The 244,579-nt window shown below is 53.2% G+C and overlaps 1 protein-coding gene and 2 long non-coding RNA genes across 7 annotated transcripts; 1 reads left to right on the forward strand and 2 right to left on the reverse strand.

The window, feature by feature from the left end:
* Nucleotides 1–3,276: 3,276 nt before the first annotated feature.
* LOC129052010 (uncharacterized) lies at nucleotides 3,277–13,921 on the reverse strand. 4 transcript variants are annotated; one of them, XR_008516664.2, is made up of 5 exons: nucleotides 13,637–13,894; nucleotides 8,026–8,183; nucleotides 4,469–4,815; nucleotides 4,027–4,157; nucleotides 3,277–3,584 (listed from the first exon to the last, which is right to left on the reverse strand). It is a non-coding gene; the product is annotated as an uncharacterized LOC129052010 (long non-coding RNA). The 4 variants fall into 4 exon arrangements; XR_008516660.2 differs by lacking the exon at nucleotides 3,277–3,584 and having other exon boundaries at nucleotides 3,951–4,157; XR_008516665.1 differs by lacking the exons at nucleotides 3,277–3,584; nucleotides 8,026–8,183 and having other exon boundaries at nucleotides 3,951–4,157; nucleotides 13,637–13,921.
* Nucleotides 13,922–35,683: 21,762 nt separating this feature from the next.
* Nucleotides 35,684–42,996, forward strand: LOC129052012 (uncharacterized). Of its 2 annotated transcripts, XR_008516668.1 has the most exons (4): nucleotides 35,684–36,106; nucleotides 37,408–40,351; nucleotides 40,774–40,938; nucleotides 41,888–42,996. It is a non-coding gene; the product is annotated as an uncharacterized LOC129052012 (long non-coding RNA). The 2 variants fall into 2 exon arrangements; XR_008516669.1 differs by lacking the exon at nucleotides 35,684–36,106 and having other exon boundaries at nucleotides 37,180–40,351.
* Nucleotides 42,997–55,729: 12,733 nt separating this feature from the next.
* Nucleotides 55,730–179,119, reverse strand: ARHGEF10L (Rho guanine nucleotide exchange factor 10 like; the record flags this gene model as incomplete). The annotated part of the gene is given in 26 exon segments (NM_001134135.1): nucleotides 55,730–56,751; nucleotides 58,351–58,473; nucleotides 65,687–65,861; nucleotides 90,093–90,241; nucleotides 97,990–98,144; nucleotides 102,487–102,710; nucleotides 103,983–104,069; nucleotides 110,190–110,311; nucleotides 118,885–118,985; nucleotides 120,478–120,605; nucleotides 121,165–121,280; nucleotides 124,164–124,345; nucleotides 126,715–126,860; nucleotides 131,608–131,781; nucleotides 133,062–133,154; nucleotides 134,597–134,713; nucleotides 135,927–136,106; nucleotides 137,163–137,240; nucleotides 140,154–140,260; nucleotides 143,397–143,505; nucleotides 151,619–151,788; nucleotides 155,980–156,063; nucleotides 157,352–157,443; nucleotides 171,094–171,127; nucleotides 171,926–172,111; nucleotides 178,937–179,119. Coding segments are annotated over 26 exon segments (3,702 nt in total). The 3' UTR covers nucleotides 55,730–56,218.
* Nucleotides 179,120–244,579: the final 65,460 nt, after the last annotated feature.

Consider the following 244,579-nt stretch of genomic DNA (forward strand, 5'->3'; position numbering starts at 1 on the left):
TCCAGGAAAAAATTCAAGGGTGAGAAGAAAGTGTAGAAGAAAGCAGAGCTTTATTGAAGGGCCAGTGATAAAGCTCCAGTCTTTGACTGCTCCTGCAGAGCAGGGCTACCCCATAGGCAGAACAGCAGCTCAGGGCAGCCTCACAGTCATATTTATACCCATGTTTAATTACATGGAGATTAAGCGGTGGTTTATGCAGCAATTGCTAGGGAAAGGGTGGTAACTTTTGGGTTGTCAGGTCATTGCCATGGAAAGGAGTGGTAACTCCTGCATGTTGCCATGGCAATGGTAAACTGACACGGCCTACTGGTGGATGTGTCTTATAGAAAGCTGCTTTGCCCCCTCTATTTTAGCTAGTCCACCATTTGGTCCGGTATCTAAGCCCCACATCAGGAGTCAAGTCCTGCCTCCCACCTCATGATCACTCTGAATCTTGCCCTATTCATCTTTGAAATGGGGATAATAATATTTTCCTCTTGGGTTGTCTTGAGGTACAAATGAGCTTATCCATGCAGAAATTTTAGCCACAGTGTCCACCCTAGAACAACCACTTACTCTCAGTAAATGACAAATTTCATCCGTTCTAAGACACACATTTTCACATTTTCACGTCCTTGAAATCAAAATGTGTTTTACAATCGATGGCATCTCATAATCTCCTTGGACAGTGACAGTTGTGACAGTCGTCATTGTCTCTGCAAGAGCAAACCTGGTTCCAACTGTTCCCATTGTTGACACTTCCATGCCTCAGCATCAAATAGCTCTTTCAGTAAGAATAAAATAAAAATATGATGGGCTAAGAAAGCATCATGCCATACTTTAGTTCACAGCCACTTTTCTTTGTTAGTGGTACATAAATTAATGGTGTGTCTTGCAGCTTAGGTTTGATAGAATGCAGTACAATATTATTACCATAAGTCTGTAGTCCACAGTGTGGGTGATTGCATTATTGTGGCCTATTCTTCTTGCCTCTCTGTTAGAGAATTAGGCATCCCTGCTTTTGCTATGTGATTTTGCAGTGCCTCACATCAGAGGAGGCAAAGTGTATTTCCCCACCCCACTGATGATGTAGGCCTCGCCCACGTAACCTGCCTCCATACGTGAGCAGCATGACAGTACCCCAGTTCTAAGATGAACCCTTAGGAGACATTGCGTGTTCCTTCCCAGTCATGAAAACAGGCCCTGAGTATTTTTCTTTTTCATTGGTGCAAGGAGAATGAGAGACAGGTGAAGCCAACCTGGCCAAACTGCAGCCTGAAGCAGAACCACCCCAGCTGACCCAGCCAGCTGGGAACAAGAAGGATAACTGCTTGTGGTTGCAAGCAACTGAGATGTGGGAGCTGGGGGCTGCTTGTTATGGGGCATTAGCATAGCAGCAATAGCTAATACACTCACTAAACTACAGGTGCTTTAAGGGCAAGGCTCATGGCTCATTTATCTCCATATCCCCAGCATCTAGACTGGTACCTGAACATCGTGGGTATAGAGGGCACAGGGAGAGGCCATGGAAAAAGGCAGGCTTTGGAGCCTTTGGATTCAAGTCTCACACAGATTGGATTCAAGTCTCAGCACTGCCACTGAAAAGCTAGGTGAACTTGGGCAGTCCTCTGGAGTTCCCAAGCCTCAGTTTCTTCATCTGTAAAATGGGGAACCCCATATCACAGGAGTGATTCGAAGGGAAATGAAGGATGTGTGGGGGCCTCGCTCAGTCCCTTGCAGCAGGCGCTGCAGACGCACACTGGTTCGCTTACCGCAGTAGATGTTTGTGATATAATACATGACCAAGTCCCCTGTAACCCATTTCTGTACCCCCAGACCTGCCAGAAAACTCTCTTCCAGATGTTCCTGGCACATGGCAGCAGGTTCTAGGGGGGAGGGAATATTCCTGGGATAGAAGGTCTGGCAGGAGCCAGGAGAGGCAGTTGCCAAGCTGCTCCCAGCAACCCAGTCCCCCAGGGACCCCTTTACCAGTTCTATTTCCAAGTGCCTGGAAGCCAGGTGCCTGGGTTGGTGCCAGGTTCAAACTTGGCAGACTTTGTGCTCCCCCAGAATTTTCCACCCCAGTCACTCCCTGTGAAAAGGCAAAGGTAGAGAAAATAGCAGAGGAGAGGGCTGCCCATCTGGCCCAGGGAGGGGGCAGGAGTGACCCAGCTGTCCTGACAGGAGTTCTGCCAGCCAGAGGGGCCCCCATGCACAGCACGTTCCAGCCCACCCACTGTGGGCCCCACCCTGGGACAGCGTTCAACAAGGAAGCCTGGATTCCAGGCCTGACTTTGCCACAGCCTGCTGTGTGGCCTGGGCAGGTCTCTTAACCTCTCTTTGCCTCCATTTCCTTGTCTTTACAATGGGTAATATCTAGACAGTCTCCATGGTTTGGGTCCCAGACCCATCTGAGAACCTGGTGGAAGCCATGGACGGCCTCCTGAAAACAATGCATTAATTTCAGCAGTCCAGGGCCTGGGAGCCAACGACCCCAAAGGAGCCATCTGCTGGGCCCAGAGAGGCCTGTGCTTCCTGGACTGTTAGGGCTACAGGCCCAGGGGCTTATCTCCCACCTGGACCCTCTCTGATATCTCTCTTCCAAGGAAGCCCACATGGCCATGGAGAGAAAGCCCAGCGGACCTTCCTCCCGAGCTGCTCTCCACGTGGCCTTGGGGACACCAGGTTCCTGGCCTCCTTCATCCCTGATCATTAATTATCCCGTGGTTGCCATGGTTTTTCTGAGTCTTCCACACAGAGCAGGGCCAGAAACAAGCAGCAAATCAGATCATCAGCCAGTCTTGGGCTGGAAGGGTCTCCAGAGGTGACCTACACACACACACACACACACACACACACACACACATACACTCCAGTCCTGTGCCTCAATCTTCCACCCCCAGTACCCTGGGGCTGCTCCCCACCCCAGGAGCCCACTGACTGGCACCATCACTTCCTCTTCTGCTCCCCACCCTCTGACGCTGTTGTTCCATTTCTGGCAAAGTCTGTGGTGCCCACCACAATCAATAAGGATTAGGGGGCACAAATGGTTAAAACCGGGCAGCTAGGAACCGCAGCATCATCAACCCTGTTACAGCCTGGCTACATGACCCTGGGGTTCATTGACGATATTTTCCATGCTGCCATTGTTTTCTTACATTTCACACAGCCTTCAACAGGCATCATGTACTATACAAAGTGCTTACGTGAATTTAATCCTCCCAACAAGCCTACAAGATAGTTATTATCCCCACATGTTATTTATCCATTACTGTGTAGTCAATTACTCCAAAACTTAGCAGCTTAAAACAACAAACATTTATTATCTCACGCAGCTTCTTGGGATCAGCAATCTGAGAGTGGCTTAGCTGAATGGCTCTAGGTTTCCCATGATGTTGTAGTCACCTGTTGGCCAGGACTGTGGTCTCACCTCAAGACTTGACTGGGGCTGGAGGATGTGCTTCCAAGCTCATCCAAGTGGTCACTGCAGGCCTCAGTTCCTCACTGGCTGTTGGCCATGTGGGCCTCTTCACAAGCTGCCTGAATGGACTCAGGGCGTGGAAATTACTTCCCCCACAGTGAATGGCCAGAGAGAGAGAGAGAACCTAAAACAGAACCCACAGCATCTCTCATAACCTCACCTCCAAAGATACTAACATCAGTTCTGCTATATTCTATGGGTCACACAGAACAACCCTGGGACAATGTGGGAGGAGATTGACCAAGGCTATAAATACCAGGGAATGGCACTATTTGGAGGCCATCTTGGAAGCTGGATAGTACATCCCATTTCACAGATGAAGACGCTGAGACTCAGGGAGATGAAGGGACTTGCCTAAGGTCATGTAACTAGGAAGTGATGGAGTAGAGATTTGAATGCAGACTGTCTAGCTCGTAAATCTGTACCCTTGATTGTATATTGTCTCCCTATCCCCAATCTGGCCTCAGGTTCCTCAAATGCTAGTGGAGAGTTAGACTGGATAATCTTTAATGGCCTTTCCATCTAGAAAGTTCAAAGGCTGAATGAGCCAGGTACAGCACTAGGACCTGAATCTCAGTCTCCTGACTTCCAGCCGTCAGGCTCTTGTGTGCTTCAGTCCTCAATCCTAGGCAACTTCTCTTCTGTATAAAATTGCCTGGTGCAAGTTTCAAACATCTCTGGGTCTTGGTTACCTCTTCTGGAGAATGTGAGGAAGGGAAACAAAAGACAAGAGCTGATGACAATGCCAATCACAAGGAAGCCAGTGATGATGATGGTGGTGATGATGATAAAGAAGATGATGCCAGTGATGGAGATGAAGATGAAATGGCGATGATGATGATGCCAACCAGAAGGAAGCCAGTGATGATGGTAGTAATGGTGATAAAGAAGATGATGCCAGTGATGGAGATGAAGATGAAATGGTGACGATGATGATGATGATGACAGATGTGGTGATGATGATAAGTAGTGTGTACTTTGAGCACTTCCTACAAGCTAAGAACTTACCTTGCATTTTGTCTTCACAACCTTTGCCTTTCGAAATGTGGCCCATGGACTGGCAGCATGGCTGTCACCTGAGCACTTGTTAGAAATTCAGAGTCCCGGCCGGGTGCGGTGGCTCATGCCTGTAAATCCCAGCAATTTGGGAGACCGAGGCGGACGGATCACAAGGTCAGGAGATCGAGCCCATCCTGGCTAACACGGTGAAACCCCGGGCGTGGTGGCAGGCACCTGTAGTCCCAGCTACTCGGGAGGCTGAGGCAGAAGAATGGCGTGAACCCAGGAGGCGGAATTTGCAGTGAGCCGAGATTGTGCCACTGCACTCCAGTCTGGGCAACAGAGCAAGACTCCATCTCAAAAAAAAAAAAAAAAAGAAAGAAAGAAAAGAAAAAAAATTCAGAGTCCAGAGTCCATCTTACCTCCACCTCCCCACCTGCCCTGGTGATTGGTGTGCACAGTGCCATTCACATCATCTGGAAAGGGAAGCATTATTCTTGTCCCCCTTTTGCAGATGACAAAACTGAGGCTTGGAGAAGTTCCCCAGCCGACAAGGGGTAGAGCCAAAATAAGGGTCTGGGTCCTCACTCCAGACTCCTCCCACCCCACTCCTTTGGGCTGAGCCTCTGTTTGCCCCTGGGTGAGGTGAGGCTGCAGCCATCCTGGGCCCAGCCCTGAATGCATCAAGACTGGACCTGTGTGGCTCCTCCACCATGCAGCCTCCTGCTGTCACAGCACCTCAGCTTTACAGGCCTGTCAGCAAGTAGACTGGGGGGTGAGGAGGCACGCCTGGTGAACAGTGACCTTGTCCCAGATTACTCTGGGGGAAGGACATGCAGAATCAAGAGATAGCACTCGGTGCAACTGCAGACAAACATTCCTGAAAGGGGGAAAAATTAAGTCTTTGAAATAACATTAATCATGATAATGCTTTTGCTGGTTCCCTCCCTTGGTGGTTGCTAGATGTTCTTTCTCGAGGTAAATTTAACCCTCAGTAGCCTGGCCTCCTGAAGGGTCCCCAGGGCTGTGTACTCTCCCTCCCTTGGCCAAGTCACTTGCCAGTTCCTGGAAGCACCGAGAGCACATCTGTTCCCATCTCCACCGGCCTTCCTGGGTCTAGTTGTCACTCTCAGGCAGAGGCAAAACTCAGGAGCCAGGCAGGTAAAATAAATGATGGAAATGGGTTGAGGTTAGGATGAAAGCGACCAGTTCAAGCCAGGTGTGGTGGCTCACGCCTGTAATTCTAGCACTTTGGGAGGCCAAGGCAGGTAGATCACCTGAGGTCAGGAGTTCGAGACCAGCCTGGCCAACATGGCAAAACCCTGTCTACTAAAAATACAAAAATTAGTTGGGCATGGTGGCATGTGCCTGTAATCCCAGTTACTCGGGAAGCTGAGCCAGGAGAAACAGTTGAACCCGGGAGGCAGAGGTTGCAGTGAGCCAAGATCGCACAGCTGCACTCCAGCCTGGGCGACAGAGTAAAACTCAGTCTCAACAAAAAAAGAAAAAAAGAAGAAAAAGAAAAAAGAAAGCAACCAATTCATCTTGGTTTGCCTGGTTTTAAAACAGAGAGTTCCATCCCAGGCACCCCCTCAGTCCCAGGCAAACCCTAAAGGTTGGTCAGCCTAAGTGGGACTGTCATGAACAGAAAAAAATATATATATCCTGTCCTGCGGGGGCAGCAGCTACTCACTCTTGGGCCGATTGCTACCATGTGGTGTTATGGGCTGAACCCTGTCCCCCTCCAAATCCATATGTTGAAGCCCTAATCCCCAATGTGACTGCATTGGCAGAGAGAGCCTCATAGGGGGTGATTAAAGTTAAATGAGATCCTAAGGGTGGGACCCTAATTCAGTGTGGCTGGTGTCCTTGTGAGAAGACGAAGAGACACCATGAGGACCCACACACAGAGAAAAGGCCATGTGAGGGCACAGCAAGAAGGTGGCCGTCTGCAAGCCAGGGAGAGAGGCCTCAGAAGAAACCAACCCTGCCTGCACCTTGATCTTGCACTTCCAGCCTCCAGAACAGTTATGGCAGCCCTAGCTGCCATAGTATCTGTTGGGGGGAAAATAACAGTAACAAAAGTTAACATGTACACAGCCCTCAATGTGTTCTACGCTCTACATGGATTAATTTACTCAACAAACAAACCTATGAGGCAGGTTTTTGTTTTGTTTTGTTTTGTTTTGTTTTTGCGGGAGACTGGAGTTTTATTATTACTCAAATCAGTCTCCCCAAGCATTCAGGGAGCAAAGTTTTTAAGGATAACTTTTTGGATGGGGGGAAGCCAGTGAGCCACGAGTGTTGATTGGTCAGAGATGAAATCATAGGGAGTCACAGCTGTCTTCTTGCGCTCAGTCAGTTCCTGGGTGGGGGCCACAAGATCAGATGAGCCAGTTTATTGATAGGGGGCCAGCTGATCCATCAAGTGCAGGTTCTGCAAAATATCTCAAGCCCTGATCTCAGGAGCAGTTTAGGGAGGGTCAGAATCTTGTAACCTCCAGCTGCATGACTCCTAAACCATAATTTCTAATCTTGTGGCTAATGTGAGTCCTACAAAGGCAATCTAGTCTCCAGGCAAGAAGGAGATCTGCTTTGGGAAAGGGCTGTTACCATCTTTGTTTAAACTATAAACTAAGTTTCTCCCAAAGTTAGTTCAGTGATGCAGGTAATGTTATCATCTCCATTTCACAGATAAGAAAACTGAGGTACAAAGGGTTTGAGTCACTTCCCCGGAAGACTAACAGCTAAAAACGGCAACACTGGGATTGGAACCTATCAAGCTCAATGCAAAGCTTGGGTTCTCTGCCACTGTGCTGGGAACGGGATCCCATGTTGCCTAACCTTTCAGTTTTCCAAAGAAAGTTGAAAAATCACCTGATTTTAAATGCTGGCTGCTAATTAAGAAAAAATAAATACTATTTGTGGATGTACACAAAAGATACCTGTGTCTCATTCTCAGCTGCCAGCTTATAATTGCTGCTCTTAGAGAATTTCAGCAAGTCAGAATTAAAATGTCATCCACCACCGCCCACACCACTCCCTTGGATTTACAGGATGAATGTGGATCTTACAACTGTGGAGTTTGGAGATTTAGAAAATTAGTGAACACTGAGGCCCAATGGGATTTTAGGAGCTGTGGTATCTAAGCCCTCATTTCACAGATGGCATCATTACATTCAGAGATATTCAATGGATCGCCAAGTTCACACAGCAGGCTAGCATCAGGGCCAATGAGACTTGTTTACTCATCGCCCATGAAATTGAGAACAAAGAGATCCACCGTGCAGCCTGGCTTCATTACCTGTTTTTCTCTGTGCCTCCAAATCTGGCTTTCTGTCTGTCTGTCCATCCAGCTAGCCAGCCAGCCTGGTTCAAGGTCTGTGAACTGCTTGACATCAACAGCTTGACTTGCCTGGTTTTGTGTCCTCAACTTGCCGCAGGGTGGCGTCCAGCACAGTCTTCCCCAACTTAGCCCCTTGCTAGCTGTTATCCTTGGACAAGACACTTCACCTCTCTAAGCCTCAGTTATTTTATCTATAAAAGGGGGACATGACATCACCTACCTCATGTCATGAGGAGGAGGAGGAGATGCAGGCACATAGTAGGTGTGAATTCACAGCTAGCTGTGAGCATTGGTTGTCATGATGGGTAGGAGCCCAGGCTCCAAGGCCCCTCCCAGCTCCACACCGCTGTGACATGACAGGGCGGCTGGGCAGCCTTCCTGCAGGAGAGGAGACTGCGGTGGGTGGCAGATTGAGGAGTGCAGGCCAAGTCTGCAGAAAGCTGACCAGAGACTCAGCCTTGCAGAAGACAAACAGGGACAAAGAGAGAGGTTAGCTTGGCTGTGAGGCCAGTGAGGTCTGCCCCACAGTCCAGTCAGGGGGAAGAAATGCCTGGCCTCAGTGTCCCTCCTGGGACCGCACAAGCTCAAGGAGGCAGGGACACCCGCCCGCTCTCTGCCTGGCACAGCTACCAGAATCACACAGGGCTGCGCCAGCTTCCCCATCACCAGCCTCTGTGAAAAATCAACTGTGATAGCTGAACTTCTGTTCCATTGTTGTTATTGTTTTTTAATTACATCTCTTTAAAGAGAGAAAAAAAAGCCTCAGGAACCAAATTGGATCTGGCCAACCTGAAATTAATTTGTAGCATAACACAGTGGCATGGAAAACTGGGCCATCAGCTCTCGGGTTGCTGGGGGTGGGGGGTGGGAAGTTCACTGCTCAGTCTTTCTGCCTCTTCCACTCTCTGCAGGGGAAAGCCCTTCTTTCTGCAGCTTTCGATACCTTCATTCTTCCACAACCGCTTATGAGCACCTACTGGGCACCAGGACTTGGCTGGGCATTAGAGAGGGATACAGCCGTGAATGTGCTGGTCAGGGTTTCTGCCCAAGGAGCTTGCAGCCCAGCTTTGTCATTGAGAATCTTAAGATTCTAAAGAACAAAAACAACAGAAAACAGTTTTCTCCAGAGCCTCCTATCAGTCTGAGATTTAGTACAAGATTTTATTGATGGCCCCAATTAGACTTTATCAAAGAAATGCAGGAAGGAATGAAAAATCACTCTCGTATCTTTCACTGGGATAGACATTTTTACACAATGAAGCATCTCATGTCATCCTTAGGGTGCTAACTTTATACCCATTTTACGGATGAGAAAACTGAGGTTCAAATGGGGCCAAACTGACCCATGGTGAGGAAGTGACAAAGCTGGAACTTGAACTCAGACCTGAGTGATTCCCAAACCTGTTCCTAGAACCATCAGGCTGTTCGGCCTCTGGCAGAAAACCACTGTGTCTTGGGCCCTTCCCTGTCCCCAGGAGCCGAGAGTCAGACCTGAGTGTGATCCTGTGATCCTAGAACGCCAAGTGCCGGAAATGAGTGAGTGCCAAGGTGTGTGATGGCCACAGTGGGGACTGTGGGCAAAAGTCTCGCCTTGGCAGGGGGCGATGCTCCCCATTCCTGCCCCCTGGTCCTCCTCTCTGCCTTGAAGTGGAGATGGACAGCTGGCCCAGGTGGCCTTTTTGTCCTCTTCCTTTCTCCTTGATCCTGTCACCATTAGGGAAAAAAAATATGTCCTCCTTTGCAGATCTGAGACTGAAGATAAGCCAGTGTGTGGGGATGTGGGCCCCTGTTTCAGGGCTCAGATGCTTCAGTGTCTTTTTGCTCAAGGTGAAGTGTGGGGGAGGAGAAGTAGCAGCCTCAAGGGCTCCCACAGCATTCAAGGGGTCCTCTTGGAAACAGCCTCTCCTGCCCTCCAGAAGTGGACAGATAAGCCCAGAGGCCCAAGCTGAGAGCTCCTCAGGGCAGCCAAAAACCAGCCCTGTGCGGCTCAGGATTCATCTTCCAGCTGTCCGGGACCCACTGGGTTGTGCATCCTGGGGTCTCGCGGTCCCTGCCCCATGGCTGGGTTCTTGCAAGTTGTTCCCAGCAGCTTCTGAGTTCCCAGCAGGAGCAGGAACAGGCCCCGGCCCCCTCCCCTCCCTGCCTTTCCTCAACCCATCCCTCCTCCACCCATCCCTCCTCCACCCTCAGAGGCATCAGGCAGCTCCCTCAGAGGGAACACCCCCAGGAAAGAGAAGTCTACTTTGTCCGTTTCCTATCACCCTGGACTTGATTTCCCAATGGCCGTCTCCAGATTTCCTTTTTAAATCAGAGTCCACTTGGGACTCAAAATACAACAGCCTCTGTAAATACGGTCTGTATAAGATGGCCTTTAAATAGAACATAATATTAGGGCAAAAATACATACAGACATTAAACTGTGAACTTTGAGCGGGGGAGGATTACCAACGACTTCCCCCTTCTACCTTTCTGTATTATTTTAATGTTTTGCTATAAGCAAATGTTATTTTTTCATCAGGAAAGCAAAAGAGAGTTGTTTCAAAAACAGACAAGAGCCAGAAACATTGATTCCTCTAAGAAACTCCCAAAGAGTTTTCAGTCTCTGGAATAAAGCCAGCAACCTATGGCAGGCGGGCCAAGTCCAGGCCACTCCTTGTTTCATTGGAACACAGCCACTTCCACTCATTCACACGTTGGGTACGGCCCCTTCGGCACTACAGCAGTGGAGTTGAGTTATGGAGTTGTAACAGAAATCATATGGCCTCCAAAGCCAAAACAATTTACTGTTTGATCCCTTACAGAAAAAGTTTGCAGAACCCTGGTCTAGGAAAACATCACATTGTGAAGATTAGTTGGACATTACGGAATCCTGGGTCATGCAGGATTCAGAGGCCATTCAGTCCACCCCCTGCCTCCATGCCCCGTAGAAGAGGGTCTCTGCTTTGACCACTCACCCAGGGAGAGCAATACCACAACCATCTACTGCAGGTGAAGTTCCTTTTCTTTTTTTTTTTTTTTTTTTTTTTTTTTTTGCGACAGAGTTTTGCTCTTCTTGCCCAGGCTGGAGTGCAGTGGTGCGATCTTCATTCACTGCAACCTCTGCCTTTCGGGTTCAAGCGATTCTCCTGCCTCAGCCTCCCAAGTAGCTGGGATTACATGTGTGCACCACCATGCCCGTCTAATTTTTTGTATTTTTAGTAGAGACTGGGTTTCACCACGTTGATCAGGCTGGTCTCAAACTCCTGACCTCAGGTGATCCACCTGCCTCCCAAAGTGCTGGGATTACAGACTTGAGCCACCAAGCCGAGCCCAGGAAGTTCTTTCTTAAATCTTACTTAAATCCTGCACCCCCTAATCCTCCTGTTCCCAGCTCAGACCCTTAGCCAACTTTGGTAGGTCTCCAGCTGTTATTGGCTAAGGCTTGGAGCTTGCTCAATGCCCTGTCAAGCCTGCAAGACCTCAACCATCCGGAGGGAAATGGCACTACGGACAAACCTATGAACAGCCAGCCCTGCTCCTCCCCTTCCTGGGCTCCACACCCCAGGGATGTTCACAGGCAGGGGCTAACTAAGCGGGTCACCACACCAGCCTTAAGAGAAAGTCAATGGCTTTGGAAGCAATCGCTACCACTTCTGGAAGAATGATTATTTGAGCGCTGCATAAACACCCATCCAGACCCGTTCTGTGGGGGTAAATGAAAGTACAAGAGCATCCGGGCTGATTTATCTCGGCCAGAGGAAACCGGAGAAATTCATTTCCCCTCTAAATGATCTGCTCCGGCTCCTAAATATTCAATAATTTCCGAGCTGGGAAATGGATTTCCTCCCCTTCCCCGGCAGCCGGTTTGCATTCTCATGCACGACATCCTTGAAGTTGTAAGGGGTGCACTCTATAGCAGGCTCTGGTCTGTGGCCCCTAATCCCTTTCTAGCTCAGGGAGGCTTAGTAGCATCCCAGGACCACCCTTCTGAACTGGGTCCAATCAGCCCCACCCTGTCCCTGAGCCCGGCCACAGCCAAGGGCTGCAGTGATTGTCCGAGCCTAGCCTGCTGCTGGGTCAGCTCAAAAAGAGGTCTGGCCACCCAGACCTGGAATCTGCTGAGAGCTCTGCACTCAGAGCCCCCCAGTTGTCTGTCTGCTTGTCTGTTTTCCCCACTAGAGGGTGACTTTGAGAGCAGAGATTGTCTCGGGTTTACTCCCATGCAGTAGTAGGTGCTTGCTATTTACCGAATAAATGAATGGATACGTGAATGAATGAATGACAAATGGATAGAAGGGTGGGTGAGTGGCATCTTAAACATTATTCATTTAACTCACCAAGGTAGGGACTGTAACAATTTCTCCCTGTGCCTGAAGCACCACAGGCAGTCAATACCTGTCACCAAATTAATATTGATCGGAGAATGAACCACAGCCACCACTCTGACCAGGCTTGAGGACCTCGCTTCCTGACCCAACCAAGATTGAAACCTGCCCATTGGGGGCTCTGCCCCTTGAGTAGCCCCCTGGTGCACAAGCCTGGGGAGAGGGGAAAGGCGGGATGCTCCGTGTGCCCTCACCAGGGAGGGAATCTTATATCCACAGGCAGTGGGAGGGAAACGGGTCAAGCAGTTGCCAAAGGGATCTTGGAGCTTCAGATTTGGAAAGTGTTTATAAAGAGGAAGGGGGTGTAGGCAGGGAAGAGAGAGCCAACCAGGAAAGGTGCTGTCCAAGGAGACAGAGCTAGAAAAAATCCAACCGTCCTAAGGTGTCAGTGGTCCGACTGGGTGCTGGAGGGGTGGAGATAGGCAAACAAACGAGAAACAGAGATGGAAGGGGTCAAAAACCGGAGACAAAAAATAAAAATAAAAAAAGACCCTTACCTGGCGCGGTGGCTCACACCTATAATCCCAGAACTTTGGGAAGCTGAGGTGGGAGAATTGCTTGAGCCCAGGAGTTCAAGACCAGCCTGGGCAGCATAGGGAGACCTCATCTCTATTAAAATTTTTTAAAAATTAACCTGGCATGGCGGTATGCACCTGTAGTCCCAGCTACTTGGGGGGCTGAGGCAAGAGGATCCCTTGAGCCAGGGAGGTTGAGGCTGCAGTGAGCCATGATCATGCCACTGCATTCCAGCCTGGGTGACAAAGCAACACCCTGTCTCTAAAAAAAGAGAGAGAGAGAGACTCTCAATCAAAGAAGGAACAAAATGGGGCAGAGACCTAAGACAGAAGCGGCTTCTAGACCACCACCAGGAGACAAGCCCATGGGTGGGGGAGGCCACTGCCATTTTTGCTGCAGGAAGGGGTTGGACTGGGTGACCGTGAGGTGCTTAGAAGCTGACCAAAATCTGCCAACAAGAAACAGTCAACCCCCTTCTTGGCTGGTTTTAGAGAACCTCCCCAGAGAGTACACAGAGAGCCCACCCACTGTCCCCTGCCCAGCCCTGACTCCACTGCCTGTCCCAGTATCTAGCTTCCATCACTTTGACAGTCATGAGTATGAACAAAGGGAGCCTTGGGTGCCGGGACACCTTTGGACCATGAGTGTGGTCCAACGTGGTTCATAGCCACATTGATGCTATGAACTGTTTGATGGTTGGGAGCTCTGTCTGCCTCATTCATCCCCATGGTCTAGAACAGTGCCATGTCTACTGAATACAGGCAGGTAGATGAATGAATGGACCCCCTAGCAGTGCCAGATTCCAGGCGAAGCCACCTCAGTAGCTCTAAGGGGAGGCCCCTGGGCTGCCTGGCCCTGAGTCTGGGGGTTCCCCACTGGGAGCTAAGCCCAAGGTGTGTCTTTTGCCTCCCCCATCTCAGAACCTTTAGCAGGGTACAGTTGCTCACTCACCTCGCCCCAAACTTGGCTGATTCCCAGCTCATGACCACACCGGAATCACCCAGAAAACCTTTTAAATGTCCTGCTCCATCCAAGACCCATTAAGTCAACCTCTAGGAATGAGGTCTGGGGCCCTGACAGAGTTTTCAAAGCTTCATGGATGATGCCTGGCTGCAGCTGGGGCTGAGAACCCATCATCTAACCTCTAGAACAGTGGTCTTCACAGTGTGACCTCACAGACCTTGGAACTTGTTACAAGTGTAAATTCTTGGCCTCTACTCCAGACCTGCTAAATCTGAAACTCTGGGAGTGGGCTCAGCAGGCTGTGTTTTACAAAGCCCCCTAGGTGATTGTGATGCAGCTCAAGTGTGAGAGCCAAGCTCTGGAATGTTCCTCCAAATTCCCTCCTGGAAGAAATCACTCACAGGGACCCCTGCTGCCCCTAAATGAATTCAGGGGAAGTCAGGTTGCTGAGGGCCTGGAGATTAGAAAGCAAAGCTCCTGGGGTATCAACAGTACAGCAGAATCAATACTCTCAGGGGATCAATTTCCTGAGATGGGCACTCAGTACTTCTTAAATAACAGTGTTCTTGGGCAATTAACACTCCTACCATCACAATTTCCAGAGCTTGAGGTCCCAATAATCCTTAAAGATCTGTATTCCTGGGGCATTCGCTTTCTGGGGTATCAATAATCCAATAGGAACATTACGAGACCAACAGGGTTGGGGCATCAATCTCCTAAGATGAGATCCAATCCCCCTTCAATATTGGGTCTGGCAGGGCATCGTTTATTTCAAGGCTGTTTCTCTCCACTTCCTGGGGGATCCCTTCCTGTCTTCCCCACTCATTTGCCAAATGGGGCCAGTTTCCACGGTTTTTTTTTGTTTGTCTTTTTTGTTTTTGTTTTTGTTTTTGACAGAGTCTTGCTCTGTCGCCAGGCTGGAATGCAGTGGCGAGATCTTGGCTCACTGCAACCTCAGCCTCCTGGGTTCAAGCGATTCTCCTGCCTCAGTGTCCCGAGTAGCTGGGACTACAGGCATGCACCACCATGCCCAGGTAATTTTTGTATTTTTAGTAGAGATGCAGTTTCATCATGTTGGCCAGGATGGTCTCAATCTCTTGACCTCATGATCCACCTGCCTCTGCCTTCCAAAGTGCTGGGATTACATGTGTGAGCCACCGTGCCTGGCCTCCACAGGTTTTTTCTGGAGGTCCTGACACTTGAAGAAGAGGCCAGTGGGGGATCTGACAGATGGGCACAGTTTGTAACTGGCCAGACCCAACAGAAGAGGCATAAGATGGCTGAGCCAAGAAGCCACAGAACCTGCAGCTGGGATGTGGGTGACACCACCCACCAGGTGGGGAGGATCCTGAAGTCTCAGCAAGGAAGGCCACCACAGGTGACTTCTTGGACCCGGGCTCTGGATGCTGGAAACTTCTGGCCCTGGCTGCATCCCAAACACTGTGTAATTCTGGAAGCTCTCTCCTTTTCTCTACGCTTTAGTGACCATAGCATTAAAAGGACAGAATGAGCCTGGATGGATTCTGAGGCCCCTTCTAGTCTATTCCATTCCATCTAATCAATCCTCTGCCTTCTTTCAGCAGAGGGGATATCACCATCTTAAAGGTGCAGCAACAGAGGCCTAAAGAGGTGAAGTAACTTGCCGGAGGTCACATGATGAGTCAGGGACAGAGGGGAGACCCAGAGCCCTGGACCCCTGTCTGCAAAATAAGGTGGAAGGATTTAGAGATTTAAATCCCATCTCTCTAAGGTCAGACGTGGTGCTCATGCCTGTAATCCCAACACTTTGGGAGGCCGAGGAGGGAAGGATTGATTGAGGCCAAGAGTTCAAGACCAGCCTGGGCAACATAGCAAGACCATGTCTCTAGAATAAATAAATAAATCCCAGCTCTCCCTTCAAAGCTATGTGGCCCTGGACAAGTTCCTCCCCTCTCTAATCCTCAGTTTTCTGATGGCCTCTCAGAGGGTTCTCACATGAAGATCAAATAGAAGAATGACCACAAATGCTTACACAACCCTGACTCTGGGCCAGGCATGGTTCTAGGCACTCACACAGATTGACTCCTTTGCCTCTCAAAATCGCCTGGTAGTCCTTACTGCCAGTGTACCCAGCTCACAGAGGAGGAACCTGAGGCTGAGAACAGTCAGATTCCTCACCCAAAGATCCTGGCTTTCAAGTAGCAGAGCCAGGATGCCATGAGGTCTGACCAAGCCTCCACGTTCTTTGAGCTGTGTTGAGCCACCTCCGTGGTGAGCATCTGAAATGTGGGCCCGTGTCACAGGGGTCAGCTGTTTCTCTCTCCCTCCAGCATCACAGCCAAATCTGGGTCCCTTCACCATGACAAGGGTCTCCCAGCAGAGCAAGTGAACCAGCTAGAGTCAGCCAAGGAGGCAGAGACTTTAGGTTGGGCAACAGCAGTGTCACCTCTCTACTGCCTATGAGGCAAGAGCCCTCAGGGTCCCCCCGAGAAACAGAGCCCCCCTCTCCACCACGGCTAAGAGGAAAATGAGCCAATGGCCAAAGAGGATCGAGGGGAGCGCCATCTTTTCTTTCTCAAATTAGGTACTGAGACCCTTCCCTGCCAGGCCAACACCGTTCCTTGTCCTTGCAGGTGGGAGCTCATAGCCTAAAAGCGGCCCTTGCCATGACACAGCCTCCACCCCAAACTAGACAAAGTGCCATCATTTCCAGGGGAACACCGTCACTCCCTGCTAGGTGAGAGAGACAGGCACCAATGCATTGCATGGAATCAATCCAGCCCTGAGACTTCACACGAGCAGCTCGGGGTGCATTTCCCAAAAGAAGCCCTGGGTGCATTTCCCAACAGAAGCCCTGGGCTTTAAGGAATTTCCAGGCAGTGGCTGGGCACTCGCAGCAGCAGCTGGGGGTGGGGAGGGGAAGCAGCCAGCAGACGAGATAATTGTTTCATCTTGTCTAAGAAGGAAAATCTGAGTGCTGCCTGCAGCCTGATAAAGAAGCCCTCCCCACCCTGGGCCAGAGGTGTGCAACGGCCCCAGATTTGGCTGGGGCGAGATAAGGTTATTAATTCACCATTCGAGCCGTATTCAATGGTTCTCATCCTTAATTGCAATCAAGCAGGCAAGAGGCTGAGGGAGGGATGGGAAAGGAGGGACCTGCTCCCAGGACCAGGGACTGGGGCTGAGGCGGCCCCAGTACAGCAGGCAGCAGGGTGCTGGGGGCTTCAGGGATATCCCCAGACCCCTAGTGGGGGTGGAGGGGCTGCTGTCAGGGTTTCACACAAGCTGGGTTCATTCTCCATTATGCATATGGATCCCAGCATCAGATAAATGGGTTCCAGTCCCAGCTCTGCCCCTCATGGGCTATGCAGCCTTGGAAAAGTTACCACACCAACCTGAGCCTGGTGTCTCCACCTGAAAAGGGAATCCTAATACCCCCATTTCAGATGGTTACCTAGAGATTAAACTAGATAATCCATAACAAGCACCAAGCCCAGCACCTGCCCCCTCTCCACAGTCAGTGAATGAGAACTGGCACCATCCAAGTCAAGAATAAAACAAAAGATTTTTTTTGTAAATAAACTTCTCTGCAGAATGCCCACTGATGGCTGTAAAGGGAGGCCTGTGCCTTTAAGACAGGAATCGATCCAGCCTTGGGCCAGGCCAAGGAAGAATAGCAATCCTAGGGCACATTAGGAGGAGGGATTGATTGGGAGCTCGGAGGGTGTGAAGAGCCCTGACTCTGGCCAGCCCTCATAGGCTACCCCTTGCAGTGGGGCTCACGGAAGCTGGGGGCTGTGGGACCCGTGGGGGTGAGAAAGCCACTCCAAACCACTACTCCGAGGCCTTTTCCCACAGGAGCAGCTGGCATCTGAGACCCCTGCCCAGACACACACATACTGAGCCATGCCCACGTCCCACGGATGGCTGCAGGACAGCTGTTTATAGAGCACCTACTATGTGCCAGGCCCTGGAGCACTGACCGGAATGGGGGACAGGCCCTGCCCTCAAGAGGCTCACAGTCCTGTTTGGAAAATAGATGAAATAGGGAGTTACTGCCTGGGCGATTACTACGCTGAGAGAAGCAAGCCCAGGGGCTGCAGGAACCCAGGGGAGGGACACAAGCCCAGGCTAAAGGCAAGGAGGGCTTCCTGGAGGAGGCAACCACTGTGCTGAGCCCAAAAGAGGAGGAAGGGTTTTGTTAGGCAGGGAAGGGAGACGGAAAGGTGTTCCAGCTAGGGAAACAACATGAAAAAGAGCCAGAGGCAGAAAAGAGGGTGGGTGTGTCCAGGGCTTAGCAGCCATTCGGCAGTGGGACAAGGGCCAGGGGGAGAGCAGGGGTCCTGGTGTTATCTTATGTACTTTTGAAGAATCAGTTCTAGGCCGTCTCTCTGGAGTGGGGCCTGGGTGGGAGAGCAGGTGACATGGAAGAGAAGGGTGTTATCCAGAGCTCCAGGGAGGCCCCAAGCAACCCCAGATTCTCCAGGATCCCAGCCTACCCTTCTGGAAGCTTTGTGTCCTCTGCTGGGAGTCCAGCAGAGCAGGGAGCCATCCTTGACCCACAAATCGACCTACACAGCTGACACTCAGACCACAGTCCTTTCGGTGAGAGTTGAAGGGAATCCTGGATACAGAAGGGAGGTTTATCACCACCTGATTCCAGTCCAGGCTCACAGTATGACCCACTACAACCCCTGGGTTTTCTAGTTCTCTTCACTGTAATACCCACTTCCTTCCCTTGGTGGGAGGGAGGGACAGGGAGAAGGAAACAAACTTAAACCTAGTAAGTGCCAACTATGGGTCAGAGGCTGCCGTTTGTTTCTCTGTTGACCACTAGAAAATTTCTCTTTGCTGAATTTGCTGCGTGATCTTGAGCAGGTCACATCTCCTCTCTGGGCTTCAGTTTTCCAACTGTAAAATGCCATGGTTGGTTCTTGTCTTTAGGGGTTCAATCGGTGCTAACATTCTGGGTAGGACAAAGAAAATTCTTTTTCTGTTCTTTTTTGTTTTGTTTTTGAGACTGAGTCTTGCTCCGTTGCCCTGGCTGGAGGGCAGTGGCGTGATCTCGGCTCACTGCAACCTCCACCTCCCAGGTTCAAGTGATTCTCCTGCCTCAGCCTCTCAGTAGCTGTGATTACAGTTGCACATCACCACGCCCAGCTAATTTTTTGTATTTTTAGTACAGATGAGGTTTCACTATGTTGGCCAGACTGGTCTAGAGCTCCTGACCTCAGGCGATCTACCTGCCTCGGTCTCCCAAAGTGCTGGCATTTACAGGCAGGCGCGAGCCAAGAAAATTCTTTAGAAGTCAAATTCCTGGCTCCCTGATTATTAGGTTGTGTGACCTTAGGCAAGTTCCCCAAACCCTCTGGGCCTCACCTTCTTCTGGAGAATGGGAATAATAACTCTCACCTGGCCGAAAAGAGCGGGCATGCAGTGAGACAGCTTATGCAAAGCACCCAACACGTCTTGGGCACACAGAGAACCCTTAGTACAGGGCTTCTGATTCCTGGTAAGGAGCTGACCTTCTCCAAGCCCAAACCAGCTCCGGCCAGGCCAAGAAACTAGCTGCAGCAAAGGACAGGGGCAGCCGAAATACACACGGGCACTGGCTGTTTGTTCAGGCACTCAGCTTGGAATGAATCTCCTTTTATCCCAGCGAGTGAAGTCGCCCACGCTGGGCCACTCGTGTCCAAAGTGAGTGTCTACAACCACGCGGGTCCCCATTTATCACGCGGCGTTTGATGGAATATTCCTCCTTGAGGAATCGTGCTCCCAGACACTCCTCATGCTCTGCAAGGGTCTTTGAAACTCAACAGCAGGCTCTTTAAAGGGACAGGAGAGGCGTGCTGCATCCCAATATGAGGCTTTGAACACGTCAACATTAATAGAGGTAACCGTTCCAGGGGACGCCGGGCTCTTCCCAGAAATAAATCAACAGCTGCTCCTGCCAGCCAACCAATTCATTTTGCTTGAGTTTCCTTCTCAATCGTGTGCTGGTGTCGGGGCCGGGGGGTGGAGGGTTAGAGGGGTGGAAGAGGAGGCAGACGTATCTGCACCCGCATTACTGGGCCTTGAGGGGAAGACTCCTGTCTGAAATGGGCCTAGAGAGGTCATCTGTCATCCTGTCCCTTCCACTACTGTTACAGAGGATGGCAGTGTTTGGGGCTGGGACACCAGGGAGCATTATGGAGGGTTTACTGGGTGCCAGACCCCCGACTAAGGGTTCAGGATACACCCTCTCATTTCATCCTTATAGCTATCTGGGAAAACTGAGGCCCAGAGAGGTTAAGATCCTTGCCCAAAGTCACACAGCCAGGAAGAGACTTATCTGAACTTTAAACTCCAGTTCCCCAATTCAAAGTCTGACCTTAACCACGCAGCAAGCTGCCTGTCAGAAAGGCTTTCGGATCAAGAACGCGAGGAAATGGGATTTCCTGACCTGTAGACCCACTGGGTGAGGGCCATCTATCTACCCTGACCCAGCATCCTGGAGCAGGGCTACTGATTTAGGAAGACTGGAGCCAGTATGACCTGAAAAATAAGCCTGGAAGTTTGCAACCAGATACACCTGGTTTGAATCCCAGCTCTACCATGTCCTAGCTGTGTGGCCTTGGGCAAGTGGCTTGAACTCTCTGATCCTCAATTTGTAGGCATTCTTTCACTCTTGGTTTGAAAGCACGTCCCCTCTGGCAAGGCCTTTGCACAGTAGGATCTGTGTGCATCACCCTCATGGCCCCAGGTCCCTCTGACTCTTTTCCCAGCCCATCACTGTCTGCAATGATGCAGGCACAGACCAGCTTGCCCCTGCGATGGTCCTGCCACATTTAAAACTCCTAACAAATAGCTAGATATAGAATGTTTTATGTTTCTGTCGTTTCTCGGTTACTGATTGTTTTATAAATAGTGCTGTTTATGTGAGTTCCACAATTTATCTGGTTCTTCTCCCACCTCCCTATGTGGCCCTGGGTGAGTCATTCATCCTCCTGAATCATAGAATACAGGCACTGGAAGGGAGCGACCTCAGAGATCATCAATCCAGGCCTTTCATTATAGGGATAATAACCACAGTAACAATTCAAACTACCTATGCATCTTTGGCAGACCAGCACATCTGCTGGTGGTCCCAGTGAACCATGCCTCTCGGTGTTTCTGCCCTCCTGAAGTCCCCTCTCACATTGACTCTGGGGGAGGCCATGCCCCTTGCTTTGGTCATTGGGGCATTAGCTAGCAGAAGCAAGTGGGTGCTTTATGGGTGCTCACTCTTTGGGTTTTGTTTTATTTTTGTTTTTTGTTTTTTGGTTTTTTTTAGACGAAGTCTCGCTCTGTTGCCCAGCCTAGAGTGCAGTGGTGCGATCTTGTCTCACTGCAACCTCCGCCTACCGGGTTCAAGCAATTCTCCTGCCTTAGCCTCTCGAGTAGCTGGGATTACAGGCGCGCACCATCACACATGGCTAACTTTTGTATTTTTGTATTTTTAGTAGAGACGGAGTAGCTGGGACTACAGGCGCGTGCCACCACACCCAGCTAATTTTTTGTATTTTTAGTAGAGGCAGGGTTTCACCATGTTAGCCAGGATGATCTCGATCTCCTGACCTCATGATCCACTCGCCTCGGCCTCCCAAAGTGCTGGGATTACAGGCGCGAGCCACTGCACCCAGCCTTGTGTGTGTGTGTGTGTTTGTGTGTGTGTGTGTGTGTGTAAGTGACAGGGTCTCTCTCTGTCACCCAGTCTGGAGTGCAGTGGCACAATCTTGGCTCAATGCAACCTCCGCCTCCCAGGTTCAAGTGATTCTCCTGCCTCAGCCTCCTGAGTAGCTGGGATTACAGGCGTGCACCATCATACCCGGCTAACTTTTGTATTTTTAGTAGAGATGGTTTTGCCATGTTGGCCAGGCTGTTCTCAAACTCTGATCTCAAGTGATCTGCCCGCCTTGGCCTCCCAAAATGCTGGGATTACAGGCGTGAGCCACCATGCCCGGCTGGGCTTTCACTCTTGGGACACTCCCTCTTGGAATGCTGCCTTGAGAACTGCATGCTGTAAGGAAGTCCAGGCTATAGAGAAAAACCTAGAAGCTCTGGCAGAGAGTACTAGCTGAGCTCCCAGTCCACAGCTAGCACCAACTGCCAACCACATGACTGAAGCCATCCTGGACCCCCCAGCCCAGCAAGCCTACAGTGGCTGCAGCTACATGAATGATCCAGGCAATAACAAGGTGACCAACTCATCTCAGGTGGCCTAGGACACTCCCAGTTTTCAATTCCCAGGAACACTCCCCCCTGCCCCTACCCCACCACCTTACGGAACACAGATGGAGCAGAAAACTCAACCCATTAGCCCATAGAATTAAGAAAACAATCAATAGCTGTTGTTTTAAACCTCAAAGTGTTGGGGTGTGTTGGGATGCAGCAATAGATAACTGGAACAAGTCCCTAATATGTGCCAAGCACTGGACTCAGCCCTTCCTGTAAGAATTTATAATCTGCATGACAGTCCTGTAAGTTGGTTTGATTACCCAGGAAGGGAAGGAAATGAGGCTCAGACAGGCCAAGTGATAAGTCAAGTTCAGGCATGAAGAAAGGGGTGAAGCTAACGTTCAAACCCTAGTCTAACTCTAGCATCGAAGCTTGGCGAGAACTGTCACCACGAAAGCCCCGGGTGTTAAGACTGCCACTTAGCAAATAGGAATTCACAGTTCAGAAAGATGTGACTTCCCCAAGGCCACACAGCAAGTTAGTACACAGGGCTACCTCTGTCATTCTAAGGTAAATCATACAAGTATCTATATCAGTTATCTAATGCCATAACAATGCTGCATAACAAACCAGCCCAAAACTCAGTGGCTTGAAACAACTGGCATTTCTTAAGTTTATGAGTCTGTGGGTCAGTTGGATGGCTCTGGTTTGTGTCGTGGGGTTGGTTGACTGATCTGGGCTGGCTTCAATTAGGGTAACTCAGCTCCTCCCCATGTCTCCTCTCCACTAGGTAGCCAGGAATGTTCTCCTGACAACAACGGAAGTGCAAGAGCATGCCAGTGGAAATATACAAGGCCTAGACTCTGAAATGGCCATCATTGCTTCCACCACATTCTATGGCCACAGCACATCACAAAGCCTGACCAGGTATAGAGGATGGGGAGATCACCTCTGCCTCTTGAGTGAAAGTAACTTCAAAGTCTTATTGCAAAGCCTCTAGGTATGGGAAAGACTGAAAACTTGAGGTTGTTGATGCAATCAGTTTATCACAATAGAGTCTCTACCAGGCACCAGGCAGTGTGCTGGGTTGTTTTACACTTATCATTTATTTCTTGAGTAATTCCTATAATTTAATTACATATTGTTATTAGTCTCCATATCCCAGTTAGGGATGCGGAGTCAGATGAAGATTAGGCAACTAGCTCAAGGTCAGACAGAATAGTGGCAAAGCCAGAATTCAAGGCCGGGGTCGCTTTACTCCAAAGTTTGTGCCCTTAACAACTGAGCCACCCCCTAGTTCCTGCACTAAGCTCCAGCCCTGACATTCCAGAGGACAAGAGGCTGGGCTCTCTGAAGGCTCCTACCAGAGTCAGGAGCCTGTGTCTTCCCCAGCCAGAAGTTTCTGCTGATGCGTCAGGAAGTCCTATGCACAGAGATGAAAGCCTCTTTGCCGGGCAAGGCAGCTCTGCTGACAAAGGACAGGCTTCCTTTGGAGTCAGCCCTCTGGGAGGGGAGCAGGCGGGAGCCATTGGCAGTGGGGGAAGGCAGCAGTGGAGAGCCTTCCCTGAGCATGCAGGCAGGGGCGGGAACCCCCAAGCCTCACCTGAGTCCATGGAACCCAAGGCAGCATGGGGTTCAGAACACAAAGGCTGCCTGAACTACTAAGGAACCAGGGATTATCCAGGCCAAGGGCTTCCAGGACAGATGGAGAAACTGAGGCTGGAAAGGTGCAGAGACTTAACCGAGCCACACAGCCAGATGGAGGCCAACAGGACCCTGGGTACTCATCTTGCCGGCTGGTAGCCCAGCTCATCCCTGAGTCATATTGGGGGCCTCTCTGGGTGCTCCCCCTGAGAAAGGGGCCCTATAAAAGCAGGGGTCTTCCACGGTCTCACATTGCCTGGTCCTTGCGTCTTCTGGGGAAGTCAGGCCTTGGGGAATGTGGAGCCCGCAGAGCTATTTCTGGGTCTTTTTTCAAGGAGATTCTTCCGAACACAGCGCCCATCGGCAAACACCATTTATTATGTCCGCTCGTGGAGCTCCGCTCCCTGAGACAGATAATGCTCCTTATCTCCACCTGGAGAGCAGGGTGCAGGAGGCCCGGAATGAGATGCCCGCTTTAGTGATAAGGCTTTGGAAGCACCAGCCTCTGCAGCTGTGAGCAAACACAGCACCCGGGCAGGCGTGGCATTTGCATAGGGGATTTCACAAAGTGCAGCTTTGGAAGGCTCCATGAAGACCCCCTGCAATGTAGAGGACTCTGGGGACACGTGCCTGGGACACCATGCAACTCAGGCCTTGCCTCTGCCCCTGACTCCTCAGATGACCTTGAACAAGTCGGGAGACCTCATTGGGTCCCCTTCCCCAACCTGCTCAAGGAGGGGTATGGACCAGACTAGGGGTTTTCAAAGTGCGTTCCTTGGGACCCCAGGGTTCTCCACAATGGCCTCAAGGGCATCTTAAATAGGAGGAAGAGAAAGTGGCACCCTGTCCCTGACCCTGACTGCCACCAGACCAGACCTGCTCTAATCTGTGTGATGTGCCAGGAGTCCATGTAAGATGTCATTTCAACAAACGATTTCACTACTTTAAGGGAAGTCCAGACTAGATGGACCATAAGGACCCTCTGGGAGTCCAGGGGGGTAAGGAAGAGATGGTGGAGAGACAAGACTGAGGGCTGCAGGATGGTTTGAGGTGGGGGGGGTCAGGACTAAGAGTGGGCACAGCCCCCACCTGGCAGAGCTATGGCCACCTACTTCATCTCCTGCCACTCGGTGCCTCCCCAAGGCTCCTTGCCTTGGAAAATATAGTGCCTGCCTTTCACCTGGGTAGCCCGGCCTGGAAGGCTGAGCAATATAGTGCCTGCCTTTCACCTGGGTGGCCTGGCCTGGAAGGCTGAGCTGCAGAGGCGGGGAATGGAAGCAGGGATGCAGGGCATGTGATGGTGGGAGTCGGGGGGCAGGGGGGAATCTGGTTGCCAATCCTGACCCCACCCCTGCCCAGCCAAGTAACCTGGGGCTTGTTTCTTTACTTCTTTGAGTCTGGTTTCTTCCCCTATAAAATGCAGAGGAAAGTAACAACCGCCTTGTAGAATTGGGAGGATCAAATAAGATGTTAAAGTGGCCGGGTGTGGTGGCTCACGCCTGTAAACCCAGCATTTAGGGAGGGATGCAGGAAGACTGCTTGAGGCCAGGAGTTCGAGACCAGCCTTGGCAAAGCAGCAAGAGCCCCCACTTCTCAAAAAAAAAAAAAAAAAATAGCCAGACATGGTGGCTCAAGCCTGTAGTCCCACTGCTTGGAGGGGAGAGGCCGACATGAGCCCAGGAGTTCAAGGATGCAGTGAGCTGTGATTGGGCCACTGCACTTAAGCCTGGGGATATGGTTTGGCTGTGTCCCCACCCAAATCTCCACTTGAATTGTATCTCCTAGAATTCTCAGGTGTTGTGGGAGGGATCCAGGGGGAGGTAACTGAATCATGGGGGCCAGTCTTTCCCATGCTATTCTTGTGATAGTGAATAAGTCTCACGAGATCTGATGGGTGTATCAGGGGTTTCTACTTTTGCTTCTTCCTCATTTTCTTTTGCCACCACCATGTAAGAAGTGCCTTTCACCTCCTGCCATGATTCTGAGGCCTCCCCAGCCACATGGAACTATAAGTCCAATTAGACCTCTTTTTCTTCCCAGTTTCAGGTATGTCTTTATCAGCAGGAAAGAAAGAAAGAAAGAAAGAAAAAAAGAAAGAAAGAAAGAAAGAAAGAAAGAAAGAAAGAAAGAAAGAAAGAAAGAAAGAAAGAAAGAAAGAAAGAAAGGAAAGAAAGAAAGGAAAGAAAGAAAAGAAAGAAAGAAAGAAGAGAAAGAGAAAGAAAGAAAGAAAGAAAGAAAGAAAGAAAGAAAGAAAGAAAGAAAGAAAGAAAGAAAGAAAGAAAAGAAAAGAAAAGAAAGAGAGAGAAAAAAAAAGATGTGAATATGCCCAGCACAGGGCTGGAACAGAGCAGGGGCTCATCAAGAAAGACACAAAAATGGCCAGGCATGGTAACTCATGCCTATAATCCCGGCATTTTGGGAGGCTGAGGTGGGTGGATGACTTGAGTTCAGGAGTTCAAGACCAGCCTGGCCAACACAGCAAAACCCCAACTCTACTAAAAATACAAAAATTAACCGGGCCTGTTGGTACACACCTGTAATCCCAGCTACTCTGGAGGCTGAGGCATGAGAATCACTTGAACCCAGGAGGTGGAGGTTGCAGTGAGCCAAGATCGTGCCACTGCACTCCAGCCTGGGTGACAGAGAGAGACTCCTTCTCAAAAAACATGGAAGACACAAAAACATGAAAGTCCAGCTGTGGTCTTCGAGTCTAGGGACTGAGAGGGACTATTATTGCAGAGTACCCCTCAGCACTCCCAGGCCAGGGGTGGGGAACTGAGTGACCCAGGGAGGCAGAGATGCAGGTGTGTACCCTCCTTCACACCTATTGTTTCATCCCTGCAAATCCATAGCTGGAATCGCCCCAAAAAACAATGGCAGGGGAGTTCCCACAAAGGAGTGCCCCAAGCTGTACTAGGACAGGGCAAAGATTGCAAAGAAAGAAGCCCTAAATGCCAGGGTGGTCCATGCAAAACACTCATTAGGGGACTTACAGAGTGCTGTGACAATCCTCTGAGGGACTGTGAGAGAAAAGGGGCATCTACCAAGGTTATGCCAGCAGCGAGGGGGTGAGGTATGGAATTAACATGAGGGCTTAAGGAATTTGGCTAAGAGTTGGGCCAATTTCTTTCTAGTAACTCTAGATATTTTTGTCGGTGCCTAGGAATATTCAAGGCCCTAGTTTGGGTTCAAACCTGCTGTGAAAAAACTTGAAGCTGGCTGGGTCACAGGCCCTGGGTCAAGGCACTCCGATTTTTGGTCAGCACACAGAAAAAAAGCTGGGGACACTGGCAGATTCTACCCTCTGCAAATCCTCTCACTGCCCCTGCCATGCCTTCTCCAGCCACTGCTGCAGGGACCAATTCTACACAGACCTCCAGCAACATCTTGCAAGGGTCACCTCACAGCGCTTGGAACTCCTTCTCTGAAGCAGCGGAGGGACTCACAGATGCACAGTCCAGACACAGGGGAGTTAACACCTGTGGGGCCACCTCTACTGGCAGGGACACAGGCTGGTGGGTAAATGTTCCATCTCCCCTGGTGGATAGTTCAGAGATGCATTTCCTAAGGCTTCTCAGAATGTTCCAGCAAGAGGGAGCACTGTCCCCCACACCAAAGGCTAACTTGTAGCACTTGAATCCTCTCTTCTCTTCTCCTGGTTCCCAGAATCAACCCTACATAAACTACCTGTACCAAGCACTGTCTTGGGGTCTGCCTTTGGGATGGGGGACCCCAAAATGAGAGAGATACGCTCCAGGAAATGAGTCTCTAGGGTGATGTGCCTTTGGTGCTGCCTGCCAGGCAGGTTTACAGGGATTCTTCTGGGGATACCCCAGGGCCCACCAACAGCCGCCAACTGGCCATCTCAGGGTCAGGCCACACCACCATCCACGAGGTGGAGAGGGGGCTGGGAGCACCATCTGCAGGTGGAGAGTGGGCTGGGAGCACCAGCTGAATGATTCCTGAAGCCCAGCTCCCTGGCAAGCTCCAGGAGACTATCATCACCCCAGCAGGGAAGATTCTACAAGCTTGAGGGATTAAAAAAACTTTGAGGGGCCAGGCATGGTGGCTCACGCCTGTAATCCCAGCACTTCAGGAGGCTGAGGTGGGTGGATCATTTGAGGGCAGGAGATCAAAACCAGCCTGGCCAACATGATGAAACGCCATCTCTACTAAAAATAAAAAAAATTAGTCAGGTGTGGTGGCACAGGCCTGTAGTCCCAGCTACTTGGGAGGCTGAGGTAGGAGAATTTCTTGATCCCAGGAGGCAGAGGCTGCAGTGAGCTGAGGTTGCATCTCTGCACTCCAGCCTGGGCAACTGAATGAGACTCTGTCTCAAAAAAAAAGGCGGGGGTTTGAGACAAAGGGTTATTTATGCCTCAGGGAGAGAGTCAAGAGGACCCACACCCTGAACCCCCAGCTGCCCGCACTCCCCGGGGAATAACGGAGGCTGCTAGAGAATCCCTGCAGAATCCTGAATCCGGCTTCACCTTGAAGCTCTTCGCAGGATCAGAACTACCGCAGCCACAGCCAAGCACGAGCAGGACTGAGAAAGAGAAGGGCAAGAGGAGCTCAGGCAGGCCACGGAACCCCAGCTCTGCCACCTCCACGCTGCATGACCTCAGGCAGGTGACTCAACTCTGAGTATCCACCCCATGGGGTGTGATGAGGAGCAAATGAAGTTAGAGGTGGGAAGGGTTAGGTTGGGGCCTAGTAGATAGTGAGAGCTCAATGAATTCAGCTAAGTCTGTATGTGGACATTGTATACTGTTACTTCTCTAGGGTCAGAGGAGGCATTATCTGTTGTTCAGATACAAAGCCCAAGACCAGAGAAGATAAGGAACTTCTTCAAAACCACAGACCTAGAAATGGGTAGAGCTGGGATTCAAACCCAGATCTGTGCGACTCCAAAGTTTATCATCGGAACACGATGGCAGACCTTCCCTTCTCACTCAAACAGGTCCTTTTTTTTTTGAGACAGAGTTTTGCTCTTGTCGGCTAGGCTGAAGTGCAATGGCACGATCTCAGCTCACTGCAACCTCCACCTCCTGGGTTCAGGCAATTCTCCTGCCTCAGCCTCCTGAGTAGTTAGGATTACAGGCACCCGCTACCAGGCCCAGCCAATTTTTGTATTTTTGTAGAGATAGGGTTTCACTATGTTGGCCAGGCTGGTCTCGAACTCCTGGCCTCAGGTGATCCACCCACCTCAGCCTCCCAAAGTGCTGGGATTACAGGTGTGAGCCACCTTGCCCGGCCTCAAACAGGTCCTTTAAAAAGAATCCCTATAGGAAGCTTTCCTAGATTCATTAGCAAACAGCTAAGCCCTTACCCCCTCTTTACCTTCAACCTCATAACCCAAACGCTGGCCTCATTCCCCAAAGGACCCTGTCAGTGCTAGAAGTCTAAGAGCAGGGACCACACCTCCTATTCACGCCCCCTAATGGAGTGAGATGAGCATGAGTCAGGGAGGTTCAACCCCATGCTGCCCCTCTCACTGGCTGTGTGACAGCGGTAATTGTCTTCACCTCTCTGAGGCTGTTTTCTCGACTGTTTAAGGTGAATCATCACATAGGGCTGGTGGGAAGATCCAATGAGATGGCATATAGAGAGAGAACACAACAGTAGGTGCTCAGGATTCCACCCCGCACCTCAGAGAGGAATGGGGCTGGATGTAGGGGTGGAAGGAGGCTGGATTTCCCAGCCCCACCATGGAAGGAGCTAGCTAGCCTCCACGGCCCCCATGCAAAATGCATCTGCTGCAAGAAGCCTCAAGGTGGGTTATTCAGCAACTCCATAGGCAGAGCCAAGGTCAAGGCCAGCGGGCTCGAGATTTAGTTGCTGCAGCAGAACATTGGCCCATGAATTTCTCAGAGTGGCTCAGCCCTTTCCAGGCGCAGGCAGTTCACAGCAGCAGGGAGCAGGAAAGGGGGCTGACCCTGAACTTCCTTCCTCCTCTAGACCAGCTCTGAGCCCCCAAACCTCTTCAGCCCCGCTCTCAGCACCAACACCCCTCACAGCCCCTGCTGGCCACGGGAAAGAATGGTTGGGAGCAGAAAGTGTGGAACTGGACTGCCTAGGTTCAAAGCCCCGTCCTAACGTTCCCAGCTGTGTGGCCTTGGATGAGTGATTCCCCTATCTGTGCTTTAGTTTCTTCCACTGTCAAAGAAGGTTTCACAACAAATAACTGAGCACATCCATGTAAATCAGTTAGAATAGGGTCTGGCACCTAACAAATGCTCAATAAATACTAGCTGTTCTTATTTGGGGTTCTAACCAAGGTTCCTCCAGAGTCTTCTTCGTGTACCACCCCACCCTCAAAAAGTTCAGGCAGCTGGGGCATTCTGTGCCTAGCTTCTGACACAGGCAGAAGATGTGGAAGAAATCAGGGAGTTCGTGTAAAAGCAATGGTTATTACCACAAGCCAGCTAAGGAATCCCCAGACCTCCATGAAAGCCTGGGGATCTGAGACAGAGGGAGTCTATGCTGCCATTCCCAAAGGAAGCAAGGAGACCCCAAAGTCCCTGCATCAGCACAGCATGAGAGCAGAAGAAATGACTGCCTGACTGCCTGTGGGGTCCACGCAGAGGGCCTGACTGCCTGCCACATTCTCACACCCCAGATGGAGAATGTTTTCTATACACAGAGAGCCGTGGGACCAGAAGAGCCTGTAGGATCAGGAATGGAGAGGCATAGGCGGTGGCCAAACGGATCAAAGACTGACAACCACACCACACTGAGAACCTCACAGGTGCCAGAGCAAGATGCAATCCAAAGGGGAAACGTGGTGGGGGTCCCTGAGCTGACAGAGACTAGGTTTTTGCCCCTGGTCATCTCAGAGTCTTGAAATAAAAATTAAACTCAGTTCTAGAACAATAAAGAGGGTTGCATTTTTCTTACACATGGCAGTTGGTGGACTGAGATGGATACTAACGACATGTAAGCATAAAAAATCAAGATCACGGTGGTGCCAGGTTTTCCCCACTACAAGTAACACAGCCATGGACGGCTTTATGTATCATTCAGTGTCCATCTCTCTCATTATCTGAACATGAATTCCTGGAAATAAAATTTCTGAAAGTCAAAGGGTACAAAACGCTCAAGACTCTTAAAACAATGTAGAAGCTCTCGCTTCGAGAAAGCTAATATTAATTTCTACGTTACCAGGCAGGAATAAACAACCTGCATCATTCCACACTCCCCAGCATCAAGAAACATGGTTTTTTGTTTGTTTGTTTTTGAGACGGAGTTTCACTCTTGTTGCCCAGGCTGGAGTGCAATGGCACGATCACGGCTCACCACAACCTCCGCCTCCCGGGTTCAAGCGATTCTCGTGCCTCAGCCTCCCAAGTAGCTGAGATTACAGGCATTCGCCACCACACCTGGCTAATTTTTGTATTATTAGTAGAGACAGGGTTTCTCCATGTTGGTCAGGCTGGTCTCGAACTCCCAACCTCAGGTGATCCACCCACCTCAGCCTCCCAAAGTGCTGGAATTACAGGCGTGAGCCACCATGCCCAGCCCAAGAAACATGGTTTTATTCACCTTTGCCAATTTGAGGGGCAAAAATTAGCCTCATCTCCATCTGTATTCTTTGGTTTCCAGAGTGTGGTACAACAGTGGATTTGCGGAAAGAAGTATGAAGACTGTGTGCGCCTTGTTCAGCATGTCTGTACACACAGGATTTTTGCTGTAAGAAACTCACAATGGCAAGCCGGATCTCCTCTCCAGGGAACACTCCCTCCCCCAGCAGAGAACGCCATCCTGTTTCCTGGCTGCTCTGATCGTCAGTTTCCTCCTCCATGAAATGGGGGGAATAATCTCTCTCTCGTAGGAAGAAAGGAGTGGGTATTTATTTGTCATATGCCTCCTTGATATTCTCTTTTCTCTTCCTTCTTCCTCCCCTTGTCCTAAATTTCTTGCCCATACAGTTTGGCCTTGAGAGGGCTTGGCTGGCTTAGACCAATCAGTGTCTCCCACCTTTCCAGCCACAGTGATTGGCTCAGGAATGGGCCTGTGTCCCTAGTCTGAGCAACCATAGGTCAAATCCTGAAACGGATTTGAGCTGTTGGGTGGAATAGACCCTCTTATTTACTCACAGATGTGGAGGAGAAAGCTGCTGGTGACTCTCTTGGAGGCAGGAGGGACATGCCTGCTGTGAATGATGCTGACACTGAGGAAGCAGAGCCTAGAAATAATGGAGAAAAAGAACACTCACTGGTCCTATTCATACCAATGAATGCATTAGCAGCTGGATCAATCCTTGCCTGAAGCAGACACTACCTCTTTTTCAGTTATGTAAGCCAGTGAATTCTCTTTATTATTTAAGTGCTTTGAATTGGATTTTCTGACATTTGCAACTTAAACTGCAGTAATTGGGATGGGTATTAATGCAGAAAACAGGGCCCAGTTTGGCACAGAAATGGCATTTGGAAGATCACAGACTTGTGCACAGAGGGACAGAGCAGGCAAACTAAGAGCATGGGCCTCCATATCACGCAGATCTGGGTTCAAAGCTCAGTTCCATCTGCTCTGTGCTCTGCTGTGTGAACCTGGGCAAGGGACTTTACCTCTCTGAGGCTCAGTTTGCCTAGCTGTAACTTAAGGATAATAACATCTGTCTTCTCAGGGTTTGTAAGAATTAAAATAAAATCCATGTAAAGCTCTTTAAATTTCCTAGCCTGTAATAAATACTCAATAGATTATCCTTAGTATTTATTAAAGATGTTGTGACCGTAATTTTGTTAAAGATGTTGTTTCCTATCTCCCATGCTTGGCTATGAGCTCCTTGGGGGTAGGGGAGAGTTTGAGTTGCCTTCTGTGTCTACCACACTGATCTGAATTATCACTTAATTGTCAACTGTGTTTTGTGTTTTGCCTCCTTGAACCCAGGAGCAAGTTCTCTAAGGGCAGAAGTGAGGTCACGTGCCCCACGCTCTCCTAGATGCGTGAATCATAAGCTCTGCTGCACCTAAGAAGCATAACACCCAGCAGGAGGCCATCACCATGCTCCAGTTTTGACCAATGAAGAAACTAAGGCCTGGTATGGGGAGGTCAAAGTCCCCAGGGCCACCGTGGCAGGTGCCAGGACCCGCATCGGAGCCCAAGTCTGTCTGACACCAGGGTCCAGGCTCTCTACACAGGTCTGAGCTGGCATTCAAGACGCTGAGGGGCATCGGTGAGCTGGTGATTCACCCAACGGGAGAAGTGACAAAGGCAACCCCCGAGCAGACAGGACTGCGGGTTCAGGAGCAAACATCGACTTCATTATGGTTATTGTTGGCTTGATTGCTATACAGTTAGACCTCAGTTCTGGTTGCTGCAGCTTGAGAGAGAGAAATGGTGGAGCTGATGAAGAGTAAATGACCAAGAGGATTGGTGAGGAGGAGGCCTAGGCAGGTGGGGGAGAAAAGGCTGAGGAGTCAAGGCCTCTCAGTCTGGGGCTCCGGCCTCTGGCTCCTGGGAAGCTGGACAGGAGGGTGAGGAGCCTCTGCCCCTGACTTCACATCCTCCCCTCGAGGCAGTTCCTTTAGGTCCAGTAGGAGCCCTCTCCCGACTCCCACACAGGCTGTGAGCCCACAGCGGGGGCCGTGGCTAAGGGCCTAAAAAGGCCTACAAAGACCTAGAATATTCCAGAAATTGATCCAAAAGGAGATATTGGGGGGGATTCCCTCACCTCGGACACCAGAAAACAGGCTTCCTGGTGACTCAGCAGGACCACTGCAGAAACTGGGGTTCCGAGAATTGTGTGGCTCACCCAAGGCCCCACAGCTGGGCAGAGAAAGCCGATTAGACTTGGAGTTCACGCTCTTTCCTGGCACGATGAGCCTCCTTCTCAGAGGACATAGGCAGCTGGGCACCCCTCCACCCGCCCTCCCTGAAAGGCCTTACCCAACAGGGACCAGGGCTGCCTGCACTGAGTCAGGCAGTGTTTGGCACCCACATTTGTCTCTGAGACCTGAGATGGGAAATCCTGCTCTCCTACCCACTCTGCAAGGCCAGGGCAGGCCTGAGAGGCTTAGCATACCCATTGGACATATGAGGAAACTGAGGCTCATAGAGGAGCATGACATGTTCCTTTCCCCAGCCAGCAGGAGGTGCTGTAGAAGTTAGATCCCAGGTCTGTTTCCACCTTCTGGTCCTCCCTGGGCAGCTCCGAGCTTCTGCTGCAAAGTCGGAGGCTGGAGGCCCCTCCCAGCAGAGCCCATGTCTGACAAGGTGGGGAGGGTCTGGAGCTTCCAGGCAGTGAGTTTCTCAGGATGCAGAAACACCAAGGTGGGGAAGCCAGACACTCTCTCTCCTCTGAGGTGGCTATCGGAGGCAGAGGCGACAATTTACAAGCACCTTGGGATGATGGGGGAGCCATCTCTGCAGACACCCAGCACTTCTAAAAGCAATTTAACTTTACGTCCCTTCCCCTCCTCAGCCTTCCTCTCTCCCCACAACTATCTATCTCCCAGGGTCTCTTCTGTTCCTCCCAGCAACATACCCAGCCCCCGGCTCAGCCACCAACCAGCCACACCACCAGCAGCACCTTCACCTCTGCAACCCCGCCTCCTCGTCTGAAACTGCAGATGACAATGGCTGCACCCCACAGGACTGTGTTTAGGGTGGCTCCTGCCACTTTGCAAACACTCGGTAATGTGGGTTTCTTTTTTTATTATTTTTTAAAAATTATTTATTTATTTATTTATTTAGTTTGTTGTTGCTTACTCTTTTTTTTTTTAATTTTTTATTTCCGTAGGTTTTTGGGGAACAGGTGGTATTTGGTTACATGAATAAGTTCTTTAAGTAATGTTGATTTCTTTCCTGGCCAGAAGCAGCCACAGGCTCAGGCCCTGCAGCACGCCAGGCCTGTGCATCCCTCCGCTCTCCCTGTGGTTCCAGAGAGACCCTCGCTGGGCTCTGGTACTTGTCTTCCCTCCCTGCCTTCCCAGAACCCAGGGTCACACATGTCCATTTTCTCGGGAGTCATTTCCCCCAGCCTTGTCCCCTGCTGTCCAACCAGGGCCTGGAGCAGGGCCCAGCCTGTTCTCAGAGCTCAGTGAATAACTGTCTAGTGACTGACCAACCAACAGGGAACACCAAATCCAGCAAGTTGCTGCCAAGAACCCCCTCCTCCAGGAAGACCTCCCTGACCTCCACCTGGGCCGGGTTAGGGGCTCCTCATACAAGATTCCCTGACGCCCAGAACTGTAAAATAGTTATAAAGTGTAGGTTCTGAGGTCCAAGTCTCAGCTGTCACTGATTAGTTGTTTGTCTTTGGGCGAGTGGCATAACCTCCCTGTGCTTCCATGTCCTCACCTGTAAAATAAGAATAACTATACCAGTGTCTGCCAGAGAGCATCCTCGTGAGGTGTCACAGGACACGTACAACATGCAGAATGAGACCCAACGCAGGCGTGAGCGGTGTGTGTGGTCACGGGGAGGGTGCTGTATTGTCTCATTTATTTGACTGCCTTCTGCCACCTGCCTGTGTATCCGTCAGCACCTGTAGCTGAGCCTGTCAGGTGTTGCTTCCCATCCCATTGCCGTCCCTGTGAGCCTGGCTGCTGACCTCGGCCTCCCCTCCAGCGGCTGCATCTGCAATTCTTCAGCAGCCCCCACCACCACTGTGCCCACATCTTCAGGGAGCTGAGCTGTGTGGGAGTCGACACCCCAAAGCCTGGCCCTTGGCCAATGACTGACAGGCCCCCGAGTCAGGACCAACTCCAGAGTGCCCTATGGTATGAGGCTGAGGCCACTCTCTGTGGGGCTTTTCTGGAAATCACACCCTGGCTTGGCTGCTTCCACCTCCCCAGCACCTCCCCTGCTTCCCTACTCCCTTGCTCTTTCTCCTGGGAGCACAGATTGTACCCAAATCTTCACGCCCCCTTGCAGCCACCTAAGACAGTGACTAACATCTGTTCACTTCTATCCCATGCCTAGCAGCGCCCAGATATGGACTTGGACAGTTTGAACAGAGCAATGTCATCAGGAATAAGACTGAGGGAGTCAGCCTCAGCCAAGGGAGGAATCCTAAGAGGAAGAAGTGGAGGCTGAGAGCTGGTGGCCTCCTCGTTCCAGCTGCCTCACCCTAATCATGCACAGCCCCCTCCCTTGCCCGCACGGAGGAGCCATTTGCAGCCATAAATGTTCAATGGAGCGTGTGGTCTTTAGTGCACGGGCCTCGAGCTGCATAAACAAGGTTGTAAAATTTAAAGGCAAACCAGGCTGGGATCCCATGGGCAGCCACGCTGACATCACAGACGGAGGTGGGGCTTGCGTGGAGGAGCAGGAGGCAGCCATGGCAGCACTAAGGCTGGGACAGAAAGAAGGGGCATCTGGCCCCACCTGACGGCGGCTCACATTTATTCGTTTTTTCGCCGTTGACCCAAATGGAAGCAGGCCCTCCGTGAGACTGTGCCACAGTTCCAGGGGTGTAGATAGATCATCTTTTCCAAAGAGAATTAATGCTCCTCTCTGCTGGTGAACCAGCGACCCAGCACGGAATTGTACATGTTGAGGATGAACCAGCAACTCAGCACGGGATTGTACATGCTGGGGCTTCAGCTTCAAGTGAACAAGATGAAGTCCTTGCCTACCTGGAGCTTACATTCTAGAGGAAGGGAAAAAAAACAAACACGCAAGTTAAAAAAAAAAGTAAACCAAGAGAATCATGATAATTTTAATACTGATCAGTGATAGAAAAACGAGATTGAGGCCAGGCATGGTGGCTCATGCCTGTAATCTCAGCACTTTGGGAGGCTGAGGCAGGCAGATCACTTGAGGCCAGGAGTTCGAGACCAGCCTGGGCAACACGGCAAAATGCTGTCTCTACTAAAAATACAAAAATTAGCCGGACGTGGTAGCACACGCCCGTAATTCCAGCTATTCGGGAGCCTGAGTCAGGAGAATCGCTTGAACCCAGGAGGTGGAGGTTGCAGTGAGCCAAAATTGCACCACTGCACTCCATCCTGGACAACAGAGCAAGATGAAAGAAGGAAGGGAAGGGAAGGGAGGGGAGGGGAGGGGAGGGGAGGGGAGGGAAGGGAAGGGAGAGAGAAAGATGGGATTGGAAGGGAAGCCTACTTCAGATGGCAGAATCACAATGGAATGAGACTCCTGTAACATTTGTGGGACTTCTGGCCTCCTGAGTCCTCAGGAAGGAGGTGTTGGCCACAGAGTTCTTTGCTGCTGAGCAGAGGCCAGCTAGTTTATCAGCAGGCTGTTACATCAGCAGGCCACTCCAGCCTTCTTCCGTGCCTCCCTTCACTGCAAATCAGGCAGCTGTTTACAAATCAGGCCCATCTTTTCTTTTTTTTTTTTTTCCTCTAGTGTCAGGATCTCATTCAGTCACCCAGGCCATAGTGCAGAGGCATGATTGAGCATAGCTCACTGCAGCCTCAAACTTCCTGGGCTCAAGCGATCCTCCCACCTCAGCCTCCTGAGGAGCTGGGACTAAAGGCACATGCCACCATGCCTAGCTAATTTTTAAAATTATTTCTGGAGACAGAGTCTCAATATGTTGCACAGGCTGGTCTCGAACTCCTGGGCTCAAGTGATCCTCTTGCCTCTGCCTCTGCCTCCTGCCTCCCAAAGTGCTGGGATTACAGGCATGAGCCACTGTGTCTGACCTGGGCCCACCTTATGGAGCATCGCTGAGTTGGGAGTTCTCCTGGGAGAAGCCCACCTTCCGGACTCCCCACATCATCACTGGTTATGCATGTGGACTCTGGAGCCACGGTCCAGGGTTCCATTCCCACCTCTGCCATTTACTATCTGTGTGCCCCTGGGCAAGACACTTCCCTTCCCTGAGCCTCATTCCCTGCACTGTTAAATGGAAATAATGACAGTACTCACCTGGGAGAATTCAGTGAGGCAGGGCATGGTGCGTACTCAGCCTGCCACAGAGCTAGTGAGTATTGTTTTTGCTGTCATTATTCCCTCCTTCCCGTGACCAGGGACGGCTCTACCGCCAACATCAGCTGATCCAGCAGGCTGGGAGAAGGGGTGAAGGCAAAGAGTAGGGGACTCGGGGTGCCAGCTGCAAGAGTCTGGCTGAGTGAGGAAGAGAAGCACCCGGTCGAGTGGGGATGGAAGTAGCTGGCATGGTGAGGAAGGGGCTTGGGCAGAGAGGCGAGGCCCTGAGTGCTTGAGGATCAGGACAAGAATGAACGTGGAGACGGGTGGGGGCTGCATGGCCTCATTCAAGAGATACCACAGCAGATTCTGCAGCCAGGGAGGACAGTCCCTTCCAACTCTGGGGTGCCCGTTGAAAGTTACCCCTATTTGAGAGATGAGGGAGGCAGCAGAGGGGGACAGAGGTGTCTGATAGGCCTGGGCCAAATCCTGGCTGCAGGGCCGTGTGAACTTGGCCAAAGTAACTTGCTCTCCTTAAGCCTCAATGGCATCATCTGTAAAATGGGGACAATCCTAGGATCCATCACACAGTCGTTGCGAGGACTGAGCGAGACGATGCATGAGGTCTGTGCTCACTGGGTGTAAGTTAATAACAGTCACAGTGAAGAGTCTCTGGTTTTAAGATTGGGTGAACCCAAGACTCAAAATTTTAAGATTCTAAGTGAGAAGTTTAAGCCTAAATTCTTACTAGAATGTTGGGTCTGTTTTGTTCATGGCTTTATGAATGGTACTTGGCACCCATGGCCTGGCATACAATAGGTGGGCATATGTGTGTATAGTCACATGTGTATTTGGTGAGTGAGTGAATGAGTGAATGAATGAATGAATGAATTGGCAAGGCTGACCACTCTCTGTCCAGTTGCTCAAGCCGGAAATGAGGCCACCTGCACCCCATCCCCCACTCCTCCTAAGAAGCAGGCCTCCTGGCAGCTCCTTGTCTTCCTTCCCGTAATGACAGCCACCCTCGCTCACCTGGAGCCGCCGCAGCTCCGTCTTGGCCTCTCAACTTTCAGTCTCGCCTGTCTTCTCCTCCCATCTTAAAAATCTCATTTACAGAAAGAAAAGAAGTTCATTTACCAAATTGGGGGCATTCTGCTGCAGGGCTGATCCATTAGCAGGCACAAAAGAAAGTCATATCTCGGTCACTTACAAAATTAACAAGGAGGAGCTTGGAGCAAGGAATCTTTCTGTGCTAGAATAAAGGAAGGCCTCCCAGGTACTGCAGGTTGCAGCACATCCTCCTGCTCAAGAAGTCCTGGAGGGATAAACTGGCACCTGGCAAAGTAAGAACTTTGGCCGGGGGAAGGAGGAAATGACCAGCGGTGATCATTCACAGCCCTGAACCGGGGCAGAGCAGGAACCCCACAGCAGTCACAGTCACGCTGACAGCTCCACTCTCCTCCACTCCAGGACACTTGGAACCTGAGTCCAGCCACTCCTGCCTCATTAAGCAGCCTGCACAGGGCCCTGGGAAATGTCCTCATTAGGTGGCCACACTGGCTTGTGTAAATTAATTTGATAAAGATAATGAAGTTCATCAGAGCAGAGCTGACCATGTTTCCAGGAGCAACTGTCCTGAGGGCTGAGCTCTGAGGACCAGGAGCCAGGAAGTGGTGAATGGGCTTTGGCAGCAGTGCCTCCGGGGCACACTGTCCCCCCAGCCCAGAAGCATTTTATCCTCGGCAGGCTGAAGGACCCAGGGAATCCATCTTGTCCTAATGATTTCTGGAAACAAGCGGGGCTTCAGTCTTGGCTTTGCCATGTGCCACGGGTGTCTAGTCACCTGGTTTCTGACAGCCTCAGTTTTCTCAGCTGTAAAATGAGCATAACAGTCCTGCCTCCCAGCACTAGTTAAGCAAGAAAACACACATAGGCCGGGTGCGGTGGCTCACGCCTGTAATCCTAGCACTTTGGGAGGCTGAGGCGGGTGGCTCACCTGAGGTCAGGAGTTCGAGACCAGCCTGGCCAACATGGTGAAACCCCATCTCTACTAAAAATACAAAGTAGCCGGGCGTGGTGGCGAGCACCTGTAATCCTAGCTACCTGGGAGGCTGAGGCAGGAGAATCGCTTGAACCTAGGGGGCAGAGGTTGCAGTGAGCTGAGATCGCACCACTGCACTCCAGCCTGGGCAAAAGAGCGAGACTCCATCTCAAAAAAAAAAAAACAAAAACAACAACAACAACAGAAAACACACATAAAGCATTTGGCACCTGCCTGGAGTACATAGTATGCCCTCGATACATCAGAGCAGTTATTTTCGTCACTGAAGTGAAACAATGGAAGCCCCCATCTCTGAGCCTGGGGCGTCCATTTGGAAAGTGGCTCTTTTAGCTAAACCTTTCAAGCCTGGTTTTTGTAAGCCTCTCTCATGCTGCTCTGCTCCTTTTGGGGTTCAAAGGTTGATGAATTTGGCCAAGGTCACACAGCTGGTAAGTAGCAGATGTAAGATTTGAACCCAGATCTTCCGACCCCACAGAAAGGCCCATGAATATGCTAAGAAGGGCAGCGTGCAGATGTGTGGGCCTGCAGATAACGGGTAGAGCCAGCGCCTGTACACGTTGGATGATTCTGTTTCCTCTCTGATCTGGATTTACCAACATGGTCAGCTGCAGAGGAGATTTAAACAACCTTGAGGTCGCGTTGGCCACACACAGTGGGTGGAAAGACTGTCAGCTTAGGGGTCAGGAGAGCTGGGGTTCAGGCATAGATCAGTCACAACCAACTGTGGCACCTTAACCAAGTTGTATCCCTCTCTGAGCCTTAGTTTCCCCATCTGTAAAAGAGAAGGAAGGTTTCTGAGCCTGAACAGCTCCCAGCCTGATTCCTTCCACAGATTCTCCTCTGAGCCACCTGGTCTTTGGGTTGGAGTACCTGAAATTTGTCACCATGCATCCTGCATCCTGGCACAGTGTCATCCCATGGGGCTGAGTTCACTGGAGCCATCTGCATTCCGTCTCCTCAGAGAGCAGCTAGAAGACCTAAGGGTAGATGTCAGGGGTTCCCTGATTCTAAACAGTCTAGTATTGCAGGGATGAAGGATCCCAAAACTGAAGTTCTCCTTGGGATGTAAAATCCAAGGAGAGCTGGGGTGACAACTGCTGCTCAGCAAGAAAGAATAACAATGATAGTGCTAAGCATTTGTTTCCCTTGCTGTAAATGAAAGCAATGAATTGGATGTCTAATTAGCAAAATATTCGATAATTGGTGTAATCTGGTACTATTCCCTTTCTGACAGCCTCTGCCGTGTTGTCCCATTTCAAGCTTGAGCTGCCGGTAATATAGGGCAGATAATTGTAATACTGAAAATGAAAAATCAAATCAGAGTCATTGGAGGCTCCCATTAAATTGATTTAGGACTGGAAAAATTAATGGGATTCCCTTTCCTCCCCCCTCTTCCCCCACCCAGTCTCTGCTTCATTCTGTCCCAGAGCAGGGACACCGCACCTTGAGAGGGAATCGGGGGCATCCTGAACCGCAGATCCCACCTCAATGGGTCTCCGCCTCTCAGCCTCTGACCTGCCGCCACCCTACCCTGAAAAACAGTCAGGAGGCACCTCCCTGGAAGGCAAAGGTGAGCATTTGGTAAGAGGAAAGAGGAAAGCACTCAGCACTGGGGCCTATGACAGAGCACGTGTGCATTTCCTTTCCTTCCCCACATGAGAACTGAGCCTCTGAGACAGAGAACAGCGCAGCCCGTGCTATTTCTAGCTAGATAAGGAGAACAGAATTGGCATGAAATGGATCCCATCAGTTGCAATGACAGAAATCAACTCAAACTAACTTAAGGAAAAAGAACATTTATTGGCTCATGAAACTGGGAAGTCCAGAGGGAGAACTGGCCCAGAGACGCAAAGAGCCCAAAGGTGTCACCACCACTGCTCTGTCCCTGTTTTGGCCCCCTTCCCTCTCACGTGGCTGGGACTGCTCCATATTGAGCGGGGGTGGGAATGGAGGTGGGGGACATGACCACACCGATTCAGGGTTTACATCTTCCCAATTTAGCAATCCCAGAAAAATCTGAGTGCTTCTGTCATCCAGCATCAACATGTGAAAGCCAGAGAAGGGCCCTGATTGGTTCCTTTTGGGTCACATGCCCATCTCTGGACCAATCACTATTGCCAGGGGTGAGTCATTTTACTGATCAGGCCTGGGTCCCACATCCACTCCTGTGGGGGAAGGGACAGGGTCTGTTTTTTATTGGCATCCCCACCAGGTTAGCAGGTGAGGGGGGATTTCAAAAGGATGCTTTTACTACCAGAAGAGGAGAGATGAGGTCACACAGAAGAAACCACCCCAAAACTGAGCATCTTAAAACCAAGCTTTGTAATGATCTCATGATTCTGTGCTCAGCTGGGCAGTTCTTCTGCTCGACAAGATGGCATCTGGGCACTTGACCAGGCAGCAGCGTCTGAGATGACTCCCCAGTGTGTGCTGCCTGGGTGGGGCCAACTGGGGGGGCCAGGCCTCTCTCTCAGGTCCTCTGTGTCTCCATGAGTATGCCCGCATGATTTCTCCATCAGGGTACCTAGACTTCTTTTGAGATCAGGGTTCCCAAAAGCATGAAAGCAGAAGCTGCCAGGCCCAGAACTGGCACAGCACTCCTTCCATCACATTCCACAGTTCAAGCAAAGACCAACTCAGACTCAAGGGGAAGGAAAATAAACTCCACTTCTCAACGTGGGGAAGTGGCAAAGAACCTTCCACCACCTTTAACTCACCCTGGAAGGGTTGGGCACATCAAGAAGCACTTATGGAGGTCCTGCTTGGGGCCAGGCCTTGTGCTGGGGGCTGGGGCTGAAGTTCCTTCCCTCAAAGGACACAGGATCTCTTAAAGGACACAGGATGTTCTCATAACGAGCTGCCCCACCACCCTGCCACATTGCCATGGAAACCTGGAGGCTCAGGGACTCCTACTGTTCCTGCCTTCCTTGTACCTGAGGCAATCCAGTGAAACAGAAGAAGAGAAGTCCTTTCCCAGGGAGAGAAGGGAGGTTCAGGAGGTTCTGAGGAGGGCGAGGAGGGCGTGGAGGCCACTGCACCCACGGCTCCTGGGACTGCCAGAGGTTGGGTTTCTTACTCTCCTAAATCAAGACAGAAAACTTCTGGAACCAAATCGACCTGTGTTTGAGTCTAGGACCTCCAAAGACCAGTCACGTGGCCTTGGATAGGTCACTTTGGGTCTCTGAACCTCAGTTTGCTCATCTCTAAAATGGATTTGAAAGCAGCACACATCTAAGTCTCTGAGGAGACAATGGGCTAACTGACAGAGCAGGCGCATCACCATGTTTGACAAACACCACTATTTTAAGTTCACCTTAATTTAAAAACTGCCCAAATCCAGCCCCAAAACATCAGCCTAATAGCTGTCAGCATAACCAGAAACATTCCAATCCTAAGATAAACCCCCCTCCAATGAGAAACACACCAACCCCAAGATAGCCTCCGCTCCGACCAGAGACATTCCAACATCTCAATCAACTTTCCCCCACATAGAAACATTGTGAGCCTGCACTAAGCTCTCCCCTTCCTAAACCCTTAAATATCCTTAGCCTGTAAGAGAGACTGCTCCTGACCAAAATCGGCCAGAAGCCCCTCTCAGATTTACTCTCCAAATTAAAGCTGTCTTTGACCGTTGAGCTGCTTTTTGTGTTTCTTTCCTCTTTCTTTAACTGTTACACTAACATTCCTGAAAAGTCTGGTGCAGTGCCTGGCACATAGTAGGTGCTGAACAACCAGGGCCTATTAGAACAGGTGCCACCATACCCCATCTACACCTATCCGCAGTTCTGAGGTCTGTACTGGGCAGCTGAGGATGCCCTGTGCTGTGGTTTCATCTCAGCTTCTTTAGCTCCTTTGCACCCAGCTGCCCAAAGCTCCCCTTTCCCCCTGGTCCAGAGTTACACAGGAAAGAGGTGAACCCGGGGTCCCTCCCTGCTCTAACCATCCTTTGGGGACCACCCACCCCTCTGAGCTCCTCCATCCCTGCCTGTGGGGTTCAGGCCAGTTAAGAAGGGTAGACTCAACACACTTATTTTGTTTTACACACTTTGAGTTTGGGCCTCTTGAACCTCACACCCAGAGAAACATGCAAATAGGATGTAAATAGGCCCTCTGGTGCATGCAAAACAGTCTATAAATGCATGGCCCTCAGAAAGGAAAAATGAAGCAAAACAAGAAAAGATAAATAAATGAAATAAATGCACGGCCCTGGATTTGCCAAAGAAAAAATGCCTGGTCATCCAATTTAGCATAAATAACAGGAGAAGAAGATTGTATCTCCTCCTTAGAGTTAGGTTCAGACCAGAAAGAACTCACAACACCTTCTGGAAGGGAGCTGAGGAATCCCTGGCCACCCTGGGTCACAGCACTCCCCTGACAGCCGAGTTCCTGAAGCCACAAGCCCCCAGCCCTGGGTTTGAGAACAGAGTCCAGCCTCACAATGGTGCCCAATTCCCCTGCAGCTGAGCACCTGGATCTCTCCATCTTCCAGATGGGGTCCTCGCAGAGGATGATCCCCAGCCCCAAGCTCAGTCCCATCATACCAGCCCCACCCACACACAACCATACACTCACAACAAGTCAGGCCCACCATTGATGTTATTACCATTAAAAATAGTTGCTGTTCTTTGGGAGGCCGAGACAGGCAGATCACGAGGTCAGGAGATCGAGACCATCCTGGCTAACATGGTGAAACCCTGTCTCTACTAAAAATACAAAAAATTAGCTGGGCGTGGTGGTGGGCGCCTGTAGTCCCAGCTACTCGGGAGACTGAGGCAGGAGAATGGTGTGAACCCGGGAGGCAGAGCTTGCAGTGAGTGGAGATCGCGCCACTGCACTCCAGCCTGGGCGACAGAGTGAGACTCCATCTCAAAAAATAGATAAATAAATAAATAAAAATTAAAAAATAGTTGCTGTTGATGGCACACCTCCCCTTCACCAGGCCCTGTGCTAAGCACTGTGTACACATCATCTTCTCTAATCCCAGCAGCAGCCCAGGATAAGTACTGTTACCACCATCTTACAGAGGGGGAAACTGAGGCCAGTAAAGGGTAGAGCCCCAGGAGTGGAGCCAAGTGGGAGACTCCACATCTGTGAGGCCCCAAAACCACCAGCATTCTCTTCCCTGAACTTTTTTTTCCATTTTTTTCTTTCTTTCTTTCTTTTTTTGCTTTTTTGTTTGTTAGTTTATTTGTTTTGAGACAGGATTTCACTTTGTCCCCCAGACTGGAGTGCAGTGGCACAATCACAACTCACTGCAGTCTTAACCTCCTGGGCCCAGGTGATCCTCCAATCTCAGCGTCCCGGGTAGCTGCATGTGCCACCACCCCCAGCTAACTTTTTAATTTTGTATAGAGACAATGGTCTCCCTATGTTGGCCAGGCTGGTCTCAAACTCCTGGGCTCAAGCAATCCTCCCACCTCGGCCTCCCAAAGTGCTGGGATTACAAGTGTGAGCCACTGTGCCCAACCAAACTTTCTCTTTTCAAGCCTGTCTCACCTATGAAGCTAGAGGTTCAGATCCAGGAGGGTAGGGCTGTGTCTGTCCTCCACCGCCCAGGTGCCAGAGCTCAGCCCAGAGCCCGGCACACAGTGGCCAGCAGTAGACATTTGCTGAATGAATAGGTAGCACTTGCCCAAACCCAACTGGGTTTTCTGCAAATTCGCACCACCCACTCTCTAGATCACTGTATGGGCCGTGATGGGATGTGTATTTGACAGTACACTGCCTCCTATAGTTTGTCCTTGTTTTCTAAAAATGCTTGGTGAGTGGCATCAGTGTTTGTATGCCCTAAGCCAGCAGAATGGAAAGAAGTTTCTACACAGACAGCGGGGCTCTCCAGCAAGCTTAAGGGGGACTGTGCCACTCTTAAGAAGGTGCTAAGGGCGGCCAGTCACGGTGGCTCATGCCTGTAATCCCAGCACTTCGGGAGGTCGAGGCAGGAGGATCACTTGAGATCAGAAGTTTGAGACCAGCCTGGCCAATATGGTGAAACCCCGACTCTATTAAAAATACAAAAATTAGCCGGGCATGGTGGTGGGTGCCTGTAATCCCAGCCACTCAGGAGGCTAAGGCAGGAGAATTGCTTGAACCCAGGAGGCAGAGGTTGCAGTGAGCCAGGATCACACCACTGCACTCCAGCCTGGGCAACAGAGTGAGACTGTCAGGAAAAAAAAAAGAAGGTGCTGAGGGCTCAGCAAGATGCCTATGCCTGGGTGTGTGACCCTCCAAAGAGGGGCCTCTCGGAATACAGGTGGACACCTGGCAGATCCTGCACGAGAAGGTGATAATCAAGTTAACGGGGGCCCACTAGAGGCCGGGAGCTGAGTATTTTACATGAGTCAGTTCATTTCATCCTTGAAACAGCCCCTGCAGTGAATGCTGTGAAAAGCCCCATGTTCTGGAAGAGGAAATTGAGGCCCAGGGTTTGCAAGCATTCCGCAGCTTGTATTGACACGTCACCTGTTCTCACACGGGGTCCTCAGGCAGCAAAGTGTTGGAGGTTTGGGGGGTGCTGGGAAACAGGCTTTGTTTCCTGACTGAGGATAGCGGCAGCAGTCGGGGCACAGTTAAAAGTATGGTGTTGAGTCCACAGCCCTGTGTCTGCTTCTGTGCCGTGTGACCCCGGGCAAGTGACTTCACCTCCCTGACCTCCGTTTCCTCTGTAAGGTGGGGACAATAATAGCACCTCCCCCTGGGCGTGGTTGTGATGACTCCTGTGATGGAAGGTGGAATGCACGCATCCCAGTGCCGGAACCCAGTGAGAGTGCAGCACATCTGGACAGCACTGGGCTCTCAGAGGATCACTCAGCGAACCGGTGACAGAGCCAGAACTCGAATCCAGGTCTCCCGACTCCAGGACCCTCTGGAACCCACATGCCCAGCACCTGGAAGGGCCCACGATGCAGAGGGGGAGCCTCAGTTTCGTGCCTCAGGCGGAGAGCCCAGAATGACCGCCACTCACCAGGAAAGGTTTTGTGGTTTCTGTGGAGATGAAGAGTTGACAAGAAATAGCTCGGGTAATTATATTAATTTTCCTCAATTTACACATTCTTGCTGCTTGCCATTTCCCCAGGAACGTGTAAATGAGGAGTTTAGAGTGGATGGCAATGCCGTAATTAGGTCTGCATTGTTAAAAAGTGTCTGTTGCGTGTCTTATTATTGGGTCTCTTTCACGGTTGGGCAACCTGTCTCCCATTCAGACTGGGAGCTCACCAAGGGCACAGGGTTTATCTTCCACTTCAGCCCGGGGATCGGATTGGAGAATCCTCTGAGGACAGGGAAATATCTCCCCCAGCAGCTTAGCGTCTCCCCCTGGGCAGAAATTAGATCTTCTGCCATGGGAGAGCAGGGTCAGGGCTCCCTAGCAGACTTGTGGCTTCCCCATCAAACCCGGCGATAGGAGCTGTGCATCCTCCAGCAGCCTGGGAGCTCCCTAAGAACAAGGCCATCTCCCCCAGCAGGTGGGGAACATCCCGGGTCAGTGGCTCAGTATCACCCATCAGAGCGGTAGGACTGTGAAGACTAAAGCTCAGACCTCATCCTCCTATGACCACCCCACCACGCCACCACCCCACCACCCCACCACGCCACCATGCCACCACCCACCACCCACCACCCCACCACCCCACCACCCCACCACCCCACCACGCCACCACCCCACCACCCCACCATGCCACCACCCCACCACCCACCACCCCACCACGCCACCACGCCACCACCCCACCACGCCACCACCCACCACCCCACCACGCCACCACGCCACCACCCCACCACCCACCACGCCACCACCCCACCACCCCACCACGCCACCACCCGCCACCCCGCCACGCCACCACCCGCCACCCCGCCACGCCACCACCCCGCCACCCCGCCACGCCACCACCCCGCCACCCCGCCACCCCGCCATGCCACCACCCCGCCACCCCGCCACCCCACCACCCCACCACCCCATGGCCTTCTGCACGAACACACAGGCTCGTGCTTTGGAGTCTAAAGAAAGCAGGCACTGAGGCTGGGAGCGGTGGCTCATGTAATCCCAGCATGGTGGGAGGCTGAGGTGGCAGATTGCTTGAGCCCAGGAGTTCAAGATCAGCCTGACCAACATGGCGAGACCCTGTCTCAACAAAAAATTGGAAAAACTAGCCAGGCATGGTGGTGTGTGCCTGGGGTCCCAGCTACTCAGGCGGCTGAGGCAGGAGGATCTTTTAGGCTTGAGCAACACAGCAAGACCCTGTCTCAAAAAAAAAAAAAAAAAAAGCAGGCACTAGGGCCTCCAGAAGGCATGCTTCAGAGGCTCCATTATCCCCAGGGAACCGCAGGGAAGCTGCTGGGCTATGTGTGTATCCTGGGCTTTCACAGGGCTGGAGCCAGCTGGGGGGCCACAAAGAACAAATTGGTGGCAGGAGGGCCAGTTCCACTCTGAAAGGGCAACAGACATGTGGCCAGGAGCCTGACATGGCTCTGGCCCCAGGGAGTGATGGCTGGGGTCTCCTCCTGAGCCCAGGTTTAGAAACAGATCACACCAGCTTGGACTGAAACACAGCCTCAAGCCCCAGCCTCAGCCCTCCCAGGACCAGATCTCCCCAGGATGTCTTCAGTCGTCCCTCCCCCAGCCCCAGCTCTAGCCCCAGCCCCAGCTCATGGCCCAGCCCCAGCCCCAACCCCAGCCCATGGCCCAGCCCCAGCCCTCCCCAGGGCCTCCCTCAGTCCTCCTTCCCTCACCCCCAAGAGTGTGAGCACTCCAGCAGTCCACTGCATCCTCCAAGGCTTCATTTCATCTGTCTGCTTTTCTGGTTAATTTTGAGGATTCCCAGAGATAATGCTTGTAGAAGCAGCAGCAGGGCCTGGAGACGCACTAGAAACTGCTCACACCTGAGGCCCTCTAGGTGCCCACAGCTACCCCTTAAGGAAGCCCTCAAAAGCCCATTTGTTCAGCTGAGGACATGGAAGCCCAGGAGGTAGCACTCGTCTAAGGCCATACAGTCAATATGTAACAGAGCCAAGATCCAAACTCAAATCTGCTCCAACGCCTACATCTGCTGTGCCACACCTCCCTGCCTCCAGGAAGCCTTCCTTGGTTGACTCTCCTTGGCGCCAGCATCCTGCCTATTGGACTACATGTTCAGAGAGGACAGGGACACTCTTACATCCTCAGTAACTCTAGCCTAATGTCAGATACAACAAAGGTGCTTAGTTGTGTAGTGGGGGCAATTTGTTGGAGACATAGCCTGAGGTTTATTTTTATCCCTTATTGTATGAGTCATTTCTCACAGTGCTATAAAGAAATACCTGAGACTGGGTAATTTATAAATAAAGGAGGTTTGATTGACTTACAGTTCCCCATGGTGGGGGAGGCCTCAGGAAACTTACAATCATGGTGGAAGGGGAAGCAGGCACCTTCTTCCAAGGCAGCAGGAGAGCATCTGAGAGCAGGGAGGCCAGGCGCGGTGGGTCACACCTGTAATCCCAGCACTTTGGGAGGCCGAGGCGTGTAGATCACAAGTTCAGGAGATCAAGACCATCCTGGCTAACACGGTGAAACCCCGTCTCTATTAAAAATACAAAAAAATTAGCCAGGTGTGGTGGTGGGCGCCTGTGGTCCCAGCTACTCAGTAGGCTGAGGCAGGAGAATGGCATGAACCCCGGAGGCAGAACTTGCAGTGAGCCGAGATCGTGCCACTGCACTCCAGCCTAGGCAACAGAGCGAAACTCCTTCTCAAAAAAAAAAAAAAAAAAAAATGGGCAGGGAAAGCTGATCTCGAGAACCATCAGATCTCATGAGAACTCACTATCACGAGAACAGCGTGGGGCAAACTGCCCCCATAATCCAATCACTTCCCACCAGGTCTCTACCTAAACACCTGGGATTACAACTCAAAATAAGATTTGGGTGAGGACACAAAGCCTAACCATATCACTTATAAATCTTGATGAGTTGATGTTTCCCCACCTCCACCTCACTGAGTCGGTGCCATTTGTTACATGTTGTGGGGTGGGGGTAGGAAGAGTGTTATGGCCTTAACGTTTGTGTCCCCTCAAAGTTCATGTGTTGATGTTCTAAACCCCAGTGTGATGATATTTAGAGGTGGGGCCATTGGGAGGTGATTATGTCATGATGGGGTTCACGCCTTTATAAAAAGAAGAAAGAGGGCCGGGCATGGTGGCTCACACCTGTAATCCCAGCACCAGCACTTTAGGAAGCCGAGGTGGGTGGCTCACCTCAGGTCAGGAGTTTCAGACCAGCCTGACCAACATGGTGAAACCCTGTCTCTACTAAAAATACAAAAATTAGGCAGGTGTGGTGGTGCGCACCTGTAATCCCAGCTACTCAGGAGGCTGAGACAGAAGAATTGCTTGAACCCAAGAGGCAGAGGTTGCAGTAAGCCGAGATCGCACCACTGCACTCCAGCCTGGGTGATAAAGCAAGACTCCGTCTCAAAAAAAAAAAAAAGAAGAAAGGGAGACCAGAGCTTACACTCTGCCACGTGAGGACACTATAGAAAAGCAGCTGCCTGCAACCTGGGAGGAGCCTCCCAGACACTGAATCTGCCAGCTCCTTGCTCTTACACTTTCAGCCTGCCGAACTGTGAGAATAAATGTTTGTTGTTTAAGACGCCTGGCAAGTGGTATTTTGTTAGAACAGTGCAAGCTGAGACAGGGGGATATAACCTAGAACAAACAATCGGCTTTGAGTTCCAAATTCCACATGCTTGTGTCCACAGCAAGACTATCCTCTTGAAAGTCTGGCTTTGTTGGGGTAGAAAAAATTCTAAATGACAAAAGCCACAGCTTGCTATGGGCACTTGCTATAGCGCACAGGTAAGCATGCCGGCTCTCTCCACTTAAGTCCCCTCTCTGGCTAACAAGGAAGCAGACAGAACTGCCAGGGACCCACGCCTCCAGGGGCAGCTCAGCCAGGCACCCAGCTGGTGGGGGTTGGAGGAGAAAGCTCTGTACAGTCTCCCAGAGCCCCTCAGTGGACTTGGGCCCAAGGTACCCACTTAGTAACATGTTCAATACCTCCCCCAGCACTGGCTGCCTTCCCTTCCCCATTTTATGCCCCCATCAGGGTTCCCTGGTCTCCCCTCCCAAATAAACGACCTGAATCAAAATCCTTGTCTCAGGCTCTGCTTCCTTTTATGAAGCAAGAACAGAGCTCAGCACCTGAGCACACAGCTCCTACAGGCCGAAGGGCAGCTTTCTCATTAGGAAACCCCTTTGTTAGCAGCAAGTCAGCAACGGGATGGACTGGAGGGACCTGCCTGAGGTTGGACCCACCTGGCCTCTAGGAGTCAATCAGAAAGGTTGAAGGGAGCACGAGAGCCCGCAGGCAGGGGTCTGATCCCCAACATGCCCCCCAGGGTGGGGATAGCAGGGCAGAGCAGGGGTCTGGGGTACACAGGTCTGTGAGTGTCCTAGGGGTGGAGGTTGGTGGGGGTGTGGAAGGGCTAAGGGAGACTGAGATGGGGTTGGGGGGTACAGAAGGTGAGGTGCCCAGACCAGAAATAGGCAGCACTGATGATGCCAGCCTGACACCAAGGATGGGATAGACCACCACGGCAGGGGGCCTAGGGGCATGGAGACCAAAAGAAGCCAGAACAGAGAGTAGGGACATCCCCAACGCCTCTGCCACTGTGCAGACACTTGCACCCTGGTTACTACCACTGCATCCTATTAGTGTCCCCCGGGTTCATATGCCAGGTGGGGGACAGAAGGGAAGGAAGGGGAAGGAGATGGGCCTAAAAGACTGTCAATTCACCCCAAATAGACTGTGTTAACCCCAAGAAGCGACTTAAGCCCCAGAAATGACTATGTCACCTTTAAATAAGAATTAGAGGCCGGGCACGGTGGCTCACGCCTGTAATCCCAATGGTTGGAGAGGCTGAGGTGGGTGGATCACCTGAGGTCAGGAGTTCAAGACCAGCCTGGCCAACATGGAAAAACACTGTCTCTACTAAAAATACAAAAAATAGCCGGGCGTGGTGGCTGGCGCCTGTAATCCCAGCTACTTGGGAGGCTGAGGCAGGAGAATCACTTGAACCCGGGAGGAGGAAGTTGCAGTGAGCCGAGATGGTGCCACTGCACTCCAGCCTGGGTGAGAGTGAGACTCCATCTCAAAAAAAAAAAAAAAAAAAAAAAGAATTAGAGTTTTCTGATATGGGGTGTCCAAACTACAGTAAGGTCAGTTATCGGAACACAGTGAGAGGGCCATTTCTGTGCCCCGACTGCAGGTCTCCCCCCACTGCAGGCAGTCGGGCTCCAAGGCCGGGAACTGCTCAGATGCTGGATGAGGACAGCCTCTGCTTCCCTCCCACCTTTGGAGTCCATGGCTCAGGGCCAGAAGTGCCCAGGGAACAACCCTCACCTCCATCTGAGGGATGGGGGTGTCAGGCCTTGACCTCCCCAGGCCTGAGCACAGAGACAGGAACAGAGGCCTTTGGCAGTAACCCAGCATGGCAGGCTGGGTTCCCCCGGGGGTGGGGTTGGGGCAACTTGTTACCAGCCGGAGAATCTCAATCAGCCACTGCACAGGATTCCTGCTGGGAGACCGGCCTGGCTCACAGCTGCCTCCTGATAACTGGGCTTGTCTGCAGCCTCAGTCTGCTCACCAGGGGTAGAGAAAGTGGTTCTCCCCCTTGGGCAAGGGCAAGGGGATGAAGGCCCATGAACTGATAAACTCCGGGCCCTCTGAGCTGTGGCTTGCATGGCTGGGGCATCTGTCACGGCCCCTCCTTCCCTCCACCCAATCACTGGGGCCCGAGAACCACCCAGGACCCTGCTGCTCACATGCTCCTCTCCCAGACCCTCCCTCCGCATCCTCAGGCTCCCCGTCACCACTTCTGCCCACATACCTGTCGTAAGAGCACAGAAGGCCTCCGTGTGGCTAAATCCGAGGTAGGCCTCAGGCTCTTCCTTAACCTCAGCAGCATTCAGCACAGATCACCCCCTCCCCTTCCAACACTCGCCCTGCCCTCCCAGTCTTCCACCTTCATCCAGGCATCTCAGCCTCCCCCGTGCTTCCTGATCAGCTCCTGGACCTCCCGACACTGGCCTTCCCTGGACTCTGTCCTCACACCTCCTCCGTCCACTCCGCTCCCTTGGAGGCTGCATCCAGGCTCAGGCACCCCTGGCATGGACCTCTCTGCTGACTCCAAATTCACACAGTCAACTGTCCTCCCTACGTCTCTGCTCGGATGCTCAAAGGCAACTTAAATGTAGCCGATCCAAACCCCATTCCCACTCTTCCTGTGGAAAAGCTGCCCCTCACAGCCACCCTGCCAGGGAAGCTGGCAGCTCTGACCTTCCAGTCGCCAGGCCAGACCTCGGGGGCATGCTTGACTCCTCTCTTTCTTTCTCAGCCCATCTATCTGCAAACCCGGTGGGCTCTGGGACATCAGAATCCACCCGGAAGCTGACCGCTCTGTATTGCTGCCCCCTGCCTCTCGAAACTGGCTGACTGCAACAGCTCTCAACAAGGGGGCTCCTGGCTCCTACACTGCTGTCCCCACCTCCATGGATTATTCTTAATTTAGCAGCCAAATGTGATCGTTTGAAAACATCAGACAGATGGTGTCACTCTTCTGCTCGAAAACTTCCAGTGATTTCCCACTGCCCACGGCTTCCCCTCCCCCGCCCACACCTGCTCCAGCCACACTCCTGCCTCCACACTTTGCTCCTGCACTTGCCCTCAGCCCGAAATGTTCTACCACCCGATGTCTGCTCCACCTTCAGGTCTTAGCTCGGACATCATCTCCTCAGTGAGGCCTCCTGACCATCCTCTTTGACATCATGAGCCCCCTCCCCAGCAGTTCCCATCCCCCTTCTCCAGAGCACAAATATCATCTGACATATTTTTCTCCTGGTCTGTTCCCTCCTGCCCCTGCCAGTAGAATGGACAGCGAGGTGTGCCTGGGATTTGTCTTTTTCACCACACCCTACCCAGTGTCTACTTGAAAACGGGTCCGGGCACGTAATCGGCGTTCAATGAATACTGAATGAATGATGGTCCGTTCCCATGGCAGGGACTCCCTGAGACACAGATTAAGGCACTTGCCCGATGTCCGCCAGCTGCTAAGTGAGGAGAGCACAGTAGCAACTCTGCTCTGTTTGTCTCCAAAGTTTTGCTCTGGGGGGCGAGTAGTCTGGTGGTTAAGAGTCATCTTGGTGGCAGACAGACCACACTCCCGGGCCTGACTTTTAGGCTCTGAGGCTTCCTAGGCAGGTTGCTTAGATCCCTGAGCCTCAGACCCCTCACCTACAAAACAAGGCAAACAAAAGCAGCCTCAGAGAGCAGTTGTACCGACGAAAGGAGCTCAGGCACCCAGAGCGCTCTGGGTATTATTACTCTTATCAATATCTAAGGCCATGCCTCCACTCACATGCGACGCACGTCCTCAGTGGGTCTCGGGAGCCGTTCGCAGCGCCCCCGACCCTCCCTCACTCTGTTGTCGGAGGCACGGGAGATGAGCTGGTGACTGATGTGATAATTTCACTGAAGTAGCAAAGTCAGTCGTTTTCTCCGTGACGTGATTTAATGGGCCCCATTCGATCTCCCAGGTCCCTTTTAGCTGAGCGATCTGTAGGTCTAGAATCTAACAGGCCCACGGAGATCCCAGATGCCAGCTCCAGCACCAAAGAGGAGACTCCTCAGTAAGAATCACCGGCCTCAAATCGTTTGGAGTGAGGATATAAGGAACCACCACCAAAAATACCAGATGCTTTCTGTGGTTCTGGTACCTCGAACTCTGTGACACATCATCTGCTCCGTTCTAGAGATAAGGAAACGAAGGGACATGCTGGGAGCCACGGAGGGATGTGCTGGGAGCCACACAGATGCGTTTTGGTGGGGCTGGACTTGAATGCAGGCCTGCCAGGCCCTAGAGTCCAGGCTTACTCCTTGTCCCAGGCAGCCTCGACTCACTGGTCTCTGTCTCAGAAAGTCTTGGTTGACATTTGATTGATGGGATAAACACACCCCCGGGAGTCCCATCCAGACAGAGTATTTATTCAATAACTCACTTGTGCAATAAAAATGGAACCAGGGCACTTTATTCTCTTCCAAGAGAGGTGGACAGGGCAGTGATGGTTCTTTTGATACAAAATGGGATCCTGAGGCCCAAAGGAGGTGGACACGTCTGAGCCGTAGTCAGTGTGGGAGCCAGACCTTCGGGTGTACTGGTTCCTCTGGACCAGCTTCCTTTCTCCCCTTCCTGGGGACCCACACTGGCTACCTCCCTCTGGGAATAGCCAACCTCTGTCTACCCTCTACCTGAGCACGGGCTGCTCCTCCATCCCCCTTCCTCCTCCGCAGCACCCTCGATCTCCCCAAGCCTTCGCTCACTGGTATTTATGCTTGCCTTCCCCGCTACATCATGCACTTCCTGTGGGCATGGACGGCTGCAGTCTTGTCCACATAGCACAGTGCCCGGCAAATAGCAGGAACTCAAGGGGTTTGCAAAACGAGTGAATGAATGACTTCTCTAGTGGGCGAGAACCTATCACGAGGTTAGAACCCGGCTGGAATGTCCACTCCTTAGTGGCTTTTCCACTGGGTTCCCAGAACTTCAGTGGAAAGATCTCAGTGCAAGTACTGGTGGGTGGTGGGTAGAGAGATGACAGAGAGGTAGAGGGTGGAGAGACGGAGGAAACACTTCCCTTTTGGGTGGCGGCTTTTGGTTTTGATTTTCTTTCCTGCAAGCAGCTCTAGAAATCTAAGGATGAACTGAGCCAGAAGAGAAGAGCCAGGGCCAGAGGCAGCCCCACTCACCCATCTCACCTGCAGCCTGGGCTCTGCTCCTGCTGCTGATGGACCTCACCTGAAGCCCACCCTGACCTCCCTCTGACCCCAAGTCCTGTGACATGGCTGCCAGCCTGCAGAGAAGCCCTTCATCCTCCCCTCGCTGCTGGCTTGCACTGTTAGACACCAAGGCCTTCTGCCCCCATGCTACTCCAGACCTGGGGTGAACCAGTCTTTTTTCCAAAAAATATTCACAAAAGAAGCTCCTAGAGCCCCTTCTGGAGCACAAGTGAACTTTCTTCTATGGTAGAAATGGTCATATCTGTGCCATCTCATCCTTCACCACTCACCACTCAAGCCACATCTGAAATGTGGCTATGGTGACTAAGAGATTGAATGTTTGATTTCATTTTCATTAATTTGAAAATTAATTAGCCACCTGTGGCTAATGGTGACCAGATTGGACTGTGAAGTTCTAGAGCTGATTCCCGTAGCAGCTCCACCCTCCTGCCAAGCCTAAGAGTGGCTCCTGGGTCCCGAATAAACCCTCTCTACCAATAGCTGCTCTCTCTATCTCTTTCCCATCATGTCTTTAAAAAACCACAACAAAATTTCAATCCAAGTCCGGATGTAACTCTTGTCTTTTATTCCAGCATCTCCCAGAGGTCCAATATGTACAGACTTTATTTATACACATATAATATACACCATATATACGTATTTATAGATATTCACACACCAGCCCACACACTCGCACACACTCACACACACATACCCTTCCAGGAGGGGCGTGTGGCTGCCTTGGAGCCCCGCTAGGGCCCAAACAAGTGATACTGGGCTTGCCAGGCAGTTGTGAGGTTTTGTGTTTTTTTGCTTTTAAAAAGAAGGCCATTTCCTCCAGATGTGTCCTCTCTCTCCCCAAGCCCTAAAACTCCTCCCCAAAACACTCTGAAAAAATTTTTTTTAAAAGAAGAGGTTTTCCTTTGCTCTGCCCAAGTAGTTTCTGGAGAGTCCAGGCCCATCCACACGTCCCGTGCAGGTCCCTAGAGCACGAGAGCCGGGCGTGGCCTTGGTCAGGCCTGCAGCTGTGCCCTCTGAGGGGAGAGGGGAGGGGCTATAGCATCAAGGGCACCTGCCAGATGAGGAGGGTGCTGTCCGTCTCACCACACGGGGCCAGCCTCCCACTGCTGCCCAGTGCGCTGCCAAAGTTGCGGTAGCCCTGCCCACCAGAGATGATGGCCACAGAGCAAATCTCCTTGCGGTGGGCATCGCGGGCGCAGGGCCGGCTGCGCACCCAGACGTCGGGGTCGTCGGCCATCTCGTAAATGGAGCCATCCTCCTCGCTGTGCTCCAGGGCTGCGCCGTCAGCAGGCGCCGGCTCCCGCATGGAGAGCAGCGGGCCCGGGAGGTGTGCGGTGGAGCGCAGGCGGTACTGCAAGAGGATGCCCTTCTTGCGGGTCAGCTCTCGGCCCACGTGGCTGTCGGGCATGGGCTGGTGTGCCTGCCCGTCTGGCTTGTCCTCCTCAGCCCGGGGCCCCTCAGCCTCCTCCTGGTCACTCCGCAGGATGTCAGGGGCCAGGATGCTGGTAGCCACAGCCAGGAAGGCCACAGGCCCACAGTGCCCGTTGAGTGAGACCATGCCTTTCCCTGCAGAAAATGGGGCGAGAGAGAAAGGGGCCCAAAGGCCCAGCACATTTAGGGAAGCACCTGAGTCTCTCTCCTGGAGAACTTTCTGGGTATTTGGGGGGGTCACTTCCGTCTATGTTGGCACCTCCCCCGAAGGCCACAGGGTCTGGCTATCCCGTGCTCTTGCACAACTTCCTCAGGGGAGCGGAACAGGAACGACCTTATACACCACATGGGGGAGCCTCAGTGTGAACTTCCAAGAATTTCCTGAGCCTTTGCCAAGCGGCTCTGAGCCTTTGCCAAGCAGCTGCCTCTACCTAGACATCCTTTCCCGTCTACCTGATTCTGCCACTCTTTCTGCAAGGCCCAGCTCAAGCTCCTCACTGTGAATCCCTCCTGAATTCATGCATGGGGAGCTGCTCACCCCAGTCTCTGTGTCCCCAGCCCCCGGAGCACCCTCATCCCAGCACCTGTCACCCGAGCTATGATGACCCCCAGGAGACCGTCAGCTTGTTGAGAGCAGGGTCTCTGCCCAATTCATCCCGCGTCCCAGGATTCCACCTGGAAATAGGCCCTCCCCAGGATTCCACCTGGAAATAGGCCCTCCCCAAATGCCCCCTGGATGGACAAAATGCCCTATTTGATGAAACCTTGAAAATAGAAAATCTCAGAATTTAGAAGCAATTTTTTTTTTTTGAGGTGGCGTCTCACTCTGTCCCCCAGGCTGGAGTGCAATGGCGCAATCTCGGCTCACTGCAACCTCCACTTCCCGGGTTCAAGAAATTCTCTCACCTCAGCTTCCCAAGTAACTGGGATTACAGATGCATGCCGCCACACCCAACTAATTTTTTTTTTTTATTTTTTAGTAGAGACAGGGTTTCGGGGTTTCACTGTGTTGCCCAGGCTGGTCTCAAACTCCTGAGCTCAGGCAATCCACCCGCCTTGGCCTCCCAAAGTGCTAGGATTACAGGTGTGAGCCACCAAGCCCAGCCAAAGCAACTCTTCTTTAGCAGAAGGACTCAAGGTCTGTGCAGGGAGCCGGCCCACCCTATCGGCCCTGCTCCCTTGCTGGAAGAGACCACAGTCATCATTCTCAGGGCAGAGGCAGAGGGGGCCCCAGAGCTCCAGGCATCCAAGTGTGGGGGTCTTCTCTGATCCTGCCCTTGTTCTCCTGGGCCCAGTGGTGCAGATCAGAGCAGACCTTCCTCCGATCTATGTGCACACATTCATTTGCACATGGACCCCACGAGGAGGCCGGGCCTAGCCCCAGAAACACTCAGTTATTTCTCTCTCTGGAGCCTGGACATCTTGAAACTGCTATGGGAAGGAGAAGAAAGGGCCAGTGGAGCCACTGCCATTAGGCAGGTGTCTCAGCCAGGCCCCAAGCCACTCTTGTGTCCATCTGCCAGATTAGGAAACTGACACTCAGAAAGGTGGGAGACTGTGGGGCTGGGACGATTCAGTTCTACTGGCCACCATGCCACCTGAGATGAGAGGAAGCTGGAGACTGGAACCCCATCCCTATACCGATGGGGGCATAACACACCCTCCCCGCCAAGCCCCACCGGCCACCTGCAGCTGACCCCCAGGTCCTGCCAACACCAGCTCCCAAAGCCTCACCTGTGATCTTGGGGATGCCTTCCAGCCGAGGCACGGGCAGCAGGACGATGACACCCTGGTCAGTGCCCACCCAGAGCAGACCCTGGCAGATCAGGAGGCTGGTGACACACAAGTGCTTCTGGCCTGCAGAAAGAGAGGATGGCTGAGCAGTGCCCTCCTGGGGAGACGGCATGGGCTCTGGGTGCCACCACGAGGTGAGGGCCTGGCACAGCAGGCTCCTCCCCTGAAACCAGCAAGAAGTTGGGCAGTGGGGTGGGTAAGAGCTGGGGCTTTGGAGGCTGACCTGCCTGGGGTCTGGCCATGGGGTCCTCCAGCTGAGCACTCCCCTAACCAGCCTCAGTTTCCTCCTGTGTAAAGTGGAGCTGCCATGCGGATACATTGGGGGAACACCACAGGCACAGCGCCTGGTCTGTGTGTGCTCTCAATACATGGTGGCCAGGTCATCTGGCACAAAGGGTTGTCCAAGGGCAATCCATGCAGGGATCCAGCCGGCCAGCTACGAGCAAAACCAGGGAAGACTGGGGAGGTGCAAGCTTCGCATCGGTGATGGTGCAGATGGGAGGCATAAGAAGGGCTGGGTGGGGCTCAAGAGGCATTGAGGTGTGCCTGCTGCAGCCCCTCAGGGCCTGCCCGTGTGGGTGCTTCTTCAGATGAGGTCATAGCACACCCTGCAGGCCCCAGGCCCAAGAGTGAAGCAGAAAACTCGCTGGTGGGAAGCAGCATGTTTCTGATGCCAGTCCAGATTCGTTCTTTTTAGCTCTCCCCTCAGCGCTGTCTCTTCATTTTAGCAAGAATAGCAATGTCAGGGAGGGCGTGGGGGCGGTCCCCTGCTCCTGACAGAGAGGACGCCAGGTGTGGGCTGCCCAGCACAGTGGCCGAAAACAGGGCTTCAGAGCCAGGCGCAGGACTCACACCTTGGCTCTGCCACTCTCCAGCTACGTGACCTGGGGCCCGTCCTAAACTCCTCTGGGCCATGGTGTCCTCACTTGTAAAAGGAGTCAAGGATAATACAGTCACATGTCGCATAATGACCTTTCAGTCAACAACAGACCGTGTACACAATGGCAGTCCTATAGGACTGTATTTTTACTGTCCCTTTTTGATGTTTGGAACACAGATATTCTCCATTGGGTTAAATGAATGAACGTAAAACAATCCCGTGCCCGCGCATGGCAAAATGGGCACTATCTGCTGTCATCGCTGCTGCTGCACTGTTGCCAACAATTCTGAGCAATGAGAATGGGCACAAGGGAGAGGCTGGGAGTGCAGGGGGCAGGAGGCTCTCTGAGGGGGCTGAGAGGCATGGGGTACAGGCTGCCGGCTCAGGGACAGACCCCCCACCACGTCACACAGAGGGTGGACAGCTCTGCCACACTTCCTTGGGCTTCACTAGGCACCTGCCTTTCTAAAGGGCTGTCTCCTTCTTGCCCTAATCCTGCTGCCCTCTGGGAGAGGCTTAGGCTGCATTCCAGAAGGTTCCCACTTTCTGCTGCTTCTGGTCCATGGATCACACTTGGAAAAATACAGCTTTGGAGTTTCCAAAGCACTCGTATACCTGCTCTCATCTGACAGAAGCCTTGCAATAGCCAAGACGTACGCAAGACACAAATGCCGGCCCCATTTTCCAGGCGCGGATGTTAAGGCTCAAAGAGGCCCCCCAGCTGGTGAGTGCAGGGTGGGGTGGAGTTGAGGTCTGCTGCTCACCACCGCCCAGTGCTTCCATCACCTCTCCCTCCTTGGGCGTGACACTTCAACTTCATACATATGGGTGTATGTGCTTCCTCTGCAGTGCAGGCACAGGGAGAACTGGTGTGGCTCTCTCACCCCAAAAGGCAGGTTACCAACTCAGGGTACACCCAGCATTGCCTAATACAGTGTGCCATCCCATCACCAATCCATTTACCTCTCAGATGCCTACTGCATGGCAGATCCCACACTAGATGTCATGTACACAGAGTTCTGTCTTAAGGAGCAGACACTCTAGAACTTTCTTTGATGACGGACATGTTTCCTACCGTGCTGTCCAATTTGACAGCCATCAGCCACATGTGGCTTCCGAGCATGGAAATATAGCTAGTGGCACTGACGGACTGAATGTGTTATTTTCTTTCAATGTAATAACGGCTACTGTATTAGACATAGAGGCGTAGAGAGGAGATACAGGAAACAAAAACAGAAACAAGGAATGTAAACGCCAGGCAGAGGATTGAAACAGGGCGACGCAGCAGAGCCAGTGGAGGATTCCCGGGTCTTCAGGCATCCCTCTGCTTCCTGGAAGGATGCGGAGGCCGGCATGAGGCTGCGAACTCCAGGCGACAAGGCAGAGGTGGCCACACCAAGACCTGAGCCAAGACGCAGGAGACAGGGCATGCAAAGGCCCTGTGACAGGAACGAGCTCAGCCAGTCCATGGAGCAGAGTGAAGCCAGTGCAGGTGGGGCACAGAAGGACTCCAGGTGGTCAGAAGAGGGGATGGGTCAGGGCCAGGACTTAATTCTGGCTGCAGTGAAAAACTACCAGAAGGTCTAGGCAGGGGAGTGGCGATTTGAGTGGAAGGTTCTAGCTGCAGTTGTGGAGGGTGGGAGTGGGAGCAGCTGCCCAGGTGGGAAGGGCGGCGGCAGTGAGGTGAGGAGAGCCCAACCTGTTCGAGACCTGTTTGGAGCAGAGTGACAGAGCTGCTGGGAGAGGGGAGCAGGGGTAGAGCAGAGGAAGGAACCCAGGACGGCGCTGAGGCTCCCCTGCCTGGAGCAGCTGGGTGCACAGCAGTGCCATGGCCTGGGATGGCAAAGGAGCAGGTTTGGGGGTTGAAGCCCAGAGTTCCTGGTTGGATGTGTGGTCTGAGACACAAATTAGACACCCGAGTGGAGCTATCAAGCAGGCAGTGGGATTCGAGTCTGGCAACATGATGAAAACTCAAAAAATCACATTCATAGTGTCCATGCAATGTGGAAATGCAAACCAGGCTGAAAAAAAAGCCCACTAGTGACTTACAGGCTTGGCAACAAGGGCTATTTCACAAACAGTACCTGGGTGTCTGTGGAGCTGGGACCATTTCCCACACCTAAATCCATTCCAAAAGTGAAGGCTCAGAACTATGATGGCAGCCTCTGGTCCAGGGTCAGGCCCCCAGCCCTCCTGGAGTTGGCCAACATGGGAGGCTCAGGCCACGAGCTCCTTTCCTCAACACCTGACTTCTCTTCTTAGCCCTGGTCAAGGTCTGTGATGACCTTATTTTGCTATTCGTCTACTTATGACAAGCTTTGTGAGGGCAGTGACTTATCTGTGCACTCATGGTTAACTCCCCAACTCCTGGCCAAGTACCTTGGCTCATGGTAGACTCTCAAGAAGTATCTGTGAGTGAATGAGTAAATGGATGGATGGACGGATGAAAGAAAGGAGAAAACTTGCACAAATCACTTCTCTCATCCATCAATGAGTACTACAAACCTGCCTTGCTCAATTTTATAATTATTAGAAATATTAAATATATACACACATATATACACATATAATATATATACACAATTGAGCACAGCTCTTAGCCCATAGTGTACAATCAATAAATAGAGGCTATTAGGATAATGTTTATGATTATTAAAAGGATCTGGACGCTAATGTCTTAAGATCAGCTCCATCAGAGCCACAAACCCACAAGAACAATAAAGCCAAGAGAGGGGACAGTGGTGAATTTTTCATTCCACAAGCCTCATCGCCTCCCTCTCCAAGACCCCCAGGGCATGGAGACGGGCAGGAGACCATTTCCCACTGCCCCTGCATCCTCCCGGCCCCCACTGGACGGCAAAACCGACAAATGGGAGGAAGGCAAGCAAGAAACTGAAAGAGATGCCGGAATTGAGAAATGACTTCATCTGCAGACCTCATTCTGGGGCCTTCCCCTCCCCCTCCACCTCAAGGAAAAGAGCAAGACACTTCACAAACAGTCCGAAAGAAAAAAAAAATTCTAATGGTGAATAAATATTTTATCACAGAGACTTAATGCAGCAGTGTTCAACTCACCCAAGCCATCTATCTGGAGATATACAACTTTAAAAAGCTCAGGCTCTCGGAGAACATTTTATTAATGACCTGTCTGGTTAAAAGGAGGAGGGAGTTTAGGTTAAAAAATGCATTAATACCAGTCGAGTACTCGAGTGGAAGAAAGGGGTCAGGGGAAGGAAGCGTGATAAATTTTTAACACACCCTAAAAAAATCCACACTTAGTGGAAGAACAAATTTATTACTAATTATGCAATTATTTCATTTGGTGGTGTGGGGGAAGAAAAAAATACTTAAAAGCTTTTTTAAAATATCTCTAATAAAGAATTTAAGAATCCTGCTGTGTTGTGCTTCTGCAAAGGCACAACGTGGGGTGGATCTGAAGCTGCCCCCCACGCTCTGGTCCCCAGCGTGCTGGCTGGGGCTGGCTCTGGCTCAGCTTGGAGCTCAGGGAGCCACTCTCAGATATGAGGGGTCAGGAGGAACTTGTCTGGCAGGGCCCCAGGCTCCCCTGGGTTACTGACTGGGAAAGTTCAGGCCTGAGGGAAGAGGGAACCTTCGGGAAACCCCACATTCTGGAACCTCGGCCTACCTCCAGCCCTCTCCAGGGTTCAGCCTCAGGGAGGTCTGCCAAGAGAGGGGTCACCTCTGTCTGCACTGACGCAGCTGATGCAACAGGAATGGCACACTGACCTGGAAGGTCTCAGGAGGGGCAAGGAGCCCTCGTAGGAGATGCAGGGCAGGGATGCCGTAAAGACGATGACGGCAAATGTCACCATCATGGACCGCTGCTGGCTTGAGACGGGGACTGTGGGCACTGTCCTCACACTGTCTCACGCAACACCTACACCTGCCCTGCAGGGTAGGGACCGAGGATGGGAAGCGGGTGCTCCGAGTGCTCCCAGTCAGAGCTGGAAGGCAGGGGAACAGGGATTCCAGGAGGAATTCTGGCTCCAGGCTCTGGTGTACCCCACCCAGCATGGCCAAGCTGACTCAAATCTCAGCCCTTTGTTGTATGAATGGGGAAACTGAGGCCCAGGACAGGGACACAACCACCCCAAGCTACACAGTAAGTGTGAGGAAGCTCTAACGAGAGTCTGTGGGGCTGCTCCTGGCTCTGTCCATATCAGCACTGCGATGGCAGACCAGTCATTTCACCTCCTGAGCCCCAGTTTACCTGGCCCTCAAATCATCATCATAACAACGAATGCCCTTCCTTCCTTAAAGAGTAACTGCAAAGAGTAAGTAAGACAACGGGCGTGAAGGTGCGTGTGAAACACAGTAAAGTCAGGGTTGTACAGGCAGGAGCGGCTGTTCTAACTACAGCCGGGTCTGTCCACACATCCTGCCTCCCACCACTTGATCAGCTTGACTCTCTCTTACTCTCCTCTGCGCCAACAAGATGAAATTCCAAAGATTTTTAAAAGCCCATGAGATTATCTATTTCTTCATTGTTCCACTAACTTGAAATAATTTAGCTATCAGAGGAAATGTGGAGATAGTTTTGTGATACAGAGACATTTTTATCATAGTTAAAATGGATTGAACTTGTATAATGGCTAAATACTATGAAACAAGAAAGGGAGGAAGGAGGGAGGGAGGGAAGAAGAGAAGGAGGGAGGGAGAGAAGGAGGGGGAAGGAGGCAACCCAAACACAGGTCCCACCAAGCCTCTCACACACCCCAGGAGAACGTGAGTGAAGAGTTCAGTCTCATCAGGCACCTGCCACCCTGCCGGCCCAGGACAGCCACCTTCCCAGCCCGGGCAGCATTTATCCTCATAACAGTCGCTGAGCTGGGACCTACATCCCATCTTACAGAGGGATGAGGGGCTCCGGGAGATTAAGGGACTTGTCTGATACTATGTGTTGGCCAAGCCAGGCCTCAAGCCAACTCTCTTTCTCCATTACACACAGTAGGATGCTGGACTGAGTCCGGCCTAATGTGACTTGTAGTCCTGCCTCTGGTCCACTGCATGACCACGAGCAAGACGCCCGGCCTGCTGAACCAATCTCGGTGTCTGCATCTGTAATGTGGGGATGATCCCCAGCTCGCAGGGTTAGGGTGAAATGAGATCCTGTTCATAAGCACTTGGGGCCTCATCACCTCAGGCCTGGGCAGGGTGGCAGTTATTACACCGTTGTGACCGCCGTGGACTGTGCTGTTAGTAACCACCATCTCCATGTGATCAGTTCAGACTCAAGGACCATCGTGACTGGCTAGAGGGAAGCAGAAGCCAGGGTGATTTCCAGGGCCTCAGGAGGGAGTTAGGGACCAGGCCCCTGGGGTAGGCAGAGGTCCCCAAGGCTCCTGCAGTGCTGGCTAATGTGCCTGCCCTCGGTACAGCCTCAGAAGACAGGACACTCAACCCTGCTGGGCATACGGCCGCTCCCAGCCTCTGCCATGGCCCATCTGCCAGGTCCTGTGACAATCAGCTCCAGGCCCCCGCCTGCCACACGGGCTGTATTTCCCTGGCCCGAGGGCCCTTTGGCTCTCCCAGCTGCTGAACCCAGCCCTGCCTGGGGCACTGGGACAAGACAGAGACACTGCACCCTCCCACACTGGCCGCAGGTCAGTCTCTCTGGGGGAAGCTAGGCCAAGGAGGGAAGCAAGGTTAGCTGATGCCTGCTGGCCCCGTGGTCTGCTCTGTAGCCAGCTGGGGTGAGGATGGGCATGGCGCCTGCATCTTGGGCAGCAGATGGTAAGGAAGGGTTGAGAGCCAATTCCGTGGAGGCCTTGGGGGGCATTTGGTGAGCTCCGGCCTTAATCCTTCGCCGCCATTCCCCTCCACCATCAATCCTGTCCACTTCGTCTACACACAGCTACGCAGGAGGGGCCCCAGCCACAGCAGATGCCATCCAAACCCATGGACCAGAAGGCCCAAGACGGGCATTTGCCTTCTCAGAAAAACCTCCAAGGACAGAGACCATCTGTTGGCTTTCTCACTTTCCCATCACCTCATCCTGCAGGGGATCTGAGGCAGAATTGGGTGTTTGGTCAACATGGGGAGTGGGGCAGAACAGAAAGGCCTGGGTTCCTGCCCAGCTTGGCCTTCCCTTAGCAGCTGCCTGACTTTGGAGGGTCCACTGGGCTGGGGGCCATTTCCTGAGTGCCCCAGGCTGCTGTGATGTGGTGGCTGGGCACAGTGACAGGCAGGGGCTTTGAGATGGCAGTCCTAGGTGTGAATCCCAACCCTACCACTTCCTGGGGAGTGCCCCAACTTAAAGCCCCAGTTTTCAGGGCTGATGAGGGAAAATGGGATGGGCTGCCCAGGTCACACCACTACCTGGCCATGGAAGGTGCTCTGTGACTGTCAGCTCCCCCCTGCCCGCAGCAGCCTCACCTGGCAGGAGGAAGGTGGTCCTGGTGGCGATGTTGATCTCTTGCAGATGCTCCAGGGTCTCGGTGTGGAAGAGGCGGATGGAGGTGCCGGAGGAGAAGGCCATCCAGACACCGCTGCCTGCCTTCACCATATGCATCACGCTCACTGCCTCGTCCTGGTGCGCCTCGAAGCTTTGCTGTGGCACAAAGGGAGGAGTGTCGATGCTGGCTGGGCCTGCCAGCTGAGCCTCCCTACAAGCCCCCACCCCTGGGCCAGCCATTCTCACATTCTTCAAAAGCACAAGCTACTCAGGGAACCTTAGAAGCCCAGCTTTGAGGTCGGCCAAAGTTTAACAACTGGAATCTTAGAAGCCCAGCTGTGCTGTGTTGGCCAAAGTTTAACAACTGGCAGGGAATCCTGGTTTGCAGGGTTTGCCAATTTCCATGGTGTAAACATTCTAATGTGGCCAGTTGCAAACTACCAGCATGATATCACCAAGTGAGGAGCAGGAAAGACGGGCACACACTCACTCACAAGCAGATAGGACCAGGCACGGTCCCAGTGACCCCTCAGAGCTTTACCTTACGGAAGGGAAAGATGGAGCCAAAAATCATGAAAGATGTTGTGGTTTATGTAAATGATTTAAAGTGACAAAGGCAACCGAGAGAATGACCAGGGAAGGAACAGGGGTAATATGGGCCAAATCCTCATCTTTCACAGCAAGGAGACAACAGGTAATGTCCCAAAATTGATACATCAAGAAGCAGCAGAGTGAACAAGTTTGGGTCCTGAGGAAAGTGCCAGGTGGATTAAAAAAAGAACAGGTGAAAAGCATTCTCTTCCAAAAAGCAGGACTGAGATGGGGAGTGGGGACGAGCCTTTCAGGATAAACCACTCCATGCTTTTTTTTTTTTTTCTTGCAAGTGTATGTACGATTTTGATCTTAAAACAAATAAAAACTTTCTTTAAAAAGAAGATACAAATGATCAGGCTTCCCATTCACTGCAGGAGAAAGTCCAAGTTCCTTAGCTCAGCATTCGGGGCCCCAGTGCTGCCCCCACTCCTGCCCTTCCTTGTGGGCTCCCTACGTTTCAGGCCAGCCAATGCTCAGGACGTGCCACACCTCTGCCCTCGCCATGACTTGCGCACAGCATGCACCCCCCCCTCCCCAACTGTCCTCCTTCAACATCTGAAGACTCCACTTCAGGGTGGCGTCCTCATTCCAGGAGGCAGGCCCCACCCCACCACGGACCAGCCACTTCCTTCTGAATAGCGCGCTCCGCTGTCTAGCCTGGAATACCTACACCATTCTCTGGTTCTACTTGGCCACTTCCCACATAAGACTGTGGACTCCAAGGACAGAGCCTGGGCCTCATGCCCTTTAGTGCCCGTCCCCTGCTTGGCACAGGGCCCAGCACAGTAAAATTTGGTTAAAAAAATGAATAGATGGACACTTGAATTCTATCTACAACACTCAGGTGTCACTAACTCAGGCACATCAGACTAGAAACAACCTAAATCCCCAAGCCTTGGGGACAGTCAGGTAACTCTGTGTATCCAGCTCTGTACTGTCCTCCCTGCATTTAAACTCACGCTTACAGACACTGCATGATGGACACAGAAAAATGTGAATGCTACAGAAAATGCAAAAAAAAGAAAAAACAACAAAACAAACACACCAAAACCTGGGGGAAGAAGACGGGCAGGGGAGGGAGAGCTGCACCCTGAGGCTTACTCCAGGAGCAGGACAGGGTGATTTTCCTCTTTTCCAGTTTTCTGGCTTTTCTCCTGTTGCCATAAAGAATTTGTCCTGGCAGGAAGCCCAAGACTGCAGGAGGATCCTGGATGGGCATTTATTTGAGATCCAACCTGCTATTAAATCTGACGTCCTTGGCAGTTTCACAGGCCCAGGCCTCAGTTTCCTCAATTGTAAGTAGAGGCTGCTATGAGGATTACAGGGACCTGGTGAGGAGAGCTTGGCACAGGCCTGGTGCCTAGTAGGGTCTCATTTATTCAGCAGATGTTCTTGAGTCCCTACTATGTGCCCGGTGTCGGTCTAAGTGCTGGAAATATCTTGATGACTGCAAGACCCACTCTTGTGGGGCAAACGTTCCCAGGGCAGGAGGCAATTAAAACAAAGAAAGATTACATCAGATAGTGAGAAGCACTGCGCAGAAAAAATACTGAGCCATTAAGACTGGGGTCAGGGAAGGTGTCTCTAGGAGGTGACATTTAGTGAGAGACCTGAATAATGGGGAGGAAACAGCCCCTCAATGATTGGGAGGAGGGGGAAGAGCATTCTATGCAGAGGGCACAGCAGTGCAAAGGCCCGGAGGCAGGAATGAGAAGCAGAGGGACCCGTGGTGGGGGGCACAGCAATGGGGCAGGCCAGAGCAGGTAGGGCCAGATTGCACCAGGCCACCTTGGAATCCCTGGGGAAAAGTTAGATTTTTTTTTTTTTTTTTTTTTTTTTTTTTTTATTCGCCCACTGGAGGGGGTTGAGCTGGTAAGTGACAGAGTCAGCTTTACTTTTAAAGAAGTTCAGTCTGACAACAGCGTGGGGAAGGCTGGCTTCTTGGTCCAGCCCCTGAAGACCTCGTGTGGGCTTAGCAAGTGGAGAGTGAGGAACAGGACTCAGCTTCTTTTGCCATGGAGGATGGCCCCAGCTCCTTCCCAGCTCAAATCACTAAGCGGTTTCCCACTGAGTTAAGGAAGCTTGCGAGGGGCGGGGTTCTCCATGGGGAGCTGAGCCAGTGAGCTCCGGGGTCATTCCTGATCAGAGTGTGGGGACCAGGAGGGCAAGACTGTGAGCTGTCCAAGGAAATTGCTTTTTCTGAGCCAGTCCCTGAGGGCTGAGCTTCGAGTAGCAAGGAAGGCAGGGGTAGCAGGAAAGGCCAGGCTCCCCAGAGGAGGGGAGGGGAGGGGAGAAGAGACAGCAGCGTGGTTCCTCTCCCCAGGGTCAGGCTGCTCTTGGAACAGGGGTTCTACTGCACAGCCCACCCCTGACTAGGGGGACGCCCCCAGAGCAGAAGCTGTAGTTTCCTCGAGCAGAAGCTGTAGTTTCCTCAGACCGAAAGTTCACCAAAGGCAGGGATGCGGTGTCTCCATTGGGTAGGGGCCCCCCAGGAGCAAGGACAGAATCTTGTATCTAGCTGGGCATGCTCAGAGGAAGCGAACTGTCTCCTCTCTCAGACTGGGGGCTCAGGCTAAGGGCTCCAGAGGTATCAGGGGTCTCTTCCTCTTTTCTTAGCCACCCACTCCCGGCGCCCCAAGAAGGCCCAGGTGCAGGAGGCTCAGAGCCTCTGATTTTTGGGAGGAGGCCATGCCTCCTCACAGCCTGCACTAAGTCAGGTTTAGTAGTCCATGCTGTGTAGGGGAGAGACCATGCCCCCATCTCTCTAGCCCTCCACCCATATCTGCTGCCCACAGCCCGGGCCATCCTAGCTTTCAGTTCTCTCTTCCTGAGATGTATGTTCCTTCAAGGAAACATGCAGAATGATTTTGTTTTGCCAAACCATCCTGTAGGAGGAATCCAGGAGGAAGGAAACCTCCCACGAGGCCTTGCTGGGAAAAGCCAGCTGAGGCAGCATCAGCCCCAATCACAGATGAGGACAGTGAGGCCAAGGGGACCCCTTCAGCACCTGCTGTCGGTGAGCAGGGGGGCGAATGGATGGGGCAGCAGGACAGTCAGTGAGACCCAACATGCTTTGTCTGCAGGCTTTTCCAAAACACAGCACGCAGCTCCTTGCTCACGGATGCACAAACATGCACGCACTGAGAGAGGTATCTGCATGCTCACACGCATGCAGCCGGCCTCCCGCTCGACTCCCAAAGAAAGGTCAGAAGTATTTTCAGCCTCTGAAAAAGCCAAGCGCACTGAAACCCAGAGGCCTGGGACCAAGGAAAGCTGCACCTGAATCTGCAGCCAGCCAACCCTGTGTGCTGCTGTCAGAATCTAATTAAAAGAGAAGTCAGTGGTGGAAATCCAGGCTCATTTCTCCAGTGGCATAACAAGTCTGTCTCCAGGCCCAGAGGGCTTTGCAGAAGGCTTGTGCAAACCTGCCGAGCCCAAAGCGGGGAGGCAGGCGGGGGAAAGGGCAGGAATGAATAGGAAGAACGGCACAGCACCTCCAGCCCCAGCCCCAGCCCCAGCCCGGCATGTCTCAGTTACCTCTGGGCTCCTGGATCCCCTTCTTACACCACGAGCCTGGAGTCCTGCCTGAGCCTCCTGGGCCCACAGGGCAGGGAGTAGGTGGAGCCAGAGAGACATGCCAGGATCACGGGTCCCAGAGGGGGCTCAGGGACCGGGCCTGGCACCCGGGTGAGAGCAGGGGGCAGTGAGCACCCCAGCGAGAGCATGGGGGAAGCCCTCGCTGCCTACTGGTCTTGCTGCTGCCAGGCCATGCAGCTCATTTCATTTTCCAAATACAAGGTATCCACGTACCCTCAGAGAGCTCAGAATTCATTGCCAGGGGAGGCTGTCAGCTCATCAAACTCTGCTCTCCTCCCAACCAGAAAGGGTGAAACCCTGCTCACCCAGCACCCCAAGCCCAGGCCACGCACCTCCAGACCTGTGCCCTCATCCTTGGCTGGTCTGGGAGGCCCAGAAGTGTGGGGTTGGTGGGGTCAGGGGCTGTCCTACTCTCTAAGAGGCCTCTATCCCCCTTATCCCTGAAAAAGGCCACCTGCCCACCCACCACCAGGAAAGCCCAGTGCTTCCTGCCCCCTCAGCCTCCATGATCCAGGCACAGCTATTTCCTGGGTGAGTGCTCACCCTGCACCAGAAACTGTGCTGTTAGGATTATACACTAGAGCAGCCGTCTGCAAACAATGCCCCTCAGGCTACAACCAGCCTGCACCAGTTTTGGTAAATGAAGCTTTATTGGCACACAGTCACACCCGCGTAGAAAAGAACCCATTCAAGTAAGCTCAAGATCACGGCATTCCAACTGTAAACCCCTGGTCCCTGCTGAAGGACAAAATGATCTGCAAGGGAAACCTCAACTTCCTTGGCAGGCTTGGAGGTGGTGGGGCAGGCACAGTGATTCTGGACTTATGCAGTGGGACTGAGATATACTGATGTTATTGGGAACCAGGGTTTACACAGAGAGAAGAGAGTCCGGTGTGGAATGGGAGAGACGAGGGTGACTCCAGGATCTCAAATCTAAATTAGAGGTATCAAAACAAACCCCAACTCGAGAGTTCTTCCCTGGCCCTGTCCACTGAACGAGCCTGAAGGCAATGACTCTAGCCAGGGTGCCCTGGAGAAATGCCTAGAACTTCTCACAGGTGAAAAGCAAGGAAGGGCTCAAAGAACGATGGGGATGTGTCCAAAGGACCTGGGAGCCAGCACGAAGTGGTCCCCACTGGCTAAATTCAAGACAACGTGAACATCAGAAATAATAATGATGGTCCTGATTAGACTGCGCTGAATTTTGGGTTTTTTTTTAAATCTAGGAATTTGTAGTGATAGTAAGGGCTGGGTGTGGAGTGGGGTCAGGTGAATCTCTGTAACTAGTGACAACTAGTCAATGCAGAAGGCAGGGCAGAATTAGACGATGGTGAATTGGCAACCACCAAGGATCACCCACCATGGATGACAAAGCCCCAGTGGGAAAGTTTGTGGAGGAACTGGATATTCACACAGTCTTCAAGAATCACCCAAAGGTGACTGAGTAATCACAAAGGGAAACCGGCACCTTTAGAAGGAGAGATCCAGCCAACGCTTCCCTAACCAAGTGATCAGGACGGGGCCAGCTGCTCTTCTTCCTCCCCGAGGACTGTTGTGGGAGGTGCAGGGCTCCCCTGAACCCCAGCCCCGCAGCACCTGGCCAAACACTGGCACCTCACTAGGAGGAAATAACCAGGCAATTCCAGACTGTGGAACTTCTATGAGACGCTGGCTTGGACTTGTCAACAAAGTCAATATCATGAAGAAAACAAAAAAGCAAAGGGATTATTCTAGATTAAAAGGAGACTTAAGAGACATGAAAACCAAAGGCTGCCTGTGATTTCAGGCTGGATCCTGGATGGCATTTGGGGGAGTAGCTCTGAAAGATATTTTGGGGACAACTGGGAAAATCTGCACCTGGACAGTATTTAGATAGCATCAGTGCATTGACCTAAATTCCTGGGTGTGATATGCCATGCAGTTACGTGGCAGAGACATGCTGAAGTACTTAGGGGTAAAGGGTAATGATGCCTGCAACTGACTTTTTTAAAAGTGGGTGTATGTCTCTGTGCGTGTATAATATGGGGGAAGATTGTAGCAACATGTTAACAGTTACCTGGGTGAAGAATATCTGTGTATTGTATTATTCTCTCACCTTTCCTGTAGTTTGAAATTTTTCAAAGTAAAAAGTTATGGGGGACCAGGCGTAGTGGCTCATGCCTGTAATCCCAGCACGTTGGGAGGCTAAGATGGGTGGATCACTTGAGGTCAGCAGTTCAAGATGAGCCTCGCCAACATGTCTCTACTAAAATTACAAAACTTATCTGGGCATGGTGGTGGGCACTTGTAATCCCAGCTACTTGGGAGGCTGAAGCAGGAGAATCACTTAAACCCGGGAGGCAGAAATTGCAGTGAGCCGAGATCATGCCACTGCAATTCAGCCTGAGCAACAGAGTGAAACTCCGTCTCCAAAAAAAAAAAAAAAAAAAGTTATGGGAGAAAAGGCAAAGTAATTAAAAAATAAAATAAATAAAAAATCTGGCAGGTAGAGGGGAGGGGTCGGGCCTGCTTCCTCCAGCTCCCAGATCCCCACTACCCAGTGACTCCGTCTCCTCTCATCTGTACACGGGGACAAAAAGAGAACACGCCTCTGGGGCATGGTGAGGATTCCAGGGAGAGCATTGGTGCACCGTGACCTGGAATGAACCCAGGTGAGCTGAGACAAACCCGTGTGTCCTGCCCCACCCACGGCGCCCCTCCCTGCAGCCCCCCATCTACCCACTGCAGGCGCCCACATAGTCAGTTTCAGGTGGGTGATACTGCTCCAAATAGTGCTGACACAGCCCAACCTCCAGTCCTACAATATTTATATGCCTCCAGGTGACACTTCTGTGCGTGGTTTCCATAAATTCCCAGGGTGAGCCGCTCAGCACTCAAAGTCATTAGAGCTGAGATGTCGCCAAGGGGCCAGAAGGCTCGCTGGGCACAGGGGCTCTCAGGGGCTGCCAGCTCCTGAGGAAACGGCAGGAGGCTGGTGGGCCTTCTACTTTCCAGGTACCCACCGTGTGGCAGGACTTTCCAATGCCTGACTGGCCACTGTGCGCGCAGTGTCTCACCTCACAGAGACTCTATGAAAAGACAGCAAACCAACCCCGAGTGGCCCAGATGGGCAGGGGCGGGGCAGGGTGGGGCAGGGCAGGGCAGGGCGGGGCAGGGGGGGCAGGGCAGGAGCGTACACCTCGCTCCAAGCTCACATGCTTTCCTCCGAGAGTCTCATGGGGGACTCTCAATGCTGAGCACCAGAGCTGCGTGTGAGCATGAAGGGGCTGTGCCACCCATTCCCGGCCCGGTCACCACCGAGCTGGCCCTGGGAGACACAGTCATGGGCCCAGAGATCACCCACGATCACCTGCCAGCACCTCACCAACTCTGCCTCCCTTTAATCCCCACAGACACCTGGGAGGTGGGCGCCACCATTCCATCCTCATCCCACAGCTAGGGCACAAGAAATGATCTGTGCAGGGCCACCCCACCAGCAAAGGGCAGGGCTGGGAATTCAGACCCGGGGTCACGTCTGCTCTGCACAGCTGCACTGGGCATGCAGAAAGGCCATCTTCTACAGGCAATTAGCACAACTCCCTTCCCTGTCTTTATCTCATTCTTATCAACACTTTACAGCTGAGGAAACAAACTGAGATGCTAAATGATGTGCAAAGTCGCGCTGCTTAGGAAATGGGAGGAAAGCCAAACGCAAACCTAGGGTGACCAGTCCTACCCGGTTTGCCCAGGACTGTCCAGGCTGCAACACTGGAAGCCCCAAACCCCATGAAATTCCTCAATCCTGGGCAAACCAAGACACTTGGTCACCCTAACGGGACTCCAGTGCCAATACTCAGCCTCCAAGCCATGGATGGATCCCTCTCTGTGGGCTCTGTCTGATTCCCCACCACTCCTGCCCTCAGAGTCTGACCTGGTTGAGGCCAAGAGGTTGTGCACTAGGAGCAGATCTGCCCTGCCTGACGCATTTCTCAGGGAGGTTCCGGGTGCAACGACCAGTCCACCTCTTCCCAGCAAACTGGTTAAGGTCTCTGGGTCTCTGTTCATTCATCTGTAAGGTGGGTGTGAGGTCATCTTTTGGAGCAGAGACTTCACTAGATGCTGGACTCTCCTAGCTCAGGGCCATGATGGAAGCCTGCGAGAGATGGAGGGATGGACGTCCCTGCCAGCTCCAAGACTGGTGGCCAGACCCCAAATTTCCTTTAACAATCCATTTTGGAATTGATTGTACAAAATTTGGTATTTTTGGTGTGTCTTTCTAGAAAGACGGTTAACTATTTTTACTAGCATTTCAAAGAGGTCTATAAATCACCCTTGTCTACCTCCAAAAAAGTTAACAATTCCTACAGTAAGGCCTACTTGTTACTAAGCACACAAGAAGGTGGACACAGATGTTGGGGTCAACCCAACAACCCAGACCAAGGCATACAGAAAGTGCCACTGCAGAGAATGCTGTCCTGACCTGGCTGTGCCAAAATTTTGCCTTTAAAAACAAAACTAAACTAAAGTCCAGCCAGGTGCGGTGGCTCACACCTGTAATCCCAGCACTTTGGGAAGCTGAGGCGGGCAGATCACCTGAGGTCAGGGGTTCGAAACCAGCCTGGCCAACGTGGTGAAACCTCATCTCTACTAAAAAGACAAAATTAGCCAGGGGTGGTGGTGCATGCCTGTAATCCCAGCTATTTGGGAGGCTGAGACAGGAGAATCGCCTGAACCTGGGAGGCGGAGGTTGCAGTGAGCCGAGATCATGCCTTTGCACTCTAGCCTGTTCAACAAGAACAAAACTCCATCTCAAAAAAACAAAAAACAAAAAAAAAAAAACCTGAAATCTATCAGTGCACCTGGCTATTCTGGAGGAAGTGGAATAGAAAAAGCATCTTGAAGTATGGGCTATTGATATTCTCCTCATTAGTCCTGTTTAATTTCCTTTTGTTTTCTTCAGTTATGACAGCCAGCCTAGCATTTCTTCTCCAGCATCGACACTTTAGGACGGAGCGTTGGGCAGCCAGCTGGGCCATCTGGGCCACCTGGGGCCAGCAACCACCTTTGCTGCGAGTCTTACCCTTGGCAGCTGCTCCAACTTTGCCCTGTATAAGCAGGTGCCAGGGCTGAGCTAGTGCCTGTGCCTGCCCACCACCCTGGGGACCCAGTGAAGACTGAGCCATAGAGAGGGGGCCAGGCATCTTCCGGCTCCTGCACGTGCTGGGCTGCCCTCAGCTCAGCTCAGCTCAGCTCACCTGCAGCCCCCATGAGGAAGGAGTGACCACTGAGCCTCTAGTCAGAGAGGACAGGGAGGCCCAGCAGGGAAGTAACCAGTGCAGGCAGTGATGGCGCCCAGCCTGGGTCTGCTTGACATTCACCGTGGCCTGGGATTGTCTTGTTATCTGTTTGCTATTTGCAAGAAGCAGTAAACTCACAGGCCCAGGCGCAGACCTACAGGGTTCAGCTCCTGACCCCACCACTTCCTGCCTTGGTTTCTTCCATTTTAAAGTGGGTGTGATAATATTAATAGTACCTACTGCACAGAGCTGCCATAAGATGGCTCGAGTTGCTGCTAATGGAGAGCTCAAAGCAGCCTCTGGGACCCATGAGTCTCAATATGGATTAAGTGGGTGGTGGTGGTCTCTCCCCTCATGATCCCCCCCCCCCACCATGCCCATATCAGAGAGGCAGGTCCGTGAGGGCAGGGGCTGCTGCTGGGACCCAGTGCCAAGCACAAGGACTGAAGCTGCAGCCAGTGCCCACCCTGGGCCAGAGGGCCTAGAAGAGCCGGGCAGCACTGATCGAAGGAGACACTGATACAGAGATAGAAGCTGAGATCAGCAGAGAGTGAGCATGCAAACCAGACTACCAGGGAGGAAGAGACGAGTGAGTGCTGAAAGAGAGACAGACAGACAGAGGTAAGGCAGAAGAAAGAACGCCTCTGTGTGCACGAGGGTGCAGGTGAGCAGGTGCAGTCAGGGTTGTTTCTCTGGATTCATTTAACATCTAGAAAGTGAAGCACTAAAGGCAAAATCAGGTCCCTGGCTGAGCCCCCGGCACACAGTAGGAGTCAAAACTCCTATCGGCTCCTTGCCTGACGTAAAGGGATTTCCTATGCCCTGCTGATCGCAGGCAAGCGACTGCCCCTGCCAATCTCCTTTCCTTGGTGCAGCTCGCTCACTCAGCAAACCTCATGGAGCGTCCGTGCCTGCCGGGCCCTGAAGACACAGCATGGCCAGGGAGATGCCCAGAGTCCTGTTTACGGCCCGATGCAGAGAGTGCGATGGAGGAGGGAGTGAGGACTAAGGGAGCCCAGAGGAGAACTAGTGGAGGCAGTTGGGCTCCATGGAGAAAGGGGCAGGAAGTCAGAGTGACCACAAAGATTCTGCCCAATCAGAAGACAGCCTGAGAGTCCCAGCAGGGAGAGCAGTGGGTGCAAAGGCCTGGGGGAATAGAGTGCCCAGGCAGAGCCTTTGGGGGACTGGGACCTGTCCAGTGGCTGGAGAAGGGGAACCCAAGGGATAGCGACCAAGTGCAGCCTGGGGGGCCTTGACTTTGGGCCACAGGCAGCCTGGATGGTTCTGATGCAGGGTCAGATGTGATAGGAGCTTTGTTCTATCACGTCTGCCTCATAGCAGTCAAGCCTCAGCATAAGGCCCACAAAGCGTCCCCAGGCACTGGCTGTGGCTGCCCTGCTCTGCTCTGAGCTCTGCATAGGGGAGCCACGTGGAGCCTGCAGGCCTCGCTTGCATGATATTGAATGGTGGAATCCAGATACCTCACCTGGCCCTCCACCACCCCACACCTGCACCCACGCCTACACCCACACCTGCACCCACACCTGCACCCATGCCTGCACCTACACACGAATATACACCTGTACCCACACCTGCATCTACACCTGCACCCACACCTGCACCTACACCTGCACCTACACCTGCACCCACACCTGCACCCACGCCTGCACCCATGCCTGCACCTACACCTGCACCCACACCTGTACCCACACCTGCACCTATGCCTGCACCCACACCTGCATCTACACCTGCACCCACACCTGCACCTACACCTGCACCTACGCCTGCACCCACACCTGCACCCATGCCTGCACCCACTCCTGCACCCACACCTGCACCCATGCCTGCACCCATGCCTGCACCTACACCTGCACCCACGCCTGCACCTACAGCTGCACCTACACCTGTACCCACACCTGCACCTATGCCTGCACCCACGCCTGCATCCACGCCTGCACCCACACCTGCATCCACGCCTGCACCTACACCTGCACCCATGCCTGCGCCCACGCCTGCACCTACACCTGCACCCACACCTGCATCCACGCCTGCACCTACACCTGCACCCACGCCTGCATCCACGCCTGCACCTACACCGGCACCTACACCCGCACCCATGCCTGCACCCACACCTGCACCTACACCTGCACCCACGCCTGCACCCATGCCTGCACCTACACATGAACATACACCTGTACCCACACCTGCACCTACACCTGCACCCATGCCTGCACACATACCTGCATCCACACCTGCACACACCTGCACCCACGCCTGCACCCACGCCTGCACCTACACCTGCACCCACACCTGCACCTACAGCTGCACCTACACCTGTACCCACACCTGCACCTACGCCTGCACCCATGCCTGCACCTACACCTGCACCCACACCTGCATCCACGCCTGCACCCACACCTGCATCCATGCCTGCACCTACACCTGCACCCACGCCTGCACCCACACCTGCATCCACACCTGCACCTACACCTGCACCCACGCCTGCATCCATGCCTGCACCTACACCGGCACCTACACCTGCACCCATGCCTGCACCCACACCTGCACCTACACCTGCACCTACACCTGCACCCACGCCTGCACCCATGCCTGCACCTACACATGAACATACACCTGTACCCACACCTGCACCTACACCTGCACCCATGCCTGCACACATACCTGCATCCACACCTGCACACACCTGCACCCACGCCTGCACCCACGCCTGCACCTACACCTGCACCCACACCTGCACCTACAGCTGCACCTACACCTGTACCCACACCTGCACCTACGCCTGCACCCATGCCTGCACCTACACCTGCACCCACACCTGCATCCACGCCTGCACCCACACCTGCATCCATGCCTGCACCTACACCTGCACCCACGCCTGCACCCATGCCTGCACCTACGCCTGCACCCACACCTGCATCCACACCTGCACCTACACCTGCACCCACGCCTGCATCCATGCCTGCACCTACACCGGCACCTACACCCGCACCCATGCCTGCACCCACACCTGCACCTACACCTGCACCTACACCTGCACCCACGCCTGCACCCATGCCTGCACCTACACATGAACATACACCTGTACCCACACCTGCACCTACACCTGCACCCATGCCTGCACACATACCTGCATCCACACCTGCACACACCTGTACCCACACTTGCACACACACCTGCACACACACCTGTACCCATGACTACACACAAACCTGTACCCATGCCTGCATCTACACCTGAACCCACACCTGCACCCATGCCTGAACACACACCTGTACCCACACCTGCACCCACGCCTGTACCTACACCTGAACACACCTGCACCCATACCTGCACTCATGCCTATATCTACACCTGAACACACCTGCACCCACACCTGCACCCATGCCTGCACCTACACCTGAACACACCTGCACCCACACCTGCACCCATGCCTGTACCTACACCTGCACACACCTGCACCCATGCCTGCACCTACACCTGAACACACCTGTACCCACACGTGCACCCACACCTGCACCCATGCCTGCACCAACCCTGCACCCACACCTGCACACAAGCCTATACCCACACTTGCACACAAACCTGTACCCACACCTGCACACATCCCTGCATCCACACCTGCACACACACCTGCACGCACACCTGCACCCACACCTGCACCCACACATGCACACAAACCTGTACCCACACACCTGCACACACAACTGTACCCACACCTGCACCCACACCTACACCCACACCTGCACCCATACGTGCACAGTATCTGCTCAGCACCCATTTGCCCGTGCTTTGCCAGAGGGGGCATCACCAACATCTTGAGGCTGAGACTCTAGGTTCCCCTTGGTGACAGTGTGGGGGGGTGGGGAGGCCACAGGGAGGGATGGCTCAGCCAAGGCAGTTGCCCTGCTTCTCACATAGGCTGTGAGAACTGCAGGGAAGGGTGGTTCTCAGTTTCCACATGTAAATCCACATCCAAGACTACTGGGCGGTGGTGGACATGAAGGGTCAGAATTGACGTGACCAAGACAAAGCTGGGACCAGCCCAGAATAGGTAGGGCTGGGGAGGAGGAGGGGGAGAGTTGGGGTTTCCAGGCTTGATCAGACCCCCAGCTCCCAACTGGACACTGCCCAAAAGACTCAAGCCACAGTCAAGAACTTATGTGATACAGCCACGTGTTGCTTAATGACAGGAATAATGCCGTTCTGAGAAAGGCATCATTAGGCAATTTTGTCATGTGATCACAGAGTGAACTTACACAAATCTAGGTGGTAAAGCCTACTGCACACCTCAGTTATGCTGTATAGCCTGTTGCTCCTAGGCCTCACACCCGTACAGCATGAGACTGTACTGAACACTGCAGGCAACTGTAACGCAATGGTATTTGCGAATCTGAACATATCTAAACATAGAAAAGGTACAGTAAAATACGGTATTGTAATCGTATAGGACCATCATCATATGTGTGGTCTGTTGTTGACTGGAAGTCACTATGCAGCACGTGGCTACGTTAATATAACTGACCAGTTTCCCTCCCTTTCACACGCAAGCACAGGCATCAGCTCACGCTTCTCAGGGGCCCTCCCACTAAATGACCTCCAGAGAGCCTGGCCCACCCCGCTCTCACTCCCCGCTCTCACTCCCCTCCTGGGTTCCTTCCTGGGCTCCTCAGATCAGTGGCAGGTGTGTCTGCCCCACGGCTGGGCACATGTATGGGACTGACCTGCATCCTCTCCTGTGGGTGAGACTCCCTCACTGGGGCACCTGATCTGCAGGACCTGTGCTGTCACTGGGCTGGTGTCACCACCCACTCAATGAAGCTACCTTCTCTCCCCAGGTACCTGGGAGGAGCCAAGAGCCCGGTCTTCACCTGTGGTCAGCAGCCCCCATCAGGGCCCACTAGTCGTGTGAACACCATGGGCCAAGGGTCCCAGGGGTAGCTGGAGCCCTGGATGGCTCAGAGTCAGGCAGAAGGGAAGAGCTGGTGTGGGAAAAAAGGGGAGATTTGGGGAAGAAAGAAAGCAAAGGAGAGAGAGAAGCCAAGTCAATGCCTGCATTTGCACTGCAGGACAATACAGAGAGAATAAGACACTGGCCCTGCTCACAGATATTTTGCCCTCTGGAGGGAGGACGGTGTGGGCATACACACCCACAAGACGCAATGGAACACGGGGCTGATGAGGCAGAGGACGGCAGATTAGGCGGGGGCTTCAGAATCAGAGGCACCCTGAGATCCTGGCTCCACCACCGAGTGTGTGGTCCCGGGCACCCTGAGATCCTGGCTCCACCACCGAGTGTGTGGTCCTGGGCACCCTGAGATCCTGGCTCCACCACCGAGTGTGTGGTCCCGGGCACCCTGAGATCCTGGCTCCACCACCGAGTGTGTGGTCCCGGGCACCCTGAGATCCTGGCTCCACCACCGAGTGTGTGGTCCCGGGTACCCTGAGATCCTGGCTCCACCACCGAGTGTGTGGTCCCGGGCACCCTGAGATCCTGGCTCCACCACCGAGTGTGTGGTCCCGGGCACCCTGAGATCCTGGCTCCACCACCGAGTGTGTGGTCCCGGGCACCCTGAGATCCTGGCTCCACCACCGAGTGTGTGGTCCCGGGCACCCTGAGATCCTGGCTCCACCACCGAGTGTGTGGTCCCGGGCACCCTGAGCGAGTCCTGTGACCACAATGATACAACAACTGACACGTGATGCTTCTTCCCACCAGGCACAGCCCTGGGACCTGCATGTACATGGAGCTGCTTAGTCCTGGGGCAGGTTCTATAATTATCCCCCATTTTACAGGAAGGAAACTGAGGCCATCAGTGGGAAGGCCAGCCAACCCAGCCCCTGAGCCCACACTGACCACCATTCAAGCCCACTCAGACAAGGCATGCGGGGGCAGCCGGGAATGCCTCCTGCAGAGGTTGCCTCCTGTGGACCTTCCCTGCTGCCCAGCTGCCAGGCTCACAGAGGACCATTGCGTAGCAGCCACTCTGCCTGAGTGTACATTAGGCACTAGCCTACACCCTCTGCACATGTGACCTCATTCATTCTTCCCAACCACCCAGGGAGGGAGCCTCCCTAATTACACCCAGGGCCTGACCTCCACTGCATTAAGCCCTCAGCCTAGCGGCTGACATTCAGCGGATCCATGTCCATGGCTCTATTTGTTCCTTGCCAAGTTCCAAAAGGACTGGGCAGCTGCCCCTTGGGCATCTGCCCTCCCCCTCTCCCTGCTGCCGGGCTCAGAGGGGAGGGGGATGTGGAAAAGACACACAGAGTGGAGGGGAGGTGAGGATCGGGGGCTGGCTGCTGCCAGCTAAGACTGGGGGGTGGCTCACAAGGACAGGACTGCCCCTGCTGTGCCAGCGCCCCTTCCTCACCTCCTGTCCCACATGTCCTCTCCACGATGTCTGTTCGTCCACCTTCCCTGTACTGGTTCCCTTTCTCCTCCAGGTTCCGTCCTGCTCCAGGTCAGGCTTCACCAAGCCTGTTCCCTGAGCCATCAGCTCCCAATTTATTTTTAAAATCATGAAATCTTTTCATCACCTAAATCTTCTGGTTGGGGGGAAACCAAGTGTTAGACACAGGAAAGATCTGAGCTCCTCCAGGTGAGGTGAGAGGGTCCTGGAGGCCTGACCCTCAGCCATCGACTGCCCCACAAGACGTGCCTTGAGATGCTCTTCACCACCTCCAGGCCCGAGTTTGCAACCAGCCAACTTATTTCTGACCCTCCACAGAAGAAGGCCCTATGGGGTCCCAAACCCACCCCTACCTCCCATGCCTCACAAACTTCCTGAAAGGGAGTCCTTCTGAACATCTAACTTCGAGCCTTCCTGATGCTGGAAAATGCTTGTTTTCCTTGTGAACTTGTTCTCGTCAGAGCCTCCTGGGAAGTCTCCACAATCTTTAGAAAATCCATTTCTCAAGTTTTGCTTGCCAACTTTTAATTTAAAAAACATAACAGGGTGACAACCACAATGACACACACATTACCAAAAAAAATTAAGACAAACTGCCGAGCAGAGCCGACTCCATGCAGTGATAGGACGCGAGACCCTGCACGCTCTGGCAGTGGCCCAGACACCGGGCGCTCCTCCTCAGCAGCTCCTGGGCGCTGGGAGGGCCTGGTGCATCTTTTCACCCTCACGCCAATTTGCATACCATTACCCAAGAAGCCCTGCGCCTGAATTTCTCTTTTGCAAATTCCCACCCGTTTCGTGTCATAAATAAGATAGGAGACAGAAAACTAATACAGCCGAGTGATGCATTATTCATGCCGCGTCACACTTGTATGATAGATTTACAACAGCTAATACATGCAAACTAAGTTTAGGCACTAAACATGAAAATTAAGGGTGGGGGAGGCGGCTGGGGTGGGGGGTGGGCAGCAGAAATCAGGGGCTGTTGGTGTCCAGGAGCCCAAAGAAGTTTCTTCTCTGTCCTGCTTAGGGACAAAAAGCATGAGTGCCGGTATGAGAGGCCAGTGCAGAGGTATCGGCAGGAGGCGTCAGACGCAGAGCAGATTGCTGACAGCACGCACTTCACGAAGCACCTTTATGCTCCGAAGCTGGTTAAAACCAAGCCTCGGTCAGCTGCTCTGCAACGCCCCCACCACACTTGGGGAAACATCACAGACAGAGCCCATCTCCCTAAGGGGCTTCTGGCCTTAACCACCCTTTACTGAGCACCTGCTCTGCGTCAGGCCTGGCCTTGGGCCACCAGGATAGGATGGTAACAATGGGAGCCAGCCAGGCCCAGTCCCACCCTACTCAGCTTCAGTCTGGTTAATCCCATAACCGGCCCCAGGATGTCAGCATGTAGCTGTGGTGTGTGTCGGAGGTGAAATGGTCCAGACAGGCTTCTCCAAGGATGGGAAGTCCGGGTCTAATGGGGGAGGGGCTGCCTCAGTTAACCCCACCACAGCCCCGCAAGGCAGGAACCGGGCCTGGGGTCCAAATGCTGACGCCACTCGCCCTGAGTTCCAGCACTTTCCAGGCAGGACCCAGGCCTGTGCTTCTAGCAACTGCACCAGGGAGGCTGCAAATCTGCTTGGGGGAAGGGGGTTGCCATAGAAACACCGCAAGGCTGGTGCGGGGGCAGGTCCAGGCAGGGTTCTCACCCTTGAGTGACACTGTTGTCCATCTGTCCCTGGCTGCCATCCAGGCAGGAACTATCCCTACTGGCCACAGACCCTCCGAACAAGCCCCTTCTGCAAATTCCTCCCTCCCCTCTCTTGGGAGGGGCCTCCCTGCCCTACTTCCTTGAAGGCACAGTTCTTCCCAGGACACTTCCCTAACTGCCCCAGCGCAGAAAGAATGCCTAACCCCCCGAATCTCACCTTCTTGCAGAGTCCTGCGAGGGCCCTGCGATCGCCCTGCACGGGCGGCTCCGCCGTGGAGGAGGAAGGTGCTGGCACACTCACCCCTAACTGGCTGAGAGGCTGCGCCGTGCCTGGCCCTGGGACTCACTGGTTAACAAGGCAGTGAGGCGCCGTTTCCATGGTGCTTACATCCCAGTGGTGCAGACGGACAACTGCACTCAAGGAGATAACTGCAGAAAGTGAACAACACTCTGAAGGCAATAAAGCCGGGTGATGTGCTGAGACCATGAAGGTGTAGGGATGACTCGGCTGGAGCAGTCAGGGTGGCTTCACTGAGGAGGCGGCAGTTAAGCTGAGACCCAAGCTAAAGAAGAGCCACACAGGAGGGGAACGGTGCTTCAGGCAGAGGGAACAACAGAGGTGAAGGCCTGGTGGTAGGAAGGAGTTTGGCCTGGTGGTGGGAAGGGGCCAGCATGGCTGCAGACTGCAAGCCAAAGGGCCTGGATTCTAGTCCACATCCCTATCTATTAAATGGGCCTAGCGGGTCACTCCTCAGCGTTGTGGAGATCCAATAGCATAATGTGTATTCACAGCCCAGCCGGGTCCCCAACGCCCCACGCTGTCACTACTGTTGTCCTCCCACAAGCCAGGGTGGCAGAGACCCCAGCCCACACCTTGTCAGGGAGCAGCGTCGCAGGGCACTGGCCCTCCATGCAGCCGAGCACACCCCGTGTGCCGCAGGCCTGCTATCAGCCTGTTCCCAATAAGTTTTTTTAAATTAAGATGCAACAATCATCCCACAGCCAGCTTCCCCCTCCAGCGATCGGTTAAAATGAACTCCAGACGACTGGATTAGACTTTGAAGGCGGTGCGATCTAGATCATGAACGCGGAGGACGCGGTGTTGACACGGGCCCCGGTGAGCGACATTACTATTTAACAGGCCTCGCTTCTGCCTCTGCTGGGATCAAGGAGCTGAACAAGCAGTTGGTGGGCAAGTGTAAAACCCAGAGACAGACCGCGGGTGCCAGCTCTGCAGGGGATGGTGGCACGAAACAGGTCAAGGCGGCCCAGCAGGGACCAGCCGGACAAGGTGCAGAGTCCAGGCCATGTGGGCCTCAGGGAGGCAGTCTTCAGCTCAGGGGCCCCACCCCTGGAGGCCTTCTGGCCACTCGTGGGCTGCTCTGGCCTGGGCGTGGCTCGCGGTGCTCTCTTCTGGCCAGAACATCACTTCCCCTCTTCCTTCATAGTCACACACCAACTCACCCGCATAGCCGAGCTCGGGGATCCTGACCTCCAGACAATTGTCTCCTGCTCCTTTCCTGCCTCCAGCTGGGTCTGGCACCCCTCTCGCCTCCTCTGGGATCCCGCCTCCCCTGGGCTTTCCCTGTCCCTGGTCTCATAACACTGGGCGGAAGCTGACAGTCCCAGCTCTGTCTCTGCACACTGGACTCCGAGCTCCTGGACTGCTGAGCCCACCTTGCTCATTTCTGTGCCTCCAGCACCTCACACAGAGAGCCTGGAATCGGTAGCCCCTGCTAGGTGCCAGTGATCCAGGCACTGTGGAAACAAAGATGAACACAACACAGTCCTCGGCCCAGAAGGCGTGCTCATGGAAACAAGAGGAGCTCTTGGGAGTTACATCTGACGCAGACAGAAAGCTTCGGGGGCCCAGGCAGCCCAAAGGAAACTGAGCCTTCTGCCTACCAAGGTGGGTGGGTTAAGCACAGGGGTTAAGACTCAGAATGCCTGTGTTCAAATCCCAACCCTGCCTCTTCTAGCTGTGTGACCTTGGGCAAGTTACTTAACCTCTCTGTGCCTCCGTTTCCTCCTCTGTAAAGTGGGAATAATCGTATTCATCTCAAAGCATGATTTGAGGATTAAATGAGATCCTACAGGTAAAGTGCAAAACTCATTTCTGGTCCAAAGGAATCGCTCAATAAACATTGGTTTGGATTACTTCCTGAGGGAGGGAGGAATCAGAAAAAGCCCCTTAGAGGTAACACAGTCCTAGATTAAGCCCCTGTGTTTTCACATTTGGTCCTGGGCCATGCTAGCCACACCCTCAGCCAAAGCACATGCCTGGGTCTCCTGGCTTGGAGCATTGAACAGCTCCAAGAATCTCAAACCCCACAGGGGGTTTTCTCAAGCCTGGGGCAGATTCTGCCACATGGCTGCCAGCAAGGAATGCCCTTCCTCTGAAGACAGGCGTTCTGCTGCAGACATCGCACGCAAGGCACAACCGACAGATGCTGAGCCCTAGGCACACATATGAGACCACAGCCAGTGAGAGAGCAGCAGCAGCCCCGGCTCCAGGCGGCTCCCCCAGGCCTGGCTGGCCATGTAGTGGCCACTTTGGTGAGCATGGAGCCGGGCAGCCCAGAAGCAGGTCAAGCAGTCGTTAGCAGCAACCAGACGGAGCCATTTCCAGATCTCCAGCGCCACGGTGGGGCCGGCTTCCCCTGTATTCCAAGCAGCAGGAGCATGGCTTTATTAAATATGCATAGCAATCACCTTGTTACTGTGCCGAATGGTTGTATGTACTGAAGGCAAGCTGCCCGCACCGTGCAGCGAACAGAAACTTTTCCGTCTCCCTGGCTGCACACGGGGGCGTGTGCTCCCTCTGGCCCTTGCTGCAGAGGCTCCCTGGCCACCCCTTCCTCCATCTCACCTCCCTCCAGCCAGCAGCCCTCCTGATGCGCCTCGAGGTGTGCAAAGCAGGTGAAAGGCCATGTTGATCCCCTTCTTTACAGCAGCTGGTCCAGAACTAATCTTAAATCATCACAGCCTCATGCTGCAGCCTGGTGGCCACTGGGGCCCCTGGGATGGTCGCGCCAGAGCTGAGTTCTGTGGGCTGGGAGTTGACTGCACTACGGCTGGCAAGGGGCAAAAACAGGTGAGAGCCAGGCAGGGCCTGACCCGGGCCCCTGTCCTTCCCTTCACCATCCGTCCCATGCTCCTGGACGGCTGTCGGCAGGAGGAAGGCTGTCTTCCAGTGAGGCGAGAGGATGGCAGACCTGCAGTGTGGGCTCAATGCCCCACACCCACTGACAACACCGACCCTGGGAGCAGCTTGATTTTCCAAATAAACGACATATACAGCAACACGGATTTAAGATAGGTAAATTATTACAATGACAGCAAGTAACGTTCATCCAGCCCTCGCCACGTGCCAAGACTGTGTGAAACGGCCCTCTCACTTCAATGTTCTCGGTTTGTCCTCCTGCTAACTCCCCACTGGTACTGTTATCATTCCATTTTACAGATGAAGTAACTGAGGCCCAGGAAGGCTCCATGACTTATCCAAGGTTGCATAGCTTGGCAGGGGCACAGCTACGGTCCCGTCTGAAGCAGCCTGCTCTCCAACTGCACACCTCCAAGGGGGTAGGGTGCCAGCTGCCTGGAGTTGGAAGTGGCCAGGACACGGGCAAGGGCTGCTGTCTTCAATGATGCCTCCCCAGTTCTACCCCCTCCTGAAGTCTCAAGTGCTCCTGAGCTGCCAGAAGAGCCTGGGAGGAGCCCCACAGGCCCAACTCATAGAGGCAGCTCTGTGCCCTGGGGCCGTGCCACTCACACCTCCCCTGCCAGCAGCCAGCAGCCACTTCTCTGCTCTCGCAGGCCCCTGCCTATAGTTTCTGGCTTCCCCTCCCTCCAGACCCCTTCATTAAAAGATTCTTCCTTGGAAACCCCTCTCAGTTCACCCTGCCTCCTGTTTCCTGAGCTGCCTCCTACCTGGTGTGTCCCAATTCTCCTACTGGCAGCACTGAGAATGTCCTCTGGCCAACAGGAGGCTGAGGGCCTGCACCCTCCCATCCCATTCTCTCTCTGTTCTTGGCTTCCTCCTGTCTCAGGCCCCATTCCCCTCATATTGAGAACAGGGGCTGGGTCTCCCTCATCAGACTAGAGGCCCTCAAAGGGCAGGCTGTGCCTCCTCCATTAGACTGGAGGCCCTCCAAGGGCAGGCTTTGTCTCTCTCCACAGACTGAAGACCCCGCCTCCAAAGACAGGCTGTGTCTTCCACATCAGACTGAAGGTTGCCCCAAGGGCTGGGTCTCCCCCAGCAGATTGGAGACCCCCAGACGAGCAGGCTGGGCTTCCTTTCCTCCTCACACTACTGCCCTGAATGGGCGCCCAGCACACTAGGCCTACAGGCCGAGCACCTGCCCATCAGTATTCTCCTGGGCTGAGTCAGACCCTGTGCTAGGGGGTGTGCAGGAGACCGCTTGCAGAGCAGTCAGATCTGCTGTGAGGACAGTGCTCAGACACTTGGGGGCTGCTAGGAGAGGCAGGCCAAGGGGTCAGACATGTCCTCCTTCTTCCTGGCTTGAGACCCAGATGGGTCAGGGGACCCGAAAGGGCCTGGGAAAGCTAGTGCCCCTCGCTTACCTTCCTCTCAGAAGGCCGAGGAAGTGCAAGGCCCTTGGAGGAAAGAGATGGGGTTGGGTGGGCTGGGGTGATAGCAGGGAAGCCCCCAGCGTGAATCAGAGGCTGGGAAGGGAGTCTGCAGCTGCAGTTGCTCCAGCTGTTCTTGGGAGAGAAAGGGGACTGAGGAACCAGGAACGCTAAGGCAGGAGTTTCCCTCCTGTTGGTGTCTCACTGTCCCTTGGCCCAGCCCAGTAGCACCAGTGAGGTCAGAGGTCCTCAGTGCCAGGTCCTGGCATAAGTCCAGGACATGAGGTTGGAGCTCATGCCGCCCATGAAGGGTGCCCAGCCCAAGAGTCACCATCAGCCCCTAGGCCCCTGCTCCTCAGAGGAGCAAAAGCTCACCCGCTGGTCCTGCACATGGCACTGCCTCTCCCTCCTGTCTAAGGAGCTGGGCTGGGTAACTCCACCTCCCCTTCCCAGCACCCAGGAAGAGCAGCTGATCAGTTATCTCCTGGGCTGGCACTGGCCAGGTACCATGGCTTCCAAGCATCATCTCACTCCATGAGAGATGGTTAATTTTATGTGTCAACTTGACTGGGCCACGAGGAGCCCAGATATTTGGTTAAACGTGGCTCTGGGTGTGACTGTGAGGGTGTCTCCGGATAAGATTAGCATCTGAATGGTAGGCTTAGTCATGCACACAGCCCTCCCAGTGTGGGTGGGTCTCACCCAATCTGCTGAAGCCTGAATGGAAAAGGCTGGGAGGGGAGAATTCGCTCCCTGCCTGACTACCTTCCACTGGTTCTTTCCTGCCTTCAGAATCGCACTGAAGCATCAGCTCTTTTGGGGTCTCAGGTCTGCCAGCTTTTGAACTGGAAGGCACACCACCAGCTCACAGGTTCCCAGGCCTCTGTAGTCACACTAAACTATGCCTGCAGCTCGCCTGGGTCTCCAGCTTGCTGTCCACAGATGCTGGAGCTTCACAGCCTCCACCGCCCCATGAGCTGACTCTTTATAATAAATCTCTTCCTATATACGTGTGTATACATATACACGCACATACACACACTTACATACATCCCATTGGTTCTGTTCCTCTGGACAACCCTGACTGATACAGTAAGGAAAAGGATTCCAGGAACGGGACACTTATTCCCATTACAGACTGGAAGCCTCGTGCTCCCACGGGGGCCAGCACAGAGGAGCCCAGATTTAAGTGGCAGAACTGAAAGACAGTCTGGTTGGTCTGGCTCCAACAACAGCACCTCTGTGCTGCTACAACACCAGAAAAGCAAGCCAGGGAAAGGGGTGGGCCGCATCCCCCGGACTCAGCCCCCAGTCTCAGAGCTCATCCATAAGGCCCCGTGCCTCAGTTTCCCCCTTTGTCAAATGAGAGTTGTGTCATCTGGAGCCCAGCCCTGATCATCTGTGCTCTTAAGATCCCAGCACTCCACTTAGTGTTTCTGCCAGGCTGTTGAGCAGCTGATTTACAGCTGCATGAGACAGAACTAGGCAGGCGAATGAAGACCGCCCCTCATGAGGAAGCGCCGTGGGAGGGCTCCACTCCAGGCCAGGTGGAGACTCATTGTAATCGATAATCCAAACAAATCAAACATCACCAAAATACCTCTTGGGGAACCATGCTGAGTCTCCCGCCCAGGATGGACTACAGGTGTGGTGAGGTGAGCGGGCAGTGCTATTGGTCAGAGACAGGCATGGGCCTAGGCTGAGCCAGGGACGAGCCCCCCAGACCAGTCCCTCATCCTGGGGGCCAAGGCATGGACAGTGCTGGAACCAGGGCAAGGCAGGACCCAGGCAGCCTCTCCCTCCATGTGGTTTGAAGAGCCCAGCGGATGGCTGCATCCACCCTGGCCACACCCTCAGTATTGCCCGGGCTCTGTGGGTACAAGTCCTGGGTACCAGTCCAAGGACAGGGACCCCAATCCCACTTCCACAGGCAGCAACCGACACAACTCAGGATCCAGGCCACAGCGCAGTGCGGCTGGGCGCTTTCTGCTCTTGGTAGCCTTGGCGATGTGTGGCAGAGGAAGAGGTCAGGCCCAATAGGTACCTTGGGCCCCCTCTGCTTCCAGACAAACTCTGCCCAATCGATCCCTGGGACGCCACTGGGAGCTGAAAGCGGTGCCGGGGTGGACATAAGAAAAGGTCAGCAGAAGGGAGGCAGGCCTTCAGGGCCACAAGCCAAAGGACAGTGCAGTACCTGAGGCTGCAGGGTGGTAGCTTCCAGGACAGTGACCCGGGGCCCACAGCTGGCCCACACGGCATCCTCCAGGCTCAACAGGGTGCGGACAGGCCCAGGCCCCACAGTCAGGCACACAGGAGGGCTCTCCAGGTCCCACAGGACACCTCCTGCAGGGAGAGAGGGGAGGCAGGTCAGGGGCCAGGAGCATCAAGCAGGTCCCCTGGGAAAGCAGGCCAGCAGCAGGGGGCTCAGCGGGGCCCCCCACACCCTCTCCCCGCTCTCCAGGGCCTTTCTCTCTCCATCAGCTGGGTGGTGGCTGTCCCCATCTGCCTCCGACTCCCACTATTCATGTCCCACACCCAGCCACCCCTACTCTCAGATTCGTCCCTTCCTTCCTCCCTCCATTCTCTTTCCCCCTTCCCTTCCCTGCCTCTCTCTCTCTTTCCCTCTCTCCCATTCATTCATTCTGCGCACACGTAGTAAGCACCTACTCCACGCCAGGCCATGCACTGGGCGCTGGGAAGACAGAAAAGAATCAGACACAGACCCCGCCCTCAAGGAAGCCCCACTGGTCAGAGCAACCAACAGGTTAATCAACAGTTATCACATGACACGCCAAGCACAAATGAGCAGGCGTGCACAAGGGCCTTGAGAACTGCTGAGATGGAAGGAACTAACTCTGCACCGGGGGAAATCCAGGGAGGCTTCTCAGAAGAGGCAGCATGATATGGTGGAAAGTGTCCTGGACCCGGAATCGGGAGACTTGGAGTCTGGCCCTGGTTCTGCTACTACTAACTTGCTAAGGACCTTGAGCACATCTCTACCCTTCATGAGGCCTCAGTTTCACCATCTGTAAAATGGGGTGGGGAGCTGACAAGATTGTCTCTGAGGACTTTTCTGATGCTGTAGCTTATCTAGACTGAATCTTGATTTCTCATGAATCTTCTGGCCGACTCCAGGGCACTTCTGTTCAAATTTACCAAGATCTTTCTCCTCCAGAAACACCACTGCTGCCAAGTGAGGTGGAGGGTGGTTTGTTTTTTTTTTTTGTTTTTTTTTCTTTGAGACAGAGTCTCGCTCTGTCTCCCAGGCTGGATTGCAGTGGCACAATCTTGGCTCACTGCAACCTCTGCCTTCCTGGGTTCCAGCGATTCTCTTGCCTCAGCCTCCGAAGTAGCTGAGATTATAGGCGCCTGCCACCACACCTGGTTAATTTTTTGTATTTTTTAGTAGAGACAGGGTTTTGCCATGATGGCCAGGCTGGTCTCAAACTCCTGACCTCAAGTGATCCACCCGCCTCAGCCTCCCGAAGTTCTGGGATTACAGGCGTGAGCCACCGTGCCTGATCCAGAGGATGTTCTGAGAGGCAATGAATCCCCAGTCTGCCATCCCTGAAAACCAAACAGACCTAGGAGCCTGGCCCAAGCAAGGTCCTCCCCTCCCCCGGGATGCTCAGCGCACCCAAGAACCATTTTCTCCGGCATCCAAACGGCACGCGCCAAGATTGTTTCTTCTTAGAAGTCACACCTGATACCACACAGAACCCCGGTGGCTGCCCTGTCTTGTCAGGGTGCCAGGTGGGAAACGGGGTTGAAGAGGAAGCTGGGGCCCAGCCTGGAGCAGCCTGGGCCATGGCACGCTCTGGAGAGACAGGCAGCCATGCCGGGGGACTGGGAGGCAGGACACAGCTAGCTGTGAGCTTGTCAGTGCCCTGCTATACCACCTGCCCTCCACTGGGTCCCTGGTAAGAGTACAGAGCAGCCCATCACAGGCAGACCCTTCCCCTCTGAGCCAGCTGCTTGATGGCACGATGGGGCACAGCTGTCTCCAAAGCTGGAAGGGCCCCAGGGTACGTGATGGACGCCACTGCTGGGGTGTGGTCACTAGAGCCAAACTAGACTCCCACTCCCTCCCCGTCCTTCCCTACCATACCCTGTCCTATCCCATGCTCTGCCTGGCCCAGTTTTCCCTCCCTCCCCACCTCTTTCCCATCTATAAAACAGGTTCCCCTTCTGCCCTTATGCCCTACTTAAAATGGGCAGACTCCAAGCTCCACTAAGAAGCAGGGGAACAGGGACTCCCCTCGACCTCCAGGCACACAGAGTGCTGTGCCCAGCCATCCAGCGTGAGCACAAGGGAAGCAGGCAGAGCAGGGCAGTCCTCGGCCTCAGAACTTCTGTGTGAACTTGGACAGGGGGCTTTGCCTCTCTGGACCTCAGTTTCCCTTATCTGCACACTGGGCATGATCACCACACCTGCCCTTCTCCGGATGTTGCAGGGAGTCAATACAATATGCAAGAATATTTATCTGGGCACACAGTCAGGGGCCTTGACAGCAGTTGTTACGTAGCATTCTGTATCCGCACACCAGGCCCTCCTTCCTTGAATTATTTCCTTAACTCCCAACAAGCCTGTGTGGTAGATACTATTATTATCCCTGTTCATAATGGAGACAACCGAGACACAGCGAGTTTAAATAACTACCCCAATTCACTCAGCTACAAAGGAGTCTGTGTCCGTGGCTCTTACTGTTTGATGCCATTTGCCACAACACAACAGTGTGTGGAAGCAAGTGCTGACTTCACTTAACCAATGTGACAACGGCGACCCATGGAGCTAAGACCTTGCACAAAGACACCCAAGGGGTGACAGGCCAGATGGGTTTTGAACTTGGCTGTCTGACTCTGGGCCTGGCCTGCTTCTCCAACCCCACTGCCCTCTCAGGTTTCTGAAGGCCTCTGCAGCTGGGGCCTGGTGTCCAGGAGGGGCGAGTGACCCAAAGGCGGCCAGGCCTCCGCCAGGGACGCTGGCCCACAGCAGGATGCTGGAGCCAAGAAAATGCAAGGCTTTGAGCGCCCCCCAGTGGCCAGAGTTGAGTAGTGTTCGTGGCTGGAAGCTGGAGTCTAATTAGGCTGCTATGGCTGAGATGGGGGCTGGGACCCCTCCCAGGGAAAAAGCAGCCAGGGATGCTGAGAAAACACCCCCCCCGAAACTGGAAAGTGGGGCTCTATCCAACAGTGATAGCCACCGGAGCCCTTGCATCCACTCCCCTGGAACAGAGCCTCGCTGTGGCAGCCTAGGGTAGGAGCTAGGGTCTAAAACCCTAAGGACTGCATGAATCCCATTCCTGCATTTGCTGGGAGTCTCCAGAAATCCTCTAAGAAGTCGACTCCAGGGCAGAATGATGAACTGTGATCAAATTTAATAATGCTAATACTGTTAGATCAAAAAACTCATAAAGGCCGGGTACGGTGGCTCACACCTGTAATCCCAACACTTTGGGAGGCCGGGGCAGGCGGATCACCTGAGGTTGGGAGTTCGAGACCAGCCTGGCGAACATGGTAAAACCCCTTCTCTACTAAAAATACAAAAATTAGCTGGGTGTGGTGGTGTGCGCCTGTAATCCCAGCTACTCAGGAGGCTGAGGCAGGAGAATCACTTGAACCCGGGAGGCCGAGGCTGCAGTGGAGCGCCACTGCACTCCAGCCTGGGTGACAGAGTGAGACTCTGTCTCAAAAAAAAGCTCATAAGGGACACTGGACAAGAGTCCCTGAGTAGAGGGCCCATGGCGGAATCCTGAACAAGAGACTTCCCCTTGCTGGGACTCCATTTTCCTATCTGCACCATAACAAAACTTTGTCCTCTGAGATTATTTCCAGCTCTCACACACCATGATTCTGAGATCATAAACCCAATTGCTGTGAGCTCTGGTGAGAGCCATCCCTGCCTGATGGGAGCCCCGCCCTTTCCACCCCCTCCTCCCCTTACCCTCCAGTGGCTGTGGGGAAGCACGCACATGTTCTGGAAAACAGACCCACACGCACAAGCCTGCCCCTGTGTGACAGCCCATTCATCTGGGCCCGGCACCAGCTCTTGTGGCCAGCGCAAGGGAGATGAAGGCCCTGTCTCAGCAAAGGCAGCTTCAGGAGGCTGGCATCCCTCCTCCCCCAGCCCACAGCGGAGAAAGCCCCTGGATCTCCCTCAGGGGTCAAGATTGGGCTGGAGCCAGAAAGCAGGTCCCAGAGTGAAAGCCATCACAGCTGAGAGAGGCCCAAAGGGCAGCCCCTGCCTGGTGACAGTAAATAGCGACTATGATGATGATGACTGTGATAAAGGGTCACGTGGGAGGTGCCAATCCTCCAGGCTGTGTCGTGGCGCTCGTGGGAATTGCCGTGTCTACCCTTCACAACCATTCTATGCAGTGAGGCTGTCCACACCCCCATTTCACAGGTGAGGAAACTGAGGATTAGAGGGGCAAAGCAAAGGCCCAAGCTCTCACAGTGGGGACTCAATCCCGGCAGCCTGACGCCCAACCCATCCCTTACCCATTACGCCATCTGCCTCCTCAAGGGGGGACCCCGAACCACAGCCCCAGCGCCCAACCAGGGATACTCCCGCATCCCCACCCAAGGCCTGGCAATGCCCCTGTGCTTTCTCAGAGGCAGGGGAGAACCCGGGTAGCACGCAAGCAAAGACAGTGGCCAGCTGGCTCAGCTCCGGGCCCCAGCACCCTGCTGCATGCCTGACACCTCAGGGGCACTGACTTGTTGAGCAAATGAAGGATGAATGAATGAATGAGAACGAGCAGATGCTCCTGAGGGCAGCAGAGTGACTGCCATGGCCACATTGCTCTTGGCCTCAGTTTCCCCATCTCTCAGCTGCAGGTGGGACTCTGAGGCTGCTCCAGCTCTGCCAGTCCATTCCTCCATGTGGCCTGGTCACCCTGGAGTCTGGACAGTCAACTCTCAGCTGCTGGTTCTGTAGGTTCTGTCCTACAGACCTATATGTGTCTGGTCCTATCCTCCAATAAGCCAAAGCATGGCCAGGAATGCCAGTTTTAGCAGGAATGCCAGTCTTGGTCTCAGCCTAACCTGGCAGGACAGTGAACATGTCGCTTCAAACACCAGCAAATATTTCATGGAGTACCTGCTTCTAGATGAAGATGAGGGGTCTAGATTTTCACAATCCCTGGACCCTCCACACCACCAGGGCCACCACGGTCGGTTCTGAGGTTGATACAGAGCCTACAAGGTTGATACAGGTGCAGTTCCAAGCCCTGGCTCTGCTGCTGGGATGGGTGGGGGTATCTGAGGGGTATCCAAGGCCTCAGTGAATCTGGATGAGGGCCAAGCTGATGCCAGTCCCACAGCTGGTCACGGACCAGGTGGATGATTCAAGACCCGGCCGCATGTAATCCAGGTGGAAGGTGATGGGGGTGAATCCCATGCACCACATACCGTGTAGGAGGTCCTGAGAACACAGCTGCCTGCCTGGGCCACCTCTGAAAGATACCACCGGGTACAGGTAGAGATACCAGGTAAGGCAAGCCCCTTCTCAGGGGCCTCCTTGGCCACAGCCAAACTGGACACCCAGAGAGTAGGTTCACTGGGAGAGCGTGACCACCAAATTCACCTGCCCATGTGGCTGCCTTAGCCTCCCAGCCAGCCAACCTGCCTCCCCGCCTGTCTACCAGCCAGAGGGAGCCCAGTGCTCGGCCACCTCTAACATGCCTCTCTACTCCCTGACACACTGAGTCAAGTTGGAGGCCCTCGCAAACAGCTCTGTCTGCCCCCGGGTCATACCTAGTGCCACTTCCTCTTCCAGTTGTCCAGCAAAACGGCTTCCTCTCCGGGTTCCCCCACCAAATCAAGCATTCTCCTGCCTCCGGGCCTTTGTGTGTACTGTTCCCTCTGCCGAGAACACCATTCCCCCAACTCTCCACTTGCCTGGCTTCTTAAGATCTCAGCCTCAGGATCCCCCTCCTCAGGGAGGCCTTTGCGGCACACCCCACCCCACACTTGGGTAGTGAGGCTCTCACACAACACTCTTTCCTTTCTGTAGGAGCCCTCAGCACCACGTATAATCTTATACTTCTGCTTGTTTGCTAACCGATTCCCTCTCCCTCTATAGACTGTAAGCTCCATGAGAGCAGGCGGCCTGTCCATTTTGCTCACCACTGTGTCCATGGCATAGAGTACGTGCTCAGTAAGCATTTGGTGTACACGTTTGCAAGGTAGGAAAGCTGGTAGAACATCTCAGCCTTCAGGCCCCATGGCCTCCACTCTACCTGGACAAGCCAAAGCCCCCTCACGTCTGCAGAGAGCTCTAGCCTGGGAGGCAGGGTACTGGGTGCAGGTTCAGCTCAGTCAGGGGGCTCTGAACAGTCTGCTCCCATCCAGAAAATGAGGGCGTGGGGTTCAATGGTCCCAGTGGCTCTCTTGGTCCTGACTAACAGGCTCCAACCCCAGGCTAGAAGCCAATGGGTGGACCCCAAACCCCATGTTTTGCGGTGAACTGTGCCCCCTCATCTGTATGTTGAGGTCCCAGCCCCCAGTACCTCAGAATATGACCTCCTTGGAAAGTAAGGTCATTGGAGATGTAATTAGTTAAGATGAGTTCATACTGGAGAGGGACAGGTTCCTAATCTAATATGATTTGTGTCCTCATAAAAAAGTGAAATTTGCACACAGACAGAGCCAGGGAGAACACCATGTGGAGGCTGGAGTTCTGTTCCCACAGGCAAGGAACACCTGAAGCAGCTGGGAGTAAGGCCCTTCCCTAGTGCCTTCTGAGGGCACATGACCCATCCAAACACGGACCCCAGGCTTCCAGCCTCTAGGATATGCAACGCTACACGTCTGCCGTTTGTGGTCCTTGTCAGGGCAGCCTCACCTCCTTCCAACCCAGGTGCCCAAACTGGTGAATCGAGCAGTAAGAGGGAATGGGCCAAAGGCAACCCAAGCTGGGGACCAGAGCGCCAGGGCGGCACAGGCCGGGCTCACAGTGTTCCATGGGAGCCGGTCGGGAGTGGCCCCTCTAGAACTCCCCGTGAGTCTCCGCAGATCTGAGCCCACATTTACATTCACATGCACGCTCTGTCTGACGGTGAGAAGGGTTTTTTCCCTCCCTCTTCCCCCTTTAATTAAAAACTATAAATGCCTTATCAAAAGCTAATTAAAAAGACCAACACAGTGCCAAGTGGCAAAAAAAAAAAAAAAAAAAAATTAGCTCAGTACAAATATCCGTTTATAACCCTGTAACAGGCTGTGATGATGCAGCAATCACAGCCTGGCTGGCAGAAAAGGCAGAGGAGAGAGACGCTGCGGGCCCTTCAGGCTCCTCTGCCGCTTCTAGGGGACTGGGGGCTGGCTACACTCTCTACTCAGCCCCCTTCATCAAATCGGGGCTGAACAAGCCCAGAGGATGGGGACCACAGCACTCCACATGGCTGGGGAGAAGGTGCGTCTGGTCCCCAGTCAGCATCATCTCAGTAAAGCAAAGGAAATTCTCAAGGGGTGCATGAAAATTAAGATAACACACATGCATTAAGCACTTTACCCCTGTCCTGGAGCACAGCAGCCCAAACACGGTTAGCCCTGCCCTCCTGCCCTCCTGCCCTCCTGACATCGTAACCTGTGCTAGGGATGGCTCAATAAAACAACCCAGATGGAGATACTTGAATCCACTGAGCCCTGGGCCTGGCCCTGTGCTTTGTTCTCATGGAGTTGTCTAACCTTCCAGGACCCATGAGTGGTGGGCAGTGCCCTTATTCTCATGAAGAGTCCCAGGCACCAAAGAAGGGAGGCCACGCAGCAAGGGATACAGCTGTCATCGGGCAAAGCCTGAACGGGAAGCCAGGTCTCTCCGACCTGCGAGTACCTCTCTTATCCACTAGAGTCTCCTGCCAACAGCTTCCACTGCCTACATGGTAGTAAGCACCCTATTCCATCAGGTATTCACGTATGGGGGACCACCCATTGAACCCCAGTGGGGCTCAGGGATCTCCAAATGCCCTCAGCACTCAGATTTCCCAATTCATTCCTGCCCAGCCTCCTGTATCCTCTCTTGGTAGAGAACCTGGCACCCAGCTGCCATCCAGGGCTGCCCCCCTTCCCCCATTCCCCCCAGTCCTCACCGCTGGTCCGAGGGTAAGCAGCGAGGGTCCCATCCTGCAGGCCAGCGAGCAGGTAGAAGGGGCTGTGTCGCAGGCAGAGCACAGGCTGCAGACCTGGGCTCCTGCAGCTCGCCAGGCACTGAGTGCCAGTGTCCACACTGCCGTAGAGGAGGATGCTGCGGGGAGAGGTTGGAGAAGCGGTCCTGACACACTGAGCACTCCCACCCACTCACTGCTCCCATGCCCTCCTAGGGAGAGGGCCCAGGGAGCTGCTCCCTCTCAGCCACACCTGTCTGCTGTGTGGCCAGGCCATAGCTCCACCATGCGGGAGCTCACTTTTCCATGGTTTTCTGGGATGGTATCCTCCCTGACCTCTGTCACGAAGAGGACTCAGGGAGGCTCCAGAGGCAGCACAGTAAAGGTGCTGAGAGAGCTATTTTCAGAGTCATGTGGACCTGAGTTCGAATCCAGACGTGCCACTTTCCAGTCTGACAGACCCTGGACTGCTAAGCCTCAGTTCTCTCTATAAAATGGGGCAATGATGCCTACTTCATTGCCATAAAAGGAACAAAGTACTGACACATGCTGCACAGATGGATCTTGCAGGCATGATGCTAAGAGAAGCAGAGAGGAAAGGCCACATAGCATGAGTCCATTTACATGAAACATACATAGTGTGTGAGTCATTCACATGAAACATACATAGTGTGAGTCTATTCACATGAAACATACATAGTGTGAGTCTATTCATATGAAATGTACTAGTGTGCAAGTCATTCACATGAAACGTACATAGCATGTGAGTCATTCATATGAAACGTACAGTGTGTCATTCACATGAAACATACATAGTGTGAGTCATTCACATGAAACATACATAGTGAGTCCATTCACATGAAACATACATAGTGAGTCGTTCACATGAAATGTACATAGCATGAGTCATTCACATGAAATGTACATCATGTGACAATCACATGAAACATACATAGTGTGAGTCCATTCACATGAAACATTCATAGTGAGTCCATTCACATGAAACATACCTAGTGAGTCGTTCACATGAAATGTACATAGCATGAGTCATTCACATGAAATGTACATCATGTGACAATCACATGAAACATACATAGTGAGTCCATTCACATGAAATGTACCTAGTCATTCACATGAAATGTACATAGTGTGTGGCAATCACATGAAACATACATAGTGTGAGTCCATTCACATGAAATGTACCTAGTCATTCACATGAAATGTACATAGTGTGTGGCAATCACATGAAACATACATAGTGTGAGTCCATTCACATGAAACATACCTAGTGAGTCATTCACACAAAATGTACATAGCGTAAGTCATTCACATGAAATGTACATCATGTGACAATCACATGAAACATACATAGTGTGAGTCCATTCACATGATATGTACCTGGTGAGTCATTCACATAAAATGTACATAGCGTGTGAGTCACTCACATGAAACGTGCATAGTGTGAGTCCATTCACATGAAATGTACATAGTGTGTGAGTCATTCACATGAAATGTACATAGCGTGTGAGTCATTCACATGAAACGTGCATAGTGTGAGTCCATTCACATGAAATGTACCTAGTGAGTCATTCACATAAAATGTAATAGCATGTGAGTCACTCACATGAAACGTGCATAGTGTGAGTCCATTTACATGAAATGTACATAGTGTGTGAGTCATTCACATTAAACGTGCATAGTGTGAGTCCATTCACATGAAATGTACATAGCGTGTGAGTCATTCACATGAAACGTGCATAGCATGTGAGTCATTCACATGAAACGTGCATAGTGTGAGTCCATTCACATGAAATGTACCTAGTGAGTCATTCACATGAAATGTACATAGCGTGTGAGTCATTCACATGAAACGTGCATAGTGTGAGTCCATTCACATGAAATGTACATAGCGTGTGAGTCATTCACATGAAATGTACATAGCGTGTGAGTCATTCACATGAAATGTACATAGTGTGTGAGTCATTCACATGAAATGTACATAGTGTGTGAGTCATTCACATGAAACGTGCATAGCGTGAGTCCATTCACATGAAATGTACATAGCGTGTGAGTCATTCACATGAAATGTACATAGCGTGTGAGTCATTCACATGAAACGTGCATAGCGTGAGTCCATTCACATGAAATGTACATAGCGTGTGAGTCATTCACATGAAACGTACATAGCGTGTGAGTCATTCACATGAAACGTGCATAGCGTGAGTCCATTCACATGAAACGTACATAGCGTGAGTCATTCACATGAAACGTGCATAGCGTGAGTCCATTCACATGAAACGTACATAGCGTGAGTCATTCACATGAAATGTACATAGCATGTGAGTCATTCACATGAAATGTACATAGCGTGTGAGTCATTCACATGAAACGTACATAGTGTGTGTCATTCACATGAAACGTGCATAGTGTGAGTCCATTCACATGAAACGTGCATAGCATGTGAGTCATTCACATGAAACGTGCATAGCGTGAGTCCATTCACATGAAACGTACATAGCGTGTGAGTCATTCACATGAAACGTACATAGCGTGTGAGTCATTCACATGAAACGTACATAGCGTGTGAGTCATTCACATGAAACGTACATAGCGTGTGAGTCATTCACATGAAACGTGCATAGCGTGTGAGTCATTCACATGAAACGTGCATAGCGTGAGTCCATTCACATGAAACGTGCATAGCGTGAGTCATTCACATGAAACGTGCATAGCGTGAGTCCATTCACATGAAACGTGCATAGCGTGTGAGTCATTCACATGAAACGTGCATAGCGTGAGTCATTCACATGAAACGTGCATAGCGTGTGAGTCATTCACATGAAACGTGCATAGCGTGTGAGTCATTCACATGAAACGTGCATAGCGTGTGAGTCATTCACATGAAACGTGCATAGCGTGTGAGTCATTCACATGAAACGTGCATAGCGTGTGAGTCATTCACATGAAACGTGCATAGCGTGTGAGTCATTCACATGAAACGTGCATAGCGTGTGAGTCATTCACATGAAACGTGCATAGCGTGTGAGTCATTCACATGAAACGTGCATAGCGTGTGAGTCATTCACATGAAACGTGCATAGCGTGTGAGTCATTCACATGAAACGTGCATAGCGTGTGAGTCATTCACATGAAACGTGCATAGCGTGAGTCCATTCACATGAAACGTGCATAGCGTGTGAGTCATTCACATGAAACGTACATAGCGTGTGAGTCATTCACATGAAACGTGCATAGCGTGAGTCCATTCACATGAAATGTACGTGGAGTATGAGCCTATTACGTGAGTCCATTTATACAGTGTCCTGAGGAGACAGATCCATAGAGACAGAAAGTAGATTATTGGTTTCCGGGGTGGGAGTGGGAAGCAGGAGAATGGAGGGAGATTTAATGGGCATGTGGTTTCTTTAGGGAGTAAAAAGAAAGTCCTGTAAGGCCCCTCCTAGGTCCAGGCCCTTGCTGGGCACTTGGCTGTAGGCCAAGCCTGGACTGTGCGGAGCTTAGAGTGGCTCCCAGCTGGCCTTGGTAACCTTAGCTTTTGCTCCTCACTCCATTTCCTTGTGTGGGAAAGGGGAGGAAACGACCTCTGCGTTACAGAGGAGTGGCTATGAGGCTCGCCTCTGAGCAGCACACAGTAGGTGCTCAGGAAACATGCTCTCATCTCGTCTCCTGCTCTCTAGGAGTGGGTGGAGTGCACAGAGACGTAGGGAGGACAGGACACAGCAGTCCCAGGCCCTGGACTCCTCGGGGCACGGTCCACCTCAGATCTTCACTGATCCTCACTTTCACCTCCCAGTGCACAGGATGAACATTCCCTCTCCCTTTCCGCTACGGGAGGTGGTCTACCCATCCTGCACAGGCCACAGCTTGCCCTGAGCTTCCTTGCTTTGAGTCAGGGTTTTGCTGACTCACAAAGCCCCAGATGTCTTACAGAAGGCAGCCCCCTCTGCCAGTAGTAACCTCTTGACTTGGAAACACCCTGGAACCCTCACCCTGCCCAGCAAGGGGAATGGGGGCCACATATGGTGAACATTCAATGACAGCTAAGTGAACTGAAGGCCTCACGTGGCTGTGTCTCAGTGGGCTCTCACAGCAGCCCTGCATGGAGGGATTCTAGTCCCCACTTTACAGATGAGAAACTGAGGTTCAGAGAGGTTAAAAGAGTGCCCAGGACCCAGAGCAAGGAAGTGGGGAAGCTGAAATTCAAACCCAGGTCTGGCTGACAGCAGAGCCAGCATCCACCTCCACCAGCCATTCTGCCTGGGAGGAGCCAGGCAACTGCACTGCAGGCAGCTCCCGACACTTTGGCTCCCACACTGGGCAGCTCTGGTGCCCACCTTCCTGGAGACCAGGGGCAGAGAATGTTGGTGGGCAACAGACAGATCCGGAAGGCTACAGGGACAGCCCCCACCCACTGCCCAGCCCTGCAGAGGCTGCTCTCACCCCTCCTTCCAGACCCCTCACCTGCCATCCTGGAGCCCGAGGCAGATGGTTGGATGCACTGTGGCCGAGGGGTCAGCAGCTGTCGGGCTCTCGTCTCTGCTCTCTGCCTCCTCCTCCAGCTCCGGGATATACTCCATGCAGAGCACAGGGGCTGCCAGTGGGAAGGACTTGACGGTGCGGGGCGACGGCCGGTTCAAGGAAAAGATTTCCACCTGGCCCCCTGCGCCTTCCTGTCCACCCCCGACCTGGGAGCAGAGACCCAGAGAGGCCATCAGGTGGGAACCACAGGAGGGAGCAGAGGAGGACCTCAGCCCCTGCTTTCCCAAGGACCCCATCCCTTGAGAGAAGCATCCCTTCTCCTGCCCACACACATCCTGCCGTCACAAAGGTCATTTATCCCCAGCTGCCATGGCAACAAATAAGCTTCAGGGCCCACAGGAAATCAGGTAAGGAGCTAAGGTGGTCTAAATACTCAGTCAGCTTTCTATTTCCTCCTCTGCAGGGTGCATTTCAACCAATATAAAGTAAACATCTACTCCATCCCTTTAAAATGCCCTTCTCTGTGTTGACCATTGTTTTACTTCTGTGTCTAGCATATGATAGATACATACTCAATATATTCTTGTTGGATGGATGGATAGATGGATGGATGGATGGATGGGTGGCCAGATGATAGATAGATGGAAGCATGCATAGGTGAATGAATTGATGGGTGGGTGGATGGATGGACAGATAAATAAATGGATGGATTAAATGTATATTCTTGTTGGATGGATGGAAAGATGGATGGATGGATGGATGGATGGGTGGACAGATGATAGATAGATGGAAGCGTGCATAGGTGAATGAATTGATGGGTGGGTGGATGGATGGACAGACAAATAAATGGATGGATTAAATGTATATTCTTGTTGGATGGATAAATGGATAGGTAGGTGGGTGGGTGGATGAATAGATGGATAGGTGGGTGGATAGATGGACCGATGATGGATGGATGGATATACCATGTGCTAGATCATGGGAAATGATGAGGAACAAATCACTCTCAGAAGGGGAGCAGCAATGACAGGGCACAATTTGCAGCACAAGGAACATAGGTGGAGGGTACCTCACTTGAATCAAGGGAGGCTTTGCCAGGAAGCCCAAGGATAGAAAGGTGGGCTGGAATGTCTGCATGAGTAGGGCACTAGCCAGCCCTGCCTCCTGACTCCAGGGGTGAAGACCCTGAGACCCAGGCCCTCTGCACAGCTCCCCCTTTCACTTCCTTCTCAGCTCTGTCACCATTTGCAAAAGGCACACTCTTATTAGCTCCCTGGTTTTCTCTTGCCCCAGATGAGGTTGCACCTCCCAACTACAAATGCAGTGCCTGGCACCAGAGGTGCCCAGGAAGACCTTGCTGGATGAAGCTGTGTGAGATGAGGCAGGCAGCTGCTGTCTCCAGCACCCCCTCCCAGGTGCCACTCTCCCTACTCCTGTCCTGAGGCCAGAATGCCCAGCTGGGCAGGGGGGTGACTCACCCAGAGGTAGCCCTGTGGAAGGGAGGTGCTGACCGCTGAGAAACCCAGCAGGGGACAGTTGACAGGACTGTGGACCAGGGCCCCAAGCTGCAGAGACAGAGACGGTACATGTGAGGTTAGTCATCAAGGTGCCCAGATGCCAATATTTGGCAGATTCCTGGGCCCCATCCAACTCTCCCTGGATTAGAATCCCTGTGGGTGGGGGCCAGGAAAGCAACATGCTTCACAAGTGCCTGCTTCTCCAGGCAGTTCCTACACGCTCACATTTATTCTTCCTTTCCTAGAACCTTCCGGCTAGAAGAGGCCTGCAGGAGGCTCTGTATCAGCCCAGGGTCTCTGAAAGTGAGCAGCTTCCAGGTAAGGTTTCTTGAAAGCCACTAATGCCCACCCCTCCTTATTTTACAGACAGGGAAATGAGGGTCACAGACGGCAGGTGACTGCCCTAGACCACAGAGGAGGTGAGTGGCAGGGCTGGGCGGCTTGTGAGGGCCACGCACAGAAACCAGGGCTCAGCCTGTCGCCGCTATCACCAGTAACCACCTTCCGCCTGCTCCCCCCGAATCAGCTGCCCCAGACCCCGCGCTGGGTGGCCTTTCTCTGAGGCCTGTCTCCTGAGCTAGACCTGGCCAGTCCCTCTCTCTGGCCAGGACAGCACTTCTAGGAAATGGCCTGGCCTACTCATGGGCCACACTGAAGAAGACAGAGTACAGACAGCTCTTGGCTGGAGGAAGGATGCAGCCGACCACTGGGCCCTTTTCCAGGCAGCTGCTGCCCTCTGCTGGTGCTGAAGGCCCCAGCTGTCCCTGGACCCACTGTTAGAATATTCTAACAAAATTTCTAATGGCCATGGGCGAGGGCCCTAAGAGGTCACCTCATCCAGCCTCCTCATTTAGCAGATGCCAACTTGAAGGTCAGAAGGAGGCGTGCCTGGCTCAATGTCACACAGCATGTTAGTGGCAGAGTGAGGGCTAGAATTCAAACCTTCAACACCTGGTTCAGGGCTCTTTCTATTCTGGTTGAATTTTACCCCAGAAGCCTGGCTGCATTCCAGAGGCCTTGGCACTCTGGGGCCCCGGTTCTGCCTGCTGAAAAAGTGGGTCCTCACATTCAGAGCACGGGGCTTCGCTAAGCCTGGCCTCTGGGCTCCCTGTCTTCTCTGCTTCCTGGTGGCTGCATCTAGTTGAGGGTGCACGCCCTTTCTGCTGGGCTGATGCTCTCTCTGCTCCCTTGGTGGAGAGGAGGCCACGGCAACCCCTGCTCAGGCATTTCCGTGGCAACTCCAGTGGGCCCTGATGTCAGCTGAGTCAACAGAGCCGGATCAAAGATGGTGGAAAATACTCAAATGGCTCCTTCACAGACAAGACCCTGGGCCTAAATGTCTTGCCTGTGCCAGGAAACTGGGAAGTCAAGGCACCCTATGCAGAAGAGAGGAGGGGAGCACGAGGCTGTGAAGGGAAGCAGCTTTAGGTACAGCCAACACGGCTCCAGCCCCAGCTTAGTGGTTACCATCTGGATGGTACTGAACAAATCAGGTCCTCACCTACAGAGCAGAGACCCTGAAATCTCTCAGGATGGCCATGGGGACTGGAGAGGGAAAGTGTAAAGCACCCGGCCCAGGGCCAGGTACCAAGTACTCTGCAGCTGCTAAGGCTTACCAAGGGCCTCCCATCGGATATTCTAGCACTTCACACATTTTAGCTCATTTCATAATCAGAGCAAGGCTATGAGGGCGGAGCTATCACGGATGAGCAGGAGACAGGGTACACGGCCAACAGCAGTTCTGGCTGAGGTCGGTGAAGGTCAAGACACAGCCCAATGGGCTGGTGAGCTTTGGCCTAAGCAAGCCTGGCCACAGACCCCCTGTGAGTCTGGGCTACACCGCTTAGGCTCCCAAGGTGCTCGAGTTTTAAAGCATCTCAGAGCAGGCAGCATCCCCAGCCCCATCCCCAAGGCCCTGTCCCCAGGTAGGCTCTGAGACTGACCGTCAGGGAAATGGGTTTGCGCTGAACCCTCCGTGCCCTCCTGCCACCCCTCCAGAGACAGCATTCCCCCTTGGATGGAGCCAGGGGTGCAAGAAGAACCTTCGACACCCTAGTAGTCAGGCCTTCAGAAATGCCACAGAATAGACTCTGGTGTCCTCACCTTCCTGGGAACCAGGGTGTCCTCAGGTGTTTGCTTCCATTTCTTGATCCCTGAGCGCACCCCGTGCAACCGGCTAAGCACTCACACCCCGTGCAACCGGCTAAGCACTCGCGCCCCGTGCAACCGGCTAAGCACTCGCGCCCCGTGCAACCGGCTAAGCACTCGCGCCCCGTGCAACCGGCTAAGCACTCGCGCCCCGTGCAACCGGCTAAGCACTCGCGCCCCGTGCAACCGGCTAAGCACTCGCGCCCCGTGCAACCGGCTAAGCACTTGCGCCCCGTGCAACTGGCTAAGCACTTGACCCAAACAGTATCCTTGAATCCTCAAGGTGACCCAGTCAGGAAGGTGCTGTGACCATCCTAGTTTAAGACACCACGAGCTGAGGCAGCATTCCTGATGTCACACTGTTGGGACTCAATCCAAGGCAGGTGGCCCCTGCTGATGCTCCTTCACACTCCCAGCTGATTCCCTTGAGTCAGGCCTTGGTGTGGCCCAGCGTGGGCAGGGGCCACTGTCAGCACAGACAAGAGACCCACTCCTGCCTCCTGCCCCAACACCCCTGATCCCTTGAAGGAAAGAACCCAACACACCCTCATCCACTGGTACAAGAGTGCTGACCCTGTCTACACTGTGGCCAGCGACTCCCTCTGCCCAGCCCAAGCCCTCCATAGACAAACAGTCTGGGCCACTGGTTGCCATGAAGCCAGCCAGAGCTGGAGTCACCCCCTGCCCCAGGACTGCCTGGAAATGTGGTGAGCTGGAAGGGGGCCTGGGCAGAGGTTCACACAGTCACATCTGCTTCTGCAGTAATTGGACAGGGCCTTGGTACTCCCAGGCCCTAATTCATTAGGCTGCCAGCACACAGCTGATGGAGCACATTTGTCTGGACTGGTGGTGGGGTGGGGTAGGGTGTGGGCAGAGGGGGACGGCGATTTGAGGCCTAGCAAGTGCGGCCAGGCAGGCTCTGCTCTGGCTTCTGGGAGCTCCACAGGCCCCTTACCACAGAGAGTCACTCGCCTCCCACCACTATCCCTGGCGCTCCTAAGGAGACAGTGAGCCAGGGCCAGCAGGACTGAGGATGCTTCTGGCCTACATATTCCTGGGCCCTGAGAGCTCACACTGAGGAGGTTCGTGGGCCCTGGTTCCCCCGGTTCGAGGTGGCAGAGGCTCCCCACCTGGATGGGGGTTTGTTTTGGGGAGGCCTTGGAGGCAGTGGCCAGTCTGTGACTCCACCACTGGGGTCTGATCTGTCAGGGCTCAGCCTGCATCCTGTACTCTCAAGAGACCCAAGTCCCTGGGCGAGACAGGAGAATCCAACGCTCACCATAAAGTCACCCAGGGCCAGCCTTCTGCAGGGATGCACTAAGGCCAAGCTGCCCGCAGGCACAGTGGGCCCTGATACTCCCTACTCCATGGTCGCTGCCTCCAGCCCAAGGCCCCGGGGCCCACAGGTAATCCCCCATCTGGCATACGCCATCTATCACCAGTTAAGCCAGTCCCATCCCAACACATCTCCAATGTGTCCACCTCCCTCGCCCACGGACTAGGGTGATAGACTGGGGCACCTAGCTTGGGTACAAAATTTAAAAGGGCACCAAAAACTCAGTCACAAAAATATATAGAGAGAGAGAGAGTAAGGCAACTTTAAAAAAATCAATATTAATGCAAAAAAACCCACAATGAATAGTTATTTAAAAGTTTAAATACAGACAAAACTTCACCCTACACTTGCACGACCCTGGCTCACTTGCCTCACCCTAATCCTGGCCCTTTATGTATCAAGAGACAAAAACAGCGGCCAAACCACAAGGAGAAATTTGCTGATTTGATTATATTTATGCACTGCATTAAAATAGTATTTATCTTAATTATTGAGATTTTTGACATCTGCTGAAATTTTGTGCCTGAGGCAAGGGTGCCTTACTCCAGTCACAGCCCTGGCCTCCACCCACATCAAGTCTTGCCACGTCTCAGCAGGACCCTGAGCTGAGCTCTGAGCTGCTCCCTCCAGGTCCATTCTTTTTTTTTTTTTTTTTTTTTTTTTGCGACAGGGTCTCACTCTGTCACCCAGGCTGGAATGCAGTGGCATGATTTCGGCTCACTGCAACCTCCGCCTCCTGGGTTCAAGTGATTTTTCCACCTCAGTCTCTCCAGTAGCTAGGACTACAGGTGTGCACCACCAAGCTCAGCTAATTTTTGTATTTTTGGTAGAGACAGGGTTTCACCATGTTGGCCAGGCTGGTCTCGAACTCCTGACCTCAAGTGATCCACCTACCTTGGCCTCCCAAAATGCTGGGATTACAGACGTGAGCCACCCCACCCAGCCAACATCCATTCCTTTTGTATTATTTACTTATTTATTTGAGACAGGGTCTCACTCTGTCCCCTAGGCTGGAGAGCAGTGGTGCAATCACAGCTCACTGCAGCCTCAACCTCCTGGGCTCAAGCGATCCTCCCACCTCAGCCTCCCAAGTAGCTGGGACTATAGGTTCATGCCATACGGGGATCTTACTATGTTGCCCAGGCTGGTCTTGAACTCCGGGACTCAAGTGACCCTCCCACCTCAGCCTCCCAAAATGCTGGGATTACAGGCATGAGCCACCATGCTCAGTCCTGGTATCCATTCTTATCTGCAATTCACTCTCACACACCAGCCAGAAGGATCCAAAAAATGCAAACTATATATCAAATCATGCTAGTCCCCAGCTTGGGAAACATCTGTTTCCAAGGCTTTTCACTGCTCTGAGAACGAAATCCAAAGGTGACCCAGCCTGCAAGGCTGGCATGGTCCAGCTCACCCACCAGCTGACCTCGGGGCCCGCCCTCTCTCCTCCTGCCTCACCTGGCTTCCCCCACTTTTCCTGCTGCACCCTCTGTGTGCATTTGTCTACTGGGAATATTGTTCCCATCCCTGGGCTGAATCCTTCTTGCCATTCAGATCTCAGTTTAAATGCCACCTCCTCCAAGAGGCCATCTCCGAACCTCAACCCACCCACGTATCTATTGTGGCCCCGATGTCTTTATTACGCACCTCACTCTTTTCTATTTCCTTTGGTTTGCTGAGTTTTTGCGTCTCTCTCTCTTTGCTAGGATTCAAAGCTACGTAAGCGTTGGGACCTTCTATGTCTTAGTCACCACTGTATTCCCAGGGTCTAGCACACAACAGGTGCTCAGAAAATTACATGCAGAATGGACAAGTGAACAAATGAACTCATATCTCAAGGATTTGTTCTTTTAGCTGTTTAGATCCCCAGTCTATAGCCCAATCGGCACATCTCTTGGGGCTCACCAATCTGGGCCTGGGTCCCCAACTGGTGCTCCCATCCCTGGAGCTGAGATGACCTCATCTCCCTGGGAAAGGGGAGGCAGTAATTGCTCCAAATGGAGGGCGAGCTAGGACAGGGTATAAGGGCAGGTAACCCGTGAGGGCTGGACATCCTCATGGTTAAGACCCTGGGTGTTGTGATCAGGCAGGGCAAGGTTCAAATTCTTACTAGCTATGTCCTTTTTGGAAAATCATAGCACCTGTCTTAGCCTTAATTTCCTTATCTGTGAAATGGATAGAGAAACATCTACTCGCAAGGTTCTTCTAGATATCAAAATAAGAGAATGACAGGAAAAAACCAGGAGGCACAGAAGGTGCTCAATACACGGGAGGCCTGATGGCGCTGGAGCATCCCATGATGAGGGCAATCCCTGCGCCAAAGCCGGCTCCCGCCTGGCGGACCACAAAGCACCCAACCCACAGTGGCTGGCACAGCCGCTTCAGCATGATCTGGAGCCATGCCATCAACAGATGAGATCATTGCTGTTTATTATCTCAAAATAATGGAATTTTCCATTCACTTGACTCACAGTGGTCGTTCACCTCCATTTTTTTGGTGGGAACGCTGATTCCCGAAGCAACAAAAAGGCTTGACCAACTCTGTCAGTAAGAATTTAGAAGCCGCAGCTGGAACCTGAGCCTTCCCTGCTGTGGGCGCTCCCTGGAAACTCTGGTTCTCCCAGGCGAGGGGGAGCCGCAGCCACCTTCGAGGTCGGCTCAGCAAGATCCGCTCCACTCACCTGCAGGCTGAGTGCCCGGGAGGAGAAGGCAGGGATGCAGCAGGCCAGGATCGGGCACCAGAACGGGGCTTTGCTCTTCTTGTCCTCATCCGGGCATAGCCAGCCTGGCTGGTTCTCCTCCCCTACAGCAAGAGGAAGGAGGTGGGTAGAGCTGGTCAGAGTCCAAGGACCAACCGGGCCATGAGGAGCCCTCTAAGCCCCAGGGAGCCACCGCAGGCCCCAGAAGCCTGGCCCTATCCAGTCACTCCCCACCCTATTCCTGCCGGACTGAGACGAAATCCAGCCTCAGGAGTGATGCCGTGGCCAGGGTCTCAGGCAGGGAGTTGAAAAACAAGGTCCCAGCTTGACCACCCTACTGCTGAACAACCCTGTGCAAGTCACCCCAACTCTCTGAGCCTCAATTTCTTTGCCTAGAAAATAGGAATGCTAGAAATGCCTTCGTCCTGTGGTTGTTGTGAGGATCAAATGAAATAACAGATGTAAAAGGGTTTTAAAAAATGTTAAGATGCTGAACAGAGTCCAGACCCCTGTTGCCTTGAATTTCTGTTGCAGAGTAGGAGATAGACCATGAATGATCAGAGGACAGGAGGTCGCCATTGCAGCACTCACACTTGACAGTGGTGGTGATGGAAATACGGGAGAATCACACTCCTGCTCAAGACTACCCTGAAATTAGGAAGCCACCTGCCTCCAGTTCACCCACCCTAGCTGTGCCTCAAAGCTCCCAGGGACCTGTTACAAGTACAGATGCCTACCCCGATCCTAGACCCAGGACTCACCATGGGAGATCACCATGCTAAAGAGTATCTGCTAAACTTCATTCTCTGTGGAAGCTCCTTTACATGGCTCGGGGCTCTGCTCACACGTCCCCTCCTCTGAGAAGTCCTCCCTGACCACCCTGACTACAGTGGCCCCTTCTCTCAGGAATCACTCTAAAGACCCTGTCTTACTTTCCTCACAGCCTTCATAACGATCTAAAATCATCCATGGTCCATTTCCATAAGTCTCTAATATCAAAGCTGTAGTCAGTGGGGGTCTGCACTGTCTCATTCACCACTGTCCCCTGACACCCAGCATACTGCAAGGCACATAGCAAGTGCACTGTCTCATTCACCACTGTCCCCTGACACCCAGCACACTGCAAGGCACATAGCAAGTGCACTGTCTCATTCACCACTGTCCCCTGACACCCAGCACGCTGCAAGGCACATAGCAAGTGCACTGTCTCATTCACCACTGTCCCCTGACACCCAGCACACTGCAAGGCACATAGCAAGTGCTCAAAAAACATAGCTGAAAAGAATGAATGAAAGGAAGGAGGGAGGAATAAACCACCATCTGTCCTGAAGAATTCTCCCTGAAGGAGGATCCCTTCCTTCTTTACACTCCCTATGAGGACTCCCTTCCAGGAAGCCCACAGCAGGGATGAGCATGATGAAGACACCACCTACTATGCACCCACACATCAGGCACCACACTGAGCACCACCGTCTATGCCCTGGCTTAGTCTTCACAATCGCTGAGCACAGTCAGAATCATTCTTTTCACTCCACAGAGGATGACACTGGCACTCAGGGATTTAGTAACACGGCCAGGCCACAGCCATGGCTAGCGGGCAGCACCTAGATTCAGGCCTAGATCTGACACCCAAGACTGAATTCTCTGGACTAAATCAGGCAGCCTTCAGCAACTGCGGCCACTGATGCTCCGTCGCAAAGGCCTGTGGGCACGGTGATGCTAGAGTAGCTCTGTCGCAGGCAGCCAGAGCCATGGACAGACGGCCCAAGGAAGAGAGGCCACTTACTGCAGTGACCCCAAGCTGAGGAGCACCCAGAGCTCCGGAGCCACAAGTGCAGGTCACAGACTGAACCGTTGTGATGCAGCCTCCCGACCCCATGCATTCCTCTGTGACAGAGAGGAAGCTGGGACCTACAGCCAGCCTGCCCCTCCCCTAGGACGGACCAGGTCAACCTGAGAATGCCGCCAGCCACACTGGGGCCCCCTGACACTATAGTCATCTTCGCTCAGCAGCCAGGCCCATCCTGCTAAAACTTACCTCTGGCCTCGCCATTCCCCTGCTTGGAAACATCAGTGGAGTCCCAGTCCGCCCAGAATAAAATCCAAACTCTCCTGGAAGAGCTACGAAGGCCCCTTCCCTCCCCGGCCTCCTCCCTCGGCCACTGGCTCCACCGCGCTGGACTGTGCTCAGCAACCTCACCGGGACGGGCCCAGAGGTTCTCTCTGTCCAGAACACTGCCTCTCAGCTCCCCAGGGCTGGCTCCTCTCCTTCTCAGAGGCCTGCACCGCTCATGTCTCCATGCCCTGGCCTCCACCACCTGCTGTCTCAGCCCATCAGAGGGTATCACACCTCTCACAGCTACTCCCTGCCGCTCCACCAGTGTGGCTCTTCTTCCTTTGTGTGTGTGCACATGTGCATGTATACATGCGTGCGTGTGTGTGCACACGGAAGTAGGGGCTCCCCAACCATGCCAGTGTTCGGTGAAGGCTGAAACCTCCCACCCTATTTCCTTCTACACCTCACCCAACCCACTCATGCAGGGCTGGACCCACCATAGACCATCAGTACATTTAGGGACATGAACAAAAAGTCTCTTTTCTCAGAGCCTCATTTTCCAGGTTTGTCAGATGTACCCATGACATGAACGTTAATCTGACTCGCTTTCATCAAAGAGATCCTGCCGGGTCAGAGAGAAGGGCTGGACATGAGTGAGGAAGGACCACCCTGAGAGCAGCCCTCATGCCGTCACTGCCCGAGAGAGGTGGCACCTGAATGCTGGCACAGCAAGAGGAGCTGGAATGAGGTGGCAGGTGAGGATGCTATTTGAGAAGTGAAAGACATTCCCAAATGTCAGGCATGATGATGTGAAGGCGCCAGCACCCGGCGGGCTCACACCCTCCGGCCTGAGTCACTGAGTGGTGAACTCATTCCCGAAATGGGCCCAGAGGCATCCTCCATGTCTGGTCCTCTACCCTGCTGGGCCCTGGAAACGGAGTCATGTAAGACCTGATCCCTGCCACCAGGGAGGAAAGGCCGACATGAGAGACCCTCAGGGAAAGGGCACGACTGCACAGGGCACGCGCGTTGCCATAACAGACACCTCTATGTGCCCCGCACCTCACCGTTTCCACACTGCCTCACTGCATCCTCACAGCCATCACGGGAGACAGGTCCTTCCATCCGCACTCCACGCTGTGGCCAGCAGAGGAAAGGGGAAAGCAGGGAAAGGCCCAGGTGCCAAGGAACTAACCCACGGGGGAGCCTTGCACGGTGCCTGCGACGCAGCTCGTCCCAGGGCAGCACGGCTCTCCTAGCCTCTCCTAGTGTGCCAGGGCTCGCCATGCTGCCTCTTGGACAAGCCCCTGGGCAGCAAATAAAGACAGGCAAGATTTGAGAGCTTGTCCCTGCTCTCAAGGAACTTACAATCAAGCAGACCCTCACCTCTACCAGCCGAGAGCTCTGGTCTGGACCCCCAGTTCCTCACCCCACAACCTGCAGGAGCTGAGTGAGCGAGCATCTCCCCGCCCTAGCCCCTGTCACCAGGGCACCCAGAGCTCAGCTCCTCTCTTTCCTCCCCGAACACCCACAGCCCATCAAGTCCTGGCAATTTATTCATATGTATTTTTTTTTAATGATCTGACCTTCTCCTTCCAGATGGTGCCTTCCCTGCCTGCAACTGGGGACGTTACAAGAAAATGGAGTCGTTGCTCCCCATCTGCCACTGCCATTGTTCCCGTCACAAAACCAGAGTGACAGAGACCAAATTAGAAGGCTGCTGTCGCCGAAAATTGAAAGCCCGCTTGGGATAAGTGACATTAAGAACTGGCACCGACAGCAGAGCCACGATTTCCAGTTGACGCTAAGTGGGGGCTTATTTAGCACCCGGCTCTGTTTGCCAACACCCCCTGGGCATGAGAGCTCCTCATGGAACACAGGGAGCAGCTCCAGGGTTGCAGATCCCCCACCACCCTCAGAACAATCCCCCGTGATCTGCTAGAAGGGCCCGGGCAGATCCCACCTCAGTCTCCAACTCACTATGTGACAAGGAGCCAAGTACTAACCCTCTCTGAGCCTGTGGCCTCATCTAGAAAATGGGGGAAAGGACTCCAACCGTCTGGAGTTGTGAGCACTGGAAATCATATATATCACGACCAGCGACACCAGGCACTCCGGAAACAGCAGCCATGGTGGTCACTGTCCTCGCTGCTCATGCTCTGACCGTTGCTATTACTGAGGGCAGCTGACCCCACCGCAGGCCCTGCCCTGCTTCTCCAGCCCGACCTGCCTCCCAGACTCCTATTGGGCTCAGTCCCAGTATCGTGCCTTTACTGCTCTTCCCGAACTTCCCAAACTTAAAGCCACCTTCAAGATACCGCTCACACCTCCCCAGCACCACGGAGATGCTGCTGGCCACAGCCACAGATGTCAGGCTGGGCTGGACCTCAGCAGGCATCTCATCCAACCACCTGTCCCCTACAGAGAGGGCCACTGGTGTCCAGGGAGGCCAGGCAAGTAGCCACATTCTCCCAGCTGGGGTAAAACCAGGGTCGGACTCCAAGGCCATGCCCTCGGCCCTACTCCTGGAGAGGAGACCCATCCGTTCCAGCTTCAGGGCGTGGGCAGATCCCAGCACCAGCCTGTGGGACAGCAGTGAGGGTTAAAGACATGATGAGGTCTAAAACACACTTCACACTCTGCCAGGGCTGTGCTCAGGACCCAGCAGCTGGAGTCATCACCGGAAGGAATACTGGCATCAGTGTGACGACTATGGGCCGGAAAACTAAACTAAATGAGAGGCGGCAAGGGAGGGCCCAGCCCTGCGCTCAGGCTCACTGCCTCGGGCCACCTGGTTATGTCCCTGTGAGTTTGGTATTAGCCATGGCCTGCCAGGCCCATGTCCCCTTGAGAGGTGGGAATGAGGAGGGCCATGGGTGGGAGGAGCTCCAAGGGCCGGGGGAGGGTAAGGGGCAGCAATGCAGCTTTGTAAGCAGAGCAGGTGGTGGCGGGGGAGGGTACAGGAAGGGAAATGAGGGAGCCCCCTACCTCACCTCTTCCTTCTCTGGGACCTTCCATCTGCAGCCCTGTTCTGGAGCTTTTACCAACAAGAGCCTAACCGGTAGAAAGAGGTAGGGAGACATCCTGGCCCTGTACTAAATAGCGTGTGACCTCAGAAAGGCCATTCCCCATCTGAAATGCAGACACTCCTTGACCTAGGAGCCCCTCTCACAGCTCCTATGTGCCAAGGGCTGGCTGTCTAGGTGTCTTCCATGCACCATCTCCCCACATTTTTACGAGAGCCCTGTGCAGGGGGCACTGGCATTTCCCCCATTTTCTGGTGGAAAATCCAAGGCATCTCAGAGTTAGTTTGCCGGGATCACAGAGCTGGTCAGTGGCAGAGCTGGGAACAGACCCACACGGTCTGGCTCCATTTCCCATGGTGCTGAGGACCACCCCTTACTGCCTCTCAAACCTTCCTGTGTGCCAAAGAATGCAACAGGGCCCCTGGAGATCTAGTCCAACTCATAAATAGGAAAACTGGGTCTCGGGATGGAGTCTGCCTTTCCCAGGACCACACAGCATGGTGGTGGCCACTCTGGGGTTTGAACGGGGTCCCCAGATTCCCCAGGGCTCCCTGCCCCTCCAAAGGGCAGAGCTGATCCCCTCTCCCAGATCCCAGGCTCCCTCACCACATCCCTCTCCTTTCTCAATCTTCAGATTATGATCCTGACACACTGTAGTCAGGGAGGGAGGAAGATATAGAAAATAAAATAAAGGAATAACAGCCTTTGTGAATAAATGTTTTTAACGTATTCTATTTCTAACAGGCTCATATTATCGTCCCCTCCCAAACCAGCCACTGCAGATAAAAAAAAAATACTGGCAAAATAAAAGAAACAAATTATTCAAGCCCCAGGGGAACCCAGGCATTCAAATAAGATTTCAAATGACTCTTCTTCCATTAAAACTTTTGCTGCAGTGAAGCTGTGTGGAGATAAGGCAGCCCAGCATCTTCACAGGCTGCCGAGAGCTGGGGCTGCCCGTATCGCCATCTCCCATCCCTCCAGCACCAAGCCCCATGCAGCAAAGCACATGCAGTTCAAACAGGACATTCATCTGCCTTTAAAGCAGGTGTAGACATGAGGCTTGGGCACTTCCCAGGATGGAAGTGATGCAAGGGGTGGGGAGGGGAGCGCATGGCCCAGGGGGCAGGGAAGCCACATTAGCCTTTCTGAGGGCCAGGATTCCCAAAGTCTTCTGCCAGGGACAGGGCAGCTTCCACTTAAAACCCTTTCTGCACCCTCCAAAGGCCTTCTGGTCACCCAGAAACATGCAGCTGAGGCCAGAGCAATATCAGCACTGGATCCAAGAAGGGATGGGCTGAGTAGAAGCCTCTGGTCCAGGTTCCTCCACAGGCAACCCCTCCCCATTCCTGCCCCGACCTCCACACCTGCCCCTCCCATGCTGTCTCCCCACAGCAGCCAGAATGACCCACTTAAATGAAAATCAGATCGGGACATTATCCAGCTCTCAATGCTGTAATGCACAGCTTCCCATCATGCCCAGAACAAATCCCATACGGTTCTCCCCGGCTTCCCAGAAAACCTGCCCACAACACACTCACCCACCTACCTCCCTCCCCTTCATCTGCCAGTGCTGGCCACTCTGGGCTTCCTTCTGTCCCTACCTCAGGGCCTTTGCACTTGCTGTCCCCATGCCCGGATCACTCTGACCAGATCTTTGTGCAGCTTCTGAGGTACCCGCCTCAAGGGTCCCCCAGATGGCAGCCCCAGCCCAGCTCTATGCCCTGCACAGCATAACACCTGCTTGCAGATTTGCTCCCCATTTAATGTCCACCTGCCTGCTCCTCATAAATCTAAGTTCCTTGAGAGCAGAGATCTGTTTTTGTCATTAGTCTTCCCCCATGCCCAAAATTATGTAGAGTCTCAACAGTTTTTTCAATTAATGAAAACCAGTGACAAAGTTCCTAACTTCCTATTTTTTTTCTTTTTTTTTTTTTTTTTTGAGACGGAGTCTCACTCTATCACTCAGGCTGGAGAACAGTGGCACGATCTTGGCTCACTGCAACCTCCGCCTCCTAGGTTCAAGTGATTCTCCTGCCTCAACCTCTCGAGTAGCTGGGACTACAGACATGTGCCACCACACCTGGCTAATTTTTTTATATTTTTAGTAGAGATGGGGTTTCACCATATTGGCCAGGATGGTCTCGAACTCCTGACCTCAGGTGATCTGCCCGCCTCGGCCTCCCAAAGTGCTAGGATTACAGGCGCGAGCCACCGCGCCCAGCCAAAGGTCCTGACTTCTTTCCAGAAATGTTTTTTTGTTTGTTTTGTTTTGTTTTTGAGATGGAGTCTGGCTCTGTTGCCCAGGCTGGAGTGCAGTGGCATGATCTTGGCTCGCTGCAAACTCGAACTCCCAGATTCAAGCAATTCTCCTGCTTTGGCCTCCCGAGTAGCTGGGACTATAGGTGTGTGCCAGGCTAATTTTTTGTATTTTTAGTAGAAACAGGGTTTCACCATGTTAGCCAGGATGGTCTCGATCTCCTGACCTCGTGATCCACCTGCCTCAGCCTCCCAAAGTGCCGGGATTACAGGCGTGAGCCACCACGCCCGGCCTTCCATAAATGTGTTAAAACCTATTGAAAATGTATGCTTCTCTATAGAAAGATCATACTAGAAACAAAAACAAAAAAATGTTCCTGCTATTGGCTGGCATCGGCAAATGGGAACTGTAGTACATCATAGGGAATAATAGCTCTGTCTGGAGGGGACATAAGCCTCTCACCAATTCAAAAAATGGACAGGTAAAGTAATTATAACTTAATGACTGCAGTCTGCAGACAGACTCTTGCCAACCAAGGAAGCAGAATGGACAGGGATCAAGGCTGGGCTTTGGAGGCAGAGGCCACCCAGGGTCTGCAGCCCAGATCTGCCCCTTCCTGCTGTGTTACCTCAGGCAAGTCCCCGCACCTCTCTGGGCCTCAGAATCCTCAATGGAAAAAGAGATTCTCAACAGACCTAACTCTTAGGGCTACTGTGAATGTGAAATGAAAAAGATGCACAAAAAATACTCAGAAAAGGGCATGTAAATATCCATTCATGTATCTGTATTCATACCATGGGGTGCACAGGAAGAAAAACATAGTAACGAGGTCTTTGGTCTTTGAGAATCAGTATAGTCCAACCTGCATCATTTTTCTGGGTAACAGCTTTATTGAGATATAATCCAGTTACCATAAAATGCATCCTTTTAAAGTGCACACGTCACTGATTTTTGGTGTAGTCACAGAGTTGAGCAATCACCACCATCTAATTTTAGAACATTTTCATCACCTCCACCAAAAAACCCTTAGCAGTCATTCTCCATTACCCTCTCCTCTCAGGTCCCTGGCAACCACTAATTTACTTTCTGTCAAGTTCCATCAATTCCTAGATGGGGAAGCTGAGGCTCAGAGAGGCAAAGTGACTTGTCCAGGGTCACAAAGCAGAGCCTCCAGCTCTGGCCCCAGCTGTTTCTCCACCGCACCGCCTCCCTCCCACTCAGAAGCCTCCCTGCCCCCCACTGACCCTGAACACCCATCCTGTATCCTCACTCACCCCAAACCTCCCCTTTCCGCACCCCTGCCCCCTGAGGCACTCTCCCTGGAGCTATACTCACGGAGTCCGATTTTGGCCAAATGTAACCTGTTGACCCAGGAAATCTTGCTCAGGGGGTTGGGGGTGATGAAAACCACCATGAAGCTGATGGGGCGGCCGGACCTGCGGTGAGAAGGGTTAGAGTGGCCTTCTAAGGGCCACTTAAGGCTCCCCCAGCTGTCACATAGTACTTCCTCCAACCCACGCGCCCTGAAGATCAAGGAGGTCTGGTCAGAGCATCCCCAAAACGTGGCCAAAGAGGTCAGTGGCTTGGCAAAGCCTCGGTCCCCTGGGGGAGGAATCCCTCCACCCACAATGGCCCCCAGAGGGAGGTACCTGGCCAGGGTGGCCGAGCCACGCTCCCCAGCCTGGCTCCAGGAGCCTCTGGCTTTGTGCCCGGCAGAGCCTCTGCAGGCTGCGACTCCACCTGGTCAGCGGTCAGCTGTCCACAGGCCTTAGACACCTTACATGTCTGACCACGTGCCTCTAGAGGGAGGAATGGGTCTCACTTGGGTCTGTTCCCAGCACCTGGCATGGGGCAGTTGCTCAGTAAATGTTTGCTGAGTGGACACAGGAATGAATGAAGAAATGAATGAATCGGGTTAAGCACCCGCTTGGGGTGACCAGAGGTTGCTGTTGTCACCATGCTGTCCTCTCACCTCGGAACAGTGGGGGCCTTCCCATCCCTTTGGGAGGTGGGCAGGACAGTGTCACACGCCTCTAGGGTGCACGTGGAGAATGAAAGGCAGAGAGAAGGGAGATGGAAGAAGGGAGACGGGCAGGCCACTCAGCAGTGGGGCAGCAGATTCAAAGCTGCTGACTCCCATACATGGTCCCCTGGGGGACTGAGCCCATGGTCCTACCTCAAATGATAGTGCTCCAACCTTCTCTTCCTTGCAGCCACTGTGCTTGTGACACTCTATCCCCACCCTCACCCCACCCTGGAGGCCAAAACCTGGGCATTGAGCCCCCTCATTGCACTGGCCTGGGCTTCAGAGTCAGACCTCATCAGGTCCCAGCTCTGCCTCTCACGATGTGGCCTTCGGCCTCTCCTGTAACTCTCTGAGCCTCCCCTTCCTCATCTGTAAAATGGAAATAAAAAGACCCAACTTACAAAGCCCCAGGAGGACCCGAAAGATCCCTCTCCCTGTCTCTGCCGGGCCGAACAGCTACGTCTATCAAACCTCAGTTGGGGTCTACCGTGCACAGCTCCTGTGGTGGGCATTTTGGGGGTAAGGTGGTGCTGGGGGGAGGCTGGGTCCAGAGAGAGGAAACCCAGGGCCTGGCCTGGGGGCCTAGATAGGTTGATGTGACTGAAAAGGACACAGCGCAAATGGAACTGACCAATGGCAGAGTGTCTGAGTATCCTAACAGTGGGCCAGGCTTATCCAGGATATGACCAGGGTGTTCATTCATTCATTCATTCCACAGTCATTTCATGAGCACCTACTACATGCCAGGTGCTATCCCAGACATGGCCCACGATGCCTACATATCCACTTCCACCACGGCATTTTGACAAATAAGAGGGCTCCAGGTACCCTCTCCAGATCCCCTGCTCCACTGGAAGCCCAGCAGAGGCAGCAGCCCTCCCTCCAAGACCCCCTCCTCTCACTTGTCGGGTTTCCCAGGAAGCAGGAGCCTGAGACGGCACTTGTTGGCCGAGTGGATCTCTTCCTCCTTCACCCGCATCAGCCTCTGCAGGGCCAGGCACCAGTCTTGAGCCACAGTCATGTTCAGGTTCTAGGGTTCAGGAGGCCAATGACGTCAGCAAACAGCCCACTGGCTCCCCAAAAGCCACACCAGATCCTATGGGAATCACAGCATCCCAGAGGAAGAGAAACTGAAGAAGTCCTGGAGCCTCACTGAGGCTGCATATTTAGCCCCACGCAGGAGGCCAACTTGCCATGCCCCAGGCTTCCCAGCCGTGGGCTCAGATCCCACCTGGAGCCCTCCTCTGAGAGGGACATGCCATCGCAGCCAGCTTCCCCTCCAGACTGGGTAGAGGCCCAGGAGGGGCCACATAACGGAATGGCCACTGTGCAGAGAACAAACAAAGGCCCCACAGCCAGGCTCCGCTCAACCCAAACCACAGGATGCGCCCGAACCAGCGGCCGCAAAAGAGACTTCCAGGCAGGGACATGGAGCTTCAGCAGCGACAGTTGCCAACGGGAGCTCAGAAGCTAGGAGCGCATCGGGGGGCATGGGCCAGGAGAGGAGCCCCTCCCTACTCAGCTTTCTGAATCCAGGCACTGCCCACACCGGGGAGCTCAGGCCAAAAAGGTCAGGCCAGGCCACGTACCTGATAGGTGCCGTGCAGCGTGCTGATGAGAAGCGTGATCTGCTCTACCACGGCCAGGTCCTTCTGCAGGTCCTGCAGCTCCTGGAAGAGGCGTGGGGGGCCGAGGTACACCTTATCTGGGCAGAGAAGAGACCAACTCAGGCACAGGTGAAGGCGCTAACAAGAAGCCAAGCATCTGCTCACAACAAAAAAGATCCAGGGGCCAGGTGCGGTGGCTCACGCCTGTAATCCCAGCACTTTGGGAGGCCGAGGCAGGCGGATCACAAGGTCAGGAGATCGAGACCATCCTGGCTAATACAGTGAAACCCCGTCTGTACTAAAAAATACAAAGAAAAAAATTAGCCGGGCATGGTGGCGCACACCCGTAGTACCAGCTACTCGGGAGGCTGAGGCAGGAGAATGGCGTGAACCTGGGAGGCGGAGCTTGCAGTGAGCCGAGATCGCGCCACTGCACTCCAGCCTGGGCGACAGAGCAAGACTCCAACCCCCCAAAAAAAAGAAAGAGATCCAGAAAGTAACATCCGGTTCCTACCCTGACCAGAGTGCCCAGACTAGCTGGAAAGCCAGATCCTTTCAAGAGTGAAGTCTATTACCTGAGATCCAGGCCACAGTCAATCTGTACAAAGGGCTGTATGAGACCACAAGACCAAGAGCAAGCTGTGCCTGGGAGAGAGGAGGGGCCTGCATGGGGCTGGAAGTGTGGTGGGCACTGCCAGGAGAGAAAGACAAGAGCGTGTGCAAAGGCACTGTGGCTTGAGGCAGCCCACGAACAGCAAGTTGTTCAAAGACATCCTGAGGGCCTATCGTGTGCCAGGTTCCATGCTAGAGACTGGAGACAGCAGTACACAAGACAGACAGGGTCCTCATTCTTCCGGAGCTTATGACCTTGGCAGGACAAGTGGCGGAGGAAGCAGTCAGTTAACGATGGTGGGTGGTAGGAGGTGGTGGGGAGAAAGATATCAGTGTGGTGGGACAGTGATGGGGTGAGGGGGCCCAGATCACCAGTGATGATACAGATGGAGTAAGGGTGAGATGGGGGTAGGAGGTGGCAGCTAGAGATAGAGCAGGAGGGTCCAGGAGGACCAGATGGGGAAGGCCTTGAACGCTGGGCTAGGAATTTGGACTGTATTCTCTAGGCCGTGGTTTTGCACACTGAGGTCTTATGAAGCCCCAGGGGAGTGGAGGGGAAGCCTTATTTGGGGTTTTCATTTAGATAATTATCTGAAAAACAGGTGCGTATCCTGAGTCACCTGTGCGGAATGAGTTTAAAGCCACACTCTGCTGCCTGGTATCAAGGCTTCCATGGACTATGGCACCTGAATAGTCACCGGGTAACAAGCAAAGAGCATGGTGAGCTTGGCATGTGGACAATGCGCTCACATCAGAGGGGCTCTGCAGTGACCCAAACTGGGGAGCTCATGGGAAATGCAGATCCCCACAGGGCACCCTGTGGCACAGGCATGAAAACACAGAGAAACCTGCTCCACCAGGGCCTGCGCCGCATCCACACTGTGAGCAAATTGGTTTCAGCAAAACAACATCATCCATCACATTACATTAATGCTGTTAATTTGAATGTTATGGTTTTGTAGCTTTATTTTTATTCAATTTGTGATTTGGTTTTCGTTTTATGATTCTTCAAGGGCTATAAGCAGAAGGAGTTGATTACAGGGAGTTTTGCATTTGTATATATTTGAATAACAATATAATGAAGGGTTCCACAAGAACTTCTTTCCCCTTTAGAAGGGTTCTGGCAGCACGTGACTCTGGTTTGAGGAATGCGGCCACAGACACATCATTGTCACCAAAGGAGGGATCCCCTAAGTGTCCCTGGAGTGCATGAAGGATGTGAGACCGCACGACCAGCAGAAAGGAACCCTGTGCCCCAAGCGGCAGGAAGGGAGTGCAGTCGAGCCAGGGCAAAAGGTGCCTCCGAGGAAGGCACGTGGGGCAGAGGACTCTTCCTACCCAGCAGAGCTGCGGAAAGAGACAGCATCTGGAAGTGGGCACAGCTGTACCGGACCAGCACCCAGACGTCAAGAGTAGGTGGTGCAATCACTCCCTCAGAATTTCCAGAATTGTGGGTTGCCCATGAGGCAACCTCCTGGGTCAGACAGTGGACAGAGGGGGAAGTGAAACCCCAGTGCCTTTCTCACCCATGGAAGATGCCTCGGGCACAGGGTTCCTTTCTGCTGCAATTTAGCATCCTGCATGCATTCAAGGAACACTTATTAATGCCCACCCTACCCTAGGCTCCTGGACGGGGCTGCAGCCAGGCTGAGAGGAGAGACATCAACCGGTCAATCACCCATAAAGGGGAAAATGCACCAGAGGCCTCGAGAGCACGGGAGGGGCAACCCAGTCCAGCATGAGGGCATAAGAAAAGGCTTCTCTGAGGAAGTGCCATTTGAGCCAAGCACAGACGAGACAAAAACACGATGGCAGGAGAGTACTTGGCAAAAGGCACAGGCTGGAGAGGGCGTGGTGGGAGGGAGCGTGGCCCATCCAGGAGCCCAGAGGGGCTGGCATGGCTGCAGCAGAGAGAAGGGGCAGAGGGAGGTGAGTGAGGCCGGTGGGACACCCTCAGGACCGGCAATGGGAAGCCACTGGGGCGGGATGACATGCACTGATCTGACCTGCATTTTGAAGAATCAGCCCTGGGGATGGGCAGAGGATGGACAGGGAGGGGGCCCAGGTAGGAGGAGGGAGGGAGAGCAGCCAGGTAGCTGGCACAGCAGGACAGAGTGTGTGGCAGCCAATGTGAAGGTGGAGTAAAGTGTGTGGATTGGGAGATGCACCTGCGCACACCCAGGTGAGGCCGTGGCTCTGCATTTCGGTCCAGGGTGGGGCTGCAAAACCAGCAAGAGCTTCCTGGCCAGGCCACCCATCGGCCTGTGTAGGGGTCCCCAAGACGGGGCCAAGCCTGGGTAGGAGCAGCCCAGGCTGTGGCTGATGAGGGTGAGGGTGACGCACGCAGGGCACAGAGAGGGGGTACTCACTCTGAGCCTGCCCTGAGGCGGAGGCCTTCTTGGCGCCTGAGTGCTGGATGAGCACATTGTCCTTGTCATAGGTGCCACCGTCCTGGCCCACCTCCACCACCTGCACCTGGGGCAGCGCCGTGTTCCACTTCACCACATACTTGGGCCCCAGGGGCACCAGGCTGCTGATCTCCAGCTGGCCCCTGTTGGGACAGAGAGGACAAGGCCCTGGAGAGGCCTCAGCCACCCCGCCCCAGGGCTGGCCCAGGGCATTGCTCCTCCACACCAGCTCAGCCAGGCTTCACGCAGCCCCAGCACAAGACCTCAGACCAAAACCAAGCCAGGCAGAGCAGGGAGCCCTCGCCAGGGTAGAAGCACCAGGCGCCCAGGCCCCAGCCCCATATCCAGAATCACATGCCACCAGAGCCCCAGAGCCCCAGAGCCCCAGAGCCCCGGAGCCCCCTGAACCACATACCTGTGGTTGGCAGGCCTGGGAAAAAAGACAAGAAGGAAACGGAGGTTGTTATTACAACGGAATGGCTAATCTGGGGGCTGTGACCCCGCTGAGGGCCGACCCTGGGGCTGGGCATCGGGAATAGAAGGAGAGACAGCCTCCTGCGGGGAATGAGGGCATCAGAGGCCAGGTGTAGACAGAAGCGGGCCTTCCTTCATCTCTGGGTCTCACAACAGCCCCGCTAAGAAGCTTAGATGATCCCAGACAAGGACACTGATACTCAGCCAAGTGAAGTGACTCAGCCCAAATCACCCAAACTGATTCCCCAAAACTGGGCCACTAGCACCCCACTTTGCACTTTGTGCTAGAGCAACATGAAGGCAGAGAGGGTATTCATCATACCGCTGGCACCGCACGGTGCCCAGGATATAAATGGGACTGAAGAATTACCATCTTTGATTGAGTGAGTGAGTAAATGAATGGGTCAGCCATAAGCCCTGCCCAGACCCATCTGTGACAGAGGCTTCCTTGCCTGAGTCCCCAACCAGGCCCTGAGCTCCTGGAGGCAGGGGCTGGGTCTCGTTCTAGTTTGTGAACTGGCACAGGGCCAGGTCTCGATCTACATTCAATGGATTCATAGATGGGCGGACAAATGGGTGGACGGTGAATGAGTGCGCAGGTCCTGAAACAGCCCTGCTTGTCCCCTTCCAGGACTCGTGATCGGTAACCACGGAAAATCCCCAAACCTACTCTGTGACCAAACCCAGGAAGGCCCAAGCTGACTTGGTACACAGCCTAGAACTGATTCAGCTGGGAGGCAGAAGAGCTATGCTGGGATTCACATTCCACCGAGGTGATTGTTTCCCTCCTGGATTTCAGTGATTGTAGCCATACTATTGCTTCTGTGATGCTTTTTAAAGTGGTATCAAGGTGGGGCACGGTGGCTTACGCCTGTAATCCCAGCACTTTGGGAGGCCGAGGCGGGCCGATCACCTGAGGTCAGGAGTTTGAGACCAGCCTGGCCAACATGGTGAAACCCCGTCTCTAATAAAAATACAAAAAAAAAAAAAAAAAAAAAATTAGCTAGATGTGGTGGCACGTGCCTATAATCCCAGCTACTCGGGAGGCTGAGGCAGGAAAATCGCTTAAACCCAGGAGGCGGAGGTTGCAGTGAACCGAGATCGCACCATTGCACTCCAGCCTGGGAGACAGAGCAAGATTCCGTCTCAAAAAATAATAAAATAAAGTCTTGTCAAATATTGAGAGCAGAGATTCTCCTAAGAGCCTGGCTAGAAAAACCATAGCTGAAGTTCTCAGGGAGCATTGGATACAGGGTCCCCTGCAGGACCAAGCAGGGGATGCAAGCGGATGAGCCGGGCAAGGCAGGAAGGCTGGAGAATGGCAGGGCCCAAGCCCCAGCGCCAGGCCCACGTGGCCTCGGGCAGCCAGGCCCCAGAATGTTGGATCTCTCCTATGTCTCACCCACGGTGTGGGCTCCCTGTGTTAGTAAAACATAAGATACCCAGGAGCCTAAAGCAACTGACGGGCCACATCTTCAGGCTCTGGCCTAAAGCCTCACCCTCACCCCACACCAGGGCTCCGGCTCCCAGGCACAGCCCAGCAGCCGGGCTCTGGGCATTTTCACAACCCCTGGCCCAGAACCAGCAAACCAGGCTCCTCTGGGCTGATGATGATGTTCCGGTCTGTGGGGGAAAGGCAAAGGTTCACACTGAGAAATTCTGTGATCTGGCCAGAGCAAAACAGATCTGAGTTAAAGCCGCAGGGATCTGGGGTAGACACAAGGAAGAATCTCTTGAATTTCAATGTGGACAAAACCACTGTTTAGTCACCAACTGCAGAGTTCCAAAACAAACAACTCTGTACCATGGACAGCTGTGTGCCCGAGGCTGAGGGCTGCCCCCGATGACTGCTCCAGGTACTTCCCAGCATTGGGGACCAGCGGCAGAGCAGGGCAAGAGGGATGGGAGAGGAATATTGGAAGCCTAAACCAAGCTCACGTGGGGTCCCACTGTAGAGCGGCCGGCCAAGAGACTGGAGTAGGGCAGGATGGGGTCTCCAGGGAGGGGTGATTGCCCCCTCCAACCCAGGCCCACTTACTTGAAGTTGATGTTGGCGCAGACAAGCATGTCGTTGAGCAGGAAGACCCGACGCTCCTTGGACTTAATTAGCTGCCCGCGGTCCCCGTACACGGTCTCCGTCAACGTCTCACACAGGAGCAGCTGCCGCTGGCCTGAGGTCAACAGCTGGAGGAGGAGCGGCAGGGAAGGTCAGCATCAGCATCGCGGCCCGGCGGCTTTACCGTGCCGGAGACCCAGAATCCTCCCATGTTGCAGAAAGGGAGACTGAGGCTGGGAGAGGTGGAGGAGGTGAAGCCACTCCCTCCATCCCTGGGTGATAAGATGCACTGGGGAGGAAGACCAGAGGACCACACGTTGGGGCCTCCTCTCTGGGGAGGCCATGGGGAGCCTGAGCATTCACCAGCACCCGTGTGGGCCCAGCAGCCAGTGCCCCCTTCTCAGGTGAGCCAGCCATTGCCAGCCCCTCTCTGTAGGGATTCTGCCTGATTGCCACTGCCAAGGACACAGCTCTGGAGTTACAGAGGTGGCTCTGCCCCCGTCCCCACTCCTGCTGTGAAGCCCTCGGGCAGGTCACTTCACACGTCCAAGCCTTAGTTTACTCAGCCACCAAGTGGGGGCAGATACCTCTACTGCTCAGATCACACAAGGTAATGAACATGTGACCGGGTCTGGCTACATGACTCTTGGGGTCCAGTGCAAAATGAAAACACAGGCTCTTGTGCAAAGTGACTATGAATTTCAAGATGGCCATGGCAGAATATGAAAGCAAGCATGGGGCCCTTCTGGGCACCAGCCATGTGTGATGGCACAGGTCATGTGTGATGGCACAGGTCATGTGTGATGGCATGGGTCACGTGTGATGGCACGGGTCATGTGTGATGGCACAGGTCACGTGTGATGGCACAGGTCATGGCCTGAAAGGCCGGCCCTGTATGTGTGCTCCATAGAGAGCTACTGTCTGTGACAGTCTTCACAGTGGAGCAGGAGTGGCCTTGTGCAGGGGACCCCATCCTGCACCCCAACCTGTTGAAAGCCTTGTCCTGTCTCGCCTCTTAGATGGCCTCATGACAGAGTTGGAATAGACCTGCCAGTCAATAACACCACCCTCTGAGGACAAAGACTTTCATACCCCAGGCATCCAAGCAGGCATTTGCCAACCTCAGGCTGGATGTCAATACCCCCCCTGCTAGTGTCAGGGCCACCAACCCATCCAGGGACCCCCTGGGAAAACGTCTTTTTTCTAAAGGGGATTTTTTTCTGGGAGGGAGGGAGGATATTCAGCAAAATTAATTCCCAAAACCTGTGACTCTGACGACAACCATTACTCTCCCCTTCCTTCCCCATCCTGTCTGGGAAAAGGACAGATCACCCTGCGCCTCCTCGGGACAGAAAAGGACAGATCACCCCGAGCCTCCCCAGAGAGAAAAAGACAGATCACCCCCGGGCATCCCTAGAGAGAAAAAGACAGATCACCCCCGGGCATCCCCAGGAGAGAAAAGGACAGATCACACTGAGCCTCCTCGGGAGAGAATGCTGTTATTCTCCAAAGCATCATCTCTCTCAAGTCGGCACACAACCAAAAGTCCCAGTGGGACCAAATGCCTACTGTGTGCCAGGCACTGAGGATGGCGCTTAATATTCCACATCTCATTGAATCAGCTCAGCGGTCCTTGAGGCCATCCGCATTGCCCAGGTGAGGAAACTGAGATTCCAGGGGTAAAGTGACTTGCTGAGACCCACACACTGTTGATTGACAGCACAGGACAGAGCCAGGCCACGTTCACCATTCCCTGCATTGAGCAGCTAGTGCACAGTGTGACAGGAGCCAGGGGAGGCCCCACCGCTCCTAACATGCAGGAGGACTCAGGGTCCCCCACAGCTGCTAAGGCTAGGCTCCGCCTCACTATTTCCACAAGGAAACCAAACGCCAACTCAAGAGAACACTACTCGGACCTTGAAGACAGCAGGGCCCCCCGCCCCAAGGGCGCCAAATGTGCCATGACCCAAAACTTGGAAGAGGAAAGTCCCGTGGGCTCTGGCAGTCAGCCCTGCCCCCTTGGCAGATGAAAACCAACAAAAAGAAAAAGAAAACCAGGATATTGCACAAACGGCCCTCTGGAGTCTCCTGCCTAGGCTATTTTAAAACAGCTGGCATGGTTCCGTTTCGGGTTACACCCAGTTTCATTTCTGCTTCTTCCTGGGTGATGGTGATGGGGACATCACTGAACAGGTCACAGAACTGGCCAGGACTGTCCAGGGAGGGCCCTGGAGGGGGAAGCCCAGGGTGTGGCCGCCACCACACTCTTCCTAACATCTCACACGGCAAATGGAGACACACGGCAAACGGGGTGGGTCCAACCCACCCTCACCCGGCAAATGGAGACACGGAAGCTTAGAGCCTCTAGTCCTTTGCCCAACATCAAACAGGTCTCCCTTACCTCCAGCCAGGGCCCACCTCACAGAGCAGGAGAGGGTAGAACGGCTCTTCCCAACCACTACAGAATTTATTTCCTCCTCCCAAGAGGCCTCTCCCCACTGTGGCTGCACAGGTGTATGAGGCAAAGCAAGAGAAAGCCTCTTGGTCACCGAAGAGGGAGCCGAAGGTGGGGAGAGAAGAAGATTCCTGAACGCAAAGGCCAGCACGGGTGGCCATGGCAGGGCTGAAGGCTTTTTCTCCCGAGACATTCCAAACTCGAGGCTTGTGTGGGGGATGGCTGAGTTAGTCCTGCCTGGAATCAGGGGGTGGAGAGTGACCCTGCCCCTCATGCCCAACCTCAGCCACGTGGAAGGGGACATCCCCAGGAGAGGGCACTGTCGCCTGCCCATCTCGTCTTCCCTAGCCCAATCCTCCTGGAGCAGGTAAAATAAACTCAGATGCCTTAGGGGCCAGCAGGTAACATCAGTGGGAAAGGTGGGTGGGAACCAAGGGGAAGTGGACAGCTGCCACTCAGGGGGCTGGTGCCACGTGGAAAGGTGGGTCGGTGAGCCAGCCCTTCCTACCCTCCCGGGAGACCCACAAGTCTGAATTTTATAGGATCTCTCTCAATTTTTAAATGTTGGCAACTATGGCCATGTTCTTAAAAATACTGTGTGGGCCAGGCGCAGTGGCTCATGCCTGTAATCCCAACACTTGGGGAGGCTGAGGCAGGAGGATCACTTGATCCCAGGAGTTTGAGACCAGCCTGGGCATCATAGTGAGACCCCATCTCTACCAAAAAAAAAAAAAAATTAATTAGCTGGGTGTGGTAGCTCGTGCCTGTAGTCCCAGCTACTCGAGAGGCTGAGGCAGGAGGCTCACTTGAGCCCAGGAGCTCAAGGCTGCAGTGAGCCGTTATTGTACCACTGTACTCCAGCCTGGGCAACAGCATGAGGCCCTGTCTCAAAATAAAATTAAATTAAATAGAATAAAATACTGTGTCGGCCACAACACAACCTGCAACCTGAATTTGGCCTGAAGCAAGAGAGTCCTAAGATGTGGGTTGCCTGAAGTTTGGCACTGCAGGGGACCCTACAGGAGGCCTTGTCCCTGCCCCACTTCACAGGCATGGGGTGGAAAGCAAAGATGCTGATGCAGGTTAGACAGCATTCTATACTATAAAGTGCAGCGCACATGGAAAGGGCCACTGTCCCTCTGGGCACTCCTTCCTGGACTCTTAGAAAGGTCTTCCCCGTGCTGCTGAAACCTCCCTCCCGGGAATGGCTAGCCACAGGCCTTAGTTCTGCTTCTAGGACCCCACAGAGCCAAGAGGCTCCCAGTCTATTCCCCAGAAGATTTGAACCTCTCCCTATGACCTCACACAGTATCCCTTCTCCAAAGAACAGTCCTGCAATGTGCCCAGGGCCTGGGCACCCCAGCCTCAACTATCCCAGCCCTCCCCTACCCTCCAGTAAGTGAACAGGGGGGCTGGGGTGTGGGACCTCCCAGAGACCCCAGCACAGCGCCAGGCAGTTCATGTCATGTGCTGAGAGGGAAGAAGAGGGACTCCAGTGACCAACAGGTGACTCTGTGAGGTGACCTTGTGCTTTAAAAACAGGCTCCTCTACAGACTCATTTGCAAGTCTTTTGATTTTTTTTTTTTTTTTCCTTTGGAGACAGAGTCTCCCTCTGTCACCCAGGCTGGAGTGCAGTGGCACAATCTCGGTTCACTGCAACCTCTGCCTCCTGAGTTCAAGTGATTCTCCTTCCTCAGCCTCCCGAGTAGCTGGGATTACAGGCGTGTGCCACCATGCCTGGCTAATTTTTATATTTTTAGTAGAGACAAGGTTTCACCATGTTGGCCAGGCTGGTCTCGAACTCCTGACCTCAGGTGATCTGCCTGCCTCGGCCTCCCAAAGTGCTGGGACTACAGGCGTGAGCTACCACACCCAGCCCAATTTTTTTTTTTTTTTAAATAGCATGTTCCTAAGCGGCAACCCCAAAACGTGGCATGGACTTTTCATCTTTCTTCTTGTGTTAAGGACAATCAGGAAGCCGCTTTGCCAGCTCCCTCTTTTGCTGCAGCAGCCCTGGGGCTCCGGTGCTATTAAATGCTCCTCGTTTCAAAGGGAACAAGTGAGGTTCAGAGAGGGTGGGTGATTCCCTTGAGGGCACACAGCAAGCACCTGTGGCAAAATCTGGATCTAAACCCAGATTCTGACTCTCCAGAGCCTGCTCATTTAACTAGGCTTTGATTTCTGGAGTCTTTACTGGAAATCACACTGATGCGCAAAATGAACTTTTATCCTAAAATAACATGAACAGGAATGAACGTGGGGGTTCCTGCTGAGGATCCAATCCTCGAGGTCACGTCTGTGGGCCTGGAAGAGCAAGGCCTCCCCTCCCTCAGAGAACACTGCCACCTAGTGGGTGGCGTGAGGCAGGGGCACGGGCAGGAGCACAGGTGAGGGCAGGCAGGTGGGAGGCCCGGCTTACCTTGTTGAGGCTGCTGCGGTCACTGACACTCTTGGTCAGCTGCTGGATCTCAGCTACCTGGTCAGCCAGCCGCTTCTGCTCGTTCAGCTTCTCCGCCAGCGTCTCCAGCTCCGTGAGGGCCAGCTGCAGTGACAGCCTGTCCGGATGGCCCCTGGGGGTGTTCTTCAGCATGTCCTGCCAGGCCAGAGCAGAGACTGAGCAGCCCACCCATGACCAACTCTACCCCAGCCTGGGGCAAAGCCTCACCCTGCGCACCCCCCTACACACACTGGGTCTGCAAAGGGCCCGGCCGGAGGCCAGGACAGATGGCACCAGATGCAGAACAAGACCTCAAGAAACAGCTAATGAATGAAAAAGAAAACAAAAGCATAGATCTTTCTAGGAAGAGACCCACATGAACTGAAAGTGGGGTCTCAAACAGATATTTGTCCAGCCACGTTCATAGCAGCATTAGCCACAGTTGCCAAAATGTGGAGGCAAAAATGTCCATCAACAGACGAACGGGTAAACAAAATGTGGTCTCTCCATACAATGGCGTATTATTCAGCCTTGAAAAGGAAGGAAATTCAGACACATGCTAGGACACGATGAATCTTGAAGACCTCACGTTAAGGAAAACAAGCCAGTCACGAAAAGAAAAACACTGTATGATTCCACGTATGCGTGTTTTCCTAGAGCAGTCAGAGTCCTAGAGACACAGGGTAGAATGGTGGTTGCCAGAGGCTGTGGGGAGGGAGAATCGGGAGTTGTTGAACGGGCAGAGTTTCAGTTTGGGATGATGAGAAAGTTCTGGGATGGGTGGTGGTGATGGTTGCAGAACAATGTGAATGCACTTAGAAATGGTTATGATGGTAAATAAATAAATTTATAGATCAATCACTGATCAATTGATAAATGGTATGGTTACGTAAGAGCCCACTCCCACAGGCCAGCAGTACTGAGAGTGGAGAGGAATGCGCCGCTGGACCCCTCAGCCTGGTAGCCACCCTCTCAGCTCCCTGATGAGGGCCAGCCCCTGCCCAAGGACCCTCAGTGGTTGGGACAGTGTCCCAAGCTCTCCAGGACCCTGTGTGGGGCTAATGTCCCTTAGGAATCCCCTGTTCTGAAGCTCGAATCTGAAATGGCCAAGCTCAGCATGTTTACCGAGCATCTCCTCCATGCCAGGAGCCCTGCGGTCCTGGGATTCCCTGTGCCTTCACTCCCTTCCTGCAACCCAGGCTCAGGCCACCAGCAGTCCCTCGGCATCCCCCACAGAGGAGCATGCAAACTGAGCTGTCGGTTACAATCAGTTTCACTCTAGAAGTGGAGAAAGACGAGGCCAGAGTCCCACAGCAGGTTGGGTGGGTTGTGGATCACAGACAAGAGCCGAGACCTCCTCCCTCCCACCCCGGGAGGCGCCTCCCAGCCCACAGGCAAACCCCATGGGTCGAGGCTGCTGGAATCCCGAGCAGTACCTGAAGCAGGAGGATGAACTGTGGGAACCTCTGGATGGGCTTGACCATCAGCCCATAGAGGGTGACACGGTCTGAGCTGCACACCTGCCGTCGCTGGTGGAGACAAGGTTCCGTCATTCGCTGACCCCCTGCAGAGAGGGCCCAGTGCCCCAGAGTCCAGACACTGTCCCCATTCTGGGCTCCTCTCTCCAGGCCCTAAGACCTTGCCCATCCCTGGGCTTGCAAGAAGAGCGGAGAGAGGTCCCTGGTTCTGCAGCCAGGGATCCCTCTCACCACCAGTGCCCCTGCATGGCCGCGCACCCTCAGGAGACTAAAGCAGTCATCTTAAGGTCTCTGAACTAAAGGCATAACTGGGAAACTCAGCAATTTATTCAAGACGTCAGACTTCTAGAAGTGGCCAAGGCAACCATTCCCTCCTCTTAAACTAAACGCAGACAGGTTTGGGCTAGGGTAAGGGGTGGGGCACAGGGGGACCTTCTGTCCTGTCTCTTGCATCCATCCCCCATTCCATCCACACACCTGTTACCTGGTCCTGGCCCCCATATGCTGCAATCCCACAGTTTCTCCACCTGCCTCCACTTCCATCTGCCCCAGCTCAAAATCCTTCAATGGCTCCCCATTACCTGAAATATTACATCCTAGGCCCTGGGCCTGGAGGTCTAGAACCACCCAAACTGAACTCAGCTGCCTCTCAGTGTGCACACTCCTGGGACTCCCCAACAGGCATCAGTGCTCCCAGAATCCAAACAGACCTGCCCAGCCCTCTTCTCCTGCCTCTCACCTTTGCTCCACTATCCTTACGCCTGATACAGCCTCTCCTCTGTCTTTACCTGGCACCATTCCACCATCCCCCGCCAGGGCCCATGTCAGATGGCGGCTCCTCCTGATCCCCTGTTCTCTTCGATGGGGACAGTGGGTTCCTCCACCGAGGCCATGGCAACTAACCTGTGCTGCCGGCACATGTGTGCGTGTCCTGGCACCTAGCCCAGCTGCATCCTCTGCCAGCCAGCAGGCTCCCTGCAGGCAGGGGCTCTGACTCACTAGACTACCCTCCCAAAGAAATCAGCGGAGCCTGGGCACATGAGAACTCAGAAGATTTTCGAAGCCTTTAACCTTTACTCTCCCAAGCAATGCCCAAGATATCCCTTTAAGGAATTTCCTCACCCTTTTATAAATGAGGAAAAGGAACCAGCTTAGCAACCCTGGAGCCACAGCCTGCCACAGGACCAGCGAGGCAGACCCACCCACTCACCAGAGCACAGGAGGCAAAGGGTCAGCAAGGTGACACAAGTCTCCCCTCCACCCTGCCAAAGCTCCAGGATCCCAACTGCTTACAGACACTTGGCTACGCTCCTCCCAGGGGCAGGAGGGAACGATTTTCTTCCCATGGGACTGGGCTGCCCCAAAAGAAAGAGGGGAGGTGTCCAGGCCAAAGCTATGATGTCATACCCAAAGCTGGGGCCAAAATGCTCCCTCCCTCCTGAGCAATCTCCCTGCCCACCCCGACCAGGCACGGTACCACTGTGGAGGCCCACCTTGAGGAACTCGAGGAAGGCAGGCTTGGTGAGGCAGGCCTTCTTGATGATGGACATGGCACTGGTGAAGTTGTTCACGTAGTCACTGTACACATCTAACACCATGGACTTGGAAAACTGAAACGAGGCAGGTGTGGGCCAGGGAGGCCGCCTCAATGAAGGGAGCAGAAAGAAACGAGGCAGGTGTGGGCCAGGGAGGCCACCTCAATGCAGGGAGCGGAAGGGCAGCCTGCACTCACCCCACACTCCCCTGGGGCCTCGAGCTGTGCAAATCCATCACCCCCACTGGGGTGTGGACATGGGGCTCAGAGAAGTAGAGAGGCTGGCCTGAGGTCACAGGTGGGATGGGGTGGTGCCACAGGAGAGCCCAGGGGGCCTTCACCTCGCAAGTCTCCATCCCCAGTGCAGCAGCCCAAGCCCACAGGTGGAGGGAGGAGAAGGGCGGGGGGAACACCCCTTCTACTGCATTCACGTTCCGGAAATCAAATACCCCTTGCCCTCCACCTTTAAGGAAAGTGCTCCTGGCCACTCACCGGGCAGTGTGCCCGGAGTTGAGTTGCCGAGGGAGGGACGGTCCGCCTGGAGTCAACCAACCCTCTCTCCAGAGCCCCTTGACATACACCCGGGACATTGGACCTATTCAGTGACTCTATCAAGCACTGTGGCTTTCAAAAAAAAGTTTTTTTTCTTTTAGCAAAACCTAATTACCTAAAACACATCAAAGTAGAGTGCTACCAACTTGACCTTCCCTCACCACATGAACATCTAGGGTCCACAGTCTTCAGCTAGAAAAGCCAGAAATCCAGTGCACCCCTCATTCCACAGATGGGAAGCCTGGGCTCAGAGTGGGCCCTGGATCTGCCCTAGGTTGCAGAACTGAGCTGGGACCAGAACCAGGTCCCCCGGATTGTGAGCCAGTGCGCCTTCCCCAGCACTGCAGCACATCCTCTCCGGGCCAAAGTTGTGGTCTTTCACAGCATTTCACACTGGCTTGAAACCCCTCAAGTGCTCGGTAAAGGAGCTTGCGACCGGCCAGGTGGCTGCCCACAGTGACTGGGAGGCCAGGGGGTGCTGCCACCTGGGAGGAGCCGGGACAGCCACCTGGCTTCATCAGCACCATGGCCTGCCAGGTATATCCAAGGACATCCTGGCCACTTCAAGGTGTCATGCTTACCCCTAGATCAGGCCCAGAAGACCCTGCCACCCTCTAATCCCACTGACTTGAACAAGGCGAGCAGGCAGAGGCAGGAGGCTGGACTGCATGGCCCCAGGGTCAGACTGGTTGTAGTTTTACCTTGGTGGGCTTGGGAAAAAGTCTGGGGACACTTACCGAGGCCACGAAGAGGTCTCCGATCTTCTCGGTGGAATCCCACTCAGCCACGCGGGAGGACAGGGCGATCTGGAACATGGAGTGGCAGTGCAGGATCTCCTTCACGCGGAAGAACACCACCTGGCACTTGCGGGCGCTCAGCGCCTTGGGCTCCATCTCCATCAGGGGGTTGCGGTAGTCCTGCCGGGGAGGGCGGGGTGAGGCCACAGGCCAGGCCGCAGCCTCTCTCCCTACCTGCCTTCATGCAGAACTCGGCCAGCCATGAATGGGCCTTCCTGTGGCACGGTAGGGAGGCACTCATCCCTCGCTCCTCATGCATCCTTCCGGAAGGATCTCCATCAACATAATACCCCTGGCCTCACTGGCCACACACAACACCCCCATGCTTCTGTGTTAAATTGGTCAGGAGGAAGAGGGTCTTTTATGCGCCATCTGCCTGCAAGGAGCTCCTTAGAGGCCGGCCTGAGGGCGAAGCTCTGCCTGTCACTGAGCCGGTGAGGGGTAAGGTCACTACAAGCTCCCTTGGCTCCCACACCCCACATCAGTCTCCAATCAGCTTTGTCAGAGACGGGTGATATGTTCATCTCTACCTGTCTGATGCCTGGGGTCCCTCTCTGAGGATCCAAACCCAAGAGGGGAAGAGATGGTATCATTAGCAATAATTCCCTGCCCTGGTGACCTTACTCTGGTAGCCCACAACCTCCCGGAAAAGTCACTGTCTCAGGGATTCAAACACTGTCTCAGAGATTCTCAGGTCGGCACATACTAGTCACTTCATGCAAGCATCTGCTCAGCAATCCCTGGGCCTCCTGATGCAAAAGAGAGGACTCGATCCTACTCCTCTCAATGCAAGAAGGAGGACTCCATCCTACACATCTTCCCACCTAAGGATCCCAGGAGGATGGGAAGACATGGCCCAAGCCCCAGGGGCTCCCAGAGTGGCAAGGAGGACACAGTCCCTTCCAGGCATAAATGGGGGTATATGCCCTCAGCTCTCCAGGAGTCATTTCAAAGAATCCCATTTTGTTCACAAAGAAGTCACTCCCGTGGACACCAGGGCATCAGGAATTCTTGCTGCCTACATTTGGAGGTTCTACCGTCCCCATAAAGCAGTGCTGGCTTATGATCCTGTCCCCTTAAAACTGCCCACAGTCCCCAAACACTCCATATAAAGTAACCCTCCAGGGCTCTCCCTGCTTCTCCCCAGAGACCCTTGAGAACTCCCCGAAGTCGCACCTGGAGTATCCGCTTCAGAGACTCCACGTAGCTGCCTTCGCTCTGCACAATGGAGCCCAGGATATGCCTCCGGACCACCTGCTCGGGCCGAAAAGCACGGTCAGGGCACATGACACCTGCTGCACAGGGTCAGTGCCTGCTGTGGCCCAGTGACAGGAAGGGGAGCTGACGACTACAGGACAGAGAAACCCATCCCTCCCAGGTCCCACCTGGGACCACTGGGCCTGGTGGCTGCTCTTCCTTCCAGAGCCCCTGCCAACCCTGAAGAAATGCCCTGCTGCCCGGGCTGCAGCATGGAGGAGGAAGGGCATATCCCAGGGAAAGCCCCTCTACGCACATACATCTGGGGATGGGGTAATCACCACGCTCCTCCATGGTGGCGGGTGACCACCTCCATCTTTGGACAACTCTAATAGAAAATCCTAGGCCGGGCAAGGCGGCTCATGCCTGTAATCCCAGCACTTTGGGAGGCAGAGATGGGCAAATCACCTGAAGTCAGGAGTTCGAAACCAGCCTGGCCAACATGGTAAAACCCCGTCTCTAGTAAAAATACAAAAATCAGCGGGACGTGGTGGCGCTTGCCTATAGTCCCAGCTACTTGGGAGGCTGAGGCAAGAGAATTGCTGGAACCTGGGAGGCAGAGGTTGCAGTGAGCCAAGACCGTGCCACTGCACTCCAGCCTGGGCAACAGAGCAAGACTCCATCTCAAAAAAAAAAAGAAAAGAAAATTCTGTCTTAGCATTAGCGTGAACTGAATCTCAGCTCCCTTCACTTGCGAATGAAATCCTTGAGCTATCTCTCTTCCACAAGACAGGACTTGGGGTACCGTCCCCCTACACGGGTGGTCTCTGCTTCTGGCTAAACATCCCCAGTCCCTTCTTTCCCTTCCGTCATCACCCTAACCCCTCCAGAAACCTGGCCCAAGGAGGGGATCACAACCCCTCAGCTGCAGCCTGCAGCACCCCGTCGAGCATGGTGTGGCTTGCACCTCCCTCAGCTGAGGATCTTTCCAACACAGTCACCTGGCTCCCACCCCAGACCTTCTGAAGTTCTACTGTCCTCTGAACAAGGTGGAACCTGGATATCAGGGACTTTGAAATCTTCCCAGGTGGCTCTATTGTGCAGCAAAGTTAGGACGGTGCTCACAGGAGGTGTCACATGTGAGAGGGGTCCGAGGGGGAGCCCATCCCTCTCGATCTCGGGTTGGGAGGTGACTGACCCCCTACTCTACCCCCACAGCTGTCCTGAGTGCCCATCAGGAGCCCACCACCACCAGAACCCTGGTCCCCTGCCCTACTCCCTCTGCTGCCTCCTCCTGCCTCCAGCAGGCTCTTCTCCCATCTTCCCACTGCCCTGCCTGCGGCCAGGCCTGGCCACACAGTCCCAGCAGATGGCAAGACCACTGTCCCATTGTTGATCCATTGTCAACAATCCCCAGGTACTCAAGTGGCACCCAGAGCAGAGCACAAGGACATTTGGGGCCGCGTAACTCCCCGTGGTGGGGCTGTCCCATGCCTCGTAGGATGTTCAGCAGCTTCCCCGGTCTCTGCCCACCAGATGCCAGCAGCAACCCAAGTGGCGACAACCAAAATTGTCTCCAGATGTTGCCAAATGTCTCCTGGGGGGCAAAAATCACCCTTGGTTGAGAGCTGCTGGCCCAGAGTAACTGACATTGCCTGATTCAGAAATTGCACAGGGCTGCAGGGGACAGGCCCAGGGGCAGCACGAGCAGGAAGGGGAGGCCTGGATTCTGAGCTGCAGGTCTGGTCTCTCAGGCTGTCATAGCTGGGGCTTCGCCATCTCAAAGGCTATCTCAATAGCTGGGCCGGGCAGGTACCGTCCATGAGGGAGGCAGGTGGACTGCCATGAATGGTAGAGTAAGTGTCCCGAGAAGGGAGCTGCCTGCCACCAACTCTGCTCTGGCCAGCTGCTGCCAGCAGGAGCCTGGTGGCTCTATCTTCCTGATTTTCAAAAAGGGCCAAGCATCAGGATTTTCTGCTGACCAAAAAAAAATGGGATATCCCGTCCATCGAGCTCGCTGCCCCGACACATCCTGCTCAGTGGCCTCACAGCCAGAGGAACCAGGGATCTCGCACCCTGTTTCATGACTGGCAAAACACAGATAGCGAAGGGAAATCGTGACTGGGCTGAGATCCCAAAGCAAAGCCACCCGACCTCAGCACAATGCTCTACAAGAAGGAAGCCATTTTTTTTTTCTTTTTTTTTTGAGACGGATTCTCGCTCGCCGTGTGGCCAGGCTGGAGTGCAGTGGCACGATCTCGGCTCACTGCAACCTCTGCCTCCCGGGTTCAAGTGATTCTCCTGCCTCAACCTCCCGAGTAGCTGAGACTACAAGCTTGCACCACCATGTACATCTAATTTTTTTTTTTTTTTTTTTTGTATTTTTAGTAGAGATGGAGTTTCACCATGTTGGCCAGGATGGTCTCGAACTCCTGACATCAGCTGATCCACCCGCTTCACCCTCCCAAAGTGCTGGGGTTACAGGCATGAGCCACCGCACCCGGCCAAGGAAGCCATTCTTAAAGAGCCTCAGTTCCTGGTGGGAGCTTGTGGCAGCTCTGAGGCCCAGGGTGAGGACAGGTGGACAGATGGCGCGGGCTGGGCACCTACACACCTGCAGCCTCCCCTGAGTCTGGACCCCACCTCATTCTTCAAATGACACCTTAGTCAGAAACAGCCAATAGGACCACTCTGCGTGCCATGGAGTCGGGAGAGGCAAGCGTTCTAGATGCTGGGAGCCCACCCCCAAAAACCAACAGCACAGAGCACGCGGGGTAGAAAGTGGAAAGCCTGTGCAATGGCTGAGGAAAGAACCCAGGAGGCCCCCGTCCAGCTGGGCGGCTCTGCCAAGAGCCCCCAATCATCACATCCCCTGTGAGATCCAGACCAGCGTGGCCCCAGAGAACAGGCTGGAACCCCCAAGCCACCCCTTCCCCTGCAGACCCCCACCTGCCCCACTCCCCCACAGACCTGCTGAGGGCTCAAGCCCTCTGGCATGGGGCCCAGCTCTGGGGCTGGGGGCTTGATGTCCGAAACGCTGACCTCCAGGAGCCCCATGTCCTCCTCCTCCGAGTCACCTGGAAAGTCAGATGGGCCGATGACACAGCTAAGGCAGGGACAGCACACCCTGCTCAGGCCTCAGGAGCTGAGAGCCCTGCTAGACTAGCCTTGGACCCGGGTCCTAGGGTGCAAGCAGCTCCTAGGGCCCCTTGGGGTTAGAGCCGCCCAGTAGCTCCTTCTCAGGAGTTCCCTGCTACGTCCCAGGGCCTGGAACAGTCCATCAGTGAATAATTGTGAGCAAGTGAGTGAAAGGGTGAACAGGCAGAAATCAGAGCCGCGTCCTGTGGGGCCTGGGTTCTCAGTGTCCGCGCTGCCAGAAGCCACTGTCCCTGCTCAGGCCCGCCCGCTCTGGCCTGGCGAAGGCTAGCTGCCCATGTCCCCATCACTAGGAACTAAAAATAGTTTTCTTCTGGAAGTCTAAAAGGGGGAAGAAAATAAGCCCCGAGAAGAACAGGGCAGCGTGGTTTGGCACTTTCATTTTTAAATAAAAAATGCAGAGCTAAAGGGAAAAAGTTCAACAGGAGCCTGACATGGAATCCCGGGCGTGAGTGGAGCTGGACCTCAGACGGAGGACGGAATGAGACGGAGAGAGCCCAGGCCTCTGAGAGTGGGAGGAGGTCAGATAGTGAAGGAGGCTCCGGAGAGGGTTCCAGCCCCCACCAGAGCAAGGTGCAGGTGCCGGGAGAGGGGATCCCAGCTGCTGAATGGCTCTGACTCCAGCGGCGGCTGCGGGTAGCAGGAAATGGGAGCTGTGGGGAAGCTGGGGAGGAAAGAAGAAGTGGCAGCAACTCCAAGGGTGGGAGGGGGTAGAGACACCCCAATAGGCCCTTACCTGAGCAGGAGACAGAGGAGGAGGAGGAGGAGGGACAGCGGATGACGGCGTGGGGGTGGGGGTGGTGCAGGCCCTCCTGCCGGGCCCACATCACGCCCCGGGCATCACTCCGCACCCACCCCAGCCGGCCTCGCAGCTTCCTCTTCCCCCACGAGCTGCTGGGTAACATTCTTGGCCTGTGACTCGAGCCCTGCCGCGGCTATTAATATCGCCTCTGCGGGGAGGGTCACTTCAGGAAGGCACTGGGCTTGTGGGCGGGGTGGGGAGGCCTGAGGAGAGCCCTAGCCAGCCTGGGGTTGGGAGGGTGACCCAGGAAGAGTTCCCAGCCAGCTGGCCTCGCCACATTGTCCTGTCTTTGGACCATCTCAATGAGTTTAGAATGGCCACTTGGCCTGCTCCCTCCGTCATCAGGGGTCAATGCTCCCCAAAATGCAGAGGGAACATGGACATTCACTGAGCACCCAGCCTGTGCCAGGCCTGTGCACACCTACCCTGGTTTAGCACCGCACCAAGTGCACAGGTGGGGCTCAACCCATTTTACAGATGAAAACCCATTTACAGTCTGCCGCCCCAAGAGGGGAAAAAGTGCAAGGCGACACAGCCAGAAGGCCGCAGAGCCAGGGTCTGAGCAGGCCAGCACGAGGCCGTCCTGGCACCAAACGCCTCCACTTAGGGACTGACCGCCCACCAAGAATAACGTCTGCTACGTGGGGCTCTCTCTCTCCTCGTACTACCTCGGACATCCTCACCACAGCCCTACAAGACAGACAGCCACCCCACTGTACGGATGAGGAAACTGAGGCACAGGGAGATTAAATTACAGAATTTTCCAGGATGACACAGGCTCTCAAAGTCCTGCCTGGCTCGAGGCCTGTGTTCCTTCCGCTGCATCAGGCCATGTGCTGAAGGCAGGCAGCAGACAAAGCCTCCTTCCTTCCAAAGAGAACTGGCATCCCCAGAATTCCATCAGCTGTGAGCCCATTGTACTGGGATTCCTTGTCTCCTTGTCTATCGCCTCTAAAGATGTGAGATGGGCAGCAGGGGCCGGTCTTACTTGACCCTGTCCCACCAATGCCTGGGAACACATCAGGGGCCCTGACCTAGACATTCTCCAGAGGAATGGACTGGAGCCTGGTGGGGACCAGGAGCAAGGGTAGGCACCTGAAGCGGGGTTCGGGGGAACAGGGGCAGGACTCATGTTCACAGCTGTGTCCCAAGGCTTTAGGACAGTTCCTAGCACATAGTAGATGCTTAATAAAACTTGTCGCATGAACGATCAATTGATCAAATCTGACCATGGGACACTTCTGTGTAAAACCCTCTAATGACCTTCCAGCATCCTTAAGACCAAAGGCAAATGCCCAGCAAGGCTGACAGAGCCTGTACTGACCGGACCCTGGCCTATCACGCCCTCCCTCACTTCTGCCACCTGAGGCCTCCTCTATCCCTTCCAGGCCTGTGTGTCCTCAGCCCTGTCACAAACCTCTCTGTGCCTATTCCCTCATCTGCTGCGTGGGAATGTGAGAGTTCTCTGTGCCTTGTGTGGTGAGAATAAGGATGAAGTGAGGAACTGTAGGCTCATAGGACCGCACCTGGCACACAATAAATAATCAGTGCTGACTAAGAGCATCTCTGGAACATCTCGTACTTTCCCACATCCAGGGCTCTGCATACCTGCTCGATCCTCTTCCCAGGGCACCCACTCCGCTCTGCCTGGTGACCTGTGCCTCCTCCTTCCCTGACCTTTCATCCCCCAAGTCCATCCTCATTTCCTCCATGCCCCCCAGGACACCCCAGTGGACCACTTGTCACCCTGTCCTGTCATTTCCCATGTCTGTGCCTGTCTCCCATGCTGTGCCAACAGCTGGCCCCGGAGGCACTGCTGATACACGCGTCGTGGGTCCCTGCATGCAGCACAGGCTGTGGCGCTTAGTAGGATTAAGTAAATGTCAGCTGGTTGGAGAGATGGGTGGATGGATAAAGGAAGGAGGGAACAGGAACAAAAAAGATGAGGACAGGTGAGCCAGACAGCGCAGGGGGCAGGAGGCCAAGACGGCCGTGACAAAAGCAGGAGCAGGGACGCTGAAGGAAGAGGCCCAGCTCTCCCAGAAGGGAGAGGCCATGCCTGCCAGAGGAGGGGGAGGCACACTGGAACCTACCAGGACATTTGGGACTCAGCCCCCAACCCCCACCACCAGAGGAACCATACGCCAAGTGGTACCCACGCAGCATGACCTCTGGGGTGTAAAGCAAAATCCTACCCTCCCCGACCCCCAGCCCAGAGCGGGGCACCAGACCCTCCCGCTCGGGCAGCACCTCACCGAGGACGTCCTTCCTGTGCAGGAAGGAGACTTTGCGCATGACGGCCATCCGCGTCTTCTCCAGCCCATCCTTGGTCCCGCTCTTGGCGGCCTTCATGAGCTGGGTCATCTGAGCAAAGGTAGAGAGGCTCATCAGGGAAGGGACGGCCTGGGATGCCTGCCACCGAGGGCCACCCGTCTCCCCAGGCCTCAACCTGCAGAGGTCAGAACCACCCAGAGCCTTCCCTCCCAGGTCCGTGAGCAAAGGCCAAGGACAACAGTGGGGGTGAGAAGGTGCGTTCATGCCCGGGGATCTCCCTCTTTATGGGCAAGAGGAGGCTGTAACCGATTTTTTTTCCCTTCAGGACAGACTATGTGAGCAGATTTCAAATCCAGGAGATGATGTGACCTGGCGAGGAGGGGGCCAAGGGGTGCTGGAGACCTGGAGCCCTGGGCCACCCGCCAATGGCATGACTCTGGGCACATCACTGAACGTCACTGAGCCTCCATTTCCCCAGGCAAAACTGAGGAACAGCAATACCTATCCTTGCCAGGGTCTGTGAGCACCAAACATTCCGGGTCTGGGAAAGCTCCCTGAGCAGAAAAATGCGCTCCATGAATGTTGAACATGACCTTAGGAGCAACTAAAGGAGGTGTGTGCACACCCCCATTCCATCTGCCAAACCCAGGTGAGGGACCCGTCCTTGCCTCCCCCAAAACAGGCAGGTTTCTTACTGAGCCACCATCCAGGAAAAGGAGAAAAGGCTGAAGTTGCCAGAAAGAAGAGGCAGCTTCCTCTGGCAGTGGGGAGGGGATCCATGGACACGAGCATAGCAAGCTAAGCAGAACATGAGACGTAAGGAGACCGCGTGCCCAGAAGAGGGAAGTGGGCATCCGAGGTGCTGGGGGAGCCCAGGCCTGACAGAGCTGCTGTCCCCTCAGCCAGTCCTTTGTCCTCCCAAGCCCCAGCCCTAGCACCCGCATCTTCTCCAGCATACAGCAGCACCAGCCAAGAGAAGACTCTGCAATGACAGAAACACTCTGTATCTGCCCTGTTCAAAATGGGAGCCACGGGCCACATGTGACTATTGAGCATTTGAAATGTGCTGGTGCGAGGAAGGACCCAAATTTCTAATTATATTTACTTTTAGTTAATTTCCATTTAAAGAGCCACATGGCTATCATAATGGACAGTGCAGTCCTAAGAAAACCTTCTCCTTCCTAAAACTCTCTGCTGAAGGTGGGGAGCACTAATCTGCGGGGTGGGGTTGTCTCTGGTCTCTGCTCTATCACCTCCAATAACCCCTTGGTCCCCACTTAAGTATGCAAGCACTTCTTGGGGGTCTGGGCAAGGAAGGGTTGCTGAAAAGCCACCAGGTACCGCGCATGGGGAAGCAGGGGTGGTGGCTTTTAAGGAATGAAGCTGACTTTCTGGAAGGAACCAGCAGCAGGGAAAAAGAAGGAAGTTCCCTGCCTGCCCTGCATTTCTACGGGACAATCGTACAGAAGTTGTGCTTGGCCTTTTCTGGGGTTGGGCAGGGGGAGCAGTCATAGAGGCCTTTGAGAATCTAATGAAAGGGATGGCATAGATGTTTATCTTCTTCTTGTTGGGGGCGGGAGGAGGGGGTCACACCCTCAGAGATCTGAAACCTCTGTTCCAGAATCCATTTCCTGTCCTGGCTGAAAGCCATCAGTGGTGCTGTCCTGTGAGCCCCCAAAGTGGTCTTTCAAGGGATCATCTGAGGCCCTTCTCTTGGCATTTTCCTGGGCAAAAAAGAACAGGCCAACACCCTAGAAGGTGTCCCCGAGTACATCTGCCAAATCCACCCATTCCCACAGTTTGTGGCTGCAGCGGGGGAAAGGCCCGGTCTTAGACTCTGCCCTTCACTAGCTCTGGGCCCCTCTCTAAGCCTTGGCTTCCTGAGAGGTTAGCCCCGCCCCCACCCTGGGTTGCAGGCCTCTCTCGGGTATCTGTGAAAGGTCTCGTAAACTGTAAAGGGTCTGCTGTCCTCCTCCTGGAAGGTTTCACATTCCAGTAAAGTGGGCAGCACTGCAGGATGGAGGACATTTGGGCTCTAGCACGCTGCAGACCCAAGTTGGAATCCCAGCTCTGTCATGAACCACTGCTGTGGCCACTAGCCGGGTACTTGACACTAAAAGATGCAGAAAGGCAGCTACTGCCCAGAGTGCCACAAGGACAGGGCGGTCAGGCGTGTAGATAACAACAGCCACTGTCCACTGAGCTCCTAGACCCAGCACAGCACCGTACACCCAACAGGCCTGATCATCAACCTTCAAAGCCACCCTGGGGGCTGGTACTGCGAATGCCCCCATTTCAAAGGCAAGGAAACTGAGGCTCAGAGAGGCCACGGGGCCTGCTCAGGATCACACCATGAGGAAGTGGTGAGATTGGGATTCAAACCAGGCCCACAGACCTCGAAAGTCCATGCCTTTAGCCAAGACACACAGCAGGTGCTCAGTTAATGGAAGCTACTGTTGTCGATATCATCATCCAAAAGTTTAAGCAAGTACTGTGATTTCTCCTACAGACTTCCTTATCCTGGATTCATCTGAATAGTGTGGAGAGATAGGAACATCCAATGTCACCAACACTCATGTTTTTCAATGTGTAACCCCAACTGTGCAGATTATGAAATGTGCAGATTCCTGAGCCTCATCCCAGACCTACAGAAGTGGCACCCTTGGGGCTGGAACTCAGGAACCTGCATTTTTAACACAGCACCCCAGGTGATTGCAAGGGTCCTAAAGTTTGAAAACCCTCCTGGGAATTCTTGTGGACTATCAGGGTTTCACTTGCAGGTGGGGAGAAAGATAGGGGTGAGAACATGGAAGGGAACATGTGGCTTAAGATAACTGCCAGTTCTAGCACAGATGCAAGGGTGGCCAGGGTCCAGGTCTCAGGACAGCCCTGGGACTCAAGGGTGGTTCTGGGAGGCTTCGTGGTACCAGGGCAGCAGGAAAACCCCTGGAGGTAGCTGCAGCTGGAAACAGCCCCCATCCAGGGCTTGAGGGGACAGACAATACCTTACAATCGTACTTGTGCTTCAGCTCCTGCATGTCTCTCCCCCCAACTCTCAAAGCCAAGATGTCTCTCTTAGTCCTGGCGTATCTCTCCTTTAGCCTAGTCAGGTCTGGAGAAAGCTGGAGCCCCAAGCAGCCAGGCAGAAGGAGAGCAGGTGAGAGGAGCAGGCGGGACAGGGAGGAGACAAAACACAGACAACAGGGGAGAAAGGAGACTCAGGTAAAGTGCGGACGGACAGCTCGGGCAGGCGGGATGCGGCACCCCAGGTCCCAGGCAGCAGTCCAGCCAGATCCTGCCTGGAATCTGCTCCAGCTGTGTCCAACCCCACCATGCCAGGCAGCTGGGGGCTGGGTCTCTGCAGCAGGGAATCTGGGCTGCTGGGGAGGAGAGGCGGGAGGGGAGTAAATCCAGGTCCCCTGTCTTAGGGAAAAGAGAAAATGCTCTGAGGGCAAGAACTGTGTCTTCTCCCCGGCCCTGTGGCCCAGCACAGGGCTTGTAACATAGGAGCTTCTCTGTAAGTTTGTGAGATAGACAGATGGCAGGTGGATGGATGGATGGAATGAGGTCAGGGGGATAAATGGATAAGTGGGTAAATCCACAGAAAGATGAATGGATGGGTAGAAGAAGGGTTGGCAGATGGATGGGCAACAGACAGGCAGGTGGATGGGTAGACAAACAGGCTCATAGAGGGATGGATGGATGAATAAATAAATGGATGAATGAATAGATGCACAGATAAATAGATGGATGAGCAAATGGATAAATTTGGTTAGGTGACTATATAGCTGGGCAAATGGACAGATGGATGGATGAAGAGACAGTCAGATGAAGGAATAAGAGGATGGATGGATGGATAGGAGAATGGATTCAGGCAGTGCTGTGCTGGCAAATATTTAACAACCAGTTCTCCAGGAAAAAGGGCCCTGCTTTGAAGCATTTCCATGGTGTGAATCCTTCCACCAATTCCAAGCTACCAAAGTGACATCACTGAATGGGAATTTGTAAAGAGATGCTCATAACTGGTTCCTGAGTTCTTGTGAGCTGACACTAGCTGCCTCTGGCACACTGCTGGAGAATGAATGGAGGGAGGATGGGTGAAGGGTAAAAGGGAGGGAGGGGGATCGGCAACTGGATGGAAGAATGGATGCTCAGCTTACAGACTATCTGGAGGATGGATGGATGGATGGACAAACAGATGGGAGAACAGGTAGATGGATAGAAGAACAGATAGATATTCAAATGCATGAACCATATGAGCAACAGTGATATTTGGTAAAGTACACAAAAGACAGGTGCTACTTCTAGAGAAGTAGACAGAAGGATCAAGAGTATGAGTTCTGGAGGCAGGTAGGCCTACCTCAAATCATGGCTCCCTGCTTACTAGCTGGAAAAGTCTCTTTACCTGAGTTGCAGCTTCCTCACTGGTAAGGTGGCCATAATAATAGCTACTGCATAGGGTTGTTGAGAAAATTAAATGTACATGCAAAGCCCGGAGCTTATTAAGTATTCAAAAAATGGAAGCCATTATTATCTTTTAAATTGCAAGTGCTCAATATTTGTTGGATGGGTGAATGGATGAGTGGATGGATGGATGGATGGATGGATGGATGGATGGATGGATGGATGGATGGATGGATGGATGGATGGATATACAGACAGATGAGGCACATGTGATATTGCATTCTACATCATTTAAGTCTCTCTGAGCTTCACCACAGGTTTTCTGATCAACAAAATGAGAATCTTGAGGACAATGATACTGACCACTTAGGGTACTGGGAACATTAAATGACACTGCTTTGTAAAGTGTACAATTCTAGGCAAATGTTCAATATTGTTATGCAAAGAAGTATGCATGCAGAACAGGGGTCCCTCTGAGAGCTGCCCAGATTCCCAAAAAACTGGGGAGTTTGGGGTTTGACCTGAGTCCTGTTCATCCATAAAATAGTTTCACACAATAAAACCATAAAGCCCCTGGGCCTTCTGGTGCTCCCTCACTTCTCTCAGGGTCAGAAGAACTAGGAAATGTTAGGATCAGAGGCCACTTGCTGAGTTGGCCAGATCAGAGCAGGGGGTGGACCAGGCTGGGCCAGGGCTGGCATTTCTGTAATGAATCCATGAGTTCTGCCCAGTCCCCATCCAGCTGGATCAGAGGCCTTGTTTTCAAAGAGGTCACCACTGGAGAGCGGGAGAGTTCAATGCAATCCATCCCACAACTGGAAAAAAAAAAAACCACATATCCCGGATTGGCACCAGGAGGACCACTTGTTCACATAACAGGATGAGGCAGCTGCTTCCACTTGGGTCCATGCCCCTCTACAGACCCCATGGTCACTTTTTTTGGCAAGAGTCCACCTGCCTAGGGATGGCCTCTTCCGATCTCTGAAGAAGGGGTTCCATTAGTTGCAGCTGGGCAGGGTGCCTGGCCATGGTCAGACTCCAAGAACAGGACGAAACACATCCCCAGACCCCTGCTGTCAGCTTGTGCCCGCAGCACACACAGCACATAGCCAAGCAGCAGTGGCCCTAAAACATGCAGCTGCTGCAATGCCAGCGGGTGAGCAGGTGCGCCCCAAGCGGCTCAGGAGGGTGAAGCACCACAGGCAGGCTCAGTAGAGTCCCTGGCAGAAGTGGGTACCAGAGGAAAAGCCCTCCACAACCTCCTGTCTCCCTAGGAGCCTGCTGATCAGTGAGCAGGTGGGCCTTGGCCACAGCCAGAGAAAAACTCCAAGTGGTTAGAAATCCCAACAACTGTGCCACATAGTTTGTCTGCTGAGGAAGGGTCCAAAGCCCCCAGCCTCAGAGTGTGAGGGACACGAGCTCACAGGCAGCCTCCAGAGGTCCCATTCCCAGGGCCAGGCCATGGTGAGCATGGCCCAGCATTTCTTGGAGTGCTCCGTGGGCCCCTTGTACCCCTGGGGGCAGAGAGCTGCTTAAAAGGCAGATTACCGGGCCCCACCCAACCCCTGAATCAGAGTCCCTCTTGAGGCCCTGGCATCTGTGATTCGACCAGTTACCCATGTGATTCTGATGCCCATGGAAGAATGGGGACCACCACTGGAAAGCCTGAATTCAGCATCGTCATCCCTCCTTCCCTCTGAGAGACACTCATGGTTTCCTCCCAGTCCCAGCAAGAGGGCCGGGGCCAACATGGGACAGGAGGAGGAACGCCAGAGGCTGAGGCTAAAAGGCTGGGCCAGGACTCGAGAGCCCCATCTGGTCACACTGCCCAGAGCAGGGCTGGGACGCATGGGTCCTGCCATATGGAGAGGGTACTGGGGGGAGTGGGGGCTTCATAACCAAAGCCCCCTTCCCTAAAGCAGTGCATGCTGCCCCTTCTGAACTGCAGGAAGCAGCAACGAGCTGTTCCTGGGCTTCTGCCTGGGCCGCTCCTCCAGCCTGGATCACCTGTCCTGTCTCCTCTGGCTCCTAAGCCCAGCTCCAACTCACCGCTCTCAGAGGCATCTCTGATTGGTCTTATCAGTCCCTACCCCTATCAGGCACACAGCCAGGCTGGACACAGGCTCATGTTTACGCAAAGGCATTTTTGTCTTCATTATGTTTTGAAGGGCATGATAGTTTAGCTTTGAAAATTGTACCACACTGATCATGATGACCAGCATTTTGTCTTCATTTTTGACAAACTATTTCCCATTCAGTGTCTCCTATGGACCGTAAAGGTTCACTGAGCACTGATTAGGTCTTCCTGTTCCAATGTATCCCATCCCACAACTGAAGATATGGGCTAGGCACACAGTAGGTGTTGTAAATGCTTCGCTTTTTGGCTAGCAACACATTAAGGCTGTTTTCCACAGCCCATCCATGGAGGCCCATCCCTGGAAACAGCAGGCTCAGAGAGACCTGCTCAGTCCCAGGCTTGCTCAGGACTCAGGGAGCCCATCTTGGTCTGAGGAATGGCTGCCTGAGGACTCAGGTGTGGGTGTTCCTCTGGCCAGCATGCCTCTCCGAGTGGATCCCCCAAGCCCAGAAAAGGTGGGAGGCACCGGAAAAGTCCCCTCTCTTGTCCCCACCCTGCCCATGCAGGAATGGCCCCAGGTGGAGCTCTCCTGCCCTGCTACATCTTTTAAAAGGAGCTTGAGGCTGGGCATGGTGGCTCACACCTGTAATCCCAACACTTTGGGGAGGCCGAGGCAGGTGGCTCACTTGAGGCCAGGAGTTTGAGACCATCCTGGGCAACATGACGAAACCCCATCTCTACAAAAATACAAAAATTAGCCAGGCGTGATGGTGCATACCTGTAATCCCAGCTACCCGGGAGGCTGAGGCAGAAAATTGCTTGAACCCGGGAAACAGAGGTTACAGTGAGCCGAGATAGGGCCACTGTACTCCAGCCTGGGCGAAAGAGTGAGACTCTGTCTCAAAAGAATAATTAATAAAAATAAAAATAAAAGTAGCCTGAGAGGGACGCCATCCCCTCTGCTCAGTCAGGGCCTGTAAGAAGCTGTCCCCATGAAACTAAAATCTCAGCACGGACAGACACTGCCTCTTGGTGGCTTCTGCAGAACCACAGGGAAGGAGCATGGGTGTCATGGGAAAGAAGGAACCAGATGACCTATCCTCCTCGCAGCCTCAGGGGCTCCCCTCCAGGACATAAGCAGAATGGCCTCTGCTCCAGGCAGAAACACCAGGAAGGCCGAATGCATGGATGGCACCATGTGAGGCCCCGGAGAGAAGCCTTCCAGGCCGCTCTGGCTTAGCCACAGCAGCCCCCACTGTCCACTGCCCCAGAGCAGAGAGGACTGCGGGGGCTGAGGCCTGGTCTGAGCATCGGTCCCAGAAGGCGGGGAGAGCAAGTGGATCTGATCCAGGCTCCACCTCTAAGCAAGTGGCTGGGCTACCTGGAGTGCGGCATTGAGAGGACTCTGAAGCCCAGTCTGAGCCCATGAGCAACAGGATCAATCGACCAGGTCTGCCATAGCAAGGGGGTGGGGGGAGCACCTGTGCCAGGTACCAGCCATGCCCATCCCGGGCTTAGGGCTGCCAACAGCAATGTCTACGGGTCACCTCCTGTTTCAGGATGACCTGGGCTTCTGGCTCCCCTCTCACCACACATTCCCAGGAATCCCTGGGACCCAGACGTGAGTCCTGGGCCTGGCCCTCACCACCCTTCTCCCTCCCTCCCTCCCTGAAGGGGTCTCTGTGCCCTGACTGAGGTGAGCGACACCCCCGGTCCCCTCACCTTGGGCTGGAAGGACACTCGGTGCTTGGCGGGCTCGACCTCCGGCTTGGCCTCCTCCCCCGAGTCCTCACTGTAGCTCTCGAACTCACTGGAGCTCCAGCCTAGGTCCTCCGCCTGCCGAGGGGCCCCAGCCCGGTGCGCATCCTCGTAGAGCAGGTTCCTCTCTGCCCCTGCTGGCCAAGTGGCAGCTGGTGAGCCCAGGCCCTGAGGCCAAGCCAACCAGACTTCCAGCCTCAGACCCAATTTCTGAACCCAGGTGGGGCGAGGGGGGGTCAGGGAGAACGTGGGGGCCCCGGGGGTCCAGCTCTACTTCCTCAACCATGAAACAAAGATGATAATACATCTTCCCCCTTGTAGGGTGAGGAGGGCCTGAGAAAACGGGGAAAATGGGGAAAACACAAGAAATGCATCAGACGTGCACGGGCCCACTCACTTCCTTTTGCTCCCAGCACTGCTTTTGTATGGTCTCAGCGCTCATTCTGGGCCTCCTTGGCAATTTTTTTTTAGAGACAGGGTCTCATTGTCTCACTCAGGCTGGAGTGCAGTGGTACAATCACAGCTCACTGCGGCCTCAAACTCCTGGGCTCAAGTGATCCTCCCATCTCAGCCTCCCAGGTAGCTGGGACTACAGGCATGCACCATCACACCCAGCTAATTTTTTATTTTTTGGTAGAGACGGAGTCTTGTTATGTTGCCCAGGCTGGTCTTGAGCTCCTGGGCTCAAGTGATCCTCCTGCCACGGCCTCCCAAAGTGCCAGGGTTACAGGCGTGAGCCACCACACCCAGCCGAGCCACCACACGTGGCCTGTTTCTTACTGGAAAAGAGAAGACCCAGGGCCAAGTCCTGGCTCAGGCCCTCAGCATCCTCAGGAATGAAACAGAGATTGTTGGGGCCTCAGGACTCCTCACCCCAAATCTGAGTTCACATGCAGCCTGGGATCTTCCAGTAGGGGGCGCAGCTGGCCCAGAGTCCAGGAGCTCTTTTCCTTCCTAAGCCTGCGGGAAATGCCTTGGGCTGAAAACTTGGGGACAAAAAGCTAAAAGTCTGGAGGGACAGTTCCCACAAGGGCCAGGGCACTCGTGGGGCCCATTCAACTGGGCTATGAGATGCCGCTTGAAGCCTGAGGTGGGAAAGCCACTGTCCTGAGGCCGGAACACAGGGTCTCAGCCCCAGCTCCGTCACTGGGGGATCTTGGGCAAGGCCCTTTGCCCCACTGGGTTTCATTTCTTCATCTGTTACCTGGAGAACTGCAGACCTCATGAAACTGGGGTCAGACGGCAAAAAGTACATGAAGATGAAAATGCTTTTGTCATCACAGAAGAAATATAGCATTGGGAAGGGTTTTTTTTTAACAACAAAAAAAAAGGAATCTGACCACTCGCAGTGGCTCACGCCTATAATCCCACCACTTTGGGAAGCTGAGACAGGTGGATTGCCTGAGGTCAGGAGTTCGAGACCAGCCTGGCCAACATGGTGAAACCCCGTCTCTACTAAAAATACGAAAACTAGCTGGGTGTGGTAGCAGGCGCCTGTAGTCCCAGCTACTCGGGAGGCTGAGGCAGGAGAACTGCTTGAACCCGGGAGATGGAGGCTGAAGTGAACCAAGATCATGCCACTGAACTCCAGCCTGGGTGACAGAGAGAGACAACATCTCAAAAAAAAGAAGAAGAAAAGAAATCTGCTCAGAAATGACTGTGCCGAAAAACTGCGAGCTTTGGTCATCAGACCTCTCTGCAAAATGGGGCTAATAATAAGCAGACAGGTCGAGTAAATAAAACAGCCAAGGAGCTCTTGGCAAAGTGCCTGGCACATAGCACGCACGTGGCTGAGAGCAGTAGGCCATCACTCATGGTGGCTCTGGGGGAGCTTGGGTGTCAGTCCATAGACCCAGGGCCCCCCAGTTTCACCCCACAGGAAAGCTGGGGTACAAGGGGTTGGGGGCAAGAGTGTCAGCCAAAGAACAAAACAGATGTGCCAAAGCTTAGCGGGAGACGGGTCCCAGAACCAGGAGGGAACATGAGGTTATTTTTAAGCAAAAGATAATGATAACTAATGTCTTTAGAGAGTGGAGCAGCTGCGACCTTCAGAAGGCCAAGCTGATTATCCCATTAGTGTAATGGAGGCTCCTCGACTAGTGACCAAAGAGGCAGAGTTCTCGGGGTAGCCCTGAGGAGGAACCCCGGCAGCATGTGGCAGGTCCACACCTACACAGGGCTGAGCCATGCACCCAACCACCTTCATCCTCAGTGTGCCACGGCTCCCAGCAGCCCTGTGCAGACAGCAGGGTGTGAATGATCACTCCTCCTGTTAGACAGATGGGAGAGATGTGGCTGGCCACAGTAAGAGTGAGTGGGGCTGGGGCTCCACACCACCTTCCATTGAAGTCCCCGCCATCTACACATATAGAAATATCCTCTCCAGTGGAGACAGAGTCACAGAACTCTTGTGCCTGTGTGCAGCCCGAGGGCCAACTCCTCAGCTTTCAGGGACCACATAAGGGTCCCCTCATGCTTCCTGCTCAGTGTTCTCATCAATTACCTCATGGAATCCATGCGACCACCCTAGGACTGGCTATTATTGCCCCAGTTCTACAGATGGGTCAACTGAGGCCCAGAGAGATTGGCCAGGACCCTGTGTGACCCTCCCCAAAGGCCTGTGAGCTGGGGATTTTCCTGCTTTATACGAAGAAGCCAAGGCACAAAGGCACAAAGCCCTGTGCCCAAATCAATGGCAGAGCTAGCCCGAGCTCCTCTCCGAGCTCCTGCTGAGCCCACATCAGCCCCAGGCAGGCCAGTGCTGGGACCCTCGGCAGGCATAACGCTAACAACAACAGCAACAGCAGCCCTGTGTGAAGAGCGTCTCCAAGAGCCCGCCCTGCACTGAGCTCTGTGCAGCCTTGTTGCAATTGATCCTCCCACAGCCCAGCATACGGGGATCCTGGGGTGGGTATTGTGGTCCTCATTTGCAGGCTCAGAGCTAGGGTGCAAACACAGGCTGTGTGACACCCAGGCCATGAACATGCCACATCCTCCCAGACCCTGAGGACAGCGAAGACAGGAGCCAGGGACTTAGTGGCTTGATTGAACTCAGGTGGGAAATAGGCCAAATGGGTTAAACAACAACTGAGGCCCCTCAGCCGCTCAGACCTCCCAGCTCTGGGACTTTTCTGAGACTCCTTTGCTTCCTAATACAGTGGGAATCCATTGCTCCCTGGACTCAAGTGAGCTACAAACAGGAAAATATGCTCTAAGCACATCCCAGGCTTGCTAAAGGGATAAGCATATCCTTGGCCCAGGTGTCCCCGTTCCTGAGACAGGAGTCAGGAGTGTGGCTCTGGGGCCCTCGGACCTTGCCGTGTTGTCTGTGTGTTTCTCCCATTGCGCTTTGTGCTGCTCAAGGATGATTAGAGCTGCCCCATCAGACTCGGAGCTCCTCAAAAGCAGGGGCTGTGCTTCCCCATTGGATGGAGAGCCCCTGAAAACAGGAAGAATCGCATAGTAGGAAAAGAAGTCGTCTGTTCAAATCCTGGCTGTGTACTCTGGGGCTGGTGATTTAACCTCTTCATCATGGGAGCCATAAATAAGCCTGGCCCTACTGACCTCATGGGGTCGTGGGATCAGTGGGATCAAATGTGCCTCATCTGTCAGAAAATGCCACTCAAATCCTCCTGGGGGTAGGGGACAGAGCATTGAACTTGGGGTCAGAATGACCCACATTCAAATTCTAGCCCTGCCTCTGCCGTTCCCTTATCTGTAAAATGAGAACGTAACATCCCAAAGTCTTGAAGCCGTTACATGATTGAAAATATGCTTGGCCTAAAGTGTCCAAGCAAAGACGGCTCTTCCTGTTAATTGTCAATGAACAGTCCTCTCTCCCATCAGGTGAGTTCCAGCAAGACTCGCCCCAGGCCCGCCCCATCTCCCCTCTGTGGCCACAATCGCCTGCCTGCCTGCCCACCTCAGCCCTCAACCCAGAGCAGGGCGCAGGGCTTTGCAAAGCTTTATCTGCTTCACCCTTTGAGTGTAACAGTCTGTCATCTTCCCCAGCAGCCCTGGAAAGCCTGGAGTATGGCCCCATTTTCCTGAGGGAGGAATCAAGGCTTGGAAAGGTGATGACCTGCCCGGGGACCCACAGCCGGAGCATGGCCCTGCCCATGATGCCCAAGCCCTGCCCGGCCCCGGTGGCCACGCCCTCAGCCATCTCCAGATTCTCCCTGATGACTACAGTTGTTTCTAAAGACAAGAAGGAGGGGCACTTGGCCAGGTGGGGACAGAAGAAAACAGAAGGAGACAACCCTCCCCGGTCCCAGCCTCCCTCCCCTGTCCCCAAGAGAAACAGGGAAGCACTGCAGACATCATACCAGGCTGATGCGCATCTGGGCTCTCGCAGGGGACGTCGTCATAAATCACATCCTCTTCCAGGGCGGGGAAAGTGAACCGGTCAACTGGGAAGGAAGCGGGGAGAGAGAGCACCAACGCGGGCTGTGGCAGCCTGGCCAGAGGTGCTGCAGATGACATCAAGACTGCACCAGCTGGTGGCACGCAGCACCCTCCTTTCTGCAAGCCCAGCCCAGCCCTCAGCCCCGCCAGCTGCTCTCAGGGGATGCCGGCTCCCCCGCTTCTCCCCGCCCCCCACCCCTTCCAAGGTGCCCTTCCAGTGACCACACAGACCCCACCTGGCTCCCTGCTGCCCGCAGGCCTGCCCATCTGGCTAATGGACAGCTGCTCCCGGCCCCTGCAGGGAGCATGATGCAGTCCAGCACCTGTGCCCTGGCCCTAGCATCCTCAGTCACCCAGGACCCCGGGGCTAGCCCCTCGTCACTGAGCAGTGCTAGGACTTGGAAAACCAGCCCCCACCCCTGATGGGAGCCGGTCCTTGACCCACAGGCCTTCCAGGAAGAAGTCATAAGACCCACTGGCCTGTGATGCTTCCCTAGGTCCTGGGCCCCTAGAGCCCTGTCAGAGCCCCCTCTTCCTCCCCACACCAGCTCCCAGGCCTGCCCACCTCTCTCTAGACCCCTAGTTCCCATCCTCAGACTTCCTGTCCTACAAGACCACGATAGCCTCCCAGCGGGCTCCACCCCTCCCCACCTGGTCTCCTACACTGCCCCCACCCCAGTGCAATGGGACTGAAAGGCAAAGGCAGCCACATCACTGGCCTTCCTTCTGTGGCTTCCTATTGCCTTGAGAACCTTAAGCACTGCCTCTGGGGCCCTGAGGAGCTGCAGGGCCCACAGCCACACCTCACCCCATAACGCTCCCCCACACCCCACAGATGAGGCCCTTGCTGCTTCCCAGGAGTCAGGGGTTCTCCTGCCCTTAGGCCCTTGTACAAGTTGGCCCCTCTGTCTGGGACCCTCTTTCCCCCACCCCTGCTGCCTCCCTCTCTTTCTGCAGGGCTCATCTGGGCAGGCACCTTCCCATGGCAAGGTGTCTGGTTCTGTTAACAGAAGGACCTCATCTTGGTCCCCAGGGCACTCCCACCACTGGGCCGCCCTGGGCTGTTGTGGGAACTTCGTAAGTATTTGAGGAGCAGATGAAAAACTGGGTGTGTCAACTGATCCTGGACCTCGGCTCTTGGGGGCAGTGGTTGGTCCTCCAGGGCCACAGCAGCCCCCAGTGAGGATGAACCCTGGGATCACAGGAGCCCACATCAGCTCTTGGGTTAGGGAAGACTAGGATATCCTGGAGCTTGCTACCTGGGGTGGGCGGTGGGCCGGAGGGGAGACTTACTGCGACGAGAACTCTTCCGCTTCCAGCTGGAGTGCCGGGCCCCGGAGAAGGCTGCATCCGCTGCATCCCCATTGCTCACCCAGGCTGGCACCCTGTGGGCAAGAGACGGCACTGCAGAGGTGTCCAGAGGTGGCCCCCAGAAGCCTCTGGCAGCCCCTCACCTGGTCAGCGGGACATGATGGGCAAAAGTGGGCCGAGGGCCAGGATGCTGGGGAGACCCGAGGTGGAGTTGGCCTCAGACAAGCCCCTAGGCTCCTCATCTTTAGAAGGCACGCACAAGGTTGGGCTGGCACTTCACTAGAGCATGAAGATCAACCGTGTTCACAGTGATAAGCACCAAGCACTCTCCGCAAGGGGGCTGTCTCGTCTCTCCCCAGTGCAGACTCAAAGGGAACCTCCACCTCTCCACTCTCCCACATACAACAGAAGGGGCAGGCTGGGGGATCCCTGCCTCTTGCAAGAAACAAGGACTTGGCTGGGCACAGTGGCTCATGCCTGTAATCACAGCACTTTGGGAGGCCAAGGCATGTGGATCACTTGAGGTCAGGAGTTCAAGACCAGCCTGTCCAACATGGTGGAACTCCGTCTCTACTAAAAATACAAAAATTAGCCAGGCGTGGTGGTGCATGCCTGTAGCCCCAGCTACTCAGGAGGCTGGTGCACAAGAATCACTTGAACCCAGAAGAGGGAGGTTGCAGTGACCCAAGATCATGCCACTACACTCCAGCCTGGATGACAACACGACATTCCGTCAAAAAAAAAAAGAAAAAAAGAAAAAGAAACAAGACTTGCAAAGCTTCAAAAGACTATATGTGGGAGGTAGAGCTTAGTCCCTCATGCACACTTGAGGATAGGCTGGCCCAGTGAGTCCCTTCCACAGAGCAGACATGCAAATGGGAAACAGCAGAGAAGCCCAGCAGACACATCCCGAACCAAGAGACCCAGGTGAGCATCTGTAGAGACGCCACGCAGGTGCCATGTGTCCTGATATGATGTCATGAAATGGGTACTTCACCTCCATGGTGTTTTTATCCAAAACCCATAACCCCAGTCTAATCACAGAGAAGACACCAGACAAAACCAGAGTGGGGAACATTGTACCGAATACCTGGCATTACTCCTCAAGACTCTTTTTGGTTTTTTAGTTTTTTTAGTTTTTTTTTTTTTTTTTGAGACAGAGTCTCGCTCTGTCGCCCAGGCTTCAGGGCAGTGGTGCGATCTCGGCTCACTGCAACCTCTGCCTCCCAGGTTCAAGCAATCCTCCCACCTCAGTCTCCCAAGTAGCTGGAATTACAGGCATGCGCCACCACACCCAGCTAATTTTTGCACTTTTGGTAGAGACGGGGTTTCACCATGTTGGCCAGGCTGGTCTCAAACTCCTGACCTCAAGTGATCCACCCACCTCAGCCTCCCAAAGTGCTGGGATTACAGGTGTGAGCCACCGCACCTAAACACCACTCCTCAATATTCTCAAGGTCATGGAAATCAAGGAAAGACTGAGAAACTGCCGCGGGCTGGAGCAGGCTACAGAGACATGACAGTTAAGTGCGATGTGGGATCCCAGATTGGATCCTGGGTCAAAAAATAAACATAAGTAGGAAAACTGATGAAATCCACACAAAATCTGTTTAGTGAATGGTAATGTGCCAACGTAGGTCTCAGCTTTGACAACTGTGCCAAGGCCACGTGAGATGCTCATAGCAGGGAAGCTGGATGAGGGGTATGTGGAGCTCTATGTACCATCTTCAGAACATCTCTGAAAATCTAAAGCTATTCTAATGTGAATTTTTTTAAAGTCCAAGTTCAAAAAAACAAAACAAAAACCAAAGACCACTTATGCCAACCTAGAGGGCAGAAGCCTTAGACTGTCAAGAGAACAGCGCCGTTGCCAAAGAATCAACTTGAACTTCCTGGCACCCGAGCCTGTAGCAGATGAAGAGTAGGACAGGGCAGGGGAAGAGGGAGGGGAGGAGGCTGCGAGGAGGGATCTCCGCTGTTGAGCACCTCCTGTGAGCCAGGCCCTCTGCCTCACCTTCCCAGCACCACACAGGATCCTGGCATCTTCTGCATTCTGCAGGGAAGTAGAAGAACCTGCCCAAGATCACTCTGCCAGGGAGTGGCAAGGCCAGACCATGAGGCCAGCTTGCCTGGCTCCCAAGCTGGGCTCTGAGTGCCGCCCTCCACTGCCTCTCAGATAATAAGCAGAGTGGTGGTGGTGGCGAGAATGCTCCTGCCTGTCCTATCTGGTGCAGCAGCCACCAGCCACGTGGCTATTGAGCACTTGACATGTGTCTAGTGGGACTAAGGAACTTAATTTTTAATTCTATTTGATTTCAAGTAATTTAATTTTAAATAGCTACACATGACTAGTGGCCACTGGACTGGGTGATGCAGGTCTAAGTCACCTGCCCTATTAGAGGAGCAAGTGTCAGCTCACATTTCACTGCCAGAAGTCAGCAGTGTCACCCCAGGGCAAGGAAGGCAGCACATTTGGTCCTGGGGAGACACTTTCCACCAATGACAGGAAGAAAAGGCCAAGAGAGGACAGGGCTGCTCTGGACCAGGAAGGTGGGTGATGGGCTGATGGGAGCCACCTGAACCCCGATTTCTAACAGCTGCTTCACTGAGCCGCCACCTCCTCAACACAGAAACATCCTGAAGCCGCCACATCAGTTGCTTGGAATTGCTCAGACAGAACCAAACTATTCCAGCTGGAACAGACGTGAGCTTAGAAGAAGTTGGCTGGACAGTCTCCCAGCCACAGGTCCTCTTTGCTCTGATATGTGGCCATGACAGTGACTGTGACAAAGCATCCGCCATGCACTGCTTGCTCTGCTTTACATGTAATTGCACGTTTAATTTCTCTTTTTTTTTTTTTTGACAGTCTCACTCGGTCACCCAGGCTTACGATCTCAGCTCACTGCAACCTCTGCCTCCTGGATTTCAGCAATTCTCCCATCTCAGCCTTCTGAGTAGCTGGGACTACAGGCACGCACCACTATGTCCACCTAATTTTTGTATTTTTAGTAGAGATGGGGTTTTGCCATGTTGGCCAGGCTGGTCTCAAACTCCTGACCTCAGGTGATCTGCCCACCTTCGCCTCCCAAAGTGCTGGGAGTGAGCCAACAAGCCCAGCCTGCACATTTAATTTTGCAGGAACACACCGGAGGCAGGTGTTGTTACCCCCATTCTACAGGTGGGGAAACTGAGCCTCACAAAGTTTCAATTACTTACCCAGAAATCACTCAGCTAATTAGTGGGAGCTGGGATCTTACACTACGTCTACCTGCAAAGCTTCTATTGTTTCAACCAGACCACCTGGAAGTCGAGAACTTGCATGTAGACATTCACCTACATCACAGGCTTGCTGTGGCATATGGTTACCTCAACTCTTGCCTGTTTAGCCACCATTTTATTAAAAAAGAAAAAAGAGAGAGCAGTTGCCCTCGGCACACTCAGAGGCGCAAGTTCAAGTCTCCAGCTACTATGGTATGAATGTCTGTGTTCCCCTGACAAAAAAAGTCCATGTGTTAAAATCCTTACCCCCAAGGTGATAGTATTAGGCAGTGGGGCCTTTGCAGAGGTGATTAGGTCATAAGAGCAGAGCCCCCATGTGTGGGATTAGTGCCCATATAAAAGAGGCCCTAGAGAGCTCCTCTGCCCTTTCCACCATGTAAGGACACAGTGAGAAGGTGCCATCTATGATCAGGAAATGAGCCTTCATCAGACACTGAATCTGCTGGCACCCTGATCCTGGACCTCCCAGCCTTGAGAACTGTGAGAAATAAGTTTCTCTTAGGCAGGGCGTGGTGGCTCACGCCTCTAATCCCAGAACTTTGGAAGGTTAAGGTGGGTGGATCACTGGAGGTCAGGAGTTTGAGACCAGCCTGGCCAATATGGTGAAACCCTGTCTCTACCAAAAATACAAAAATTAGCCAGGCATGGTGGTACATGCCTGTAATCCCAGCTACTCAGGAGGCTGAGATGGGAGAATATCTTGAACCTGGGAGGCGGAGGTTGCAGTGAGCTGAGATTGTGCCACTACACTCCAGCCTGAGAGACACGGCAAGACTCCATCTCAAAAAAAAAAAAAAAAGTTTCTCTTGTTTATAAGCCACCTAATCTATGGCACTGTCTTACAGCAGCCCAAACGAACTCAGACACTGTCCAAGAGAAAGTGTAACACCCGGCTCCAAGGCTGCAGCACGCTTTAACCGAAAGAATGCAGTTTAGCCAAGAGAACACCAGAGAAAGCCCCATGTAAACTCTAAAGGTGACGTGGAGGTGGACAGAGGCGTCACTGGGTGAGGTCAGGCAGCTTCAGGAGGGATTTGGAAACACCTGATGAGCCGACTCATAGGCAGGGGGAGGCTCCTCCTGGCTGCACCTTATCAAAACCCAGTGAGCGACCGGCCCAGTTACTGGCTCTGGTGTCCTGGGCTGGGGAATGGGGGTCCCCACAGCATAGAGAGGTCACTTCCCACCCACCCTCACTACCCAAGTCACCTGACCAGCAAGTGGCACAGTGGCAGTTTGAACCCCGGTGATCTGTCTGCAAAGCCTTGCTCTCAGGACCACCTCCGCTGCCTCCCTAGACTGGAGCAGGTGTTCCTCGGGCCGATGAGATGGGGAAAGGGCTTCCCAGGCAGGGGAAGAGGAATAAAGTTGGGGGAGCAGGGACATGAGCAATGTTCCAGCTCAAGACACGCATGCAAGGAGGGCACGGCAAGAAATAAGGCTGGGGGCGCCTCCTGTACCCGTGACCCTCCCTGCTGCCTGCCAAGGCCCTGGACCCACCCTGTACCCACCCGGAGCAGCCTCTCCCAGCTGCTGTCCATGGAAGCCACGCAGGGCTGCAGTGTCTAATTTTCCCTGTGAACAAACACTCCTTCAGGGGCCTCCGGGTCATAAAAGAGCCATAAAAACCAGTAAGAGGCAATTATCTCACCCTTATCTGAGCTTCCTGCTCTCCTAATGCCTCTCAGCTTGCAAATGAGAGTAAGGCCAGCAACCTGAATGCAAAGGAAAGAAGCTGAATCCATGGAGACGGGCGCGAGATGGGGAGAAAAGGCAGACAGACGCAGAGGCAGGGAAGAGAGGAAAGGACCCCTCCCAGCACCCCCAAGCAGCAACCTACATTGCCGGCAGAGGAGTTCAAGTGCACCAGAAGGCCACCTGGTGCATTTCTGGTCCACAGAGCTCCAAGCACCTTTGTGCCCCACCTCTCTGATCTCTCCAAAGAGCAGCAGGGCAGGGAGGGGTAGGTCCCCGTGTGCCACCACGCCCATCTACTTTTTGTTGTATTTTTAGTTGAGACAGGGTTTCATCATGTTGGCCAGGCTGGTCTTGAACTCCTGACCTCAGGTGACCCACCTGCCTCGGATCCGCCTAGTACTCCCAAAGTACTGGGATTACAGGCATGAGCCACCGCGCCGGGCCCCCAGCCTGTTTTAAAGATAAGAAGCCCCACTCCAGAGAATGGCACCCGCCACCCCTGCAGGGGCTGGTACAGGCCCCAGTTTCTCAGTGGGTCCCTTCCCAGGGTCCCTTCCCAGAGGGTCCCTTCCCAAGGGTCCCTTCCGTGAGGCTGGGTCCCTTCCCAGAGGCTGCACCATGTGGGTGGTCGGGGAGGAGACCCCCAAAACCAGAACAAGCTAAGGATTCCTGGCCAGCAGGGTCCGCACGCACAGGCATTCTGGGGCCCTTGCCAGAACAAGGCACAACAAATATGAGAAAGGAAAGAATTTCACCTTTGGGGATGGGACTAGAAAGGACTGGAATGACATTTGCCTTATAAGGCCTCAAGGAAAACCCAAGCTGCAGCACAGGGAGGGACAGGGCAGGAGAGTTTGCATAGGACAGCCCCACACAGTGTCACCGCCCGCCTTGGAAACTCCCTCCAGCATGATGGCCCGATCAAGAGACACGAAGGAAAGATAAGAACACGCAGCCCAGGTTCAGCCTGCTGCCGGGCCTCTTTTTGGCCCTGGCCACTTGACCTGGTTGTACAGCATGTCAAAGCTGAGGACCTTAGAGAACATCTGGCTTGGCTGCCTACTAGAGTCAGCAGGGCGCCCCTAGAAGATGTGGGTGCCAGGGCCCCTGCCCCAGAGACTCTGACTGTTGGTCAGGGGTAAGCTCCCTGCAGGCTGCAGCATGCAGCCAGGGTTGAGAACCAGGGCTCCCAAGCGTGAACGGGGAAGAAGTAAGCACTCCGGGGCCACGACCTGGGATATGACTGTGGCTCAGCCACTTGGCTGTGTGCACCGAGACAAGTTACTGAATGTGGACCAGGGTGAAGTATCAGTCCTACTTCCAGCTGTGAGGATTCAGTGAGATGATGCAGATAAAGCACTTAGCATTTCTCTGTGCCTCAGTTTCCATATCTGCAAAATGAGGCAACACTACCTCCCTCGCGGGGTTCTGGTACGGAGTAAATAAAGAAGGCATGTAAATCCTCTGGCACAGGGGCTGGCACGTGGTACAGCCTCGTGTGTGCTGCTTCCCCGCCCCCTCCTTCCCTCCGCCTCTCCTCCAGGCACGGGGGCCTCACCTGCATGTGTTCCCTCTTCCCTCTGTGGCCGCCCATCCTGTGCACAGAGGGCTTCCAGGACCCAGTGTGTCTCTCCTGTGCCACCCCACACATGGTCACAGATCCCCTTACTGGATGAGTAGAGAGCAGTGAGAAGCCCCCCAGGGGAAGTCTCAGAGCAGCCCTCAGGTGGCATCATATCACAGACCTCAGCAGGGAGTGAGCCTCGAGTCCTCTGGGGAGCCATCTCTGTACAGGTGGCCCCCCACACACATGCTGGGCCAAAGCCCAGCCTCTGGCCTCCTGCTCTGTGGCATATGCACCTCCCTCCCTGACATCTCAGGGGCCTCAGGGCTCGGTCAGACATGGAGAGGCCCTGCACCCCTGGCAAGAATGTATCGAGAGCCATATGGGTTGTTGCAAAACAATACAAGTTCCCCTGGGGAAATGCTCATGATATGTAATTAGCTTTAAAAAAAAAAAAAGGTGAGCCACGAACCAGCATGTGCAATAAACCACAGTTCTATAAAAAAATTATGCATACTTGTATACATGCCTAGCAAAGAAGCTGGACAGAAACACACTGTGGTAGGATTAAAAGTTGCTTTTAGTCTATCATTTTCTATACTTTCTAATTTGTCTACAACAAACTGTATTTTTTTAAAAAAGGGAGAGGGGGGAGGTAGGGAGGAGGGATGGACTGATGAGCATCTCAGGTAATGCTAAGCAATGCATAGGCCAGGGAGGGGTCCCTTGTGCCTGGAGTCAGCCCCAGACAGATCTGCACCCTTTGGGGACAGTGACAATGAGCAGCTCACCGAGTAAGCACCTAATCTCTCCCATCTCATTTCATCCCCACCAATAGTGCCATCCGGTGAGTCTCATCACCCTGCTTTACAGAGATTAGAAACTGAGGGGCCCGGGTACGGTGGCTCACACCTATAATCCTAGCACTTTGGGAAGCCAAGGCAGGCAGATCACTTGAGGTCAGGAGTTTGAAATCAGCCTGGCCAACATGGTGAGACCCCGTTTCTACTAAAAATACAAAAAAAATTAGCCGGGCATGGTGGCGGGTGCCTGTAATCCCAGCTACTCAGGAGGCCGAGGCAGGAGAATCACTTGAACCCAGGGGGCAGAGCAGAGGTTGGAGTGAGCCAAGATCACACCACTGCACTCCAGCCTGGGCGACAGAGACTGCATCTCAAAAAAAGAAAAAGAAAGAAAAGAAAAGAAACTGAGAGTTAGGCAGAGAAGCCAAAGAGCACGTCCTGGGTCATGCAGCTAACGTGTAGGGCAGGCGGGATCCAAACCAGCTCTCTGTGGGAGATGGTTGCGCCAGAGGGGTTAGAACACAGGTTCTGGAAGCCAGCTGGGGTTGACTCTGGCTCTGCCCATCTTTTTCTGTGACCCTGGGCTGATGTCATGTCCTCTCTGTGCCAGTTGCCGCATCTCTAGAATGCAGATTATATCAGCGCCTGTCCTGTGAGAGTGTTGCAAGGATGAATGGCATTGGGGAGGGAAAGCTCTCAGAGCACAGCATGTAAGAAGTGCTGGGTACATTCAGGCCATTATGATCTGGTCCTAGAGCCAAACACATACACAGGCACGTAAAAATAACATGGCCTGGCAGAGCATGTCAGCCCCCATCGCAGTCATTCAGTAAAGAGGTGCTGGGTGAAAGGACAGGAAGACGCAAGGGAAGGGCAGGGGAATACCAGCCAGTCAGCAGAGCACCATCCTAGATGCACAGAGAGGGCCACAGAGGAAGAGCAAACAGAGCCCCTGGCCTGAGGCTTTGAGCCCAAGCACCACGCCTGCCAGCCCAGCCCCACAGACAAATGACGCCCTCTCCCGGGTCTGGTCTGCAAAACGGTGCCCACGATAATTTCCTCTTTCCGGGGCGTCATGTTAGTTTCCTATGGCTGCTGTAACAGATGACCACGAACTTAGTGACTTACAACACAAATCTATTCTCACAGGTGTGGAGGTCAGAAGGCCATTAAGGGGTTCGCAAGGCTAAAAGCGAGGTTTCGGCAGGGCTGTGCTCTCGCTAAAAGCGAGGTTTCAGCAGGGGCGGCTCCAGGGGAGAAGCCATCCCCCACCTTTTCCAGCCTCGAGAAGCCACCTGGTCACAATCCCGTCCTCCATTTCCAAGGCCAGGAGCGTGGCATCTTCCCACCTCTTTCTGACTCTGGCCCTCCTGTCTCCCTCTTGTCACAACCCTTGTGGTGCCACTGGGCCCACGGATAGCCCAGGGTCATATCCCCATCTCAAAACCCCTCACTTAATCACATCTGCGAAGTCCCTTTGCCACACAACGTCACAGATTCGCAGGTGCTGGGGATGAGAACGCGGAAATCTCCAAGGGGTGGAAGGGCCATGATTCTGCCTCCCACAGTTGTGAGAATCAAAATGAGATGTAAACTGTAAAGTCCGTGCACGTGTAGGCTGTTAGTATTGTTGCACCATCTCTGCCAGGCACTGGGATAAAAAATGAGTGAGGCAGAGTCCCACTGCTGCAGGGATACAGGGAGGAGCATCACAGGATTCCTTGAAGGCATATTTATACCATGAAGAGATGCACCAACCAGGTACCCTGGATGTGCCTTTTTCAATGAGGAGGCTGTGTGGGTCCTCAAAGGGCCTGGGATCCAAAGGTCCTGGCTCTGATTGGAAACTGGGAGCCCTTGTTTCTACCCTCGGAGGAGGAAAAGAAGGAAAGAAAACACAAAAACCAGCTTTTCCAATTTATGGATTTGGCAAGGGACCTTTAAAGAAAGATTTTTAATGGAAAGAAGGACCTGGTCCCCATAACCCTCCCATGAGGGACTCCATGGGCGGAGAGCCAGTATCTGCCATGCCTCACGTCCCGCATGGACCCTGCGAGACAGGACACAGGAGGTTCAAATGCTCCAGATTTGGGAAACAGCGCATGTAAGGAGAAGCCCAGGATTCCAAACAACTCCAGACTAGGTCTGCGGCAATCTGGAAAACATTGAAGATTTCCTCCAGACACTGCGGACCCACTCCGGCCTTGCTGACCTGCCCTTCCCATGAGCCCCTATATCCCCCACACCTAGCAGTCTCAGAAGCCACAGGCCACCAGCGTCCTGTTTCCATCCTGTGCCAATACTGCTTTGCTGAGCCTGGTCTCCTCTTGGCCTGATCCTCTCAGCCCCTGATACATCCAGGAAGGATGAGTCTCCCTGTCCTCTCCCAGAATCCGGCTGCCCCATCCCTTCCCCTAGCTCTAGGCCCCAATGAGAGACACTAGCCAATAGGCACTACAACCATCTTATCCAGAAAAGCCCAGGAAGGGGTAGGCCAGGTACCTTCAGGGAGCCCATGAGAATTCCTGCAACCAGGGCCAGGAGCCAAAACCCTGACCCACAGAAAAGTGCTGAGGTCACAGGGGGATAAAGGCAAAACTAAACAGGAAAAGCAAACAACTCCAGAGGGGGCCGGAGTCCATGGGGCTATTGCACTCAGAGGTGAGGGGTGCAGGCCTGAGTCCAGGAAAAACACAGGAAGCCAGCGATCTGCGGCGCTCACATTTCCCAGGCACTGCTGGGTACTCAGGGCTGCTCTTTCAACCACGGCTCCCCCAGCGAGAGCTCAGGGTGGACATGAGTGCACGTGCTTCAGAGTCCACCAGGAGAAGCAAACCCTGTGGGCCTCAGTAGACAGCTTTGAGGGCAGATAGGCCTAGTCCCAGCCCTGCCATTTACTAGCTCCATGAGATTTCAGTAAATTACTTCAGTTCTCCAAGCCTCAGCTGTTCATCTGCAAAATGGGCATATTCAATAATCCCTGTCTTCTAGGGCTCCTAGGGGTACAAGTAATAAGATAATATGGGCCAGATGCAGTGGCTCATGCCTGTAATCCCAGCACTTTGGGACACCAAGGCAGGAGGATTACTTGAGCCCAGGAGTTCAAGAACAGCCTGGGCAACAGAGTGAGACCTCCATCTCTACAAAAAACATGAAAGTTAGGCCGGGCGCGGTGGCTCATGCCTATAATCCCTGCACTTTGGGAGGCCGAGGTGGGTGGATCGCCTGAGGTCAGGAGCTCAAGACCAGCCTGGCCAACATGATGAAACCCCATCTCTGCTAAAAATACAAAACATTAGCTCGGCATGGTGGCACACGCCTGTAATCCCAGCTACTCAGGAGGCTGGGCAGGAGAATCACTTGAACCCAGGAGGCAGAGGTTGCAGTGAGCCGAGATGGCGCCACTGCACTCCAGCCTGGGCAACAAGAGCAAAACTGTCTCAGAAAAAAATAAATAAATAACCAGGCGTGGTGGCACATGCCTGTAGTCCCAGCTACTCAGGAGGCTAAGGCAGGAGAATCGCTCAAGCCTAGAAGGTCGAGGATGCAGTGAGCCATGATCACACCACTGCACTCCAGCCTGGGCAACAGAGTGAGACCCTGTCTCAAACAACAACAAAAAGAGATAATGTACACAGGGCACTTAGCACAGCCTATGGCTCAGCACAGCACCATCAGCACCAGTGAGGTCAGGGGACTCTATCCATGTGGCCTCGGGCCACACAACCACTCTGCCCTTCCCTTCGCTGGCCTCTGTCTTGGCCTCTACAGCTGCCAGAGTCAGACTCCAATAGAAGCCCTAGTGACATGCCATTTGTTTGGGGGTAGGGGGGTGGGGTGGTATTCTTTGGTTGGTTGTGTTTGTTTGTTTTTGAGACAGAGTCTCGTTCTGTCACACAGGCTGGAGTGAAATGGCGCAATCTCGCCTCACTGCAACCTCCACCTCCCAGGTTCAAACGATTCTCCTGCCTCAGCCTCCCCAGTAGCTGGAATTACAGTCACCGACCACCAGGACCAGCTAATTTTTGTATTTTTAGTAGAGACGGGGTTTCACCATGTTGGCCAGGCTGGGTCTTGAACTCCTGACCTCAGTGGTCCACCCATCTTGACCTCCCAAAGTGCCGGGATTACAGGCATGAGCCACTTTGCCCGGTCTGACATGCTGTTTGTTTTCTCCTTGCTTCCACGGAGACATAGACCCTCCTTGTCCTTCTGTCCATCATTCGTTCAACAAGGACGTCTTTGGCACTCACCCCGTGCCTGCCACTGTGCTAAGCCATGAGGTTTGGCAGCAAACAAAACATCCCCCTCCAAAAAATCAAAAAGTCCCTGTGCCCACAGAGGCAACTTCTGGTGGAGAGACACACCTGCACACCCCTCCGCCCTCACAAGATCTCCGTGTTGGGGGAACGAAGAGCCGGCTCTTTTTGCTCTGCTCTCATGTCAAGGGAAGGGACCTCACCAGGAATCACACACCGGGCACTGCCGCACAAGGCTCCCCAGGAGGGACCTATGGAACATTCCACCGACTGCTTAGACGCCACTCTCCCAAGAGCTCAGAGATCATTTCTGAGTGGGCAAAAATCTTTCCTCAAAAAATGTACACACAATCAGATCATTCCTATGAAGCCAGCCACACCCTCTCATCAGGGACCAGGGCATGAGCTCCTGGAGGCAGGGAAGTATGGCAGCCAAGCACCCGGCCTCCGTGTCAGAGGGGCCTTGGTCTCTCTTCTGAATGAGCATCTACTTATCTACATGGAACACTGAGCACATCACCTAACTCCTGGGGTCTCCAGGAGGGTAGCTTGAAGGAAGTGAGTGTGCCGACCACCCTTTGTGCCAACCCTGTACGTCTACTCAGGGGCTTCCTCAGCGGGCACTCCCCCTGCCCCTCTGCCATCCTGAATGGAGAATTTCCATTCACTTGCTGAGCCAGGACCTGGCCCAGAAGTCTTCCCTGACGGCCCCATCCTTGCTCCCCTCCAGTCATTGTCCCAGCTCCCTGGGTGTCCATCTCTGTCCCACTCTGACACATCTGCATCTCCAACCAGACTGAGTTTCTCCACAACTTTACCCCTGGCCCACCCTGGAGATATAAACCCTTGGAAGATTGCAGCCATCACGGCCCTTCCCAGCCCAGGTGCAGGACGAATGGCTGCTGATTCATTTCAGGTCCCTAATCAGGGAGGAGAGGCTGGCTCCTAATTCTGACCTTAATTACATAGTAGCAAGCTCAGCAGAAACCCTCCCCAGGTCCACCCACTCTGGACAGCAAATGAGCACATGAAGGACTTCTCCTCTGGGGGCCTGGGCCTGCAACCTGCATCTCTGAAACCTCCCGTTGGGTGACACCGCCCTGAGAATTAGCCCCTCTTGCTCAGTTTGGGGCACTCCAGGAAGACAAAGCAGGGCTCAAACATGCCTCCCCTCACCAGGGTAGTAAGGATTTAAACTCGGGGTTCAGATGCTTGGGCCATTCATTTGGAGCCTAGACCCCTCCACTGCTTAGGCAAGGAGGCTCTAAGCACCTGGTCCTGAGAGGCCTCAGCTCCCACCACCTCCAGTTGCCCAATTACCCTTCCAACCCAGACCTGACTTGCAGAAGACAAAGAAGAACTGTAATAAAAAGCAAATGCCTTGATTAGGCACCTACCACGAGGCTGGGCATCTTACCCAATGGCCCATTTTACAGATGAGAAAACCAAAAGGGGACTTGACTGACATGAGGACCTGTGGCCAGTATGGGGGCCACAGACAAGATGCAGGCCCTCACCCCAACATCCAGGCTCCTAACCACTAGGCTACACTGCCTCTGACAGGCTCCCAGGCACAGAGGGCAGGGTCCTTAACAGCAACTGTCATAGGAATGGGAGTGATATTAACAAGACAAATGGCAACTGCAAAAATAATTACAATGGGCTGCACGCCCCCCACCCTGAAACCCCCCCAACCTCCCCCACTACACACACACACACACACACACACACACACTGGGGACCCTCCAGCCGTTCGCTTCTCCAAGACAAACCCAACAGAGGGGGTTCTCTCATTGTTTCCCTTTCAGCCACGAACAGACTGACACTTGGAGAGTTTCTGTGACTCCTCCAAGGCCACACAGCTAGGAAGGGACAGAGGTAGGGTTTGGAGCCAGGCCTGCCTCCTGCGGTTTCAGAGGTTTGTGGGCAAAATAAAGGAAAAAGTACCATGAGTTTCTGGAACTGACCTCTTCCCCCAGGGCACAGGGCCTCAGTGAAATGCTTTCCTCCTTAGCCAAAGACCAGTCGGGTCCTCTGGGCCTCAGCTCCACCCCATCCCCACCCACTGCCCGGTGTCTCCCCGTTTCCAACCGCCAAAGCAAAGGAGCAAGGTTCACTCACCCTGTGCCGGGTGGAGCAGCCGCTGGGTCTGGGTCTGCAAAAGAAGAGCAGACAGAGAGCCTGTCAGGCCAGAGGCTGGCCCCAAGCACTCAGGCCTTCCCCGCCCCTTTCCCAGCCTCCCCAGGGGCGCCGCAGACAGGGCCTGGCCAGTCTGGGTGCCTGCTGAGCCCCGCCTCCCTCCCCCAGCCCTGGCTCAGTCATCAGCTCCCCTACCTGGCCTGCACCACCCCCACCCACCCCGTGGCCCACTTCCCAACTCCAGCCAGAACCCGCAGCAGCCACCCTGCCTGCTCTGGGCCTGCCCTCCACCCCCAGCTGCTCCAGGAGCCCGCTGTCCCCAAGCCTGCAGGAAGTTCCAGCTGGTCCGGTCCCCAGATTCTCTCTCGGATAACAGACTCTAAGAGCCCAGAAGCTGCCATTTAACACCAGCTTATCAGGGCCCTCCTGCCCCCCAGGGTTGCCAGCTTCCCAAGGCAGACAGGAGAGGGGACCTCTGGGAGGCTGCTCTTCTGGCTGGTGTGGATTCTTTAGGAGAAGCTGCAGGGAGGACTTCAGAGACACAAGCTCTGGGCAGCAACTGTCTCCAAAGCAAACCTCAGGCCAACCACTTCCATTTACAATGTGCCAAAGTGCGCCAGATGTTGCAGGAATGATAGGAATTTCCAATTCGCAAGGGAAGCCATAGACTGCAGCTTCTTCCCACTGGCTTTTCCCTTCCTGCTTTCTGGGGACAGCGGAGGGGCCACCAGGCATCCCTGAGAGCCTGGAGCTTCCGCCCAGTTCTCCATGCTCCCTGTAGCCCCGGGACCGGAAGTTCCCAGAAACATCTTACCAGTGACAGGGATGGAGTCCAAGTGGATCAGTGGGGGGTCTGTGTCCCTCTCAGGAGCAAGGCTGGGGACACCCAGGGCTGCGCTGGTGTCCTCTTCATCATCACTGTCGTCAAACTCAAAGGCCTCTCCTGGGTCGTCCTCTGCCTCGGAGGAGGGGCCTGGGGCTCCTGGAACCAGCTGATCTCCTGGAAGAGAGGAGGAGTTGGCCAGGCTGCAGGATCTCCGAGGTTTGGTCAATGGAGAGATGGCTGGGGGTAGGTGGGCATGGGCTGGAACTGGGTGAGCACCTCAGGTCTGAGCCAGGGAATGAGAGCCATCAAACTCAAGCCACATGGCCCTACAGTGCTGGTAAGGCCCGGGGGGAGGGGGTTGGTTTAGGTCTCTAAGCAAGTGGCAGTTGAGGGAGGGAAGGGAGTGTGCTCCCGGGGCGAGCCTGTGCACCTCAGTATTTCAATGTATATCTTTCCTCTTCTTATTTCCTGTTTCCCTGTTTTGTGAGCAAGGGGTCTTTTTAAATGTGTGTTTATGCGTGAGCACAAGCTTATTGTATGTTTCTGTGTTGATGTGTCTGTGTGCTTTGTGTGTGCAAATGAGCACGGACAGCACATCCTTCCCATTGCACTTTATTTGGTATGTGCAGCAGCATGAAACACAGCTGCCTGGGAATGCCTGGGCTTGGAGGCAGCCAGCTTGCAGGTACTAGGGCACAGACTGGCTGGTGTAGGGGAAGGCACCGAGCTCCCAGCGTGGAGGTCAGCTCGCTAGGCCTCATTCCCTGCTTTTCCCCTCCTGGGGAACCCCCTTCGTGACTATGAACTCCTGTCCTCCTCGCCCATTAAAGCTCAATTCAAGCAGAGAGACCGTCCCCGCCTACCCTACTATAGGAGGCGTGGCCTCTCCTTCTCTGCCCCTGCCCCTTGTTTGTACTCCCCACCAAGCTCGGATCCCTGAGAGCAGACATCTCACCTGTCTGTCCCCTCTACTGTCGGGTCCTGGACCAGCCCAGACTAGGAGCTCAGCGGCTTTTGTTAAATGAGTGAAGGGATGAATTCTCTATCCTAGAGAGCATGAGAAGCCATTTCCAGCCATTTCACCACATGGAGGTTCCCCAGTCCTCTTCCTAGAAGACTTCCTTCCTAAACTCGGAGCTGAATGGAACTTCAGGAGTTCAGTAACTCCATCCCCTACCTTATGCAAACCATTGCAAAACCAACGGACAGTTTGGTTGTGTTTTTCAACATCTGCCAAGCTGACCACCCTAAGCAGCCCTCTTGTGGGCACATGCCGCACAGCTTAGGCATGAGCTCTGCGCTCACATGGCCCTGTCTGAGCTCCCTGCTGGCTGTGTGGTTCTGAGCAAGTCACTTTGCCTCTCTGAATCTTGGTTTCCTCTGCAAACTGGAGAATAAAAACAGCACTTTCCCCATAAGGCTGACATGAACATCAGCTGAGCTGCAGCTTAGGGTTTCTCAACCTTGGTACAATTGACACTTGGGACTGGATAATTCTTTTTGTGGGTGGAGAGGGGGGCTGTCCTGTGCACTGTAGGATGATTAGCAGCATCCCTGGCTTCTACACCCTACAGGCCCAGGGGACCCTCCAGCTGTGACAACCAAAAATGTCTCCACACATTGCCAAATGTCCTCCTGGAGGGTAAAATCACCACTATCAGAGAACCACTGGGTCGGAGTAGCCCTCGGCACAGTGCCTGTATATGTAAGGATTATGACAACAACAGCCTCAGATCCTTGAGGACAAACAGGATTTTCTAGCCTATGGGTCTGCGGACCCAGCCCTAGCAAATGCTCAATAAACATTAGATGGATGGATGAATGATGGGTGAGGAGGTGACTGGAACAGAGAGATGGACAGATGGGCCAGCAGATGAACAGATGGACAGATGGACATATCTGATTCCAACAGTCTCTTGGACTAGAAAAATCCAATCACTCCCCTACAATGACCTGGAGGTTCCCAGAGCATAATGTTTTGGGGGCAGATGTAGGAAGCCCATTCTTCAGCTGCTCGACTGCAATGGAAGCCCAGAGCACGCCCTCCCTCCCCAGAATAGAAGTACCCAACTTCCTCTGAGGCCACGGAGGAGAAGACACAGCCGCTCCTCCTGGGGCTTTGGGGATCCCTAAGGCCAGGTCAGCAGGGGTGGACTCTGGGCAGCGATGTGGCCTGTAGAGCAAACTCCTTCCCCAGGTGTCAAGAAACAAGTCCTGAGAGAGCCCGAGCTGTGCCCCGGGCAGCTTCCTGATACAGCCTCAGGATCACCTCCATTTACCCAAGACTCCAGAGACAGAAGCAAAGCAATGTGCCCACAGTCAGCAGCTAAGAGGATGGGGATGGACTGGAACCCAGCTCCATTCACCCTCCACACTCTTCTACTAAGCCCTCAGACATTCTGCCCTGCGCTGACATAAAGGGGTTGGGTGGGAGCTGGATCTGTGGTTTTCGGATGCAGTTCCCAACCCCTGGTAGCTCATAAGTTCAATTAGGAGATTCCCAATCAGCATTTCATTTGGTGTTGGATTGATAGCTTGTTTTGTTTCAGATGTTTCTAAACATTGTATTCTAATATTAATAAAATCATATGGGGTATTCTTTTTGATATTATAATACCAAATAAAATGCATTTGGTATTGAATTATTTCAGATGTTTAAAAAATAATGTATTGTGATACTAATGAATTCACCTTGTTATAATTTCAATATTGGTTTTGACACTTCTGTTTCAGTTACATATACACATTGGGTAGGGGTGTGTGTGTGTGTGTGTGCGCACACACGTGCATATGTGCATAGAATCTTCTGCTCATCCTTTGCTCCCTCCACTCCAGCCACATTGATCTCCTTCCTGTACCACAAATGTGCCAGGCATGCTCCTGCCTCAGGACCTTTGCACTTGCAGCCCCAGGGCCTAGCACATTCTTCCCGTGAGTATCTTCTCCTGCTCTCCCCTCTTTCAGGTCTTTACTGCACATCATCTCTCTGCATGCTGTGGCATCTACTGCACGCTGCCATAGAGACCTGCTGAGACTCCCGGTTTGCCCTGCCTACTTTACCTTTCTCTATGGCTGTTGTCAGCCTATGATGCTATATGCTGTTTGTGTTGCTGTCTGTCTCCTCTACTTGAATATAAGCTTCACGAGGGCAGGTATTTTTGTCTGTTTTGTTTGCTGTTGCATCCTTAGCATCTAGTGCAATGTCCAACATATAGGAGGCACATGATAGGCATTTGTCCCCCGGTTGTCATGTCTATGGGTGGCAATTTTCAAAGTTTAAAACATAGGCTGGGTGCTGTGGCTCACACCTGTAATCCCAGCACTTTGGGAGCCTGGGGCGGGAGGATGGCTTCAGCTCAAAAGCTTGTGACCAGCCCAGGTAACATGGTGAGACCTTGTCTCTACTAAAAATGAGAAAATTAGCCGGGTGTGGTAGCATACACCTGTAGTCCCAGCTACCTGGGAGGCTGAGGTGGAGGGATCACTAGAACCCAGGAGTTCAAGGCTGCACTGAGCCATGATTGTGCCACTGCACCCCAGCCTGGGTGACAAAGCGAGACTCTGTCTCAAAAAAAAATAAACAAAAGTAAAAATTGTTTAATAATTTTAAAATCAGCTGGGTGTGGTGGTGTGTGCCTGCAGTCTCAGCTACTCAGGAGGCTGAAGCAGAATGGCTTGAGCCCAGGAGTTTGAGGCTACAGTGAGCCATGATCACACCATTGTACTCCAGCCTGCGTAACAGAGCAAAATCCTGTCTCAAAAAAAAATTTGTTTAAATACTGGAATAAATGACCACAAAGTCCCTACCTACTACTTTGGGGGTACCAGATACAGGCCCATCCTGACTTATACAGGGTTTTCTTAGTCTCTCAGTGTCCACTGGTCCTTGCCTAAGTGAATCTGCTGGGCAGGGAGTGGGGGTGAGGGTCTCCCTTTATACGTGGATGGTGTCACTGCATTGACTAAGGTTTTAGAGTCAGACCACCTGGGTTCAGCTCAGACTCCAGCTCACCCAGGTACCAGCTGGATGAGTGTCGGGTCATTTGACCCCCTCCTGGTTTCCTGATCTGTAAAACGAGGACAATAACAGCAACTACCTCACACGGCTGTTGGGAGGAGGGAATGAATGAACATAAATAAAGCACCTGGTACAGGGTGCGTGCTCACCAAATGTTAGCTTTTCTGACGATGATGATTCTGCTTATTATTATTATCACCATCGTTACATCATCACTGTCATATTATTACCACCATTATCACTGTTATTATTATGATTACAGCTTTGTCATAGCCCAGTCCCTGCTGCTGGGTGAGAAGGGCAGTCCTCTCCAACTCACAGGCAAGACCCGGCCTCAGGCAATCCTGCCCCCAGCCATGTCCAGGGACTCAGGTCACTTCTACACCTTTTTTTTTTTTTAAATGAAGCTCACTCTGTCACCCAGGCTGGAGGGCAGTGGTGCGATCATGGCTCACTGCAGCCTCAACCTCCTGGGCTCAAGTGATCCTCCCACCTCAGCCTCCCAGGTAGCTGGGACTACAGGTATGCGCCACCACGCCCAGCTATTTTTTTTTTTTTTTCATTTTTTGTAGAGACGGGGTTCCACTGCATTGTCCAGATTGGTCTCAAACTCCTGAGCTCAAGCAAGGTTTCTCAAAGTGCTAGGATTACAGGCATGAGCCACTGTGCCTGGCCTGCACCTCCTCCCTTTAAGAGTATGAATAGCTTCAGTTACCCATGCATGCAGTGAGCAGCTCCCAGCATCCAGTGGGCAGGGAGGGGAAGGAGAGGTAAGACACAGTCCTGGCGTTCAGGGTGAGGGACTGTGAGCTCCCCTCCGGAGCTCACTGTGAGGCTGACAGGGCAGAGCCAGCAGGAAAAAACCTAAAACCTCAGAGACTGAGATGGTGCCAAGAGGAAGGGGCTGGGGCTCTCTGGGGCTTCAGGAAGGGCTCCGAGGATGAGGCTGCCCTTGCCCTGAGCCTTAAAGGATGAGACAAGGCCTGACAGGCTCCATCTAAAGCGTGGATTTCAGGCAGAGGCCACAGCAAAGACACAGAACAAACACCAAGTGCCCCGGGGGTGCTGAAGACACGCGCAGGAATGAAGAAGGTCATTAGACAGTTGACAAGGTGCGTGGGGAATCCCCTACTCAGGAATTTGAATTTAATTTGGGAAGGTAATGGGAAGCTCTCAGAGAATGAGAAAACGGCAAAGAGCTGGGTTCACCCAGATGATACTAGCCAGCAATATTAGAAAGAGCTGGAACAACAAATATTTGTCAAATGTTTGCTGAACAGAACAGAATTGACTTAGTCATAAATTTTTTTTTTCTCACTCCCCATGTTCAGGTTCAGGCCTCTTGGTGGGGAGAGGAAAGGGAGCAAGTGCCCATGGCAGCAGGGGCGGGATGGGGCAAGGCCAGGCATGCTGGCACCCAAATCCCAGTCATGAATTAGGAGATGAGATGTGCTTGTCCCCAAGGCCGCCTTCTATCCTCCCCCCAGGCAATCAGGCATTGCTCCTTATCAGAAGGAAAACTCAGGAGGCCCATCCCAGCACAGCTGAGAGCTGAAGGAAGAGCTTCCTAACTGCCTGCACAGGTAGCACAGCCAGAGCTGGTCACTCATGCCCCTGATGTTCCTGGACACACCCGGTCCTTGTGAGAACCAATACAAGCGAGTCCAGGAGGCGGGGGACCCTGGGAAGCCACCCATAGCCACAGAGAAGACAGGTCTGCTGTGCTGCTCCCCACCCCCCACCCCAGAAGAACCCCGAGGCTCAGGGAGGAGGAGATGCCTCATTTGGCTCTCCCAGGGGTGCAGGGCATGGCACACGCTGTCTGTCCTGCTGACACCCACGATGATAAGCACTCCCATCAGTGAGCAATTGATTACCCCATGCCCATGCCTGACATATATTTAAACCTTGCAACAGCCCAGGAGAGGGTATCATTGTCCCCATGTTTACTGATGATGAAACTAAGCTACAGAGACAACATGTCACTTAACCAACCCCACAGTCTAAGTGGCAGGGTCAGGATTCAAACTCAGATGCGGCTGATGACAAAGCCCTCACTCGTTACCATCTGCAATTCTGCCTGTCTCACAGTGGTACAAGAGGACAGGAAGCTGCCGCCGTGGGTGAAACAGCCCTGGGCCCAGTTCCTCCCGGGCGGGGCCTGGATTCCACCCGCGGCGTCTGAGGCCCCAGTGCCAGGGTTGCCAAATAAAATACAGGACACAGACTTGAATTTCAGATAAACGACGAATAATTTTGTTAGTATAAGTATGTATTTTTCTTTTTCTTTTTTTTTTTTCTTTTTTGAGAGTCTTGCTCTGTCACCCAGGCTGGAGTGCAGTGGTGTGATCTCGGCTCACTGCAACCTCCATCTCCCAGGTTCAAGCAATTCTCCTGCCTCAGCCTCTCAAGTAGCTGAGATTACAAGTGCCACACCATACCCAGCTAATTTTTGTATTTTTGTAGAGATGCGATTTCACCACGTTGGCCAGGCTGGTCCCAAATTCGTGACCTCAAATGATCTGCCCGCCTCGGCCTCCCAAAGTGCTGGGATTACAGGCATGAGACACCATGCCTGGCTGTATTTTTCTTTTACTTTCTCTCTTTTTTCACTAAATGCGGCAATGCTACCACTGTGCAACAGCCTGACCCTGTGGCGCAGCCCTCTCCCCCAACCTCAGTTCCTCACCCCTGATTTATAAGCTTCAGCCTGAGACCCCCGTGTGTTCACCTCTCGGGGGATCTCAGGGAGACAGGAAAAGGACTGACCCTTGCCCAGAGCCTCCTCCGTAAGCAGAAAGTTACTTCTATTTTGTAGACAAGGAATGTAAGACAGAGGATGCGGCCCAGGCAGGGCCAGCAGCCAGCAGAGCAGACTTCCCACCCGGCGCCACGCTGCTCCAGAGCAAGGCCCTCCGCCAGCCCTCGGCGGCCCCCTTCTAAGAAGGGATGAGAAGGACAGGAAGCCCTGGGTACGGTACCTATGGCAGGCTGTGGAGGAGGGTTGGAGGAAGCCATCAGACAAGTTCCAGCTCAGACCAGCACCGTCCCAGCTACACACCTGTGGAAAGAAGACCAGAAATCGCATTAGCTGGAGTCAGGGCTGCAGTTTCAGCTACTGAGACGAGTCACTGGCTCACAACCTGTGCTTCAGCCCAGTGGCTCTCAGAGCCCAGGGCAGCCCCAGAAAGGCCCCAGCCTCCAGCCTTCATAAATCATTAACCCATAGAAACACCAGCAGCTGTGCAGCCCAAATCCTTCTTCCCAGAAAACCCTGCAGCCACAGACCTTCCTGTTGCCAGTGCCAAGGGACCTGCAGGGACCTGCTGGGTGTCCCTCCTCATCCCCTCTGGCTTACAGGTGAAGCTCTGGCCCCAGAGTCCAGGGTCATGCTCAGCCCCCAACCTTCCAGGAATCAGATCACACCTGACTGTCATAAATGGGGCTGGATACTTCCTCCTCCTGGCTGCCCAGGAAGCATGGGCTCCCTTAGGTCTGCCCACTCCTGTCAGTCCCTTCCGGTGGCCCTGCTGAAGGCCACTCTCACTCTGCCTCTTCCTGTCCCGCCCCATGGGTTGACCAGCAGGCAGGAGGTAACCTGGCCTTGGCACACGGGTGTGAGGAAAGCAATGGCTCCAGAGGCCAATGGCATAAGACACGGACAGAATCCTAAATGCTCAGCTTGGGGGCACAGTTCCTCCTGGCCCAAGGTGGCACCGCCCTCCCCTCACAGTGGGAGCTCACATAAGCAAAAGGCTGATGCCTCCAGTGGGCTTCCTGGGCCCTGGAGCCAACCCTGCCCCCGCTCCCTACTGTCACCTTCAATTGTGCACTGGGGGCTGTCCTCCTAGACATCCTGTGGAGGAGAGAATGCACCCTGGGGAGAAAGCACCCAGCCCTCTGGTCTAATCTGCCCAGGCCACAAACTGGCTGTATTCCTGTTTTCCTTTCCATTCCTAAAGGCTTTATTTTTATTAAATTGGCTTACTAAACAAAAATGAAATGCAGGTTAATGGCAATATTAGTAACAGTAGACATTCTTGCATTGCCAACGATATCTCAGGCATAATTTTAAGCACTTTACAAATACTAACATCTATTAGTCCAAATTATAAATGAGAAAATGAGACCAAGAATGGTTAAGTAACTTGCCCAAGATCACAAAGCTAGGAAGAGCCAGGGTTCGAACCCAGGCCATGGGGCTCTGGAGTCTGTGCTCAGAAGCAGCCACTACACTCTAGCACCTTTCAAGACCCAAACAATACAACAGGTAGACAATGAAAAGTTAGTCTCCGAGCCGGGCACGGTGTCTCACGCCTGTATCTCAGCACTTTGGGAGGCCGAGGTGGGCGGATCACTTCAGGTCAGGAGTTCGAGACCAGCCTGGCCAACATGGTGAAACTCCATCTCTACTAAAAATACAAAAATTAGCTGGGCATGGTGGCACACGCCTTTAATCCCAGCTACTCAGTAGGCTGAGGCAGGAGAATCGCTTGAACATGGGAGGCAGAGGTTGCAGTGAGCCAAGACCGTGCCACCGCACTCCAGCCTGAGAAACAGAGCAAGACTCTGTCTCAAAAAATTAAAAAAAAAAAAAAAGTTAGTCAACCTCCCACCCTGGTTGCCCTAATCCCCCAGTCCCCCAGAAGAGATGACTGTTACTGACTTCTCAAGAATCCTTCCAGAACTCTCCCATGCATGGGCCAACTTGCATATCTGCAGATATGCCTTGTTTCATACAGAAGGAGAACACAGCACTCACAGTGCTGCAAATGCCTTTTTAACCTAAATCTCAGTGATGATTTCAGAATAGTACTAATACATAGAAATCAACCCCACTTTTTTTAACAGCTGCATAGTAGGTTTGGTTTTGTTTTGATGAAGGTGTTTTTTGTGGGGGTATAATTTATATAGCCCCCATCGATAGGTACTGAGGCTGCTTTGGTCTCGGTTTCCCAGGTTGGAGAGCAGTGGCACAATCATGGCTCACTGCAGCCTGGAACTCCTGGGTCAAGTGATCCTCTCGCCTCAGCCTCCCCAGTAGCTGGGACTACAGGCACACACCACCATGCCTGGCTAATTTTTTAAAATTTTTTCTAGAGATAGGGTCTTACTCTGTTGCCCAGGCTGGTCCCAAACTCCTGGGCTCAAGCTATCCTCCCTTGCTGACCTCAACAAGTGCTGAGATCACAGATGTGAACCCTGACACCTGCCTGCATTTCTCACTGTGACTGATGATACCAGTTACTCTCTGCTAAGCATGTGACTGTGCCTTTTAGACCCACACTGAAAACTCTCAGGACTAAACTTTTACTTCAGCAAAGGGTTTTGGAAAACAAACCTGTAGCTGCACGGCACTCCTGCTACAGGGCCCCCTCCCAGTGGGCTCATTCAAAACCGCTGAGGTCTGCTCAGCCTTTCTCTGAGGGCTCTGGTGCCCCAAGAGTTCCAGGAGGGAAGCAGCAGAAAGACCTATACCCATTTTACAGAAGGAAAAAGGAAGGCACTTTGCCCAGCCTCCTGTCTAAATTGCTCCTTAAATACAATTTGATGATGATATAGAAAGAGACTGCTACTTTACCCTGGGGCCAAAACCCAGGATCCTTCCCTTCCAGGGCAGAAAGTCCAATGTCCTCCCCTTTCTTCACCCTTCGGGGCTGATTCCTGCCCTCCCCTCCAAAGCCCAAGGCTTTCCCTAGAAAGGAAGAGAGACACCAACATGTATGGAGGCTGACGCTTTATTAGCATTATTCCATCTAATTCTTATAACACCCCAGCTTACGGATGAGGAAACAGAGGCTCAGAGAAGCAAATATTTGCCCCAGGTCACAGAAGCAAGAGGACAAGGTGACCACACTAGGATTCCAGCCAGTGAGCCCTGACCCTAAAGCCTAATCTCAATCCTCTGATCGCACTGCCTCCCTAGCCTTTGGGGCTGGAATCTGGAAGGTGTTTGCTACAGGCTAATGAGGGGCTCTGAAGTGTCGGGAGGAGGACACAGGCCAGCAAGCCCTGCCCATACCCATAGGCCTATGGCCACCATTTTGCACACACAGGCCGCTAGTCTCAGAAGGATGTGGACAAGGGAGTGGGGATGGCTCACAGCAGCCCCCTGCCACCACTACAGATCCTCACAGGGTTAGAAAAGAGTTCAGGTTCCCTGATACCACCTGGGTTCCACTCAGCAGCTATGAGACCTTAGATGCGTTAATCCTATCTCTGGGCCTCAGTTTACTCATCTGCAAAATGGGGATTAAAAAGTACCCACTTCAGGCTAGTCATGGTGGCTCATGCCTGTAATCCCAGCACTTTGGGAGGCCGGGGCAGGCAGATCACTTGAGGTCAGGAGTTCGAAACCCACCTGGCCAACATGGTGAAACCCCATCTCTACTAAAAATACAAAAAATTAGCCGGGCGTGGTGGCACATGCCTGTAGTCCCAGCTACTTGAGAAGCTGAAGCAGGAGAATCACTTGAACCTGGGAGGTGGAGGTTGCAATGAGCCAAGATCACACCACTGCCACTCCAGCCTGGGCGACAGAGCAAGACTGTCTCAAAAAAAATAAATAAATAAACAATAACCATTCTCATCTTTAAAAAGAGAACTAATACAAAAGCATGGCGTGTCAGAACCAGAAAGTAGCTCCAAGAGGGCAGTGCTGCTCTTGCTTTACAGATGTGGAAACTGAGTCCAAAGGAGGAGGGCACTGCCCACAGCACGGTGACTCTCTAGGCGGTGACAGCGAAGGCCGTGGTTAGAGGATAGGATTTGGTGCCAGGATGATTCAGGTTCAAATCCCAGCTCTGCCACTTGCCACAGCAGCAGTTAATTCCTTTCTGACTGGGGCAGTGGGAAGAAGACCAGCACCTGCCTCCTGAGCGTCCTATGCTGATGAAATGAGGACCCAGCAGTGGGTGTGACGAATTCTACACTCCGTGCCCTGCACGGAGTAAGCTCTGGGTAGACAGGGGCCTCTGTTACCATGGGGACCCTATCCAGGCTATGGTTGGGTGGTGGGGTTATAGGAGATTGTCTTCTCTTGGAGGTCACCTTTTTAACAATGACTGCCAAACCCAAGGGACAGGCGGACACTGAACAGTTCCCCTTCCTGCTACTGTGTGGAATGGCTGAGGAGGAGGCAGCGCTCAGACAAGGGAAGAAGAGGGGAGGCCCCAGCTCCCGGCTATAGGGTGTGCCCACCAGAGGCCCAGAGCAGGTTAGGCTCAGTGACGGGACCACCCAGAGCAGCCCGGCATTGGCACCTCCCTCTGCCCTCAGCTGCCCAGCTCATCACAGCAGGTGTCTTCCTGGCTTGGATAATTTAGTCAAAGTGCTTATTAGTTCCCCTCCCTCTAGGGTTCAAAGTCCATCTGCCCAGAGGCCCCACTAGGAAACCCTCCTCCTGCCTGCCCCTGTCCCACCCCAGGCCCCCCAAGACCATCTCCCATCCCTCACACGTCAAGCTGCCCCATCCCTCTTCCACCTGAATGAGGCCTGGAGGAAGAAAACACCTGGGGGTCTTGAAAGGCTGGAAGGCTGCGCAAGTCGTGCCTTGAGGACAGGGAAGGCCGGCCTCTTTCTCCAACAAGGTCCAGGCAGAGGCGGGGGAAGCAGCAGCTGGGCTGCTGGGCTGAGCTGGGCAGCGGCCACCCAGCCCTGCCCAGAGAAAAACAAGGAATCGGTTCTGGCCCAAGCACCCTTGTCAAGCTCTGGCCTCAGAGGCCCTCTGCAGGGCCCACCTCCTGAAGCAGAAAGAAGGTGGGGAATGTGGGGAAAGACCAGGTGCTTGGGCTGGTCAGGACCAGAGCTCCTCCACGTACCTGTGTTCTCTGAGAGGTCTCTGGCTTTCAGCTCTCATTCGACACACGTTAGGCCAACCCGCCTGCCACCTCTGCTGCCACAGAGACACTCTACAAACACACCTGCCACATCACCTTGTTGCTTCAAACCCTTCCCCATCACTGTCAGAATGAAGCCTGGGTCCTAAGCAAGGCCCTCCAAGATTCGCCCCCTCCACCGACCTCTTGGATCTCAGCAGCTCCGGGCCTGGCCTGGAACTCTGCTCTGGCTCTCACGAATGGCTTTCAGCCCCATGATCATGCCACCCAACCTGTTTTACATCTCCAGGCCTTTGCTTAAGCTGTCTGTTCCCTCCACATAGAATTCTCTCTCACAACCAGCAAGCAAATTCCTATTCAGTCGTCAAAACCCAGACCCCATTTCTCCTCTACAAAGCTTCCTTACACCCATTTCACACAGTGGTTTCCAGTTTTGAAGATTTTTAAAAATAGTTATGTCCCAGGCCCACACCCGGAGGTTCTGATTCAGTGGCTCAGAGGTGCAGCTGATAGGGGCCAACAGGCTATTTTCAAAGAGCATGGGTGGTGCTGGGACACGTACACGCCTGCGGACACAGCCCCATTATAACTGTTGCCCTCCCCAAGAGCCTGTGACCTCTCTGGGGGCACTGGGCTTCTTTCCATCTCAGCATGGGTAGCACTGGGTCTGGCCCAGGGTACACACTAGATAACAGCTATGACCTTCCCCTGCTTGGGACCCACCCAGCATGGAACCAAAGGGCACAGACCAGGAACCCATGAGGCTGGGACATCCCTGGACCTGGGGAGCTGCTTGCGTGGGGCTTCAGCCCAGAGGAGGGGAGAACAGATGGAAGGTGAGGTACAAGCCCTCCTGGTGTCCTCTGCCTGTCCTGAAAGCCCAGGGCCCGGAAGGAAGAGAAGTGGATGCAAACTGCACAATGGAGCTGGAATAGGAAGTGGGGCGGGGTCTCCTGACCAAGAAGAGGGCCCACGGCTACCCCACGCAGGGCAGCAAGATGCCCACAGCTCTTCTCAGTGCAAAGGGCCACCTGGTGGAGAGTCCGGGATAGGGAGAGAGGAGCTGCCTTCAAGAAAACACAGGCAGAGCTATAGCAGGAGGGACACAGGCAGAAGAGAAGGATGAGGTGCGTGGACAGGAACCCGGCCTCAGTATGAAGCCAGCCCAGACAACGTTCATCCTCTGCTCTCCAGCAGCCCCACTCCAGAGCAGGCAGCGCTCTGCGCCTCCTGTGCTTACTTGTCAGGTGCAGGTGTAAATAAGATGACATTGGACAATGCTGGTAGGTTTGTAATGAATGTCAGTTTCCTCCCAGGGTTCCTGCTGGTCCCTGAGGACCAACAGCATTTTCTCATTTTACAGACTGCTAAACTAAGTCCAAGACAAACGTATTCCACCAGAACACCAGGCCTGAGATCACAAAATTTGAAATGACAATAGCTGATGCCTCCGAGCACTGTGTGCACCAGGCCCCATACTGAACATTTTAGTTTGCATCTCATTTGATTCCCATAGCAGATGACGAAAATGAGGCTGACAAGAGACTGAGGGGCATCCCCAAGGCCACACAGCTACTGAGCCCCTGGGAGCCAGAGGGCAGGACCCTCAGCCTGGTCCCAGGCCCAGGGTGGAAGGGGGAAGTACGGGAGTGGGTGGGTCAGGGAGCGTCCTCCCAGACCCTCCTCAACCCTGCAGGTGCCAGAGCTGCAGAATCTGGCAAGGGACCACACACCCCAGCTCCTCCCTCACCCACCTGATGGACACACTCAAAGGGCTTCCCGAGGTGGGGGCAACTCCAACTTCCTTTCCTCTTCACCAGGGAGGGGGAGGGGAGCTCTGAGAAGGGGGCCTGCCTCGCTGGGGCAGGGGCCAAGTTTGGTCAATGGCTGGAGCCTCAGACAATGGAGACTCTGTACTGAGCCCAGAGTCAGTGGCACCCACCCTCACGCACTGACCTCCTAGGGAGCCCCTGGTGAGGATCCACAGGCAGGAAGAGTGGGGAGCACTGGGGAGGGGGCCCTGGGAGTAGGTCTCTGTGGGAAGGAGCCGACCCTGAGGCCAGGCCAGAAGGGACCCCTGGGGGCTGTTGCCTGGGAAACCAGAGCCAGCCTGGAGAAGCGGCTAGACAGCGTGGGAGGGGGGCAGCCCCAGACTCTGTCTCCAGCCCCCCTCCTCCACCTCCTCCTCCTGCTCTTCCTCCTTCCCTCCCAGCCCCCAGACACATTAACCCCTTTGTCCCCAGCGATCCAGCCCAGCAGAAGGAGTGAAGAAGCTGAAGTGCTGGAGGAAGCCGCCTGCCATCAGCTGAACTGACCCCCCTCTTCTCCAGAGAACCCCAGACCCTCGGCCCCACATCAGGGATGTCCCTGCGATGGGACACCGTGGCTTCCACCTGGAAGCCAGAGAGGGGACAGCAGCTGGCATGACACAGACTGTGTGCCATCACCTCGCCCATCCGAGCCTCAGCTTCCCCACCTACAACAGGGATGCCCACCTCCCAGCTGCTGGGCGTCCTCGCTGCTGGGCCCTCGCCACTCAGCATGAGAGTGTGTTTAGGCTGCAGGCAGCCTGAGAGGCGGGTTTCCTCACCTCCTTTTTAGACACAGGGAAGCCGAGGCTCAGTTGGGGAAGGGACCTACCCAAAGCCCCCTGGGAGGATGAGGCAGGCAGGGAAAGGGAGGTCCGTGTGCATCCCTGCAACCCAGCAGGTCTACACAGACGGAAGAATGGCAGGAAAGAGCTGGAGCTCAGGGAGGGGCACTGCCAAGGGAGACAGTAGGATTTGGGGGCACACACGGGGGTGTCTACCGCTCCCCAGACATCAGGGTGGAGCCAAAGGGAGGGGCAGGGTTGCTCCTGCTACACCTCAGGGCTGAACTAAAGCCTCCAGGGGGCCAAGCTGAGGTGCAATCTTTGGAGAATCTGTGACCCCAGTTCACCCTCCTCACCTCCAGGGGTCAGGCTCACCTCCTCTAGCTTTCCCAAAGTAAGCCGCTCATCCCGTCACTCCCTTCCCCACTCAGCCAACTTCTCACTGCACACCTACTGCCTGCCAGGCGCCCGCTTGGCACTGGGGACAAAGAAACAAAATAGAGCTCCGGGTTCCTGTCCTCAGGCAGCAGCCACAGGAGGCCAGCGGGTACATACCCAAGGCAGGGGCAGGCACAGTGCCCCACTTCCAGATCAGAGCCAGGGCAGGGGCTCGGGGATCAGGCATGTTCCGATCCTGGCTCTGCCACTGGCTTAAGCTTCTTAGACTCACTTAGCTATGTAAGTAAAAGGGGGGAGTGTGCAAGGAGGTGAGGCTCTCTCTGGTTCAGATGAGGAACAAGTAAGGTAATAAACTTGGCCCAGCCCTGGGCAGGAACTCACCTAAAGCACAACAGAGGGACGGCAGGAAGGGGCCCGCACCGTGCTCTCCATCGGCCGCAGGTGGGAGCTAACCCACAGCTAAACTCTCCACTCCTGCAGTTTTCTACCCTGATATTCCCACAAGGCCCCATGGAGCAGGGGGCTGAGGAGGGCATCCCAGGCTCCCAAAATGGACCCAGTACAAGGCATTCTCGTCTGCCGGTGCCCTGGTGGTCTCTCCCAGGCCGCACCCTCCCGCATCGAGTGGATTGACCCCCCGCAAGCAAAGAATTCGGGCTGGGTCGGGGAGATGGTTGCGCACAGCTGGATCTCAGAATTGCTGCCCATCCGTGGCCCCTGCCTTTCTGAGCGGAATTACCTGCAGGGGTCCCCTGCCCATCCCATCACTGGTCCACAGGTCTGCAGATGGGCAACTGGAGGAGCCCCCCAAACTGGCCTCTGAGCTGATGCCAGAAATGAGATGGGGTAAGGAGGGCAGGGAGGAGTGTTTTGCATGGTACAAGGACGTCTTTTTGGGGTAGAAGCCGAGGCCACCAAGAGACACAGCTCCTCTCTACTGGATCATTCCCAGCAAATAGAAATACGCGGCCAGACACGGTGGTTCATGCCTGTAATCCCAGCACTTTGGGAGGCCAAGTCTGGTGGATCACTTGAGCTCAGGGGTCCAAGACCAGCCTGGCCACGGTGGTGAAACCCTTTCTCCACTAAAAATACAAAAATTAGCTGGGCGTGGTGGCACGCACCTGTAATCCCAGTTACTCGGGAGGCTGAGGCAGGAGAATCGCTTGAACCCAGGAGGCAGAGGTTGCAGTGAGCCAAGATTGCACTACTGCACTCCAGCTGGGGTGACAGAACAAGACTCCATCTCAAAAAAATCATAATAAATAAATGAATAAATACGCTGCGTTACTGCTCATCTGATCCCATACCCTCTCCACCCACTACCCCATTTCTCTGCTCCCCTTTACAAGACTTCCCCGAGGAGTGCCATGCTCCGTCTCCTGTCCCTGTCTCCCATTCTGTGCTGAGCTACCTATCCCCAACCAAGTGTGTGCCCACAGTTTTGCCAGCCAGCTCACGAGGTCACCTGCGGCCTCCACTACACCGGTTCTGATGGACACATCTCGGTCCCCATTCTGCCTGACCTGCCAGCTGCTCCCTTCTTTCACCTCTCGCTCTGACTCCCCTTCCTCCGCTCCTCCTTCCTCCCTCCAGGTTGGCAGTTCCCAGGTTCAGGCTACACCGCGGCTCCTCCCCAGGCCACCTGGGCCACCTGGCTCACTTCGTGGGTCCTAAGCCATGGCCACAGTGATGCCTCCAGCCTGTCCTGCCCTTGAATTCCAGGCTCCACCCCTCTGCCTGCTCTGTGTCTTCACTCAGTGATCGATCGGGCATCTCAGCCTTAACATGCCCATACCCACCTCCTGATCACCATGCTGCCACGAACAAAGAACCCTGCTCCTCCCAGTCTTCCCATCCCGCTTGCTAGCTCCATCCCACCAGCTGCTAAGGCCAAAACCTGGGAGTCATCCTTGACACCTTTGTCTCACACCCAGGGCCCACCCTTCAGCAAACCTGCTGGCTCTATCTTCAACATACGCCCAGAATCCGAGCGCATCTCATCCCCTCCACAGATACCACCGTGCCCCAAACCACCATCATCTCTCACCTGGGCTATTCAAAACGCCTCCTGACCAGTCCCTCTGCTCTCACCTCTACCCCTGCCCTGACATGTTGTTCTCAACACAGCAGCCAAGTTCATCCTCCACTCAGAGCCCTGGAATGCTTTCCTATCTCATTTAAGGAAGACTCAAGTCCTCATTTTGGTCTCCGAGGCCCCATGTGTCAGAGCCCCCACAACCTCCCTGACTTCATGTCCTACCTCTCTCCACACAGCTCACTCTAGTCACTACCACCTTCCAGCTCCCTGAATGCCCCAAGCATGTTTCTGCCTCAGGGCCTTTGCACTTGTGGTTCCCACTGCCTGAAATGCTGTTCCCCCAGATACCCACACACTGCTGCCTTCACCTTCAGGGCTCTGCTCCAAAGTCGCTGTATCAGAGGCCTTCTCCTGACAGCCCACACACATCCCCTGACCCAGTGTCCCCATCCTCACAGGATTTAACACCTCTGGCAACTCCAAATTTTAGTTATTTATCAGTTTCCTCCTATCAGAATGTGGACTCCTTGAAGGCAGGACTGTGACCACTGTTCACCGCTCTTATCTGCACCCAATGCACAGGCCTGACACACAGGCGACCCAAGGCACAGTTGCTGAAGGAATGCAGAAATCCCTCGTCCCAAGTCGGGCCCCGGGGGAGGAGGCGGCCACAGCTGGGCCCCTCCCTTCTGAAACCAGCCTGCACCCAGGACAGCTCCTCCCCAGTAAGCTTCACAAACAGATTCACGGCCAAGTTGCAAAGGGGCAGTTCCCAAAACCAGAGTGGAAAGAGGTCCGGGGCTGATGCCAGGAAATGATCAGAAGGGGAGGAGTGGGACAGGGCCGGAGAAGGACTTGGACTATTTTTAAAAACTCTCTCCCAAAAAGACCACATTCTTCCTCTGGTGAGTCAGAAGCATGTGGCCAGGCAAAGGGGACAGGATCTGCGAGCCTCCGCGGCTGCTACTGTCACCAGGCAGGCACATACCCCAGCCTTTCCCACGGGGCAGGTGTGAGACCCTGGCATCTATTCAGCTTCCCAGGGAAGGAGCAAGGCTGGGCACGGGTGTCCCAGGTTGGCAAGCCACAGACAGCAAACCAGGCCTCCCTTTCAAAGCCCACAGGGTCCCATCTGGCTCCAAGCTCTTTCTTCAGGCCCAAACTCTGCCTGGCAGGGAGGGGGCTGTTCACTCTGTCCCAAAAGGGAGCTCTGGGCAGGAAAGAAATAGCCTTTGCAAAGCTCAGAGCTAAAAACAGCTCAACCCACCCAACAAGGGCAGGGCAAACAGGCCAGCAGCATCTGAGGAATCCTGAAATGCAAGCCCAGCATGAAGACCCAGGACACCCGGGGGCCCTCAGCCACACAGCTCAGGATAGCTCTGGCTGAATTCAGAGCAGCCAGCCTTATTATTCAAACCACGCCCCTCAGTGATCTGCTGTCCTCCCCAGAGAAGGGTGTGAGTGTAGTTCCAGCTGTTTTGGGGCAGCTCTGGAGGGAGTTGGCTCTGAGCACTGCTCCAGGCCAGGGGATCTGGTGCCTCCCCTAATCCTCCCAGCAGTTCCAGCTCTTCTGGGGCACCTCCGGAGGGAGTTGGCTCTGAGCACTGCTCCAGGCCAGGGGATATATCTGGTGCCTCCCCTAATCCTCCCACCAGTTCCTCCAGGGGCAGAGCCAACCCACGAATGGCAGGCACCTGACCCCATTTTACAGAGGAGGAAACTGAGGCTCAGAGAGGTAGAGAGATTTGTCCAAAGCCAAGAATCTGATCAAAGGTGGATCCATGATTAGACCTAAGGTCTTTCAGCTGTGACTGGAAAGATCCATCAGGATCAGGCCAATGGGTCCATCCCACTCCCTTGCAATTAACTTCACAATCTGAGAAGATGCGGCCTGGGGCTGTGGGAAGGGGACAGGGAAGACTGGGCTGGAGGTGTTGGGGGAGGGAGAGTAGGGAGGGATGGCTTCAATCATTAAAAGGATTTGCCCTGAGTCCTGTTGTCCTGAGTTGAAGTCAAATCCGGGACCAAGATCCCCCAAGAGAACTGTTCCCAAACACCCGTCCTCTTCCCCTATCAGCTTTAACAAGAGCTGAACTGCTGCTGACCAACCCTATGGTGCGACTTACGAGGAACCAGACAATGCGGATGCTGCCCACAGCCTGGTCCTAAACTCCCCCTAGTATTGCTTCTGCCTTGGCATGGAAGCCACCCTGGGTGTAATGAGCTTCAAGCACCCCCCGACATCCTGCAGGCAGAGACACCACTGCTTGCCCAGTGAAAAACGGGACCACACTACTCCAGGTCATTTCTGCTCTGAAGCAATCTCTGGTCCTGCCAGTGTGCCCCCCAGGTTCCCCTTTTTGCCATGTCACCATCACGCCCTGGGTATGGATTTTTAGGAGAGTGAGCTCTGCGCTCAATCCCAGCTGAGGCCAGCTGTGACACAGATGCCATCCACTGCTCCGATCCCTGGTTTCCTCTTCCATACAATGACATCTATAAGAATCACCATGCACAGGGCTGTTCTAATGATTAAATGAGATAATAATTCTCAGAAAGTGCTTCACTGAGAGCCTGGAACACAGTAAGTGCTCAATAAATGTTTGTTGAACGAATAAATGACTGCCTCCTGCTAAATGAACAGCAGCACCGGCCTACAAGAAGGGGTGGTGTCCCAGGCTAGAGCTGAAGGGTCCTAGAGCTCCCTGTCACTGCCCTCCAGGAAGGCACTGCCTGCCTGGATGGTGAAGGCAAGGCTTAGGGGGCAGCCCCTCCAGCAGCATCTGACCATGCAGTACCTGCCCTCACTGGGGAAGGGGTGGCCACTGAAGTGCTATAGGAAGCCATCATCTTGGCCCAACGCTGAGCACCCAAAAGCCTGCACCCAGCCCCTTCCTCTTTTAAAGTCAAGATTCCAGGGAAGAGGGTCAAGGTCAGGAAGCGGGAGGATCCAAAAATGAGACAGCAAGGCCAGAGTTGCCTTAGTTGGTGCGAAATACAGCAATGACCAAGCTCTGCGCATGGTGCCAAAGAGACATTCCAATTCCCTGCATCCGCACGGTCAGCACAGGGCCAGCTTGGAGCCATCTGCACACATAGCCCCTTCAAGCAAAGCACTCCAGCTGGAGAATCAGCCCCGGGAACTCAGCTTCCACTTCCTGATATTCCACTTCCTGACTGGACCTCAAAAAATATTCTGCTAGGCTGGTCACAGCGGTTCACGCCTGTAATCCCAGCACTTTGGGAGGCCAAGACAGGTGGATCACTTAAGGTCACGAGTTTGAGACCAGTCTGACCAACATGGTAAAACCCTGTCTCTACTAAAAATACAAAAAAGGAGCTGGGCATGGTGGCACATGCCTGTAATCCCAGCTACTCAAGAGGCTGAAGCAGGAGAATCGCTTGAACCTGGGAGGCGAAGATTGCAGCGAGCCGAGATCGCGCCATTGTACTCCAGCCTGGGCGACAGAGTGAGATTACATCTCAAAAACAAAAATTCTGCTCAATTTAGGGATGGCAAACCCCTCCAGGCAGCAAACCTTCAATGATCCACCAGCATGTCCCCAGTGTCACTTGACACAGGAGCATCCCAAGTAACCAGCAGAAAGAGGCCAGTGTACTGGGAAGGTGGGATCAAGGGCTCGCTTCTTGCAGACTGCCAGCAAGCATAACAGGTGTCCAAAAATGCTAGCTGGAGGGGCAGATGCACGGATGGCCACCTGGACACTGCCTGCCAACACTGAGCCTTTGCCAGGTCTATCCAAGGTCGTCCTGTGGCCCAGTTCTTTGTCAGAGGACAGGGACACGGGGACACCATCTGCTTCCAGATCAGGGTGCAAAGCAGGAAGAGAGTGATGGCGGTCACATCTTCCACACGTGCTTTGTCAGAGCCAAGGTCTCCAGACCCCGCTCCCTCACTCTGGGGACTTTTAAGTTCAACGGCATTCAAGAAGGTAACAGAAAAGCCAGTCTTCATCCCTTAGGATCCCTCTGCCATCCAACAACCCCCCCCCCTTGTTCATTCAGCAAATCTTTATTGTGCCCCAGGAAGCACTCGAGGTTCTGGGATTTGCTGATGAGCACTTGGTACCCTGGTCATAGGTGCTGTGAGGTGAGGGAGAATACCGGGGCTGAACTGAGATTCAAGAGGACTGTTGAACATCTGGACTCAACCCTCCCAGGTCTGATACTGGCCCTGCATACTCCATGTGGCCATGTGATGACCGGCCCAACACTGCATCCACACAGAACAGGGCACATGAACACCTGGCAATGATCCAGTTCATTCCACCAGGGGCCCTGCTTCTCTGTGGCCTGGGCAAGGTGCACAGCTACTCTGGCCTCCAAGGGCCCTTCCACATCCCAGAAGATGTTTGCATTTTATGCCAAACCAGATCACTGATGCTCCCAAGGTACATGGGATGTTGGGAAGGGAGACAGTATTGGATTTCAAAATTTCCATCCCACCTTGATTTATAGTTACAGCTTTACAGGTCTATGGGAGGCCATGGTTCTCAACCAGGGGCTACTGTGTCCCCCAAGGGACATTTGGCAATGGCGGGAGACACTCTGGTTGCCACACTAGGTGGGGAGGGGGGACACTACTGGCATCTGGTGGGTGGAGGCCAGGGAAGCCGCTAAACATCCTTTAGGGCACAGGACAGCCCCAACACAAAGAAAGATCCAGCCCAAATGTCAATGGATCGAGGTTGGGAAACCCGGATCAGAGGGCATTGGTGAAGTCCTCTGGGGATCTATAGCAGACGCTGGCCTGTTAATGCAGGGTTGTGTCACCGTTACTAGTCACAGGAATACAAAGACCAAAGCCATTGCCACTGGTTTCCATGGCAGACAAACACCAGGCTACAAGTGTCTAAAGAAACTGCATTCTGCTACAGTACTTGTTTTTGTGCCTCTCCCCACTAGACTGTGGGGGCAGAGACCACGACCTACTTGTGTCTGCGTCTGTACTACCTGGCCCAGCATCCGGAATGCAGGACGTGGGGAGAGGAGGCGGCCAGGGAGGGAGGGGGAATATGTATGGCCCCCTCTTTAAGGTGGGACTGCATCTTTTGCCTCTCCATGTCCTCAGTGCCCAGCCACGGTCCCGGCACCTGAGTTAGTAAATAAACAATCAGACTGCGAGCTCTCCGAGGCCAGGAGCTGCACCCTCCTGCCCTGTGTCCCCAAGCCTAGTGCATGGCTCAACCCTCTATGCATATTCATCAAGTATCCCCTGCTGTGGTGAGAAAGACACAGCCACTGGTGGTCCAGAAGGGGAAGGAGAACTGAACAGTATTGACAATAGCAGCTGGGCTTCCCTTCAGGAGACCTGGGGGCTGCAGAAACTCCTGAAAGCAGACTTGAGCATAGATTCAGGCAATGAGGAGTTGGACGGGGGCCGTCCATCAGTTAGCGCTCCTTGAAAGGGTGACCAAAAGCATGGAAAGTTCGTCTGCAATGCCTGGGACGCAGCAGCAAGGAGCAAATGTTAAGCAGGAGGGAGAAGGGAAGAAGGTAGAAATGAGGACTTCCAGGGCCTGTGCCTTGAGCCCCACAGTATTTGCATGTTTGTATCCCCCTAAAATTCCTACACGGAAACCTCACCCTCAAGGTGATGGATTAGGCAGTGGGGCTTTGGGGAGGTAATCAGGTCATGAGGGTGGAGCCCTCGTGAATGGGATTAGTATCCTTGTAAACAAGGCCCCAGCTAGGCCCTCCCACCACGCAGGGACACAGTGAGAAGGTGCCGTCTATAAGGAACAGGCCCTCACCACACACTGAATCTGCTGTTGCCTTGATCATGGGCTTCCAACCTTCAGAACTTTGAGAAATAACTGCCTGTTGCTGGTAACAGTTACGGCATTTCGTTATAGCTGCCCGAATGGGGCCTTGGGTGTGAGTGAAGTGCCCGGGTGCTGCCTTTGCTCTTCTTGTCCCTGCTGACCTGGCCCACTCATGACGAGCATTACTGAGGAAGTGGAATACAGGTCCCAGCCACAGAAGAAAGACAGTGGCTCCTTGGGTTGCCCAATGTCAGTGCCAAAATCAACATCAGACACCGAACACGTGTTAACTGCATGCTAAGGGCCCAGTGCTAATCCAAGCCCTTTACTCCTACAGCTCCTATAATTTCCTCCTAAAAACCCTCTGAGACAGGGGCCACTCTCATTCCCATTTTACAGATTAGGACATAGAGGCATAGAGAGGTTCAGAAAATTGCTCAAGGTCACACAGTCAATAAATAAGAGAGCTGGCCTTTGAACCCAGACCACGTGGCTGCAGAGCCTGTGTCTTCAGCCACTACAGTATTTGCATGTTAAAACCTCAGCCACGAGCCAGCCACCAATCAGCTGGGCTCCTGTGCTGCTGGGGTACACTCGGGTGGGACCATGAAGCCTCCACCCATGGAAGCAAGTAGGACAGGGCCCCAGTGGGACAGCACATCAGGAGGAGAACTTGGGGGACTCAGATCAAGTGCCCAAGACCAGTGGCCCCCCTGAAGTGTCGCAGCGGCACTGCCCCTAACAGAGCCTCTCAAAGTAGCCCCCCTCCAAGTCTCTCTGGGTCCCAGCCCTAGGCTCCTGGGCATTCTGGTCCAGAACCACCTTGGGGCTGAGGGCAGGCACATGTCCCCGTGAACACCTGGGATTCACCCAGGCCATCTAGCCACCACCCTGGAGATGCACCCAGGCAGGGGTGACCTGAGACATGGGCCCCACTGTGCAGGCCAGAGCAAGCACTATATGCCAGCTGTGCCAGAGCCAGCACCCTCCCGCTCTATGGCTGAGGATAACGATGATGTCAGACCAAGCCTGGAAGGGCCTCCTTGGGGCTGGCAGCATCCATCTCTCTCCCAACCTGGCTCCTTGAAAGGGCACCCACTGATCAGAACAGGAGTTAGTGGCAGGAGCCATCTGCTGTCACTCGCAGCACTGACCCAGCCGTTGTCTGGGTCATTTTGTTTCTTCCCACAATCAGACGCTCTCAGATGACGGAGGGGTCTTTGAGAGGCTGAAATCCAACCTGTCAGCCAAAGAAAGAATTCCTCCTTGAGGATACTAATAGATGGGTGGGTCTGTGCACCGGCTCTGGAGTCAGACAGTGGGGACTCCAAATCCCGGCTCCACAACCTAGCAAATGTGCAACTTAACCTCCCTAAGCCTCAGTTTATTCATCTGCAAACTGGGTATCATGACACTCCTGAGACCCAATCAGGTAATATTCATTCATTCATCCAATCATTCATTAATTCAACCCACATTTATTAAGCACCTCCATGAGCCAAGTCCTGTTCTGGGTACTTGGGACACATCAGTGAACAAACAGAAAAGAAAAAGGGGCTGGGCACGGTGGCTCATGCCTGTAATTCCAGCACTTTGGGAGGCCGAGACAGGCAGATTGCTTGAGCTCAGGAGTTCAAGACCATCCCGGGCAACATGGGGAAACCCCATGTCTACAAAAAAATACAAAAATCAGCCGGGCATGGTGGTACACGCCTGTAGTCCCAGCTACTCAGGAGGCTAAAGTGGGAGGATCCCTTGAGCCTGGGAGGTCGAGAATGCAGTGAGCCAAGATGGCGCCACTGTGCTCCACCCTGGGCAATGGAACGAGACCCTGTCTCAAAAAAAAAAAAAAAAAGAAAGAAAAAGGCTCTCTGACAAAGCTTACTGATCCTAGCCCTGTGCCTGGCACAGTGTGGGTATTCCATAAATGCCCCCCACTCTAAGCCCGAATCACTGACCCACATCATACCCCCATATTGAAATTCTTCCTTTGGCAGAAGATTCATCGTCCCCCAGGAGAAGAGTCTAAATCTGCCTCCTCCCCGCATCCAGCCCTCCCCTCATCCTCGATTTTCTCAGAATGAGGCCTCTCCTCCTGCACAGGCCAGTCCTCAACTTCCCCTCCTATCCCAGGGCCCCTCTTGCCCTGGTCAGATGGTCCCATGGCCGCCTGCTGTGGCTCCCAGACCCCCGGCTCCCATGTCAATCACACTGCTAGGATGTGCCCCAGCTTGCCACTGCCTCTCCTATTAGTTCAACAAACACCTCTTGGGTGCCCAGCATGGGCCAGGAGTGGACTGCCCTAGGACAGGGCACCACGTGGGCTGCGCTTCCTCCTTCAAAGGCCTGGGCACACATAGGAACATGGCAGCCTCAGCTCACAACCAGGGACTAGCTCACCTCACCAATGTATACAAAAAATCAACACAGTACCAGCAGAAGCAGCCTCCGTACTTTCCTGCTAACAAGTATGAAATCAAAGTGACAACGATTCACCTGAAATCTCAGCACTGCTCTCACTAGCCGGGAATAAATGAATGCTCACTGTCATTTCTGAGACCCTACTAAAACCAGGAACCATATGCAGTGCTTTATGTGTTATTTCACGTGATCCTCACAACACTATGAGGTGGATATCCAGGGCCCCACTTGACTCCCCCCTCTCTTTTTGTTTGTTTGTTTGAGACAAGGTCTCACTCTGTTGCACAGGCTGGAGTGCAGTGGCACTATTATGGTTCACTGCAGCCTCTACTACCCAGGTTCAAATGATCCTCCCACTTCAGCCTCCTGAGTAGCTATAGGACTACAGGTGTATGCCACCACGCCCAGCCAATTTTGCATATTTTTTTGTAGAGATGGGGTCTCATCATGCTGCCCAGGCTGGTCTCCAAGTCCTAGGCTCAAGTGATCCGCCCACCTCAGCCTCCCAAAGTACTGGGATGACAGGTGTGAGCCACTGCGCCCAACCCTGACTCAATCTTGAGGCTCCCAGCGGAGCTGCTCCACTTGCAATGGCTAATATCATACTGGGCACTAACAAGTCTTCAATAAATGTTGGTTGGATTGAACTGAATCTGAAAACTGAGGCTGAGAGAGGCAAAGCGACTTGTCCAAGGTCACATAGCTAGGGAGTGGGTCAGCCAAGCTATGGCCCAGGTCTGTGCAGCTCTGATGCCTTTGCTCGGCCTCCCTTGGAACCTTCCCGATTGAGCAGCTGTGGTCGACAGCTAACAGGAGCTCTGCCAGGACAGGCTTTCCAGGGCTAAAGGCACTGCCATCTCAGATCCCCAAGAAAGGAGAAGCAAGGGCCACAGGAGACCGTATTAGGGAAAAGTAAAAGAAAGGAAAACAAAAAGTGGAAGGGCCAGCCTTGTGAGTCATGTGCCCCAGAATATTCCTTCATAGCTGGCTCCAGGGCAGGCCAGGGAGGCCAGGGCACCCGACAGCCCCAGGGACCTACGCCAAGGAGCTAGGAGTGCAGCATCGAGATCAGGTGGACCTCAGGCTGGGGGTCAACCTGGCTCTGCCACCAGCACCCATCGACGCTGGGCAAGTCACTTCTACTCTCAGGGGTTGTGAGTTTCCCCCTCTGCGAGACAGGAGAGGAAGGCACTCAGAACTGCAGAGGGCTCGTCGGGGCTGCCTCTGACTGCAAGGCTGCGGGGGCAGGACCAAGGAAAAGCCAGCATCTCCCTCTCCTCCCAGTCAAGCCTGGCCCCACCTCCCAGTGCCCCCACTGTGGAGCTGATGCCCACTTCTGCTGCATCTCCAGCTGCCCACAGAACCGTGAGAGACTGTTCCTGGGCTGCCAGCATGATGGGGGTGGGTGCAGGGCAGGGGAAGCAGTCCTCAATCGCCTTTGAGGCCCACTGGTTGCTCTCAGACTTAAAAGACAGTCATCTGAGGTTCTGGGCAGGGGAAACCACCTTACTGAGCACCTACAACATGCTGGGAGCTTTGCAGACACCATCTCACTTTAGCCTCACAATGCACTCTGAAGTAACGCTTGTTATTCCCATCTTTGGAGGGAGCCCCAAAGACTGAGCAAGGCAAAGGCACCTGCCCAAGACCACACAGCTACTAAGACCCAGGATTCAAACCCAGTCCTGAAGCCCCTAAACCTGTGTTCTCACTCTTGCTCACATGTCAGCTCCCAGAGGACAGAAACCGTGGCTGCTCTCTCGGTGTCCCCACAATGCCTCCTGGGAGGTCTTCAAGAGATGCTCGAGGGCCAGGCGCAGTGGCTCACGCCTGTAATCCCAGCACTTTGGGAGGCCGAGGTGGGCAGATCACCTGAGATCGGGAGTTCGAGACCAGCCTGACCAACATGGAGAAACCCCACCTCTACTAAAAATACAAAATTAGCCGGGTGTGGTGGCGCATGCCTGTAATCCCAGCTATTCAGGAGGCTGAGGCAGGAAAATCTATTGAACCCAGGAAGCGGAGGTTGCAGTGAGCCGAGATTACGCCATTGTACTCCAGCCTGGGCAACAAGAGTGAAACTCCGTCTCAAAAAAAAAAAAAAGAAAAAGATGCTTGTTTGGCTGGCCAGGTGGTTACTCCCAAATCCCAGCCCAGGCCCCATTACTGCACTCAAGTGTCCTGGGCTGGTTCCTGCCTATCAGGGATCCCAAACCAGCCTGGCCCCACTTCACAAAAGGGGCATTTGAGGCCCAGGCAAAGTGGAGCCAGAAAGCACACCTCAGGTGCCTCTGATACACACAGCATTGCCGTGTGACCCTAACAGCAAGGAGACAGCTGGAGATCCAGGTGGGGAAAGTGTGGACTTTGCAGCGAGGCACTCCTGGGTTCTAGCCATAGGCCCATTTCTCATTAACTGTGTAAACCGAGCTGGCCTCCTCCTGATGCCTTGGTTTCCTCCTCTGCTGTAAAATAGATACAGCAGCCCCTGCCCCCAGACAGTGGTGCGAATTCAGTACAATCGCCTGGCACAAAGCAGGTGATCTCGTTCCCCTGGAGGGCACCTGCTTACCTTGGCCATCAGCTAGGGGAAGAGGGGGACACTTGGAACCTAGCTGTCCCCCAAGCAGCCAGCCCAAACAGGTTTGCATGTGGAACGATGCGTGTGGGTTAATATTTACCTGCTTGTGATCCAAATCTTGCAGGGCATCAGGCATGCCTGAGTCACCCAACCCTGAGAATTCAAATCAAGCAGGAACATGAGGTGTGGAGGGACAGGAGTGCTGAACCCAGGGCAGGCACCAGAAACCTCAGTCTCTCCCAGGCACCCAGACCCAGTGTGGCTGGAGGAGAAGAGTCACCTTCCCCAGCACTCCTGCAAATGAAATGGTACCAGCCTGACCCTCTGCCCCTGTAGCACCTTGTTCTGAAGACCCTGGGCCCCAGTCACATGACGGTCCCTTTCCTTACGAACCTGCAACAGTGAGGGCAACTAAGGGAAAAGGCCAGGGCCAAGAGAGGTGGCCCTACAGACCCCACAGACTGAACCCCAAGTATGGCCATCCAGGGCACCTTAGCAAATTAAGATTTCACTCCTCCTGTTTAGAGTTTTCCTACCTCAATCATAAGCCCAATGCAGAGAATGAGCCATCAGACCCAGTGACTCCTCCCAGCAGCCCTGGGGGGTGTTGGTCCCCTTTTCACAGATGACAAATCTGAGCTCAGAGCATTGAATCAGCCTGCCAAGGTCTCTACAATCAGTCAGAGGTAGGGGTGGGATTCCAAGCAGGTCTTCTGGCTCCAAGGCTAATAAATACCCAGCCCCTTCTAGTGTCCCGCCCCCGTGAGGCTGCCTCCAAAGCTCCACACCGAAGCTGCCTTGTGTCGATACTTACCATGTACCAGGATTGCACTAAGTGCTTTACCAGAAATAACTCCTAAACGTCCCAACAGCCATATGAGATAGGGGCTGATATTATCCCCAACTGAATAACTGAACTGAAACAGAAAGGTTGAGACACTTGCCCCAGGACACACAGCTGACAAGTGGCAGAAGTGAGACTCCACATCAGGCAGTCTGATTCCAGAGGCCAAGGCTCTTAGCTGCCGCTGCATCCACCACTCTCCCCACATCATTCTGCTCCCCCTACACCCCAACTGAGGCCGGGCCCTGTGGGTTGCAGGAAATTCACTGGTGGAAAGGAGTCATCAGTTTTCATGAATGCAAAGGCTCCAATCTACACAAGAAAAGAGCTGAAAGCCAAGGAAGCTGGGGAAGGGCCCCTCAGCCCTCCCCACCATTCTCCCTGCCCAGCCCAGAGAGCCTGTGGCACAGTGTTGTCCCCTGCCTGGACCCTATCTGTGGCCCCACAGAGCCACAGCTCCTCAGTGAGGTTCGCAGGGACCTTTCTGACTCATCTCCCCATTCACTGACAACTCATGTTGGCTAAGCATCTACTGAGGCCCAGACCTTGTGGGGCCACTTGCAAAACCAAAGAGAACCTGAGTGTCAAGAGAGGAAAAGGTCCCCACCTGCCCCAGCCATGATGACCTGCCTTCCCAAAGGCAAGACCCTTCTGGGGCCTGAAAGCCATTCCCCATCTCATCTGCCTGGGCCACTCCCAAACACACTTTGCTTAGCACATGCATCAGAGCAGTCTCCCATGATGACCACTGGGACAGACAGCTGGCCACTTGTCCCTCTGGGCACCTAACACTCTGGACTGGAATCATTTGCTTAGTTTTCTGACAGCCCACTAGACTGAGTTCCTTGAAGGCAAGAATAATGCCTTTCATTTCTGTCTCTCCAGGGCAGTCCTTAGCATGCCGAAGAGATTCAAGAGACGATGGGTGGATGAGTGGGTGAATAAATGGGTGGGTGGGTGGATGGATAGATGAATGAATGAGTAGGTGGATGGGTAGATAAGTGGATGAATGGATGGGCAGGCGGATGGGCAGATGGATGGATGGATGGATGGATGGATGGATAAATGGATGAATGGATGAGTCAGTGGATGGATGGATGGATGGACAAACAGGTAGACAGATGGACAGATGGACGGATGGATGCATGGTTGGGTGGGTAAATGAATGGACAGATGAATGAATGGGCGAGTGGGTGGATGGGGGGGAGGGAGAGTGGATGGATGACAGGAGAATATAAGTAGTGGCCAGAGGACACTGTGCCCAGGGCTCTATTTCAATGTGGAATTGACTGGAGCTCAGCAACCCAGGAATCCTAGCTTTGCCCCAAGTATTTAGTCTGACCCAACCATTTTCTTGCTATGTGTTTCCCCAGCCTGGCCAAGCATCCCTATGTAATCACCGTCTGTCTCCTTCACCAAGCCATTGAGCAGGTGACATAATGTCCAAGACTGTGTCTGGCCTTACAATTACATGAGTCCTTCCCCTGGACCTAGGCCATCTTCCCCTGGGCCTAGGCCATTCCATCACAGGCCTCGAGACATATTTGTTGAACGAATGATAAACAAATTAACAAAAGACCTGAGAAGCTTTTCAAACATGGGGATTCCTCAGTCCCAGCCAAGATGTGCTGCTTCAGAATCTCTAAGGATGAGGCTCAGGAATTCCTATTTTGTTCAAAAGCTTCTTGGCAATTCTGACAATCAGCCAGGTTTGGGACACACCAGTGTGTGGGAAGAGGAGTCACCAGCTCTTGAAGGCTGATGCTGACGGTGAGGGCATCCCACACAGAGCCCGTCACCAACCCTAAAAGGTTAGCATGTTCCTACACATTTTCTTTTTGTTTTTTTGGTTTTGTTTTGTTTTGTTTTGTTTTGTTTTGGGAGATGGAGTCTGGCTGTGTCACCCAGGCTGGAGTGCAATGGCACAATCTTGGCTCACTGCAACCTCCCCCTCCTGGGTTCAAGCAATTCTCCTGCCTCAGCCTCCTGAGTAGCTGGGATTACAGGTGCATGCCACCACATCCAGCTAATTTTCGTATTTTTAGTAGAGACAAGGTTTCGCCATGTTGCCCAGGCTGGTCTCAAACTCCTGATCTCAAATGATCCATCCACCTCAGCCTCCCAAAGTGCTAGGATTACAGGCCTAAGCCACTGCACTTGGCCACATTTTCTTTTTTTTTTTTTTCTTTTAAGAGATGGGGTTTTGCTATGTTGTCCGAACTGGAGGGCAGTAGCTACTCACAAGCACAATCACAGCATATTGCACCTCTTACCCCTGGACTCAAGTGATCCTCCTGCGTTAGCCTCCTGATTAGCTGGGACTATAGGCAAGTGCCGCTGTGCCCAGCCTTTCCTAAGGCTCAAAGAGTCTAATGGCCTTTTTCAAAAAGTGGTCCTTGAACTACTGACTTCAGAGTCACCTGAGTGAAGGGGAGGCTTCTTTTAAATGCAGATACTAAGCTCCTGATACCAACCTATAATACTAGAGTCTCTTGGGATGAGGTCCAAGAATCTGCCTTCTTAGCAGGCTTGTCTGGGTGACCCTGGCTCACATTAATGTATGAGAATTACTGGCTCTCAGTTCCCAGGGTGCTTAGGCCACCTGCCAGTCTCCAGCATCTTCACACACACTGCGCCTTCTGAGAGGGAAAAGTTCCTGATGGGGGAAGCCTTGGTGGACCCCAAGAAACCCAGCAAACCAGGTTGTGGCCAAAAGGTACGAAATGTACCTATTCCTCCATTACTCAGTTCACAGAACATCAGCCCTGAAGGGAACCAACAAATCACTAAGCCCAGGCCTTCATTTCACAGATGAGGAAACTGAGGCCCAGAGAGGACTGTGCCTTGCCCAAGGTCATAAAAGGGTGAATGACAGAGCCAAGCTTACCCCCATGCTCCCAGGCCCACCCCCATGCTCCCAGGCTCATCCCCGTGCTCCCAGCCTCCCCCTGTGCTCCCAGGCCCCTCTCCGTGCTCCCAGCGTCCCCCCATGCTCCCAGGCCCCCCACATGCTCCCAGGCCTCCCTGTGTTTCCAGGCCCCCCCCCCCGTGCTCCCAGGCTCACCCCGTGTTCCCAGGCCCACCTCCGTGCTCCCAGGCTCACCCCTGTGCTCCCAGGCCCACTCCCGTGCTCCCAGGCACCCCCCCTGGTGCTCCCAGGCTCACCCCCGTGCTCCCAGGCCCCCCCCACCATGCTCCCAGGCTCAACCCTGTGCTCCCAGGCTGCTCTGACCTAATTGGGAGTCTCTGCTCCTCCCTTACCATCCTCCTTGCCTCCAAATATGCTCCCAGATGAGCCAGCATCCCTGGGAAGAGCCTTTGTAGGGCAGCAGCCCAAGACACCTCAGCCAGTCTTCCTGCCCCACATAGGCAGGGTGGCTCCAATTACAGGAGCCTGACCTTCCTCCCAGGAAGGCTCCTGCTGATAAAGCAATGGGTGCTCCAGGGTAGAGAGGACATGAGAAGAAAGAAGCAAGAACAGACACAGGTGGGGCGTGGTTATGGTGCTGCTGACCCCAGAGGGGGGTTGACTGTCACAGCTCAGTAGATGTGTACCCCAAAACTCCATAATCAGCCCACAGTGTCTGAGTTTAAAAGTTTAAACAGGCCAGGCGTGGTGGCTCATACCTGTAATCCCAGCACTTTGGGAGGCCGAGGCGGGTGAATCACCTGAGGTCAGGAGTTCAAAACCAGCCTGATCAACATGGAGAAACCCTGTCTCTACTAAAAATACAAAATTATCTGGGCGTGGTGGTGTGTGCCTGTAATCCCAGCTGCTTGAGAGGCTAAGAAAGCACTTAACCCGGGAGGCAGAGGTTGCAATGAGCTGAGATCATGCCATTACACTCCAACCTAGGAGACAGAGCAAGACTATCTCAAAAAAAAAAAAAAGTAGTTTAAACAGTCCTGAGAAACCACTGGCACCAGTGTTGTCAATCTGTATATTTGGGGAAACATTTGTGTCCTGAAATATGTCAATAGGTGCTCATTGGGAGAAAAAAAAAGCATTCAATACTCAAAGAACAATGGAAAACCACAGCAGAAGTCTCCCTGCTGGAGAATAACAATACTCCACATGTTAAAGGCACTGAGAAGTGCTGCAATTTCAGAATCTGCTTAAACCATGACACAGCTAAAGGAACTTGGAGGCTAAGAGGAGTTACGTGCCTTGCCCAGAGTCATCCACCTAGGAAGAGGAGGAGGTGGGACTTGGGTACAGTCTACCCATATTGGCAACCCACATGCTTAGGATTTAGCAAGATGATTCCTTTATTATTGTTGCTGTTTGTTCTTGTTCTCCTGAATGGAGAAAGAGAAGGCAAACAGCATAGTGCCTGGCTAGAAAGTCATGCCCATGAAAGTGGCCAAGGTCGGGCACAGTGGCTCACGCCTCTAATCCAGGCACTTTGGGAGGCCAAGGCAGAAAGATTGCTTGAGCGCAGGAGTTTGAGACCAGCCTGGGCAACGTGGCGAAACCCCATCTCTACAAAAAAATGCAAAAACTAGCCTAGCATGTTGGCTTGTGACTGTAGCCCCAGTTACTCAGTAGGCTGAGGTGGGTGGAAGGATCACCTGAGCCCAGGAAATCGAGGCTGCAGTGAGCTGTGATCATGCCACTGTGTTCCAGACTGGGCGACAGAACAAGATCCTGTCAAAAAAAAAAAAAAAAAAGGAAGGAAGGGAGGGAGGGAGGGAGGCTGAGGATTCAGCCTCCCAAAATCCCCTTCTATTGCTGGGTCTGGCACCATGGGCTGTGTGACCTAGGGTAAGTCCCAGCCCCTCTCTGGGACTGAGATGTCCTATATGTGGACTGGATGAATCCTGAAAACTCTTCTAGCTCTGCTGTCTGACCCTCAGCTCCTCTGTCTCCCTCCCTGCCAGCCGCATCCTCTCCCTGCTCCCAAGTCCCCTTCTCTGTAAATAGCTGAGGCCTGCCCCCTGGGCTGGGCTCCTTGGCAAGGCTAAGCTCCGGCCAATGGTGGGCCAAGCACTGTTCCTCCCTGCCCAGCCCCTCACCATCCTCACTGTGACTCACCCATTTAGTGTTTCCAGATCTGACTCAACATCATTTCTCAAGGGCGGATGAACTGGGTGGATTTTTGCATCTGGGGCCCGGGAGAACGGGTTTTGCAGAGAGCTCCAAGTGATGGGACGTGAGGTAGAGAGGCCGTACCCACCCCCACAAGGAAGCACCTAGCAAACGTATCCTCTGCACTTCTTCTGGTCTTTGAAGTCCAGCTTTCATATACAGGTAATGCAATCACTTGACCCTTGGGAAAGTTAACTAAATGTTTTGTGTCTCAGTTCTCACATCTAACATGGAGCTAATCATACTCACCTCCCTGTTGAGTAGGCAATAAAATAACACATGACGCAGCCAGCACAGTGCCTGGCACCCAGTGGTACTCAAGTGATAGTCGGTACTCAAGTGATAGTCGTCATCATATGCTGATATTAAGCTATATATTTTTTATTTTTTAGAGACAGGGTCTCGCTCTGCTGCCCAGGCTGGAGTGCAGTGGTGCCATCATAGCTCACTGCAGCCTCAACCTCCTGGGCTCAAGGCATCTTTCTGCCTCAGCCTCCTGAGTAGCTGGGACTACAGGTGCACACCACCACACCTGGCTAATTTTTGCTTTTTGGCTCTTTTTTTTAAAGATGGGGTCTCACTATGTTGCCCAGGCTGGTCTTGAACTCCAGGGCTCAAGCAACACTCCCACCTCAGGCTCCCAAAGTGCTGGGATTACAGGCATGAGCCACCACCCTCAAACTACAGTGTATCAAACTATAGAGGGTTCACTGAATTGTTTTCTCATCTCGATCTCCCTGAGTCCCATAGGCAATAGAGGACAGGAAGTAGAAAAAGGTGGCAAATATTTGACTCTTACAGATTCCTAGAAATCTGAAATCTTACACTTATGAATTATTAGAATTGGTAGAGACTCTAGATTCTCAATCTACCCATCTCACAGAAGAGGAAACTGAGGCTTAGGGTAAAGGCAGGGGGCAAAGTGAAATGTTGCCCAAGCTCTTCTGGCTGGTCTAAGGAAGAAGTGGGATTAGAACCCAGGCAATTGGCTCCCAGTCCAGTACCCCTCTGAGGCCCTGGAGGAGTGAAAAGAGCTGAAGGCCAGGAGTCTGGGATGCTGGGGTTCTGGTCCCAGGTCTGCCCCAACTGGCTGCAAGATGATGAGCCAGGGGCTGAGGCCCACTGAAGCTCCAAGGCTTCGTGATAAAACTTAAGGGGTTGTAGGGATTGGGGTATCCCAAAGTCAAGTGGGCAGAATGCTAGTGCCCCACAGTATCCTATCAAGTGATTTGCCAAGGAAGGGACTCATGCTCAGCTGAACAAAGTTTGACGGGGACCACAGGGATTTCAGGGGAGGGCTCCAGAGTTAGAGGGTCAGATTCAAATTCTGCCATTTACTAGCTGTGTGACCTGGGAGAAAATATCTACACTTTCTGTTCCTTAGCTGTGTCATCTATAAAATGAAGATAATGACCATCCATACCTCACAAGATGACAAGGGATTGAAACAAGAGGCTGGACACGGTGGCTCACGCCTGTAACCCCAGCACTTTGGGAGGCTGAGGGGAGCAGATCACTGGAGGTCAGGAGTTTGAGATCAGCCTGGCTGATATGGTGAAACCCTGTATCTACTGAAAAAAAAAAAAAAAAAAAAATACGAAAATTAGCCGGCTGTGGTGGCACGCACCTGTAGTCCCAGCTACTTGGGAGGCTGAGGCAGGAGAATCACTTGAACCCGGGAAGCAGAGGTTGCAGTGACCCAAGATCATGCCACTGCACTGCAGCCTGGGTGACAGTGAGATTCTATCTCAAAAGAAAAAAAAAGATAGATTGAAACAAGATCATGCCCAAAGTGACAGAGCTCATAGCGCAGGGCTCTGGGAAGTGCTCCCCATCTCCCCCTCCCCCCGCCCTCTGCCTGGCATCTGCCCTCCCCAGTGGGGACTGCCTCCCTCACTGGCCTCATGTGACCTGTTAATTGAATCCTGCACCAGCCCCGTGGAGTTTTCCCATCACTCACTGGGGAGGAAGCAGATGCCCAGGAAACTGCTTAAATAACCCGTGCAACTCTGGGAAAGCCCCAGCCCTGGCTCCCAGCAGCAGCCCAGCTCCTCCTGCCCAGAAGAACCAACTGTTCTCTGAGACTGCAAAAAGGCAATGTTTAAAGTCACACGGGGACCTGTGGACGGTGACCTTCAACTCAAACCTCCAGTGAGCCCCTCCCTGGGGCTACTCACCATCCGCTTCCACCCCTGGGACTGTGGTTGTTTTAGTTAGGAAACCAGTCCCAGCCTGGATGCCCTGGCACGCTGTGCGACCTCAGGCAAGTTGCTTAATCTCTCTGACTCGGAAATCTTTTTGGAAAAGAAAAATGAGCAGAATCTGGGAAGAAGTAAGGAAGCAGCAGGGTTCAGAGAATGACCTAGGAATCAGAGAGCCTTTTAACAGCCTTGAAAGCTCTCCCTGGTAACTCTCCTGTCCCTTGCAGCCCAATCTCTACCCCGAACAAAAAGTTCTAATCCCGTCATCCCCTGGCTTGAAACAGTTGACCGGCTCGCAGGGCCTACAAGATAAAGTACAAGCCCCTAGTGCAATGGACAGAGCTCCTGAGCAGCACCCCACTGCAACCTCCCTGACATGGCCCTGCTATTCCCTCCCCTGAGGCTCAGCACGTGCCTGGATGCCTCCTGCTTCCTGACCTAACTCTGCCTTTTCCACCTGCATCAGGCACCGCCCACCCTTCAGCTGTTGCCCATCCGCCTCCCTCACCAGATTAAGGGGCGCCACACCTTACTCATCTTGGAATCTCCAGTTCCTTGCCCAGTGCACAGCATTCAGTAGGTGCTTAGTAAATATGTGTTGGAAGGAGAGGAATGCAAGGACAGACAAATGAAAACAAATTAACGAAACCACAAGCTTTGGTATCCTCCTCTGCAACACGGGAATGCTGTGGGCGAAGGAGCTGGACTGCCCCCCTTGGTGTGAATCCTCACTCCCCACGCAGTCGTGCACCTGCTGGCAGGTGCACTGGGTCACCTCTGAGCCTCTTTCTCCTTCCATAAGGTGAGAAGCATAACAGCACCTGTACCTCACAGACTTATTGTAAGGACCAGGGTTCGATCCTCCCCAAGTGTTTAGTTCAGCGCCTGGCACTAAAGGTAAGTTCCTTGCACCATCTTCCCCCAGCTCCCAGGCTGCGGGTCCTGGCTCCTCCTCCTCTACCAGACTATAAATATAATAGCTCCCAGAGCTCACCTCCCTGTAGAGGGATCTCTCCTCCGAATTGTGCCTCTGGGTGGTCACACCTGTCCCCTTTATATGTTAAGGATGCCCAAGTTTGCATCTCCAGCCCAGAGGCCCTCACCACTCCCTTGGACTTCTTTGGGATTTTTTGGGGTTTTTTTTTTTTTTCTTTTTTGAGATGGAGTTTAGCTCTCGTTGCCCACACTAGACTGCAATGGCACAGTCTCAGCTCACTGCAACCCCCACCCTCCTGGGTTCGCACGAGCAATTCTCCTGCCTCAGCCTCCTGAGTAGCTGGGATTACAGGTGCCCACCACCACACGTGGCTAATTTTTGTATTTTTAGTAGAGATGGGGTTTCACCATGTTGGCCAGGCTGGTCTCGAACTCCCGACCTCAAGTGATCCTCCCGCCTTGGCCTCCCAAAGTGCTGGGATTACAGGCGTGAGCCACTGTGCCCGGCCTACCCCCTTGGATTTCTAACCAGCCTCTCAATGTGAACCTGCCCCAAACCTAACCCTTGGTTTCTCCAAAAGCCATGCTCCTCACTCCCTCTTAACCATCTCCTTTCATGACACCACCACTCACTCAGATACTCAAAAGAAGAATCTAGAAGTCATGTTCAGTTCTTCTCTTTCCCTCACCCCTGTGTACAATCCCCCAGAAATTCCAGTTGATTCCAGCTGATATATAACCCAAACCCAACACTTTTCTCCTATTCCACTGCCAAATGGGAACCTTTCCTTGCCTTTCCTCTTGTTCCCAGCTCCACCCCTCCACCCTGGCTCTCTACAGCCAGTTCTCCTCCCAGCAGACATGGGATCTTCTGCAAAGGTAAATCAGTCACTCCCTGCCCTTGACCCTGCAAATGTTTGTAGTCTTGTTTGCTGGACCGTGGGTTATTGGAACGTAAAACCTCACCTTATCTTTATACCCATCCATCACCCCACAGCACTGAGTCAAGTGCTTCCACATCATAGGCACTCGGTAAATTATTTTTGAATAAATTATTGGGAAAAGGTGAATTTCTTAACAGAGTTATTACTAGCTGGAATCTTGGAACTATATTTCATTAGTAAAGGTATTTATGGGAAGTAGAAAACAAACCTCCGATGGTTTCCTTTTGCACCTAGAGTAACAATCCTAACTAACACGGCCTCTTCTACACCCTCCTCTCCCTGCCATGCAGGCCCAGGCCGTTCAAACAGGCCAAGTTCATCTGGCCTCAGGGCTTTTGCATTTGCTGTAGCCCCTACCCGGAATACTTTTCCCTCAGATCCTTGCAGGGGGAGCTCCTGCTTGTCATTCAGGTCTGGCTTAAATGTCTCTCTTCAGAGAGGCCTCCCTGACCACCTGCAGCTAACAAATCCTGTACCCCCACCCCCACATACACCCTCTCTACCCCTCATCCCCAGTTATCACCATCACACCAGTCTGTTTCCTTCACAGGACTTAATGCATAACATGTGATTACTTTATAAATTTGATGTGTTTGATTTTTGTCTCCTCCACCATCATATAAGACTCATGAGGCTGGGCACCGTGGCTCACACCTGTAATCCCAGCACTTTGGGAGGCTGGGGTAGGAGAATCATTTGAGGTCAGGAGTTCAAGACCAGCCTGGCCAACATAGTGAAACCCCATCTCTACTAAAAATACAAAACTTAGCCAGGTGTAGTGGCAGGCACCTGTAATCCCATCTACTCAGGAGGCTGAGGCTGGAGAATCGCTTGAACCCAGGATGCAGAGGATGCAGCGAGCCAAGATCATGCCATTACACTCCAGCCTGGGTGACAGAGCAACACTCTATCTCAAAAAAAAAAAAAAAAAAAAAAAAAAAACCCACCAGGGCAACGTTAATGTCAGCTTGTTCACTGTTGTAACTGAAAAGGATCAGAATATGCCATCCCAGGGCCAGAAGTGGTGGCTCACACCTGTAGTCCCAGCACTTTGGGAAGCTGAGGCAGGAGAATCATTTGAGGTCAGGAGTTTGAGACCAGCCTGGCCAACATGGTGAAACCCTGTCTCTACTAAAAATACAAAAATTAGCTGAGTGTGGTGGTGCACACCTGTAATCCCATCTACTCAGGAGGCTGAGGCTGGAGAATTGCTTGAACCCAGGAGGCAGAGGATGCAGTGAGCCAAGACCATTGTACTCCAGCCTGGGCAACAGAGCAAGATGCTGTCTCAAAAAAAAAAAAAAAAAAAAATTATTATTTTGAGCTCAAGGTACTTGAGCAGAGCAGATGCAGGAAGAGCTCTTTGCCTCCCTTTTCTGCCTAAAAGCAGGGCACACATTTCCCTTTGTAAAGGTGACATAAATTCCCATTTGCAAAGATGTACCACCCTTCTACCTTACTTTATCTGCATAACAATTAACCACCCTTATCTACCATATATTTCCTAGTCACTTTCCTGAAATTTACTGCCCCCCTAAGAGTCCAATCCTTTTCTTTTGTCTCCTCGCTTCTCCACAATTTATCGCCCTTTGTTAAAATGTTATGTAAGCTCCCGGGTCTAACTGCCTTTTTGGATTTTCATTTCTTTTCTATGGAGATCCCTTACAGTAAAAAATACATATATATATAGTAACATTAAATAAAATCTATATGCCTTTTCTCCTATTAATCTGTCTTTTGTCAGTTTAATTCATAGGCTCTATCACACAACCTAGCAGGGTAGAAGAAAAGATATTCCTCCCCTACATGACAAAAGCCAACATTACTAAGCTTTGACCTGGGCCACGCACTATCATGAGCATCCTACTTGCGCTTTCTTATTAAGTCCCCATGCCTTATGACACAGCTACTAGTGTTATCCCTATCCTACAGATGAGAAAACAGATAAGAGAAGGGTCAAGTGAGTTGCCCAAGGCCCAACATAGAAAGAGCCCCAGCAGGGAGCAGGGTACCCCTCTACTCCCAGTGTCTACTCCCAGAACCCAACACAGCCTCTCCCTTTGTGGGCCCTAAATAGATACTTGCCAAATGAGCAAATGAATCACTGAATACATGAATGATATGCACCACAATATTGAGAGAGGCTGTCTTTAGGTGGCAAAATGATTTCCATTTTCTTCTCTCTGTATTTTCTCTGTGTTTTCTTCAGTGGTCATGTGATACATATATAACTTAAAGTAAAACAAATGCCTATTTTAAAAGAAATTCAAAGGTTGTGGGTAATGTCTAGGTTCAGGAATATTTTTCTTCAATTTTGGGAGACTGTTATTTTCCTACTTAATTTAACCATTGTTTTTCTAGGGAAATTAAATAAAAAGCCCACATTTCCAAAGCTCACTCCAAGTCTGCCCACTTCAAACAATGAAGAGAGGGGAGTAATGAGAGCTGGCTCCCGCCTTGTATGCTAATGGCTGGGATTCTGGGATGCATACCAAGCAGCCAGCGACTAGAACCAGGACTTTTGCAGAGAGGAGGGCACTCTGGGGCCAGGCTCTCAAGGAGAAAGACGGGTTCCAAAACTCAGAAATACCACCTCATCTTGGGCCCAACATGCTAACATGGGCTGGCACCATCACAAACCACCTACACTGCCCTGGACTGGGGATGTATCTGCAAGAAGGTGGTGTTGGGGCCTGGTCTGAGACCACCCTCTCAACCAGCAGGCCAGTGGGAAGATGGATCCCATGGCAGGGAGCTCAGTGCTGGCTCTAACCAAGAGGTGGGCAGACCCTGGGCCTGTGGCCAAGTGGTGAACTATCCTTCCCCATTTTCCATAGCATATGGGCACTGCTGCTAGCGGCTGTCAAAGGCACAGCCGGGCCAGGCCCTGGGAGGGTTGGCGCTGCTCAAGGAAAGACACAGTGGAGAGGCAGGACTCTGGGGCGAGCAGAATGTGGTGCTTCTACCTCTTGTTTGCACAACCCTGGGCAAGTTCAACGGAGTCAAAACAGAGATAATGATGCACCCCACCTCTCGGAGTAGCTGAGAACTGAGCAAGCTCCCACGAGCCATGCACTACCAAGGTGCCTGCCACTTTGCAATTATGAGCCATTAGTATTAGCTCTTTCCTGACACCAGGCCTAGGGGGCCCATGTTGGTACCAGGATTCTATTCTCATCCTTGCCCCTGAGCCACAGGGTAACAAACCCAGCTATGACCAGACTAGGCCTTGCCAACACTGAATTAAAAAAAACACACATTAACTCCGAACTAAGAAAGGCAAAGTGTGCTGAGATTCCAGGCATGTGATGAATCTCTCCCTCCCCTCCTCAAAGGGAAAAGGAAAACCGCATAAAGGAGGGGAGCACGGGACTGCAGAAAGATCTCAGGGCCTGCCGGGTTCGACTCCTGCCACTTACAAACATAGTGCCCTTGGATAAGTCTCTGAGACTCAATTTCCTCATCGATAAGATGGGAAAATAGGACCTACTTGCAGGATCGGCATGGAAATTAAATGAATTGATGCATGAAAAATATCTGGCACATATAGGCATAAAGTCAAAATCAGTTGCCTTTAAGCAAACAAGTTCTCAATTATCTGCCTAAATGAAGGACAGAAGCAGCTTTTCTGGTATCAATTAGCAATGGGAGGAGAACAGGAGACCCCTCTTCCCAATTAAGTTTTGTGCTTGATATTAACATGGATATTTTTTTGAGAATCCACCAGCCACAGATGCAGGGGCTGAAAGAGCAGCAAGCTTTAGGGACAGCAGGAAACTACCAAGAAACCTTAAAGATTTTCAGGGAAGCAGGGTGATCCACACAGCACAAGGCCCCTGACAGGTGAGGTTTGGCAGATTTCCTTTGCTGGCACCCAGATGATGCTGTGCCTCCTGACTTGAGGAAGGTTCAACGCTTCCCCTGCTCTGTTTCAAGCCCTGCAGACTTTTGATTCACCTGACACCAGAGCCAGACTGAAGTCTCAATAATTCATGCCTCGGAGCCTTTGCACATGCCATTCCTTCTGGGTAGAAAAAACACACATTAACTCCCCTGGGTAGAAGGAGCAGCATGTGCAAAGGCTCAGAGGCATGAACTGTTTCCCTCTCCCTACCCCATTCCCCTGCTGCACTCCGCACATCCCTCCACTGTATGTAACTGTGCACATGTCCATCTCCCAACCAGAGATCACAGACTGTACAAGAGCAACCATCTGCCTCTATTCTCTCATGCAGGCCCCGAATCCATATGGACGGGTCATGCCCACTGTTGCCTATGTCAGCTCTAGCCACCCGTGTCCTGGACATCACAACTCCACAAGCCCCAAGCTACTTAACTTGTCCACGGTCTGTCCTCAGACGCCACTGCTGCTTTTCCTCCCAGATGCCTGAGTCATCCTGAATAGGGTTACTCAATGGCAAAGTCAGCTCTCCATTAACTGAATCTCCTCCTTTTCCCATTTCCCCTCTTCCTGGTGCATGGTAACAACTCACATGCTGGAGTAGAGAGCTCCTGTAATTTGAGGGCAATTTACAACCTCTATCACCACAGCAGGCCCTGCCCAGCAGCTGCCCCTCAGCCATGAGGACACTAAGATCAGTTCTGGAGCGGCATCACACCAAAATGTAAGTTCAAAGGGAGGGACTGAGTTGCTCATTGCTGGATTCCCAGTGGTGTGCTGGTAAACAGGCTCTTCAGGGGAAAAGATTCTGATTTTCAGTGTTTGCCAATTTCTGTGATATAAATACTCTCACTGTGGCCAATTTCAAGCTGCCAACATGACATCACTGAATGGAGTTGAGATATGCAGTAGCACACCACTACGTACATTACACAAACACCCACACCCACACTCACACCCCCTGATATGGTTTGGCTGTGTCTCCACCCAAATCTCCTCTTGAATTGTAGCTCCCATAATCCCTGCATATCATGGGAGGGACGCGGTGGGAGGTAATTGAATCACAGGGGCAGGTTTTCCCCATGCTGTTCTCATGATAGTGAATAAGTCTCCCAAGACCTGATGGTTTTATAAAGGACAGTTCCCCTGCACAGGCTTTCTTGCCTGCCACCATGTAAGACGTGCCTTTGCTCCTCCTTCACCTTCTACCATGATTGTGAGGTCTCCCCAGCCATGTGAACTGTGAGTCCATTAAACTTCTTTTTCTTTACAAATTACCTAGTCTCAGGTATTTCTTCATAGCAGTATGAAAATAGCAGTATGAAAAAGAACTAATACATCCCCCAACACACACACACACACACACACACACACACACACACACAAAGCAGCATAACCACAAAAGCACAGGTAATAATAGAATAAAATAATTAGGAAAAAAATTTGAGTATTTATTACTTTATAAAATATAATTTACAGGCTGGGCATGGTGGCTCACACCTGTAATCCTAGCAATTTGGGAGGCTGAGGTGGGCAGATCACCTGAGGTCAGGAGTTTGAGACCAGCCTGGCCAACATGGTGAAACCCCGTCTCTACTAAAAATACAAAAATTAGCCAGGCGTGTTGGTGGGCGCCTGTAATCCCAGCTACTTGGGAGGCTGAGGCATGAGAATCGCTTGAACGATGGAGGCAGAGGTTGTAGTGAGCCAAGATCATGCCATTGCACTCCAGCCTGAGTGACAAGAGCCAAAACTCCATCTCAAAAAAAAAATTATTTTATATATATAATTATATATTTATTTTATTTATATATTATATATTTTATATATATTTATATATTATATAAAATATTAAATAATATAAAATATTAAAATTATTATATATATATTTATACATGTATATATATGTATAAAATTTATGGCCGGGCACAGTGGCTCATGACTGTAATTCCAGCACTTTGAGAGGCTGACGCAGGTGGACCACCAGAGGTCAGGAGTTCAAGACCAGCCTGGCCAACAAAGTGAAACCCCATCTCTACTAAAATACAAAAAATTAGCCAGGTGTGGTGGCAGGCACCTGTAATCCCAGCTACTGTAATCCCAGAGGCTGAGGCAGGAGAATCACTTGAACCCAGGAGGTGAAGGTCGCAGTGAGCAGAGATCACGCCATTGCATTCCAGCCTGAGCAACAAGAGTGAAACTCCATCTCAAAAATATATAATAATAGCTAGGTGCGGTGGCTCATGCCTGTAATCCCAGCACTTTGGGAGGCTGAGGCAGCTGGATCACCTGAGGTCAGGAGTTTGAGACCAGCCTGGCCAACATGGTAAAACCCCGTCTCTACTAAAAATACAAAAATTAGCCGGGCGTGGTGGCGGGCACCTGTAATTCCAGCTACTCAGGAGGCTGAGGCAGGAGAATCACTTGAAACCAGGGGGCGGAGGTTGCAGTGAGCTGAGATTGTACCACTTCACTCCAGCCTGGGCAAAACAGCAAGACTCCATCTCAAAAAAAAAAAAAAATATATATATATATATATATATACACACACACACACACACATACGTATATATATGTGTGTATATATATATAAAATTTACTTAATGATGAATGTATATACTCAAAAAAAAATTTTTTTTTTGAGACGGAGTTTTACTCTTGTCTCCCAGGCTGGAGTACAATGGCACAACCTCGGCTCACTGCAACCTCTGCCTCCTGGGTTCAAGCAATTCTCCTGCCTCAGCCTCCCGAGTAGCTGGGATTATAGGCATGGGCCACCACACCCAGCTAATTTTTGTATTTTTAGTAGAGACGGGGTTTCACCATGTTGGCCAGGCTGGTCTCAAACTCCCGACCTCAGGTGATCTGCCTGCCTCGGCCTCCCAAAGTGCTGGGATTACAGGCATGAGCCACCGCGCCTGGCCTCAAAATGTTTTATAATGGCTGTGTTTAACAACCGGCTCATAAAATTCCTAAAATTTAGCAATCAGCTCTTATGTGTATGTATGAGCTAGCTCCCAACTCACCACTGCCCAGGACCCAGCAGAGGCTCTGTAAGGACCAGTCACTCCTGGGAATGTCATCAGACCAGGGTCCTGAAAGAAAATGGCTCTGATGCCCTCCACTGAGGTAGAGAGAAGAACTCTCTGGGACACTGCAAGGAAGGGGCTGAGCTGGGCCCAAGGTGGCACCGTGGGGTGGAACAACTTTGGCACACTCAGTTGTTAAAGAGCCTGATTCTCTCCTGGACTTTAGACCCCTTGAGGGCAAGAACACTGGCTCATTCACCATTGTCTAGCCGGGTGACAGGAATACAAAAGGCACTGGAGACAGTTGTGCAGAAGAAAGCAAGAACTGAGTGGCCAGGGAGTCCCAGGCTGAGTGCTGGCTCCTTCACTGACTCACTTCAGCAGTGACCTTCGGCAGTCACTTAAATGCTGTATGCTCATCTTCCTCATCTGTAGAATGGGTATGACCCATCTCCCTGCCTAATTACTAGGGTGTTGTCAGAACAAAGAGATAGCAGTTATGAAAGTGCAATATAAATCCACGTTATTATCTTATCATGGCATATATATCATTTAGTTTATCTTTTCAAAATTAATCATAGAAGATTACTGTTCCTTCCCAGTGTACAAGAGGTACATGCTTAAAGCATCTAGCCCAGCACCTGGCACTCAGCATATATTATAAATGTCTGTTAATTAATATACTATTTCCCCAAGTAACAGTACACTTTCCTCATATATATACATTTTAAGACATCGTCTCCCTCTGTCACTTAAGCTGTAGTACGGTGGCACAATCACAGCTCACTGCAGCCTCGAACTTCCAGGCTCAAGTGATCCTCCCATCTCAGCCTCCTAAGTAGCTGGGACTACAGGCGTGCACCAGCACAACCAACTAGTTTTTAAAATTCTGTGTAGAGACGTCGTCTCCTGTGTTGCCCAGGCTGGTCCCGAACACCTGGGCTCAAGTGATCCTCCCACCTGAGGCTCCTAAAGTGCTGGGATAACAAGCATGAGCCACCATGCCCAATCTTCTTCTTTTTTTTTTTTTCTTTTGAGATAGAATCTCATTCTGTTACCCAGGCTGGAGTGCAGTGGCACAATCTTGGTTCACTGTAACCTCCGCCTCCCGGGTTCAAGCAACCCTCCCACCTCAGCCTCCCAAATAGCTGGGATTACAGACGTGCACCACCACACCTGGCTAGTTTCTCTTTTTGTTTTTGTTTTGAAATGGAGTTTCGTTCTTGTCACCCAAGCTGGAGTGCAATGGTGCAATCTTGGCTCACTGCAACCTGCACTTCCCGGGTTCAAGCGATTCTCCTGCCTCAGCCTTCCAAGTAGCTGGGACTACAGTCATGCGCCACTATGCCCAGCTAATTTTATATTTTTAGTAGAGATGGGGTTTCACCATGTTGGCCAGGCTCGTCTTGAACTCCTGACCTCAGGTAATCCGCCCACCTCAGCCTCCCAAAGTGCTGGGATTACAGCCATGAGCTACTGAGCCTGGCCATAATTTTTGCATTTTTAGTAAAGACAGGGTTTCACCATGTTGGCCAGGCTGATCTCAAACTCCTGACCTCAAGTGATCCACCCAACTTGGCCTCCCAAAGTGCTGGGATTACAAGGGTGAGCCACCACACCCAACCTCCTCTAATACTAACCTGGTACCTGGGCCCCAGAGCAGTCCACCAGCTTTCCCCCCTCCCCAGACTCCTCCAGAGTTAAAACTTGAAACAGAATTTGGGAACCATTAGTTATTGAACATTCATTTATTCAGCAACTATGTGTAGAGCACCCACTATGCACCAGGCAGTTCTGAGCTGTGATCAAGGACAGACACAGCCCCCGCTCCACTGGAAGACCGAAAAAAGCCCCCCGCCCCCACGACTGGGGCAGGAACCCTCAGAGCACTGGGGCTACTGGCTCACTGGAGAGGAAGTAGCTCCTGAGTGAGAAATCAAAGAGGTGAAGGATGGGACCCACTTCCTGGATAGAGAGAACAGCCCACAGAGGCTCTTTGGTGGAAGGGGAAGGGACAGAGGGCCTCAGGAAGGCAAGCGCCTGGGGACAGAGCGAGCATCAGATTCGGGCACCCCAGGAAGCCTTCCTTACAGGAGGGTTCTGAGCTTCAGCCTGAGGGCCCGATGAAGGGGAAGGGCAGTCCCCAGCCCACAGTCACAGGGAGCTTGGAGATTTCCGGAGGCTGACCTGCTTTCTAGTCTGTGTGTCCAGGGCCTGAACACCGTGGGGGGTACAGTGCTGGCCGGATGCTGGGAAGAGCTATGCATTTTAATGAGCCCGCACAACCTGCCCTCTCTCCCCAGAATCCGAGGAGCAGATGGGGCTCCCGGCAGGTGGGGCTTGGCTTCCCAGTAGCATCCTTAAGGGAGGCCAAGGACTCTGGGGCAGCAACTGAGCTCCAAAGCCAGTGGGAAAGTGCAGCCCACCAGCCACCACCTCTCTACTTGGCACTGATGCAACGCAGGGCCTCCTGGCTTTCAGGGCCAAAGGAAGATTCGAGACCCCCGCCCCAGGGCCCCGCTTTGGGAGACGGAGGAAGAATTGTCCCCATGCCCCCTAGAGTCAGGCCTGCGCCGCCTCTCAGAGGCCATCCCAGGGACTCCAGGGAGGCTGGTCTTCATCTAGGGCCCTCCCTGACACATATCCCTATTCCAGGGAGGATCTGGGACTGGCGGCTCCGCAGCCACGGCCTCCGGCTGACCCGGCATCCTCTCCTCCCACAGTCTCCTCCTGCAGGAGGCCGTCCCGTTCCGCCTCTGGGCGGGGGTCCAGGGTGGGAGAGGCTGACTCACCACAGAGGCGACAGGGGCACTCCCTGACTTCACCCGATCCCAGGGACCCCCAAGGTCAGCGCAGGAAGAAGTGGACCACAGGGGAAAGTGAGGCACAGGGTGGGGGTGGGGGTTCCCAAACTGTCCTGACCCCAACCGGCTAGAGGCCACACACACACACACACACACACAAGCTGAAGCACAAAGGCCACTCGCCCTAGTAACACCAGAACTCCAGTGACACAAGGAGAGACCCACACAGAGGGGAGAGGCGGGCTCGGGGCTCTCACACCCAGACACAGGGACACAGCGGCGGACACGGCCCCCGCCGGCCCACGGCGACACGCCCAGGACACCCGGAGGGCCCTGGCGCCTGGAGCGCCTCCCGCGCACTCGCAGACTCGGGGACACGCGAGGATCCCGCGGAGGCAGGGCCCCCGCGCTCACTCACCCGCCTCGGCTGCCCGGGCCCGCGCCTTTGTCGTCCGCGCCGCTCACAAAGGCGCCCGGCGGCCGGCGCCGCGCCTCCAGCTCCGCAGGCCGCCGCGGGCGCCCATGGCCGGGACGGCGCCCCCACCGCCGCAGCCGCCGCCACCCGAGCCAATGGCCGCGCCGCCCGCCCGCCCGCGAGGTCCGGGCCCGCCGGGACTGCGCCCGCGCCCGCCGCGCTCCGAGGCCTGGTCCCGCCGCCGCCGCCGTGCGCGACGCGGCGCCGCCCCCGCCCGCCCGGTCCCGGGGCGCCGCGGCTGAGGTCACCGCTTAACCCCTGGTGGCCGGGGCAGTGGCCGCCGCGCCCCCTCCCTGCTCCGAGCGCGCCGCGAGGGACACGGGGCCTCCCCCCACCCGCTGCGAGCCCCCAGCGGTCCCGGCAGCCCACCGGCCCCCCACAGTACAGGGGGGAAACTGAGGCCCGCGGGGATGGGGCCCGGCCCCGGCCACGGCCACACGGCGACCTCCTCGCTCCTTCACCCACCCCGGGGTCCCCACTTCCCGCCTCCTGGTTCTCCTTACCCCGTTCTCCGCGGGGAGATCCCGCAGGCGCGCAGGGTGCCGGCTTCTCCTCCCCCACTTCAACATTTTGCCCTGAGGTTCCCCCAAAAGGGTGAGAGATTCCTGGGCCGGCCCCAGGGGAAACCCTAGACTTAGGACCTGCCCCTCAACCAGTCTTGGCGGCCCCGTATTGCCCCCCCACCCCCGCCATGGCAATATGGGGAACCTTGCAGCCATGCACCCTAACCTCCAAGAATAACCCTGGCGGGTTCAGGCATTGGCGGCTTTGAGACGGGCAACACCCCAGTGATGTAGCCCCATTTTCCCCAGGAGAAAACTGAGGCTCAGAACTGAGAGTAACTTGGCAAAGCTCACTGAGCAGCAAAATGCTGAGACTGAGATCCTAGCACTCCCCTGCCTTTGCAGCTCCAAAGCTGCCAAACACTAGGTACTCCCTCCTGAAATTCCAAAGAGGGCCTCTGGATATGATGCAATTAATTACAGTTATCAGGTCGTTAATTAAGATTATCCGCGTTGTTGTTAAACACTCCCCCGCTACCTCTCTATTTGCAAGGAAATTCACACGCGGGCTTATCAGCAATTACTCCTGGGTTGATAATGATAAGTTCTGCAGCCTCCAAAGGGTACAGGTGCACGTAGGTTGAAATCATTTTCAGCTTGTGTTCCTTACAGCCTACAGCTGGCAAAAACTTTTTTTTTTTTCACTACTCCCTATTTGTCAGGCACCAGCCTCAGGGGCTACCAGTGAGACAAGGAACCAGACAGACCCCAGCCCCGCCCCCTCGGAGCTCATAGGCTTAGGAGAAGACACAAATAAACAGACGGCTACAGTGCAGTGAGACAAGCCACACAGGCCACTCTCTGAAATCATCTTATTCACCGACTTGTTGGTTTGTTTATTGTCCCTCTCGACACAAGAACATAAGCACCACAGAGTTGTCCTGAGCCCCAGGCTAGGGCAACACTGGCTCATAGTTTAAGTAGGCAGTAGATATTCTTTGAGCATTTTTGCTCTGTTCCAGACATCGTTCTAGGCACGCAGGAGACACCAGTGAACATAACAGGCACGCCCCTGCCCTGATGTGAATAACTGATGGCAGGACAACAGACAGGAGAGGTTTGGGGATGCTAGCAAAGCAGGAAGAAGACTTCAGATGTCCATTCAGTGACCTCAGGCTCATGGCATTAAGCTTTGGACCAGAAATGGACTTTTGGGTCCTGCTGTCATAGCCAGAGCCAAGTACACGTCCCAGACCAGCATCGCGGACTTTCACAATTTACTCCAATCCCTTCCTTGGCTATCTGTTTTTTTTCTTTCTTTTTTTTTTTAAGAGACTGGGTCTTGTCCTGTGGCTCAGGCTGGCACAATCAGCTCACTGTAACCTCAAATTCCTGGGCTCAAGCAATCCTCCTGCCTCAGTCTGTGAGTAGCTGGCACTACAGGTGCGGGCATGGTAGTGCCTGTAGTGCCTATATTGCCAGGTAGCCATGCCTGGCTAATTTTTTTTCTTTTTTCTTTTTTCTTTTTTTTTTTTTTTTTCGTAGAGTTGGTGGTCTTACTATGTTGTCCAGGCTGGTCTTGAACTCCTGGGCTCAAGAGATCATCCCATCTTGGCCTCCCAAAGTGCTGGGATTACAGGTGTGAGTCACCGTGCCCGGCCTCCTTTATTATCTTATTTCCCATCTAATCCTGAAATGTCTGACTCCTCCAGCTCAGGATGCCCCTACCTTCTTTGGTTGTACTAAGTCTTACCCTCCTCTCTGAGAACCAACACGAGGCCCAGAATCTCCAGGAGGCCTTTTCACGTGGCCTCCTCCATTCCTGACCTCCCCCTCCTCTGAGCTCTATAGCACCTAGTCCTTTTGTTGTAAGTTGGCTCTGGGTGCATAACTGATTTGACCCATCTAGCTTGAGGGCAGCTATGATACAGCCTTGAGGGCAGGGGCCATGCCCCAGGCCCCCATTTTGCTCCCAGAGCCCAGCACAGGTTAGGGGCACACTCTTTAGAGGATCGTAATGGATTCTAAAGGACACCCTAGAACCGTTATCAATAGAATCCTCTGGGTCTAGGGTTCCAAACCACCTGCTCATAAAACAAATTGAGTCTGCAGAAGAATTTTGTTTTGCCCACAGTGGTTTTGTTGTTGTTAGTTGCCATCATTTAATCATTGGGAGATTTCCCATAAAAAGTCAGATTGCAGCCAGGAGCAGTGGCTCATGCCCGTAATCCCAGCACTTTAGGAGGCCAAGGCAAGAGGATTGCTTGAGGCCAGGCATTTTAGACCAGCCTGGGCAACATAGGGAGACCCCTGTCTCTACAAAAATAAAATAAAATAAAATAAAAATCTAGCCAGATGCGGTAGTGCATGCCTATAGTCTCAGCTACTCAGGTGGCTGAGGTGGGAGGATCACTTGAGCCCAGGAGTTTGAGGCTGCAGTGAGCCATGATCCCACCACTGCACCCCAGCCTAGGCAACAGCATGACCCTGTCTCTGAAAAAAAAATTAAAAGCCAGATTTCTAGCTTCTCTTAACAAATCTGAAGATCTGATAATGCTAGGTCCACATTCCCCCAGGGCCACACTCTGCAGGGCCCCAGGAGTGGTGGCCCTTTAGACACAGCTGTGCTCTCCACTTGTCAACGTCACTCCCAGCCCTCTGTCACTCCTCTGATTTAAGGCCCCTCCTCTGTGATTTAGTGTTTTGATTTCATTTTCCCTCTACTCTCCACCTTGGTGAGAAAGAGTCACATCACAAAACATATGCTGGAAAATAAATAAACCTGCAGCCCTCACAGTCCAGGCCAGCTGCCTCAGCAGGCCACATCTTCACGTATTCTTGCCCTCTTGACATGCACCCGCCTCTTCACTCTCACTTCCCCAGAAGCACATTCTTTTTTTTCTTTTTTGGAGCTAGAGTCTTGCTCTGTCACTGAGGCCAGTGTGCAATGATGTGATCTTGGCTCACTGCAACCTCCCCCACCCAGGCTTAAGTGACCCCGCTACCACAGCCTCCTAACTGAGACTACAGGTGCGCACCATCATGCCCTGCCAATTTTTGTATTTTTTTGTAGAGATGGGGTTTCACCATGTTGCCCAGGCTGGACTTGAACTCCTGGGCTCAAGTGATTCTCCTGCTCTGGCCTCCCAAAGTGCCGGGATTACAGGTGTGAGCCATTGTGCCCTGCCCCAGCTGCACACTCGAAGCTCCACAGCACAAATGAATGCACAGGTGTTTCTCTGAGCCTTTGCCCTCGGCTGGAATGCCCCTGACTACTCCATCCCCCAGACACTATGGTTAACTGCTTTTTAGTGCTGTCAACATAAATAGCACCTTCTCAGGGAGCTCCTTCCAAGGACTCCCACACTGGGCCCCAGGCCCCTACCTGCAGCCTGCATTCCCTGTCAGTATGCCCAACCTACCATATGTGGTGGCATGTTTGCCCCATGTCTCCCCCCCAGATTGTGAGTCCATGGAGGCTGGACTCTGTTGTCTCATTCCGGGTGGTATCCCCAGCACCTGGTCCAGAACCTGGTGCAGCATAGACACGAGACAAATATGTGCTGAATAGATGAGTGGATGGGTTTCAATAGCCACAAAAGGAACAAAAAGGATTTCTGGGAACATTTCCATGTCCCAGAACATTCAATTAACCAGAATTACCCACTCACTGAGCACTCTGGTGAGGGCAGGATTTATTGTGTAAGCAAAATCATCAATGATACATTACATCTGGATGGGACTCAGGAGTCTGTCCTCCTTGTCTCTGCTGCTGACCTGAGAAAGAGAGAATGAGGGCGTACAGGAGTGGTATTACCCTGGTCAGAGAGGTTAGGTGACTTGTCCAAGATTGCTCAGCAATCTGGTAGCAAAGCCAAGACGGGGATCCAGGGCCCCCGCTGCTGCCTCCCAGTCTGGCCCCGCTCCCACCAGTCAGCTCCATAGTGCAGGGGTCCCCAACCCCCAGGCCATGGATCAGAACCAGCCTGTGGCCTGTTAGGAACCAGGTCACACAGCAGGAGGTGAGTGGCAGGTAAGCAAGCTTCATCTGTATTTATAGCCATGCCTATCACTCACATTACCACCTGAGCTCTGCTTCCTATCAGATCAGCAATGGTGGCATTAGATTCTCAGAGGACCACAAGCCCTGTTGTGAACTGTGCACGTGAGGGATCTAGACTGCACGCCCCTTATGAGAATCTAATGCCTGATGATCTGTCACTGTCTCCCATCACCCCCAGATGGGACCATCTGTTTGCAGGAAAACAAGCTCAGGGCTTCCACTGATTCTACATTATGGTGAGTTGTATAATTATTTCATTATATATTACAATGTAATAATAGAAATAAAGTGCACAATAAATGTAATGCGTTTGAATCATCCCAAAACCATCCCCCCACCCCATCCATGGAAAAATTGTCTTCCACATCCACGAAACCAGTTCCTGATGCCAAAAAGTTTGAGGGCCTCTGCCATAGTAGTAGATCAAACAGAAAGTGGCCGGGCATGGTGGCTCATACCTGTAATCTCAGCACTTTGGGATACCAAGGCAGATGGATCACCTGAGGTCAGGAGTTTGAGACCAGCCTGGCCAACATGGCGAAACCCTGTCTCCACTAAAAATACAAAATTAGCCAGGCGTGGTGGCACATGCCTGCAATCCCAGCTACTAGGAAGGCTGAGGCAGGAGAATCACTTGAACCCAGGAGGCAGAGGTTGCAGTGAGCCAAGATTGTGCCACTGTACTCCAGCCTGGGCAACAGAGCAAGACTCCTCCTCAAAAAAAAAAAAAACAGAAAATGGGTGGGCCAGGCATGGTGGCTGGCCAGGCACGATGACTCATGCCTGTAATCCCAGCACTTTGGGAGTCCGAGGTGGGTGGATCACTTGAGGTCAGGAGTTCGAGACCAGCCTGGCCAACATGCCAAAACCCCGTCTCTACTAAAAATACAAAAATTAGCGGCCGAGCGCGGTGGTTCACACCTGTAATCCCAGCACTTTGGGAGGCCAAGGCGGGGCAGATCACAAGGTCAGGAGATCGAGACCATCCTGGCTAACATAGTGAAACCCCATCTGTACTAAAAATACAACAAATTAGCCGGGCATGGTGGCGGGTGCCTGTAGTCCCAGCTACTCAGGAGGCTGAGGCAGGAGAATGGCGTGAACCCAGGAGGCGGAGCTTGCAGTAAGCCGAAATCACACCACTGCACTCCAGCCTGTGCGACAGAGAGAGACTCCATCTCAAAAAAAAAAATAGCTAGGTGTGGTGGCAGCTGCTTGTAATCCCAGCTACTCAGGAAGCTGAGGCAGGAGAATCTCTTAAACCCAGGAGGCAGAGGTTGCAGTGAGCCAAGATCACGCCACTGCACTCCAGCCTGTGCGACAGAGAGAGACTCCGTCTCAAAAAAAAAAAATAGCTAGGTGTGGTGGCAGCTGCTTGTAATCCCAGCTACTCAGGAAGCTGAGGCAGGAGAATCTCTTAAACCCAGGAGGCGGAGGTTGCAGTGAGCCAAGATCACGCCACTGCACTCCAGCCTGAGAGACAGAGCAAGACTCCGTCTCAAGAAAAAAAAAGAAGAAGAAAGTGGGTGGATGGGAATGTGGACTTCCCAAGTCTGGATATCAGCCTCACACAGGCAGTATGAATGGACAGTGCCCAGCCAGCAGCCAGTCTTTGTTATGTACTACATCATCAAGCCAATCATGAACATGCTAGTATCAAAGAGAGACTGGGTCACGTTTTGCTTACAAATAAGGATGATAGAGTCGGTCTCATCAAGGTGAAACCCTCTTTCCATAACATTCCTGCCCCTGTTCAATAGGACAGGCATTTTGAGGGGGGCTGGGATGCACGGAGCAACCCCCCAAGCCTCCTAGGTTCTTCATAACCCAAGACCTGCATTTGCGGGGAAGCAAGCTAAGGTCAAAGACAGCCACAGGTGTCCTGGGGGATCAGGTCGAAGAACGCCTCACTTCCCTGAGCTGCTCCTTTACGGGACTTAGCGTCAGGAGAGACTAGTCTGAATAGCCCATTCTCCTGGGGATGTAGTGTCAAAATAACCACGGCAAGCCGGCACAGTGGCTCACGCTTATAATCTCAGCATTTTGGGAGGCCAAGGTGGGAGGATTGCTTGAGGCCAAGAGTTCAAGACCAGCCTGGGCAACATAGCAAGACCCCATCTCTACAAAAATAATGATAAGATAATAATAGCAAACACTTAATAGCACTCTCTATATACCAGGTTCTGTTTAAACACTTCACATGTATTAGCTCATTTAATCCTCACAGTATCCCTATAAAGTGGATACTTTTATCCGCATTTTACCAATGAGGAAACTGAGGCACAAAGACACTCTGTCCTAGCCTTAACTGTTCGTCAAGAATACCTGTTCTTACTCAGCACCCCCTTCACTTGAGCCACTTGAGTGGATTTTTATTCCTTGAAAGCAAAGAAGCCTGTGATGAGAGGAGAGATGAATATTCAGGTGGTACTGTCTGTCCCTGGCTACTGTCTTGGTGCAGGATGAAGGGGGCATTCCTGAGTCCTTTGCAAGGAGAGGGACCAATTAAGGCACAAGGTATCCCCAGCACCGTGCTTTAGCCTTCCTGTATCTCCTAAAACAGAAAAAGTCAAGGGAGGGTGGCGGGTGCAGTGGCTCACACTTGTAATCCCAACACTTTGGGAGGCCGAGGCAGGCGGATCACCTGAGGTCAGGAGTTTGAGACAAGCCTGGCCAATATAGGGAAACCCCGTCTCTACTAAAAATACAAAAATTAGCTGGGCTTGGTGGTCTGCGCCTGTAGTCCCAGCTACTCGGGAGGCTGAGGCAGGAGAATAGCTTGAACCTGGGGGACGGAGGTTGCAGTGAGCCGAGATCACACCACCTCACTCCAGCCCAGGCAACAGAGCGAGACTCCATCTCAAAAAAAAAAAAAAAAAAGAAAGAAAAAAAAAAGAAAAGGTCAAGGGGGAAGGGACAAAGGACAAAGCCTTAGCACAGGGTAAATGTGGGCTGGGGTATCAGAGGCAGCTGCAAACACATACAGCTCCTCTACCCAGCAGGCCAAACCCCACAGGCCCCAGGGGGCCACCTACTCCTCAGGGGTATCTGCAGCCTCCTCTAGGGATAACAGGCAGAGCACTTGGGGCTGTCTGCTGAGCCAAGGGGAGGTTGGATTTCTCAGCTTGGGGCCTGGCCAAGGAGCCAGAAAGGACAAGGAGACAAGGTCTTTGCTTCCTGGCATCAGATTACTGCTCCAACCCAGGGCTCAGAGCACCAGGCCAGGCTCCCAGGCATAAGAGTTGCTGGTCAGCTGATGGCAGACAGGGCCGAGGGCCTGTTCTAGAAGTTACCATAAAGATAGAAGGGATGTGTCACTGGCTGCTGAGGAGAGGGAGCAGGGAGAGAGCCCAGGGGACACAGCAAGCCTCCAGCCTTGCCAAGCAGACCTGGCTAGAGACTGTGGGCCAGGGCAAGAGGTCCTCAGGAGGGCAGGGCCTGGGCCTGGGCCTCGAGAGAGACTTCAGTGACACTTGGCTGGTGGGTGGTGGGGGGGTGCTCAGCTCCCACTGGCTGGCCTAGGCTGTGGCAGGAGGGCCTGGCCATGGCTGCAGCCTGGCACCAGCCCCAGAAACCTTCATCATCCCACAGTTTCACTGCCCAGGGCGGGGAGGCTCCATAAGCTCCCTGGTCTCCCAGATGAAAGACGCTTTCTAAGAGTCATAAAACCATCCCCACTCAGAACAATGGGCTCTTATCCGGCTATGTCCTTCACATAAACTCCCATGAGCAACACACCAGAAGCTGCAGGCAGGGGTTTTATAGACTGGCTTTTTGGACCAGCCCCAGAGCTCATTAACATCTACTCCCTTGCCCTCTGCGGAGGCTGTGTGGAGGCTGCATGGAATCACACCCATCTCTGCTGTTTACAGAGGCCCACTGTGTGCTAAGCCTCCAGGCAACTCTGCAAGGAAGGTGGCTCTATCCTGCTTTATGAATAAATAGGCCCAGAGAGGTTAAGTGACTTGTCCAAGGTCAAACAGTGGGAGAGTGAAGGAGCTGGGATTTAAATCCAGAGTCCATGCTCCTTCCCCCAGACCATGTGACCTTCGGATAAGATTGCCCAAGTCTTCCCCCAAGAACTCAAGAGGTTAAGCTCCCAGATATGACATCTTCTGAGACCCGAAAGCCTTCACCAGGATGGTCATGTTGACCCACCTAGTGGGTCAGCAGAGGCACAGGAGTGGGTCAGTTTGGAAGGGAGACTCAGCACATCAGGGACATGACATAAAAGAGGCCCTGAGCCCCTTCCCTCCACCGAAACCCTGAGTCCCCACTGTATCCCACATTCACCCCTCCAAAGACCTTTCACCCCACTCCTCCTCTGAAGGCCACCTGTGAGGATGATGCCCCCACTTTTACTGTGCATCTATCTACATTTACCATACGCCAGGCTCTGCAGTCTTCATGCATGATCCCATTGACTCTTGCAAGAACTCTGTAGAATGGCTGCCTTCTTTTTTTCTTTTCTTTTTTTTTTTTTGAGATGGAGTCTTGCTCTGTTACCCAGGCTGGAGTGCAGTGGCACGATCTCGGCTCATTGCAACTTCTGCCTCCCGGGTTCAAGCAATTCTCTTGCCTCAGCCTCCCAAGTAGCTGGGATTATAGGAGCCCACCACCACGCCCAGCTAATTTTTGTATTCGGGGTTTTCACCATGTTGACCAGGCTGGTTTCGAACTCCTAACCTCAAGTGATCCATCCACCTCAGCCTCCCCAGTTGCTGGGATTACAGGCGTGAGCCACCACGCCCAACCAGAATGGCTGCTTTCAAGATCCCCTTTTTCATACAAGAAACTGAGGTCCAGAAAGGTAAGTAGCCTGCCTGAGGTCACACAGCAAGTAAACAACAGATCCCAGGTCTATGTGACTCTCCCCCACCACACTGCCCCAAAACTTCACAATGTCCAGCAGACACTCTATCCCCACCTTCTCAATCCCACAATACTGGCTCACAACCCTGGGTGTCACCACAGATGCATGGATAATGACAATAACAGCTGCTCCTTCGTGGGTACCTTCTGAGTGCTAACCTCACCCCCTGCACCATCTCCTATCTACACAACAACCCTCAATGTTGATATTGCAATTCCTATTCTGCAGATGAGAAAACTGAGGCTCAGAAAGGGGAAATGTCTTACCCATTGTCCCGCAGAGCTGATAAGTGGGGGTGCCAGGGTTTGAACCCTCTTCTCTCTGGTTCTAGAACCACTGTTCCTTCTAGGTAAGCCAGCATGATAGTTAGACCAAACCATCCCAATAGAGACTTGGCATGCATTTAACAAACATCCCAGGTGCCTAGGGTGTGCCCAGCACCATTCCAGGAGCTGCCAGTAAAAGAAACAAGACTGCTGTGTGGCCAGGTACGGTGGCTCACGTCTGTAATCCCAGCACTTTGGAAGGCCGAGGTGAGTGGATCACCTGAGGTCAGGAGTTCAAGACCAGCCTGGCCAACATGGTGAAACCCCATCTCTACTAAAAATACAAAAATTAGCTGGGCATGGTGGCAGGTGCCTGTAATCCCAGCTACTCAGGAGCCTGAGGCAGGAGAATTGCTTGAACCTGGGAGGCAGAGGTCACAGTGAGCTGAGATCATCCTATCCCACTGCACTCCAGCCTAGGCAACAAGAGCAAGATTGTGTCTCAAAAAAAAAAAAAAAAGACTGATGTGTTCCTGGCCCCATGGCCCCATAAGCCCCATGGGAGGTTACCAGGGACCCCCTGATCATTCCTGGCTGCTCTGCTTAGAGCTCCACCTATAGCTGCCTCCTCTCATCCTCCAGTGCCACCCGCCTCCTCTGAGCTCCCAGGAACTTCCCAGATAGCCTGCCCCAGCCCCTGCAAAGGCAGTCCACAGCTTGTCATTCATGGATCATTTTGCCCTCAGATGCTTCTCAACCAGCTGCTAACTGGGCAAACCAGATAGGCAGCTGTGGTGGCCCAGGCTTCCCTGAAGAACCCCTTAGACCCAACCCAGAAGGCACGGCTAGCATCCACAGCACCTTTGTGGAGGTGATTTGCTCATGGGCTTCCCCACCCTGAGAAGCTGGCTTGGGGTCTGCCCTATGTCACCATCCCCTCTACTGCCTGTGGCTGCCAAGGACAAGCCAACTGCCCGGAACAACTCATGGATACATCTGGTTAACTAGTTAATGCCAGACACTGTGTTAAATGATCTTAATTGGCCAGATGTGGTGACTCATACCTGTAAACCCCGCACATTGGGAGGCCGAGGAAGGTGGATCACTTGAGGTCAGGAGTTCAAGACTAGCCTGGCCAACATGGTGAAACCCTGTTTCTACTAAAAATACAAAAAATTAGCTGGGTGTAGTGGTGCACGCCTGCAGTCCTAGCTACTTGGGAGGCTGAGGCAGGAGATCGCTTGAACCCAAGAGGTAGAGGTTGCAGTGAGCCAAGATCACGCCACTGTACTCCAGCCTGGGCAACAGAGCGAGATCCCGTCTCAAAAAAACAAAACAAAGCAAAATGATCTTAATCATCATCATCTATATCACCATCATCACAACCATCACCATCAACATAGCTAACATTTATTGAGCACTTGCTACACGACAAGACCTGAGCCAGCCATTTACTGAATTATCCCATGGAAACACAATAATCCCATGAAGTAAGTACTGGAACCATCCCACGCAACAGATGAGCATACTGATAAGCAGAGATGTTAAGCCTAGCACCAAGTAGTATAGTGCTTATTAAATTGTCTGTTACCCCTGCTATACTATAATCCCCCTGAGGGCAGGATCATGTATCCAGTGCACAGAGTTGTGTCTCCAGAATGCAGTGTCTGGCACAGAAGAGGAATTCAATAAACAGTCTTTAGATGAATGAATGGATGGAGGATGGATGGATGGATGAAAATTATGAGTGGTAGACAAATGGATGGATGGAGGATGGATGGATGGATGGATGGATGGATGGATGGATGGATAGACGGATGGATGGATGGATGGATGGATGGATGGATGGATGGGTGGATGGATGAATACAATTGAAAACCAAAAGGAGGCCGAGCACAGTGGTTCATGCCTGTAACACTTTAAGAGGTCGAGGTGGGAGGATCACTTGGGCCCAGGAGTTCAAGACCAACCTGGGCAACATAGTGAGACCTTGTCTCTACAAAAAGTAAAAATAAATTATACAGGCATGGTGGTGTACGCCTGTGGTCCCAGCTACTTGGGAGGCTAAGGTGGGAGGATGACTTGAGCCCGAGAGTTCAATAAGCTGTGATCATGCCACTGTACTCCAGCTGCGGGACAGAGCAAGACTCCATTTCAAATAAACAAATAAACAAGTAAAGAAAGAAAATAATTATCATAATGAATTTTTTTAAAGTAAAGAAAACCAAGAGGAAAAGGGACAGGCGCAGTGGCTCGCACCTACAATCCTAGCACTTTGGGAGACCAAGACAGGCGGATCGCTTGAGTCCAGGAGTTTGAGACCAACACGGTGAAACCCCATCTCTACTAAAAATACAAAAATTAGCCAGGTATGGTGGCTCACGCCTGTGGTCCCAGCCACTTAGGAGACTGAGGCAGGAGAATCGCTTGAACCCAGGAGGTGGAGGTTGCAGTGAGCCGAGATTGTGCCACTGCATTCCAGCCTGGGTGACAGAGTGAGACTCTATCTCAAAAAAAGAAAAAAAGAAAGAAAGAAAAGCAGGAGGAAAAGCACTAGAGGGCAATAACCCTCGCCTGCCAGTCACTCACCCTCTCAGTGAATAAGTTGGAAACTGGATGCAGTTTTTCTGCTAACTGGAAAATCCCCTGGCAAGGATTCCAGGCAAAGCAGAGAAGAATATGTTGATGTTTTAGAGGTAGAAAAAAATAAAAGGAGTGTCCTGTGGGTGATGAACTTTGAGAGAGCTCAGTAAAGACAGCAGCGCACAGAGTCTGATCAAGCATTTTCCCAGAAGCCACCAGGGAATTTAACCTGCTCAATCCCAAACTACAGGTCTCTGAATCGGCTCCGGGTGCGGGGTACGGGTGGTGCCATAAAATGTCTCCAATGTAGTGAGCTCCCTGCCCGGTGGCTCCAGGGTGGGGCCTGGGAACAGAGCCGTGCCAGCCTCTCAAGTTCTGGTCGGAGTCAATCCCAACCCATTCCCTGGGTGCTGTCTCAGAATTGTGTGTGGAGCACCCGCCAGGAGCCTAGAGCTTTAGGGAGATTATTCTCTGGTGTATTAAAAGATCTCATGCTGACCCACAAATCTTCTGACCACATGAATTCTGATCAGCGGCGTCAGCCAGCCACCCGGTTCTGGGGTGAGATCAATGTGAAGCAGGTTGCCCCCTTCCCCCACCCCTGCATTCCCTCATCAGAGCCCAGGGCTTCCAGTTTCCTTTGGGAGAAGCAAGACTCAGAGATGAAACAACCCAGTAGTCCCAGGAGAGCAGGCATGGAGGCCTGTGGCCCAGTTTCGTGGTTTCCAGAACAACTTTTCAAGAAAATGAAGAAGTGAAAAAGGCTAGAAAGCAGAGTGGGATCCCTGCCCCACTTAGAGACATCCGCCCGCCTGAATGGAACAAGTCATTGCCATCCAAGACAGCACAACGAGGCATCCTGCCATCCCTGAGCCTTGTCTTTTTTTTTTTTTTCTTTTGGAGACAGGGTCTCACTCTCTTGTCCAGGCTGGAGTGCAGTGGTGTGATCTTGGCTCACTGCAAATTCTGCCTCACAGGCTTAAGAGATTCTCATGCTTCAGCCTCTAAGTAGCTGAGACTACAGGCACACACCATCACGTCTGACTAATTTTCATATTTTCAGTAGACACGGGGTTTCGCCATGTTGCCCAGACTGGTCTCAAACTCCTGGGCTCAAGCAATCCACCCACCTCGGCCTCCCAAAGTGCTGGGATTACAGGTGTGAGTGACTGTGCCCGACCAGCCTTGTCTATTTGTCAGAAACAGGGAGTTGGGGCAACCCTGGTGTCAAGATATGGCCTTCCTTTCATTGAGTATTTGCTATGCATCAGGTTTAGTGATTTGCCTAGAATAACTCGTAACCCTCTCAACACCTCAGTGAGACCAAGTGACTCATCCAAGTTCACACCATCGGAAGGGACAGAGCTGAGATCTGCACCCAAGTCTGACCAGAAAGTCCAAATTTTTCCACTAATAAGGTGGAAAGGACTTAGGAGGCCTCTACTCCCGCAAACGTTGGCATCCCGGGTTTATTCCAAAAATTGGCCACACAGACTAGGGGCAGGTTTTTACAGAGATCACTCCAGTCTTGGCCAGTCCCCCGAATATCAGAAGCAATAAGAACCTCCCCTGCACTCCTGTGCTCCCTGGGCTTTGCAGGCACACAGGGAGGAAGGAGAGGGAGCACTGGCAGGGAACCCAGAGAGGGCACTGGGGAGCCATCCATTGGAGCAATTCAGAGACTTTCAGAGCTGGAAGCGCCCTGAGGAATAGGGGGTGGGAGATGAGGAGTGGGGGAGTTATTGCCCTCTAGTTCTTTTCCTCTTGGTTTTCTTTACTTTTTTTTTTTTTTTTTTTTTTTTGAGACAGAGTCTTGCTCTATCACCCAGGCTAGAGTGCAGTGGCGGGATCTCAGCTCACTGCAGCCTCCACCTCCAGGGTTCAAGCGATTCTCCCGCCTCGGCTTCCCAAGTGGCTGGGACACAGGCGCACGCCACCACACCTGGCTAATTTTTGTATTTTTAGCAGAGACGAGCTTTCACCATGTTGGCCAGGCTGGTTTCAGACTCCCAATCTCAAGTGATCTGCCCATCTCGGCCTCCCAAAGTGCTGGGATTATAGGCATGAGCCACAGCACCCAGCCTCTTTACTTTAAAAAAAAAAAAAATTATTAAGATCATGATTTTATTTATTTATTTATTTGGAAAGGAGTCTCGCTCTGTTGCCCAGGCTGGAGTGCAGTGTTGTCATCACAGCTCACTGCAGCCTCGAACTTCTGGGCTCAGGCGATCCTTCCATCTCAGCCTCCCGAGTAGCTGGGACCACAGGCGTGTGCTACCAGGAACAAGACTAGAACCCATGGCTCAAGCCAACATCCTCCTTTCCTAGAGAGAGAAACTGAGGCCCCAAGAGGGCAAGCATTTGTTCAAGGTCATGCAGGGTGTGAAGAATGACATAGGGAGCAGAGGCAGCCTCCTGGCTCCCAGCCTAGGGTCCCGTCCCCCACTCCAGTTGGCTCAAACCAACCATGACATTGGGACCCTTTTTATCAGATAGAACGGATGCTTATCAGATTTAATTACAACATTGCTCAGGGGGAGAGACAGGGTAGACTAAGATGGGGAGGGAGAAGGTGGACAGGGGCACTACTTAACCCCACTGGCTCCCTCCGTCTCCTCCCTCCCCATGCTGGGGTATCAGATGTCTCTACAGCAGCTGAGCTGGGTTTGGCTGGGCCAGGAGGAAGGACCAGGGTTACCTGCAGAGCAGGTCACAGTGTGGTCTGGAGAGCTCCCTGTTTTCTTGGTTCCCCTTGAAACAAAGGCTGCCTCTGTTTCTGAGACAAGGAAGGATGGGGGAAGGGGGTCTCTGTCATTCTGCTGAAGGAAAAAAATGGGAGCAGGCCTGAGCAGGGGAGAAGAGGACTTACTTGGTGGCAGCACCAGGCCACCTCCCTCAGACCTACCTGCTAAGCTCCTAAACCTTGTTCCTATAAGACTGGCCACCTGGAATCCAAGGAGTCCATGCTCCAAACTTGTTCACTGCTTCTCGCCTGAGTACCCTGGGAGACTCCCATTCTCCGGGGAGCTGCCTCTCAACATGATGGGAGGTGCTTACTTCTGGAGACATGAAGACCAGACAAAGTTCAAATCCTTGGTTCCCCATCTCCTGGTCCTGTGACCTTGAGTGAATGAGTTCATGTCCCTGAGTCTCAGCTTCCCCACAATAGAACATGGTTGTGTTCCTGCATCCTGAGGTCATTTTATACGTACATATATATAAAATTTTCTTTGAGACAGGGTCTCACTCTGCTGCCCAGGGTGGAGTGCAGTGCTGCCATCTTGGCTCACTGCAGCCTCGACCTCCTGAGCTCAAGTGATCCTTCTACCTCAGCCTCCTGAGTGGCTGAGACTACAGGCAAGCCATCACACCAGGCTAATTTTTTTTTTTTTTTTTTTTTTTTTTTTTGGTAGAGACGGGGTTTTACTATGTTGCCTAGGCTGGTCCAAGGTAATTCTTTTTTTTTTTTTTTTTCTTTAGATGGAGTCTCGCTCTGTCACCCAAGCTGGAGTGCAGTGACACCATCTCAGCTCACTGCAACATCCGCCTCCCAGGTTCAAGCAATTGTCCTGCCTCAGCCTCTTGAGTAGCTGGGACTACAGGTGCACAACACCATGACCAGCTAATTTGGTCTCGAACTCCTGACCTCATGTGATCCACCTGCCTTAGCCTCCCAAAATGCTGGGATTATAGGCATGAGCCACTATACCTGGAGGTCCAAGTTCATTCTAAGGATTAAATATCAAAGCTTTCACAGTCACAGAAGAGACTGGAGACATGGCTTGGGTAATTATCTCTCTTCATACTAACTCTCTGTGTGCATGTGCCAATGTTTCAAAGGCTTCCCCAGCCATGACTATTATTCACAGGGAATAAATCACCAGCCCCTGCACTCAGATGGTGTGACCCAGGCCACGAGAGATTGAGCGGCTTGTTTAATGTCCTGTAAAGGCAGAAACAACTCTAGAACCGATGGCTCAAAAGTCCCACTGTAGCCCAACCCAAAGGCACTGAGTGGGAAGAGCAGGAAATCAGGATTCAGCCAAGCCAGGCTCTAGTCTTGGCTGTGCCATGAACAGTGTGTGACCTTGGGTGGTGACTTTGGGTGAAGTGCGCTTTCAACTTTCTGACTGATGATTTCAGTGTCAGCTGGGTCATTGACCAGCTATGTGACCCAGGGCAAGTGACTTCATCTTTCTGGACTTCAGCTTCCTCATCTGTGAAATGGGGTTGCCAGGAGGGCTCAATGAGCCACGGCCTGCAGGATGCCTGGCACAGAGCTTGGTATACGGTGGGTGCCCAATAAATGAAAATGTAGCAATGGTGGGCCGGGCGCGGTGGCTCACACCTGTAATCCCAGCACTTCAGGAGGCCAAGGCGGGCTGATTACTTGAGGCCAGGAGTTCGAGACCAACCTGGCCAACATGGTGAAACCCCATCTCTACTGAGAATACAAAAATTAGCCGGGTGTGGTGGTGGTGGTGGGTGCCTGTAGTCCCAGCTACTTGGGAGGCTGAGGCAGGAGAATCACTTGAACTCAGAAGGCGGACATTGCAGTGAGCCGAGATCACACCACTACACTCCAGTCTGGGCAACAGAGCTAGACTCCATCTCAAAAAAAAAAAAAAAAAAAGGAAAACAAAAGAAAAAGAAAATGTAACAATGGCAATCACAGTTCACTGCAGCCTCAAACTTCTGGGCTCAGGAGATCCTTCCATCTCAGCTTCCCGAGTAGCTGGGACCACAGACGTGTGCCACCAGGAACATGACTAGTATTAGTAGTCAATATTGCTGTGATTAGTATTATCATTAGGAGAGGGAGAAGACAGGATGGGATCAACTTAAGAATCTCTTGTCCCCATGACTGCCTTGGAGAGGAAGTCCTGGAAGAAGATATCGGGGACCCTTCTTTCACCTTCCAGGGGGTAGGGATGTGAATGGAGCCAGGCCAGTCACCCCACTGAAAGTCCCAAAGTCTCATTAACTGAAGAGATCCAGCCAGAAGGACTGCTGGCATCACACTCAGAGCAAGCCTTCGCGGGGACAGAAGAGAGGGGTAGCCCCCAGCCATCTCAGGAGACTCTAATTTAGGGGCCAAAAGCCAGGGAGGCAGCCCTGCCTCAGCAGCCCTGACACTTCTGCCCCCGACGAGGATTTCTCTGGAGGAAAACCATGTAGAGGAGGAGTCAGCCTTGGTGTGGAGCATGCTCTGTTAGAAGCCAGGGGTCGGGGGGTTGGGGAGGCAGGATCTGACTCTGTTCCATCACTTAGCTGTGTGGCCCTAGGCAGCTCACCTGACGTCTCTGAGCCTCTGTCCCTCAACTATGAGCATCATCACAATTCCTGCCCTTCCCAGCTCCCCAGGCTGTTGTGAGCACCCTTCAGGATGGCGTTGGCTGGCTTTGTAAACTGTCCAGCACCTTAGGATGAGGCACTGCCCTCATTAACCACCAAGCTCCCCTAAATAGATGGGCAAGGTGGAGTGGACAGGCAGCACGTGAGGTGCCACTCCAGGAGGCCAAAATGTTAATAAGGAAACAGACGCAGGGCCCAGGCCCCTCCTGCCCCTCTGCCACGCCTACTCTCACCTCCTGCCGCCTTTGCCCAGGACACTCCAAGGAAACCCTGACAGTGGTATCGGAGATCCTGGGCCACAATTTTCAACCCTCCCTCTGTTGTTGCACACAACCGTCCTGGGAGTCATCAGCCATTGGTCCTGGACTCTGGTAGCTGAGGGCTACATGAGGATAGGGTAATTTGCCAAGGAGGCAAAGCAGGTGATGGGAGAAGAGCTTGGATAGTGACATTTCAGCCCCAGGAGGCCAACCAGCCAGAGCATGACACAGTCACCTAAATGTCCCCCTTCCAACCTCAGCTTCACCATGATAGGCAGGACCCCCTCCCTAGGAAGCCCCATTCTCCTATGGTAGCGGCCAAGTACAGCAGCTAAGAGCTTGGCTGAGCACTAGAACCACACTCCCTGGGTTCAAAGCTCGGCTCCTCCTTCTCAAGCTGTGAAATCTTGAGTAAGTTACTTAACCTCTCTGTGCCTGTTTCCTCCGCTATAAAATAAGAGTGATAACAATAACACTTATCTCACTGGGGTGTCGGGAATGAAAGGCATTTACACACCTACTGTGCTTTGTTAGTAAAGCGCTCGCCGTGAAGTAAGTGCCCAGTAATTTGCCAGACAGTAGCCATGCAAATGAAAGAGGCTGCCTCCAAAAACATTGAGCTCTACGCCTGCAATCCCAGCACTTCGGGAGGCCGAGGCGGACAGATCAACTGAGGTCGGGAGTTTGAGACCAGCCTGACCAACATGGAGAAACCCCATCTCTACTAAAAATACAAAATTAGCCGGGCTTGGTGGCGCATGCCTGTAATCCCAGCTACTCGGAAGGCTGAGGTAGGAGAATCGCTTGAACCTGGGAGGTGGAGGTTGTGGTAAGCCCAGATCATGCCATTGCACTCTAGCCTGGGCAACAAGAGTGAAACTCTGTATCAAAAACAAAAACAAAAACAAAAACAGCGGGCTCTCCATTCCCGGAGATAGTCAAGCTGTGGCTAAACAGCCACCTGTCGGAGGTTCATGTCCTGGATGACCTTCCAAATGCCTTCCAACTGTGAGCCCATAAAATCCCCCTGTGAAACGGCTCCCACTAGCTGCATTCCTCCTCCCTGCTGAGGCCCGGATGGCATGGGAGAGAGCTAACAGGGTGGAAGAGCAGGGGGAATCAGCCTGGAACAGGCACGGAGGACCAAGGAAGGAGCCCTGGGTGGGGAGTCGGCCAGTCCGCCTTCCAGCCCCAGTTCCACCACCAATGCATCAATCCACCTCAGTTACCCCCTCTCCTCCAAGCCTCAGTTTTCCCAGCTGTAAAATGATGCCCTTGAACTGAAGCCATCTCAAGCTGCGTCCCTCACTCTGTGACCCTAAGAAGGAAGTGAGGAAAGTCCCCCCTACACATGCCCTTGCAGTCCCCCTCTGCCGTTCTCACTCCAGGTTGCCGTGACCTGCCCTGCTAGGTGGCTGCAGGATCGGGGTCACACCCATAGAGGCACCCAGCATGGTTCTCCTCACAGAGTCCATCCCAAGGTGTCCCCAAGCTCCAGCACCTGCTGGGAGCAGGGTGTCCCTGGGCCTGACGCACAAGGGTGTCAATGACAGTGGGGACCCCTCCCCCATGACCTCCAAAAGATTCTCCTCCAACTCAGCAAGGGGAAGATATGGTTAAAAACAGAAAGGAAACTGACCTCAATCCTGTGCAGTCCAATCGCAATCCTCCGGGAAGGGAGCACAAGTGACAGGGGCAGCCCCCTTCTACTGGGAAGGGTCCCGTCTGTCGGTTGAAGTAGCAGGCAGGAGCCCAGAGGGTGAGTACGCTGGCTCCCCGGGTTGGGCCCACACAGGGCCCAGGTGTGTGAGTCACTTACTTGCCCGACCTGCTGGGCGGGCAAGGGCGGTGAGCAGGAGGACAGGAGGCAGCCCTGGCAGTCCACGAGGAAAAGCTAGACTGAGTCAAGCCAGCCGGGGCTGAGCCATCCATCAACCAGCCTGGGAGGACCAGGAAGCTGGCCTGGGTGAGGAAGGGAGGGGCGAGAACCAAGATGGGGCCTCCAGAGTGGGGTGTCAAGCACTAGGGCTGAGCTCTGACCACTGCCCGCTGGCCTGGGAAGGCACACAGGGCCCAGGTACAGGGCAGGGTTGGAGGGACCCGTGGGCTGCACCCCTTTTAGCCAGAGAAGGTGGAAAGGAATATGCTTGGAAGTCAGAAAGATCCAAGTGCCAATCCCTGCCCTCTCCAGCCGTGTGACATCATGCAACCGGCCTTGTCTCTCTGAGCCTCAGTTTCCTCCTTTTTTTTTTTTTTTTTTTTGAGACGTAGTCTCTGGTTATCGCCCAGGCTGGAGTAAAATGGCGCTATCTTGGCTCAGTGCATCGCTGCAACCTCCGCCTCCCAGGTTCAAGTGATTCTCCTGCCTCAGACTCCCGAGTAGCTGGGATTACAGGCGCCCACCACCATGCCCAGCTAATTTTTGCATTTTTAGCAGAGACGGGGTTTCACCAGGTTGACCATGCTGGAGTTTCCTCCTTTTTTTTCATTTTCTTTTTTTGAGGCAAGGGCTGTCTCTGTCACACGGTGGCGGGACGATCAGATCACAGCTCACTGCAGCCTCAAACTCTCGGGCTCAGGTGATCCTCCCACCTCAGCCTCCCAAGTAGCTGGGACCACAGGTGCATGCCACCACTCCTGGTTAATTTTTGTATTTTTTGTAAAGACAGGGTTTCACCATATTGCCCAGGCTGGCCTCGAACTCCTAGGCTCAAGTGATCCTCCTGCCTAGACCTCCCAAAGTGCTGGGATTATAGCTGTGAGCCACTGTGCCCATTCAGCTTCCTCCTTCTTAACCTGGGGTGATTATAATAGTCCCTACCTGATGGGGTTTTTGTGAGAATTAAATGAGACTGTGTAGGGAAAGGGCTCCTGGCTCTGATTATGCTGATGCCTTTTTTTTTTTTTTAGAGATGGAGTTTCACTCTTGTTGCCCAGGCTGGAGTACAATGGTGCGATCTCGGCTCACTGCAACCTCCGCCTCCCGAGTTCAAGTGATTCTCCTACCTCGGCCTCCCCAATAGCTGGGATTACAGGCATGCACCACCCCACCCAGCTAATTTTGTATTTTTAGTAGAGATGGGGTTTCTCCATGTTGGTCAGGCTGGTGTCGAACTCCCAGCCTCAGGTGATCCACCCGCCTCGGCCTCCCAAAGTGCTGGGATTACGAGTGTGAGCCACTGCACCTGGCACTGATGCTGCTTAAGGGCAGAGGGACCAGCACAGAGTTCTTCTTCTTTTTTTTTTCTTTCTTTTTTTCTTGAGACAGAATCTCTATTACCCAGGCTGGAATGCAGTGGTGCAATCTTGGCTCAACGCAACCTCCGCCTCCTAGGTTCAAGTGATTCTCCTGCCTCAGCCTCCCAAGTAACTGGGACTACAGGTGTGCACCACCATGCCCAGCTAATTTTTGCATTTTTAATAGAGACGGGGTTTTACCATGTTGGCTAGGCTGGTCTTGAACTCCTGACCTCAGGTGATCTGCCCGCCTCGGCCTCCCAAAGTGCTGGGATTATAGGCTTGAGCCACTGCGCCCGGCCTCACTGAGTTCTTATTGTCAGTTTTGATTACCCCTAGATCTTAGCCAACATCTTCTGGGATCATTAAGAGCACAAGTATCTAGACATCAGGAACAAGTCATTTAACCACACACACTTGCTCTGCCCTTCTCATGTGCTCCTGAGAACCCAGGATGGGGTCTCAAAGGTAATCAACCCCTGCCCTCAACACACTCACAGATCAGCAGTCTGCACACGGATGCGTGAATTTCACACCAAAGCCCAGCCCCACTTTCTGCTCAGACACCAGCAATAGAGGCCTCAGGGTCCTAGACTGGGGTCCAGCAAACATGGCCCATGGGCCAAATCCAGCCCATCATCTCTTTTGGTAAGTAAAGTTTTATGGAAATACAGCCACACCCATTTGCTAATTTACCATATTGTCTGTAGGTACTCTGGAGACACAACAACACATTTGATCAGCGACAGAGACTGAAGGACCCATAAAGCCAAAAATATTTACAATCTGGCCCTTTACAGAGAAGTTTACTGACCCCTGGCTTAGATGATGAAAATAATAATAATGAGGGCCAGGCGCTGTGGCTCATGCCTGTAATTCCAACACTTTTGGGAGGCCGAGGCGGTTGGATCACCTGAGCTCAGGAGTTCAAGAACAGCCTGGCCAACATGGTGAAACCCCGTCTCTACTAAAAATACAAAAAATTAGCCAAGCTTGGAGGTGGGCACCTCAAGTAATTCCAGCTACTCAGGAGGCTGAGGCAGGAGAATTGTTTGAACCCCGGAGGTGGAGGTTGCAGTGAGCCAAGATCGTGCCATTGTACTCCAGCCTGGGCGACAGAGGGAGACTCCATCTCAAAAAAAAGAAAGAAAGAAAAGAATAATAATGATAATCCTGGCTATTGGCTCTTACATGTGTTATACTCTAAAAACCTTTGATGGTGGCTCACACCTATAATCTTAGCACTTTGGGAGGCCAAGGTGGGCAGATCACTTGAGGCCAGGAGTTTGAGACCAGCCTGGGCAACATGGCGAAACTCTCTCTACAAAAATTAGCCAGGCATGGTGGCACGCACCTGCAGTCCCGGCTACTCGGGAGGCTGAGGCACAAGAATCACTGAACCTGGAAGTTGCAGTGAGCTGAGATCGCATCACTGCTCACTCCAGCCTGGGCGACAGAGCAAGACTCAGTCTCAAAAATAAATAATAATAATAAAAAACACCTCTCCATATATAATTTCATATAAGCTTCACAACAAGATTTCCCCTTTTTATAAAGAGGGAAACGGAGGATTCTCAGAGCTAAAGTAACTTGCCCAAGGTCACACTGAAAGTCTGTAGTACAGGGATGTTTTGAATGAAGGGCTGACCAAATCCAAAGTCTCTGGCTCTCCTGGTTACCCAAATGAGGAAGTCCCTGTTGGATTGAAAAGTCCTGGAGCACAGGAGAGTAAACACGTGCCTGGTTGACTGGGTTCCCTCCTGGGAGGCTGCCGACCTTTGCACCAGAGTCAGACTGCCCAGATTTGAGTCCTGGCTCTGATTATGAAATAGGAACACAACCATGCAGGAGAAGTAAATGCAGGTTTGCCTATATAGCACCTAGAACAGCATCCACCAGGCAGAAAGCCTTCTGCCACTGCGAGAGCTTTGTGGTCCTTATATGAAGGCTTGGAGTGTAAGTGAAGAGGAGGGAAGGTGGAAACCAGCTGCTCCACCTGCAGAAGTAAAAGCGTGGAGACCTCTTCGTTGGCAGGGACCTGGCCAGAGATGGGAGGGGCGATTCCAGTTTCCCTTGTTCTGGGGTTTTGCAGGGGGTGATGCTGCCCTAGTCTTGATTCCTGCACTTCCCTTAACCCCGGCAAGGAGGAGGTTGCAGCGGTTGGGAGGCTGCATTCTCATTCCCAGAGCCCCACCCCGGAAGGGCTGCCTTCCCATCTCACCCACCCGGAAGCTGACCCGGGCCTTCCACTTCCATAGCAGCAGCCGCAGCAGAGATCGGGGACAGGGAGGGGGAGTGTGGAGCGGCCAGAGCTGGCCTTTGTGTGTTCACTTGAAACCCTGGACCAGCCCCCATCTGCTGAAGAGTGGAAAGGTCTCTGGAATCTCCTCTCTGGCCCTATAGAGGGGAGGGGTCTTCTCTACTCTTGCCCGTCTTTACCCCACCCACACCCCCAGCCTGCCCTGGAAAGGCCCGAGGAGGGCAAAGGAGAAGCTGAATATTCGTTGGGAAGGAACCATGAGTTCAGAGAAAAATAAATCAGTAAATCCACCTCCACTGTTTTTTCCCCAAACTGTTGGTCACTCCAAGAGGTGAGGGGAGGCTTGCTTTTCCCAACTGGTAGCATAACGAGTTTCCTAAGCCACATTCCACTCAGCAAGGCTGCCAGGCGACCAGCTCCCCCAGCACACTGGAAGCAGCCCTTGCCAGCAGCAGCTGTGCCCACCTACAGTCACTTAGTCACTGAGACAGTACCCCATGGAGCCCCTCACCAAGCCTTTAGTCTTCTCTGCCATCTGTATAGGGCCTCAAAGCAGTACCATGCCGGGCTCACCATTAACTGAGGCTAAACTTTGATTTAGAAGCAGTATCTGGGCAGGTGCAGTGGCTCACACCTGTAATCCCAGCATTTGACTCAGGCGGGCAGATCTCTTGAGTCCAGGAGTTCAAGACCAGGCTGGGCCACATGCAAAACCCTGTCTCTACTAAAAGTACAAAAATTAACCGGGCATGGTGGCGCACACCTGTCCTCCCAGTTACTCAGGAGGCTGAGGTGGGAGGATCTCTTGAGCTCAGGAGGCATAGGTTGCAATGAGCCATGATTGTATCACTGTACCCTAGCCTGGGTGACAGAGCAAGACCCTGTCCCAAAAAAAAGAAAAAAAAACAGAAAAATAAATAGTATCTGGCAGGGCGTGGTGGCTTGAGCCTGTAATCCCAGCACTTTGGGAGGCCAAGGCGGGAGGATCCCCTGAGGTCAAGAGTTCAAGACCAGCCTGGCCAACATGGTGAAACCCCATCTCTACTAAAAATAAAAATACAAAAATTAGCCAGGCATGGTGGCCCACGCCTATAATCCCAGCTACTCCAGAGGCTGAGGCGGGAGAATCACTTGAACCCAGAAGGCAGAGGTTGCAGTGAGCCGAGATCGCACCACTGCACTCCAGCCTGGGCAGCAGAGTGAGACTCTGTCTCAAAAAAAAAAAGAGAGAGAAAAAGAAATAGTATCTAAGTGCCCACCACGTACCCTGGCCTCCCCTACAAGATGCCAGGAGCACCCTCTCCCACACTTCTGTCAGCCAAAAATGTCTGCAGACGTTGCC

This window comes from Pongo abelii, chromosome 1 (assembly GCF_028885655.2).
Source record: "Pongo abelii isolate AG06213 chromosome 1, NHGRI_mPonAbe1-v2.0_pri, whole genome shotgun sequence".
Classification (NCBI taxonomy): domain Eukaryota; kingdom Metazoa; phylum Chordata; class Mammalia; order Primates; family Hominidae; genus Pongo; species Pongo abelii.